At 40.6% G+C, this 285,259-nt stretch overlaps 11 protein-coding genes and 1 pseudogene across 19 annotated transcripts; 6 read left to right on the plus strand and 6 right to left on the minus strand.

Moving 5' to 3' along the window:
• Window positions 1–34,905: 34,905 nt before the first annotated feature.
• LOC146620876 (TNF receptor-associated factor 2-like) lies at window positions 34,906–61,847 on the minus strand. Of its 2 annotated transcripts, none has more exons than XM_085367108.1 (11): window positions 61,819–61,847; window positions 61,500–61,694; window positions 56,668–56,746; window positions 56,227–56,325; window positions 42,642–42,803; window positions 41,645–41,719; window positions 41,442–41,516; window positions 38,078–38,560; window positions 36,343–36,520; window positions 36,080–36,228; window positions 34,906–35,124 (listed from the first exon to the last, which is right to left on the minus strand). In XM_085367108.1, exons 1-11 carry the CDS (start codon window positions 61,845–61,847, stop codon window positions 34,906–34,908), a joined length of 1,743 nt encoding a protein of 580 aa, XP_085223234.1. The 2 variants fall into 2 exon arrangements, with proteins under 2 accessions (XP_085223234.1, XP_085223235.1); XM_085367109.1 differs by lacking the exon at window positions 61,819–61,847 and having other exon boundaries at window positions 38,078–38,260; window positions 38,474–38,560; window positions 61,500–61,687.
• On the plus strand, window positions 55,149–55,907 carry LOC146620877 (uncharacterized; annotated as a pseudogene).
• A 1,218-nt stretch (window positions 61,848–63,065) lies between the features above and the next one.
• Window positions 63,066–81,602, plus strand: rabl6b (RAB, member RAS oncogene family-like 6b). The gene is made up of 18 exons (XM_085367107.1): window positions 63,066–63,162; window positions 67,051–67,158; window positions 67,260–67,447; window positions 67,530–67,664; window positions 68,636–68,683; window positions 68,840–68,869; window positions 69,297–69,349; window positions 69,542–69,630; window positions 70,913–71,053; window positions 73,013–73,118; window positions 73,288–73,391; window positions 73,749–74,134; window positions 75,733–75,886; window positions 76,104–76,307; window positions 77,626–77,881; window positions 78,033–78,219; window positions 79,404–79,462; window positions 79,953–81,602. The coding sequence occupies exons 3-18, from the start codon at window positions 67,318–67,320 to the stop codon at window positions 80,142–80,144; spliced, it is 2,274 nt and encodes a 757-aa protein (XP_085223233.1). The 5' UTR covers window positions 63,066–63,162; window positions 67,051–67,158; window positions 67,260–67,317; the 3' UTR covers window positions 80,145–81,602.
• Window positions 81,603–95,814: 14,212 nt separating this feature from the next.
• Window positions 95,815–104,731, plus strand: imp4 (IMP U3 small nucleolar ribonucleoprotein 4). The gene is made up of 9 exons (XM_085367924.1): window positions 95,815–95,882; window positions 97,471–97,579; window positions 97,692–97,775; window positions 97,870–97,979; window positions 102,325–102,457; window positions 102,943–103,097; window positions 103,184–103,278; window positions 103,361–103,434; window positions 104,364–104,731. Exons 1-9 carry the CDS (start codon window positions 95,880–95,882, stop codon window positions 104,474–104,476), a joined length of 876 nt encoding a protein of 291 aa, XP_085224050.1. The 5' UTR covers window positions 95,815–95,879; the 3' UTR covers window positions 104,477–104,731.
• Window positions 104,732–105,715: 984 nt separating this feature from the next.
• araf (A-Raf proto-oncogene, serine/threonine kinase) lies at window positions 105,716–131,116 on the plus strand. The gene is made up of 16 exons (XM_085367110.1): window positions 105,716–105,756; window positions 107,252–107,489; window positions 119,875–119,978; window positions 120,772–120,874; window positions 121,043–121,197; window positions 123,500–123,598; window positions 123,699–123,849; window positions 123,942–123,969; window positions 124,064–124,194; window positions 124,318–124,520; window positions 124,772–124,948; window positions 125,116–125,162; window positions 125,708–125,826; window positions 127,382–127,513; window positions 127,854–127,988; window positions 128,553–131,116. Exons 2-16 carry the CDS (start codon window positions 107,379–107,381, stop codon window positions 128,691–128,693), a joined length of 1,836 nt encoding a protein of 611 aa, XP_085223236.1. The 5' UTR covers window positions 105,716–105,756; window positions 107,252–107,378; the 3' UTR covers window positions 128,694–131,116.
• Window positions 131,117–133,261: 2,145 nt separating this feature from the next.
• LOC146620881 (leukocyte surface antigen CD53) lies at window positions 133,262–138,831 on the minus strand. 2 transcript variants are annotated; one of them, XM_085367925.1, is made up of 8 exons: window positions 138,754–138,831; window positions 137,928–138,012; window positions 136,942–137,130; window positions 136,364–136,438; window positions 136,170–136,271; window positions 135,970–136,077; window positions 135,772–135,855; window positions 133,262–133,775 (listed from the first exon to the last, which is right to left on the minus strand). In XM_085367925.1, exons 2-8 carry the CDS (start codon window positions 137,988–137,990, stop codon window positions 133,704–133,706), a joined length of 693 nt encoding a protein of 230 aa, XP_085224051.1. In that variant the 5' UTR covers window positions 137,991–138,012; window positions 138,754–138,831; the 3' UTR covers window positions 133,262–133,703. The 2 variants fall into 2 exon arrangements, with proteins under 2 accessions (XP_085224051.1, XP_085224052.1); XM_085367926.1 differs by lacking the exon at window positions 136,364–136,438.
• A 4,977-nt stretch (window positions 138,832–143,808) lies between these two features.
• On the minus strand, window positions 143,809–168,037 carry pnpla7b (patatin-like phospholipase domain containing 7b). 7 transcript variants are annotated; one of them, XM_085367114.1, is made up of 35 exons: window positions 167,975–168,037; window positions 167,282–167,331; window positions 164,108–164,176; window positions 162,674–162,761; window positions 162,018–162,097; window positions 160,528–160,622; window positions 160,300–160,440; window positions 159,803–159,962; window positions 159,300–159,380; window positions 159,019–159,147; window positions 158,753–158,833; window positions 157,787–157,907; window positions 157,611–157,691; window positions 157,040–157,116; window positions 156,715–156,864; window positions 156,468–156,545; window positions 155,760–155,965; window positions 155,536–155,667; window positions 154,982–155,105; window positions 154,678–154,867; window positions 154,039–154,188; window positions 153,796–153,859; window positions 153,517–153,685; window positions 153,004–153,186; window positions 152,799–152,917; window positions 150,871–151,027; window positions 150,575–150,691; window positions 150,376–150,445; window positions 150,043–150,159; window positions 148,773–148,921; window positions 148,509–148,661; window positions 148,304–148,420; window positions 147,253–147,337; window positions 146,955–147,094; window positions 143,809–146,839 (listed from the first exon to the last, which is right to left on the minus strand). In XM_085367114.1, the coding sequence occupies exons 2-35, from the start codon at window positions 167,327–167,329 to the stop codon at window positions 146,774–146,776; spliced, it is 3,987 nt and encodes a 1,328-aa protein (XP_085223240.1). In that variant the 5' UTR covers window positions 167,330–167,331; window positions 167,975–168,037; the 3' UTR covers window positions 143,809–146,773. The 7 variants fall into 7 exon arrangements, with proteins under 7 accessions (XP_085223240.1, XP_085223241.1, XP_085223239.1 ...); XM_085367115.1 differs by having other exon boundaries at window positions 167,935–168,013; XM_085367113.1 differs by having other exon boundaries at window positions 167,633–168,013.
• A 393-nt stretch (window positions 168,038–168,430) lies between these two features.
• Window positions 168,431–169,872, plus strand: mrpl41 (mitochondrial ribosomal protein L41). The gene is made up of 2 exons (XM_085367927.1): window positions 168,431–168,476; window positions 168,935–169,872. Exon 2 carries the CDS (start codon window positions 168,950–168,952, stop codon window positions 169,355–169,357), a length of 408 nt encoding a protein of 135 aa, XP_085224053.1. The 5' UTR covers window positions 168,431–168,476; window positions 168,935–168,949; the 3' UTR covers window positions 169,358–169,872.
• Window positions 169,873–170,536: 664 nt separating this feature from the next.
• Window positions 170,537–178,038, minus strand: dph7 (diphthamide biosynthesis 7). The gene is made up of 10 exons (XM_085367928.1): window positions 177,996–178,038; window positions 177,515–177,682; window positions 175,472–175,605; window positions 175,314–175,401; window positions 174,626–174,720; window positions 174,369–174,526; window positions 172,350–172,422; window positions 172,199–172,264; window positions 171,947–172,119; window positions 170,537–171,090 (listed from the first exon to the last, which is right to left on the minus strand). Exons 2-10 carry the CDS (start codon window positions 177,644–177,646, stop codon window positions 170,690–170,692), a joined length of 1,320 nt encoding a protein of 439 aa, XP_085224054.1. The 5' UTR covers window positions 177,647–177,682; window positions 177,996–178,038; the 3' UTR covers window positions 170,537–170,689.
• Window positions 178,039–179,506: 1,468 nt separating this feature from the next.
• Window positions 179,507–205,796, plus strand: LOC146620885 (endophilin-B2-like). The gene is made up of 12 exons (XM_085367929.1): window positions 179,507–179,631; window positions 180,206–180,347; window positions 186,177–186,305; window positions 191,255–191,388; window positions 192,705–192,797; window positions 192,916–192,927; window positions 194,839–194,901; window positions 196,114–196,137; window positions 197,657–197,746; window positions 201,082–201,182; window positions 202,153–202,354; window positions 205,407–205,796. The coding sequence occupies exons 1-12, from the start codon at window positions 179,569–179,571 to the stop codon at window positions 205,512–205,514; spliced, it is 1,161 nt and encodes a 386-aa protein (XP_085224055.1). The 5' UTR covers window positions 179,507–179,568; the 3' UTR covers window positions 205,515–205,796.
• A 25,785-nt stretch (window positions 205,797–231,581) lies between these two features.
• On the minus strand, window positions 231,582–235,944 carry LOC146620886 (lymphotoxin-alpha-like). The gene is made up of 4 exons (XM_085367930.1): window positions 235,732–235,944; window positions 232,687–232,711; window positions 232,538–232,597; window positions 231,582–232,305 (listed from the first exon to the last, which is right to left on the minus strand). Exons 1-4 carry the CDS (start codon window positions 235,942–235,944, stop codon window positions 231,896–231,898), a joined length of 708 nt encoding a protein of 235 aa, XP_085224056.1. The 3' UTR covers window positions 231,582–231,895.
• A 3,565-nt stretch (window positions 235,945–239,509) lies between these two features.
• Window positions 239,510–279,988, minus strand: LOC146620887 (multiple epidermal growth factor-like domains protein 9). Its single transcript, XM_085367119.1, has 6 exons — window positions 279,401–279,988; window positions 272,372–272,591; window positions 253,345–253,484; window positions 248,165–248,314; window positions 240,703–240,972; window positions 239,510–240,506 (listed from the first exon to the last, which is right to left on the minus strand). The coding sequence occupies exons 1-6, from the start codon at window positions 279,945–279,947 to the stop codon at window positions 239,995–239,997; spliced, it is 1,839 nt and encodes a 612-aa protein (XP_085223245.1). The 5' UTR covers window positions 279,948–279,988; the 3' UTR covers window positions 239,510–239,994.
• Between the last annotated feature and the right edge of the window lie 5,271 nt (window positions 279,989–285,259).

A 285,259-nucleotide genomic window follows, 5' to 3' on the forward strand; every position in this document is an offset into this window, starting at 1 on the left:
TATCCAAATTTGCCAGATCACTCTTCCAGGATCTCCAGACTGGTTGCAGTTTACTGATGAGTGGGTCATCCCAACCTGTACCATGCCTACACATTTCTTGTAGAACCCTTTTCTTAGTTAGCAGGAAAGGAGCAATAAGCCCAAGTGGGTCATAAAGAGAGGCAACAGTGGATAGTATACCACGCCTGGTTTCTGGTTGGTCCTTCAAACGGGTATGGAACCTGAAACTGTCTGACTCAATGTGTCAGTGGATTCCTAAGGCTCTTTCCAGCGATGAATCACTAAAGGCAAGATCAAGAGCCTTTACTTCAGTGGCACACTCAGATGGTGCTATACTCTCAAGCACCTTTGCATTGTTACACACAAATTTGTGTATTCGCAGACCACCCATAGCACAGAGCCTTTGGGCTTCTTTTGCAAGCTGAATAGCCTCATCTACATCTGCTATGCTTGTGACACCGTCATCCACATAGAAGTCCCTCATAATGAATTGGGAGCCCAGAGGAAACAGGCTCTCGTTCTCCTTAGCGAGATGTTTCAACCCATAGTTGGCACATCCCGGTGAAGATGCAGCACCGAAAAGGTGAACTTTCATACGGAATTCCTGCGGCTCCACATTGAAGTTCCCATCCTTCCACCACAGGAAACGTAGATAGTCTCTATCCACTTCGCGCACATGAAACTGATGAAACATCCCTTTGATGTCAGAGCAACATGGTTCTGTCGAAATCTGATAAGAACACCAGTTAGAGTATTTGTCAAATCTGGGCCCGACAGGAGATGATCATTTAGGCAAGTTCCCTTGTACTTAGCCGAGCGATCAAAAACCACTCTTTTTTTGGAATGATAAACTCCATGGTGTGGAATATACCATGTTTCACCTTCCTTCTCTTCACAAAGAACTTCTTCAGCATCATTGTTTTTAATTACCTCATTCAAAAACATTGCGTAGTGAGTCTTGTAGTTCTTGTTGTTCAGCAGCTTTCGTTTGAGATGGTTGTGCCGGATGATAGCTAACTGCTTGTTATTGGGAAGGTAGGGTCTCTCTTTAAAAGGGAGAGGCATCTCATAGTGACCATGGGCGTTCATGTATATGCTTTCCTTTAGCATATTCAGAAAGAGGATGTCATCTTGAGACACTGTTCTGCTGTCCTTGCTGATGTCTTTAAAGTCAGACTCAAGTATTTTAATGGCATCGGATGGCGTCACTGGAGGAAGCTCTTTGACAGTTACTCTATGGCATATGTTGTCGACAAGAGGAGATTCAAGCTGAGGTGGTGAGCAGCCTATGATGCTCCATCCTAGGTCTGTGCAGACTGCATAAGGCTCATTATCTCTTCCTTTTTCTTTTTTTTTTTTTCTTTTTTTTTTTTTTGCCTGTCCCGTTTGGCTCTTTTGCCATCAGAATTATTGTCTAAAGGCAAAGAAAGATGCCCAACGGATTTACTTTACCAAATTGACCATCCCAGCCTTGCCATAATGGTCCATTTGATTCACCTTTTATTGTTTATTTCATTTTCACTTGCTGAATACGGGACAGACTTGACTGGAGGAAAGAAGGGGAGAAAGAAAGAGGGAAAGAGAAACAGCTGAGAAGAGGGACGGGGGAGAAGGGCAAAAAACAAAAACCAACAGAATGGGCAGGGAAAAAAATGCATATATCAATCACCTGGATCACCTGTTGAGAAAGAAAAAAGAAAACAAGCAGAAGAGAACAAGAGTAATAGAATAAACAACATCACAATGATATATGGGAATATGACAGTAAATACTAAATATTAAACATTATTGTGCAGCACATAAGATCAACAGAACACAGTGTGCTTTGAGGTAGGAGCCAAAAAGGGTGTAGTTTGTGGGTGTGATCACCCGTGTGTACACCTGTGAGCATGGACGCGCTTGTTTTTTTATTTTTTGTTTTTTCTTAAAAGGTTCCTTCATGTAATGATCTGCTAGAGGGTGTGGGGGGGCCACAGCCCCGTCCTCCAGGGCATGAAGCAGGTATGGAGGAGATCAAAACTCCAGACATCCAGAGGCCCCCAGAACACAAGAGACCAAGGAAGACTAACAGAGGGGCAGCCGCGCCACTGTCCCAGAAAGAGCTGAGGAGAGTCCCAGATGAGGGTTCACTCAGCAGCAGCGGAGCAGAAGCCAGGGGGGGTTGCAGTGATGCGCCCGTGAGTTCCGCCGGCAGCCAGCCGTGCCTGAGTGACCGAGCCCCAGGCCGAGAGGCTGGGGGCACCCCACCTCCGAAGTGGCCCGAGCGAGCCCCAGGCTCCAGGCCCCGATAAGCGGCCGCCAAGGAGTGAGCCGGTGTGTACCTGGATGCCCATCCCCAGACACAAAGAACCACCAACGCACCGATATCTGAGGGAGTCCGCCACTGGCAGGGGAAGTGGTGGTGGGGGGAGATAGACCTCCAAACCTTGGAGGGCCTGAGATGTCCCCAGAGAGGTGGCGTCTGATACCCAACCTGACATATAGACACAGACATACAGGCACACACAAATACAAACATACATTCCCACCCTCATGCTCTCATATGCACTTACTCCACACTCAACCAACGTGGAGACAGACATGAAGAGACGCTGTACACACGATCACACTCCCCAAGCGTACTCTACGAACCGGGTCTAGGTACCCTTGCCCCTGGAGGGGGGAACTGCACCCAGACCCAGGTGGTGTTACCCTTTTCCCTGCGGTGGGGAGAGGCAGACAGCCCCGACTCCGCAGCAGCAGGGAGGCCCCACACTCCAGACCGCAGTCAAATGGCCAACTCCTCCTCCTAGCCCCCCCGCTCCAGCAGGTCGCAGAGAATGGGGGTGAGAGAAGACTCCAAAGTGCTTGTTCTACATCTAGCCAAGGCTCATCTAAGAGGGTATGTTTTAGCCATCCTGAGATAAACTGAAGCCTGTTGGCTAAGAAGTAGTGCTGAAAGTTAGGTAGTTCTAATCCTCCTCTATCCTTGGTCTTTTGTAGTGTTTTTAAGATTATATGTGGGGGTTTATTTTTCCAAAGGAATTTGGACATACATGAATCTAGAGATCTGAACCAATCTTGTGGCGGTTTAGTTGGGATCATTGAGAATAAATAATTTATTTTTGGTAAGACCATCATTTTTATGGCGGCAACCCTTCCCATGAGTGATATGGGTAGACATTTCCACCTAGCCAGATCCTATTCTACCTTCTTTAAAAGTGGGAAATTGAAGGAAATTTCCATCCCAGGTTTCCTCCGTGGCGTGAGCGATAAGCAGAGTTTTGTCCTTTCCTTATAAGACTCCTAATTATTCAAAGTAACACTCAGGTATGCCGTTCAGCGGGTTAGTTACAGCGCCGGGAGTAGCTTGGGAGAACAAGGAAACACAGACTGCTTCAGGTTGCTTTCCCATAATCAACTCAAAGGTTTATTAAGTACACAACAGCTTATATAGAGGAAAAAGGTTCGTGTGTCAGCAGGTTCTCAGTTCAAACCGGTACAGACCAAATAAGGAAACGTCTTCCTGCCTTGTGAGCAAAGAAGTATCCTTTGTGTAGTTTATCTCTTCAGTTACAATTTATGATCATCCCAGCAAAATACACTCCTAGACATAGAATACAGAGTTCTTTCATTAGTGAATTCTGAAACAAACCACCTGGCTTTTTAACAAGCTCTTTTCTAAAAGATAAGGAAGGGAGGATGGGAGTAAGGAAGTGGTCTCGTCTCTGTGGTATTTTCGACCTTGGGGTACCAGCCTGTGATTCTTACACATCAATTCTTGGGTCAGAGAGAAAGAGAAAAACAACTAGTAAATGGGCCTTATTGAGTAACAGTTTTCCTGTATAATATCACAATAAAACAATATCCTGTAAATGCTACCATGGTATCAAAATATCACAACAGATATGGTTTAATTTAGTTAGATCTGCAAGCTTGGGAGAAACATTAATACCTAAATATTTTATATTTCCCGATTGCAGTGGTGTAGAAGAGGAATTATGGAGGGAGCAATTAATCGGTAGGACTGTAGATTTTGACCAGTTAATTGAGTAATCTGATATTCTTGCAAAAGAGTTTATCAATTCAATCACCCCAGAGATATTGGTTTGTGAATTTTGGAGAAAGAATAAAACATCATCCGCATAAAGGCTGATTTTATGTTTCACGTTCTTGCATTTTATGCCCTTAATTACTGAATTCTGTCTAATTGCTGCTGCTAGTGGTTCAATAAAAATTGCAAACAGTGAAGGGGAGAGTGGGCATCCCTGCCTGGTGCCCCTCAAGAGACAGAAGCTGGAGGATGTCTGGTCATTTGTTCTGACACAAGCTGTTGGGGAGTTATATAATATTTTTAACCAGTTTATGAAAGAAGATCCAAAACCAAATTTGTGTAAAGTTGCAAATAGAAATTTCCAGTTAACTCTGTCAAATGCTTTTTCTGCGTCTAAGGAGAATATTGTAGTTTCTAGGTTTTTACTGTATGAGTAGTCTATCAAATTAAGTAATCTACGTGTATTTGTTGATGAGTGCCTACCTTTTATGAAACCAGTTTGGTCAGGATGAATTAAGAGGGGGGTTATTTTCTCCAGTCTCTTTGAGAGAGCTTTGCAGATTATTTTAAGGTCTAATAATAATAATAATGGATTGGATTTATATAGCGCTTTTCAAGGCACCCAAAGCGCTTTACAATGCCACTATTCATTCACTCTCACATTCATACACTGGTGGAGGCAAGCTACGGTTGTAGCCACAGTTGCCCTGGGGCAGACTGACAGAAGCGAGGCTGCCATATCGCGCCATCGGCCCCTCTGGCCAACACCAGTAGGCAGTAGGGTAAAGTGTCTTGCCCAAGGACACAACGACCAGGACAGAGAGCCCGGGGATCGAACCGGCGACCTTCCGGTTACAGATACGCTTCCCAACCCCCTGAGCCACGGTCGCCCCATCGTCTACATTAATAAGGGATATTGGACGATAGCTTGAGGGATATACTGGGTCATTGCCTGGTTTTAGCAGGAGATTAATGTTTGCAGAATTCATATTTGATGGAAGTCTGCCCTTTTCTTTGATTTCCAACAACGTTCTGTAGAAAACTGGTGCTAGAATCGACCCGAATTCTTTGTAGAATTCTGCAGGAAAGCCGTCTGGACCTGGAGCCTTATTATTGGGCATACTTATCAGGGCTTCCTGGAGTTCATTATCTCTTCCTAGGATGACCTGTCTTGGTGCTAGTACCTGTGAGCAGTTATAGCCTATTAGAAGACCAACTTCACAGTCTAAATGTGGCGGAATATCATCTGCTATTGCTTTGAGATGATTCCAATGCCTCGCCGTTTCACTGGTAGGAATGTGCCTTCGATTCACTGGTATGCACTCTTTGGTATAGGCAGGAGGGAGATCAATGTGATTTGTGGAGGTATAGCCACGCACTCTGAGACCTGAGACTCTTTCACTGTGTGTTACTGTGTCCTTTCCGATCATGGTGGTTAGCTTTAGCCTTACAGGATAGGTCTTGGTTGTCAAGCTACGACTAACATCTTCATCAATAAACACAGTGTCACTCTGGGTGTTAAGCCAGACATAGACATAGACCATAGACAACCCTTTCTATTCCTGGGTTGTTGGAAGAGGAAACCCAGACTGGCAAAATCATGGATGTAGTCGTAGATGTATGCTCAGTCTCTGTATTGAGAGACAATGTCGTAACTGCTTCGTCTGTATTCTGATTAGGGGCTAACACAGGATTCATGTTGGAATATCTGTCGTCATGAAGGCAAGTTGGGTGTCGTCCCTTACAGATATCACATAAGTGTCTGTGGTGGCAGTATTTAACATTATGGCCTGGTTTCAGACAACCATAGCAGAGTTTGTTTTCCCTTACATACTTTCTTTTCTCTTCCAGAGGCGTTCCTTTAAACTCTGGACAACTATGTAGGCGGTGTTTGTTATCATGACAGAACATACAAGGGGGTCTTTAAGCTTGTCTTGAATGGTACATTCTCCTCATTCTCTGTAAGTGTCTGTGTATGGAGAACAGTAGATTTATTTTTCCTTTCTTTCAGATGATGTTTCTCTGCAGGTAAGTCTGATAAACGTAATGCATGGATGGAAGTTACTGGGTTACAGGCAATCTCTGCTTCTAATGACATGAAGTTGACAAAGTCCTGAAAGGCTGGAAATTCCTGTCTGTCCTTCATAAACTGGGTCACCTTGCGGTTCCACCTTGAAGCTGCCCACTCAGGTAACTTTTGGACCAGCTTTTGGTTCTCTTCACAGTCATTCAGAATGTCCAGCCTTTAATATGAGGCATGGCTTGTTGACATGCATGTAGGAAGTCGGCGAATGCTCTGAGTTGTCTTGCATCCTTTGAGTGGATCTTTGGCCAGCTAGCTAGTTTTTCTCTCTTGCTCTCTGCAAGACGAATGGTTGACCGTACCTGCTATTAAGGCGATCCCATGCATCCTCATACGCTTCACCATCCTCCCTGTAAAAGATACCATCAAGTGTCTTTTGTGCAGGACCTCCCACATATCTTCTCAAGTAATGCAGTTTGTCAGCTGAACATATGTTTCTTTTATCTATGAGGGATATGAATGAAGATTTCCATTCAATTTTTTATATATATATATATATATATATATATATATATATATATATATATATATATGCGCTTAGCGTACAGCCTCAGAGTGCTGGACTTGGGGTGAAACCCTCCATGCATGGTAAGGAGCTTTCTTGTCTTTATGTAAGTGGCTTCTATCTCCTCCTTTGGCCAGCCTATTATCCCAGCAGGGTACCTGATCACGGGCAGGGCGTACGTGTTGATGGCCCGGATCTTGTTCTTACCATTCAGCTGACTCCTCAGGACTTGCCTGACCCTCTGCAGGTACTTGGTGGTTGCAGCTTTTCTAGCGGCCTCTTCATGGTTCCCATTCGCCTGCGGGATCCCCAGGTACTTGTAACTGTCCTCTATGTCTGCAATGTTGCCTTCTGGTAGTTCAATCCCCTCAGTTCTGACTACCTTCCCTCTCTTTGTTACCATCCGACTACACTTCTCCAGTCCGAATGACATTCCAATGTCATTGCTGTATAGCCTGGTAGTGTGGATCAGTGAATCGATGTCTCGTTCACTCTTGGCATACAGCTTGATGTCATCCATGTACAGGAGGTGGCTGACAACTGCTTCGTTCCGTAGTCGGTATCCGTAGCCAGTCTTGTTAATGATCTCACTGAGGGGGTTCAGGCCTATGCAGAACAGCAGTGGGGACAGAGCATCTCCTTGGTAGATCCCTTGGTGACTTGTGCTATGGGCTTGGAGTTGGCCTCTAGTGTTGTACGCCACATCCCCATTGAGTTCCTGATGAAGGCTCTTAGGGTCCCATTGATCTTGTACAATTCTAGGCATTCCAGTATCCAGCTGTGGGGCATTGAGTCATAGGCCTTCTTGTAATCAATCCAGGCAGTGCACAGGTTGGTCAGTCTGGTCTTGCAGTCTCGGCTGACTGTTCTGTCTACCAGTAGCTGGTGTTTTGCGCCTCTGGTATTCTTGCCAATCCCTTTCTGTGTCCCGCTCATGTATTGACCCATGTGCCTGTTCATCTTAGCCGATATGATGCCTGACAGGAGCTTCCATGTAGTACTGAGGCAGGTTATTGGTCGGTAGTTGGAGGGGACCGGTCCCTTCTTGGGGTCCTTGGGGATCAGGACCGTCCGACCTTCGGTTAGCCATTCCGGGTGTCTCTCGTTAACTAGCAGCTGGTTCATTTGTGCTGCCAGACGCTCGTGGAGTGCAGTCAGCTTCTTTAGCCAGTAGGCGTGAACCATGTCGGGCCCTGGTGCTGTCCAACTCTTCATACTGGAGACCCTTTCTTGGATATCTGCCACTGTGATGGTTACTGGACCCTGTTCAGGGAGGTCGCTGTGGTCTGCCCTCAGATCCACTAGCCACTGAGCATTGCCGTTATGGGTTGCGTCCTTCTCCCATATGCTCTTCCAGTATTGCTCCGTCTCCAGCCTTGGTGGTGCTGTTCTCTTATTGTTCCCTTGCCACTGAGAGTACACCTTTGCTGGTTCTGTGGAGAACAGCTGGTTTATTCTCCTGCCTTCTATCTCTCTGGTGTATCTCCTCAAGCGGCTGGCCAAGGCTATGAGTCTTTGCTTGGCAGTTTCCAAGGCCTCAGGTATGGACAGCTTGCTGTATTTCTTATGCACCTTCTTTGTCGCACCTTTCTGCAACTCCGTTAGTTGGCTAACCTCCCTCCGTGCTACTTTGATCTTGCCCTCTAGCCTCCTTCTCCATGGAGGGTACTGCCCCTTGTGGCTGTTCAACTTGTAGCCAAGCATCTCACTGATCACTGCTGCCGTATTGTAGATCAGCTTGTTAGTGTCGGTAATCGTGGTTGTAGGTATCGTCCGTAGTGCTGCATTAACATCATCTAGCAGACCTTCTGAGGGTACTTCACGTAATCTTGGTAACCGACGGGGGATACAGGTTTCAAGCTTGGCCATGATCCTATTTTTCAGGTCAGTTCCTCTATATCGACTAAAGTGATATGACTTTAGTCTCATGAACAACATGAGCTAATTGTTATTTACTAACTAATCTTAAATGACGGTTCAGTACAGAAATGAAGCCCAAAAATCATGTTTTACTGTCCTGTGGTCTCAGCCTCAGATACTTATCAAATCGCACAAAGCTCTTGTAGAAACAAACAAACAAATGAACAAAATATGTTCTCCTTCATTTCTGTCAAACCAAGTTGTATGACACGTTTCCAGCGGTTAGTATCATGGTTGCTAGGCAACCTGGGAAGCGCGACGGAGACTAGACCATCCCATACAGACAAACTTGCCGTTTATTTTGCAAATCGAGCTCAACACTGCCCCTAGCATCCTGGAGCACTTCCGTTGTGCTTTGGAGTTTGCAAGTGTTTTGGAGTTTGCAAGTGTTTTGGAGTTTGCAAGTGTTTTGGAGTTTGCAAGTGTTTTGGAGTTTGCAAGTGTTTTGGAGTTTGCAAGTGTTTTGGAGTTTGCAAGTGTTTTGGAGTTTGTACGTGGTTTGTCTCTAGGGGCCACCGTACATAACATCAAAGGAAACAAATTTCTCCTGCTCACATATAGCATATACATCAAATTTACATCATTCAATTCATTATATCACCTCACTAACTTACAACTACCCATAAAGGTCAAGGTCAAGGTTAACAATACAAACTCTATTAAACTACATTTTGATTGCACGTAACTTATTCCGTTAAAGCAGGGGTGTCAAACTCAAATACACAGTGGGCCAAAATTCAAAACTGGAACAAAGTCGCGGGCTAACGTTAATATTTATTGAAATATATTTATTCCTCCAGATATAAGAACTAATCTTTTCTTATGGACTCAAACACGTTTTGCTGAAAAACTGAATATGGAACAAGCAAAGCTTAATACTAAACAATATATATATATTAGCTGTATAATACCAGTAGGCCAGCTCTAATAGTAATTCGGTATGGCCAAATTTGGCCCGCGGGCCAGAGTTTGACACTTATGCGTTAAAGGAAACATTAACAAACCTTATGCCACTGTCAGCCAGGTACTAATTGGCAAAGGAAACGTACATATTTTTCACTTTAAGGCACACTATTTACCATATATTAAAAGAAATGTTACTAACAAGTAGGGGTGGGTTTTTATAATGGATTTTGTCAGGCTCAGGAGAGACTCGGAGGCAGACCGTCACTTAAGTTCACAATTTATTTACACACAGACACCAGGTGCGGATATATACAGGTGAGGGGGCACAGGAAGAGGGTCTCCGGGGAACACAGGCACGGGAAGGGGACGGGCTATGTACACAATCCTTCACTGAAGCTCAGGTAGCTCGGACTCCGGCTTTTAGCTCACCAAACGGCGATCCTCAGGCTGGCGAGAAATCTGGCACAGGAAGGAAGAACAGGTAAGTTGCGGCACGAAAGAAACTCGGGAAAAAGCTCAGCTTTGCAATGACACTGACGAGTGTTACACAATAATCCAGCGAAGAAGCACTCTCAGCAGCCGCCTTAAGAAGTGAGTGAGATGAGACGATTGTTTGCAGGTGTCCGAGCCAGGGGCTGGAGCCGTCATGACTCCGCCCCGGTAGAGCGCAGTGCACGGGAGGGGAGAGAGAGAGACGCAGCACAACAAAAGCACTTGTAGCCATACAGAGTCAGCCGAGAAGGCACAGGGTCATGACAGATTTATCGATTAAAATCGATTCTGGCTTGGATAACGTGAAATCGATTCATTAAAATCCTGAATCGATTTTTTAATATAAATTTCTTTTGCCCGAAATGCCAGAATCTCTGGTGAAACCTCAAAATTTCAACAACCACCAAACAGCTAAGACAGTAAATGAGAGCAGGAACACGGATTCTGCACAAAGACGTAAACACACAGTGTGGATCCGCGGATCAGAATCAGTGAGATGTGACTTTCTCACTTGACTGCACGGACAAGGTCGGGGCCATAGCTGGACTGGCCATCGGGCATACCGGGCATTTGCCCGGTGGTCCGATGGTAATTTTTTGTTTTACGTCTATTGCAGCATAACTAAGGGAGGATTCAGGGTCACCTGATCCAGCCCTAACTATATGCTTTAGCAAAAAGGAAAGTTTTAAGCCTAATCTTAAAAGTAGAGATAGTGTCTGTCTCCCGAATCCAAACTGGAAGCTGGTTCCACAGAAGAGAGGCCTGAAAACTGAAGGCTCTCCCTCCCATTCTACTTTTAAATATTCTAGGAACAACAAGTAACCCTGCAGTGCGAGAGCGAACTGCTCTAATGGGGTGATATGGTACTACAAGGTCATTAAGATAAGATGTGTAAACAGTGAAAGGTGGCGGATTGGACAGATGCTGGCAGACGTGTAAAAATAACTCAATTGTTTGGTAGTGGCTATGGTGGAGTAGGGCTGCTCAATTAATCGAATTTTAATCACGATTACGATCTGGGTTTTCAACGATCATTAAAAATGACTGAGCCGATTATTAGCCCCTCCCTCATGCTTTACTCTCGCGCTGCTCCGTGTGGCAAATCGAGCGCACCGCTCTGCATTTCGAACACCGTCACAACAATTAAGAGGACCCGAGGGAAGCTCGGAAAGCTAAGCAGAAGTTATTTGGAGAGAAGAGTGACTGCCGTTGGTTGAAAAGAGGTAAAAAAAACTTCAGTGGTGTGGAAACATTATAGGTTCGCGGAGTCAGACGTGGATCAAGTAGACACAGTGTGTAAACTTTGCTATGATGTAGTAGCTGCACCACAGAGCAACACTGCAAAGTTCACTAAACATAGATGTTTACATTTTTCATTTATTTCTTATATTGCAAACATTTGCACTGTTATCAGTATTTGCACACTATTTTATATTATTTTTTAAAGTCATTATTCAATACATTGTTATTGTTAACCCTTTAAAGCCGGTCAGAGCAGCATGCTCCGTTTTGTGTAACTATTTTTAAATCCCGCTAAGCCGCTAAGCTAGCGCAATAAATTTTTTTCCATATGAAAAACCAGAGGAGTTGTACTTACATCTTATGCCATCAGCTTGTCCTAGGTCACGGTTTCCTTCCACATATAGCTTTGCAAAAATTACATAAAAAGCGCTTGCAGGAACAAAAACATAATACTCCAGAAACACGCTTTGCTGATGCGATCAGCTGTTCGTAACACTTCCCACATTGAAAAAGACGTCAACGCGAACTATCGCATTTCCTGCCCGAAACCGGAAGTGACGTCATTTTCGCGGAAAATGTAGGTTTTTACTTGTAGGCCTTAAAAGCCTATACTGGTGTTCTTATAAGTCATGTTTGACTTTTCTGAATAGTTTCTGGGATGCTTAGAACTCGAATTGCACTGCTGGAAATAGTTTATTTTGATGCACATGCTGTTTTCTTTGCAAATTTGCATCATAGGATTGTTTTTTTTTTTGTTTTTCCTGCAGTATATAAAAATTGGTGTATCTCTAAAATAAATCTATAGAAGACACTCAAAATAAATTTCCTGTTGTTGCAAACTATTTTTTGCAACTTTTTTGTATTTAAAGTTTTGAGGGACAAACCTCTTAAATTTCTCCAAGTAGAAATATATGTAAAAAAAACAAAAACGATTTTCAATTTTTTCTAGTTTATTGCACTTTTTTGCAATTAATGTAGTTACTATGGACTTAATACATACATATTATTAAAATATGGGCTATAACAGTTGTATTGATGTATAGCAACTTGAAATGCTCCCACAAATGGCACTACAACATGTAAAAAAAATAATATAAGCTCTGGCCGACTTGGTTCTATGGTAGGTCTTATAGGGTTAAATAAATATTGTCAAATAATTGTGATCTCAATTTCAGTGAAAATAATCGTGATTATCATTTTTGCCATAATTGAGCAGCCCTATGGTGGAGCTTTCACAGATTCAGTAAAATTAGCAAGTGGTGGAGGCCAGCAGGTGAATGGGGGAAAGGGGAGGCGGAGGTGAAGAGACCCAAGGCGGCTGCCAGTCCGACTGTCAGGTGAAATGAGCTTCAGGTAAGAAGTTATGACCTTCAGTCTGGGTCAGATATAAACCAAGTTTAGGTGTAGTTTATTTTCGTTGTGCTAACTTTTTACAGTCAGTTACAATAACTCGTACTGTGTACTAGCTAGCATGACGGAGTTTGTATATAGTTGGGTGGGTGCTATGATGTTACTGGTGAACTTTATTTTATTCATATGGTTAGTTAGTAGAGTTGCCTACCGTCCAGTAAAAAAACGGAATCCTCTGGTATTCAAAGTTAATATTATGCGTTTCGTATTGAGCTGAAAATAAACGGGATTTGTCCCATACTTCAGCTACAATAAAAAAAAGACAAAAAGCTGGAGTTATTCTGTGTCTTTACGCTGTCAGCTGCCTCTTCTTCTCTCATTCTCCCCCCTCCCTCTCCTGCTGCTACTTCAATCATGAAACTGATCAATGATCAGCTCATCAGCGTTTCTGCCACAAGTCCCGTCTCTCTTGCTTGTTTATCTCACGCTTTGTGCCAGAAAGAGGAAACTAGCGGAGGTCGCGTTAAACAGCAGAAGCGCCTTTAAACTTGATAAGCTGTTGTTAGAATTTATTTAATATTACTTTCTAGTATCAGCTGATGTTTGTTGGAGCCACAGCCGTAGAAGCTGCTGGTCATGTTATCGGTTTGGTTATCTGGTGAGAGGGAAACATGAAGATGAAACCAGGAGATGTCCTTACTGAATCATCGGAGCTGAACAGGTGGTGGAGAAACAGGTTTACCTTTTAGGTGACATGAATGGGTTGAAGGAAAGCTATGAACTGTTTCTGAGAGACAACTTACACCAGGATCCTTTTCTATGTAGCTGACAGCTGGTAACTGTGCAGGGGCGGGTCTAGCAAAGTTATGCCATGGGGCCAGGTAGAGCATTAACAGGGAAAGGGGGGCACAAAGAAATACTTTTCTTTCTTATTCTCATTTAAAATTTCTAGCTTTTAACAAATAATTATCCGAATCTTACAACCAAAGTTTTCATCTGATGTCAAATTTATAGAAATCCGTTATTGTACATAGTAAGTTTTTTTCAGGGTCCCAACATAATTTCTTCAGAAGAAAGTACTGTACATGATGCCAGTATTTTCCCACATTTTCTAGATACTGTACTAGTACTTTGTGTAAAATGCCATCAAAAAGTCAGTTAAGTTTTATTCTTTCTCACCTGTCTTTCTGTCTCCTTTCACTTTTAAAAGGTTGCAATGTTAGAAAAAATATTTTACCCTGCCATGCTGTTTGTTGATGTGGTAAATAAATAGTTTATGAAAATATCACTAAATATGTCATTTATTATTTTTAATATTCAGTAATGGTCATGTCTCACCTCTAGTCTTCTCTGTCTTAATTTCAGGTTTCCACCATATGTTGTAGATAGTTCAGGACGTTAACTCAACCAAGCAGTCTTTGGGTTTTGGCTAAGTACTGTTTAGAATACCAGAATAGGGAGGATAGCGTAGGTTTAAGTTTATTAGATTGATACATATGTACCAACAAGACAGTGTGACATTTGTTTTCATTCAAAGGCTTTATGGTTTTTCCTATAATACCTGGTGGGCCGGTCTCTAGTCAAAATGCCCGGGCTGATTTTTTGTCCCAGTCCAGCCCTGGTTGGGGCTGAAAGCCGACAGCTCGCTGATTCTGATCTGTCGACGAGTCCGCGCTTTGTGTTTACGCCATTTTTGCGCTGATTCTAAAGCTGTTAGTTTTATCTCTCTCCAAACAATATTGACTGAACCAGCAGCAAAAGAAGAGCCAAACTGCGCTTCACATAAACATCGTCATGAATTCACTCTGACTTTTACTGTTTTGCTTCCACCATGATAATATCACACTTCATGCACAGCTCTCTCTCTCTGTGTATACTTCAAGAACAGTTTCCCGTCTAAAAATCTGTTTTCTGCATTATTCGCTTGCTTGTTACGCACCAGTCTACCGTTGTTTACAGCGCTCTCGGTCGCTGTTTTTTTTCGTTTTACATACTTCTGAAAAGAAAACCTAATTTCTGCCGTTCAATACTGAACAAATTTAAACTTTCTAAAATTATGCAAAATGCAAAACGCTTAGCTGTGTCTCTAATAAAACCGCTGTAACGTCAGAGGTAATGTTTATATGTTGATTAATGGTTTTCTTTTGTTTTTGATGTACTGCAGAATCCATCAATCCATCTTCATCCGCTTTATCCGAGGCCGGGTCGCGGGGGCAGCAGCCTAAGCAAAGAGACCCAGACCTCCCTCTCCCCAGCCACCTCCTCCAGCTTATCCGGGGGAATACCAAGGCGTTCCCAGGACAGCTGAGAGATATAATCTCTCCAGCATGTCCTGGGTCTGCCCCGGGGCCTCCTCCCGGTGGGACATGCCTGGAACACCTCACCCAGGAGGCGCCCAGGGGGCATCCTTGTCAGATGCCCAAACCACCTCAACTGGCTCCTTTCGATGTGGAGCAGCAGCTGCTCTACTCTGAGCCCCTCCCGGATGGCCGAACTTCTCACCCTATCTCTAAGGGAGAGGCCAGCCACCCTTCGGAGGAAGCTCATTTCTGCCGCTTGTATCCGCGATCTCGTTCTTTCGGTCACTACCCACAGCTCGTGGCCATAGGTGAGGGTAGGGACGTAGATCGACCGGTAAATTGAGAGCTTCGCTTTTACACTCAGCTCCCTCTTCACCACGACGGACCGGTGCAGCGTCCGCATTACTGCAGCTGCAGCCCCAATCCGTCTGTCGATCTCCGGCTCCCTTCTCCAATCACTCGCGAACAAGACCCCGAGATACTTGAACTCCTCCACTTGGGGCAGGAACTCATCCCCGACCCGGAGTGGGCACTCCACCCTTTTCCGGCTGAGAACCATGGCCTCAGATTTGGAGGTGCTGATCCTCATTCCCGCTGCTTCACACTCGGCTGCGAACCATTCCAGTGCGAGTTGGAGGCCCTCACCCGATGAAGCCAACAGAACCACATCATCCGCAAAAATCAGAGATGAGATTCTGAGGCCACCAAAGCGAAAGCCCTCCGCCACTTGGCTGCGCCTAGAAATCCTGTCCATAAAAATTATGAACAGAACCGGAGACAAAGGGCAGCCCTGGCGGAGCCCATCACCCACCGGGAACGAGTCCGACTTATTGCCGGCAATGCGAACCAAGCTCTTGCAACAGTTGTATAGGGATCGAATGGCCCGTAGCAATGGGCCAGACACCCCATACTCCCGCAACACCTCCCACAGAACACCCCGAGGGACACGGTCGAATGCCTTCTCCAAGTCCGCAAAACACATGTAGACTGGTTGGGCAAACTCCCATGCACCCTCGAGTATCCTCGAGAGGATAAAGAGCTGGTCCAGTGTTCCGCGACCAGGACGAAAACCGCATTGTTCCTCCTGTATCCAAGGTTCGACTAGCGGACGAACTCTCCTTTCCAGCACCCTGGCATAGACTTTCCCAGGGAGGCTGAGGAGTGTGATCCCCCTGTAGTTGGAACACACCCTCCGGTCCCCCTTCTTAAAGATGGGGACCACCACCCCGGTCTGCCAGTCCACAGGTACTGCCCCTGATCTCCACACAACATTGCAGAGGCACGTCAACTAGGACAGCCCTACAACGTCCAGAGCCTTCAGGAACTCGGGGCGGACCTCATCAACACCAGGGGCTCTGCCACCAAGGAGTTGTTTAACTGCCTCAGTGACCTCGCCCCCGGAAATTGGCGGGTCATTCCCCTCATCCCCAGACTCTGCTTCCTCCTCGGAAGACGTGTCAGTGGGATTAAGGAGGTCCTCGAAGTATTCCTTCCACCGCCTGACAATTTTCTCAGTCGACATCAACAGCGCTCCGCCAGCACTATACACAGCACTATACACAGTGCAGGTAGAGCACCGCTTTCCCCTCCTGAGACCAGAATCTCTTCGAGGCAGTCCGAAAGTCTTTTTCCATGGCCTCTCCGAACTCCTCCCACACCCGAGTTTTTGCTTCAGCCACTGCCCGAGCCACATTCCGCTTGGCCTGTCGATACCTGTCGGCTGCCTCCGGAGTCCCACAGGCTAACCAAGCCCGATAGGACTCCTTCTTCAGCCTGGTGGCTCCCTTCACCTCTGGTGTCCACCATTTGGTTCGGGGATTTCCACCACGGCAGGCACCAACCACCTTGCGGCCGCAGCTCAATGCAGCAGCTTCGGCAATGGAGACGCTGAACATGGTCCATTCGGACTCAATGTCCCCAGTCTCCCGCGGAATGCTGTTGAAGCTCTGCCGGAGGTGTGCGTTGAAGATCTCGCGGACTGGGGCCTCTGCTAGACGTTCCCAGCACACCCTCACTACGCGTTTAGGTGCACCAGGTCTGTCCAGCGTCCTCCCCCGCCACCTGATCCAACTCACCACCAGGTGGTGATCAGTTGACAGCTCAGCCCCTCTCTTTACCCGAGTGTCCAGAACATATGGTCGCAGGTCTGGTGATACGATTACAAAATCGATCATCGACCTACGGCCTAGAGCGTCCTGGTGCCACGTGCACTTATGGACACTCTTATGTTCGAACAGGGTGTTCGTTATGGCCAAACTGTGATTAGCACAGAAGTCCAATAACAAAGCACCGCTCGGGTTCAGATCAGGGAGGCCGTTCCTCCCAATCACGCCCCTCCAGGGCTGTCGTTACCCACGTGAGCATTGAAGTCTCCCAGCAGGACAACAGAGTCTCCAGGTGGAGCACCTTCCAGCACCCCCCCCCTTCCCCCCCCCCCCCCCCCCAGGGACTCTAAGAAGGCTGGGTACTCTGAACTGCCACTCGGCGCATAAGCGCAGATGGCAGTCAGGACCCATTCCCCGACCCTAAGGCGCAGGGAACAAACCCTCTCATCCACCGGGAAAAACCCCAACATACCGGCAGCAAGCCGAGGGGATATTAGAATACCCACCCCAGCCCGCCGCCTCTCACCAGGGGCAACTCCAGACTGAGACAGAGTCCAGTCCCTCTCCAGGAGACTGGTTCCAGAGCCCAAGCCATGCATAGAGGTGAGCCTGACTATATCTAGCCGGTACCTCTCAACCTCACACACTAACTCAGGCTCCTTCCCCACCAGAGAGGTGACATTCCATGTCCCTATTGCCAGTCTTGGCAGCCGGGGGTCAGTCCGGCAGGGCCTCCGCTCCTGGCCGCCACCCGACACACAATGCACCCGACCCCTATGGCGCCTCCTGCAGGTGGTGGGCCTGGGGGAGGATGGGTCCATGTCTCCTCTTCGGGCTGTGCCCGGCCGGGCCCCATGGACTAAGGCCCGGCCACCAGACGCTCGCCCTCGGGCACACTCCCCCGGGCCTGGCTCCAGGGCAGGGCCCCGGTAACCCTATCCCGGGCAGGGTAAACTGTTCCCTCGATATCCTTTTCATAAGGGTCTTCTGAATCGCTCTTTGTCTGGTCCCTCACCCAGGACCAATTTGCCATGGGAGACCCTACCAGGGGGCAAAAGCCCCCAGACAATATAGCCCCTGGGATCCCTGGGACACACGAACCCCTCCACCATGATAAGGTAGCGATTCAAGGAGGAGGTACTGCAGAATATTTTTATAAAATCCCAGGCCAGGAAAATCATCTTCATGTTTTTCTGTTTTGTCTTCAGCTACTTTGACACAAAGAGCATTGCGTGGCACATCCGACATACTGTTTTACATTTGTCCATGACGCACTTACCTTCAGGGTCATACTTCACATGAAGACCAAAGTAGTTCCAAACGCCAGATCTGAATGAGGGTGGGGGTCGTTCAATTTGCCATGTTGCAATGAGCTTAGCTTCTGTCTTGCTAGCTTGTGCTGCACTCAGTGGATCTGCGCTCGACAGTGCAGCCTAGGCGGAGTAAGCGAACGCAGATCCACTGAGCTCTCAACACAGACAGAATCATCAGAAGAAAAGTTGATAAAATAAATTAAAATTTTTGTATTGTTTGATACATACGCGTACCGAACCGAAAGCATTGTATCGAGCGGTTCAATATCGATACGAGTATCGTTGCACCCCTAGTGTGTGTGTGTGTGTGTGTGTGTGTGTGTGTGTGTGTGTGTGTGTGTGTGTGTGTGTGTGTGTGTGTGTGTGTATATACAGTGGGGCAAAAAAGTATTTAGTCAGCCACCGATTGTGCAAGTTCCCCCACTTAAAATGATGACAGAGGTCAGTAGTTTGCACCAGAGGTACACTTCAACTGTGAGAGACAGAATGTGAAAAAAAAATCCATGAATTCACATGGTAGGATTTGTAAAGAATTTATTCGTAAATTAGGGTGGAAAATAAGTATTTGGTCACCTCAAACAAGGAAAATCTCTGGCTCTCACAGACCTGTAACGTCTTCTGTAAGAAGCTTTTCTGTCCCCCACTCGTTACCTGTATGAATGGCACCTGTTTGAACTCATCATCTGTATAAAAGACACCTGTCCACAGCCTCAAATAGTCAGACTCCAAACTCCGCCATGGCCAAGACCAAAGAGCTTTCGAAGGACACCAGGAAAAGTGTTGTAGACCTGCACCAGACTGGGAAGAGTGAATCTACAATAGGCAAGCAGCTTGGTGTGAAAAAATCAACTGTGGGAGCAATCATCAGAAAATGGAAGACATACAAGACCACTGATAATCTCCCTCGATCTGGGGCTCCACGCAAGATCTCATCCCGTGGGGTCAAAATGATCATGAGAACGGTGAGCAAAGATCCCAGAACCACACGGGGGGACCTGGTGAATGACCTGCAGAGAGCTGGGACCAAAGTAACAAAGGTCACCATCAGTAACACACTACAACGGCAGGGAATCAAATCCCGCAGTGCCAGACGTGTTCCGCTGCTGAAGCCAGTGCATGTCCAGGCCCGTCTGAAGTTTGCCGGAGAGCACATGGATGATACAGCAGAGGATTGGGAGAATGTCATGTGGTCAGATGAAACCAAAGTAGAACTTTTTGGTATAAACTCAACTCGTCGTGTTTGGAGGAAGAAGAATACTGAGTTGCATCCCAAGAACACCATACCTACTGTGAAGCATGGGGGTGGAAACATCATGCTATGGGGCTGTTTTTCTGCCAAGGGGACAGGACGACTGATCCGTGTTAAGGACAGAATGAATGGGGCCATGTATCATGAGATTTTGAGCCAAAACCTCCTTCCATCAGTGAGAACTTTGAAGATGAAACGAGGCTGGGTCTTCCAACATGACAATGATCTAAAACACACCGCCCGGGCAACAAAGGAGTGGCTCCGTAAGAAGCATTTGAAAGTCCTGGAGTGGCCTAGCCAGTCTCCAGACCTCAACCCCATAGAAAATCTGTGGCTGGAGTTGAAAGTCCGTGTTGCTCGGCGACAGCCCCAAAACATCACTGCTCTCGAGAAGATCTGCATGGAGGAATGGGCCAAAATACCAGCTACTGTGTGTGCAAACCTGGTAAAGACCTATAGTAAACGTTTGACCTCTGTTATTGCAAACAAAGGTTATGTTACAAAGTATTGAGTTGTATTTTTGTTATTGACCAAATACTTATTTTCCACCCTGATTTACGAATAAATTCTTTACAAATCCTACCATGTGGATTCATGGATTTTTTTTTTCACATTCTGTCTCTCACAGTTGAAGTGTACCTCTGGTGCAAATTACTGACCTCTGTCATCATTTTAGGTGGGGGAACTTGCACAATCGGTGGCTGACTAAATACTTTTTTGCCCCACTGTGTGTGTGTGTGTGTGTGTGTGTGTGTGTATATATATATGTGTGTGTGTGTGTGTGTGTGTGTGTGTGTATGTATATATATATATATATATATATATATATATATATATATATATATATATATATATATATATATATATATATATATATATATATATATATATATATATATTAGTGCTATGCTCAATTCAATTTAATTCAACTGAATGGAAAAAGGAAAACATTCAAGGAGATGAAAGAGTCAGGACAGAAAAATCGAAGAACTATGCCTTGAAAAGAGAACATGCACAACAAACAAAAACAAATGTCTAATGATTGTGACAGCACTGTAGAGAATGGACTGAGTGAAATTTAATTTACATACAGAAAGCCCAGACGAAAAGTAGCACTTACACCTGAACAGAAGAAAACAAGGCTACACCAGGCTAAAGAGAGGCAATCACAGACAGTGGATGACGCGATGAAAGTGATGCTTAGCAATGAATCACAAATCTGCAATGGTCAGGAACACAATGCTAGAACTTTGTGTGGGGCCATTCCGATGACACTCATTAAGATGACTGCCTGAGGAAAAACAGAAAAACAGTTTTACTGTTAGTTACCTCAAAAGTAAATGCATATTTTGGTTTGTTTGGTGATAAAGTCATTTTTCAGTATCTTGCCACAGAGTGTTTTTTCTTAAGAAAAGTCATATTAATTCAGGGACATGGACAACAAACAGTCCAGATCTTGATATAGCCAAAAGTTTCTGGTGAACATTTAAAAGAATAATAGATCTGTTTAATAAATGTTTCATATAGCTATCATACGACACTTAAGCAATATCTGAGTTTATTCACTGGAGAGTAATCAAAAATGAAAGCTTTTTTGGAGTTGCAAGCATCACATCCCATATTCTCTACTATGTGTGCAGGTAATCATTGGCTACCAGCAGTTTATTGATCCACTGCATAAAATACACAACAAATGCTCTTTTCCCCATATTTGTGCCCAGTGTTTCAGAAGTATATTTTTTTACCATTTATAAACTATATTTTATATTTCTATTGGGAAAAAAAACTGACCAGTCACTGTGTCGTTTGTAAATTTTCAAGCCTTTAATTTTCCTTGGCTAATAATTTAACAGTGACACAGATGAGTTGATAACAAGCATGTACTCTGCCCTTGCACTGGCATGAGGATCGTGGATCGATTCGATCCATGATTACAGCCGAGCGTGCCTTTGGGTATAAAAAGGAAATTCTCTCCCTTTGGGTATAAAAAGGAAATTCTCTCTCTAGGATATCCCTCATGCTAATTCACATATTAGATCACATGCCCAGGCATTGCTCACTGACTGCAGAAGCATTATTTAGATCCTAATTGCATGTGCTCTGTGATTACATACTCTGCCCTTATACTGGTAATGGAAGAAGGTGCCCCAGGCCACTCACACATAATACACAATAATACATAGTAATAATGCTATGGTACGGTGCACATCAGGCTCTCCTTATTAACTATGAAGCCTAGACTGTGTCCATTATTATCTTGTCCATTTTAAATGATTTTCCATTTGTAGTTCAAATTTTGAAATCAGAGATGAAAATGCGCTTCAGGTTCTGTTTTTACTGTTAGACGATCTTTTTATGTTCAAGGATAATTGCTCGAAAGCACTGATGTTGTAATGAAAAGCAGGATCATTGAGGTTAGACACGAAGCTGTTTATATTTTTTCTAATGTGATGAATTCATCAAGATATGTGTAAATGATGATTCACTAAATGATTAATATGACCCAGTGATTCAGTAGCTTATAGACCCACCTTTATGAGCAACAACTTGAAGTAATCATTATCTATGACTTCATCACTCGTTCACATCATTGTGGAGGAATTTTGGCCCAGTACTCTTTACAGTGCTGCTTCAGTTTATTGGTGTTTTCGGAAATAAGCTTATGCACAGCTTCCAGCACGGCATTTCATTCTCTTGTAGATTTACTGATGTGCGTGACATCACTGTCATGTCGCATTACCTAATTTTGGCCAGACTTTAGCTGTCAGACAGATGGCCTCACATTTGACTCTGTGGTTGTTTTAGTATTTTTGTGTTAGTAGTAAACAGTAAAACATCATGTTTTATTGTTTAAGTTTACTTTGGTTTCAGTTATTTATAATAACTTTGGTTTCAAACCATCCAAATATATAAACCATGTAACATATTTGTTTAAGTATGTCACTCCATCCATGCTCCCTGAAACAGAATGATTTGCTGTTCGATCTTCAATCATACATGCAGGAGGAGCCTGTCAGAGAAAGTCCCTGAGAGCTTTACCAGATGTGTGAAAGACTTTATGCTTGCATTTGTTCCAGGGGATCAGCTAACAGCCACTGAGGGTGAAGTAACAAGGAGCCTGTGTGGCATATCAGTTACCACATGATGTTAGAGCTCAAACCTCTTGGATGAGATAAAGATCCACTGCAGTCATTACGTCTGTTTTTTGAACTTCCCACGGAATGATCAGCAGTAAAATTAAGATGGAGTCTCCCTCTTTTTTCTACTTAAGTGCTACCACAGCTTCCAGCAGATCCCTGACACACTGTTATCACGTGGTCTGTTAATCCTGTTGTTAGAACCAGAAGGTGCACTTTTCTGATTGTGCAAGTCCTAGCAGCACTTGTCTTGATGACAAATAACTCAGGGCACTTTCAGAAATTTAGACACCAGTTAAATGATAAGTCACCTAGAAATATAAAGTACATGACTTCATCAGTGGCATCACCAGCATCCTGTGCTATAAGAGGATCCCCGAACACCTTAAAGCTAAGATCTACAAGACAGTCATACAGCCGGTGGCTCTGTATGGAGCGGAATGTTGGCCAGCCACCAAGAAGCACGTGCAGATCCTCAAAGTCATGTAGGATGATACGCTTAACCTGTCTTGATCATGTGACAAACCAAGATGCCTGAATACGACTCGGAATTGCACTTACATCATGTGCAGTGAGAAAAGCCCTCCAACTCAACAAGGCCACCGACCACAGGGATGAGCAAAGAAGCGGTGGATGGTAGAGTTGGATGTCTCGAGATCGGTCTTGGTCTCGAGACCACTTTTACGTGGTCTTGGTCTTGTCTTGGTCTTGCTGTCTCGGTCTTGCTGTCTCAGATCGACATAGTGGTCGGGAGAGCCATGACACACAACGTAACATTTGATAATGTGTCGTGCGCAAAAGCATCAGCTCTAAGAGCCGTGCTTAGAGAGTGCTTTGTAGTGAATCCGAAGAGTCGACTCCCATTGAGCGAGAGCCGGCTCCTCACTCAATTTCCTTTCGCTGCTCAGCTCTCACACAGTGGCTCAGCTATGCTCCAATCCCTCCATATTGTGGCCAATCACATGCGAGGATATAGGATAATATCATTATGTGAAAAACAGAGAGGGTGAGTGATGCAACAGTCAAGTTGTCTGTCCTCTCAGTAAGTGAGTGAGACAGTAGACAGCGGTGAAGAGGACTGTGTGAGTGCATCGCAAAAACACATAAATATGCCTGACACCCGTAAGCGAAGCAGCATCTGGCTGCAGTTTAAAGACTTTTTTGTCTTGGTCTCGTCTCGACTTTGTCTTGGTCTTGACTCGGTCTGTCTTGGTCTTGGTCTTGGTCTTGTCTGGGTCTCGATACCCTCTGGTCTGGGTATTGTCTTGGTCTTGGTTTAGGGGGTCTTGACTACAAGTCTAGTGGATTGGCGCAATCACCGAAGACATGCGCGCAGTGAATCTCGCCCCAGAGGACGCCTGACCAATTCAAATGAAGAAGACAGAGCCATGCAGCAGACCACATGCTGTGAAGACGCTAGGAAAGAGAGAGATGACCTCATCAGTGGCTCCCAATCTTTTAAGTTTGTGCCCAGTGCCTAATATTACACCCCGCGTTCTCACCCACTGGGGCATGGGCACAGTATGTCTGTCTTCTGTCCATTGGCACAGGTGATTGTTCTAGGGTAGTTGTTGTTTTCTTTCAGCTGCTCCTGAGTAATTCTTGTGGTGGGACAGGATGGCATTGTCGGGCTGCGGGAGCCCACTACTGTTGGAACATGTCACACACAGAGTATAGGTCTGAGCAACAGTCTGAGCTGTAGGCAAAATATAAGCTCCAGTCAGAATTTTAAAATAGAATTCATCATACAAAACACTAACATCAAAGGGAAACAGCTATGGTATTTGATGCTTAAAAGTTAAGGAGAAAGACAATCCAGGATCTCTTGCAGAAGGGACAAATCATACAGTTGGACAACAGGGTCAGCTGTGCCACAGGCTTACTACACACTCAGCAGCAAGTCCTGGTCAGCACAAAGAAACAGGAAAACGCAAGTACTTAGCTGAATCTTGGTTGTACAACTCATAAAACCACAAAATATTTTCTTCTATAAAAATACAGTTTTTACCCTGAATCTGTGCTATAGAACTTACCTGCACAAAGATCTAGGAAATGTCAGCAGTGGTTGTAACATTACAGTTGCTCACAGCAACTGTGAAACACACACACAAAACCACTCCCAAATAAGTGGCAGTTTCCCACAGAAAATATGGAGGTGACTTAGTGTACAGGTGATATCAGTCTACTGTGATAAGGGACCACAGTTTTCCCAGCACAATGCTGCATTGTAACAAGGTGATCAATGCATTTCACTACAGTCATTTATCAAGTGGTTATAGGTGCAATTGATGATTGAAATGTGGCTGCACACATTCTCATGTGTGTAATTGAAACTTATAGTTAATTAACTTGTCGAGTGTGTGTGATTTTTTCACCCTGAGGTAGACTAGTGTACAGTCAATAACAGTTGGTCTTGTAACATGAAGTCAGGTTGCTCCTCTCCTCCCATAAGTTTTGGCCAGAATTGATTTGTTTTCTCTTCCAAGCAACTGCATACAGCATCTGTGTTTCCAGAACATTTTCTACCATTGCAAGAAAGCTGAAAGCAGAGAGAGAAATAAAAGAGAGATATAGATGTATGGATTCCCATGCTCCAAAGGTTAACAAAGGTTGATCTGTTTGTGTGTATTATTTATTACAAATAAGAACTTTTTCCAGAACTTTTCTGGTGGAATGATAATTAGAAAGATAGTATACCTTGTTATGTTACCATTAACATCAGTGGTTTAAATCTGATATTTAAAAAATACACTAAATGTCTCTGTTTTTATATTAGATTTTTATATATTTTTTGCAGTCTGGGTAGTTACATAAAATGATTGGGACATCATTTTGACAGGAAGATAAACTTGTGTTTTCTTCAGTCTTATTAATTTACACCCATATTAAAGAAGAGGATATAATGGCAAGTACTGTTAGTAGAATGTGTTTCATCATAAGATATTCAGAACATTGTTTGATCTTTATGCTTACTTCTAAAAGCTGAAGACTAAGCATTAGCATTACAACATAGAAAAGCAGTATTTTTAATTTAGTCTAATTAAATACAGCCAAATCACAACAACAGTCACCTGTAAAGACCCCACACTAACACAGAGAGTTACAGTACAGACACCAACCCTTTTGCCTGAACCTTGCAATCTTCATCTCTGATCATCTTATTTTGATGTACATTTTTGAGTAACATTCAGTTGTGTTCCTCCTCCACGTTTTTTTACTCAAGTCAGTTTTGTGGACATCTGTTGGCAGCTGTAGAGCTGCTTCCAACATTTACACAGACTGTCCACTTCCTTCATGATCAGGATCATGGCTATTGGTTTGCTTTCAGAGAGAGCAATCGTCATAGAAGATGGCTTACTGCCTAGCAAGAGAGCATCTACAGTGGGGCAAAAAAGTATTTAGTCAGCCACCGATTGTGCAAGTTCCCCCACCTAAAATGATGACAGAGGTCAGTAATTTGCACCAGAGGTACACTTCAACTGTGAGAGACAGAATGTGAAAAAAAAAATCCATGAATCCACATGGTAGGATTTGTAAAGAATTTATTCGTAAATTAGGGTGGAAAATAAGTATTTGGTCAATAACAAAAATACAACTCAATACTTTGTAACATAACCTTTGTTTGCAATAACAGAGGTCAAACGTTTACTATAGGTCTTTACCAGGTTTGCACACACAGTAGCTGGTATTTTGGCCCATTCCTCCATGCAGATCTTCTCGAGAGCAGTGATGTTTTGGGGCTGTCGCCGAGCAACACGGACTTTCAACTCCCGCCACAGATTTTCTATGGGGTTGAGGTCTGGAGACTGGCTAGGCCACTCCAGGACTTTCAAATGCTTCTTACGGAGCCACTCCTTTGTTGCCCGGGCAGTGTGTTTTGGATCATTGTCATGTTGGAAGACCCAGCCTCGTTTCATCTTCAAAGTTCTCACTGATGGAAGGAGGTTTTGGCTCAAAATCTCACGATACATGGCCCCATTCATTCTGTCCTTAACACGGATCAGTCGTCCTGTCCCCTTGGCAGAAAAACAGCCCCATAGCATGATGTTTCCACCCCCATGCTTCACAGTAGGTATGGTGTTCTTGGGATGCAACTCAGTATTCTTCTTCCTCCAAACACGACGAGTTGAGTTTATACCAAAAAGTTCTACTTTGGTTTCCAGAGGTGGGACCAAGTCATTGTTTTGCAAGTCTCAAGTAAGTCTCAAGTCTTTATCCTCAAGTCTCAAGTCAAGTCTCAAGTAATGTCAGGCAAGTCAGAGTCGAGTCTCAAGTCACTGGTGTAAAAGTCCAAGTAAAGTCACAAGTCTGAAATTTTGAATTTCAAGTCCTTTCGAGTCTTTAAAAAAAAAACGAAAAAAAGCATGTTGCAGTTATATGCTAAATGTAAATATTAGACCATGTAATTTTTAAATCTGTGTTTTTCTCAACACATGACAAAATAGTGAACTTAGAAAATATACACAAATTGTGAAATTGCACCTCTTTAAAATGCAGCTCAATTAAACCTAGCTCCAAGAATAATTTTCACCGACAGTTCTGAGATAAGCTGCATGTTATTCTTGGATGCGCTTGTAGGACCGGCTTTAAAATCGCATGACAAAAATATCATACATAAATAAATGATATTTTAAAAAATATATAATTAAAAAAAAAAACTGCATCACCAACGTAGCCTGGAAAACATTTGCTAGTTAGATGAAGTCAGCTATCTCATCGTAGCATATTTATATGCATATTTATAATTATACGCTTCTTGGAGTGAGTGCATACACTCATGAAGTTTAGTAACTTCCGGTCACTGCAACAAGCCCAGGTACAGTTTACCGACGGATGGGTGCAGGACCTTGAAATGCACCGTGTAGAAAGTAAAGACCATCGTACGTATCATAAGTTTACCAGTCTCACAAATCGTCGTCATAAATACACATTCGTTAACCGTTTATTAATAGGACCTTTGAGCTCAACGGTAGTTAATTAGCAGTGGAAATAATTTCTGGTAGCATCACAGAAATGTAGCAGTGACAATAATATTGTATGCTGTAATCGCACTGGACAATTAGTGATACAAAACAACTGTTTTACCCTGTGAATAAAAGTATATGTTTTTGTCAATGTACCATAATAACAGAAGCGAAACACAATATTCTGTCAGGACAATTCACTATTTATGCACAATAAACAAAGGAGCATAGCGCGACAATTTCTGTTCAGCGCCAGACTTGCTTGTAACCTATATCACCAATTATGTTATGAAAAATGACGCATTAACTACAACAGCAGACTGACCTTTGTGGAAATGCTTGGAGCAGACTAACCTGTGAGCTGGAGTGTTCTAGGACGTTATATTTGATCTTTGAATGGCTGCAATCCAGTCGCCTCTTTGTTACTTCGGAAACATGGCTCGAACAATTTCTCTTCAACGACGTAATCCGATAACAACCGATCTCTTTACCCGTCGGCTTCCCGTGGCTGTCATGCGACCAGCTATTGCAGTTAATAACACAACAGCTTCTTGACATTTTTGTGTTTCTTTTTATCGCTGTGTGACTGGTTTCAATTGAAAGCCTGCGTGCGCTAGTACCGCTTGCCACGAGTTCCCAGAATCCTTTGCGGTTCTACCCGTGAATGACGTCACATTTTCAATCTCTATATAATATGCATGTTAAATTTTATATTTGGGGTAAAATATCAAGTCTTTTCAAGTAAACCGGTTCAAGTCCAATTCAAGTCCCAAGTCATTGGTGTAAAAGTCCAAGTCAAGTCACAAGTCTTAGAACATTATTTCAAGTCAAGTCTAAAGTCATAAAATTAATGACTCGAGTCTGACTCGAGTCCAAGTCATGTGACTCGAGTCCACACCTCTGTTGGTTTCATCTGACCACATGACATTCTCCCAATCCTCTGCTGTATCATCCATGTGCTCTCTGGCAAACTTCAGACGGGCCTGGACATGCACTGGCTTCAGCAGCGGAACACGTCTGGCACTGCGGGATTTGATTCCCTGCCGTTGTAGTGTGTTACTGATGGTGACCTTTATTACTTTGGTCCCAGCTCTCTGCAGGTCATTCACCAGGTCCCCCCGTGTGGTTCTGGGATCTTTGCTCACCGTTCTCATGATCATTTTGACCCCACGGGATGAGATCTTGCGTGGAGCCCCAGATCGAGGGAGATTATCAGTGGTCTTGTATGTCTTCCATTTTCTGATGATTGCTCCCACAGTTGATTTTTTCACACCAAGCTGCTTGCCTATTGTAGATTCACTCTTCCCAGTCTGGTGCAGGTCTACAATACTTTTCCTGGTGTCCTTCGAAAGCTCTTTGGTCTTGGCCATGGCGGAGTTTGGAGTCTGACTGTTTGAGGCTGTGGACAGGTGTCTTTTATACAGATGATGAGTTCAAACAGGTGCCATTCATACAGGTAACGAGTGGGGGACAGAAAAGCTTCTTACAGAAGACGTTACAGGTCTGTGAGAGCCAGAGATTTTCCTTGTTTGAGGTGACCAAATACTTATTTTCCACCCTAATTTACGAATAAATTCTTTACAAATCCTAACATGTGAATTCATGGATTTTTTTTTCACATTCTGTCTCTCACAGTTGAAGTGTACCTCTGGTGCAAATTACTGACCTCTGTCATCATTTTAAGTGGGGGAACTTGCACAATCGGTGGCTGACTAAATACTTTTTTGCCCCACTGTAAATTATTTTTCGCATCTGAGGACATCTAGAGCCTTTGTTTTTAGGTGTCGGCTATAACCATGTTTAACTTACAGAAATATGTTAATTCAGATCAGCTAGTCCAGTTTGAAAGTGACTGTTGAGGTAAGACAAAGTTTGGAGTAAGCACTTTATTTCTGGTCAGTTGTTTCTACTGTATGTACAGTTCCTGAATAGAGATACCCTTTGTGACTCCAGCTAACAATGATACTGAACTCTGTTTGAAAACAGTAACTTATTGATTAGAACCAAATGTATGAAAAAATGGCCTCTTGGACTTATATCAGTGTAAGAAATACATAAGATGGCAGAATGCATCTTTTCAGAAACATTCATATGTGTTAACATTTTAGTTTGACTGCATCCGAAAGTGGAATACAGTATAAATTCCAGGCGGCCCACATTTATATACAGTCTATACCTTTTTATGCCAACTCAGTATCATATCGAGTCATTGAATGTATATATTTTAAAAGAAAGTATTTTATAGGTTTGCAAAACTCTCTTTAAACCCTCTATAAATGTTATTTCTAAAAAAGAAAAAGTTACTGTTAATTTTTAATGTGTTTGATTAATTATCAGCATAAATGCCATTTGTTTTCAGTCCATCACATGACATTACTATGATCCATGAATTTGGCCTACCCTCTGAAAGGACAAAATACTGTATGTGTATGTGTTTGCATTGAGCGCCCTCATGTGGTAGAAGTGAATTCAAGGACATTGATGAGTGTGAACAAATTGAGAGACATGGCAGTTCTTTGCATAGAGGGCATCTTAAAACCTTTAATAAGTCAAAATTAAATACAAATATGGAACAAATTTCCTGTAGTACAAAGAGTTTACTAACACGTGACTTACTATCCACAGAATGTAGCAGAGAGAACAACAAGTAAGACTGCAGTTTGATGTCATTGCTACAGATGAAAGCTCGTCATCTTAATCTCAACATGGGCTTCGGATCCACGAAGAGAGAAACAGATATGTAAATAATTTAAACCAACCTGGTTTAGTTTGTCAGCTCTGAAGAGTTATTTGAAGTTCACACATCACATCGACATAGTGTTTATTCTGTTGCAATAACAGTGAGGCAGTGTGGCATTTCCTACAAGTCAGTATCGCTGATACAGCATAACATCAATCGGCTCAAATGTGACTTTGTTCCCCAGCCTGTGAAGGGGTTTTTTTTTCCTTTCTTTTTTTCCCCTCTATTAAACAGTTCAAGCTATAAGCTGGACCAAAACTGGACATGTCTATGTATGTCTGCATGTGACATTTAGGGGATGAAAAGGAAATGTGAAGCCCTTTTGTTAATAAGAAATTTGAAGTCCTGGCTCACATCAGGTCGCACATTTTGTAAGATTAAATATGAATGTCCGCATAGTGCTTGCAAGGCTGCATCTATGAGCTCCGATCAGCGCACACTGGAGGGTCACACAAATGTAGCAGCTAATTCATTTGATGCTGCAGTTACACATGCAAAATGTAATCTACATAATGTGCAATAATACCAATGTATTCTAAAGAGAATAACAGAGGAAATATGTTTCTGAAATAACCAGAAAGCAAAAAAAGCTGCTGAGGTCAGACCGCAGCTGCATCTTGTCACCATCAGCTAACGCATGCTTTTAAACTGTCTCAACATATAACTTCTTCAATAAATAAAATCTATGTATTATTAAGATATGGTTAACTCACACACACTTCAAACTTGAGCACAGCATCAAAATTAGATCACACACACTCATATGTTTTATACTATATCAAGAAATCATAAAAAAATAAAATGCTGGTCTACAATATGAACCAGTAATACATGTATTTTTTTCCTACTGACACATCTCATGCACAGAGAGGTATCAGTGTCCTTTGACAGATTTAAAAACATGCCGATGTGTTTAGGTGCAGATGCCAAAAGCTGCGAGTTACAATGCGCTGACCTCGTTTTCCATTAAAGATAACATCTAACATTCACTAGTTTATGTATGTAAAGAGAAACATTCTTAAGTCACTTAAGTTTTATCACATCTAGTAAAGGGGCCTCGTAAAAGAAGGATAATAAAAATGCTGAATTTTAAAAAATAAATAAATACACCGCACAAATCAAAAGCGTCATATTGTGAGTTTGAACTCACAGAAAAGCACATTCTCATCCTAATGGGATCGTGAAAACAAAACAAAAAAAACACTACAGGTACAGGCACTTCTTTTTTCTGTAAAAAGTAGGTCAGTTCAAACCTGTGAAGAAAGCCAAAAATAGGATAATATTACAACATCATCAAAAATTTGCTCGTTTAATATCTCAACTCGGATTCCAACCCAAGATTTTCGTATCTCACTCAGCTCCAGTCTCCACACGCCTGTGTCTGAGAACAAAGGTTACACCCATATGAAAATACAGCAATCTTGAAGTTTTCTGCATCTAATAACCTCACAGCATGAAGATTAAATCATTTAAGCTAAATAATATCAATTAAACGCTACGGTTTGTAACTTAAAGTAGCCTGTAAGACTATGAGACCCTCTGTGACAAAAGAACTAGACGGTGAGACTCGAAGAAACACAAAATGACTACAAGCAGCGTGTCCATGTACTCATTACATCTCAGTGCGTGACTGTTTTATGCATGTCTGTGTACTCTTGTCTCTCTTTGAGGTGGGTCTTTTTTTTTTGTCTCTGTACACATTTTAAATTCCCCTATGGGAATTTTCCATCACTGAAATTATTTTTCATATCGCACTGTCGTTGTACTTGCTGATTAAGTTTGTCCTATCTTTTTGACATTGAAAACCATTTCAAAGCAATCTCTTCTGTAGTTATTTTACATCTATTTATGTTTTACATTATTTGTGGAGTCATCTGGTCTTTGTAGTTTTTTTTGCATCTCTCTGTGTCTTTGAAGTCATCTGAATCTCATTTTATTCATTCAACATATCTGTTTGTTCTGGGGCTTCTTGTGGGGACAGTTATTTTCTTTTTGTGGACATTTTTTATCTTTAAAATTGCTTTGCATCTCGCTGAAGAGATGGCTCTTTGAAGTTGTTCTGCATCTCTTTGTCTCTCTTTGTAATTATTAGGTCTGTTTTTAGTTATTCTGCGTAGTCATTTTCCTTCTTTTAGATCGTTTTAAATCTTCCTGCAAATATATCTCTCTTGAAATTATGTTGATGATAGGTGATATCATTTTGTAGCCATTGGTCTTCAGGATTTTTCTTTGTAGGTCTTGTTTTGGAATAGTAATCCATCTCCCTGAATCTGTTTATTCTGCATCATTTTCTCTGCATATCTTTGTAATCCTTTAGTCTTTGTTGTTTGATCTTTGCAGTTATGTACTCTCTTCAAAATAGATTTGCATCTTTCTGTAGTTGTTGCTTTAAATCATTTTTAAATCTCTTTGGTGACATTCTCTTGATTTAGCTACTTATGGTCATTTTCCCCAGCTTGTGGTTTTGAATCACTTTGTACTTATTTTATTAGTCTGTATCATAGTAGTTATTTTCTCACTTTGCATCACTGTATTCATGTTTCAGTGTAGTTTTGTTCTGACTTTGTGTTTCTGTGATCACACTTGATGTACTTTCTGTACTGTTAAAGGTACTGTTCATAGAGAAAATCATGTTACCCACTAGCTAGTAGGGGGCACATTTCCTTTCAGTGTCACCAGTTTCAGTGATTTGTCTCATCCCATCTCAGGAGCTTTTGAGAGTTTAACAAGTAAACTGTCCCAAGTATCACATGGACGAACTGTCACAATATTAAAACCACTGACAGGGGAAGTGAAAAACATTAATCATTTCTTTACAATGTAATATTCAGCTAGAAAAAAAAACGTCCCATTGGCTGTGGATGCTATTCTAACATGTACTAACCAACTGAACAACGTTACAAACCAAGCAATCGACATCAACTGGATTAGCTAGAACAAATACTTTTTTGAAAAAGCCAGAGATTACTATCAAAAGATACTTATAGACTTTTTTAGAACCTGTATGCAAATATATGTTTATTTTTAATAAAATATGTTGCATTTCCATTTGGGCAAATCAGCTCAACTACCATCTCTGTTACTGTTTCATGGGCAAACAGCACACTGCTGCAAGCTACTGTATCTTCCACAGATCCAACATTAACTAACCCTGCAAATAACAATAGAAATGGAACAGTGTACACATGAACACAGACACTCACAGACCGAACGTTCGAGTGAAATACTGCATTCAGAATTCATGGAATTCAAGCAATGCCCACCACCACAAATGATTATCAATGAACACAGGAGTCTGAGTTGGAGGCACAGAATGGGGAAAAAAAAAAAAAAAAGCAAACCAGTTTGAAATTCTACTGCACTACAAACTGTGTGCACAGCTGCGCAATATTCTGTAGGCTACATGGGTGTCACACTGTTACAGTTCCTTTAACAGTGTGACAAACTTGACTGTAAAGAAAGAAAAAAAAAAAACAGCTTACCAAATGCTAGGCAATAAACTCAATAAAGAGCCTAGACCTTGCAATGTCTGTAAGTCGTTCAAAATACAAAGCTACGGTGTCACTGGTCTAAGGTTCAATATTTTCAGTCATTTAGGACAGGTTTTGGTGTTGCAAATTTAAGCTAAATGCTTAAAATAAGCTAACAAATTAGCATTAGCTTCAACATGAGCACTATAGTGGACAGTTGGTTTGTTTTTTTCTTTTTATAGCTGCTCTACCAGAATTTTTATATTAATGATTGGCCACAAAACTACATGTCATATAAAACAGCTCGATTACACAGTTTTAATTCAGTCACACCACTCTGATTCAGCCTGTTCCCAACAGCAGGCAGTTGTTTTCACTGCCAAACCTACTGTCTGAAAACAAATTAAGCTAACAAGATAGTTGGTAGCTAGTTTAGCTAGCTAGCTAGCTAACAAGCCACAAAAACCTTTTTAAGAGTTGGTGGAGACAAAAACAGTACTAAGGAGATAAAAATTATTTTTACCACATCACCAAGTTGTCAGACACATGTCTGGAAACTTAAATAAAACATTATCAGCTAAACGAATCTCCTGTTGTTAAATCTTTTAAGGGTTGCCAATAATATTAGATTTTTAAGGAGTTTGTAAAAAAACTCCTTAAAAAAACGTACACTTCATTTGATGGACTTATAATAAGCATGCTAGCTATTCTCTATTATTTTGTCATTAGGATAGCACAGTTGTTTCAAAACACTGGCCTGAGGGACTTCTTGGGGGAGGGAAAATAACACATTATCAGCCAAATACCAGTATGGATGTTATTTTCACTTTGGTAGGTATTTGCAATTTTTGTCAAACACAAACTCAGTTCAATTGGTAAGATAAGAATGGCTACACAAGTTTTTGGCCAGTGGCAAGTGGCCCAAAAGAACTTGCTCTGGTCTTGCATATTGCCACCAATAAAATCATACCAAATTCAAAAAAACCAAATAAATGTCAAAAGGCAAATCCCAATTTCTCGTGATACAAAATCCTGTTGACTTAAACAGGTTAGTAGCAACAAAAGGCAGAGTTGGATTCATGCCCTCAACTTTTACCTAAAGGCCTGTTAGGTCTACAATGGCTTTGATGAAAATGGTGTCATCACGTATATAGGAGTTTTTAGAGTCCAGCTTTGAGAGCGGACAGAAGAGCGGACAACCACTGGCGATGTTCATGTCGCTGACAGGCCTCTGGAAGGATGAGGATGAAATGTCAGGCCTGAAGGCATCAATTATGTGCTCCCTGTTGTTCTGGTCGAGCAGCATAAGGGTGACCTGTGCAGACGTTAGGAGTGCAGAAGTGTAATTACTCTCACAAGAAAAAACAATGACGTTGTTCAAGTAGATTTATGCATAAAAGCCCACCACTTAATGCCCAATCATTTCTCTGGAAAGCTGCCTTGACCTCAGCCACTGACATTAAGAATGTAGGTTTTAAAGACCTTGTTCCTTTCATTGACATGCGCTAATAAGTTCAAATTCTCAGAATGCAATTTCTGATTAAAGATTTTTAATGTGTGTTTACAGCAAACATGAACCAAAGTTTTGCCTTCTGTAACTCATGCAAATACACTTGCTCTAATGTTTTTGGAAATACTTGGTCACAACAGCCAATGGGAAGACATCCAACAATGTACATTAAGTTACAGTACACATTTTTAGAGCTCTTAATAAAAACACTAGTTTAATCATACAGCACAAGATGGCCACAATAACCATATCTTGTTTTTGTATGCCAGTGCCATCAGGAACACAGCTTCCATTTCCTTCGTCCGGTGCAAATTTGTCTCTTTGCATCTAATTTGTATTTGCATTTGTATCCGATTTGCTTTTTGCTAGCCGATGTTGCCTCATTCAAAACTGACAATGATCACTTCCACCAGTGCAGAGGCCATGTTTGAACATAAAATTGCAGAAAAAAAATGTTTGGTAACTTTGGACCTCTGCCTCAGATTTCTGGATAAATGTGGAAAAACAATCAACGGATTGTTTCTAATTTAATCTTTGCATTTTCTGCTAATCTTCACAGATACAGAATATTTAATCCTGAAGAAATAAAGTTTAATTACATGATTCATGTTTAAGTACTTATGGGACCTGTGTGAAAATCTGATAATGTTTGACTTCATATTTATGTATAACTATAAAATCTCAACTTTTTCCTGTAACTAATGTTGTATGGAAAACATGCAGGATTTCATACATGCAACATGAATGATAAAGCTCTCACCTTTTGATTAAAAGGCCACTTGAGGAGTGCATCACTGTGTCCTCTCATCACCACAAAGAACAAAGACAGGTGGGTGCCTCGCCCCGTCCCATCACCATTCAGGTAGATCCGCAAGCACATCTTGTAGCCATATTTACTGGTATAAAAGGCTGGAAATTATTAACATCAGTACATTAAATAATAACACTAATAATCAAGTGTCATGTTACTTCCATCAGGAAGTGGAAATCCTTAATCAGGAATTCATCGTGTAATGTGGTTACCAGGAGAGAACATAGCAGGGGCCCGGCCAGCCACAGCATCCTGCCTCTTCTTGGTGAAATCAGAGATCTTCCAGACAAATATGCCGTCATAAGTGGCTGCGGACATTTCTCTCATTTTCCCCTCCATCTCCACGATGGACAGGTCCCTCAGGCTCACCGTTCTCTCCAGCTGACGAACCTGCAGCACAACACAAAAATGTCACGTTTTTAATTTAGCTTAATATGACACCTTTGAAGAAGTGCCAGCAATGCCAATACTCCGTGAGTGTGTAGGGCAATGTTCTTTTTTTTAGCAAAGATAAGAATTTTTACTGTAACACAATAATATAAAACACATCTGAAAGATATTTTGGTAGTGATAAAGTGATCTAAAAAAAAAAAAAAGTTTTCTTTCTGTTACAAAATAGAAAGAAAACGGCAAATGAACCATTTAAGAAGAGATCAACGTAAAACAACATTAAGTATGAGGGAAAAGCAGCAATAAAAAATTTCAAAGCAAATATAAAATAACAAAAAAAGAAAAAAAGGAAAATAATCACAACACAGAAATAAATCAAAGTGCAGGCATAAAAAGCCAATCTGATCTTGTCGGGAAGAATGTTTCAAAGAATCGGCAGCCTGATAAAAAAAATTCTGATGTGGTTATGAGTCAAGACTGTGGAATGAGTGGCTGAGTCCTAGCTGAGGACCTCAAGTTAAGACCAAGGCCACACAGTGTCAGGAAATGTTCGATATGCAGTGCAAGCCCAGAGTGGACTTTAAAAGTCAAAAATCATTTGTAAAATGAACAGGAGTTATTCTTCCCTTGACTTGGTTTTGTTCAGTCTGGCTGATGGTGATGAAGGCGTGATGATTTGGGCTTACTTTGAGGCATAAGATCTTGTAGTCATTGAATCAACTGCAAACTACTTGGCATACAAAAGTGTTTCAGAGTCAAATGTGAGACATTTGTCCAGCAGCTAAAGCTTGGCTGAAACTGGCTCATACAACAATGGTGCCATGCAAATCTACATCAGAATTGGATAAAAAATAAAGGAATCAAAGCACTTTAATGCTCAGTCCAAACTCCAATCCAACTGCAGAACCTTAAGAGCTGTAAATAAACAAATAACTGCAAATCTGATTGAACTGAAGCAATTTTTAAAGAGTCATGTGACAGTCACAAAAAGATGACTTCAAGTTTTTGTCACTAAAGGTGGTTCTACAACTTATTAAATAATGGGATGTACTCAAGACTTTCACAGGAGTCTACACAGTCTTGTGAGATATATATATACACATATATACACACACATATATATATATACATATATACACACACACACACATATATACATATATACACACGTATATATACACACATATATACATATATACACACGTATATATACACATACATATATATATATATATATATACATATATATTTATTTATTTATTCATTTATTTATTCATTTATTTATTTTTAAATCACTTGACCCATCAGAAACGACCTGGCCATGGTTTATGAATTATTTTAAAGTGCTAACTAATGATAACAGGGTACAGGCATTTCAGAGAGACGGAAGACTCATCAATGCGTTTAGCCGCTGAGGCATCCTAATGACTTGTACTGTGGACTGCAAAGGGCAGTAAATAGGCCACAGTGAAAATCTTTACAAAAGATAATGTTTACTCTGTGGTAAAGTCAAGGGATGCATTGAGGATGTTCACAGGTCATGTGTCATTTTAACACCTTGTTATTGAGGATTTCAATCTTGTCCTGATCCAGTCTGTGTTGGCGGTTGTAGGCCTCCATGGTAGTGCAGGAGCGCTCCATCTCGCGGTTGAGGACGCAGACAATGTTTTCGAAAGTGCTCACTTTGAGCTCCAGCTCCTGGCAGCGCCGGCTTAGCTCAGCCACTCTGGTTTTTTCACTCTGTAGCTGCAGTTCCAAAGCGGCACCCATGGCACTGGGCAGCGGGGTGAAGGATGTGGTTAGGGTCGGGGCACATGCTCCCTGCACAGGAGCTGCAACACACCCACCCAGCTGGCTCATCTTGAGTTCCAGATCCCTGAGGGACTGGTGGAGCTCCTGCAGCTTCTGGCTGGCCACCTCCAGGCTTTGGGGTTGCAGGCTCTCCAGGCTCACCTTGATGCCCATGATGAAATGCAGAAGCAGGTTAAGGTGTTCATACGAACACTGGCGCTCATGGTCATGGATCTTCTCTTTCTCCACCTTGGAATGAATGGAAGATAAAAGCAGAAACACATTAGGAAACTAAACAAAATCCTTTATTGTGTATTATGATGATGTGAAACACTGCCACCACAGAAGAAAATAATAATACGAGCACAAAGCAAATAATAGAGAAATTAATGGATATATACACTATACAAAGTATTCACAGCTGTAACTGTTCAGATTTAAGAGATTGCACAGAAAAACATTTGCATATTACATTAAATAGATTAGCTACATCTAATAAAATGTAAATTTAATCAGGTTAAATACAACTCTAATATGTAAACTAAGTCCTTTTTTTTCCTGAAAAAGACTTTTTTGGATGACGTGGAATAGATTTTTGATCATTTCCTTTATTTTTGTTTGGCTTCATTTTATTTGTGTGCTTTGCTAATAATGTTAAAAATTGAGTATAAAGGCATCCTAAGTGGTCTTGAACACACAAGTGTTCAGATCTTTATCTTTTGATAAATATGGACAATAGTGAGTGAAAGAATTACTCACAGATGAACCAAAAATCCAGTATGTTTCGCAACTCAGCATGTCAATGCCTAGATAACTATAGTTCATTTACTAGTTAACAATCCTGTATCTTAATCTTATTTTTAAAGTTCAATCGCTGCTAACCATCCATCCCTTGCCATTCCTGTTTGTTGTTTCCCTAGTGACAAGCTGATATCTGTTGTTGTAGCAGTAAATGTGAGAATATCTTACCCATCCTGGCACGTCCACATTGACTACCTGTTCAGTATAACAACTGACTAATTGGGCTAGCTCTTGGAAACTGGGACTAGAACTTAGACTCAGTAACAGCTCCCAACTTTAGAACAGAACAATAACAGTGTTCGTATTGAGTCTAAAAACATACATTTTATTAATGGACTAGAATAATTCTTTATTTTCATTGTACATGTACAACAAAATTGTGGAACGTACCACGTTCCCAAATTAGGCTTAACTTAAAACTAGTACTGAAATCATGTTGAATCATTTTTTTCTTTATTGTTTTTAATTGGCTTGTTCAAATGGTTAGACTTAAGATCTGAGACTTTGCTTCAGATTCTTAACGGCAGATCACTGGGTCTGTGAGAAACTTGATTTAAGATGCACTAGATCAGCAACCAGTTAGGAACAGGCTGCAAGCTGCAACAAAATCATCTACTGCCAATGTTTTGTTGGCAGATTCCACAGCTGGTGGTTCAGATAGAATCCAGTTTGGAAGCAGTGGCTAGAATGCCATATAACACATCAAACTCAAGGCCTGCAGCCCAAATGTGGCCCGCCAAATCATTTATATGGCCCACAGGAGCTTGTGCATGATTGTCTTAAAATAAGTTTACTATATGCTGCTTAAAAGCGCACATTGACCATAAACTACATCTCCCACAATGCCCCCGGTACTGGGGGCAAGAGTGATGTACTGCCAGATCTGTTATTTAAATATACGTGTGGTATCCACAGAAACTCCGCTAAAAACTCATAAATCCATTTCAACGATCACCAAAAAGCCAAAACAGCACAAGATTAAAGAGCAGGTAAACAGATTCCGCAAAAAGATGTAAACACAAAGTGTGGATCCCACGTACAGGACATGCCCTTTGGGTGCAAAAAGCCGACATTTCACAGATTGCGAAACTTCAGATTTCTTCACTCTCCAACCAAAACTCACTCAACCAGCAAGAAGACAAGATCACGATCACGTTTGAAAAACATTATAATGAATTCTCACTTTCTTTCTTTCCCTCTTTCCCTCACCACCATCTCTCCGTGTGCTTTGAGACTAGTTTCCCATCACAACTCTCTATTTTCTGCCTTACTTGCTTGCTTATTATGCACCTGTCTACCGTTGTGTACAGTGTTGTCAGCAACTGTTTTTGTTTTCCAAAAAAAAAATAACACCTGACAAGAAAGTCTCATTTCTGCTACTCAGTGCCAAATAAATTTCAACGGTCACAATTTATGCCAAACAGCAAACCGCTTAGCTATGTGTCTAATAAAACCTCTGTAACTTTGTGAAAAACACAAAAGTTTATGTTTTTCACTTTCTACTATTAAAATCTCTGATTTTTATGACTACAGTTAAAAAACAACAACAAAATGGACAATCTGGACAATGAGCTACCAGAATTTGTAATTTTACACACTTTTTTCTTACTATTTAAGCCTGCCATATAACACTAATTGTGACATGGACATTATTAACAACTAGTAATAATAATACCAGTTGTTAACAGCAGTCCAACAACTTTCTTCATTCATCATTTATATTTTCACTCAGTATTTATAATAATTCAATACATTTCTATCAGAGCCTGTCACAAAGAAGGTTATCAACACACTTTTCAGCATAGTTTTTGTTGTGGAAATGAGCCCTGTCTCTACTGATGTGAGCCTACATCAGTGAAAGGATGAATGCTGCAATCAAAATTTTATTGTGTATAAACCAACTGTCCTTTAGAGAAAGTCTTAAAAACCCAATAGCTGAATACTTCGTATAGGCACTGTGCTAATATACAAACAGGCTTCCTACTCAACATCACAGTATTTGCATACAGGTGGGTAGCAACCAACTCTTCAACTGCTGAATAATATAATACCTTGGCTTTACATTATATGCAAACCACTGCGGAATATTCATACACTTTTTTAATAGAGATTTTACACTGCCCAACCTTTGTCAAATTATGGTTATTTTAGTAAAGAAATAAGGTACTTACATTTTGTTGTTTTAGTTAAAACTGTTGGAAAAATTTAGTCTGCTACATGGAAGATTTAGTTGAATTTTGCCAAGGTATTAAATGATTCAATAGTTATGATGTTAACAGGTGATCAGGTGATACACATACAGCAAATTCTGACAAAAATGTCTACTTACAGACGTATCGCAGCCAACAACATGAAATCTGCATGGAGCTTTAAATTTACTGCAGAACTTAATATGGTCCACATACTGCAAAACAAAAAATATGAAAGAAGCTAATGATCTGTAGAATACGGTGTAGAATTTGATCCCTAGCTAAATGGCAAATGAGATTAATCTAACAGAATTATGAAAAAAAATTTAAATCTCTGCAGTACCTTTTCTCTGGGGATCTTTTTCTTCGCACAACCTTCACAAATCATTGGATACTTTGGACAGATCTCATCATGAGCCTGAAAAAATAAGTAGATCAGAATAAAAGAAAACACTTCTCGTCCAGCTCCTTGCCTTAACTATTTAACTTAACACCAGTTTAACTATATAGATGCCTTAAGGCATGCAGAGGTAGTTCATACTGATATAAGAAAATTACATAAATTAGCCAAATTAGATGTTATTGTTGTTAGTCCTGTTTGTAGGTGTACAGATGACTATCACTGAAATACCACAATATGGGTGAAAGCTCATTCAGTGGTTACTGAATTTACTCAATGGTCATTTATGAATAGCTTTAAAGGTAAATATATCTTTGTTTTCCTTTTATTTCACTAAAACTATATTTGTATCATATCTGTGTGCTTGAATATGTCTGAGAAGGGTAAATTTAAACCCAAATGTAATGGCACAAAAACAAGTGTTTACGGGTATGTGGTGACAATGAGTCAGCATTTCAATTCAATTCAGTTTTATTTATACAGCACCAAATCACTACATCAGTCGCCTCAAGGTGCTATATTATTGTAAGGTAGACCCTACAATAATACATACTGAGAAAAACCCAACAGTCATATGACCCCCTATGAGCAAGCACTTTGGTGACAGTGAGAAGGAAAAACTCCCTTTTAATAGGAAGAAACATCCGGCAGAACCAGGCTCAGATCATTTCCCATGAAATATTGGACACACTTGCCATATACTTCTACATATCTTATACTTCACTGATGACTAAGTGCTGAGACAAGATGGCCATAAGATAAGGCTGAATACCATGGAAAACGTAATAAGCAAAGGTTGAGATTACAATATTTTATCATATGCATTTAATCACATATACTGCATCATAACATAAACGTCAACTAAATTAGCATCATGTTAATGTTTCAGAATGCAACAGCTCTTTTTATGATGCATTACTGTAACAGAGAGAAGCCTGACCTTGATATTCTTTAACAGGAAGGGTTCTTTGCAGTATTTGCAGTTGAGCGTTCTCTCCGGACACTCTCTCTCATTGTGGCGTTCCTGCTCATTGGCTCTCATGAGCTCTTTACAGGAAGGACAGAGGATGATCATGAAGTCACAGTTGCCCTCGTGGCTGGCCTGTAGGTGACCAAAACAACTTTACATATTGTCCAATTACTGTATGATAAAATTGTTTGTACGGTTAACTTGATGACGTTACAATGAGCAGATATAGTATTATGTTGTATCTCACATGAGGCCAAGTTAAACCCTTTTGAGGTGAGAATACTGACCAGGTAATAAAATAAAATAAAACATGTACAAAAAGTTGTTAAAACCATTTTAGAAGAACATACTCTAATTTTTCAGTTAGAAGTTGCATGACTGAGCCAAGTTCAACACTAGGCAATAGTTCAGTCGACCAGAACAGCCTTAATGAGTAGTCACACTACAGTGGAAAAGCAATCAAGATCCAAGATCTGCCTTACTGCCCCCTGGGAAAATCTCTCTTGTTGCCACATAGAACCCATTCCAGTCACATAAAATGCATCCATCCAAAAAGTGCAAAAGTTCATATGGGTAATGATGAAAAAAATATAAGTGTAAGAGTAAACTCCTGCAAATACAGACATATAAATGGTAAATGGCCTGCATTTGTATAGTGCTTTACTCAGTCTAAGGATCCCAAAGCGCTTTACACTACATTCAGTCATTCACCCATTCACACACACATTCACACACTGGCAATGGTGAGCTACGTTGTAGCCACAGCTGCCCTGGGGCACACTGATAGAGGTGAGGCTGCTGGACACTGGCGCCACCGGGCCCTCTGACCACCACCAGTAGGCAAACATATATACAGTGGGGCAAAAAAGTATTTAGTCAGCCACCGATTGTGCAAGTTCCCCCACTTAAAATGATGACAGAGGTCAGTAATTTGCACCAGAGGTACACTTCAACTGTGAGAGACAGAATGTGAAAAAAAAAATCCATGAATCCACATGGTAGGATTTGTAAAGAATTTATTCGTAAATTAGGGTGGAAAATAAGTATTTGGTCACCTCAAACAAGGAAAATCTCTGGCTCTCACAGACCTGTAACGTCTTCTGTAAGAAGCTTTTCTGTCCCCCACTCGTTACTAGAGATAGCACGATACCACTTTTTTATGTCCGATACCGATACCGATATCATAAATTTGGATAACTGCCGATACCGATATGAATCCGATATAGTGTTTTTTAATAAACAAAACTGTTTTTTAAATATCTTGCTGCATTTTGTATAAGTTCATACTCAAGTTTAAAACAACAACTACACTAAAGCTATTCTGTTATACCTGTATGCAAAAAAAAAATTTCATAGTACAGCAATACTGATCAATCTAATAAACTTAAACCTACACCATCCTCCCTATTCTGGTATTTTAAAGAGTACTTAGCATAAATATTAAGCAACCTAACTAATAGGGTTCCAACTCCCAGCAACAACAAAAATAAATAAATAAAAAATAGGGAACCACCCCTCACGCTCCAACTCATGATGCTTAATCGACGTAATCAACCTTAATTTGATGCAGTGTGAAAAAAAATGCACAGAAATCAATTATTTTTCAAGAAATATTAAATAGATTCAACATCTTTCTTCAACAAAATTGCAGACTGCACAGATGGTACCTTCCCAAAGGAAAAAGTACTATAGCTTACTAGGGTATATATATTAGACTTAATAGTTACTATATACAGTAATTGACTTCTATTCATTTTACATCAAATTAAAACTTTGGGTGTAAGATAATTATTTATTAAAAGCTAGACATTTTAAATGAGAATAAGAAAGAAAAGTATGTCTTTGTGCCCCCTTTTCCCTGTTAATGCCCTATCGGCCCCCCTGGCTAAACTTTGCTAGATCCGCCCCTGCACAGTTACCAGCGTCAGCTACGTAGAAAAAGATCCTCGAGTAGAAAGTAATATTAAATAAATTCTAACAACAGCTGATCAAGCTTAAACGTGCTGCTGTTGTTTATCCGCTGGTTTCCTCTTTCTGGTGCAAAGTGGGCCAAAAGCAAACTAGAGACACGGACTCGCGACAGAAAAGCCGATCAGCTGATCGTTAAGCAGTTTCATGATTGAAGTAGCAGCAAGAAGAGGCAGTCGCTCCATATATCGCTTGTTAAGCTTAACGCAGGAATGCTTTACAAACATTCAGAGATGGACTTACACACTTGCTTTACTTCTCTTGGGATAACTTTGTCGGAGATGAAATGCCGGGTTGCTAGCGAAGCTCCAAATGCTATCCAGACCACTGACAGGTCGGCATGCCACAGCCGCTCTATCACGTGATGCATACTGCTCCGACGTGCTAACGTTCTGAGGTGAGTTACGGTGTGTTGCAAGTTTTGTGAGGTGCTTTCGTGATATTTAATGGATCGGATTACATTTTTTATTTTTCTCCGATATCCGATCCAGTAATTTAGGTCAGTATCGGACCGATACCGATACGTAATATCGGATCGGTCCATCTCTACTCGTTACCTGTATGAATGGCACCTGTTTGAACTCATCATCTGTATAAAAGACACCTGTCCACAGCCTCAAATAGTCAGACTCCAAACTCCGCCATGGCCAAGACCAAAGAGCTTTCGAAGGACACCAGGAAAAGTATTGTAGACCTGCACCAGACTGGGAAGAGTGAATCTACAATAGGCAAGCAGCTTGGTGTGAAAAAATCAACTGTGGGAGCAATCATCAGAAAATGGAAGACATACAAGACCACTGATAATCTCCCTCGATCTGGGGCTCCACGCAAGATCTCATCCCGTGGGGTCAAAATGATCATGAGAACGGTGAGCAAAGATCCCAGAACCACACGGGGGGACCTGGTGAATGACCTGCAGAGAGCTGGGACCAAAGTAACAAAGGTCACCGTCAGTAACACACTACAACGGCAGGGAATCAAATCCCGCAGTGCCAGACGTGTTCCGCTGCTGAAGCCAGTGCATGTCCAGGCCCGTCTGAAGTTTGCCGGAGAGCACATGGATGATACAGCAGAGGATTGGGAGAATGTCATGTGGTCAGATGAAACCAAAGTAGAACTTTTTGGTATAAACTCAACTCGTCGTGTTTGGAGGAAGAAGAATACTGAGTTGCATCCCAAGAACACCATACCTACTGTGAAGCATGGGGGTGGAAACATCATGCTATGGGGCTGTTTTTCTGCCAAGGGGACAGGACGACTGATCCGTGTTAAGGACAGAATGAATGGGGCCATGTATCATGAGATTTTGAGCCAAAACCTCCTTCCATCAGTGAGAACTTTGAAGATGAAACGAGGCTGGGTCTTCCAACATGACAATGATCCAAAACACACTGCCCGGGCAACAAAGGAGTGGCTCCGTAAGAAGCATTTGAAAGTCCTGGAGTGGCCTAGCCAGTCTCCAGACCTCAACCCCATAGAAAATCTGTGGCGGGAGTTGAAAGTCCGTGTTGCTCGGCGACAGCCCCAAAACATCACTGCTCTCGAGAAGATCTGCATGGAGGAATGGGCCAAAATACCAGCTACTGTGTGTGCAAACCTGGTAAAGACCTATAGTAAACGTTTGACCTCTGTTATTACCAACAAAGGTTATGTTACAAAGTATTGAGTTGTATTTTTGTTATTGACCAAATACTTATTTTCCACCCTGATTTACGAATAAATTCTTTACAAATCCTACCATGTGGATTCATGGATTTTTTTTCACATTCTGTCTCTCACAGTTGAAGTGTACCTCTGGTGCAAATTACTGACCTCTGTCATCATTTTAGGTGGGGGAACTTGCACAATCGGTGGCTGACTAAATACTTTTTTGCCCCACTGTACATACAATATATACTGTACATATATAGATATGTCACAAAACTGGTTATTCCAAATTAACAAATGATACTCAAATCAAATCAAATCACAATCAAATCACTTTTATTGTCACATCACATGTGCAGGTACATTGGTACAGTACATGTGAGTGAAATTCTCGTGTGCGAGCTTCACAAGCAACAGAGTTGTGCAAAACACAATAACGTAAACAAGCAAAATACAAGAATGGCTACATCTGAAACTAATAAATATATGTATAATATATAATAGTATATGCATTTCTGGATGTGTATACTAAATATTTTTCTACGTGTGTGTGTGTGTGTGTGTGTGTGTGTGTGTGTGTGTGTATACACATATTTTACAAATTAAATAGAGTAAACAATAAATAAAATATATAAAAATATACAGAGTTGAGACGTGTGCAAAACAGTGGCATTACTGTACAGTATGGAGTGCATAATGTTGAAGTTCCAGTAGTGAAGCTGAGGTGTCTATGACGTGTTCAGCAGTCTGATGGCCTGGTGGAAGAAGCTGTCTCTCAGTCTGCTGGTTCGGGACCGGATGCTGCAGAACCTCCTTCCTGAGGGAAGTAGTCTGAACAGTTTATGGCTGGGGTGACTGGAGTCCTTGATGATCCTCCCCGCTTTCCTCAGGCAGCGCTTCCTGTAGATGTCTTGGAGGGAGGGAAGCTCACCTCCAATTATCCGTTCAGAGCACCGCACTACTCGCTGGAGAGCTTTGCAGTTGTAGGCGGTGCTGTTGCCATACCAGGTGGTGATGCATCCAGTGAGGATGCTCTCAATGGCACAGTGATAGAAGGTCCTGAGGATGCCAAATCTTTTCAGTCTCCTGAGAAAGAAGAGGCGCTGCTGCACCTTCTTCACTGTTTTGTTTGTGTGTACTGACCACGTAAGATCCTCAGCCAGATGTACACCAAGGAACCGGAAGCTGCTCACTCTCTCCACAGCAGCGCCGTTGATGGTGATGGGGGTGTGTACTTCTCTGCACCTCCGGAAGTCCACTATCAACTCCTTTGTCTTTGCGACGTTGAGTGTGAGATGGTTGTCTTGACACCAGTGGGTCAGGGCGCTGACCTCCTCCCTGTAGGCCGTCTCATCACCGTTGGTGATAAGACCCACCACTGTAGTGTCGTCCGCAAACTTCACAATGATGTTGGAGTTGTTAGTGGCTGTGCAGTCGTAGGTGTAGAGTGAGTATAGGAGAGGGCTCAGTACACACCCCTGTGGAGCACCAGTGTTCAGTGTGATGGGGGATGAGGTGATGCTGCCCAGTCTGACCACTTGGCGTTTGTCAGACAGGAAGCTAAGGATCCAGCTGCAGAGGGAGCTGCTCAGTCCTAGATCCTGCAGTTTCCTGTCCAGCTTCGAGGGAACGATGGTATTGAATGCTGAGCTGTAATCTACAAACAGCATTCTCACATACATGTCTCTCTTCTCCAGGTGTGACAGGGCAGTATGTAGTGTCAGGGCTATGGCATCATCAGTGGACCTGTTGTGGCGGTATGCGAACTGTAGAGGGTCCAGTGAGTCGGGTAGTGCAGAGCAGATGAAGTCCCTGACCAGCTTCTTGAAGCATTTGCTTACGATGGGGGTCAGGGCTACAGGTCGCCAGTTGTTCAGTGAGGAGATGGTGGAGGATTTGGGTACAGGGACGATGGTGGCCATTTTGAAGCAGGCTGGGACTACAGACAGAGAGAGGGAAAGGTTGAAGATGTGTGTGAACACTCCAGCCAGCTGAGCCGCGCATGACTTGAGGACGCGGCCGGGAATCCCGTCCGGACCAGTAGCTTTGCGCGCGTTCACCTTCCTGAAGCACTTCCGCACATCCTCCTCAGACACAGTGTGTGCACTGACGTCATCCGCGGTGCGCACACTGTCCGGTCTCATGGTGTTCGCTGTGTCGAATCTAGCGTAGAATACGTTTAGATCCTCACACAGAGAGGCCGTGGTCTGCGGTGTGCTGGTTTTCCCTCTAAAGTCTGTGATCGTGTTTAGTCCCTGCCACATACTACTGGTTCAATGTCATCATTTCAGAATGCATTGGTTCTGCTCGGCTGGTTCCACTCTCCGTTTACATCATTGATTTAAAAAAAATAACCATCTGTTGTCACCACAGGTATAATTAATTACTTAATTTCTTTCAATTAGAGCTGGGCGATAGAACGATAACAATATGTATTGTGAAATAACTTTTTCTTGATAGAAAAATTAAACTATTGCGATAGGCCTCATCTCGCTTGTCCTCTTAAAAAAAAAAAAAAAGGACAGCCAATGCAAATTAAGTAGTGCAGAGCCGAACCAATCACAGCCGCAGCGTCACGTCACGTGACTTGTTACGTACAGCACAAGTGCCAAGCCGCACATGTGTATTTGTTTGGGAAGCAGCCAGCCGCCGTGCCGCTTGGGTAATGGAGGAAATGAGTGTGCTGACTAGAGAAAAATCAACCGAGAGCGTGACCGAAGGTTACCGAAGAGAACACAGATGATGGTTCCAATGCCGGAGAGATTGCCGGAAGAGCCATAGAAGTTCCGTAGTGTGAAGGTGTATAGGATAAAGGTCTAATCATCTCTTAGTTTAGTCAGATTGCACAGAGTGTATATATTTGTTAATAATTTGAATCATTTTGGATAAGGATAAGTGTAAGATAATGGGGAATTTCAGTTTTTACTTTATAATTTGTTTAGCGTAAGATTTACAGTTAAATTGTATTTTTTCTTGCCTTATTTAATTTGTACGTACTGTTCCTTTAACACACGGTAACTGTGCACGGGGGGAGTGTTCGCGACAGGCAGTGTGGAGCTACGGGGGCTCTTTTCTGGAAGCGCTGGGTGAGAGAGTATTTGCCTCAGCTTCAGACACGGCAGAAGTGGACACGGGTGTCTAGGAACTTTGTGCCTGGAGACATCGTTTTGCTCGTGGACGAAACAGCACTGAGAAACTCTTGGCTCATTGGTAGAGTCACTCAAGCCATGCCGGATGAACATGGCCTTGTTTGCAGGGTTCGTGTGAAGACCAAGACCAGTGAACTCGATAGACCGATCACTAAGGTCTGTCTGCTCCTAGAAGCAGTATGAGTCAGTGGTAAAGGCTGGACTCCCACGGTATGTCATGTACTGGTGACCTCTGACATCAGAAGAAAGAAGAAATTATGTTCTAAGGACTGAATGCCTATGTTGTTGAACTTGATCATTGTGCCAAATTGTTAATAATTGTTTATAAGTTTATAGAACAATTAGCGGTCGGGAATGTATAGGATAAAGGTCTAATCATCTCTTAGTTTAGTCAGATTGCACAGAGTCTATATTTCTTAATAATATGAATGATTTTGGATAAGGATAAGTGTAAGATAATGGGGAATTTCAGTTTTTACTTTATAATTTGTTTAGCGTAAGATTTGCAGTTAAATTGTATTTTTTCTTGCCTTATTTAATTTGTACGTACTGTTCCTTTAACACACGGTAACTGTGCACGGGGGGAGCGTTCGCGACGGGCAGTGTGGAGCTACGGGGGCTTTAACTAGCTGTGGAGAAAAACTGTTTCTTACCGTGTTTGCAGTGTACAGGAACATTCAAATGGATCACTGTATTTCAAACTGTGGAAATAAATGTTTGCCTGTTTGTTTTTCAACTACAAGCGGACTTTGTGGATTATGTTCAACTGCACTAAGACACGCGTACGGCCCGACTACCAGCTAGTGCTTCCGCGGTAATAGAAGGTATTTCGGCTATTTCAAGTCTGACAAAAAACAGAGTAGCGCACACTGTTGTGCCAAAAGCAAGTCTGGAAATACAATAAAGCGGTGCATGCTCAATCTCTGACTGGAAGCGCTAATTCGTCATTCGGCTTTTGTCAGACTAAAGTAACTGTTAAAACTGTTTGAAAAGCTAAGCTATACAACAAGGAGAGATTGAGAATTTCCTTTTAGTTCTCAGTTTATTTGATATTGACAAAAGTTAGTCAATTTTGTCTGTTCTTCTGTAAAACAAACTAGGATTTATTTTTAGAATTAATATTTTGTTTTTAAGTGGAATTGACAATTATTCTGTTTTGTTTGTTGTATTTTGAAACTTAAACGCTTTAGCGGCTGCCTTTTGTGTAGTTTGCAATATTTGCCTTTATTTATCTGAAAAAGTCTCATGTTCCTTAAGTACATCTACCCTGTTGAACTTATTATGGGAAATAAATATTTAAATCAAAACAAGCTGCTGATTATTTCACATTTTACTTGTGAGCAACGGCACATTTAAATCCTACAAATATAGTTATTTGGCTTATATCGTGATATATAGCGTTATCGCCTGAAATGAAAAAAACATATCGTGATATGAAAAAATCTTATATCGCCCAGCTCTACCTTCAATACAAAAATATTTTGTTTGTCATGGCTTACACAAGTAAAATTAACACAGAACTTAAAATGACTATATGAACACAAAAGTCATACCATTTTTTGTGTGCCAGATACTCCTCAACATCATAAAGTGGCTCCTGACAATTGACCATAAGGATCCAAGCCACCAACAATTAAAATTTTATATGAACCATGTCAGAATAAACAATGTATATTACCCAACAGATATTATAAAAACAACACTATAAAGTAGGGGCAGTTTGAAATGCTGATAGAGTGTGTATATATGCTTAGGTCTGTCTCAGTAGTTCAGGATTGGATATGTGACTGGTGAGGGTTGACGGGGGCCTGAAATGGTGAGAGTGTGGGTGAGAGCAACACAGGTCAGTACAGTACCATGGGTGGATTTCAGCAAAACCCACAGCGGGGTGAGCCTGATATACGTGTTGACCAATGAATGGGTGGGTATGTGAACACACAGGTCTCTACAGGTATTCACAGCCAGTAATAAGACACATCTTCCCCTCCTTCAGAGTAACTTGAATCCCAACTCCGTGCCCGTTCTGCTGATTTTGAGGGATCTGATGACTTCCTCATTTTCATCTGTGGCTTTAATCTATTTGCAGCAGGACTGTGTGGGCTCAATTGGCAGGTCATTCACCTGTAGCAGGAGGTTGCGGTACCTCCTGCTACACCTTCTCTCTCTGGGCATAATCTATAGACAGGGTTGTCCCCTATCTGTTCTTTCGCAGTGTAGATGTCCTGTTACCAACAGGGGTCTAAGTTGCACAGGACCTCCTCTTTCAATGAGGTTGTGTACAAGAACTATATCCCCACAATGGAGGGCACGCTTGTCATAAAGTCCTTTACAATAAGAGCTCGTTGCCCGTTTGCATTTGCTATTCAGTATACCTGAATCATTCCTGTCCACTTCTTGGCATAACCACTTGGTGTTTCAGCCTCCTGATCTTTAGAGTCCAAAAAGGAGGTCAATGGGGCGACATAGATGATGGCCATAAAACAAGTAGTAGGGGAAGAGCCCTGTAGCCTCATGCTTTGTACAGTTGTACACATTAATGATATGTGGTAGGTGGTCTTTCCAGTTCTCCTTTTCTTTTTCTCCCAGAGTCCATAGCATTTACAACGCAGTGTGCAATTTAGTCTCTCTGCCAGGTTTCCCCTGGGGCTCTTGAGTGACCAATACCAGATAACTGCCTGAGGGTGATGTTTGGTGGGATATTTGAACCTGGGGATGTAATCATTGAGAGAGAAAAAAACAAAAACAAAAAAACAACAGCGGCTGCCTTGCCAGCTTTGTTTTTGGTTGGGTCGGCCTAGGCACTTATACAGTCCACCCAAGGAGTTATGAAAGCTGTCAAGCACCTTAATTGTTCTACTATGAAACCTTAGTGGTAGGTCTGATCCAATATCAAAAACTAGCTGCATGACCATGAGTCAGTGGAGTCCGAGGGAGGGGGTGTCAGTCGCTCACTGTTTTGTTATTCAAAAGCCGATAATCAACAGAGGTGTAGGGAGCTACGGTTGTTCCTCACACATAAGAATGGGGCAGAACAGGGTGAATCAGACTTAAAAATCCATCTTTTTACCAACAGTTCTTGAAAATCTTCTTTTACCTCAAGCCTTTGAGCTGTGATTGTTTTGGTTTGTGTGGAAACAGTCTTTTGTGTCTCTGGTGGGCCCATCTTAATAAGGTTGGTAACATGCTGAATTGTACCGAGAAGTGTTCTCCTTGGTAGTGTGATCTCTTGTTTTGAGTGGTTAGAGATCGGGACCTTGACACAAGGGTGACTGGAGTTCTGGACCTCCAGAAGGCCATTCCCTGAACTCAGCTGTGCTAGGACACTGTCCTCCTCTGTAGGTTATTACAAAACAAGGGGATCGGAGATGTCAAAGTTTGGGGGTACTCTGCACAACACCTGTACCACTCTTCCAGTTGGAATGAGAATATTGTTTGTCCTACTCTTACTGTAGCTGGGTCACAATATTTACTTGCCCAAACTGGGTGAAACAAACAATGGCCATCACCTGTTCTTCCCCCCATCACAAAGGCATTGCATAAGAGGTTGACAACTGTGGCAATGGCATCACGTAGGGCTGCACGATTTTGCATAAAATGAGAATCACGATTTTTTTGCTTAAAATTGAGATCACGATTCTCTCACGATTTTCTTTTCCAGTATAAACATTTATTGCACTTATTAACTGCACATCGACTTCGTAACAGTTGAGACTGAACATAAAAACAATAAATAAACATAAAAACAACAAATGTCTGACATTTTGTCGTTGCCGCAAAATGTTGTACAGCTTGAAATTCCGTCTCCACCGTTGCTCGACACTGCGTGTATAGAGCAGGTAGTGCAACAATAGAAAAATAGTTGCGGGACGGCACTGTGTAGCGTTTGTCTAGGGTGTTGATCATTTTCCTAAATCCCTCGTTTTGCTCAGTGTTGATGGGAGCCATATCTTTGGTCAGGTGATAAGTAATAGCCTCCGTAATTTCTTTGTGCCTGCGGGAGTTCGACGGGTATAGGGAAGCGCTGTATAAGGGTCCCGTTATTGATGTTTGAGTGGTTGACCGGGACGGATTTTCTCCTGTCACTTTCTCGTCATCCCTGACGTGCTCTCCATTGTTTTTTCCCTGCCAATTTTAGCAGCCAGCTTCTGTATCACGTGGTATTAAGGCTCCGCCCTTGTCATTTGTTGAGCAGGAAGAGTGAGCGCTTGTTTTCATGCAGATTACGTCCCAGATCAAAATGCGGTACAATCGTCGTTGTTAGGTTTTGTATTGTTGATTGTCATTTATGCTTAGAAATATTTAACCATAGATGCTTAGAGGTGTATAATCAATTGTGTAGTGATAAGTTGTGTGATCTTTAACAGGCTACAGAGGCTTGGTGTGCATTCCACACCTACATCCTGGGAGCATGAGAGAGGTCATACCTTCTCTTATTGTTTTATGGTAGGATTAACGTAGTTACGTCTGTTTTAGTCTAAGTGCTTTTTGTGTATAAATGAACTGCTGGACTTCCTTACTGTGTTATCTAGGATGAGGGGGGGTCTACCCTCTTCCTGACCAAGGATGTTTGCTTGTGTGCTTTTATGACCCTTTGATCAGCAGTACCCCCCCCCCCACCCACCCACACACACACACACACACACACACACACACACAGGCAAGGTACTCTTTGTGTGTATGTAGACATCACATGTTAATGAACCTATGCATATTCATGTAACCTCAATAAAAGGACAGTGGTACGGGAGAACGGACGAGAGCAACTGGGGTCAAGTGGAGGAACGGCACTCTGTCCGGTCTCTCCCGTGCACGAGTAACATGAAGAACTTTGCCTATTTGTGTCTTGCTTAGCAGTGTAATTATATTGTCTTCAACGTTCCAGCGGATGGGTTCAAGCTACAAACCTATCAGTCGTCTTCTTTTTTTCCCCTTTTTTTTCCTTTTTTTTTTTTTAAATCGTCATTTGGAAATGAGATCGCACATAAGTATGAATTGAGATCGTGATTTTCTAACAATTAATCGTGCAGCCCCAGCATCACCTTAAAGTTCTTGTCTCTTGATGAGCACATCAGCTCCTAGTAAAGTCTGGGGCAGTGACAGCTGGCTAACCAAGAAGGGGGCTTGAATGGTGAGATTGGGATTGTTATTCCCTGCCAAGTTGACGGTGAGCTCTACCCAACAATCATAGGAGATGTTTTGGACATTAACTGCATAAAGATCAAGGTCTTCATCAAGAAGTTCTTGACGTGGTCTTACTGTATAATTGAGAATGTGGATGTCGGCTGATATGATTTTAGCTGCTTGGGTTCAATGCTTACTGGAAGGCCCTGCTGACAGGCTTCTGGCTTTCGCTTAAAAAAGACTGTCTTGTTTCCCTGAAATTTGGTATGCTTTAAGCATCCCACTGCTTAGTGTCCATGATCTCCACACACAAAACAATGGTTTCATTCCTGCAGGTTTCAGACAATGGGCTGTTTTCCCTCTTCCCCTGCTCTGCCAGCTGTCAAATGGCCTGAAGGTCTCTTTCGTATGTTGTGTCTCTTGTTTTGTTATCACCCTGCCAACCTCATGTTTTGTAGCGTTGTCATCTTTTGGCAGGGGAGTTGTCCTAGTCTACGCTGGATCTGCTTCTCTCTTGTTTGTGCCACAATAACAAAGGACACTAGTTCAATGTTGTCGCTTCCCAAATTTCCTCTGAGGGCCGGGGGATGACATGCTGAACTGTTGTCCTCTTATTGACCAATATAAAGAGCACTGGTCTCTAAATGCTATTGACACCCTTTTCTCAATGAGAAGTCTGGGCCCTGGAGGGACTTTCCCTGCCGGATACACGATGGACGGGTGGCAGACATGGAGGATCGTGTGCCTGGCGGGACTGTCGATTGAGGACGCTGAAGATATCTACCTATTCGGAACCATGATAACAGGGTTCTTGCTGATCGGAGTTGGCTTGGCCCTGGCTTGTTGGAGAATTAAGAAAGCGGAACCGGCTGTTCAAACCCCCCCAAGGCTGCCCGCTGGGATTGAAACGATGGGACGAGGTGCGGCTTCTCAGAAAGGACTCACTGAATGCAGCATGGTTAAGAGCTTGGAGGCGCTAACAGCTGCAGTGAAGGCTCACTGAGTACCTCTGAGCGTACATTGGATTACATCAGGGAAGAATCCACTCGGAACAACACCTCTGGGCGGAAGCTGGATTACATCGCGGATCAGTTGGCTGCGGTCGTGAGGTCTCAGAATCTGCTCTGTGAGCAAAAGACTGAAAAGACCACAGAATTGAAGGTAAATAACATCATGAAGAAACTCGCAGCTATCCAACGGGAGATTGAGAGACCAGTGTCGGTGTCGGAGTGTTAAAAACAGCTTGAAATTCTCATGAGTTGTTTGTAAAAGAAAAATCACCATTATAATGCGGCTACCCCTTTGACGCCAGCTGTGGGCTCAAGGCCGGAGCCGAACAAACACTCCCTGATAACGACTGTCACGATGTTGTGCTGTGGACATTAGGTGCTTTTTGTGCAGAGGAGTTTTTTTGTTTCCTGTTCTCATGCTATCCTACCATGGAAGTACAGCATGAGTAGAGGTCTCTTTTTTTCCTCTTGTACTTTCCCATTGTAGTGTACATTTCAGTGTTTTTTCTGTAACGCTACCAATCTCCGACTTGTATCCCCATGTAATGTCTGTGTTGTGTGTGTAAGGTCGGGGGGGGGTCCCATTTCACTGCAGGGCAACCTGCATGTGGCGAATAAAGCTTTGATTGATTGATTGATTGATTGATTGATTGAAATCACCTCAAATTCTTTGACAGTTCCAGTCCATATGCATCCTTCATTGGGACAGACAGCTGCCAAGGCCTCCACTTCTCTGCGGGCTGCATTGTCAGGGAAAGCCTGGGTGGGAAAAAAAGGAGGTTGTTGTCAGTGTTGTTTGGTTTGCATCTTCAGTTCAGATTAAGCCAGGATGCACCAATTTCATTTTTCAGGGAGATTCAGGACATATGGTCAGAGGATAAAATGGCTATAGCTGTTCCATCTATTGTTGTTACTGCTAAGACCTATAGAGCAGTCACAAAGTTTCTGTTGTGTTGGATCTAAACTGCAGGCCATTAGATTTGAACAGAAACAATGACCATGACATTACAGTGCTTTATAAAAATTCCAAACCAGGCCAAACTCTATTAAGAAAACTGCTAAAAATGCTAATAAAGTGGAACTGTAATAAAATGTACTTACACCACCTTGCTTAAGGATCGAGGTGGGTTCCTCAAACAGGTCTTCTTTGATGCATGCACTGCATTTCTGTGGTCCACAACTTCCAAAGAGAAAAAAAAAACACATAAATAATAAACACTGTGGTAGGGCTGGGCGATATATCGAGTTTTTTAAAAATATCGATATATTTTCATACGAGATATAAGATGTGACAATATCGTTTATATCGATATAGTCTATGTTACGTTATAATTATACTTGTGGAGCCGCAGGTTTGCCTCTCTTTCGTCCACTTTTGTCTCTACGCAACGTTACTCGGCCTGGCCTCTCCTTCACTGAACACAACTCCCCCTCCCCCATAGCTTCACCTGCAGGCAATGACAAGATGAAAGCGGAAAATCTCCGTTAGCGAGTTACCGTGCGTGGGGCTGGATGGCGTCAACGTGTTAGCGAGCTAACCGCGCTAACGAGCTAACCGCGCTAACGACATGCAGCCAGGAGGGGCTGCACGGACTAAAATCCTTTCATTTTCTCAAAAATCGACAGCGCGCCTTATGTATGAATTCTGGTTGTGCTTACTGACCGCGAACCGATTTTATGTGGGACACAGCGCTCAGCAATCTGTCAAAAAATGTTTTAATATGACTTTGCTAAGCTACGGAGCTGCACCACTTGATGGATTGTCGGAGGATTACGGCTACCGAGGAGGAGCCTCGCGGAGTGATACGTACTGTGTGTATAAGGACCACAAATGGCACCTGTTCAGAGACGTGGTGCAGCTGTGAAATCTGTCTCTTTGTTATTATGCTCAGCGTCTATTAGTTTACATTTTGACTGCACAATTGTGAGCTTTTTGTTATGCACAAAAACAACATTGTTTTCTTTTATTTATGGACCATGATTATTTAATAAATGCTGATAATTTATTTTTGAGTAATTTCTTCATGTACATCTACGCTGTATGTAAATAAAAGTGCCCGTGTGACATCTGGGACACAGTGTGACTAAGAACTCTCTTTTTGTTCTTAACTTATGGCTTTAAAAAAAAAAAAAAAAAAATCGAGATATATATCTTATATCGCCATCCAGCTAAAAAATATCGAGATATGAATTTTGGGTCATATCGCCCAGCCCTACACTGTGGCAATGTCAAACTACCATTGAACATTTGGCATACAATGCCTCAGTAAGTATAACATACAGTGGGGCAAAAAAGTATTTAGTCAGCCACCGATTGTGCAAGTTCCCCCACTTAAAATGATGACAGAGGTCAGTAATTTGCACCAGAGGTACACTTCAACTGTGAGAGACAGAATGTGAAAAAAAAAATCCATGAATCCACATGGTAGGATTTGTAAAGAATTTATTCGTAAATCAGGGTGGAAAATAAGTATTTGGTCACCTCAAACAAGGAAAATCTCTGGCTCTCACAGACCTGTAACGTCTTCTGTAAGAAGCTTTTCAGTCCCCCACTCGTTACCTGTATGAATGGCACCTGTTTGAACTCATCATCTGTATAAAAGACACCTGTCCACAGCCTCAAACAGTCAGACTCCAAACGCCGCCATGGCCAAGACCAAAGAGCTTTCGAAGGACACCAGGAAAAGTATTGTAGACCTGCACCAGACTGGGAAGAGTGAATCTACAATAGGCAAGCAGCTTGGTGTGAAAAAATCAACTGTGGGAGCAATCATCAGAAAATGGAAGACATACAAGACCACTGATAATCTCCCTCGATCTGGGGCTCCACGCAAGATCTCATCCCGTGGGGTCAAAATGATCATGAGAACGGTGAGCAAAGATCCCAGAACCACACGGGGGGACCTGGTGAATGACCTGCAGAGAGCTGGGACCAAAGTAACAAAGGTCACCGTCAGTAACACACTACAACGGCAGGGAATCAAATCCCGCAGTGCCAGACGTGTTCCGCTGCTGAAGCCAGTGCATGTCCAGGCCCGTCTGAAGTTTGCCAGAGAGCACATGGATGATACAGCAGAGGATTGGGAGAATGTCATGTGGTCAGATGAAACCAAAGTAGAACTTTTTGGTATAAACTCAACTCGTCGTGTTTGGAGGAAGAAGAATACTGAGTTGCATCCCAAGAACACCATACCTACTGTGAAGCATGGGGGTGGAAACATCATGCTATGGGGCTGTTTTTCTGCCAAGGGGACAGGACGACTGATCCGTGTTAAGGACAGAATGAATGGGGCCATGTATCGTGAGATTTTGAGCCAAAACCTCTTTCCATCAGTGAAAACTTTGAAGATGAAACGAGGCTGGGTCTTCCAACATGACAATGATCTAAAACACACCGCCCGGGCAACAAAGGAGTGGCTCCGTAAGAAGCATTTGAAAGTCCTGGAGTGGCCTAGCCAGTCTCCAGACCTCAACCCCATAGAAAATCTGTGGCGGGAGTTGAAAGTCCGTGTTGCTCGGCGACAGCCCCAAAACATCACTGCTCTCGAGAAGATCTGCATGGAGGAATGGGCCAAAATACCAGCTACTGTGTGTGCAAACCTGGTAAAGACCTATAGTAAACGTTTGACCTCTGTTATTGCCAACAAAGGTTATGTTACAAAGTATTGAGTTGTATTTTTGTTATTGACCAAATACTTATTTTCCACCCTGATTTACGAATAAATTCTTTACAAATCCTACCATGTGGATTCATGGATTTTTTTTTTTTTTTTCACATTCTGTCTCTCACAGTTGAAGTGTACCTCTGGTGCAAATTACTGACCTCTGTCATCATTTTAGGTGGGGGAACTTGCACAATCGGTGGCTGACTAAATACTTTTTTGCCCCACTGTATGACCTTAACTCAACTTTGTCTGAACACTCAAAATACATGCCGTGGTCTTCAAGTATGATGGCACAATACAACAACTATAGGTTGAAAAACAACTAAGAGCTGGAAGAGGGTGAAAATCCAATAAGGCCTACATTTTTCAGATTAGAGCACTATATTTATCTGAAAATAACATAATTGAAAATTTCAAGGTCATTTATAAAGGGGAAAAATACAGAAATGTGATACTTTAAAAGGCACCTATTCTGAATTCTCTAATATTTGGTCAAACCCAATTGTAAACTTTTATTGAAAACAGCCTAAAATCTCTTAGGGAATCTTTCTTGTAGTTTTTTTAAACTAGCCTTCAGGACTAGTTCTCCAGGCTTCTTTAAGGGCTTTCTAAAGCTCTTCTTTGGATGTTGGCTGCCATTCATTTTGCTGCCTGTCAAGATGAGTGTTTCTATAATGCTGAGTTCCAAGCTTTGGGGAGGCTAGTCAATGATAGTCTTCCATTGTGTTTTTCTATCCAGACATGCATTTATTACACAGACAGTTTATTTCAAGTCAGTCTAGTACTGCACATTGTATATTTTACTCTTACAATGGTTAAACATGGTGAAATGATCAAATAGTACCATAAGAATATGTGTAAATCGAAAAGAAAAGCACCTGTGTTACACTTTTTTTGTTGGCTCTGTATAATGTCAGGAGGTGAGGTGTGGTGAGGTACACAGCATTGGAAACAACCACTCTGTGTTTGGAAGGGGCAGCCAATAGGAAGAAACGTGGTTTTAAATGGAGAGGAGATGCAACACATTGCTTTACAGATGAATTGAGGGGCTGGATTAAGGCCCAGGAGTAACACAAATAAGGATCCATTTAAAATACCGGAAAGCTACATTAGTAAAATATTGAGCTCGAAAATAAGCAGAATAGATGCCTTCTTACTTTCAGAAGACTATTTTCTCTTTAATCACTCACACAAACATGATTTGTGTTGAATTTCTTTCATAGGTATATTAATCCAGTTTTATTTTTTATTTTTTTACACCTACAAATGCAAAGAAAGACAAGCATTTGTGAAAAAGTTAGGGTGTGTGTGGGGGGGTGTTGTCCCACCTCCCCCTCTAGGTAAATAAAATGAGCACACTCATTATATCTTAGATTAGATTACACACAATAATTAGTAAAAGTCAGAAGTGAGTGTAGGGCACAGATGGATGTCTAACACCTTAGGATCTGTGAAGTTAAATAACTGATTCATTCTTGAGAAACAAGTCATCTAAAACATAAGTGAAACTGAAATTGCTCTGTGTCATCACACACCTGCGCAGTGTGAGAGAAGAAAACAGGTGAGTCACTACAAAGGTCCACTCGCGGTGCTTTAACCCTGTGTTTTTGTTTCTGTACCACTATAAATCCAGAAATATATACATTTAAAAATGCACTCCTTATTACTGCATTTGAAAATATAAAACATATAAAACAATACTAGTAAGAAATACTAAACATATATAAATCTATGAACAGCTGGTCCTTCTTGAAGCCTGAGTCGTTAGGTCACCCGAATTTTACCTTGAAAAAACTGGCAACTTTATTTTGGCACACTTACTAGACAACAGACGCAGGGAGATAATACATTTTAAAGACACTGAGAGGTGCCAGACCTTCTAGTGAATTCGGCACAATACCGACCTGACAGTACAATAAAGCGCTGTCAGGTTCAACTTCTCGAAATGCACACCCCTGGCTGGCTCCTGTGTCCTGCCGACCCCAGCAGAGGTTAGCAGGACGAGACTACGAGGACACCTAGCCAGTCTATCGCACATAGACAAGTTGAGATATTATTTAGATAAGGACGCTATTCATTTATCACCTGTAGGTTCAGTTTAGCTGTATTTTGTTTGTAATTCAACTCTCTTTGTGCAGGCATACAGCGTTACACGTGTCAATAAATGTTACATGGATAGATATTTGAACGAAGGCTGGTGACGGGATCTGAATGCTTATTTTGGGCTACATATATCTAGCTAGCTCACTAGCATCCAGGACTACTCACCTCACAATTTTGTTGAAACAGAACGAACAAAAGCGGTGACCGCATTGGGCTTGCAGGGGCCTTCTCAGGATTTTCTGACACGAGTTGCACAAATGCTTATCCTCCAGGTTGTTAGCCAAAATTTTCTTTGGGAAGCCCGGTTTGTTACCTTCCAGGGAAGATGGTGGAGACGGCTCCTGTGCAGCCATTATTCCCCTTGAACAATATCGGGGTACTCAGCGGGGTGTGTTCAAGATAGCAAACACAGCTGAATATGACTGTAAAAATACCCGCAAGCAACGACTCATTGCTCTTTAGCAATTTATTAAAGCGTGTATACCTGCTTTGTTTATGAACAAATGACGACATCTAACTCCTCATCTGCATTGACAAACACGTCCAGGCGTTTTCATGTGATAAAAGTGACAGCTGAGGATGCTGCGCTTTACTGTAAGTTGCTACGTCTGCCGCTAGGTGCCGCAAGTCCAAAAGAAGAGCATCTGTGTCATCAGGAAGCTGGCTGGGATAAATTGGACGGTCTAGATTCGACCACCACGACAGCCGCGGCAAGCTAACTGCACTTAATCTCGGAAGTACTATAGTTACGTCTTGAAAATAAAAGCGAAAATCGGCAATCGGTTGTAATGTGAGAAAGTAAAGAAAATGGATCTTGTTCTACCCTAAAGCTGTCTGAAACTGTGCACATCCACGTGGAAAATAACAAAATCATGAGACTTACCAGGTATTGTGTTAATTCTCATTAGTATACACAATTCAAGTGAACTATTGCCCAGACTTCATAAAATAACTAAATTCATAAAATATTCTTTAGTTTGGTTATCGTAATTGTATTTCAACCAAACTCGCTTTCTGGTAAATTAGTATATTAGTATATTAGTATTAGTATTAGTATCTGTAAATTGATTTATTAGCTCATAAATGACCAACACCAAACACGTGGATTTTAGTAGTTACAGTTACCTGACATAAACAGTATAAAAGATTAAAGCTGCATTCTATTTCATGGTAAGTAGGGGGCAACTCCTTTGGTTGCAGTAAGACTTTTAGTTCTATAGAAGTCTATGGGAAAATAACCATCTGTGATGTCAGTAAACACTTTACTGATGACTTTATGGGCTTAGTCACTAGTTTCAGGTAATGCTGAATAAAACATGAGCCCAAATTGATTACTCATTATTGGAGTTCAAGGAAAAAACGAGAATCATCCCTGTGCTCACTGGATAATAATTTATGAGTCACAAGTTGTCAGTCAGTAAGCAGGAGATTTCACATTCAGAGGCAGCCCAATACAATCCAGATTGTATTGGTTTCACAATATGTGGCAATCTGCAAACACAAACAAATAAATATGCAGAAAAAAATTCGAGGCACAACTTCTTCTGTATTGTTGGAAACCTACTCAGACCTATTGAAATTTAAGTAAGAATATCCATGAGTAAGCTACTTGGAGCATAAGCTTAAATAATGTTTCGGTATCGCTAAGCTTGAGCTTTATTTTGAAACCGGATATTCACAAGTTTTGCGTGCTACTTGATGATTGGTCGGCGGTAGCTGTTTTCTTTGCAAAGGAATGTCGCTGCTATATCTCTGTCGGGATGGAGGTCTGACAGATGTTTTGAGGAAAAGATGCTGGGACTGCACGCTCCTATCTTAATATATACCCGTGAGTATTTGCAGCTGACGTTAACCTGAAAAACTCATCCTGACGTGCTGCCGTGTAGTGTCACTGAGCGCAGAAGTGGCAAAGCTAAGCTAATATTGCCTGGATTGCTAGCTAAAGAGAAGCCAAAGGATAACGTTACCCTTTAGCTGGTGTAACGTTAGGTAACAAGCCGGGCTGCCTCATCTCTTTTTGAAATCCGAATTGACCTTTACATACTCTTTCGAATTTTCTGATTTAAGAATGCTTAAACACATTGCTTGATATATTAAGCAAAGCTCACTGTTCTAGCTGAGCGAGCAGCACAGTCAGCTAATGCTAGCAGGATAACGGTGAAAGGGAAATTCAACCTGAAAACAGAATTAATTCGCAGCCATTGGTAGATAATTGCTCGGCTCTTTGGATTTGAGCTAGTTAATACTTTTTTTTATTAACTTTTTAATACAAACAGACACGGAGCTTGTACTAATAATGTCAACTGAAGACAAAGCTGATCTTGATAGCGAATAATGTATTTCTTGTAGGGACACTGTGACAGCTCCCATCAGGACACGGAGACGTGTTCTGAAGCTTTCTGTTTTTCAGCTGGTCAAATATTGTTTTAGAGACTGTTTCTAATTCATTGTCATTAAACCTACTGCGAAGAATCATCTGACAACGTCGTCATTATGTCTTGCTTCAGCTTGTGCCTCTCATGTTCTCCCATTACCATTTTGGTAACATAGTCGAGATTACCTCCCCCGACCCGTCAAAGCCAGCCGTTTATCAAATGATTTAACAGTAAAATTTGGACTGTGTGTGAGAGAGAGAGGGAGAGAGAGAGTGAGTGAGCTTAACCTTCTAATGTGGGGTAAAGTATAGATTGTGATTTACTGTTAAGTTCTGACCAGTCCTGTCTCTGTGGCAGGGATGATTGACAGTAATGAATATTTAGTCAAGTGCAAAATCCTTATGCTTTCTACCCCGTCATCTTCAGCTGTAATTGAAGCTGTGCTTTAATAAACTAAGCTACTATGACATCACCCCAGATGAGTATCTTTGTGATTGTCTTCCTGGCGTTTTGAAACTGGCAGGAGAGGGATGGATCAAAGTGAAAGTGCAATCTAAAACTATATTTAGAAGTTTCTATGGACGGACAGTTGTTTTAGAACTACTTTTATCTCGTTAACTCTCTAGCTAACAATGCTTGGATCATCCGATTGTTGTGTTTGTGGTGTTCCAAGCGTGTGCGCAACAGTGAAGTTGTCAAAACGTGGTAAAAGGTTTTTCCTCCTGTTTCTTTGTTTTTTAATTTTTAATTTATTGGGCAGTATAAATGTAGATAATGATAGATAACATCATTCATCCATTCTCTTCCGGTCCCCAAAAGGGGACAGAGCCTTTCAGTCTGTTGCACCAAGGCTGTGGAACAGTTTACCACTACAATTACGTTTGCTTGACTCTGTGGATTCTTTTAAAAAACAGTTAAAAACTCTTCTGTTCAAACAAGCCTTTTGTTGATCTACATATTTTATATATATATATATATTTTTTTTTTTTTTTACATTATTTACATTTGATCTTTTACATTGTATATAATGTCTATTGATTTTATTGTTTATTTTAATATTTTAATATTTGTGTACAGCGCTTTGTGATTGCCTGTCTGTGAAAAGCGCTTAATAAATAAAGTTTACTTACTTACTTGCTTACTTATCCTTATCAGGGTTGCACGGATGCTGGAGCCTATCCCCGTTACCATAGGGTGAGAGGCAGGGTACGCCTGGGACAGGTTGCCAGTCTGTCGCAGGGCTAACATATTGAGACAGACAATCATTTGCACTCACATTGACAACTATGGGCAATTTAGCATTGCCAGTGAACCTTACTCATCTAACTGCATGCGTTTGGACTGTGGAAGGAAGCCGGAGTACCCGGAGAGAACCCCCACAACAGATGGAGGAGTCAAACTCCAGACTTCTTGCTCTGGAAAGCAGCCTTAAAAGTAGTCAGTCAGTCATTTGTTGAGGTTATTTAGCAGGAAAAAAAAAAAAGAGTATTGCATCCACAAATATACATTTATTAATGTTTAATTATGTCTTTTAAGTACATTTTATTTATATAGGTTGCATTTAGCTCTTTTAATTTCTCTAACACAAAGCTGGTTATAAGCCAACTTTATCCCAGGCTTGAATGACGGAAAAATTACTCTTTCTTCTGATAAAAAGTTTGATTACATTCTCACATCGTATGAGAGGTTGTTCGATAAGTGTTCAAGGCCAACACTGTTAGATCCGCTTCAAAGAAAGTTTCACTAATTCTGGCTAAGCAGCTTACTTACTCATAGACTTGTGTCGGTCTCCTTTTACTTTCTCGGCTGACTAAAACATATCTGTCTCAGCTAGGGCTGGGTCATATCATACCGTTCACGGTAATACCGGTATAATGTCGGGCAACGATAAGAAAATGAAATATCGCGATAGAATATGGGTAAAACACGCATGTGCAGTGCTTTTGTTTTCATACGCACATGGCGGAAAAAGCATGGCGGCGACAGAGAATGAGAAGGGCAAAAGCTGATTGTTAAATGAAACGGATGAACCAGAATTGGTTTGTAAATATGCTACAACTTCAGTGGTGTGGCACTGGTTTAGCTTTCGTCCGTCAGATACACAACAAAGCATTATTTTTGGTAGAGCATGCTAGCGGGCCGTCGTTATTACCGTGTTTTTTGGAAAATACGGCACACTTAAAATCAATCCTTTGATTTTTCTGAAAATCAACAGTGCCCCTTATAATCCCGTGTGCCTTATGTATGAATTCTGGTTGTGTTTACTGACCTCGAAACGATTTTATGTCGTACACGGCACTGGAAAATCTTTCAAATGTTTTAGTACGACTTTGCTAAGCTAGGAACCCGCACCGCTTGATGGATTGTTGGAGCATTACGGCTATCGTAGGTAGGAGCCTCGCGGAGTGCTACGTACTGTGCTTCAACATAATATTACTGTATTATGTGTATAACCTCTTTTTAAGTTTTGTGGATATTATACATGGTTATGCTGAGGATATGTCGGCCAATTTCCACTGGAAATGCCTTTTGGTTAAACGGTCAGCAAGGATTTTGCATTTGCACTGTTAAATTTTTATGTAACTTTAATGCAGATTAAAAAAAAACAGCTGCTTGTTTAAGTGAAAATGCATTGATTTTTTTTTTTTTTTTTGCACGAATAAAGTTGTGGAGCTGTAAAGTATTTTGTCTAGTGTCGATTATATCGTCAGTTATATCGTTATCACAAATTTTCAAATGTATATCGTGATAAATATTTTTGGTCATATCACCCTGCTCTAGTCCCAACTACAGTGGCCCATGTAGGACAAATTTGAATTGGGGCAGGTAAGAAAACATATTTTAGTTGAATACAATCTGCTGATGTCATGTCAGTGAGATTTTCCATACTGTACCTTTAATGCACTTCCACATAAACTGTCTTTTGACTGTCGTGGTCTAATGGCGTTCATACTAGCTGTGCTGTTGTTGTTTTCTTGTTATATTGTGTTTATTTTACTGAGAATTAGTTTCCAGCTGTACACAGCAGTTTTTCCAACTTTTTGAATAAATAAAGCATATCTTAATTTTTTTTAAGTTGAATAACTTACAATTCGCATTCATTTATTTTATTTCCACATAAGAGTGACAAACTCGCACAAGAAGCTGGAACTAGTGGATTTGTGGTTTTTCTCATGTTCTAACACTTGAGCATAGTTTGATATAATTTTCATTTTTTGCAAAAAATATCAAGCCTGTCCTTTTCATCACACCTACATGTTAACAGAAGAATTTCATCTAAACAAGAGTCTTTAATCCCCAACCTCTGTCTCTGTGTTTTTCTTTGTTTTTTTTCCCCTTAGATGATGCTCAAAACAACATGGTAGTAAATTCTACTTGTGACAGGCAAAGAAAAACATCTGGTCAACTTTAAAAGAGGCACCGCTAAATTCAGTAAACCACTGAAGTTGGTACGAAGTGATTTGGCATCATATTTGCATCTCAGCATAGATCCTTAACTTCCTTGCTCGTGAAGATACGCTGCTACACTTTTACTTGTGTTGTCATTAAGGAGTCATCAGCCAGAGTTCCTCTCTACTGCAGAGTGAAGCTGGTGAAGCTCAGTCAAGATGTTCTCAGCGCTGAAGAAGCTGGTGGGCTCTGAGCCTGGCCAGCTCAAGGAGAAGAACATTCCTGCTGGTCTGCAGTCCATGAACCAGAGCTTGCAGAGACGCTTTGCCAAAGGGGTCCAGTATAACAGTAAGTAATCCAGCCAGCTAAATACATGTTCTGTCTTAGTTTGTTCAGTTTTATGGCATCTCCATCATGTCTCCTACTCCAGTGAAAATAGTGATTCGTGGAGACAGGAACACTGGAAAGAGTACTTTATGGCATCGACTGCAGGGCAAGAAGTTTGTGGAGGAGTATATACCCACTCAGGAGATCCAAGCTACAAGCATCCATTGGAATTACAAAAGTAAGCCAAGATAGCTGTGACCACATGTGATCATCTCACCAGGGCTGGGTGATATATACATTTAAAATATATATATATATATATATATATATATATATATATATCATTACAGTGTTTTAGAATTAGCCATTTAATTTATATCAATGTAGTCCAATGTTGCGTTACCAACTTATACACTTATTCTGCCACTGCACCTTTAGGTGAAGTAGACTGTGTTGTTCATGTACACACAGACTTTTTTCCTAGTTTGGTCGAAGCCTGCTTGAAGGTTGGATAGTTGCTACTCTATAGTACAGTTCTGTAAATGAGTGCATGTTCACAAAAAAACTGGTGTGCACGTGAACATCTGCACAAAGCCTCGTGCTTACTGTCTGATGATGAAATTTACATTACTTCCACCCTCTTCAAGTACACTGAACTACACAAAACTGACTTAATATGGAACTAACTGCAATTCACTTCCTGTCCTGACTGACAGCCCAACTACCTTTAATTAGGACCAATAAAATTAGATGTCTGCTTTAATAAAAGTGTCTGTGACACATCACATGTTGTTTTTGTTAAATATACATACATACATACATACATACATACATACATATTAGTGAATCAGCCAAAAGGAGCTTTTAAATACTGAGAGGATTCTTTTGGTTCATGTCACCCAGCCCTGCTTGTCACCACTGCTTTAGTTATGTTTCTGTTTTGGTTTGACATCTGCTGTTTGTGCCTCATAATTTATTCCAGTGGCACCATATCAAGGTAAAAAGAAAAAGTTTAGCTGTAGTTTGAGCTAACTGATTGTTAGAGGAGACGTCCTGTATTTGTGTCAGTGCTTCCATACTAGTGAGAAAACACTACACTACTTAGCGCGAGTAGATCCACATTAGTCATTTAACAGTCAATAGATTTGAACTCTTCTCTCTGTAGTCTCAGAACATGAATAATGATTGTGTCCTCTGTGCTTGCCTCAGCTACTGATGATGTGGTGAAGGTAGAGGTGTGGGACGTGGTGGACAAAGGTGAGTGTTGACACACATGCCAGTCAAATTTCCTCTGAGGCTGACCTCTTGCATTATATCAACACATCCAATAGAGATGCTTGTTGCTTGTCTGTTCTGTCCTCAGTGTTGATGTTGTCTTTTTTTTTTTGGGCACCTCTCTTACACTCATCTCAGGCCAAAAATATCCTCTTCCTGAAGGTGTAGGTGAGCGCTGCTACAGTATGTAGATACTAAACTCTTGTGTGCTGTGGGTTTGCCCTGCCTATCCCCACTCTTATCTGAATGTCAATATTGTCAGAGTATGGCTCAGGGTTGCTGCCTAGCTATGTCTCAGAGTTTGGCTGTTTTGTTTGAGGGTTTTCTTTCCTTTTTATTGTTTTGTTTATTTGTTTTTTGTTTTTTGCTACTGCTGCACCCAGTTGGAGCGTGAGCATCTGCAGCGTGTATTTAAAGGGCACTGTGTGGTCAAAGTAGGCTGCGAGATGCTTTTCTGTTAGAAAAGCAGTTGTGCTGCTGCTCTGCTTGCTCTATACCTTTATACTAACTTAAAGCAAAAACCAAACTGTAGATCAGGATTTCACTGTGTGTCAGCTTGTCTGATCTTACCATTTGTGACCAATTGTTCTTTCAGGCAAAGGAAAAAGGCGCGGTGACAATTTGAAACTGGAGAATGAGCCCCAAGAGGTGACTATCACATGGCTGTCATGTGTTTTGGAAGAAAGGCTCACTTCTAGTATGTGGGTTGCAGATTTTAATCAGAGAAAGATGTCTTATAAGGAGGAAATTGTAAAGGGGGAAAAAAGGAAAAGAAGCATATGATCTCAGCAGAATATTTTCCTCCAATTGTTCTTAAATATTAATTTGTTTGTGTTATAGTCAGATGAGGTGGCCCTGGATGCAGAATTCCTGGATGTGTACAAGAACTGCAATGGAGTGATCATGATGTTTGACATCACCAAGCAGTGGTAAGAGAGCTTTGTGTGTGTTGTTGTCTCATCAGGCAAGTCTATTTCTTTAATATGCATGAGCAGATAAAGTTTCATTGTGTCTGTCTGTGGCTATGAAGCTTCCACTGCTGGATTATGTTCAGCTCTAGATGCACAATCCTTAAAATACATTCCACTATTGCTATTTTGGGCATCCCAAGGGAGAATTTTTTTTTTATGTATATATTAGCATGGCAAATGATATAACTGTAGGTTTTTCAGTGGGGTTTCATGTAAAGTAGGATCTGGTGTATCTTATGTCTCTGTGCTGTAGAGCTCTTTTGTTATTCAGCCACAATTAAAAACACATGAGTGAGCCTCACTGTTGTTCTAGGTGCTACAGTGACTAAGCACAGTAAATGATAGGTATGCTTAAGTGTAGCAAAAATTATAATCACGTTTACTTTGGTTAATGCTGTAGTCTAATCTCCATTATTAAATACTGTTTTTCATCATGCATTTAATCATCTTTAACAAGGGGATTTACTCACATTTCAAATATAATTCAAATTCAGATGTAAAGGAAATAAGTAAACTGTTTTAGGTGAAGGTGGCCGTTGGGAACAAAGGGTCCTCTGGAAGAGGCTTAGGCTCAGACTAACTTTCTGACTGTAAAGCCAGTCTTGGTTGGGCAAGACTAGCTAGCTGTCTAGGATCCATATTAGTGTTCCTGTCATGGTGTGACTCCCCAAGCGGTTGCAGCAGATGGCCGCTCCTCCCTGAGTCTGGTTCTGCCGGAGGTTTCTTCCTGTTAAGAGGGAGTTTTTCCTTCCCACTGTCACCAAAGTGCTTGCTCATAGGGGATCATTTGATTGATGGGTTTTTATCTTTATGTATTATTGCAGGGTGTACCTTACACTATTAAGCGCCTTGAGGCAACTGTTGTTGTGGTTTGCCACTGTATAAATAAAATAAAATTGAACAGAAAATATGCCCTTGCAGGTGTATAATTTTCACAGACACCTCTGTGGGTAGGTCATTATTTTCTGGCTGTCATTAAATTACACAAAAATCAAAAAATGTGTCTATGTTTTAAAACATTTATACATTACTGTTTTGAGTCCCTGCTTAATTCTCTACATTTTAAAGCCAAATACTGAACTTCAGGGTTACCAGTCATAAAAACAGGAAAGCACAAGTATTTTAGAAAACTGTGTACCGTCATTTGTAAGCAGAGTTGGGGAAGCGATATTTGAAGAATAGTCAGTTTCCAGTGAATATTGATACTCCCAGATAAATGTTGTGATCCTATCAATTGCAGGACTTTTAATTACATCCTGAGGGAGCTGCCCAAAGTACCCACCCATGTGCCGGTGTGTGTGTTGGGAAACTACAGGGACATGGGCGAGCATCGTGTCATCCTCCCTGATGATATAAGGGACCTAATTGCTGGATTGAACAGGTAGATATAGATAATAATTGAATGTATACAGTTGAAATAAAAAGTGTGATAATAATAAAAGTTGTTTTCTCTGTAAAAAGTAAATCTTGTTACCTGATATAGCTGTGGAAAATGTTTTCAAATTTGAACATTTCAATGAGCATCGCATTTGCTCAATACTCTGGGATAAGCTACACAGACCTTTTTTGTGTCTACACTCTGAGCTTTTAATAAAGCCATAATGTCATCAAACCTTGCACACACATAGACGTAAAAAAGTTTTAAAATCTTATTTTTAAGCCAAAAGTTCACCAACGTTTGTCCGTGTACCTCTGTATTTATACAGGGACTGTTTTGTTTTTCCACAACAACTGCATGAGCAAATTACCAGGATGGTGCCAAGTTGCAGGACCTGCCTATAGGGACTCAGAATACTGCACCATATATCACTGTGTTCAGTCACAGATAGCAAAAATACAGGAAACAGTACCAGGAATAAACAGGAAGTGTTGGAAGAAAACAGAACCGGGAACAATATAATTCTCTAAGGACTTTAATTTTTGGTTTTAACTTTAAAAAAATTTACATAATCAACAACTAGATTAGTGTTCTTTCACTGTGTCTGTGTCTGCAGCCACAAACCAGACATCCAGGGAACTGAGGGCTCAGTGACACAACCAAAACAGGAAGAAGCTTTTTTTTTTTTTGTTAATTTTGTTTTCTTACCCAGATTTGAGCTTACACCTCACCAGAGGGACTGGCTCTGCAAAACTTAAAACCCCAGTAGTAGATAACAGGTATCACAACAGTGGCCATCAACTTTCTCTAGTGGGCTGTCTGCTTCAGGCTCAATGCACAGTTGTGTAAAAATGGTAATTTTGTGGGTCATCCGACTCTTCTTCCCCACAAAATGATCCCTATGAGTGCCACCACTCCAATCAGAGACGTAAGGTACAGCTTAGCATCTTGCACATTTAAAACATATTTGCACAAAACATGCTGCAAGTAAAATAATCTGTGAAAACATGGTACTTCCCGGGGATTTTAAACCGAAACTCCTGCTACCTGCCAGTGTGGAAGTGCCTTAAACCTGAATTCTCTCTAACAGAAAAGATGTCTGATTCTATAAAAGTCTCTGGAAAAACAATTTTCAGCTCCCTTGATCTTTGACTTCAGGAAACTTTCCTTCCTAGATTTTATTCTTAATAAATACAATATGATTGTATTGTAAATGATGGTTCGCCAAAGTCAAAAGGGAGGATAAAACTGTATGTGCTCATAATACAAAATGTTTTCATTTACAGTTTGTTATCCATTGAGCACATCAATGTGGCATTAGTTTCAAAAAGCTGAGATGGTCACAACAAAAACGCTAAACTTGTAGCGTTAAAACAGAATATCACTAACCAATGAGGGACTTGAAGATTGTTACCTACAATTTTTATATAGACTCTGCAGTGAAAACAGCGGTAGAAACTACGCTGAACAGTAGACCGTGGATAGAAGATAACTCGCATAATAGTGTTCAAAAGTGATGATGATGATGGATTGGATTTATATAGCGCTTTTCAAGGCACCCAAAGCGCTTTACAATGCCACTATTCATTCACTCTCGCATTCACAAACACTGGTGGAGGCAAGCTACGGTTGTAGCCACAGCTACCCTGGGGAACATGACTTATATTTATTTGGCTGGTTGGTAACTAACCAGTATAATACAAATGGATATTTTACCACTGAAAGCTGTCTAGTGTCAAAGGGAAGGTGTTATCCACTGTCAGTTTAACAACTTAACAAGCTGATGATGTGTCTGATGTTTTTGTGCCCTTGAGGTGGTAAATGCAGCTACACCTCTCTCCGTTTTTTTTTTTTTGTTTGTTTGTTTTTTTTATTAAATAACACTTGGACATCAATGAGGCATGTAAATATAGGGTATATATTCAGAAACTTGAGTTTACTACTAATGCTTTCCTTTTACAGACCTATGGGATCATCTTACATCCACTATGCCGAGTCCTCTATGAAGAATGGCTTTGGCTTGAAATATCTGCACAAGTTTTTCAACATCCCGTTCCTACAGCTGCAGGTTATTGTTTTGTTTTATGTGCTGAATATTTGATTTATTTTTATTTATAATATCAGGTTTTCAAACGCTATAATTTTTTATTATGATTTATTTATTGTAATGGAAGACAAAGCACACCTATTTCATCTCAGCACGTGCCCAGGTAATCATGCCATGTGTTTGTGTGCAGAGGGAGACCCTCCTGAGGCAGCTGGAGACCAACCAGTTGGACATGGATGCGACACTGGAGGAGCTCTGTGTCCAGCAGGAGACTGAAGATCAGAACTATGAGATGTATGCTCATCTTTATTCTCTCTGACAGCCTGTGCACTGCTGTTACTGAGCCACTAGAGGGACTAGATCAAAAGCTTTATTTCCCAAAATTCTCCCCCACTCTATGTAAAATATTATGTGTCCTCACTTTTTATGCATTAGGTGCTCTCATGTCCACTGCTGGGCTTAAACTAGTGAGCTGGGTGCACACTACTACCTCCATCTTCTAGCAGTTGAATTTAACAGATTTGTAAAATGAACTACACATCTGTGTACATTTCCTTCTACTGAGTTTTTCCTTACTCTAGTTTCTAAACTGTATTGATGGCCTCAGATGTTATTCAAAGTCTCTTAAAAGTCCTGTTGTGATATCTGCAGTTTCCTGGAGAACTTGGAGTCTCGCAGTAAGGGCTATGGTTCCCCTGGTCCAGCCAACGGTCAGAGTCCCTCATCAGGCTCTCAGTCCCCCATTGTCCCTCCCAGTGGGGCCTCCACCGGCAGCTCCAGTCCCAGCACTCCACAGCCACCAATCCCTTCCCAGCCACTCCCACAGTCACCATCTGTGTCCACAACCTCTCCTCCGCCTCCCACAGCAGCAGCAGCTGGCGGGGCAGCTTCACCTGCTGCTGAGGTAAAATCATTGGCCCAGTCACCCGAACACCTTCAGTCACCAGCTGCAGGAGCGTCGGGCCCACAGAAACGCAGCTTCATCTCCCGATGGTTTGGCTCATCCCCAGCCACCGAGGCTTCTGCCTCAGCACCAGGTCAGTCCTACACAGCACTCGCACAGCAGAGTGCTCCATGTAGTCTCTACACCAGCCATCTGTGACAATATTTCTGTCTATTCACAGCCATTAGCACATTCGTCCACGTAGCATTACAGTCCAACACTGCAATTTTGCACTCAGGTTAAGTGGACCAACACTCTCAATTATAAACGAATTCAATAACAGTAAATCATGAGTAGCAACCAGAGGTTTGATCCCAGGACATACACACCATGACATGACCATGCACTGCTGCTGGTTGAAGCAAATTGTGGCCATGACAAACCTGCATATGAATCACTCAGTGGCTTATGTAGACACAGAGGAACTGCAGGCGTATATAGAGATGCTCATTTTTGGATGCTGTTTACAGGTCAAAAAAATTAATCAGTTTAAATCTGCAGGGTACTGCTGCAAGCCCCTCTCATCAGCAAATGTAAGGGCGGTGTGACTTTTCCATGGACAGGAAGAGAACAGCTGGCAGCACAACGTGGGAAGCTTACATGCAAAGATCAGTCTGTCCATTTACAGCTTCTGCTCCACCTCAGCTGGAGTCCCTCTTCTTGAGGGGTTAAAATAAAAAAAACGTGATTAATATTTATATTTCAGGATGAAGTATTTTTGAAAGATTCCATCATTTAAAGTGGAAAAAAATATTACTTTATAATATTTTTGCAGGAGTTTTTGCAAAGCTGCCACTTTTTTGTCCTTAGGGCATTGAGTGTGACAGTTTCTTGTTTTTGTTTTTGTTGCAAAGAGAGGTGACTATGACACTGCAAAAAAAAATAATAATAATGAACACCAATGTTTCTGCCAATCAGTCTCATTTTAGGGCCTATTGAAAATAATCAAATATTCCTTGAAATGTATTTCATGGAAATTGTTGTTCTTCTTTGGGGTTTTTTTTTTTTTGTTTTTTTGATAAAAATCAGTGGAGCTATATAAACATACTGGCCTTCAAATCATTAAAATCCATTAAATATTATTAATATTGGATATTAAAAGTTCAGACCAAAGTAGTTGACTGAGTCATTTAAAGTGGAACAAATATTACTATATAATATTTTTACAGCACTTTTTGAGAAGCTCCACTGTTTTGTCTTTAGAAAGAGTCAAAGACGAGAAGAGTGAGGATTTTAAAGAATCATCTAAGGGTTAAGAAAGCTGTTCAGTCACATCCGTCAAATCTTGATAAACTAGAATGTAGTAAGCTAATGAACACATTCAATGGAGATTGTTATATCAGTTACTGAATAAAGAGTTCACTTTGAGTTTTCTTTGTCCTCCGGGCACTGAGAGTATCCAGACCAGCTTTAGAATATATTTGTTGACCGTAACTGAAACTGCCAGGTCCATAGTAAGTAGTCACAAGGTTTGAGACTTGGGAGTTGAGAAATGCGGAGCATTTAAAAGGATCAAAAGACTGGCTGGTGTTGGAATGTCATGTGATTTCAGTCTTTCCCTGCAGTTTCTGTATAATTAGCTAAAAGCAAACACACAGTGGTTCTGCTTTGGAGCTTTTGAACTTTAAAGCGTAGATTTTTGTTCTGAGTCATTTTGCTCTCAGTCAAAAATTGTCTCAATGTTTTCCTCAGAGGAGCCTCCTGTACCAGTGTGTCCTGCTAAGGTGCAGAGTGTGGATGATTTTGTGCCAGATGAGAGACTGGACAAGAGTTTCTTGGAGGACAGCCTGCCCTCCAAGACCAAGGTGCCCCGACCTGCAGCAGCTCCCACTGTGGACAGTGACAGGTGAAAATTTTCACAAATACTTCTGACTTGGCCTGTTTTTACTTTTAGAAAATACTCTTTGTCAATGTTTTACATTTTACCTCCTTTATTCAACATTTAGAAGAGGTTGAATTAAATTTTTAAATGTTTTACTACATTGTTAGTCACTAAGTGTCTGCTTTCGGTCACCTCTTCAAGCCTCTTTGAACCAACTTTTCGTGTTCTTGCTTCAACCCAGTGATGGTGAGGATAGAGGAAACCCCATGGTGTCCAGTTTCCAGGATGAGCTTGACCCTGATGATACTGAGCCAAGCCTTTCCAACTCTAAGGCCCTCCCCCCCATTAAAGATATCACTCTGAGCAGTGACGAGGAGGAGGGAATACCAACAGCGCTTGTAATCTCACAGGATCAAGACCTGGAAAGTAAACCTGAGCTCAAAGCGTAAGTCAAGAAATTTCATTAGTGACACAAGTGATATACTGCTCAAAAAATTAAAGAAACACTTTTTAATCTGAGTTTAGCATTAAGTCAGTGAAACCTCGGGGATATTGATCTTATCAGTTAAGTAGCACAGGAGGTTGTTAATCAGTTCACTTAACAAGAGGTGACCTAGAAGGGCAACAATGCGACAACAAAGCAGGAATAGTTTTACAGGTGGAGGCCACTGGTATTTTCTGCCTCCTGATCTTTTCTGACTGTTTTTCTCTAGTTGTATGCATTTGATTAGGGCCAGTGTCACTACTGGTAGCATGAGGTTATATCAGGACCCCGCATAGGTTGCACTGGTAGTCCAACTCCTGCGGAATGGCACATCAATACGCACACTTGCAATAAGGTTTGCTGTGCCTCCCAGCATAGTTTCAGGAACATAGCGGAGAATACAGGAGACAGGCAGTTACTCTGTGAGAGCTGGACAGAGTCACAAAAGGTCCTTCACCCATCGGCAGGTCTAGTATTTGCTCTTTTGTCCCAGAAGGAACAGGGTGAGCTCTGCCAGAGCTACAAAATGACCTCCAGCAGGCCACTGATGTCAGTGTCTCTGAACAAATCATCAGAAACAGACTTCATGAGGGTGGCCTGAGGGCTCAACATCCTTTAGTAGGGTCCTGTGTTCACTGCCCAACACCATGTAGCTCGATTGGCATTTGCCATAGAATACCAGAATTGGCACCACTAGCACCCTGTGCTTTTCAGAGACAAGAGCAGGTTCACCCTGAGCACATGTGACAGATGTGAAACAGTCTGAAGAAGCCATGGAGAACGTTATTCTGTCTGTAACATCGTTAAACTTGACTGGTTTGGTAGTGTCAGAGAGGGACATATCAATGGAGGGACACACAGACCGCTATAGGGCTAGCCAGCAGCACCCTGAGTGACGCTAGGTATCACGTTGAAATTCCCGGGCCCACTGTCAGACCCTACACTGGTGCAGTGGGTCCTGAGACATCAGCTGTCATCTCATTAGGAGCATGCCCCGACGTTGTCACACATACATACAAGCACATACAAACATACAGCCATACAAACCACTGAGTACCATTTTTGCAATGAAATTTTGACAAAATGGATTATCCTGCTGCATCACTTCTTCACTTTGAGTTTTGAGGTGTCACTGTAGGTTGATGTGTAAACGATGTGGCATCCCTAACGCATGACCCAGTACATATCAGTGTAGATATGCAGCCTATCCCCCCCCCCTTTCCCCCATTGTGATCTGATATGTTTTTTGTTTTGTTTTTTTACGTGTTCCTTGAATCAGGCCTATAATCACAAAACCAAAGGTGACATCTAAAGCTCCGGATCCCCAGGGCCAAACCACACCACCCATCTCCCTCACTTTAACTCCCGCAGTAGAGCAGCCAGCCCGACACCAAGGCAAGAAGAAGGGAAGCACGCCCAAAGTGGAGGACTCTGACACAGACCCTGAGGCTCCTGTGGCTCAGCAAATGCTCTCGTTTGTGATGGATGACCCTGACTTTGACTCTGAAGCATCAGACACACCTAAAATTGCAAAGGTAAACAAAGATACTTCCACTATGAGGCCAGTTCAGGTCACAGATCTGGAAAGCAAAATCTGCAACAGAAATTAAATAGATGAAAAGTCAATTAAAACTTTTCTGTTCTGCTTCTTTAATGAATATACATTTGCATCCCTTTTGAATGCAGGATACATTTCCAGTCAGGGATGAGCTTCTGTCTGACCTCTCTGATGATGACATGCAGTTAGCCAAGGTGCCAGAACCCCTAAAACCCACTGTGATCACCTTCAAACCCAAGGACGACACTGACCTGTTTGGTCTCGGGATCCAAGAAGAGCCTCCTGCAGCCAAGGAAAGCAGCGAGGATCAGGAAGGCAAGTCCTTAAATACTTGTCGATGTAACTCCACATTTGATTAGCTGATGAGCAGGCAGATTAGGTCAACAGAACCCTTTAGATTCAATTGATATTGCACAGTGACTTCAAGGTGCTTGATATTGTTATGTAAAGACCCCACAATAACAGAGAGAAAACCCCAACAGTCAGACAAAAGATGCATCATGGAAGAGACCCAGAGTTTAATATTAACTAATTGTTAAATGCAGAGAGGTGTGTAAGCACATACTGAGGGAGAAAGGTAACTGAAGAAGAAATACTTAATGCATCATGGGAATCCCCCAGCAGCCTACACCTATTGCAGTATAACTAAAGGAGGATTCAGGGTACATGCTTTAGCAAAAAGGAAAGTTTTAAGTTTAATCTTAAAAGTAGAGATAGTGTCTGTCTCTCAAATCCAAACTGGAAGCTGGTTTCATAGAAGAGGGGCCTGAAAACCGAGGGCTCTGCCTCCCAATTCTACTTTTAAATACTCTAGGAACAACAACTAACCCAGCTGTCTGAGAGCAAAGTGCTCTGATGGGGTGGCCTAATTATGCGAAACGTTGTACGTGATGAGAAGGATTTTAAAATTTCATTCTGGATTTAAGGGAGCCAATCAAAAGAAGCCAGTATGGGAGAAATATGCTCTTTCTAGTTCCTGTCAGTACTCTTGCTTCAGCATTTTGGATCAACCGAAGGATTTTCAGGGAGTTTTTAGGACATCCTGATAATGAATAATTACAATAATCCAGCCTAGAAGTAATAAATGCATGAACTAGTTTTTCAGAGTCACTCTGAGACAGCAGGTTTTTTAATTTTACAAAGTAAGACAGCCTCACGTATTTATTTAATATGTATATTGAAGGAAATATCTTGGTCAAAAACAACTCCATTACTCAGTGTTAACTGAGACCAGGGTAATGCCATCCAGAGTATTGGTCTAGACACCATATTCTAAGATTTTTAGGGCTGATTACAGTAACGTCAATTTTATCTCAATTTAGAAGCAAGGATGTAATTGTTTCATGTTATTAAGTGGTTAAAACAATTGTCCTTTTTTGAAATGGTCTGTTCTGCTGGTTTTGTTAAGAAACTGAACTTTAACATAAAACGTATTTAAAATGACTCCATCAGATGTTCACCACTTGTGAGAGTGCTGTATGCATGTGCTCCTCTTTCAGAGAAAGAAAGCAAGCACTCCTCCAAGGAAAAGAAGAAAAAGAAGAAGAAGAGCAAAGAGGTAAACTTTTTGTTGATATTACATACTGTAAGGACTTTGTGTCTAAAGAAGAGAAATAAAACAGTTTTTCTCATTGACCATCGAGTGTATAGTATCTACCGGTATTAGAAATTGAATGCCTGGTACTGAGCTGTGGTGACGGTCGGTGAGCAAGAGGATAGTTTGGAGACATTGCTGCTACAAAGGTGTATGTAAAATGTTAAATGATTATTTGTAAAGATTTGAATGAAAATTCAAAGACATAATGAGTGGACATTCTTATCTAACACACTCACCAGTGAGGGGTCAGACGCTTCAGACTTCAAACTTGATTTAAGTCTTTAACTGCAAGTCTGCAAACCGCAGGGTTTTTTTTTTCCTTTATTAAAAGGATTCTGTTGTTTTGCTATGAACGTGAACAGAAATAGAAAAGTTCAGCTTTTTATGTCGTGAACAGCCTCTGAGGTTCTGCCGGCGAGTCCTACAGTAAACTGTGTGCCGTCACTTACAGGAGGATGAAAAGAGCAAGAAGAAACACAAACACAAGAAAAGGGAAAAGGATGAAGCTGCAGTGCCCGATGAGAAGGAGAAAAAGAAAAAAAAATCCAGGACCAAGAAAACCGAAGTGGATGAGCTGGAGGACTTTCTGGGCGGTGGGGCAGCATCAATCAAAAGAGATGATGGCGATTATGAAGAGCTATAAGAGCTCCTGCAGAAGGGTGCCAGGGCACAGGGTTGTTGGTGGTTTGTATGTGCATAAAGCAGCATATCCAAGCCATACACTGTATACAAGGCTAACAGCACCCAGGTAAAATAAGCCAGGACTCTGCTATGTTTGACCTGTATATTACGTTTGTTACGTTTGTTTTTCCCATCTGCGCCTGTGCTGTCACTTCCGTTCCAACCACTAAGAACAGGCTGGGACACCCACATGTACTGTAGTGAGTGGTAACAGAAATACGATGATCAAGGTGGCCGCAGCTCAGCTCTTTGTACTCTGACGCATTTAAATATGTTGGAATAAGGTTTTATTTGACATCATCCACTCCACGAACCAGCTGCTGTAAATAAAGCTTAACCATTTAGTCTGAATGTTGGTGTGGTTGGTGTAATAACTGAGAGCATGCTCAGAGTGAGAAGTGACTTCTTAAAGAATCCATTGTGTTCTTTCTCTTTGTTTCTTGAGCTTAATGGTTAATGGTAATTTTAGTCTTGTGTCTAAATATGAACACTGGAGGAGAATTTAGATGATTTAAGAAGGCCTTCCTGTTTTTTCACACTCCTAAAGTTCATCATCCTTGCAAAGTTGGCTGAATCTGAAACTGGATATTTTTCTTTCTCATGGCCTTCTGTGTTTAACTCAACATTAGGCTCTTTGTGCTTGTGTTATTATTAAATTATTATTATTAAGCAAGATCATCTCAGTGGGATCTGTTTGGTAGGTTTCTGGTGCCGTCTTGCTTCCAGATTTTTCTTCTGTGAGAGTAAGAACAGCAGCGACTGTTTTCTGGAGCTTCCTTTAACAGCGGCTTTAGCTCCTTCTCCCTGAACAGCAGGAGTAAGTTGATGGTTATTTTGAAAGCAGGACACCTTCTAATCTGTGTTCTTAGCTGTATGTATTTTAGAAGGAGCTGTTAACAAAGGCCTTCAATAAGCAAATCTCTCAATTCAGCAGCCATCTTGAATCGGATCTGGGGGCTTATTTAAAAACCGCTTTGAGACTGGGGAGAGAGCCGCGACTCTGCTACTACTCACGCCTACAGCATAGCAAAGGAAGCTGTTACTAACCTCTACTGTGTGCATGTGTCAGTGCAACAACATGATTGGCTAAAGTGTTTCTCATTTCAACTGTTGACTGGCTCTTTAGACTTGTAAATCTTGTACACAGTGTACATCTTCTCCTTAGTGATCTCATACGGACAGAAGGTCAAGCAGGGCTATTTTTTTTTTGGACATGATATCGGACAAAGAGTAGAAAAAATGTCTGAAATGGAGCATTTAAAGCAGTCTGAAGCCTCACTGCCACTTCTGCATACTGATTTGAAACATCCCACTAACTGGAAACATCCAGAAAAGTATTTGCAAGTGACTGATGTTATCAAGACATCACCACCAAACAGGAACGCAAAGTTTCCGCAGGGTTAAATCTCAATAGATTTGAATTACATACGAATCTGCTTTGAGGCGTCCATGACCCTCACAGTCCATGTTTTTTTTTTTTTTTTTTTTTTTTCCCCACATAAAAGCTATGTGTGATTCCAGTGCTAAATTCTCTTCCTGTTTTCCGATTGCCTTAACGGAGGTTTACTACAAGGGAATGATGTGCAGCTGTCCTCGTGAACCATTTCAAGTGTTCTTACTGTAATCTGTTGGCTAGCTCGGTCAGGTTAAGAATGTTGTCCTAGCCTTTTGTTATAGGTGGATCTGTATCATCTTTAAATTCTGTTTAAAAGATTGCAGTGACTTGGTTGTTTGCTTTGGTGTCACTCTCAGTGGAGTTTTGTTAACATTCCCAGGACTTTTACTTTATTTATTGCTTCCATTTTGTTGTTTTCTTTGCATGTTTTGTGCCCAGACTTTGCTAAAAACTCATGCAGGTTTTTTTGTTTGCTTGTTTTAGTTGTTGTTTTCTTTCGAGTTACATCTGTTGATATTTGTCATCCATTTCCTGTTATCCATCATGCTGTGGTTTACTGCCAGAGCTTCTTAAGAAACTCTGCGATGGTATGAACTGCTCCACCTTTGTTTATTTCAGCTGCTCTTGATGGACTCGTGATGACATGCATCGTCTCCCAATACTGAAATTTTTCAAAGAAGTGAAGCTTCCAAGATACATCGCATGTATTCTTTTGACAGCTTTAATATGGTTTTCCATCACATATACACACAGTTTACAAAAAGGTAATTGTGTTATTCCAAAGTTGAAACTATGCAGCATTGATCCTGAATACTGTATGCTCTTCTTTTTATTGTCTCTCGTCATGTGATTGAGGATAAATGCTGACACCACAGTTTCAAGCAAAGCATGAGACTTAAAATGTACAGCAAGAAAAGAATGTAAAAAGTGTAAAAATAAAAAGATATATTTGAAGAGCTTTGTTCCAAAATGAAATGTACAGCATGTGGGAATAATGTCATCTCCATGAAATAAATACAGCTTCATTAGGGGGTTGTTGTGACTAAAGTAATAAGATTTCTGAATGAATGATGTGCTCTTTAAAATACTGGGTTTGTTTTTTTGTTTGTTTGTTTGTTTGTTTTTTCCTCCTAATGGTTGTACAGCATTTTGGAATGAAACCCTTCATTTGTCACCCCATGACATGGTCCATCTTTACACTATGTGTGAGTTTGCTTATGTTTGGTTTGTCCAATAAATGCAAACTTATTTCTTCATAAAAAAGATGTGTGTGTCTCATCATATGAACATATTGAAGCCCCTTGAAGCAATTGCTGTTGTGATTTGGAACTATGTAAATAAAAAGACAGAATGTTCAATTCAATTCAGAGAGGAGCCTACAAAGCTTTTCCCCTCCCCCACCTCGGCGCCTCAGACCATATCACTGTCATGCTAATGCCTGCTTACAGACCGCTCGTTAAAACCACCAAACCGGTTCGTAAGCGGATACAAGTGTGGCCAGAAGGGTCTTCGGAGGCTTTACAGGACTGCTTTAACACCACAGACTGGAACATGTTTAAGCAGGCTGCCACCTATAACAACACCACTGACCTCCAGGAGTACGCAGAGACTGTTACTGCCTACATCAACAAGTGTATTGAGGATGTAACAGTCACGAAAACCATAACTGTCCGGGCAAATCAAAAACCATGGATGACAGGAGAGGTCTACAGGCTGCTGAAAGCTCGGAATGTTGCCTTCAGAGATGGTGACGAGGCGAGCCTGAGGACAGCTAGGGCCAACCTTTCCCGTGGCATCAGAGAGGCTAAGAGACAGTACTCCAGGAAAATATCCCATCACTTCAAAGACAGCAGAGACTCACGGAGCCTGTGGCGGGGCATTCAAACCATCACAGATTACAAGCCCCCACCACAGACCTGTGATAGCACTATCCCCCTGCTGAACGAGCTGAATACTTTCTTTGCTCGCTTTGAAGTCCAAAACAGCACCACTGCACAGAAGACCCCACCCCCTCCTGGTGACCAGGTGATGACTCTGTCCCCGGACAGCATGAGGAGATCCCTCAGCAGGATCAATGCACGTAAAGCTCCGGGTCCTGACAACATTCCTGGTCGTGTACTGAGAGACTGTGCAGTGGAACTCACTGATGTCTTCACAGACATCTTCAACATATCACTCATCCAGGCTGTCGTCCCCACATGTTTTAAAGCCACCACAATCATTCCGGTTCCAAAAAAGTCATCTCCCTCCTGCTTTAATGACTACCGTCCTGTTGCACTTACTCCCATCCTGATGAAGTGCTTCGAACGACTAGTCATGAAACACATCAAGACTGTCCTGCCCCCCTCCCTGGATCCCTTCCAGTTTGCGTATCGGCTCAACCGATGATGCCATCTCCACTGCACTCCACTCAGCACTCACACACCTGGACAAAAATGACTCATATGTTCGAATGCTGTTCATAGATTTCAGTTCAGCATTCAACACTATAATCCCCCAACAGCTCACTCAAAAACTGGTCCAGCTGGGGCTCAACACCTCACTGTGCAACTGGCTGTTGGATTTCCTCACCGGAAGACCTCAAGCAGTACGGGTCGGCAGTAATACATCCAGCACCATCATTTTAAACACGGGGGCCCCGCAGGGATGTGTGCTGAGCCCCCTCCTCTTCACTCTGCTGACCCATGACTGCACTCCATCATATAGCTCCAACCTCTTCATCAAGTTTGTGGACGACACAACGGTGGTGGGTCTCATTAGCAACAGGGATGAGACCGACTACAGAAGTGAGGTGAGACGCCTGGCCACGTGGTGTGTTGACAACAATCTCTCTCTGAATGTGGAGAAGACGAAGGAGATTGTTGTGGACTTCAGGAGAATGCACACCCAACATGCTCCTCTGACCATTGACGGAGCGTCTGTGGAGAGAGTGAGCAGCACCAAGTTCTTGGGTGTGCACATCACAGAGGATCTCTCCTGGACGTACAACACCACAGCACTGGCCAAGAAATCACAGCAGCGTCTCTTCTTTCTCCGCAAACTAAGAAGAGCAGGAGCACCAGCCCATGTACACTTTCTACAGAGGCACCATCGAGAGCATCCTGTCGAGCTGCATCACTGTGTGGTTTGGAGCCTGCAATGCGTCCTGTCATAGAACCCTCCAACGCATAGTGAGAGCTGCAGAGAGGATCATTGGTGTCTCTCTCCCCTCCCTCCAGGACATTTACAGCACCCGTCTCACTAAAAAAGCCCTTTGCATAGCGGCTGATCCCACGCACCCAATGCAAAGCTTCTTCAAGCTGCTGCCGTCAGGGAGGAGACTGCGGAGTCTCCAGGCCAGGACCAGCAGACTGAAGGACAGCTTCATCCATCAGGCTGTCAGGAAGCTTAACTCCCTCCCGATTCTGCCCCCTCTCCCCTCTTCTCCTCCATGGTCTCACTGAACTCTGTCACACACACACACACACACACACACACACACACACACACACACACACACACACACTCTCTCTCTCTGACTCACTCACTGGCCTGCACCAGTTACCAGTCACTTTGTGGAGCATTGGACTGCCATTACCTCATAAGACTTTGTTGTTATACTATCTCTTACCGTATATTACTAAATCTCCATTTGCACTATTTGCTTATTTGCACTACTCTGCCTGGTTTACACTCAATGTCATTTACCCTTACCTGAATATTGTATATTGTATATTGCATAGCTTTCTTGTTAAATTGTATTGTATTTATTAAAATTTTTACTTTTTAATTATTTTATTTGCATTTTTTAATCACTCTCTTATATTTAAATGTTCATATTTAAATGTTCATTTGCTATTTCATCTAGGGTTTGAGAGTAACGAAATTTCTATTCTCTGTATGTCCTGTACATGTGGCAGAATTGACAAATAAAGTTGACTTTGACTTTGACTTTTGACTTTGAATTCCAAACAATGAGGGGAAACAAACACCATGACTGGGACGGTTATGTACTTTAACATGACATTATAGTACAGCAACTGTGTTCTCACTATGCTGCTTCACATTATAAGGTAGATACCCTACATAGGTTTTTAGCAAAGTTATTATGTAATGCGTGAAGCTGGCTGTTGTTACAAGTATAGGTTAGATGACACTTCTGGGACTAAAGTGTACATTATTAATGCAATGTGGCTATTGATATTATGGAAGTCTGTTATGCTATGCGTCATCAGAAAAACATTCCTGATGACATTATGTGCTCAGTCATCAGTTTCAGGTCATTTTGAATAAAACAAAATTTCAGTTTGTAAATTATGGTTATTATTTAGGGCTGGGTATCGTCACTGATTTCTAGAATCGATTCAATTCCGATTCACAAGGTCCCGAATCGATTCGATCCACGATTCGATTTAATTCGATTCGATTCAATTCGATTTGATTCTAGGAAATTTTGACAGTCAGATATATCATAATTCAGATCAGTACATTTACATATTTTTGTATCTATAAAAAGGAAGCTGACACACGCAAGACTTTATCAAAGGTGCGAGCATCACAGCAGATGCCTTTGTGTCAAAGTAGCTGAAGATAAAACACAGAAAAACATGAAGGTGATTTTCCTGGCCTGGGATTTTATAAAAATATTCTGCAGTACATCAAAAACGAAAGAAAACCATTAATCAACACATGAACATTACCTCTGAAGTTCCAGCGGTTTTCGTAGAGACACGGCTAAGAGTTTTGCATTTTGCATAATTTTAAAAAGTTTAAATTTGTTCAGTATTGAACGGCAGAAATGAGGTTTTCTTTTCGGAAGTATATAAAACGAAAAAAAAAAAACGTCGGCCGACAGCGCTGTAAACAACGGTAGACCTGTGTGTAACAAGTAGAGATGGCACGATACCACTTTTTTATGTCCGATACCGATACCGATATCATAAATTTGGATAACTGCCGATACCGATATGAATCCGATATAGTGTTTTTTAATAAACAAAACTGTTTTTTAAATATCTTGCTGCATTTTGTATAAGTTCATACTCAAGTTTAAAACAACAACTACACTAAAGCTATTCTGTTATACCTGTATGCAAAAAAAAAAATTTCATAGTACAGCAATACTGATCAATCTAATAAACTTAAACCTACACCATCCTCCCTATTCTGGTATTTTAAAGAGTACTTAGCATAAATATTAAGCAACCTAACTAATAGGGTTCCAACTCCCAGCAACAACAAAAATAAATAAATAAAAAATAGGGAACCACCCCTCACGCTCCACCTCATGATGCTTAATCGACGTAATCAACCTTAATTTGATGCAGTGTGAAAAAAAATGCACAGAAATCAATTATTTTTCAAGAAATATTAAATAGATTCAACATCTTTCTTCAACAAAATTGCAGACTGCACAGATGGTACCTTCCCAAAGGAAAAAGTACTATAGCTTACTAGGGTATATATATATTAGACTTAATAGTTACTATATACAGTAATTGACTTCTATTCATTTTACATCAAATTAAAACTTTGGGTGTAAGATAATTATTTATTAAAAGCTAGACATTTTAAATGAGAATAAGAAAGAAAAGTATGTCTTTGTGCCCCCTTTTCCCTGTTAATGCCCTATCGGCCCCCCTGGCTAAACTTTGCTAGATCCGCCCCTGCACAGTTACCAGCGTCAGCTACATAGAAAAAGATCCTCGAGTAGAAAGTAATATTAAATAAATTCTAACAACAGCTGATCAAGCTTAAACGTGCTGCTGTTGTTTATCCGCTGGTTTCCTCTTTCTGGTGCAAAGTGGGCCAAAAGCAAACTAGAGACACGGACTCGCGACAGAAAAGCCGATCAGCTGATCGTTAAGCAGTTTCATGATTGAAGTAGCAGCAAGAAGAGGCAGTCGCTCCATATATCGCTTGTTAAGCTTAACGCAGGAATGCTTTACAAACATTCAGAGATGGACTTACACACTTGCTTTACTTCTCTTGGGATAACTTTGTCGGAGATGAAATGCCGGGTTGCTAGCGAAGCTCCAAATGCTATCCAGACCACTGACAGGTCGGCATGCCACAGCCGCTCTATCACGTGATGCATACTGCTCCGACGTGCTAACGTTCTGAGGTGAGTTACGGCGTGTTGCAAGTTTTGTGAGGTGCTTTCGTGATATTTAATGGATCGGATTACATTTTTTATTTTTCTCCGATATCCGATCCAGTAATTTAGGTCAGTATCGGACCGATACCGATACGTAATATCGGATCGGTCCATCTCTAGTAACAAGCAAGCGAATAATGAAGAAAACAGATTTTTAGACGGAAACTGTTGTTGAAGTACAGAGAGCTGTGCATCGTTGTCGAAGCAAAACAGCAAAAGTCAGAGTGAATACATGACGATGTTTATGTGAAGCGTAGTTTGGATCTTCTTTTGCTGCTGGTTCGGTCAATATTGTTTGGAGAGAGATCAAACTAACAGCTTTAGAATCAGCGCATAAAGGGCGTGAACACAAAGCGTGGACCAGCCGACAGATCAGAATCAGCGAGCTGTCGGCTTTCAGCCCCGACTGTGAGAAAGGCGATATCTAACTGATTCTGATCCGCAGGTTGCGCTGTGTGTTTAAGTCTTTGTGCAGAATCCGTGTTCCTGCTCTCATTTACTGTCTTAGCTGTTTGGTGGTTGTTGAAATTTGGGGGATTTCACCAGAGATTTTGGCATTTCGGGCAAAATAAATTTATATTAAAAAAGCGATTCAGGATTTTAATGAATCGATTTTACGTTATCCAAGCCAGAATCGTTTTTAATCGATAAATCGATTATAAAAACCCACCCCTATTATTATTAGAGTACAAGTTGACAAGCAATAAATATGTAATGTCTTTGATAGTATTGTCATATCCATTCCTCATTCGCTATATCCACTTTCAAAATCCAAGGTGATGGTGAAAAAGCTCAGCTCAGGTTTTTATAACATACTGCTTCACAAACCAATGAGTAACATGCATGCCGAAATCTTTTGTAAACAATCTGTGAATGTTCTCCAAAGTTAAAGTGAAAATGTATGAGAAAACTTACAAAAATATTAAAGAAGAGGTCGCTGACACTCTTTGGTCATTCCGTCTCAAAACAGCATATTTTTAGAACATTTCTTGCTTAACTACCTCCATTTTCCATTTTAAAAAAACTTCATGGTCCAAGATTTGAGCATATATAATGACTGAAAACTTCTATCTTCATATATAAAATACTTTTTAAAATATATTACCATCAACATGAATCAGAATCTGTAATTTGGGAGAAAAATGAAGTTTTATTCAGCATGACTCAAAATGAATGGCTGAGTCTACAGACTAATCAGAAAAGTGCCAACAGTATATAAGTCCGAGGACCATTTCCCCACAGACCTCCAAAGAATGTCTTTTAACAACCACAGGTATCAACCCCTGGTGGCTTCAAAACAGTGCAAAGAAACTTTATGCTTCACATTAGCCAGCTTACAGTTGGACATTTTGTGAAAACCATATGTAGGGTCATTGGCTAACAATATACAGAACTGTGAAGCCACTCCTGCTGTGAATTGTTGCTCTATTTAAAAAAAATGATTTGAATTGAACATTTTCATTGGCAATTGTAATTTAACTGTTGTTTTTTCTCAGTAATTGATTAGAATTTCAGATTGAATAATTCAGTTATTCCATTACATGTAAAGACTCTGCCAACGCTCCTCATGCCAGCATTTCACAGCAGAGATTCTGCATTTTCATACTCCTGCTCAGTCACAGCTCTGCCCACGTCGTCATAAAGTCCATCTGCTTTCTGAGGGAAGACCAGAAAAAGATGTAACACCTGTAACTCTTCATGCTGTTGAAATGTTTCAAGATATGGAAAGTTTAAGTTTACCTTAAAAAGGTGTTTTTTTGTTGCTATGAAAGAAAAGTCAGAGAGTTTAGTGAACCCACCATGGTTACATGCTACAACACGATGCAGTGACCATTGTTTATTATTCATGAAATATTAAAACAAGCGCTAAAATTCTTACATTGCAAAATGGTTCATCTCACGCAGCACAAATATCTTCCCTTACCATCATTTATTATCTGAAGGACTCATTAGAAGTGAAGAACATAAATGAATAAATGAAGGCCTGTCTCTACAGCTGATGGTGAAGAACCTGAATCCAGAATGTGCAAACAAAGATTTCATCTGACTAATTTCATCAAACATGATATTCTTAATTTCATTTTCAGCTGTCATGGTCTAGGTCGTTGACCCCAAGTTTTGAATTTGGGAGGTCTTGGGGTTTGTTCTCATTTCTTTTTCCATATCTTTGTATTATAATTCTGTTGTCCTGTTCTATAGGTTTTTTTTTTTTGGTTCATCCTAGGTTAAGATGAGATTTGGGTTGGATCTCCATAGTCTCCTTCTTTTCTTTTTTCCTGTGCCTCTGAGTTTCATTATCTCTATTTTTGGTTTCTTGTTTGGTTAACTTAGTTTCCCTTTATTTCCATTCTGTGTTCCTTAGGTTAGGCAATGTTTAGTTATCATCTTTTGTGTTTCCTTTCTTTCCTCCCTAGTCAGTCCTGTCTTTGTGTGTTTATTCTCCTGTTGCTCTGTCAAGTTTGTTATTTCCTGTTTTATTTTGATAGTCTTCTGTTTCATGTGTATTATTTTCAGTTTGCTTCGCCTGTCTCATCACTCAGATTAGTGACAGCTGTGTTCCCGCCTGTGGCCCGTCTCCCTGGTTATCCTCATTGGCTGTGTCCCAATTCAGAGACCGCATGCATGGAGTATGCATTTTGAGACTCCAAATGTGCCGTCGATTTCCCCAAACATCAAGCGTCGTCCGGTGCACGCTTCGTGGTCCCATATATCCCACAATTCATAGAGCGGTGGTGGGTGTGGATAGTTTTGCCGCAAAACACGGCAGACGGCAGAAGCGGAGCGGCCGAAGAGTGAATATCATGTCACTTATTTATGTGCGAATGTTTAATAATGAAGAACATCAAAACATTACTGTTGGCCACATGTCGGCAAAGTTATGTGACATTAGCGATGTTTGTACTTTCAGCGTTAACTTGGTTTAGAGCCTTTACTTTAAAATATACACCGTTCAACAGTTGACCTTAATCCTACAGAGAATGTGATGATTTTATGGATAATTAAAGTCAGTCATATATCCACAAACACAACAAGCTGAAAGTCAGTGATGCTGCTCAGTTTGCAGTCCTGAATCACGGCACAAGCAGGATTCACTGCACTGTTAATGTTAGCTATGTTATATTGCTGCCTCTGTTCGGTGGTGTCGAGCCAAACGGACTTTAACGTGTGTTTGAACGAGCTGACGGTTCACTCGTTAAGCTGAAAGAAAGATGCTTTAATCACAGGAGTCACACATGTGTCCACTGCACCATCTGGGAACTCTTCTTGTTTCGTAATAACACAAACACTAAATCGTCCTTCTCTGGTGCTGTTTTGTAGTGTATACACCTGAGACTGTCACCTGTCTGTCTGTCCTGCACTCTCTCCCCTTTTCTTTCTCTCTGATTGTGGAATAAAAGTATGAACATGTATTTATAAGTTACACTTGTGTTTGAATCCTGCAGCTTATCACACATTTGATTTCCATGTGTGACAACTGCAAGTGTCCAGAGTGAGGACAGACTGAGGGACCCACTGCTGCACATCATCTGTGAGGCTTTGCACCCCTGATGAGCCACCAGGACAAACTCAGCAGTGTGTGAGGAAGAGGAGGAGGAAGAGCCAGCAGCAGGTGACAGATGGAGAGAATAGACAGACTGTTCCCTGTTTGTGAAGGACTGCTAGGAAAGTTTAAAATAACTAATTGTCAGTCCTGAATCAGTCTTATTAGGTAATGTTCAAATAATTTTATCATTCCAGTGTTTTCAGTGTGGGAGAAAGTACTCAGGGCCTTCAAGTTGAACACTATGAAAGGCAGCAACAAGTTTAATGTTCAGAAACCTAAAGTATGTATCAGCAGCAGAATGGAGCTAAAAATAAATGTTTGTTTCAGTTCTATGAAGCTTTGAGTATTTTGTAGCACTGCTGTGTTTGTTGCATCATATTGCTGTAATTGTTTATATGCTTTATATATTCTGAGGTATTCTATAAGGATGTTATGTGTTTGTATACTTTCTGCCCAGTTTGACCCATTTAGCAGAAGCCAGCCTGTTTAAGGCTCTGATATCTATTCTGTATGACTTAAAGCAGTTATGACATGGTCTGATTTTCTCACCCAATAAAGGGATATTTAATATATCAGCCTACTCTTCATTCTATCAGAAACAGTTATCACAGCTCGTACATTTTCTTTTTACACATATATGTAAGCATTGAGCCAAATGTAATAATGCCAACATATTAAACAAACAATATTTGTCTCTTATATATAATACATCTATATATACACTGTCAGAGATACTTGTCTTTGAGTGAAGATTTAAGGTGATAGGACATAAATAACTGCAACTTGAATCTTTGACACAGAGTTCAAGCTCACTGCTGTAATATATCCTGTAATATATATATATATCATAATAATCTGACAATAAATATAATATTGGCCATATTATATTTACATTACCACAGTGAGATGACTTTAGTCTCATGCACAACATTAGCTAATTGTTATTTACTAACTAATCTTGAAATGACTGTTTAGTAGAGAAATGAAGCCCAACAATCAGGTTTTACAGTCCTGTGGTCTCAGCCTCAGATACTCAACTGATCAAAGTGATGTCATGAAAAAAATTAATGACCAAAAAAACACTTTTTCTCCTTCATTTCTGTCAAACAATGCTGTATGAAACGTTTCTCGCGGTTAGTATCATGGTTGCGAGGCAACCTGAGCAGCACGACGAAGGCTAGACCGTACCATTTCACAAGCCTCTCACTTCCGCACTTCCCGTACTTATAGTACGCACCGTACGTAGTATGCATACTGCACGTATTCCAAGCGTGCGGTCTCTTAATTGGGACACAGCCCTTGTGTATATATTCCCTGTGTTCTCCTCCGTTCCACGTTGTGCTGGCTGTCTCCATTCTCCAGATTAATGTCTACTGTAATTCCAGCAATAAAGCTGTGTTTCTGAGTTTAGTTCCACCTGGGAGTGCTGCATTTTGGGTCCTACCTGCTTCAGACAGCATTTTAATGACATCAACCAAACATAAGAAGACCACCACCAGAAACAGATGTTTGTGCTGAACATTATCAGTGTAACTGCTGGTTCTTACATGGCGTTTCTCTACTTGAGCACTTTATATTAACACGCACTTTTTTTCTATAACTGAGTACTTTCATTAACATTCATACACTGGAAAGTAACTTGTGGTTTAGTGTCTTGCCCAAGGATGCTTTGGCATGCAGACTGTAACAGCCAGAGAACCACCAACCTTCCTTCTGACTTACATCCACCCCATCCATCCATTCGCTTCCGCTTATCCTTTTCAGGGTCGCGGGGGTGCTGGAGCCTATCCCAGCCCCGTTTAGGCATTTAAGACACATTTGCATCTTTTAAAAGCTCTCATCCCACATAATTTACAGAGGTGCCAAAATTAAAGTGATTCTTAAAAATATGATGTATACATGAATGATAATATTGTAAAACTGTTCTTTTTGTTTTCTTTGTTTTTAATATATCAACAGCTCTAAGCTCCACTAAAAGTTAACATGTATAAATCTTTTAACTCTCAAAATCCAATAAATTGCTGTGTTGTTGTTGTGCTCCTGTCTTCCTTCCCTCTTCCCAACTGGTCAAGGCAGATGCCCGCCCCTCCCTGAGCCCGATTCTGCAGGAGGTTTCTTCCTGTTAAGGGCGACTTTTTTCCTTCCTGCAGTCGCCAAAGTGCTTGCTCATAGGGGGTCATGTGATTGTTGGGTTTTTCTCTGTATGTATTATTGTAGGGTCTATCTTACAATATAAAGCACATTGAAGCCACTGTTGTTGTGATTTGGTGCTGAATAAATAAAATTGAATTATAATCTGAAAGGAATAAGAACAGGATGGATGGATAGATAGATGTTTTCTAAGTTTTATACTTCATGTAGTTGTGTCACACAGCACAATTTTTCTAACTTTAGCTTCAGTGCAATAACTGTGTGTCTGTTGTGGTGAGGTATAAAAATATCTTACTTTTCAGGTACATGCGGGTAAGTGTGGTCACTATGGGCAGCAGAGGGAGCAGAATCCAGCGAATTAAGCTCCAGATATATGAAGCAGTAGCTGCAGGGGGTTTCAGAAAAAGCATGTGGTTTGTATACATGTTGTGAAGCCCATGAGCACTATAATGACATTTACTTGCTTATCCACATTTTTGGCACTAGAACAGGGAAACTACTGACTTGTCAGTGTTTTAATATCTGTTTGCACATCCAGCTGACACACTGCAACACAAACACTATGTTACTAACTCCACTTTGGTCTCCACCATCTCCAGAGATTAATATATGGCTAGTTATGTTTACCACCTGGCCTATTATTAATTTATGCTAATCTAACCAAACAAAATTTGTGGTGTGCAAAATTAGGAACTAATCCCAGAAATCCTAGTTAACACAAAGTGCTGAGCAACAGTCCCAAATCTTAACTGGGCTTACAATCATAGAAAACTATGACTCCCATAAATACTCATATTAGAAAATCACCTTTTGTAATTTTTTAAATTATGAAAGCTTAACATGCACATAACATTGAAATATCATCTTATGCTTACAGTTGTGGATGTAGCCTTCAGCCAGCTTGATGATGGTGCCATTCCTGCTCAGCAAACCACACCAGTACACTCCTTGTTTGTGGTTTGGCTCCAACACTTCCACAGTGAAGGAGCTCACATCCTGGGTCACCTTCAGTTTCCCTCCATCCACCAAGCGTTCACTGTGACTGAAGGTGAGGCCGGTGCAGCACTCGGCAGAGTTCTGCTGACACCAAACCCTCAGAAGGCTCTTGTACTTCACTTCATAAGGACATGTCAGCTTCTGCCAAAACAATGCCTCACAGGTACCTGCACAGTGACATTGTTTAGGTGTGGAAATAATTTTTAAATTTTTTCTGGGGCTCCACTAAAGTTTTCCTCTTGATGTTGGTTGTTTTTCACTCAGTTTCATTCCAGTACTTGTAGATATTCATTTGAATAGGAATGGGGTTTTTTTTGTTTTGTTAAGCCATACTGTTTCATACTGACCTGTTAATACTCATGTACTAAGATATATTAGTAATAGCCAGTACTAAGTAATACAATAACAATACTCTAAAAGCCCACATAAACAGATTACAAGATAAAGTACAAGTTGATAGTTTATGTTTATTCTTTCTCACAGTTTTAAATAATAATAATATCACTAAATGTAATTATGCAAAAGAAATTGTGTACCTCTAAATGATAGAAGATAATTTTCCTTCATCATATACCGAATGGCACTGATGCATAGTTTAATCTACTTCCGTTAGTGGCTCAGACAGGCACTATAATAATCTACAAAAACAAATATTTAAGCTCTAAGATATGATTTCAAGTTCTCTGTAATGATGATGTGTACGCTTACCTGTTGCCAAAAGAAATACTGAAATCAGAATATGCATGATCCAAACACCGAATCTGATTATACTCAAGTCTAATTTATTAAACAGGAAGAGGTGCTTTTAATGGCAACTGACAGGAAATATTTGGCCACAGAGATGTTGCCTGCCTTTCATGGTGAGGGGATGATTTACTTGATACTTGAAATGTGCAATTCACTTGTATTTTTATTTTTATTCCTATTTATTCTATTTATCCCCTTCGTGTGTTTTATTTATATATGTGTGTGTGTGTGTGTGTGTGTGTATATATATATATATATATATATATATATATATATATATATATATATATATATATATATATATATATATATATATATATATATAATATTCTGTAACTCTGTAACTTCTGTCGGTGCTGTGCTTTTGGAAACCGAATTTCCCAGAGGAACCCACCCGAGGGATTAATAAAGTTTTATCTTATCTTATCTTTAATCCTCAAGAGAAAAACTTCGTTCTAACTACAACCTGGTGGATTTATGTGTCTGTTTATTCACAAGTTTGTCGGTAAAAAAGAAAGAAAGAAAGAAAGAAAGACAAAAAAGAGAAAGAAGAAAAATAATTATTTGGCTTTTAATTTGAAAAATGAGTCAGTACAGTACAGTACAAGTCAGTATCGACGTTTGCCATTGGTCCTTCTTTCAGCCAATGGCGCAAACTTTTGTAGGCTCGTCTCTCTCTCCGTGTCCACGTGAGTAGCGTGGGTTAGCTACTAGCAATAAACACATCATGGTAAGTTAAAAAATTGTAAGGTTTGTGCGAGCGTTAATTTGTGTTTTAGTTTGATACCAAAAGGAGATTGTAGAGGTCGAAGCTGACACAGAAGCCAGGCTCAAGGCGGATGTACCGAGCGCATTTCCCCATCCGAGTGTTAGCACGCATTCACATAGAGCCATAGAGCACAGCAGTAAAGTTCTGTAACTGGTAATGTTGAAATACTAGAGTACTGTTTAAACGCTTTATTTCGTTCCAACTGCGTTTTCTGTATCGTCACAGGCTGGTGTATAACTGGGAAAAATAAACCCACGAAGCCTATGTAATGAGTGAAAAAAAAATTGCTCGTTCGTCAAGAAGCGTGAGTTTTCTAATCAAAACAAAGATAGCAGCTCTCAGAAATATGACATTTTGTGCTCACTTTAGGAGTGTCAGAAAGAAATAATTGAGAATTACGTGTAACCTTTAGTGAATTCTCACAAATGTGTCATTAAAATGTGACTGATGAAGATACAATCTTGATTGCCAGACACAGAACAGTGAAGGGAGAACCCCTGTAGGTTATTAAATGTGAATTAACGGGACACTGTATGTGCTTTTTTTTTTTTTTTGTAACTGAACTTTTATGTCTGTGTACCTTGAAAATAGAACATAGATAAAGTGGGGTTTATGTTCAAATGCCAGGGTTTTTGAGAATTGTTTAATCATTTATGTCACAGAGTTTAATGAAATAAATCCACAGACTCTTCTGTTCTTCTCAGTTTAAGGAGTCTGTTCATCAGTGTCATTTGAAGTCATTTGTATAAATAAATTACTGGGTAAGTCTACGGAGAAAGGGACTGGATTGAATGTTAAAATTAGAACAGTAACAATCACAATGCACTTTTAGTCGTTGTAAAATCAGCATCTGTTTTTGTTTTGTTTTTTAATTCCAAAAAGAGTGTCTTGGGTTTAACTCCCAACTCCAGGGGGTTATATGAAGTTGCTGCTATTATTGCGCTACTTTTCATTCCTTTTAATCCAGGTTAATGAGCTGAGTGAATTGTTAGTGGCTTCCTCATTTTAAAATTTCTCCAAGTTAGAGTAACTGCTTTTAGATCCTTAATTATATGGGGTGGCTGTGGCTCAGGAAGTAGAGCAGGTCTTCTACAAATCAGAAGGTTGCCGGTTTGATCCCTGGCTCCAGTCCAGACAACGTATCCTTGGGCAAGATGCTGAAGCTCGAGTTATGAAACACTTTAAGTGCTCAAGTTAACTAGTGTTATATAAGAACCAGTCCAAAGTGACCTTAATTCAATTTAAATTATCTTTTTTTTACTTAAGTAAAATTTTTACTGTAGGAAGATTTAAGCATAGACCTGTTCAGATATGTTCAGTCTTTCTACTTATGTGTCTGCCATTATGTATTAAGTTTTTACGATTATAAGTTATTTCTAATTTCGTCTTGTTTTCTCACTAACTTTCGACAAAGTCCCTTACCCATTTTTCCTAAGTTGTGTGAGATGTGTAGACATGTTCAGATATTGTGGCAAATGTCATTTTGCAAGGTAATGTCATTATGTTAAGAGGCCTGTCTTTGGAGTAATTTGGTGTAATGTTTGCGTAGCTGCGTCGAGAGGTGAGACTGAGGCGGGAGTACCTGTACAGGAAGGCACAGGAGGACAGGCTCCGAACAATAGAGGAGAAAAAGCAGAAGCTGAAGGGTGCCCTCGACGGTAGGTTGGCGTGATCATTAAGATCCTTTTTCCAACTACATTTTGCTTGACCAGAGTTGGCACCAAAATGCTCTGACCACACAGAAGTAAAACATCTTTTACTTCTCTGCAGAAAATCATCTCCTTCCCACTGAGATACGCAAAGAAGCTCTTGAGCTACAGAAACTAGTGGAGTATGACGACGAAGGGGCAGAAGGCAAGTGTCGTGAATTCTTACTATCAGCAGCATTTTGTCAGTTTTCCTCACATTTTGTTCACTCATAAATTTTGGTGTTTTCTTGTGCGCGCAGGTGTCAGCTCTCATGTGGATGATGAGTATAAATGGGCTGGAGTAGAAGATCCTAAAGTCATGGTCACTACATCCAGAGACCCAAGCTCCAGGCTCAAAATGTTTGCCAAGGTTAGATCACTTTCTGAGCACAAGCACGTAGAGGCATCTAAAACCTCAATGACAGAATTAACACAAAACATTTACTACAGCACATATTTAATGGCATGTGCAGTTATTTCAACCCTGGTTCTTCATAGTTTTCAGAGATGTTTCTGTATATTACAGATGAAAAATGGAAACGCATGAAAAATTGAAAGAGATGTTTTATAATTTCCAAATATAGAACAACGTCTACAGGGCTCGCAAAATCGCTAGCCCGACGTCCCGGGGCTAGCGATCTTGCCAGTCGGGCTACCAAAATCTATCTCTGCCCTGCCCGTCGGGCTATCATAGAAAGGAAAAATATATGTCAATGCTTTTGCATTCTTTCGGAAATGTAGCTGGGTAATTATGTCATTGGCATCGGTGAGCCACTGTCAATATGTGACATATTGAAATCGCGTTTGAATTTGCGCTTGTTTTTTGCTTTCACTTTGCAATCGCGCGAACTGTGTATAGAGAGCGACAGCACTGATTGGTGAGTGATGATAATTTGTGCACCAATTCCTCTGACATCGTCTTATCAATCGTTAGCTTACTATGCAAACATGACAAGTGAACTCTCCCGCAGCAAGCTCAAACATGTGAGAGGTTGATCGCGCAGAGAATCGCTGAGCGTTATGTGAGTGCCTGTGTAAAAGCAGCAGGATATATATTTTAGTTCTGCTGAGCCAAATAAGACAGGTCAGGGTAAAGAAGTGACAGCCAAAGAAAAGCTTACTGCAAAACGGAAAAGTTATGACAAATCAGACTATAAGGCAAAAATAAAGTGCAGCTTTATGGTTTCATGGACAAAGAATTTCTGTGGCTGCAATATGACGAGCTAAATAACCAGGGGTGCACATAAGTGGTCCGCAGGTGCGCATTCGCTGTCAAAATAAAAAACGCGCACAAGATAAGAAGTTGCAACGCGTGTTTGCGTACATAAGATTTTCTGGAGGAGGACAGACATTTGTTTAGAACTCTTAAAGATGTCGAAGAAGCAAGCTCCTTTAAGCAATTACTTTGGTGTTCCTCCACCTCCAAACAAATGTCAGAAGGAGTCCGAACCACAAAAGAAGCACGTATTCTCGGAAAAGTAGTTGCAGGAGGTGAGCTGGCTTCAAACAAATGATGAACGCACAGAGATGTGGAGCAGAATGTGCCGTGAAAATCCCACTCTAGCGGACAAAAACAGTGCTTTTATATGGACGCAAACACGCGTTGCAACTTCTAATCTGGTGCGCGTCTTTTATTTTGACAGCGAATGCGCACATGCGGACCACATATGTGCACCCGTGTAAATAACATAATGTTCTGCCGGGTGTGTCGTTGGTTTTCCCTCGATTTCTGAGTCGACAAGTGCCTTTGTCACTGGGACCAGTTTTTCAGTGGAAATTTCAAATTCAGGATCTGACACAGACTGATTCATGTCCTACACAGTTCTTACAAGTTCATAGAAATTTCTGTTCAATTAGAACCAAGTATTTAAGCTGATGTTTGTAATTTTTATACAATGTTGTAATTTGTGTTTCAACAATTTTTTGATTAATGTTTTGTTTCCGTTACAATATTATACTTTAATGTATAATTGTAATATTGTAACAGAACAAAACAGGAAACAAAACATCAATCAAAAAATTGCTCTCTTTTTTATTCGGGCTACTTAAATTTATTTTGGGCTACCAAAAACTGAAGAGTCCCTGCCCGAAGGGCTACCAGGGATTTGAAATTTTGCGAGCCCTGGTCTAAAACCAAGGGAGGTCCAGTATTAAAGAATTTAAATGGAGTTCTGTGAATGAAAAGATAAATAGCACAGATAGTGCTAACTTAGAAATATGGTGTTACATGGTGCTTTTGTTGACATTTGCATTAAAATGTAAAAAATACTGATATGCAGGCTTATTGACAGGCTTCAAAACTCTTTGAAGGATACAACTAATTTTTAATCCAACAATTCTCTAGCCCCTCCTTGAGCCTGGTCCTGCCACAGGTTTCTTCTTGTATAAAGGAAGTTTTTCCTTCCCACTTTCGCCAAGTTTTTGCTCATAAGGGATTATTTGATTGTTTTGGATTTCTCTGTATTATTGTAGGAGCTATATTTACCTTACAGTAATATATATAAAAATTGATTGAAATTAAATTGAATATCTGCCCCCTTCTGAAATGATTGTCTGTGTAGGGAGCAGCTACACTCAAAAAGAGAAAAAAGGATGAAGGGTGCTTCTGTCTGTCGGCTTGATTTGAACGTGTGTGTGTGTTTCCATTAGTCTGTTGTTTGTTTGAGTGAAAAGGAGAGACAAGTGAGCCATTTAACATGTGAAAACGCGTAGTAAAGCTAGGCCTTAACCTCCTAGGACCTGGCGTCCACATATGTGGACATCACATTTTGGGTTAGACCACAATACAAAATTTTGCTCTTTCAAATTAGCCATACAGTGGCACAGTTGTTGTTTCTCATTTTGTTTTTGTACTCAAGAAAAATGCTGCTGTGTTCAGACACCAAATAAAGAGTTTTGCACATCATTACTTAATTGTGACTCACAATAGCAAAGAGAAAAAATGCATGCCATGAAAGAGTTCGGGTCTTAGGAGGTTAAGGAAAAAAGGTGGATTGTTCAGATTAATAGGTTCTTGTTGACCACAGTATCATATGCAGATATTGTAGAAATAGCAAAAACATATTGTAATAAAAAGTAATAGATGGCATGAAACAGCAAGTGTGATATATTAATAAAATTGAAATGACAGCTGCCTCCTGTAAGTGGCTACATGGTGCTAGTTGGACTCATAAGCCCCGTTCCCATTAGCACCTACTCGGATCGACTCGCCACGACTCGACTCGGATTGACTGGTTTTCCATTACATTCGGATAGTACCTGTTATGCATGGCTGTCGTCATAGCAAAGCATCCAAGCGTCCCACAAAGTAATTACTATGTGACACGGACGCTACAGCAAAGGTGTACACCGAGGCAAGAACATACCCACTGCTCGGTCTGTGACTTTTCGCCAGTCTCAGGGGACCACAGTGTTGTTTTTTGTAGTTATTTCCCTTGTTACTGGGATTCCAAAGTGGCGGTTCTGATGTTCGTGAATGAGATACTGTCATGACTCATCAAGTGACACTACTGACCAGCCAATCGGTGGCATGCAGCCTGACGACATCACATTTTAGTACCTGCTCAGATCGTTTGGAACCCAGGGCAAGCAGATACTAAAAAAGTACCTGCTGCCAGGTACTGTGACCTAAATGGAAAACCTTGAAAACTGTGGCGAGCCATGCTAAGTAGATACTAATGGAAAAGGGGCTTTAGTTCTGACAGATTTGGGTAGTTTGTCAGACCCCATAGTGATTTGTATTATGTGCTTTAGGCCATGTCCGCACTAATACGTTTTCGTTTGAAAACGCATCTTTTTCTCTCCGTTTTGGCCGTCCGTCCACAGATGGCGTTTTTGGTCAAGGAAAACTGAGCTTTTTGAAAATGCTCTCCAAAGCGACACACTTTAGTCATATGATGACCAATTAAACTAAAATAGTGGTGGCCTATCTTAATTATACAGCAGTTGTTTTGTTTGCTCTCAATTTTGACAGCCCTATTAAAGATTAATATCAGTTTGTACATGCTTCAGATAGCTTTTCTTCAAATTCTTTAATTCTCACTCGCTTTTGCAACTTTGTACTCTCGTGTTACTCACAGCAACAACTCCACCTCATTGTCAGTCCATTTAAAAAAACTTGGTGCTTTTCCTCGACATTTTGCCACAATGTTTCAAAGGGCTGGAAAGTAAATAAATGGCAGACAGAAATGACACAGGTCGAATCATCTTACTTTACACACATGCGCAGTACTGGAATGTAAGCATTTTAGGTTGTTTCAGTGTGGATAAACAACTCTGTGAAAACCATAGTGTGGATGCGGAGCGTTTTTAGACGAAAACACAGTTTTCAAATTCATCCGGTGTAGATGTAGCCTTAGTGAGTTTGTGATCTGTGCAGATGTGTGACTTTTTACACTTTGTCACTGCTCCCTGACATGCACACACCTCTTCTGCGCTGCTTTTCCTAATTTGGCCACATATTGCATGCCTTGCTGTAGTTCTGAGTTTTTCTTGAGGCTTGTGGTCGGTGGTAAACTCTTCTGTCTTCTGAAGTTTTTGCTCTCTTTTAGCTGCACAAATACAGACAGTGATGCTGTATAAGGCGCTGCCCCAGCTATTGATAACAACCTGGGGTTCGGGTTTTATATATTTAAAAAAAAAAAGCAGTGTAGACCATGACCATTAAAAATTGAGTTGACAATAATACACGAATCCCATCTTGTATGTGATTCCAGGAGGTAAAGTTGATGTTCCCTGGGGCCCAGCGAATGAACAGAGGAAATCATGAGATCCCTGCATTGGTACAAGCCTGCAAAGCTAACAGTGTTACCGACCTCGTCATCATGCATGAGACAAGAGGACAGCCAGGTATACTTGCTTTATTCACTTATTCATTTTGCTGCAAAGTCCACCCTCATTAACCCCACACTCAGTCATTTTGCTCTACAGGCAGGCTCAAATATGACAGAAACATTCAGTTCAGAAGAGCTTTAATGGTTACTCCCACTCAGCTTTCATGGGGTATAAAGGACTATGTAGTTTTGTGTTCTGTATGCACAACATCCACCAACAGTGCTAAAACTGGTTGGTGGTTTCAGACCACATTGTACAGCTTGTTCATACATCCATTGCACATGTGCATTGCTGGTTTTTTTTCTTTTTCTTCATTCTAGCTGCCCTATAGTCTTCACGTTAGGTCAACACTAGAGAAACAAACACAGTTTCTTTACCAATATGAAAACTCTGCACTTTTAAAATTTATAATGGAGTGTTTTGGGTTTTTGTTTAACTCTCAGTATTGACCATAATATTTGTTATTTTGCTTAGTTTTGTTTGTTCTTATATATTTACAGATGGCCTGGTGGTGTGCCATTTGCCATTTGGCCCAACAGCTTATTTCACTCTTTACAACGTGGTAATGAGGCACGATGTTCCCGACATAGGCACCATGTCTGAGGCCTACCCCCACCTCATTTTTCACAACTTCACCTCACGGCTCGGCAAGAGGGTGAGTGAGTGCTGGACAGCACATGCCTTGGATATTCTTTCTCACCGCTTGTTTGTGTGTACAACTAATTAATTCTACTCACGCAGGTATCCAATATCCTCAAGTATCTTTTTCCAGTGCCAAAGGAGGACAGCAGGCGTGTGATCACATTCGCCAACCAAGAAGACTTCATCTCTTTCAGGTGAGCATCAAAAGTGAAAATTCATATAAACAAAATGCTATTTGGGTTAAAGAGTAAGATATGATGCATTTATTTTTAACAGACATCACACCTATAAGAAAACAGACCACAAGAACATACAGCTGACGGAAGTAGGGCCCAGGTTTGAAATGAAATGTAAGTATGGAAAGTTACCGCTCTTCAGAGACTGAATTAACCATTGTTGACGTGGTTATATCTTCTCTGGAAATTCTTTGTTTTTCCATCTGTCACTACTTGATCTATAGCAGAAATCTGATTTGTTTTATACATAGGAGAAAGACTTTTTTTCCTGTCTTTACCTTTCACAATAAAAACCCTAGACAATGCATGGCTGCTGTCCTTACAGTAGTAGAGGGATTTCTTGTGATCAATGAAAGGTTTACAAAATTACATCAAAGCAATTTACACCTGATTTAAGGATTAAAACAACATGGTGTGTTTTAGTCCAATTTAGTCTGGTGGAAATTGTTTCAAATTGTGATTAGTTTGACCATGATTTCTGAAAGCATTGCCGAGCATGTGCAGTCATATTCATGAGAATCATGCTGCATAATGCAGTGCAGCCTCCGGGCCCGAACATCACAGCCATCCATGGCAGACACAGAGTTGTTCTGATTGGTTAACCTCTGCCCATTTGTACTTTTGAGAAACTCTTTTTATACCCATTCATATTACTGAGCTGTTGCCAATTCATACGGTTACCACTTTCTTTCCACCTCCCAAGTTTTTGAGGTATGTTGGTGCCATTGCTGCTTTAGTATTTTTCATGAAATTTACATTCTACAGTTTTTATGTACATGTAGTCTAAACTTTTTTGGAAGTTTAAAAATGTATAGTAAAAATATGTAGCTTCAATTTTTAATATAAATCAGTGTATTGTGTGTTGTGTAATGTATTGGATACTAATGTGCAACACCAGGAAGAAAAAAGATATTTTGATCTGATTGGAAGTAAGAGCATCAGGGGAAACTCCAGTTGTAGAAAAAATGGATTACTATCCTCTGCTCTGTACAAATTTTCTTTGGGCTCGTTAAATATTAACACCACGTCCTCTTTCTATTTAGTGTATATGATCAAACTGGGAACCCTGGAGAACGAGGTCACCGCAGATGTGGAGTGGCGTCACCACGCATATACACACACAGCGAAGAAAAGAAGATTCCTTAGCATTGAATAGGAACTGAGTCATCATCTGGAATTATAAAATAATATGTGATTTTTGTTAAAGGAGCATAACGAGGGATGACAAGTCCAAGTGTAGTCAACAGCTATGGATGTCTACAGTGATGAATAGGACAGCTGAGCTCAAGTAGATTGAGCCCTGTTTTTTATGACAACCCCATTTGTAGGGTTATATATACAGTATAAAGCATTGCATTCTATATGGTTATTCTAACCTTTTTATGCTGTTTTATAATAAAGAGTTTACTTGATCTGCAATGAGTCTCTTTTTAAAAAAAAAAAAAAAAAAAAAAAAAAAAAAAATATATATATATATATATATATATATATATATATATATATATATATATATATACACACACACAAACACACACACACACACACACACACACATATACACCAATCTGCCTTCGGGTCTTTGCCTTCTGCTCCTGGCTGACATTCTTTGTCCAACATATCTGCCGTCACTCTGTAAATGTCCAAACCATCTCAGCCTTGCTTCTCTAACTTGGTCTTCCAACCGCTCAGCCTGAGCTGCCCCTCTGATGTACTCCTTTCTAATCCTATCCACTCTGATCATTCCAGTGAAAACCTTCGCATCCTCGACTTCGCATCTGCCACCTCCAGCTGGACCTGCTGTGTCTTGCCTCTGCCTTTGCTCACTTCCTCTTTTTGATGTCTGAAGTCGTTCTGCAGACTGCTACCTTAACTACATTCTCCCCTGCCACTACAGTCTCCTGTCTCTTTCAGATTAAACCATAACATGTATTCCGCCTGTGTGTGCTTTTTTCCTCTCTTTTCTCACCCTTTGTCTCTCTCTCCTTAAAGTTATATTTCACCACAGAGATTTTCATCCTTTTTTCAGTACCAATTTGCCAAAATGACACATCCGCAAATATGTGTCAAGTGTCTGAACAGTGCACTAGTATGCATTTATACTTGTGTCAGTAACCCTAGTACAATCTTGTAACAGTTTTTTAAATTAATTAATTTACTCGTGATCAAAATATAATTAAAAAACAGATTAACATTTGTCATTTCCACCGGTTTTAACGCTGAACAATAATCACAGGTGTCTATACTCTTGCTGTAGTATACATGTGTGTCGTTACACAGCAGCTCCCACCGTTTGGATTGCAGCTTCTGTCCAATGAAAGAACGCGCCTACAGAAGTTGACCAATGAGCACAGAGCATTTATGGAGTTTTTCCGCTTTCCCCTGAAGTTCTTGACAGATTCGCCTCCAGATTGCGAGAATTCAAGATGGCCGTTACAGGTACGAGTTTAACTTTTTATTTATCCCAACTGTTTCAGAACACTGAGACGAAAGGAGATTTTGCTGTCACCGTAAGCACTGCATAGCACAATCTGGACCGTCCTGTGTTGAGCATGTCAAGGAAATTATTCGCTGCATATCTGAAAAGAGACTCTTAAGTAGGCACCAGCCTGACGCCGTGGTAAAACCCCTAAGTTTGCTAACCTTAGCAGGCTGGGACTCGCGTTAAAGCTTTTAACTGTAAACTGCGCTAGTGACTGAAGCAGCCACATAATCTCTCCCGTTCCAACTAATGCTAATGCTTAGCTATGCTAGTTTGCTAGCTGGTTGAGCGAAGAGGAATTTCCGAAAACTCTGATTACTTTGCTTTGTAGGAATTATGTTTTTATTATATCGCTTCGCACCTCCTTACTACAAATTACCTTGAAAGGCAGTCAGCTAGTTAGCCGGAGACAATTAACTCGCGCTCCAAGAGGAACATGGCTTCCCCAAACTCGAAATGTCATTTTACAAGGCAGTCGAATCCCATGCTAGGCTACCGGGCTAATATGAGCTAGCGTTAGCATCTTTCGGCTGTTAACCAAATGTGCAACTTTGTTTGTCAGCGGTTTGTTTCAATGTTAATTCCAAGCTCGCCCGGTCTCAAATATGAGCTACAACGTTTAGAAAAAGTTAGTTCTTGCTCCTGTAGGCCACTTTGCGAACACCTTAGTTGTTGGTGCCACTGGATTACAAGCTAACCGGTATATGGGACAATTCAAAACTCAGGAAAAAGCTTTCGCGAGGTTTCAGTGTTTGGGTTAATCAAACAACTGTTATTTTCAACAACACTTTAAAGTATGTGATTTTTAAACTTTAAAGTTTTTACTAGCGTGTTGTACAGTAGTTGAGACAGAAAATAGCACTCCCTCTTACTAATTTAATTGATTTTTATCCAAAAGAAATGGTAAAAGAGGGGGAAGACGAGTGCCAGGGGAGATTCGTGACAGAAGGACAGGAGCAAGATTGAAAGGTGTTTACAAGATGGTAGTGAGAGCTGCTATGATGTATAGTTTGGAGACGTTAACATTTTCATTAGGAGTGACTATGATGGGCAAAATTAGAAATGAGTGCATCCAAGAGACACCTCAGGTTGAGCGGTTTGAAGACAAAGTTGGCCAAGGCTGAGTTGATTTGGATATGTGCAGAGGAGTGATGGTGAACACAGGATGTTGAAGACTGATCTTCTAGACAAGGAGGAAAAGAGGAAGGTTTGGGGATGTTGTGAAGGAGAGGGGTACAGAGGGTTCGTGTGATAGATGAGGATGCTAGGGAAGGGTTATCGGAGGTAGATTTTCTGCTGTACAACCCCTAAAGAGAGCGACCAAAAACGTATTTGTAGTATTCTTCTAACATTAATTACCTATTAATGTTTATAAAAGTAGTTAAAGTCTGTGTGTTATCAATTTTATCATACCTATGTGCACTTTTTCATATTCTTTTTGTGTTTGTGTAGGTTCTAGGTAAAGGGCAAAACTCCTCTGGACCCCACTGTGCATGAAGCTCTCCTGAGGCTTTGGTGTCCAAGTACTGTGTCTTCCCTTCCCCCCCTGCCCTCCCCCAATTCCCTCCTGCCTCTCACCATGTCCTCCACCTCCTCCTCCTACTCCTCCTCAGGGGAGACCAGTCCAGAGGATCCACCCCGAGGTGGAGGAACCATCCGAGTCTACCTCCCCAACAAACAGAGGACAGTGGTGAGATACTTTTCTCCATGTTTGTCTTGACCAGTGACATTTTTTATATTAAACATTGTAACTATAAAAAGTGCCTTGTTTGATAGAAAACAATTGACATTTAACACTTCTGTAGGAGGGAGAAAAAATCTTCCATCACTGTTGGTTGTAACTGTAATTGCAGTTTGACATCTTTCAGAATGTGCTAATGAGTAAGCTAGTTGGACAGTTGGTATCAGGTTTCTCAGATGGTGCCTACCACCATCGTCCTTTAATTTGACTTGTAATTCCTGTTAGATGTCAAGTTTTCATACACTGAAGCGTAGCTGTTGCATAGTCCTGTCACTATGTCAGTGTTAAATTTAGTGATATGAGTGGCAGTGTAGAGGACACTGTGTTCATGGCATTATCCAACATGAATCTCTGGGATTCATGTAGGAGCATTCTCCTTTTAAATCCTCAGTGTTTACAGGTGAGTTTTACTAGCTGTACAGATCCTTCCAAAGCACATCAAACTGAGCTTTTCCCTTCTCTGCTGGACCTTTTTTGTACAAATAATGAGCACATGTGCTAAATCTGTGTAGTATTAGCAGTAGGTAGGTAGGGCTGCCACAAACGATTATTTTGATAGTCGACTAGTCACCGATTATTTTTGCGATTAGTCGACTAATCAGATCATGCATCCATTGGATGTAAAATGTACAGCTCATTGCACCAGCATGCATCTGCTCTTATCTAACTATCATTAGATTACAGCTTTAAGTGTTTAAGTTATGTGCTAACTAAAAATAAAGACAAGATGTTAGTTTATAAAATTTTAATTAAATTTGCAGATTGTTTCGGTGGAGTTTAATAAACTCAGCCGTCTGCTCCTTGCTATCTAAAATATAACAGGACACCGGAGTATATTCTCGAGCATCTCACACTTCTGATAAGCAGTTGTCTGCTTGATGTTTATTCTGCTGTGTAAAAACTAACTTTAATCTCAGCCAAACCAATTTACTCAGGAACAAATAAAATACTGAAAAAAGCCAAACACAGTGGGTTTGAAAACGATTTTCTGGGAGTTTGGTGTTCTCACCGGCTCTAGTGAGCCTTGAACCCCGGCTAGCTATCGAGCTGGTGGGTAACAGACATATCCGAAAACTAAGGGTGCAACGATACACAAAATTCGCCCAAAATAAATTTAAGTAGCCAGAATAAAAAAAAGAGCAATTTTTTTGATTGATGTTTTGTTTCCTTTACAATATTATACATTAAAGTATAATATTGTAAAGGAAACAAAACATTAATCAAAAAATTGTTGAAACACAAATTACAACATTGTATAAAAATTACAAACATCAACTCAAATACTTGGTTCTAATTGAACAGAAATTTCTATGAACTTGTAAGAACTGTGTAGGACATGAATCAGTCTGTCAGATCCTGAATTTGAAATTTCCACTGAAGTCACAGGTAAGAGGCAAGTGGAACCAAGATCTAGGCCATTTGCTTTTTGAAGTTTGCAAAGACTGCTAAATTTTGCCAGTGGTAGTTCACTCTTTGCAACATAGTACGCTGTTCTAAACAGATTTTTCAGGTTTATTTTTAGTTTGCAATTGGTGTTTTGTTCTGGGAAAGATATTGCAGACTAAGCAGTAATGCATTTCTTTCATTTCTCATGGGTTCTAATGGGGGCCTTTCTTAAAATGACTGGTGCCAGTAACAAAGGCGCTTGTCGACTCAGAAATCGAGGGAAAACCAACGACACACTCGGCAGAACATTATGTTATTTACACGGGTGCACATAAGTGGTCCGCATGTGCGCATTCGCTGTCAAAATAAAAGATGCGCACCAGATTAGAAGTTGCAACGCGCGTTTGCGTCCATATAAAAGCACTGTTTTTGTCCGCTAGAGTGGGATTTTCACGGCACATTCTGCTCCACATCTCTGTGCGTTCATCATTTGTTTGAAGCCAGCTCACCTCCTGCAACCACTTTTCCCAGAATACGCGCTTCTTTTGCGGTTCGCACTCCTTCTGACATTTGTTTGGAGGTGGAGGAACACCAAAGTAATTGCTTAAAGGATTTTGTTTCTTCGACATCTTTAAGAGTTCTAAACAAATGTCTGTCCTCCTCCAGAAAATCTTATGTACGCAAACACGCGTTGCAACTTCTTATCTTGTGCGCGTTTTTTATTTTGACAGCGAATGCGCACCTGCGGACCACTTATGTGCACCCCTGGTTATTTAGCTCGTCATATTGCAGCCACAGAAATTCTTTGTCCATGAAACCATAAAGCTGCACTTTATTTTTGCCTTATAGTCTGATTTGTCATAACTTTTCAGTTTTGCGGTAAGCTTTTCTTTGGCTGTCACTTCTTCACCCTGACCTGTCTTATTTGGCTCAGCAGAACTAAAATATATATCCTGCTGCTTTTACACACGCACTCACATAACGCTCAGCGATTCTCTGCGCGATCAACCTCTCACATGTTTAAGCTTGCTGCGGGAGATTTCACTTGTCATGTTTGCATAGTAAGCTAACAAATGATAAGACGATGTCAGAGGACATACAGTGGGGCAAAAAAGTATTTAGTCAGCCACCGATTGTGCAAGTTCCCCCACCTAAAATGATGACAGAGGCCAGTAATTTGCACCAGAGGTACACTTCAACTGTGAGAGACAGAATGTGAAAAAAAATCCATGAATCCACATGGTAGGATTTGTAAAGAATTTATTCGTAAATCAGGGTGGAAAATAAGTATTTGGTCAATAACAAAAATACAACTCAATACTTTGTAACATAACCTTTGTTGGCAATAACAGAGGTCAAACGTTTACTATAGGTCTTTACCAGGTTTGCACACACAGTAGCTGGGGCCCGTTCTTCGTACGTCGCTTACTACATCCAAGATCAAATGACACATCCAAGATCAAATCATCGCGCTAACCGTGAGCTCGCTAATCCGGTTCCCCGAACACACCTGCTGTTGACGATTACTACAGCTGGACGCAGGAATGTGACATCACTGGGTGTCGTAAAAGGGGCTACGCATCGATAGTAGAAACATTGATCGGCAACCCGCTGATTGGTCGGCGAAAATGTCCAAGGGGCGTGCTCGGTATTTTCCGGCAGCAGAGCAAGAACTCATGAGTGAGGGATTTCAGGAGTTTCAGAGTTTAATTAAAACTCAAGAGAACACTGCAAAGGCTGCAAAAGCAAGGAGAGAGGGCTGGCAGAAAGTTGCTGACAAATCAAACTCGTAGGTAATTTAATAATAATAATAATAATAATGGATTGGGTTTATATAGCGCTTTCCAAGGCACCCAAAGCGCTTTACGATACCACTATTCATTCACTCCCACATTCACACACTGGTGGAGGCAGCTACGGTTGTAGCCAGGCTGCCATATCGCGCCATCGGCCCCTCTGGCCAACACCAGTAGGCGGTAGGGTAGATCTATCATATGACACTATATTGTCCAATATCATATGGCATTATATTATATTATAATATGTTATATTATATCCCCTTTCACATTAGAGCCACAACAGGACCCACAAGAACATGGGAACAAGTAAAAGTGGAATACAGGAGTATTCTACAGAATGGTAATATTTATCTCTTAGATTGCTTTGCGTCTCTTGGCAAGGTAATACTGGCCTGTAATACTCTGTTAGTTTGTTCATAACAGCAACCAAGAAAAGGGCAGAGGAAAAAAAGACAGGTGGTGGTCCTGCACCCCCTCGTCAACAAGTTGGTTAAGTAAATAATACCCTCACGGGAATATCGATATCTCTCTATGAGCACACTGTCGCGCTGAGCTAAAGGATCCTGTCTGTCCCGCAATATACGCTGAATTCTGAGGACTCTCCTTATCAATCTTGCACCTTCCGCAATGGGTTGGTCGCGTATACGGACAGGACATGGCTGCGACAGGCTTCCCAAATCCACCTTCGCTTTTATAGCCGTGGTCTCTCATCTTGATTACACGAAGTAATTTACTATTACTACTCTGAAATATGAATTACATCTGTAATAATCACATACATGTAATAGAATGTTAATAGTACATTTCCCTTTTTTAGGAAATGACCTGTATGTATCTGTGTGAAATCAATAAAAGGATCAAGTGCTGCATTATCTTTAGTTACTTTGATAATATTTATTTATGGTGAAACAGTGGAAAAATATCGCTGTTGCTTTCGTATAAATGAAGCGGACATACCTGCGTGGCCGCGATCTAATCCTGTTTACATAAAGTAAACCTGCTCCCGAGCAGGTTTACGCTTACGGCTCTGTTGCTATGACAGCAAGTCCCAGATGAGCTTCGGGGAACCGACTGATCCAGGATCACGCGAAATCGTCAACAATCTAATCCGGCTAACCTACTTAGCGAGGTACGAAGAACGGGCCCCTGGTATTTTGGCCCATTCCTCCATGCAGATCTTCTCGAGAGTAGTGATGTTTTGGGGCTGTCGCCGAGCAACACGGACTTTCAACTCCCGCCACAGATTTTCTATGGGGTTGAGGTCTGGAGACTGGCTAGGCCACTCCAGGACTTTCAAATGCTTCTTACGGAGCCACTCCTTTGTTGCCCGGGCAGTGTGTTTTGGATCATTGTCATGTTGGAAGACCCAGCCTCGTTTCATCTTCAAAGTTCTCACTGATGGAAGGAGGTTTTGGCTCAAAATCTCACGATACATGGCCCCATTCATTCTGTCCTTAACACGGATCAGTCGTCCTGTCCCCTTGGCAGAAAAACAGCCCTATAGCATGATGTTTCCACCCCCATGCTTCACAGTAGGTATGGTGTTCTTGGGATGCAACTCAGTATTCTTCTTCCTCCAAACACGACGAGTTGAGTTTATACCAAAAAGTTCTACTTTGGTTTCATCTGACCAAATGACATTCTCCCAATCCTCTGCTGTATCATCCATGTGCTCTCTGACAAACTTCAGACGGGCCTGGACATGCACTGGCTTCAGCAGCGGAACACGTCTGGCACTGCGGGATTTGATTCCCTGCCGTTGTAGTGTGTTACTGATGGTGACCTTTGTTACTTTGGTCCCAGCTCTCTGCAGGTCATTCACCAGGTCCCCCCGTGTGGTTCTGGGATCTTTGCTCACCGTTCTCATGATCATTTTGACCCCACGGGATGAGATCTTGCGTGGAGCCCCAGATCGAGGGAGATTATCAGTGGTCTTGTATGTCTTCCATTTTCTGATGATTGCTCCCACAGTTGATTTTTTTCACACCAAGCTGCTTGCCTATTGTAGATTGACTCTTCCCAGTCTGGTGCAGGTCTACAATACTTTTCCTGGTGTCCTTCGAAAGCTCTTTGGTCTTGGCCATGGCGGAGTTTGGAGTCTGACTGTTTGAGGCTGTGGACAGGTGTCTTATATACAGATGATGAGTTCAAACAGGTGCCATTCATACAGGTAACGAGTGGGGGACAGAAAAGCTTCTTACAGAAGACGTTACAGGTCTGTGAGAGCCAGAGATTTTCCTTGTTTGAGGTGACCAAATACTTATTTTCCACCCTAATTTACAAATAAATTCTTTACAAATCCTACCATGTGAATTCATGGATTTTTTTTTTTCACATTCTGTCTCTCACAGTTGAAGTGTACCTCTGGTGCAAATTACTGACCTCTGTCATCATTTTAAGTGGGGGAACTTGCACAATCGGTGGCTGACTAAATACTTTTTTGCCCCACTGTAGTTGGTGCGCAAATTATTATCACTCACCAATCAGTGCTGTCGCTCTCTATACACAGTTCGCGCGATTGCAAAGTGAAAGCAAAAAAACAAGCGCAAATTCAAACGCGATTTCAATAGGTCACATATTGACAGTGGCTCACCGATGCCAATGACATAATTACCCAGCTACATTTCCGAAAGAATGCAAAAGCATTGACATATATTTTTCCTTCAATAGCCCGACGGGCAGGGCAGAGATAGATTTTGGTAGCCCGACTGGAAAAATCGCTAGCCCCAGGACATCGGGCTAGTGATTTTGCGAGCCCTGTATCTGATTGAGGAATCACTCATCTTTGGAAAAGAGAGTTTATTACAGAGAAATGGCTCTTTCCAAAATAAAAGCTATACTATACGCTTCTTCTGGACTATATTCTCTGCAGCATATTAAACATATCAGGTCCCCATAAGGAGAATCATGTGCATTGTATTAAAGTATATTCTTGAATGCTAAATGTACAACCCAAATTGCGTCCCCAAAAAGCTGTGTAAAATGTAATAGAGTGCAATGTTTACTCTGGTAAAGTTTGTAGCATGCGTGCTTGTTGTTTTTTGTCTGCTTCCACTTGATTTTGCACTAGGATTATGTCGGCGTAAATGTGCAGTCATATTCGTTGTGTTCCCACTAGTGCTGTCAGCGTTAATCTCGTTGAAATGACGTTAACGCCACAACACGGCAAATCTCCGTTAACGAGCTACCGCCGATCGCCCCGTGCGTGGGGCTGGACTGCCAACACGTTAACGAGCTAACTGCGCTAACACACTAGTTCCCACCCATGTAATTGAGCATTGTGTGGCACATCCAACATACTGTTTTACTTTAGTCCATGACGCTCTTACCTTCAGGGTCATACTTCACATGAAAACCAAAATATTTCCAAACGCCAGATCTGAATGAGGGTGGGGGAGGTTCAGTTTGCCATGTTGCAAGGAGAGCTTAACTTCTGTCTGGCTAGCTTGCCCTGCGCTCAGTGAATCTGCGTTCGACTACTCCGCCTAGGCTGCACTGTCGAGCGCAGATCCACTGAGCGCTCAACACAGACAGCATCGTCAGAAGGAAAGTTGATAAAATAAATTAAAAAATGTTTATTGTTCGATACATATGCGTACCGAACCGAAAGCACTGTATCGAACAGTTCAATATCGATACGAGTATCGTTGCACCCCTACCGAAAACGTCAGAGCGCTTTTGAAAATATGTGGTGTCTTGATAAACTGAGCAGATATTTGAAGTTTACACAGCTACATTCTTGCCTGGAAAATATGTTAAACGTTTATTTTGTGCCCCAGAAAGAATAATAAGAGTAATATTAAAACTAACTAGCTGCCGCTATTGTTGGAAACTGAGCAGGGCCGTGCTATGAATTCTGGGATGGGTTGGGCCACAAAGTATACACCCGACCCATCCTTCAAATTTGGGGAAATGAAGGGCGTATTTGTCAGCTGCATTTGTCGGAGTCTTCGAATTTGGACAGTCTTCGTCGTGTCACTGTAACGTAATCGGCCTACAAATGCGGGCACAGGAGGATGCGGTTTCTGAATTTGGACGCAGCTGCTATAACGGACACTGCTTCTTCTTTGAGGTTTAACGGCAGCTGGCATCCTTGTACATGCAGTGCTGCCATCTTCCTTTTCAGTCCATTATTACACTCTTAAATCCTACTACTTATTCCTGCGTCTTTTGGGATCTTACAAAGCTTCAAATGACGCGTCGACTATTAAATTAGTCGTCGGCGTAATCGTGACTAGTCAACATTATAAGGGAGAGACATGACACTCAGTCCCGAATAGAAATGTAGGGAAGAACTGAGTAACTGTGAAGAGGTTGGTTATTGAGTCCCTGCCTCCAAACCAGCCACAAAATGAGAGAACCTATTGGCCAATTGTGATGTGCTAACATAAGCACACAGCTGACGTTTGACAGTTCCACATGTGTGGTGGCAAGGGTATGTCACTACATATTATTGTAGCAGACAAGTAGGAAGGTGCTTTCTTACTTTTTGAGATAATATGAAGTGCTGTGTTGTTGTTATTTTTTTAAAAATGTAATTGGTTTTTCTTCATTGGGATAACCAAAGGTGTTGATTGTGTTGGCTCTGTCAACCAAGCAATTAATGCCATAATTAGGGCTGCTCGATTATGGCAAAAATGATAATCACGATTATTTTCACTGAAATTGAGATCTCGATTATTTGACGATATTTATTTAACCCTTACGACCTACTATAGAACCAAGTCCGCCAGAGCTTATATTATTTTTTTACATGTTGTAGTGCCATTTGTGGGAGCATTTCAAGTTTCTATACAACTGTTATAGCCCATATTTTAATAATATGTATGCATTAAGTCCATAGTAACTACATTAATTGCAAAAAAGTGCAATAAACTACAAAAAAATTGAAAATAGTTTTTTTGTTTTGTTTTTTACATATATTTCTACTTGGAGAAATTTAAGAGGTTTATCCCTCAAAACTTTAAATACAAAAAAGTTGCAAAAAATAGTTTACAACAACAGGAAATCTATTTTGAGTGTCTTCATAGTTTTATTTTGGAGATACACTGCAGGAAAAACGAAAAAAAACAATCCTATGATGCAAATTTGCAAAGAAAACAGCATGTGCATCAAAATAAACTATTTCCAGCAGTGCAATTCGAGTTCTAAGCATCCCAGAAACTATTCAGAAAAGTCAAACATGACTTATAAAAACACCAGTATAGGCTTTTAAAGCCTACAAGTAAAAAACTACATTTTCCGCGAAAATTGTCACTTCCGGTTTCGGGCAGGAAATGGCGGACATGCGATAGTTCGCGCTGACGTCTGTTTCAATGTGGGAAGTGTTACGAACAGCTGATCGGATCGGCAAAGCGTGTTTCTGGAATATTATGTTTTTGTTCCTGCAAGCCCTTTTTATGCAACTTTTGCAAAGCTATATGTGGAAGGAAACCGTGACCGAGGACAAGCTGATGGCATAAGATGCAAGTACAACTCCTCTGGTTTCATATGCAAAAAAAAAAAAAATATTGCGCTAGCTTACACGGTTCAGGTTCTACAGGGATTTAAAAATAGTTACACAAAACGGAGCATGCTGCTCTGACCGGCTTTAAAGGGTTAACAATAACAATGTATTGAATAATGACTTTAAATAATAATATAAAATAGTGTACAACACCACTGAAGTTTTTTTTTTTTTTTTTTTTTTTTTTTTTTTTTTTTTTTAACCTCTCTTTTCAACCAACGGCAGTCACTCTCCTCTCCAAATAACTTCTGCTTAGCTTTCCGAGCTTTTCGAGCTTCCCTCGGGTCCTCTTAATCAGCGGTCTCCAACCTTTTTTGCGCCAAGGGCCGGTTTATGCCTGACAATATTTTCACGGACCGGCCTTTAAGGTGTCGCGGATAAATGAGGGAGGGGCTAATAATCGGCTCAGTCATTTTTAATGATCGTTGAAAGCCCAGATCATAATCGTGATTAAAATTCGATTACCGTATTTCCCGGACTACAGAGCGCACCTGAATATTAGCCGCACAAGCTAAAATCAGGGGAAAATCCTGTTTTGTACATACATTAGCCGCACCTGACTAAAAGCTGCAGGTGTTTCAATGTTGACTCATCATATGTAAGAGAATATGCACAAAGCGAATTGTCAGGAAAGAGACGGCTGTTTGGAGACATCACTTTTATTAATATTTTGAAAAACAAGTTATGGGTGCATATTTGCATAACTTTTTAGGTATATGTACAAGTAGCGGTAATTACAAGTACGAAACATGTACTGTGCTTCATAAATGAGTAACAAATGTAGTACATAATAACCTACAGCACACCAGAAAAATAGATTCGGACTACCTTTTAGGCTCAGGTGCAGTGACACTGTTTTAACAAGAAGAAAAGTCAGTCATTCACCACCATCTTTCTCTTCTTCCTGCGCACTAAAACCACCAAAGTCCTCTTCTCCAGTGTCGGATACAAACAGGCTCAGGATGGCTTCGTCATCCACTCTCCGCTTCTCTCCTTCGTTGTCACTTTCAAAACCAACCAAACAAATCCTCTTTGTCAGTTTCAGAGTCGAACACCCTCAGAAGGGCCGTGGCGGTGTCCTCCTCTCCATCATGCAACAGTCCAGCCCTTCGAAATCCGTTGGTGATCGTGGATGTTTTCACACTTTTCCACGCTGTCAGAATCCAATGGTGGAGTTGAGCATAACTTGCTTTTCGCAAGTTTATCGCCGCTCGTCATCCACACCTCCCGCTGAACGCGTAGCGCTACTTTGAAGTTTGCTTTTCGCGCTACTTCGTACGGCACTACGTTGCCTGGCGGATGGACATGTGACCAACATACCACTCTTGAACCCCGATCCTTCCGCCAGGCAACGTAGTGCCGTACAACAGCGGAACAAACAAAACAAATCCGCTCATGGACAATCCATAGAAAAGCCGCACCTGACTAAAAGCCGCAGGGTTCAAAGCTTGTGCAAAAAGTAGCGGCTTATAGCCCGACAATTACGGTAATTGAGCAGCCCTAGCCATAATGATGTGTAAATTGAAGTTATATTTATTTTTTAAAATGACATTTGGCTGGTGATTCAGTAGATATTTTTTTTTTATTTTCAGGTGACTATTGAAATAAAAGGTTTTATGGAGAGGTTCATTTAGATGGGGTCTCAGCCTAAGTTAGCGCCCAGATGTGTAAGCGGTAGTCGGGATGTAGTTCAGTTCGTTTCATTTTGAAAAAGGTTAGTTCAGAATCGTGTTTATTGGCCAAGTATATGTGCAGACACATACAGGGAATTTGGTTCTGGTAGATGGTGGCTCTCAAGCACAGCAATGTAAATCTCACACACACACACACACACACACACACATCTATATACACACATTACACATACATACACAAAGCTGTGTAAACAACTATAAATAACGAATCTAAACTTGTATACATAAAATACAGAAATGAAATGAGGTGGAATGAATACTACAGAATAGGGCTGCCACAAACGATTATTTTGATAGTCGACTAGTCACCGATTATTTTTGCGATTAGTCGACTAATCAGATCATCATCCATTGGACGTAAAACGTACAGCATATTGCACCAGCAGCATCTGCTCATATATAACTATCATTAGCTTACAGCTTTAAGTGTTTAAGGTATGTGCTAACTAAAAATAAAGACAGGATGATAGTTTATTAAATGTTAATGAATTTTACAGATTGTTTCGGTGAAGTTTAATAAACTCCTTGCTATCTAAAATATAACAGGACACCGGAGTAAATTCTCGAGCATCTCACACTTCTGATAATCAGCTGTCTGCTTGACGTTTATTCAGCTGTGTAAAAACTATAACTTTAATCTCAGCCAAACCGATTTACTCAGGAACAAATAAAATACAAAAAAAAGCCAAACAATAACATGTTTAAGTTATCTAAGTGACTTATGTATGTTTAACCTGAGTAGCGAAAGAAGGCGGTGGGTTTGAAAACGATTTGCCGGGAGTCCGGTGTTCTCACGGGCTCTAGTGAGCCTAGCTAGCTATCGAGCTAGTGGGTAACAGATGTCTCCGAAAACGTCGGCGCGCTTTTGAAAATATGTGGCGTCTTGATAAACTGAGCAAATATTTGAGGTTTACACAGCTACGTTTATTTTGTGACCCAGAAAAGAATAATAAGAGTAATTTTAAAACTAACTAGCTGCCGCCGTTGTTGGAAATTGAGCTGGGCTGCGCTATGAATTCTGGGACACAGCTTCTTCTTCTTCAGGGTTTAACGGCAGCTGGCATCCATGCAGTGCTGCCCTCTTCTGTTTCAGTCCGTTATTACACTCTTAAATCCTACTACTCATTCCTGCGTCTTTTGTGATCTTACAAAGCTTCAAACGACGCGTCAACTATTAAATCAGTCGTCGACGATTTTGGTAGTCGACGTAATCGTGACTAGTCGACTAATCGTGGCAGCCCTACTACAGAATGTACATAAGGTGCAGTTGCAGTCTGGCAGTGGGAGCAGTGTGACAGGTCAACTGTTAAGAAGGGAGATGACGAGGAGAAAGAAACTGTTCCTATGTTGGGTGGTCCTGGTCTGCAGGCTTCTGTACCGTCTGCCAGAGGGCAGCAGATCAAAAAGTCTGTGTCCAGGGTGTGAGGGGTCTGTGATGATTTTCCCTGCCCGTTTCCTGATTCTTGAGAGGTACAGATCCTTCTAGTTCTGCTCAATCCACCCACTATTACTCTAAACCTTTAGGTGTGTGGTACAGAAAGAACGGTTGATTTGCTCATGGTATTTCCTCCCATCTGCAGCTCTTCAGACAAGAGACATGATGCCCCTTTTTGTCTTTCTTGTTTGTTCTCCTGTGTGCACCTCTAACTAGGGAAGGGGAGATGAGAGAGATGGCGACAGAGACTGAGGAATTTATTTCCCACTTACAGCATGAAGAAAAAGCTGGAAAGCAAAGAATCATATTCAGCCACATTTACATGTAGCTTTACATTCCACATTCCTAAACACATAATGGGAACAGTAACCTGCATCATCTAATGTAATGTTTGTTTCTTGTATGGTCAAAATTGATGCTCTTTGTTACTGCCATTTTACCCAAGTGTTACCTGTGTGATCAGAGAATGTCATGTCAAAGTCACACTTATTCAAATATGGCATTCTGTTTTCAGGTGAATGTCCGCCAAGGACAGACTGTGCATGAGATTCTAGATAAAGCGCTCAAAGTGAGAGGCCTGAGCCAAGAGTGCTGTGCTGTATTTCGCCTTCTAGGAGGGTAAGATTGCACTGCTGTTTGTGCCACGTCCTCTCACATCATATTGGAAAATGACTTTGCATTCCTTTTAGCCCACATGAAACTCTGAGAGGCAACAGTGAACAGCTGTCACAAGACTACATGTTAGACAAACACATGTATATAACAGAGGCTGAAGATGTAATGTGAAGTTGATTCAAAGGCTGAAACGGTAGAAAAGTCAATATGCATTGATAAACAACTAATATACAATTAATTATTCATTGTGTATTTTTTTTTTCTTTTTTTTTTTCTTTTTTTTTTTTTTTTTGTTACCATAATGCATTTGAAGGGTTTCCTGTGTAACGATGGGTAACATTCCTATGCTTCATTAAATATTAAAACAGTCTTAACAAAGGGAAAGAATCACTGACCTTCTGTTCAAACTTTAGCTACGCTAGTAGAATCTCAGGATAAAAGTTGGAAATGACCATGAAAGATCCACTTTAAAGAGAAAAATGAATGAAAGTAAAAATTTTACTCTAGCTGTCTGTGAACATTCAACAGCTTAAAGGTAGAATTTGTAATTTAGCAGTTTTGATGCTTCAACATAGTTGTAAACTGTTTTCTCGCACCATAAACAGTTGTTGACATTTCTGAGAAACTCATTGATATACAAATTAAGTGCATTGGTCAATTAGGATAATGAAGACCTCTCCGTTGTTATTTTTTTGTTATCTTAGCCATTTTAAACCTTGAAAGGGGTTTCAATATTGGTGATATGTACAAAGAGTGTTTAAATTGCTTCTAAATGTTCCTTTTTTTGCCCCTCTAGTCGAAAAAGACTGACGGACTGGGACACAGACATAACTCCTCTAGTTGGAGAGGAGCTTTTAGTTGAGGTCCTGGATGATATTCCCCTGACCATGCACAACTTTGTAAGTATCTCACATACCTGTGTATAAAATGTTCATAGCTTATGTGAAATACCTTTTGTTCATACGTTTTTGGCCTGTGATACTCTAATTGAATTGCTGCTGTTTTTAGCCTTGATGGTCTTAAATGTTATTACTGCAAAGTAAATTTCATGAACTCTATCTGTATAGGTACGCAAAACTTTCTTCAAGCTGGCTTACTGTGATTTTTGCCACAAGTTCCTTTTCAATGGCTTCAGATGTCAGACATGTGGCTACAAGTTTCACCAACACTGCAGTAGCAAGGTCCCCACTGTGTGTGTGGACATGGATACTATAAGAGAGCGGTGAGTTGGAGTAGTGTTTATCGTTGGCTGTACCAGATGCTTTGCTGGTAATATTTCACCAAGAGAAGGTGGCTAGTTGGAAAATAAGTCCTATTTTTAAGGAGGGCCACAATTCTATGGATTCAGACGATATTTTCCAGACTTTGCAACATGATGTCGACATACAGGCCATACAGTTTTTTGTTGTTTTTTTAATTTGTTAGTTGTTGTGTTTTTTATAGCTGCCATGTTGCCCTGTAATTTTGATTACAGTGGCTGAGATGAACATTGTATTCTGGTTAATCATGTTTTATGTAGAGACATACATAGTAAGCCTTTTGTGATCTTTAAAGGCTTACATAGTAAGCCTTTAAAGATCACAAAAGGCTTTTAAATGCTCTTTCCTCATTTCCACCTCATCCTCTTCACCTCAAGCCTCATCTCCTGAACTGCAGTCAAGGCTCTAGCACACAAAAACATGCAAAAACATGCTTCTTTATTCCCAATATTATTGCAATTACTTATTGTAATTAGACTCCAGACAGCTGACTGCCAACTAAACGGCTGGTTATAAGAGTTGGCCAGCTAACGTTAGACTGCAGTGTCCTAAAAATCACACTTTCCTTCTGATAAACAGTTTGAGTGTATTCTCCTTGTGTATAGGAGTTTGTCCGCTAAATGTTTAAGTTCAACAATGTTGGATCCACTTCAAAGAGAGTTTCTCTAAATGCTAACAGCAGCGTTTACAAAAGAAAAGGTCAGGATATGTGTGTGAAGGTTCTTGGTCATCCTGGTCATTGTCGTCTAAGGAGCTGTGAATTGAAGAAGCTTCTCGGATCTGAGGTGAAACGTCTTCCAAGAAACTCAAAGTTCGGACGTTTTTCTTTCCGAGCTCCTTAGTTCAGGATATCCTCAACAACTCACTCAACTCATATTGGCCTCTTTCACTGTCTTAGCTGACTAACACGTTTCTCCTAGAACAGCCAACGTAGCTAGGATTATGAACTTGAATTGGGAGGGTTAAAAAAACCAAAAAAAACCCAACAACAACATTTAGTTGACTGCAATCTGCCATCTACTAAAATCTAATGATTTTTACACACTGTAATTTTCCTTCTGCACTCTTAAAATAGTCTTTTACTTTAGTCTTTGTAAATAACTTTATTGGGACTGATTGATTAGAGCAGGGCGATATGACCAAAAATATTTATCACAATATACATTTGATAACGATATAATTGACACTAGACAAAATACTTTACAACTCCACAACTTTGATGGGTTTTTTTTTGCTCTAATAATTTATTTTCACTTAAAAAAAACAAACAAAAACAAAAAAAAACAGCTGCCTGTTTATGTGCGTTCTCTAGTTAAAGTTAAAGGCAGTGGAAATTGGCTGACATATAACCATGTATAATATCCACAAAACTTAGAAAGAGGTTATACACACACAATACGGTAATATTATGTTGACGCACAGTATGTATCACTCCGAGGCTCCTACCTACGATAGCCATAATGCTCCAACAATCCATCAAGCGGTGCGGGTTCGTAGCTTAGCAAAGTCGTACTAAAACATTTGACAGATTTTTCCAGCGCCGTGTACCACATAAAATCGTTTCGAGGTCAGTAAACACAACCAGAATTCATAAGGCACAAGGGATTATAAGGGGCACTGTTGATTTTCAGAAAAATCAAAGGATTGATTTTAAGTGCCGTATTTTCCAAAAAACACGGTAATAACGACGGCCCGCTAGCATGCGCTACCAAAAATAGTGCTTTGTCGTGTATCTGACAGACAAAAGCTAAACCAGTGCCACACCACTGAAGTTGCAGCATTTTTACAAACCAATTCTGGTTCATCCGTTTTATTCAACGATCCGCTTTCGCCCTTCTCATTCTCCGTCGCCGCCCTGCTTTTTCCACCATGTGCGTATGAAAACAAAGGCACAAACAAACAAAAAACAAAGTTTTACCCATATTCTATCGCGGTATTTCATTTTCTTATCGTTGCCGAACGTTATACCAGTGTTAACGTGAACGGTATGATATGGCCCAGCCCTAATGATGTTGAAAAACAATTAAAACACCTGAAGTTCTTAAAATTCAGAACAGTTTCAGGGAAAAATGGAGATATACGGACCATCTTTTTGTGATGTGCCTAGATGATCAGATTCAGACTTGACATTAAAAAAACGGTGCAAATATGCACTTACTAAATTATTTAGTACTAAATAACAGAAATGTTGCACATAATTGGAGCCTGAATAGTATGAAACTTCTGTGATATTGTTTAATTGTTTTCTTTCAATCCTATGTCCAGTTCTGATCCCAGTCCTTGCCCAGATGGATACCCACAGATAATACTGCCAGAAAATTCCCCCACGCAGAGCAACCCAGCCTTAACCCCAGAGCCTTCTGGGTAAGCTGGGCAGATGGCGTTCTATCAAAATTGCAGCATTGCTTTATTTTGTGAAATGTATATTTTAATCAAAATTTTGGCCTTCTTTCTTTTTGCTCAGAATGGGCCACCTGTCCCCATCCCCATCCTCAACCTTTCACTTCCCCATGTCAGGCGGAGATGGTCAGTCTCTACAGAGGCATCGCTCCACATCTACTCCCAATGTTCATATGGTCAGCACATTGGACCCTGCTTCTGCCATGATTATAGAGGTCGGTGTTGGCTGCTTGTTTGCTTTTGCTTGAAGGATTGTCACCTCCACTGTGTATTCATCAAAATAACTTTGTTGCATATCTCCTCTTAGGAAGCACTAAAGTTCAACAACACAATAGGTATGCTTTCCATTTTTCCCCCTCTCTTCTGTTTTAGAATACATTTGTTATTCTATGTATGACACTTATGTTGTGCTGTCTCTTGTTGCTGCAGGTCCTGAACCCTCACCTAAGCCCTCCACCAGCCCGCCCTCTTCTTTTGGCTCTCCAGGGAAGAAGCCACCAAAGTCCCCTTCGGAACCCAGGGAGCGCAAGCCCTCGTCCTCTGATGACAAAAAGAAAGTGGTAGGGTGTCTTTAACATTGTTCACAGGCCACTGGTCACTTTACATATTCACAAGGGCAACCTTTGAATGCATTGAACTGCTATCTCTTTTTAACAAATTTAACAGTCAATCTGTTGTTTCAGCACCGAGGAGGCAACAGAGATTCAAGTTACTACTGGGAGGTCCACTCTCGAGAAGTCAACATCCAGAAGAGAATAGGTTCTGGCTCCTTTGGAACTGTCTTCAAGGGAAAGTGGCATGGAGATGTGGCAATCAAGATCCTCAAAGTCAAAGAGCCAACGCCTGAGCAGTTACAAGCCTTTAAAAATGAAATGCAGGTGTTGCGGTGAGCAGTGGTTTACATGACTTTAACTTGGTTTTATTTGCACAAATCTTTCCACAACTGCTGCTGGTGGTGGAGTTATTAATAATGATAATGATATTAGTATTTTTAACGCTGCATAAACTGGTTTTATTAACACCAGTTCACATTGTTATAGCACTTTAATTTAACTCTTAACAATGTGGTGACTATAACTTTCTGACTGCGGATGAGGTAATGGAATTTCTAAGTTTCACTATTTCTGTTCTCTACAGGAAGACCCGCCACGTCAACATCCTGCTGTTCATGGGCTTCATGACTAAGCCCAACTTTGCCATCATCACACAATGGTGTGAAGGCAGCAGCCTGTACCGCCATCTGCATGTCTTAGAGAGCAAGTTTGATACTGTGCGTCGCATTGATGTGGCCAGACAGACAGCACAGGGCATGGAGTAAGACTTGCTGCAATATTCCATTTCACCATCATCACTTAGTCAGGCCAAGTAGCAGACATAAAGTCTTTTTGTAGTGCAAGAAGCTCATTCTGTATACAAATGTTTGGCACCCATGAATTTAATTTACTAGTTTTCAAATTGGGTTTTTTTGCTTTTTCTTTCAGTTATCTTCATGCAAAGAACATAATTCATCGAGATCTAAAATCAAACAGTATCCTTCTCTTGTGCATGGTGTACATAAGTGCAGTCATTGTGTGTTTCTGAGTTTAGATAGCTGTACCTTTTTAACCCGTAATCACACGTGCTAATTTGAGCCTCATGCTCTGCAGTTATTAAAGGTTTAACAACACACAAAAAGCATTTCCTTTTAATAGACAGTGATATACAGAGCAGCCAAACCATTAAAACTGTGATGTGTCAGTACTCTTAACACAAGAAACAAACTCTATGCTGACTCTTACCTTGAAGACACCTCTCCCTTGTTTTCATGAAGAGGCCAATTTTAAGATGATACGGTGCATCGCTGCTGTCAGGGACAAACATTTGAATTTGAAACTGAGGTATTAAATTTGAGTTTGTCGAGTCATTCCACACTGTCAGGTGGACATTTCTTTGTTTCCCATTGTTTACTTTGGGTAGTTTCCTCTGTCAGTCTCACTTTTTATAACTTCTTTCTTGTGAAATGTTTATGCAGTAACTGATACCATGAAAACGTCCAGCAGCTGTCTGTTGTATTTTTCTGAGATTTGCTGCCAGATATTTTTCTCCATGAGGGCTGGACTGTTAAAATCGGTGACTTTGGCTTGGCTACAGTGAAGGCTCGATGGACTGGCTCTCAGCAGGTAGAACAACCCAGCGGATCCATTCTCTGGATGGTAAGGATACTTAACATGTTTATTGTAGAGCTCAGAGTCTATATGACATTTTAAGGCCAGTAGGGGGAGCAGTTTTTGAAAAGATTTTGGGTTTTATAGAACACTAGAGCAAAATGAGCCTCTGCTCCTTTGTATGAGTACTCAATTCTGTTTCAGATGAGTTCTTGGGCTAAATTGCTAGTTTCAAGTCCTATTAAATTTGAAAATTTCAGTTTAAGTTCAGCATACAGAATCTCTTGTTTTGCCAGTCGGATCCACCTGTCCTCGTGACATTGATTTTAAAAATCCAACATGGCAGCAGCTAGAACATTTAACTTGACTCTTGATTACATGGTAAATGGACTGATTCTTATATAGCGCTTTTCTACTCTCCGGAGTACTCAAAGCGCTGTATACAACATGCCTCATTCACCCGTTCACATAAGCACTTCTAAACACAAGTGCAAACTAATCTACATTCACACTCCGATGAACGCATCCGAGGGCAACTTGGGTTTAGTATCTTGGCCCAAGGATATTTGACATATAGATTGGGGAAGCCAAGGATCGAAGCACCAACCTTCCAATCAGTTGCTGATCTGCTCTACCACCTGAGCCACAGCCACCCGTACATGAACTGTGGCTGTGTCTTCTTTCACCTTCAGTCTGACATTGCCCTTACTTAAATTGTTTTCTACGAGGGAGCTTTTTTCCCTCCTAACTAGTTACTAAAGACCAATGGCTCTGTCTGAAATCTAATGTGTTTAAGTCCCCACTGATACGTCGCTATGCCGACAGACATAACAAACTGCAGTGTCGGTCATTAGTGTTATTACTCCTCGGTTCTAGCTTGGCAACAGTGTTGATCCTGCCCGTGGCCACAATTGGCTGATTATCCAGCTTCCCACAGCACTCATTGGGCAGGTTCCTTTTTCTATTGGGACTGTTGTGTCATGTCACAGTGCCACATGTCAGTCAAGTTGGTGGAGTTGACTGAAATCATGCACCAAAGAGATGTCAGGTTCTGACTGTGCTGGGTGCCACACACCACAAAAAAACAGTTTTGGTAAAGAAATTGTTGATCTTTAGTAATACTTTTACATCATGTCATTCTTCAGCTGCTGATACTTGCAAAATGAGCGGCTGATGCATACTATTACCGATGCATGTTAATGTTGTCCTTTATAACCTGTGTACATCTTGAGTCTTGACAGGTTAAGTTATATTGTTCGTTTGACGACTTTTCTTGAAAAGTGATTACTGTAAATAACATCAAGTCACATCTGTATCATTAACTGTAAAGCAGAATAATAGAAATATGATGGTTTTTCATTGTATATTGGAACCCTGGAAGTTTTCCATCCACTTGTTTAAACACTGTAAAGGTCACACGCACATTATTTGATAGACCCTATATCCATACATGCAGTTTTTATGTACAAGGGTTTGTAGTGTATTTGCTTCTAATCTGGTTAAGTCACAACATCTTTACAAAAAGCTAAATTAGTGTAATCGGTAGTGTTAAAGTACCTCTTTGTCAGTTTTTAATTCATTTTTTCCTCTCTCCTCTCATTAGGCTCCTGAGGTGATCCGCATGCAGGACACAAACCCATACACGTTCCAGTCAGACGTATATGGCTACGGAGTAGTTCTGTTTGAGCTGATGTCAGGAACCCTGCCTTACTCCAATATCAACAACAGAGACCAGGTTCCATTACCCAGTTTATTCTAGTTTATGTTAACACACAACACTGAGTCAGTCTAAAATATCTGACTGACTCTTTCTGAAGATTTTGTTAATTACTATTAACATTAAAAATATAGCCATAGAGTAAGTCACAGTTCCAAAAAACTAACAAATATTAGTAGAGTTCAGTAGATAAACTGTTAAATGTAACTCTGAATTAAATAATTCATCTGGAACACATGAAGCAAATTTTGTGTGACTTGACTTGTGGCCCAGTTTCTTAAGCTGTCTTCAGACCTTTGATGTAATACTTACGTTTGTTCTGTAGCTCACCTTGTTCGGTCCTCTTTTTCTTTGTCAGATAATCTTCATGGTTGGACGTGGTTACCTGTCTCCAGACCTCAGTAAGCTGTATAGTACCTCACCCAAAGCAATGAAGAGGCTGATCGTCGACTGCCTGAAGTTTAAACGTGATGAAAGGCCCCTTTTTCCACAGGTCAGTCTTGTATGGTTTATCGTTTATCACTTTAATAAAAAATATCCTGCAATGTTAAAATGTCCTGTGACTCGACATTCTAAGGGCTTTCTTTAAATTTAACTTGAAACTTTTACTTTATCCAAAACTTTTGGCGACAACTGGGTTCTGTCAGAAAGATGATCATTTATTGTAGGGATCGAACCACCAACCTTCCGATTAGTAGTTGACCTACTGTACTGCCTGAGCCACAGCCACTCCTCTGTATCAATCTAAAGAGGATTTGTTTTTGGAAGAATTTAGGTGAACATAAAGACCTGGAGAAATTTTTGATGTAAAGCAAGATACAGCAGGACTGTAGGCCACCAGTGAGGAATCTTGCACAGGATGCTTTAATGAAAGTTCTGGAAAAGCAAATCGGAGTGCTCAATACAAATAATTTGCAAGACATGGACGTGTCATTGTAGTTGCCTGTAAATTCATACTATCCTTTAAATCAGGTGACTGCCAAACCATATGCAATGTAGTTGCGTAATGTTGACAAAACTAGTCTGTAATTTTCCTAATATTTCTGTCCTTCCTCAGATTCTGGTGTCCATTGAGCAGGTGCAAGATTTGCTGCCGAAAATCGAGCGGAGTCGCTCCGAGCCGTCGCTCCATCGAGCTGTCCATGCTGAGGACCTGAACCCCCTCCTGTTCCACACCACCAGGCTCATGCCCCTCTAAGCTCTCCACAGCACACAGCAAAGAGGCCGCCAACCTGTCAAGGACCACAGCATTCCAGTGCCTCAAAGAGGCCACAGCTGGCTGCTCTCCACCATTGTGGAGCTGCAGCTCTCAGCAGCAAAACTCAGTAACAGACTGTAGAAGTAACCTTAGTCTGACAGTGAATTTTTTTTTTTTTTTTTTTCCTTCAACAAATGACACGCACATGCCCATCAGGTGAAAGAAAGACCTTCTGTTTGTAGACATGTGTAAAATGTCTGCTCTTGCCAGCTGAGAAAGTCAATCGACATCTCGACTTGTATTTGGCTCTTAGACCTGCTTTGGAGTTTCAGTTGTTCTAAAGAAACTCACATGGTTGCACATACAGTGCAAAAGAGTCTAATTCACATGATCCACTTACATACTCCATGCTCAGCGGGCATGTGCCCCTTTCACTGTAACACAGCATAAATGGAATGGGGACCTGAGATGTAACGCCACTCATTTGAAAGCAACTCTTTTTGAATACGTGCCTGACGTGATATGTTTTGTAAAAGGTTAGATGTTTGCCCCCAGTGTGGACTTTCAGCATTTACTGGTCTTGCAAATATCTATACAAGACCTGGCAACTTAGAACACTGAACTATGCAAAGAAGTTTATGGGAAAAAAATGTATACCAGTTGCTCATTTAACCTGTTATAGTCTTTTGCTGTACATGAAGCAAAGCAGTGAAAGGCCTGGAGGTAGATATTTTCTTTCACTAACATAAAACATAAATGTATCTTGTCAGGTAGATATTCTTCAAATAGGAACTTTGAAATTCACTAAATTCATCTGAGGATCAAGTTTCCATTGATGCTGTTTGTGGGGGGATGGAAAGTCAGTGAGAAGGGCCTGGCAGAACTGGCTGCATGTCCAAATTTAAACATTACAAATTACAGTTTGAGGGTTTGAAAGTTATCCCATTCCTTAAATCCTGTGTTTAGTCTTAAGAATGTGCTGTTTCAAACAAACTTTTAGTAAAAGCAGTTGCCCACCCCTCTACCCTTTTCAAGTCCTGAAACATCACCTAACTTGTGTCACTTACCAGGCAACACTGTGATACTTTTAATGTTCCAAGTCCACTGAACACGGGGACTAAATGGTTAGGATCAATACTTCAGCAGTGGATGTTATTCATTTCTAAACCAAAATGTTTTCCAAAGTGAGATGTTAGTCAGGTCATCAGAGGACATTGTTGTTAGAAATGTACAGATGTAGTTTCAAGGGCTCAACAGATGGCTCATTTCAATTCCAGGTGTAAACTGAGGTTTCCATGTTGAGGCACGCACCTTACAGCTCTCACACTGCAGGAACAGCAGAGTGCCAGCCTCTGCACCACATGGGCTTAAGTGGTTTGTTGTATTGCTGCTACATATTGTGAGTGTTTTGTACACCTTAAAGATTGAATTGCTTGGTACACAGCTTCAGCAGTGTTGGCTAGTTTTTCCACACTCCAGAGGTCCATTCTCCAATGCTGCAGTCCCTCGTCCATAGTTCACTCACACATGTCCGCATATTCTCAAAATATTTCTATAGGTGTGGGGCATGCCTTAAAACTGTGAGAACCTTGGTTGATTAGTTGTTCTAATTTAGGCTTGAAGAGGTGTGTACATTTTTCACAAAAGTGAGATCACATCTAAAGGCAAATGTGCAAACTCTGTTGTGATGGCCACAAATCTACTCTGAAGAAATAGCTGAATTATTAAAATCTGTAGTATTCAGAGAACAGAACAAATGTCAGGGTTGTCTAGTTTGCTCGTCCAGCCGTTTGTATGTTACCCACCAGGAGATTGCTTTAAGCTTGTATCCAGTTGATTTTTCTTTGGTGGGATGCTCACTTGTTATGAATGAAAGCCCTGCATTTTATTTTCCTGAGATTGAATTAGTTGCCGCACAGCAAGAAGGTCCTGAGTTCAATTCCACCATCAGGCCGTGTGGAGTTTGCATGTTCTCCCCATGTTTGCGTGGGTTCACTCCGGGTACTCCGGCTTCCTCCCACCGTCCAAAGACATGCAGCTTGTGGGGATGGGTTAATTGGATAATCTAAATTGCCACTAGGTTTGAATGTGAGTGCGAATGGTTGTCTGTCCCTGTGTGTTGGCCCTGTGACAGACTGGTAACCTGTCCAGGGTGTACCCCGCCTCTCGCCCTATGACAGCTGGGATAGGCTCCAGTGCCCCCCGTGACCCTGAAAATGATAAGCGGAAGTGAATGGATGGATGAATTAGTTGAATATTTACTCGCCTCTGTGCTTGTAACACACCGAGGCGGCTCGGTCCTGCTTCATGATGTCTTTCAAAGAAATACGCATGTGCTCAGGGTTCAGCTGGGCTGGTTTAAAAGCTAGTAGCCTTAGCTGGTGATCAGTGATAGTGTGTGGCCTTGTTTTGGGGGTTTGTGGAGAGAGATAGATAGATAGATATCTAATTTGTTTTTTTCTTTTTGCCCCTCTTTCAGCCCCTCATTTTTGCTCATTGTAATACTGGTGGGGAAATATTGTCTTAAAAAGCCTTTACTCATCTTTACTTAAAGCTTATCAGCCACAACAATTTCATTGCCATCAACAAAAAGCAGGATACTGAAGATCAGCCACTGCTCTTCTTCAGTGTAATCCTTTGTAGATTTGTAGTACTGACTAATGAAAGAAATGGAAGCGATAGTCATATCTACAGAACCTTTAGTTTCTCCTTCAGCTGGACTGTTAGCATCTTCGGGCTAGTGCTCACAGGTTGACCTGACAATGCAGTCACTCAAAGCAGATTTAATCCATAGTAAATTAAGGGCACAGACGCAACCCTCTCTGTGGTGATTTTGGTGACTTAACAGTAGGGGATCAGGAGCCATGCCTCCTGGTCTGTCCTAACAGTGCTGTATTCTGAGGCATTGACTCTTGCTGGTCGGGTCTCGCCCAAGTGAAGGCAGTAGGTGTGAGGTGATGTTTCAGGCTTCTGTGAATCCTGCAGGTGATGTGACAGACATGAAGCAAAACTCCTGTTGATGCAGATGTCTGTCACTAATGAACTGCTAATTTAATATTCTCATGTTAATCTAGGGGCTGGGTACCCTGACTGATGCTCATTCCAGTTATGTGGTGGGTGTGGGAGAGGTTTTGTGGTGGGCTTTTTTTGTTTTGCTTTCTTATTTATTGATGTTATCGCAGATGTTAATCTGCAAGTACAGCACTCTGAAATGGATCAGATGTTTACTGGGAATGTTTATCTTTGAAATGTTCATCAGCACCAGGCGCTCTCTCGCTTTCTTTTTTTTCTCTCAAACATTCTCAACATGAATGTATGTTTCGGCGCGGTACTGTTGGCTCCTCTGTTCACTCGGACTCTGTCAAATGCAGGGGCATTTCTAGCAACTTTGCTTTCACACATCCTGAGCACAAATGGGTGTCAACATTTTTTTTTTCTTTTTTTTTCTTCTTCTCTAAGCAAGATGTTGTCCATGGGGTTTCACTACAATAGCAACACTTAGGGAACTGTAACTAACGGGTATTTGAATGGCCTGAAGCTGCTGAATGAAATCTTTGTTTTTCTTTTTTTCTAAATGAGCTGCTTTTTATAAACATTCAGAAAAAGCAAAACTTTTTTTTTTAAACCACAATATAAGATCAGGAGTGCTTTGGTATAACGTCAGCAGACCAGGTTTTCTGTGCATCTGTAAAAAGTAGAGTGGGTTTGGAGAGCTTATTGAACCATTTTGTGCTCAGTTTCACATTGAGGGGATGCCTCCCGAACGTCTTCATCTGGAGGATGAGGGAACAGGTGCCACATCTCTGTTCAAGTGGACCTGAACAGCTTCAGGAAACACGAGATTCTCATCTGGAGACTCAAAGGGGCACCATAATATGGGGGAAGAGAGGCACTGCGACTGTTTCAGAGGATGAGAGCTGTGTCAGAGTAGTTTCTTATTTTATTTTATTGTCTTTTCATATCTGTAGGTGAGTTGGAGTACTTGTCTATAGTTTCTGAGGTGTCAGGGGTGTTAATTTGCAATAAATAGTGTTTTCTGCTGTGTACAGTCTGTTTCTTTTTTGTTTTCTTGTTACTGTTTTTGTGATTTCAAAGAGAACAATTATTTTAACATGTAAATCATTTTTTTTCTTAAGGGTTGTGTGTGTGTGTGTGTGTGTGTGTGTGTGTTGTGATCAGTAATGATGCAGGATTTATTCTTGAAATAAATGAATTCATCTGTAACTTGTTGTTTTTAGCTTTCAGTACAATCAGTGGAATCTTGTTTGTCTGTTTTGGGACACAGTTCGTTTCATCAGCTTACCAAGTGAAACATTTAACTGGTTTTTAAACGACGACCTCTCGACCCGCTTAAGCTTAAAACGAAATCTTGTTCAGGGAAACTCGCTGAACAGGGTCAAAAGAGGAAGTGGTTATTTTTAAGGCTCCACCACAGATCAGTAACCGGCAAGCTATAAACAGGAAGTCATCTGACAGCAAGATTGTTCAGAAGTCTACAGAACACTGTTTATGCTCTTTATTTTTATAAAGTTAATTGATCTCCAAACGTTGATTGTGTTCATCTGGACGTAGCGTTTTGTGGGAGAAACGTTTTGTCACTCATCCAAGTGACTTCTTCAGTCTCAGCTGACTGCAGGTTAATTGGATGTTTCCAAATTTGTTGTCAGTAAGTAGTTTATTAAAGACTAGTACAAAGGTAATATTTTACAGAAACTGTTTTAAAAAGTTGACAGACCTTAAGATAAACTTGGCACCAAGCAAGTTCTGTACAAAACTGAACTCAGCACACAAGCTTCACCTGAAATGGAGTAGTGCACTAAAGGTCAAAGGTGCCAGAATTTACAGTTATACTTTATATTCAGGTACATAAACAGGTTTAAGCTTTAAGCAAGAGTTTAGAAAAATAGTTTTCTCATTTTAAGGAAGTTTTTCCAGAAACTTTCCCTCTAGTTCCTAAAGAACTTTACAGTGATATTTACTGTAAAATGGGAAGATCATGTTTGAAGGTATTCAGAACTTGTAGCCCAGTCCAGATCTGCTAATGTGGCAGAACAGTGTCATGGCAAAGCACATTCCCAAAACCTGTAAACAGAAATATAGAAATTAAACTGGAAAAGGACATAAAATGCAATGTTGTACTGTTTTTAAAAAAAAAAAAAAAAAAGTTATTCTGAGCTTCTCAAGCTGACTGAAATTTCATTGGGTTTATGCTTGTTTATATGAAGTATTTTTATTCCTTTTGCAATCTAAAGAGTGGTCTTTTCTTCCCCGATCCATTCTAGAGCTGTGTTTTTGGGTGTGGCAGTGGACATTGTCCAGCTGGAGGCCCACTTTGGTAAGTGGGAGGGGAGCAGATCTTGGGCTGTATCCCAATTCAGGGTCTGCAGCCTTAAAGTACGCAGCCTCAACGATCCTCAAGGGCCGCGCACTTAAAGACTGCTAAGGCCGGAAGTGCGAGGCTTGTGAAATGGGACGGTCTAGCCTCCGTTGCGCTGCCCAGGTTGCCTAGCAACCATGATACTAACAGCTAGAAACGTTTCATACAGCTTTGTTTGACAGAAATGAAGGAGAAAATCGTTTGTTCATTTGTTTGTTTGTTTCTACATGAGCTTTGATCATTCTCTGTAAGATTAAGGTCAGCTATTGAATGGCGTAAATTTTAAAGTAAAGGGTTTAAAACCAAATTAGTACAAACGTCACTAATGTCACATAACTTTGCCGACATGTGGCCAACAGTAATGTTTTAATGTTCTTCGTTATTAAACATTTGCACATAAATAAGTGACATAATATTCAGCACTTAGTTTACTAAGATACTCTTCGGGCGCCCCTCATCCGCTGTTTTTTTTTCCGCCAAAATTATCCACACCCACCACCGCGCTATGCATTCTGGGATATGTTGGGCCACGAAGTCTACACCGCCACGTCCTTAAAATTCAGGGAAATGAAGGACTCATTTGAGGGCCGCATTTCGAGCAGCCTTTGAATTGGGACAGTCTTCGTCGCATCGCTGTGACGTAATCGGCCTTAAAATGCGGCCTTTAAGGCTGCAGACCCTGAATTGGGATACAGCCTTGGTCTGCGGCAATCATAGACTGTATATGAAGGATGGCTGTAGCGGCTTTAACGTCACACATTATTTTGCCATTGCCAGATAGCGAATGTGACTGATATACAGGGATGCTGGACAGTCATTGGTTAAAGACATGTAAACCACTTTTATAACTTTAGTGGGGACTAGTCTTAACAGTAAGATGTGAAACTGGCAAAGTATAAAGTCATCAGGAAAATGTTTAGCATGAAGTGAACTGAAAGTTAATTTTTCTTACATTTCTGTACACCCTAACTTCTATTCCAAAGCAGGAGTTGGCCATTAGGACAGAAGAATGTAGGTTAAAAGTACTTGACCATTAGCTTTTTATTATTTTATTTTCAAGAGCTGCAAGCTACATTCATCTTTTATTTCCTTTTTTCTCTTCACTCCCAACCAGTTTTACCAGATGGCTCTCTGCCACTGTCACTGGCTCTTCTGGCTCTAGTAGATGTAACATGGGCTGCAAGATGGTTTCCACCAATGTGGAATTACCAAAAATAGAGAGGGCATAGCCTAACATATGAAACAGGAAAAGACCGCTGTGTAAGCCATTTATTTCAACAAAGTAACTGTATTCGGAATACCATGTATTCAGTTACTCCCGCACACTGTCTGGAGATCTCTTCCTGTCAAAAAGTTCTTTCTCCCCACCATTGCCTGGTACTTGCTCATAATGGGTTATCTGATCATCAGAGTTCTCTCCATCTAATATTGAAGGATCTTTATAGTATAAAACACACTGAGGCCATGGTTGTTAACTGCTATAAATGAAACCATACAGTCAAAGGCAACAAAGTTTAGGTATATTTTAACAGGAAGATGCCACGTTTCTGAGCAGAACATTGTATTAACCAAATCATTCACTTTATAATCCAGTTGTCTTTTATACAGAAGTGAAGATGGTAATTTCTGAGACATGGTACATCTGCAGGTTCATAGATTAACTTTGCAACACCTGCGTAAAATAGTATGTTAACAGCTTACCTCAATCATACAGAGGACAATGACAGAGACCCCAATGGTTAGGAAATTCTTCTCAAAAAAATTTGTCACCTTTGACAAACAACCCTGCACACAAAACATTTTGAAATTACCTGCAGCAGTAACAATGTGACCTTTGACCTCTATGGTACATTAAAGCAAGTATGAATCTGAAAGGATCAGTGATTAGTATGAGCCTACCGTTTGCCTGTATTTATGACTTTTACAAGAGGGGTCCTCAGGAATACAGCAGGATTCTGGCACGTTGTTTCCCCAATCTGTTACATTATGGATTCCACAGCAGTCAAGCTAAAACAAATGAATTTGACAGACAAAAAAAATAAACACATTTCTAAAGTCATTTGTGTCACAACATGACATCTCCACTCTGACACACTTACGTTTTTTTGAATATTATCCCAGTCACTTTGTTTTGAATGTGTTGAATTTCCTTTTGCATCATTCAAGCCCTTTGTCAGATCGGTCTTCACTCTTTCAGTAATCTGAACAGTAACGGAGGATTTGGTGATTACATACAATGTATACATTTGCTTTAAAAACAGAACATATTGTGTATAGCATATGTGTCACACACTTCTCCCTCGTATACAAGTAGCAGACATGCTGCTGTCAGTTCCAAGAGCATCATGAGGAAGAGCATCAGGAAAAACTGTAAAAAATAAATATAAAGGTTTATGTGAATGTTACTCTGAAACACTTTACATAAACATATGAAACGGTACTGTATAGTGAAGTTATTTTCGGCTGCTAGTTCACAGCATGTAGCTCAACATGTCTGATTTCGAGAACGTTTTAAACTTGAATGCGCATAAATGCCCATCTTTGTGTTTCCTCCTAGAAAACTAGAAAAACTAGTCCCGATTAACATCTAAATTACCTTTTTTCCCAGAGAACTGACTCTTTAGATATTTCCGTTTGTTACATAAATGCTATTTTTGTAGCATTCAAAAATTGGAGTACACAACAGTGAAGAGGCAGTGTTAGAGAGCCCACCCCCCTTATCAAAATTATACAGGCTTAAAAAAACAAACAAATTATACCCTTTGGGGGTACCAAAACTAGAGTGTTAATTACCTAAAAATATGAAGTAATCAGAGGGAGCAGAAAACCACATAATCTGTGCTCTGCTTTGAGTATTTGTGTGTGTGTTACCGATAGGAGGAGACAGCGGTTCTCCTTGAGTGCGCCGAGAAATCCCAGGAAGGACACGCAGGTGATGATGATGCCGGTGATCAGGAGGATGTTGGCTATGTTGAAGCTGGGCAGTGAGGGGGTGAGAGCAGCATAATTTGAACTCACCATCACGATGACGCCGAAGGCCAAAACGGCCACACCGCAGATCTGACAGAAGAGAAGACAGACTGAAGCCAAGTCCACAATACACACTACACAGAGTACAGTGAGCTGCACCGGGCCCTGGTCTGCTTCAGAGCTTGCCTACAGGCAGCAGTGTCAGGCAGTACATTTTCTCAAGTGCTTCTGCTTTTTATTTATTTGTTATGCAACAGACTTCTGGCAAATGTTGACTTTTCCTTTTCTTTTGTATCCACCAAGTCTGTGGAACAAAATTAATGAAATGAAATTGAATTAAAAAATATATAATATAAATATATTAACACTTTCTCTTCATGGCCCCTGTGAGTCAGGCATATCTATCTATCTATCTATCTATCTATCTATCTATCTATCTATCTATCTATCTATCTATCTATCTATCTATCTATCTATCTATCTATCTATCTATCTATCTATCTATCTATCTATCTATCTTCTCACATATTAGCAGACATTGGCTTTCTAAAATTAACTGCCTCCACTCTAATTGGCTCACGTAATCGTCATAGTAATAATACAATTACACAGAGTAAACAAAACTGTCAGAGCCTTTTTTGTGTTTTTTGTTTGTGTGAACTTTTGGTAAATCCTTTTAACTGATTAATTTTTAAGAATCTGACCATCTGGTAGAATATTTGAAACCCAAAGTAGACACCTGAAGCATTTATAAATACTAACTAATTTTCACACACTCATACGTCTGTCACACCTGACAGTTTAGGTTTGAAAAGTGAGTGGATGAATGTGACAGGATGTTTCACAGTGATGTGTGATGTATTGCTGGATGACTGAGACATACGTACAAAGCAAAGCAAGTTGGCGACACACATGGTGTACTTTAAACACTTGAGGCAGCTGTGAGCCATCTTGCAACTCCTCTGATCAGACCTGCAACAAGAAAAGGCCGTTATTTTTTTATTGAATATAAATATCGGAAGCAGGGCTGGATGTGGTCAAGGTTTAATGCAGCATCTCTTATTTATGTCTTGCGTTTGTGTGTGGGTGTGTAAGTGCTAAAACAGACAAAACGTCACAGTCACAAAGCGGGGAAGTGATGCTCACACATCTCACTTCCTGTGTTTCCTCTCAGTTTACAAGCAAAACCAAAATTCTTCTTCTGTACAACACGATATGAGTGCATTATACTTTGGGAGGGTTTAAAATTACATCATGAGAGGGCAGGCAGTTTAATTGTGGAAATACCAAAACTTCCTCAAAATACAAGGTGACCCGTTCTAAGTAAAAATCTCCTGTATTTGTGTTATAAATATGTGTAAAACATCAAAATTTTGCCCTCTTTCTAACTGATCTTTGTTCTGAGAATAGAAAAGAGACTTCTTCTTCTTCTTCTTCTTCGGCCATTTAAAACTACTAAAGTACAGCTCTTATATTTTGTTTTCCACTTAAGTCAGTATGTACACATGACAGACACTTTCAGTTAGATGACTGCCTATTTTGGTCTAAATTTGAAAGATTTTTGTTCACTTTTTCATCTTCGTGGGGTTTTCCTTTCTCACAAGTATTTTTTAGAGATTTGACATCAACACGTTTCTGACCGATAAAGAAACATCTTCACAATATTCTGAAGATTTAACGAGATCTCAAGACAAAATAAAGTTTAACTCTTACCTATTTGGAGAAAATGATATCTGCTATCGTCTCTGTTTTCAGGCGTGTGCTTGTCGAGCTCGTCTGCTGTTCGTACTTCCCCTTCTCATAGCTCTGTGAAGCTTGCAGAGTACATCATGGGGCTTTCAGCAGCCCTTCTCACTTCCTCTTCCTAAAGTCTAGCAACATGGAAAGAAACTGATGACTGAGAAAGTGCAGTAGGGACAGCCAATAGCGCTGCAGAGACGTCAGGTGCATGTCTGTGACACACTGCTTATATTTAGATACAAGCTGAAACTGTGGTCAGCAGCTGCAGAGGTCAAAACCCCTCACTGATGTGAAATCAATTGTTAATATTCTTATTGCACAACTAGAGATAATAAAGCCCGTATGTTCGTCACAGAGGAACACAAACTGGTTAAAACATCTAACTGGTGTCATTTCTCACCTTCTCAATGTGTCACGTGCCAAGGTAGTTGTCGGCATATGCAGTCCTGGTTTCATTTAGTCGTGTTGCAGAGTGTTACTTTCTTTATCAAAGGCCGCTACTCTGCATTTAATCATTAGCTACTATTTCTCAGATGGCTGCCCTTCCCTGAGCCTGTTTCTGATGGCCATTTCTTCCTGTTTAAAAGGAGTTTTTCTTTGCCACAGTTGCCAAAGTGCTTGCCTACATGGAGTTGTCTGATTATTGAGGTTTTCTCTTTCTTCCCCACCTTCCAAACATTTACCATTTATAATAAATGCCTGCCCTCTCCTGAGCCTGATTTTGTTGGAAAATCCCTCCATGTTTAAAGGAACCCCTGCCTCCCTACCAAAGTTTTGCTCGTAGGGAATATTTACATTCATGGGTATTTCCAAGTAAAAACAATCAAATGTGAAACAGTTCTCACCTGATCCCTCAGAATCAGTTCATTCTGTTGTTATTTTATATACTCAAAATTTCATTTAAACGGTCTCCTGATACCAGGCTCCTCTTCTAGCCTTTGTTTCATTCCTAATGTTATATATAACCTGACAACTAGCCTCCCCTGACATTACGCCCTGAACCCGCTGTTCCACCCCTCCCCTGCAGCTGCGCCACAGACCACACCCTGCCACACAGTCACTTTTAACACCTGAGATTGTTGCTTGTTATGGCAACAACAGGAATGGAGAAAGAACAAAGAACATTTTCTGTATAATAGACACAAAAACACTGAAAATGTTTTTAAAATTCTTAAAATCTGAGCCCACGGCAGGATGTCCAGATGTTCTCAGGACTGCTGTCAGCCAATGAAAAACCTCGACACATCAGAGGCAAGCATTCAGTTTCTTCAACACTTGTTTTAGTAGTATCGTCATTTCCTGACTCACAATCAGATCATCCATTTTTATTTCATCTTATTACCAGTGTGCCAGGGTTGAAATAAAGACAGTTTTAATCTCTATTTCTGCTGCACATACAGCCAGTGTGCCACAGATCAATACGCACGAGCAAACTGAAGCATAGTACAAACAGAGTAAGGCTGACTGAGCACTGGTTCACTTTCAGGGTGAAACTAAACCACACCTTCCCGGTGGCCTACTGGACAAATCCCTCAACCAGGGCAGCTGTAGACTAAAATACAGCGATGCATTAATGATATAGGCCAAAGTATATGACCGCTTAGTCATTCAAAGTTTACCTTATCATTACTTGGAAGCCTGTGATGAACTTCACAGCATTGTTGTGTGGGAGCAGGAACAGTGACATTCAGGAGGGGGAGCTTAGCCATCACCATTAAGAGGAACTGTGCAACCACAAATGGGGATTTAAGAGTAAAACAACTAATGTACTTTAAAAAAGGGCCTCTTAATGCACCTGGTTTGCAGTTTTTAGCTATAGTAAAACCAAGACACCGTTTTTGTTTAGGCTGAAATGCCTTTGATCCTTTTGCTTCTCTTCAGGCACCAGCGAGGGTCTCTTCAGTAGTGCTTAGTTTTTCATTTTGAACTCTGTTGGATGAATTGTCATTCAGGTTCAGACCCCCTTTGTTCACTTCAAAATGAATTTTTCTCCACTTCTAGCAGCAGTTACTTTTGGAATAAGACTACTAATTCAATTCAGTTCAGTTTTTATATCACCAAATCACAACAGCATTCAGCTCAAAGCATTTAATATTGTAAAGTAAAGACCAACACCCTACCAAACAAGTATTTGGCGACCTTCAGTGGAAAGGGACAGTTTTAGACCACCAGATTTCATGTTCCAGTTACCTTCTTACTCAGATAAATAACATTTTCACCTTTGTTAAAATTTGTTTAGAGTGGGCTGGAGTGGGAATTAACGCCCTCATAAAAATCCAATTATAGCTATAACAATAGTGAGCATTCCTTTAGCATTAGTAAACAAAAACCAAATACTGTATTTAACTCGATCAACTGTTTAGGAATTATTTACATTGAGTCATCCCTCAGACAAAATAACAGAATTTTAAATATAAAAACTCTTTTTAATTCTTGAAAATTGCACCCAGTGTCTGCCTGAAGTCTAGGACTGCACATCACCAAATGCTTCATTTCCTCCGACGAGGAAATGAAGCATTTACTGCAGCTGCTTTCAGTTGTTTCTTGTTTGTGGGTCTATTTTCACTTACTGAAAAGCGGCTCTGCCGAGTTGAGATGACAACTGACTTGGCCAATAAAGAATAAACTGAGAAATTAAGAATTGTTTTTGCAGCATGCTTCGGGACGTTGTCGACTTGCACTCTGTTATAATGTGGTTTGTTTTGGATTATAAGCTGCTTCTTTCTGTCGCCACACTTTTCCCTGGGCAAGTTCAAGTTGCACTTTGTTTAAACTCTCTGTACCTCCATTCATCAATGCATCTCTTGATTGTATACATGAAAGTCTGAAAGTATTTTTGATTTGGTTAAATATTGTGAAGCTATTTTTCTGAACCATGGACATAATCCTGTTTTCAGATGTATCAGATTGTTGCTGATAGATGTATTTTAGTTGTTCAACTTAACAACAGCCTCCTTCACTTCCACTGCATCTCTTTTATTCTTATATTTAAGATTACAGTGAAAAGCTATAACATACAAATCCAACACTTTGAATCAGCTGCAGATATTAGATAGCAGATATGTGACAGACGCTTCATTGGTAATGAAGTAACAAGGGAACAGGCCTCACCTGGCCATGAAACATCTCGTCACTCAATTGTCTAATTACTTTGGAGCCTCTGAGGTTCTAAATCATTTCCAGCTAAAATCGCTTTGTAAAATCACTTGAATTAAAGCTGAAGTCTGCAGTTCTATCATATCTTGATGGTTTGTTGGTGGTACGTTCAACAAATTATGGATTCAGCTGTAGCTAGCTGCTTTCAGCACTTTAATCTAAACCACATTAACCTTTGATTCCTGTTCACTCTTTTCCAAGTTTCTAATGAGGTATATTAGTATTCTTTCACAAAACAGTTTCACTTCTGAGTTTGCAAGCTGCTTGTTTTATTACTTACATCACTGCTTCCACAGGAATTTTCATGTTTACCGTTCTCAGTTCCGCTGACTTATCATCTTAGATCCAAACACAGCATGCAGCCTACTCATCATTCTGTGCAGGATGAAATGTTCTGGCTGGTGTCCTGTGTGTCCATTTATACTGTATTGTGTTGGAGAAGTCTAACTTCTCAAACTCATAAAATCAAGATAAAATGAGCTTAAAACAACATTTTTGCTCATGGATGATATCTTCATAACACCTTTGGATACACTCAAGAGAAACATATTAAAATCAAATAACAGAAAACAAGCGAGGCACTCAGTCTCTGATAAAAGTTGAAGTTAGCATTAAAAAAAGACAACTGTGTATCAACTCTGTCTTCATCAGGGTTAGGCAGAATGAAATATCAGCCGTGGGCCTTCTACCAGCACCCGAGTCAAGGTATACAACCCATAAGGAGACCTAAAATAAAACATAATCCTCAAATATGTCAAAAAGTCATAATGCACTACATAACACGAAGCTAAATTTTACATTTTCTACCTGCCTCAGTGAAGAGCATCAGAGCCATGCAGTGCTTCCATCTGTTTTTGTGACATTATTCAGATTATTAGGAAGAAATTGCCTGACATTTGTATGTTTCTCTGTGGTTGTGTTTTGCTTAGATTCCAACACAACAAACAAGTTTTGTTTTCTGATGATTTTTCTTCCTTTTGTTTTGTAGTTGAGTTCATGACTGAAAACAATGGTCAGTGCAAGCACCAGGAAGTGAGCCACTTTGTCACATCTACAAACAAGTTTAGAGCTGTTGGTGAGGCATCTTCTGCTGAAGATGCAAATCATTCACACTCCCACTTCCCTTCCCCTCTAAAGCTGAATAATCACATGGTAACTTTAGGATTTCTATATGCCCCCGTCAGCAGATTTATAGATGAGAATCTTTTCTTGCTCTTGCCAATCTTGTTGCAACTCCCATTTCTCAGTCACACTCCCCAGGCATGGAAACTTTGGCATCTATTTATAGCTTCCCCTTATCTGCAGACATTAGTTAGATCCTCAGTTTGGTGCATAAAGTGTGCTCAATGCCTACTACAAAGTTTGAAGAGTTTGTGACTTTACATGATAATATCCACTTACATTCATCTATTAAGCTATATGATGACTTTAGGATATAGGTGGATGATCTTTTTCTTCTTCTTCAATGGCTAAATTTGGGCTAAACTGAGTTTTTGTAGTTGGCCCAAAAAGTCTAATTAAATTGGCGTGTAACAGGATACTTACTCTAATCCAAAACGCCACTGTGAGAATAGCAACAGAGACTAGAGATAAAAATGTCTCTCTCATATTGGCTTCTCTTCATAGGTTCCCTGTTGAATCCAGAAATGCTTTTAAAAGCCTGTTCCTCACAAAAAAGGTTTTGAATAATCAGGCCCCATCATATCCTATACAATATCTGAGATAAATAAAAAACTGAACTGAGTTGAAACAAATTTTTCAGCTCTCTGATATGATGAAACTCTGCAAGTTGAAGGCCTACACAATTCTATAGTTTATAAGTTTGTCGTGTGAACCAATAACCATCTGAAAAAAGCATATATTTCCAGTTTTATTTTGGAGATAGTAACAACATTTTATCTGCAGACTTATGCAGCATCGCATCATTTTGGCGTTCAGACAGGCCATGGATTAAAGAAATAAACACACACAGTGTATTGATGATTTAACATTCAAAATCACTCTCCATAATTCTGTTTAAGGATGAAACATCACAACAAATGGAAAACAAAGATTTCAGTTATTCACATGCAATGTCATGGTAACTATTCCCTCTATGGAACTTTAACTTTTGTTTTCTTGTAAAACTTGGACAGTCAGTTGATATGAAATATTAATACACCACATAATAAACCACAGTGATTAAAAAACTTGGCTTTAAACTGCATAATGATCCATTATAGTGCAGAGCTAATGTTAGGTACTCATTTCCCAGACAGGGCAGGTAGTGCTGCTTGCAACTGCATGACAAATTACATAGTAAAACTCATTTACTCCAGACCTTAAAATTGAAGTTTGGTTAGTGTAAAGACAGGAGGCATAAAAAAGGTAAGGCCCTTTAATGGCACAGTTGCATTGACCTGCACAGTCATACTGAAGAACACCTGTTCTGAATAGCATCAATGTTCTCTTCATCCCATTTAACTCGGCTGTCTCATGGCCACTGTTAGTGATATTAGCTACATCTGTGTTTTCTCTGCCACAACAAGGTAAATGGTGTGCTGTATACTTGGTTAGAAAAATTAGATTCTTGTTTTTAAAATTTAGATCATTTTACCATTAGTATTTTAGTAATATTTATGTATTATGAAGCATGCAGCAGTTAGCTTGTCAGTGATGGTCAAGCTGAAATGGTCATTTCTGATAGGTGCACAATGCGCTACTTTCAATTTGAGACAATGTTAATTCTTAAAAAAAAAGAAAAAAAAATCACACACTATGCAAATAAAAACACAGTATGTATCAGCACGCATAATAAAATGTTCTCCAATGAATTGTACTAACAGAATATGAGACATAGTGCTTCTTTAAGACACCATTCTGAAATGGAAAGCACAGGAGGAATAATAATGATCCATTAGGCGTGGTTGGTGCTAGACTGGATCAGCCATGGGCATGTTCTCTTCTGCTGTGATTCAGGAACTGATGACACTCTGCAGAGTTACAAATGTTGCACCATAATTACCCAACATAAACGTGGGTGAGTTTCATACTGTCAAAATGGCTGATGTTCATATTAGGCATGTCCAAAGTTCAAATGGTTTACTGTATGTACAAGTAATTCCTAAGCCAAAAGCTCAGGATTCAGACTGCTCCAAATGCAAGCGAGAGGGGCAGCCAATCAGAAGAAAGGTGCCTAAAAGCAGGAGGAAGTAAACCAAGTTGTTTCACAGAACCAGTGCTTTCACAGCACTGATTGAACAAACAAATCTCAGTGTCTGTGCCCATTAAAAAAGAGATGGATTAATAAAACTCTGAATATAGTCTCAGAGCTCACAGTCACCACCCTCAATATATTTGCTTTTTCTAACAGATACCCGAAAGCTTTCAAAACTGCAACAGTTTTTATAAAAATAAGAAAGAATGAAAGTAATGACCTTATGCTGTCAGATAAATATCAAAAATATAGTTTTGTTACAAAAAAGTTTTTTTAAGTAATTAAAAAGTGCAGTGTTTCTCTGAAATGTGGTGGGATGGCTTTAAAAAAAACTGGAATAGTCAAACACGTTTGGTTGGCACACTAAGGGGGTTCTTTTTGAAAACTGGAACTGATAATAAACTTGATGAGAGACACACTATGTGAGAGAGAGTATAAAAAAATTCCATGTGCATATACAGTGGGAAGTTGTGATGTGAGGATTTTTCTCAATAGGATTTTACAAGCAGTGACAGTGTTACTTTGTAATCTGTCGTACACCCGTGTCACACCAGGGCTTTCTCAAGACAGCCACTCCTCCAATTTGTGCCCTCCATGTTAACTCGCATGGAGCGTGACACAAGTACATTTGTCTATCAGTCCTTGGGCATGTCTATGGGCGACACGTGTGTAGTGTAAATGTAATCAACAACGTACTTTATCAGTGATGGCAGAGCAGAGCAGCCCACAGCCTTATCCCACCTAGCACCAACCAGGGGATTCCTGTGACAGTGAATCTGTGAAAGCACCTCCCTTAAGTAGAATACAGTCATCACTAATACTTCCAACTTTAATGCCATGACATGTGAGGATATTGTTGATCAGAACCATCTATAGCTACATTAATGATATATTCAATCATCAGCTACTTTGAATTATGCATTCAAGTTAGACAGAAACTGGAACACAAGCTGAAAGGAGACATACACGTTTGTAATCCTTCATGTAAAAAAACATACATTCAACATGTGAATGATGCACACACTGTCTGAAAGAGCTTATTACAGCCACTGTTAAGAGTGCATTTGGCACATGTGTGTGTGTGCGGACTGTTCTTAAAGAGGAGAAATCCCTTTATTATTGGATGGAAACGAGGGTAACACTGTACTTGAAGTGTTCTGTAACGACATAACAGTTTTTAACTTGAATGTGTATAAAACAGAATACTGTATAGGACTGTATGGATCAGAACATCACGGCCGGAAGCAGCAAGGCGAAAGAGAACTGTCCCAGAAAGGGCTCGGTGTTTATCAAGTATTAGGTTTTGAAGACTGGTGGTGCAATTACACTGTCAGAGGCTGTGACGATAAAACAAGCTAAAACAAAACACACTGTTTCTTGTTTTTTTAAGATGTATTCATTTCATTATTAAAACTTCTATTCTGCCAAACTGCCTAACTTTACAGGTGCTCCGACAGTAGGAGAGCATCGCATCAGCCCGAAGGAGACCACGACAGCAACTTGTGACTGTCTGAAGGCAGCATCGACTGTACCTTACTGAAGTGTTCAGTAAGCGTGTTATGTCGCTGCTCACTGGACCACAGCCAACACTGCACTGGAGAGTGAGCACTGTGCTCCAGTCATAGCACACCTGACAAGAAATCACAGAGGAGCACTTTGCAGGGGGTTCTTCAATCGGCGCCGAACTCTGACTGGAACGTCTTCATCCTGTTAAAAGATTTTTTTACATGTAACTTTTTATTTTTCTAATTTTTGAGTGTTTTGGAGGTCCAAACAAGCCAAATATTGACAAAGTTCATGTAAAGCTTGATTTAATACACACAGTTTCAGCAGTATCTGCCGTCTCTTCCTCCTCCTCCTCCTCTGTGTGCTCACTACCGGGGGTGAACGCCTCATAGTCAGACAGTGCACTTTCCACCGCCTCTTCATCGTAGTCTGTCTGGTACTCATCGGAGAGTTCCTCTAGGTGGACAAAATCAGAGACGGCAGGAGAACCTTTCATTGATCAGGCTTTTAAATGAAGAGCAGATAAAAAGAAGCTAAAATAATAAATTATAGTATGGATTGTAATATGCGTTGTTCATGTAAGAAATCAGATTTCTAGTTTAGATTTTACTAACCCTCGATTAAAGCATTCTTGACGGGTTCAATTCTCGACACAATCTCTGCCAGGTCAGTGAAGGAGGCATTTGGACATGTGACCACCTGAAAGACAGAGCTCATCATTCCAGCGAAGACTTTAAGACCACCTTCACTGGATTCATACTGTCTGTGACTGAAGACTGTAGTACTCGACAGCCAAACACCAAAACAAATAATATAAGCAAATAAACATTCACTTTAGTCTATAGATACACTAAAATGTAATTATGAGCAATTTAAAAATAAATGCACATGTAAATAAATATTCACAAATAGAAAATTAAATAATAATGCTGAATAAAACACTACATAATTAATGAGCTATGAACAGTGAATAAAATAATGCAGTAGAACAATATAACAACTCAGATCCAGAGTTTTAATGATGACACGCAGCTCAGGGCTTAAAGGATTAAAGACCTTTAAAGTTTTTTTATTTTGTCCCTCTGCTGGAGCCAAACAACAAAGTGCTTCAAAAAGTGCTCAAACTGAGTTTCTAAAAGTTTCTGAAAGAGAGAAACTGTTTTACTTTAGCCGCATGAGTTGGTGATTAACAAGTAGCTTGAGTGACTGAAGGTTTGAATGTCAACATGAATGGTTGCCTCTCTCCAACGATGGACTATTGACCTGTTAGTCCAACGCAGGCTTTTTACCCTGTGACAGCTGTGACAGGCTCCAGCCCCACTCGTGACTATGAATTGGATAAAGAGTTAAAAAAAATGGATGGATGAAGGGAAAAGGATCACCATTAAACCTCTGATATCATAGGTAGGGTTTAACCGTGTCTGAAAACATACTATTAAAATTGCTTTACAGGAGAAAACATTTAACGTCTGTAAATCTGTTTGCAGTTAGTTATGATGGACTATTAAACGTTACAGTCATAAATGTGGCGAGCTGCTGTTTTATAGTAGAGGGCCCTGGTTAGGTTACCTGTGTATCTGACACAAACTTATATAACAAGAGTAAGAACAAGAGTCGAACTTGATCGCAGCTGAACAATCTATTTGTATTGTTATTTACACTCACGTGACCAGTTTTGGTCTTATGAAACTCCTCCTGATGTCGGTCCTTAAGCATACTGTCCACCACACCGCTGCGCTGCCACACATCAAACAGTGTCTTCCCATGCTGGTACCCCACCTCCTGCAGATAGTGAACCTCTCAGTGAGTTTGTGGGCCAGCAGATTAAATAGAATTAAATAAAACATGGAGGAAGAGAGGAGAAGCTCACAGCAATCTCATCGAACTTGCCAAACTCCAGTGTGCCGTAGCGGTCGATAGGCGGTCGGATGTACTCGCAGTAGTCGCTGTCTTTGACCAGCTCCAGCTGCCGCACGCAGCAGACGTAAGCAAGCCGTGTTTGGATCTCTGCCATGTTCAGGACCTGGAGGGAAAGTTTGTTCAGTCTGACAGGGCTATGATGGCAGAACAAAGAGTGTTTAGTGGCCGTCATTCTGCCCACAGTTGACGTCAGGCTGTGGTAAAATCAAAGCACCTTGACTTTCTCAGCCAGTGGATTGAACCGCTTCCACAGCAACCACCAGCCATTCAGATAATCACCGTAGTTGGTCAGATTGGTCTCATCTCGACTTCCAACATCGATTGCGATCACAACCTTGGCACCCATGGAGCGAGCCACGTCAGCTAGATATCATGAGAGACACATTCTGATAACCAGTTTCCTCTTTCAGCTAATAAATATAGTCAAAAATGTTTGTTTCTATTCTTCTTTGTGTATCTGCCAATCATATACGCCCACTGATAAGCTAATATTACTTTCTTTGGCTTTGCACATCTCTGCAGTTTGCAGATAAGCATGCTGTCTCACGACACCCCACTTTCGTCTTCTTAATATCTGTTGTTAAACGGTGGTCTGCATCTGCTTGCATCATAGCCATATTTGAATGACTGCTTATATATTCTGAATGACCATCCTCACTATGAAATAAGCACTTTTAGCTCTTCTCTCTCGAAGTCAGCTTTCTTCCAATCAGCTGTTGTTCATAAAAGGAAGACAGAAACATCAAGTGGGAGGGGCTTCTGTGCTCACAAACAGGGCTGTGTGTTTCAGATGTTAAGGCTGTCTGTGCTCAGAGGCATCATACAGAGCTAACAATATGATAAACATGTTTACAGAAATCATATGCGGATCTCATTATTAGAAAGTTTGGTCATGTTTACTATGAATGTAAATTAAGTCATTCAAGATGTTGTTTTTTGGGGAGGGGGGTTTGATAAAGCTCATAGTTAAGGGTAGATCAGGTGACCTTTAATCCTTCCTTATGGATTCAAGGTTATGCTGCAACAGGTTTAGGCTGCTAGGGGCTTCCCATGATGCACAGAGGGCTTCTTCTTCTCTCACTGTTTTTCCCCTCACTATGTGTTTACACACCACTTTTCATTTAATTGTTAGTTATTAATAATCTCTGGCTCTCCCCCACAGAGTGTCTTTTGTCCTGTCTCCCTCCTCTCACCCCCAACTGGTCTGACTGATGCCCGCCCCTCCTTGAGCCTAATGTTCTGATGTGAGGTTTCTTCCTGTTAAAAAGGGAGTTTTTCCTTCCCACTGTCACCAAGTGCTTGCTCATAGAGACTGTCTGACTTTAAGGGTTTTCTCTGTTATTATTAGTGTGGATCCTTTACCTTACAAATACAGAGGACCTTGACATAACTATTCTTGTGAGTCAAACAGCGATCACCTCAGTTTACTTCAACTCGTACACAGCGCGAGTAGAAAAGCTTACTACCCTCTCAGTGTTTCTCACCAGGTAGGTTGTTGATGTAACCTCCATCCATGAGCAGATGTCCATCTTTGGGATCACAAAGCGGTGGCAGGTAACCTGACAGAGACATGCTGGCCCGGACATAACGCCACAACGAACCTAATCATGTAGGACAATCGTACAGTCACAAGTATGAAGTGTGTGAAAACACTGTCCACAAATTAATGATTAGGTTAAATACAAAACATCTCACAATTAAATTAATATTTTCCCTTCTTTTTCCTCAGCTCCTTCTTAAAGAGCTGAGGAAAGAGTGGAGCTCCTTAAATGGTCAGAGTGCTTCTAGTACTAGAGGAAAAACGAGGTTTCCCACACCGTCAGTATGAACTCTCATAGCGGAAGCTGTGATATCTGTTGTAATGTTGAAATACGGTAACCACAGGTCCTGGCAGTGGAGAGGTTGGAAACAGAAAAAAAACATAACACAGAAAGGCACGTGAGCTGTGACTTTGCAAGAAATGTGTTACATGCACATGATGCAAGCTGCTGGTGTTTGAAACGCTACTCTCCTTACCTCTATCTGTTTGTTCTTGAAGACTGAGCTAATGCTGGAGTTGAAGGAGGCTCCAGAAAACATGGAGGTAACTGGGTATGTCAGATCCAAGATCTTCTTAAAGTATGAAGTCATACCCTGAAGAAGAAAGTTTTAAAAAAGGGAAGTGAAGAAAAACACACCATGGTTGATAAAGAACAATTCAGCTTTTCACTTGGGTCTAAAGAAATCTGGAAGTGAAACTAGTGAAACTTCAGGGAGGTGAAACTCTTTAAAAATATCAGTGCAGGTGTCAGCAGAGTGTGTCATGCACACACCATGGCCCACTCGTGTGCCCGGACCCTCATTCGACTGATGCTCTTCTCCTCAGCATACAGTGCTCCCATGAACGAGCCAATGGAGGTGCCACCCACCATGTCCACAGGGATCCCCGCCTCGTTGAGTGCCCGCAGGATGCCCACCTGAGAGCAGCCTCTGAAACACATTCATTTAGACGATTTCTTTTCCTTTTCAGACATATACCAATATGTGCACAAGGAGTTCTACCCAAGTCCTGCACGCAGTGACTGAATGTAAAGTCCAAGGAGACAGTGCAGCCTTAAACAATCACGTTGCATTTAATAAAATTTATATTTAATTGGTGATGATGGGAGACTTGAGGCAGGATGTATTATGTGTCACTGCACAATTACATTATCATGTGGATGTTTTTTTACTTACTGGTTTAAATGTATCTGCAAATACAGCTTTATTATAAAAAATATTAATGAAACATTAATTGTTAGCTTCTTCTTGGCTAAAGCTAGAATAAAGAAAGTGCTAGGAAACACAATCTACTAATAAAATGTACCATAAATATTCATAATATCTTGCTCAAATAGATATTTTATTTAGTTTCATATTTAGACTTTATATAAAAATATTTACACTAATAGGCACAAAATATCGAGTTTTAGCTAATAAAGCAGAAACTGCCTATTCATGTTGGTGAAGCTACCAAAATAGGACACAGCTGGCAATTTACTGGGCATGTTTAAGTGCTGATATAAAAATATTTCAGATGATTTTAAATAGAGCCAGAAAGATAGCAGTGCTCATCAGTTTTGGCAGGAAGCAACTTGGATAGCTCATTTTTAAGTAAGCAAATGGGTTACTTTCATGCCTTTTACTTTCATCTCGCATCAGCATCAAGACCGTGTGATTATATATCACAAATGCTTGTTGGTTGTGTCCTACAAATGCTGTTCTCACAACAACTGCTATGCTTATGTTGAATTAATTTCAATATACAACATATTTGTCAGGGTGTTAGCAATACACCGGTGCAAGAATTTGCAAATCATTTCGGAAGAAAAAATAGTTCCCAGGGTTCAGTTGAACTGCCAGTTCTGATGCAGTAAAAGTACTAAATGTAACCACAAGTGCTTACATAGATGACACACAGCAAATACCTATGGCTAAGACTGAATCTACAGATTCAATAATAGGTCACATGTAAAAGCATTACTGCTGTAGTCATGTGATCATCGGGTGTCTTAGGTCCCTACCTTGCCAGAGCTCCAGGATAAGCCAGAGCGGTGAAAAAAGAAACAGTCATTACACAACAAGAAAAACACACAAAAAAAGAACTGTTCTGCTGATCTAATATTTCAGTAAGAATAACTCAGGCGTCAGATGTATTCAAATCCTAATGTAGCAGTAACAGTAAGGTGTACCCAAAACTCTGGCGCAGATATTCCCAACCTGAGGAAGGCTCATATGGTAATCAACAAAATATCAATATGGTCTTATGTCCACCTGTAAAAACGTATCAGCACCTTGCTAACCAAATGTCTATATTTTCATTTACTTATCAGATGAGTTAGGGCAAAAACAATCAAACTAAGAAAGAAAAACTGAGCAAACTAAATAAATAAATCCACACGTTCGGTATACTGTGATTTTTTTCCCTCACTATCTTTCTGTATTCGCCTCTTCTGCTACATCAAACAAACATTTTGGCAGTGTGGACATACGCCATGTGTCCTTCCATGTAGCAGGTGAATTTGTGAGTGAGTGGGGTTTTCTTGTTGAAGTAAGGAGAGTGGGTAGGGGTTGTAAGCAAGAGGTTGAGACCAGCGGCTGGCACTAATTTAGACATTTATATTTTCACGGATCTAAGCGCAAAAGTGCAAAACTTCAGTTAGCTGAACAAAGCCTTTTTAAGTGGTTAATCAATAAATATGTTCCCAAGCAGCAGAACTACCTTGCGCCCCCTCCACCTAGCACCAGGGCGATACTGTTTCCGGTCAAGATCCTGGCCAGGCGGGAGAAGTCAGAATGACGATCTGGACATTTTTCAAACACACGCTGGTATAACTCCCTCTGAAAAAAGCAGTCACAGACACAGAAAAGAGATGTAGGCATTTGCTAACCAGGTCAGTGGTTAGTGAAGACTCTGTAGTCTGTACCAGCTTGGGTAGACTCCTCCTGGAGAACACCCTGCGAGGGCAACACAGATGATGGTGTCTGGAGATCCAGCTTCGCATGTTGAGCCACTCTGCCGTCCCTCTGGGCGGTGGGCCGTCCTCTCTGTGAAGCAGCACGAGTTGCTTCTGGGCTCGGACTGCACTACTCTCCAACATTCGCTCCAACTACACATGCAGAACATGAGCAGAGAGCTTTCACTCAGGTCGTTATGAATGCAATAAACACCTTTAACACAGACTTGTATTTAAGTGTCACAAACAGATGTGGTTTCTACAACTTCTATATGGTATCTATGTACCCAGGAGATGTTTCCCAAATAAAGAATTTCCCTCTGATTTCTCTTGAAATTCAACACAAGCATTATCTAAGGAGCTTGGAAAGAAAAGCGAATGAAAAGCTGTTGTAATTGGCTGGCTGTGGAATAGTAACATCTCCTGCAGCTTTAACTCACATTCTTCTCAAACTCTACAAAATAAGGTAATATTTACACTGACCTCGCCCACTGTGGGCTCCTGCTCACCCAGTCCCACAATGATGATGCAGTCAGCCTGGCGGATGCAGCGCTGGGTCCATGGTGTGAGGCTGGGATCAGACTGGTAGAGGACGATGCGATGGATGTCTTCCTGCTGGCCAAGCCAACTGGACAGGCGGTACTCGTGGACACTTGAGGTAGAGATGAGGTAGAAGCATGTCACTGCATTAGAGTTAGATCAACCTATGAAAAACTGCAGAAGTCAATTTCAACTACAGCTGTATTTATTTCCGTGATCTACCTGTCCAGAGCAGCAGAACCCAGGCGCTGTTTTATGTTGTCACTGGTCAGGAGTAAAGTGGGACCTGTAGAAAGACTTGCATTAAGTTGTTTAAACTTAACAGTATGCCCCCCTTTTTAATAGCTAATAGTATCCCATATCAGTAATACTGGAATAATCAGTATTACTCCCTTCATCTGTTTTAATGGTGTGTGTGTGTGTGTGTGTGTGTGTGTGTGTGTGTGTGTGTGTGTGTGTGTGTACCAATGCCACAGAGCGCATGCTGTAGCTCCAGAGTGAATGCAGTGAGTGGAACCTCCTCGGACACAGGCAGGATGGCCACAGTGGACAGGTTGGAGACTGGGTTGCCAGCATCCCACTTGCTGGTAGGCGTGTGGAGACCTAAACTACGAGCTGAAGAGTTTCTGCCATTAGATATTTCACATATGCAATATAATCTTCTGTACATTGTTCATAGTGTTTCCAATATGAATTCCAGGGTTTCAAACGCTCATGCTTCTAGCATGTGACACAGGCTAGCACAATTCTCAGACACACTCACACACTATGCAAACTGATGCCACAGCAAAGAAATTTAATGGTCAAAGCCAATATTCTCCAAAAATTTATCTAAAAATTTATAATCAAGACTTAAAACTCCACCCACGACCACCTACACCACAAATTTCTGATGTTTGATAGTTGAAAGTCAAAGAGGAGAAACTACAGAAACAGTAAAAAGATCGATCAGTTCACCTCAGCACTGATTCCTTTGTAACTCTACTGTTTCACCTCTGTAGAATAAAGGGATCAGTCAGGACAACTTTGTACTGTTTTACAGTGAACCTTGTCTAAGTCGACCTAAACCACAAAACACACAAAGTAAAAACAGTAAAAGATTACCAGCCAGGGGTCCAGTGACCTGTTGCATGTTGCCCAGAATCTTCTGCCCCAGCAGATGAATCAGCCTAGTGACAACCTGGGGATATCTCCTCTTGATCGAGTTCAGAGCTCCTTCAGGGAGCTTGGCCAGCTCTGAGTCCCTAACAGCATGGACTGTGGTGGCTCGGTTCATGTGGGTCAGGGCCTCAACCTGTTCAATCATGAAAGAGATGTTATGGTACAAAATATTGTTTTTCCACGTCTTTCGTTTTTTCTAAAACTTTCTCTCAAACTTAAACAGGAGGTCACAATTCTAACAACTCACCACACCAATTAGATCTCCGCGGCCATACTCCCCGGCAAGCTCTTTTTTCCCATCATCCTTTGCAATGACAGAGCGCAGTCGGCCACTGAGGACGATGAAGGTGCTGTCTGACTTGTCTCCCTGTCTAAAAGCAAACAGGCAATCATGTAAGAAAAAAAGTCCATCAATTTAAATCACACATTATAAGCTGTGATCATAAAGTTCCCACTTAAAGTTCCCACTTCATAGTCATCTGCTTTTAGTTCTGCTGCTATTTTCGGAGCTGTTATGACACCTTGCATGTGAGAACATCATGGAAATTCATGCTCTATTTCTCAAAATGAAATTCAACTTCATTGGCTGCTTTGTTTACACTGGATGACATTTAGCGCACACTGCAGATGGACAAGTGCAAGTGGACTGAATGGGAATGTGAAGGCAAATTTTTAGGTGTTTTGACTCCATCACAATTAATAATTAAACTTAAAAGTGTTTCCATAGATTAAGGAAGTTTTTTGAATCGAAAGTAATTGCAGTTTATGTTGCCTGCACATTAACAGTTTTAGTAAAAGTACCTGTAGACGGCACGTCCAGCCTCCACAGCCATCCAGTCCAGGGCAAAGTCGATCTGTCTAACAAATGGCGACATCCTCTTCACCACAGTGTGAGCCACATTCAGCACCACCCTGGGCTCCTCGCGCATAATCCTGCAAAGTTTAAAATTAAGATGTATTTGAAGCCTGGCTGTGACACTGAGGCAAGCAAACAGCTGACTGCTTGTGCATGTGCTCGGCCATACTCATAGAAATGGGCCTTGGAAATGGAGAGGTAGGTGCAGTCTCGGTGCGCTCGCACTGTGAAGATGAGGGGTTCCCCTGTGAGGACAGCCAGGTGACCCACCAACTCCCCGGGGTGAGTAACAAAAAGCAGGGTCTCCTCTTCGCGGTCTATCATACGCTGATAGACATGGAGCAGCCCTGAGATGACAAAGGCCACACTCACGTCCTGAAAAACATGTAGAGAAGAAAATGAGGTCTTGTGACTTTTCACCAGTCAGTGGCATGAAACCAAAAAGGTGATAGTGCTGGATTTTCCTGCAGTTTCAGCAGCCTGATGCTCATTTGTTTCTGCTGACTCTCCCATGGTTTAAAACATATCCTCTTTAAAACTGAGCAACACATTCTTAAATCAGTATCAGCTGATGTGTTTGATCAGCCCAGTTTTTAATATCCACAAGTACCCTGATTAAACGAGGAACAGTAAACGTCAAGAAAAGAAAGAAAACAGATGTGACAGAGAACCTTTAAGACCTGCATTTGTTTTATTAAACTGAGCTACTGAGACTAATAGCCAGTTAAATGTAAGAATATTACTTTGCTCCAATTACAATAATCATTGGTAATCCAAAGCAAGCAGAAGAAGAAGAAACCGAAGGAGACGAAGGAGAAGAAGCACAAGGAGGAGCAAGAGGAGGATGAGGATTCTTGTCCGTTGTCATTAAACTGACCTGGTCTCCCTGGTGGCCTACAACAGATCCAGCTTTGACCTGGCGAAGATTCACCCTCCCATCCAGCAGACTGGGGTCCTGACATGTGCAAAAAAACCACACAGAGGACAGTCTCAGAAGTAGCCAGGACTCAAATATACAACCACTGTGGGATTAATAAAGTTTATATTTTTGAATTTTACTGTTGCTAAAAACACGATCTCCTCATTTGTTTTCAGTTGACCTTTGGTTTTTCATTGTAAGCTACCTTTAATTGGATGACCTGCAGCAAATCCTTTTTAGCAGCTTGGAAAATGGCATTGACTTTATTATGGTAGACACTTCCTCCTCCTGCATCACTGTAATGGTACACAGCAGATGGAGTTTGCTGCACTGTCACACTCTTCTTTAGAATAGACTGAGGAGGTAAAGACAAAAAAACACAATGTGTGTGAGATCCACACTCATTCTAGTAACTGTGTATGTGCATATATGGTGTGATGGGTGCACAGTTAGATGCCCTGTATGCCCAATGTTCAACATAAACCAGCAATTCCCTGAAAGTGTAACAAAGATAGTTTCTATGCAGAGACCTTGACAGGACTATGAGGCACCGTCTCCTCTTTGGCACCTGGAACGTATGTACTGTTGAAGTCAGGTGACATTTCCCCTGCAAAACACAAATTGTTTAAAATTTCGATAGAACAGTAGCAGTATAATGTCTTCGTAAGTGGATATCAGGCCCTTGTAGAGCAAGAGTATTTTAGTCTAAATAACCCAAAATGTGATGTCCACATATGTGAAGGTCCTACGAGGTTAAGCCACAAGTTTGAACAGAGACTGGTTTAAACCCAAACTGACCGAAACCCAAATTAAGGAGAGCCTTAAAGTATTCTCCTGACTGTATCCTCAGTTAAAGTCAGCAGCACTGTATACAGTATATGATCATTTTGTATTTACCTGTATTTGTATTATCTATCTATCGATCAATCGATAGATATGTCTAATATTAACATTTGTTTGATGACCTGAAATGTTTAAATTTGATAAATATGCAAAACAATAAACGCTTATCATGGCACTGTCAAAAAAGCCAACAATTCCCTTACTTTTTTAGAAGTATACATATATGTGTGTGTACAGTGACACTGCATGTATGTATACCTGTAACAGTAATCGGGTTGGAGAGGGAGCGGGATCTCTTGGTTTTTGATGTGGACATGGAAGAGAGGCTGGACTTTTCTGCTACATCAAAAAACAGATAACATGAGCAGTTTTACTTGATGCACATCGCTTACGTCTCATAGTGAACATATTGAGAAAATGCTGTTATTTCTGACCCGTGTCAGCTTTTTCAGAGCCCAGATCATCAGAGTGAGACTGCTGCCTGCGGAAACCTTTGTGTGGATGAGTCTCACACAGAACGTTTGCCACAGACACCAAGGAGATCGCTTGGCTCTCCTGATAAACACAAGTTAATCAAAAAAGTCACCTTTTAATGCAAGAATTTTCTTAAATGATCTGAAATCTTAAATCAATATTAGTAAGAATCAAACTTAAACTCTGACTTTGAGAAAAAACTTTTCAAAAGCCCAAAACCATGTTTCTAATACTACAGATTAGGCTACCTCTAGGAGTCTGCAGCTGACCAACCAACCTTAAAACCACCCCTATGTTTTGGATGAAGACATAGGTCTTGGGTAAAAAAAATTTTTTTAAAAAGAGTCAAAATTCAGATATTCTGATAGTATTCCCAAAATCTAAACTCTAGGTCGGTAACTTAGCAGCCTCGAAGAAAAATCAGGGGTCTCTTGAGATTATGGAGAACAATTGTTATATGCTGATATCATTAGGGTACTTGTCACTATCAATGATAACTCACACCTTGCAGGACAACTAAATATGTGCTCTGAAGAAAACACTTTGAAAAAACAAACATAGAAAGCTTTTGCAACAGAAAAGAATGGCAGAAACAAAGATAAGGCTCACATGACAAGAGCAGAAAGCACAAAGTACTTCTGTTAGCAAGATTACTTGGTTAAATGTGTCCTGTGGACTTTTGTCTTTACCAATGGTAGTACTGTACAGTACCAGTCCTACCAAACGACCTGTTTGCGGATCACCAGACAGAATTTACTCAGTGTCTTTATATGTAAGCACTACTCTCTGTTTTGAGACAGTGTTTCATAACTGGAAAAAATGATGAGTTAATAAAAGAAGGCAACAACACAAGAGTGCGAGGAGAAATTATCCAATCAAAAACAGTTTTGCACTATTCATGTCACAGGTAAATGAAAGAGCACTACCGGGTTGAAGAGCTCAGTGGTAAGGCCAAGGTAGTTGTGTAAGGCAAGAAATGTCACTCTCTGAAGCCGCACCATTATGATCTACAGGACAAGAAGGAAAGGTGACAGAGAAAATGTGTTTGTTTTTTTTAGCTGTACAGGGTGGATTCAGTTTAATCATCGCCCTGTGCTTTGCTGAATGCTATTTACTCGTGGAGAGCATACATACAGTATTTGCAGCCCAGCTAATAAATAATATGATTCATTTTTTTCTGTGGACACTTTACCTGGATGACACGAACCAGAGTTTCTGGATACTTCTCAAACACTGACTGAAAAGCTGCAGCTGGAAGACGCAGGACAGCTGAGGGAACTGCAGCTCTCGCAGATACTGTTTTATAAGGTGCTGGGTAACCCTGAAAATTAAATGATGCAGATCAGAGGAGATGTTTCGCAGTAAAATGCTTTATGAAACCAAGAAATCGCTAATACAGAAAATGCAAAAAGAATTCCTCAGTTAGCAGTGCAGTGAGAGATATATGAAGAGAGAGAGGGACCGCACACATACAGTGATGATGTCCAGGATGCTGAGCAAACTGTGAACACTGTCTCCAGGTAACACCTCCTTCACTACGGCATCGGTGCCATCCTGCAGTAATAAACACAGTGAGAACAGAACATCAGAACAGAAAAACAGCACACAAGAACCGAGCCAGTCAAGACATCCTGGTGAAGCTGAGCAACAGAATGGGGAGGGAAGGTGATTTAAATAACTTTGAACATGGCATGGTTGTTGGTGATAGATGGGCTGGTCTGACGATTTCAGAAACTGCTGATCTACTGGTAGTTTCCAGCACAACCATCTCTAGGCTTTACAAAGAGAGAAAGAAAATATTCCATTCAATTGAATTCCTTTTTTTCAAGCTGGCGTGATCAATCATTTTGACCTAACAGAAAGAAGCACTGGTACTCATCTGGAGTGTTAATAATCAAAAAGAATGTGCCCCCCGAATCAATACTAGCCCTTTATATTCAGCTCATTTAACTGTATGAAGCTGCACGGGTGCTTACATTCTCGTGGACGCACAGCTCCAGGCGGCCATCTTGAACCACGTAAATGCTGTCATCAGTGTCACCGGGTCGGAAGAGTCCCTCTCCTTGGTGCAGCTGGATCAGCACCATGTGACGACACAGCTCCAAAAACAGAGGTTTCTCGAAGTGCCCGAGCACCCTGTGTGCGCACGGCATAGTTCTGTTACTGCTAGCTGGAATAATCATGCTACATATCAAAGAATGAATATGCCTAATACTGATTGCGAAACCACAGATGAATCCTTACAATGACCTAGTCATTCTTTTCTGGTTTACAGATAACACTAAGTTGCATTTGAAGGTCCCCAAGACGGAATTGCATGGACACCAGGCTCACTCATTGAAATATAAATATAAAAATTGAGTGAATTATTCAAATTATTAATTTGACATTAACACTCATTAGCACTCTGTGAATCACTTTACTTTCTGAGTTTGGTGCTGAATGAGGCCCATTATGTATCAAGAGTACTGACCTGACATTTTTCAGCATGTACAGCACTTCAGAGGGTAAATGGGAGTTCTGCACGTCAAACTCAGTGAGGTCAGCCTCCAGCAGGCAGGGAGGAGGCTCCTTGGGCTGCAGGGTCGGGGGCTCCCTACGAATGCGCAGGATCCTAAAACAGACACACTTATCACACTTTGTTGCTGTTTTGCTTTTTTTTTTACACTATGTTTCTTCTTCTGTTTATACAGGGGCTCACTTGCGAGCTATAGAAAGAACTTTAGTCCTCTTCCTCACTCGCTGCCGCACGGCTGAGTTTGAGTTGGAAGCAGGCACCGAGGAAAGTGTCTGAACCTGCAACAGCAAGAAAGAGAAACATGATGCTACACAGAAGGCATTCTGATGATAATACACGTGCCAGTATAGATAGATATAGATACTGTAAGGTATATGATTCTCTCTAGCAGCCATGCCTAATGACAAGGCTGTTAGCACCAGCTAAATTCCAGCACACTAATTTTTTCAGCATTTATAAGCCATTATTGCTTGTCAAAAAAGTTACACAAAATAGTTTCCCATCACAGGAAATTTATTTTGAGTGTCTTCATAGTTCTATTTTTGAGATACACCAATTTTTATATACTGTAAAGTATATTTTACAAAAGCTATATGTGGAAGGAAACCGTGACCTAGGGCAAGCTGATGGCATAAGATGTAAGTACAACTACTACAGTTTCATATGCCAAAAAAAAATCATTGTGCTAACTTACGTGGTTCCGGTTCTATGTGGATTTAAAAATAGTTACGCAAAACGATGCGGACACGCTCTGACCGGTTTTAAAGGGTTAAATTTCAAGACAGCAAGATGGTGACAGCAAAAACTCTTACTCCCAGGATTCAAAACTGAATATGACAAACCAATGGATGACTGGTTGACTATACTGTCTGTTCTCCTGTCTATGACTATTCCCCATAAACCCTTGTGTTAAAATGCTTTAGTAACTAGCAGAGCCTGAGTCACTAAACTGAACATCTTGACTCTGTTTGTCCTGTTGGTGCCTACAGACGACTCAGCAAGTTTGTGCTTCAGTTTTAGTGGGTGAACTTCGGGTATTTTTGGAATACACATGTTAGCTGATAAGTTAGTGCTCCACACTCTTGTACAATTACAGTCACTTTTAGCTCTGAAAAGCCTCACACTATGGTGGCCAAAACACTAATGGTGAGGCCTTGAAATGCAGAGTCCTGAATTGGGTAAGTAACATAATGGTGGCTATGTCCATCTTTTATATACAGTGTATGGTTTTGCCCAAGGTCTCTTCTGTTTCACTAAATGATTGCTTATAAGAGATTGAGGTTCTCTGTAACTTGTACAGCATATACATGACGTTGCAGACCTGCATTGAGGTTTTGTTTTTCTCTGTAAAATTTTCAGTTTTTTTAAGTATCATCAATTACTCAAAAAATGGTCAGTGCAACCTCAGCTAACATTTGTCACTCAGTAAAGACTTCTGCAAACTATTAGTGATCATGCAGTGAAGTATACAAAAATAGCATTCAAATGAGTCATCAAGATTCCTGAATAAGTTTGTTTCTTGCCATCATCTTTAGCTTGATTAATAAAAGAAAAACAAAATATGATAACAGACAACAAAGACTGTGGACACATGGTTTATAAAACACACACAACAGAAGGGCGCCTGCTGGGGGTGATGGTGCCCTCAAAGTGTGCATCAAGAAATAACTTACCTTTCTCATGATCTTTCGGCCGTAGAACATCACTTTGTCTCGCTTCCTAAAACGGTAGTGGGGGACCCCAGCCTCCTCCTCTAAAAGAACCACAAAACCTCTGTAAGATCTGTCTGTGCTCAGCACAGAGCAGGAAATCTAACTCTGCAATGTAACTGTTGATTTATAAAACACTGCTCCTTCAATAAGCACTGTCCAATAGTCTCAGGCTATCTGCTAAAGGTCACCTTACTGTCACATTTTTACTGCAACTCTGTTTAATTAAGTTATTTATGTATTTTAAATCAGGGCTGAAGACATACCATCATTGACTTGAATTACATTAACTTATGGACAGTTTGTCCACCTCTTTGTTTCAGTTGCACCTGTTTAATGTAACTAACCAAGACAGAAATAGTAGTACAAATAGTATTTAGTATCTAATAGTTTACATTCAAAACGTTTTATAAGCTATTTTTGCATTTAAACCTCACCCTGCAGTAATACTTTAACAACAAACATCAGCTAAAACAGTCATATGAATGGTAGACTAGAAAACTCTTATACTTAAACTATAAGGTTTATGACTCTGAGCTCTGCAACTTGTTCATCACTGAATATTTTTAGATACACTGAAACAGCATGGGTTTGGGGTGTGCAGCCTGCAGAGAACTGACTTGATAGTTTGTATCGTCTGTAAAGGAGGAACACAACAACTCCAACGACAGACATCACCATCACTGCTCCGATCAGTACAGCTGTCCACTGGAAGAAATAAAAAAAAAAAACAGCATACCCAACATCAAAACACTTTCACTTGCACATTTGTGTACCTAAAAAAGTAAAAGCTAAAACACATTTTAAAAGTACTCCTTGTATATTCAAACCTTCAACTAAGGCTGTCAACAGAGTGTTTAAAAAGCTTGCCTGTGTTGTAATGAGAAAATAAACAGCTTAAGTTAAAATAGGACCAAACCATACTTTCATGCAAGACCAACTTTTACCACAAGATGGTGCTGCTCCTTGTCAAACCCCACTGTGCCAGCGCCTGCTAGTCTGTCCTGAACTGGAAGTCCCACAGGACCTTAGCTCCACTGTTCTCAACCACCTTTAGTGGTGTCTCCCATCTGGACTTGGGGACTTCTTGTCCATATGTGGTACAGATGTTCCAGATTCTAGCCAACTGGTTGTGCCTTGGTGTTTGCGGTCTCAGCTTGCACCTTGCATCCTGCTGCTCTGTGTTGATCAGTTCCATGGCACCTTTGCAGTCTAGAACCTGTCAGCTGTAATAGAGTCCTGCCTCTATTGATCTGATGCTTAGTGCCTGTTCTTGTGCTGCCATGATAAAAAACCTCTATCCTTTTCTTTAGTCCGCCCATTTCTGGCCACTGGTAGGATTTCTTGATGTCTGCCACTTCCTCTCTCTGTCAATGGAACATCCCATTCAGAGGGATGTATTCGCAGATGCTCCGTGTTTCATCTTGGATTGTGGCTCTGACACTCCTTAACCCTCACCCTCCCTCTTTCTGTTGCTCATCGAGCCTTAGGGTGCTAGAATACATGTGAAGACCTCGGTGGCATCTATCTCCTCCTGTGACCAGCTTATTATTCCAGCTGGGTATCTCTAATGACCGACAGGGTGAATGCATTGGCTTGGATCTTTTTCTACCATTCAGCTGGCTTCTTATCACCTGATAGTTATAGATCTCTCTATCAACAGATCACTACATCAATCTACAGATGTATATATCTATGTATTGAAGGATCAATAGGTTGTAGCTTTTGTCTGTTAAACAGAATATGTGTCAGGCTAAATACTGCCTTTTCTTATTACATGGGTGGACAATTTCCACTAGCAGGAGTGGTCTTTTACCAGAAAGTAAAACACCACCCCTGCTGGTGGAAATTCTTCTAAATTTAACTTATTCTGAATACAATGAGTACCTTTAAAGGAATATAAATAATATTTAAACATACAGTAATAACAGAAAGCATTCACACTTAGTCACTATTTGCATGAATTTACTTAATTCTTTCTTTTGTTTCCTTTCAGTTTTTTGTTATATATCGTTTAGTATATAAAGGCACACAAGCCAACTTCCACTGTTTACCATATTGGCTTCTGTCCGTTCCTCCACAAAAAGTTCCATCGTGGCCTTAAGCCTATCCAGCGGAACCAGCTTATGAAACATCAGAGACAACACAAAGGAAATGAAATGACTCACAGCTGAAGGTGAGCCAGGCTGTGCATTCAGAAAAGAATCAGGTTTGGGAACAGTCAAGACAAGATTAAAATACAGTCTGTTTTCACACAAAAGATCTAACAGTCTGATAAAGCATTGCACAATATTCTATAATATATTAGTTGTAATTGAGAGCCACAGTGGAAAATATCTGTTAATTTCCAGCTCCGTGTTTTTATTCCTGGGGTCTATTAGACTTATTTTATGTACTCAAAGTTATAATTACCTCCCTGTTCATATTCGTACTGCCGAGTCTATTCAGTCTTTTAAATCACGTCTTAAAACTTATCTTTTTACTTTGGCCTTTGATTCTAACTAGTTGGCTGTTCTAGCTTATTGTGTTGTTACCTATTGTTTGTCGTCCTGTTTTATTGTTTGTTTTAATTGTCTCATGTTTTTACTGACTGTGAAGCACTATGGTCAACACTGTTGTTTTAATATGTGCTATATAAATAAATATTGATTTGAATTCTTAATTACTCTATGCTGATCCTTTGTACAGCCCTACAGTTCAACCTCTAAAACAAATTGTTTTAAGTCATCCCCCATTAACTTTCTTCAGACTGAAATTATTTTTTTATTTGCTTTCTTGTTTCCATGTAACAACCCCTTAACTTCTTCTTACTCAATGAAAGCAGACTAGGAGTAAGCCTTGAAGCTCTTTTCTGTCATATTTCAGGCCTTCTTATAGAACAAAATGACTTGGTGTGCATCAGATGTTAGTGAGGGTGATCTTTGACTATGTAGTTGCCCTTGGAAAAACTCATAAACTAACATACTGGTAGTCATCAAACCAGAACTTTATTTATATATACTGAGGTGTCAAAACTCTGTCATTAATGTTGTCTTTATGGGGGGAAAGACATAAACGGTTTCTTTTACTGATTACATGTTCTACTACTAGAGCATGTTTGCATGAATCACGGCTCAAAATCATCCTCACCTTATGGTACATCTAATATTTTCTCTTATCTTATGCCCCTTAGTTCTTTTTATCTTCTGACTCAAGTAAGCCATTTGAACACGATGCACCACAGAATGCCAAATCATTCCTACCTGTGGAAATTAAACTCTTTATGGGTCTATCTGTGGGTTTAATCTTTACAACTCCTCCGGGATTATATTCACTTGTAATATCTTGTTTACAATATCTTGTTTACTTCTTTCTTGTACATGCATCACTTACTTTGTAATATTTTATTCAACATTACTCTTTGAGGGCCTTATTATTTATATAGAAGATTTACATGCTCCATCTTTCATACTTGTATTTTAATTGAGCATCTACAACAAAACTATTTTCTCCTGGGGTTAATAAAATATTCTGATCTGACTGAGGTGAACAGCTACACTAAGTCTTTATACAGGGAGTGCAGAATTATTAGGCAAATGAGTATTTTGTCCACATCATCCTCTTCATGCATGTTGTCTTACTCCAAGCTGTATAGGCTCGAAAGCCTACTACCAATTAAGCATATTAGGTGATGTGCATCTCTGTAATGAGAAGGGGTGTGGTCTAATGACATCAACACCCTATATCAGGTGTGCATAATTATTAGGCAACGCCCTTTCCTTTGGCAAAATGGGTCAAAAGAAGGACTTGACGGGCTCAGAAAAGTCAAAAATAGTGAGATATCTTGCAGAGGGATGCAGCAGTCTCAAAATTGCAAAGCTTCTGAAGCGTGATCATCGAACAATCAAACGTTTCATTCAAAATAGTCAACAGGGTCGCAAGAAGCGTGTGGAAAAACCAAGGCGCAAAATAACTGCCCATGAACTGAGAAAAGTCAAGCGTGCAGCTGCCAAAATGCCACTTGCCACCAGTTTGGCCATATTTCAGAGCTGCAACGTCACTGGAGTGCCCAAAAGCACAAGGTGTGCAATACGCAGAGACATAGCCAAGGTAAGAAAGGCTGAAAGACGACCACCACTGAACAAGACACACAAGCTGAAACGTCAAGACTGGGCCAAGAAATATCTCAAGACTGGTTTTTCTAAGGTTTTATGGACTGATGAAATGAGAGTGAGTCTTGATGGGCCAGATGGATGGGCCCGTGGCTGGATTGGTAAAGGGCAGAGAGCTCCAGTCCGACTCAGACGCCAGCAAGGTGGAGGTGGAGTACTGGTTTGGGCTGGTATCATCAAAGATGAGCTTGTGGGGCCTTTTCGGGTTGAGGATGGAGTCAAGCTCAACTCCCAGTCCTACTGCCAGTTTCTGGAAGACACCTTCAAGCAGTGGTACAGGAAGAAGTCTGCATCCTTCAAGAAAAACATGATTTTCATGCAGGACAATGCTCCATCACACGCGTCCAAGTACTCCACAGCGTGGCTGGCAAGAAAGGGTATAAAAGAAGAAAAACTAATGACATGGCCACCTTGTTCACCTGATCTGAACCCCATTGAGAACCTGTGGTCCATCATCAAATGTGAGATTTACAAGGAAGGAAAACAGTACACCTCTCTGAACAGTGTCTAGGAGGCTGTGGTTGCTGCTGCACGCAATGTTGATGGTGAACAGATCAAAACACTGACAGAATCCATGGATGGCAGGCTTTTGAGTGTCCTTGCAAAGAAAGGTGGCTATATTGGTCGCTGATTTGTTTTTGTTTTGTTTTTGAATGTCAGAAATGTATATTTGTGAATGTGGAGATGTTATATTGGTTTCACTGGTAAAAATAAATAATTGAAATGGGTATATATTTGTTTTTTGTTAAGTTGCCTAATAATTATGCACAGTAATAGTCACCTGCACACACAGATATCCCCCTAAAATAGCTAAAACTAAAAACAAACTAAAAACTACTTCCAAAAACATTCAGCTTTCATATTAATGAGTTATTTGGGTTCATTGAGAACATGGTTGTTGTTCAATAATAAAATTATTCCTTAAAAATACAACTTGCCTAATAATTCTGCACTCCCTGTAATGAGGTGCTGCAACTCTGCAGTGTAAATGATCATTCAATTAGCAGAGGGATTTTTTTTTTTTACGTAGCTTTAAGGACATAAGACTTAGACACTGAAGTTTAACAAATGACTTACTGGATTACTGGACTTATTGCAGAGCTCCTCTTCATCATTGTCTTCCATGCCTATTTTCAAAAGAAAGAAAGAAAATGCCACCCTAAAACAATGTTTGAAAACTTTGCAAAGCCCAACCTTTCATGTGACTCTTTACTCATTAAATCTTTGTTCTCTCCAGCTGATCGAAACGAGGTCACAGAGCAGAAATCTGGGTTAAAGATCACCTCCAGCTCTCACTGACTGTTGGTAACCAGACACTCCCTCCCGCGCTGACACACTGCAACCCTGCCGCATGCGTATCTATATCTGAATTAGTACAAAGCTCGACATGGGGAAAGACAACGTTTTCACTTTGTTTACTAAACTTACTTCTCGCTTATTTGCTTGTCATCATATAAAAGATCCAAATACAACACGGATCATAACGAGGCTGATCCTGGTTGACGGGATTCCAACGTAATATGGAAACAGCGTCTACCTACAGTTCCAACCTTACCTTTAATATCACATTTAACTTTAACTGTAAAGTTGTAATTCTCATTTTTGCATGTGTGTGTAGCTCTGTTCCGTTACCCAAGAGGACAATGGAGTGGAAAAGAAACACTAAACTAGTAGGTCTGCGGTGACAGAGTCCCTCGGTGAGAAACCGCAAGATACAATCTCTAGCTTACCTTTTTAGACTAAAGTCAAGCAAAGAATGTTGCCATGTACCTTTCTTATGCCAAAGTTTTTACGTTTACGTGCTTTCCAGTTCTTTGGAAAAAGCAATCTAAATGTCCTGTCATACCTATCAAAATAAAACCTCTCTTAACAAAAGGCTACAGCAACACCGAATAGAATATACGATTTTTTTTTAAAGATGTCGAATGAAAAACAATAGCTTTTATAATAGAAATTATACCCATAGTTCATTTGAACACGGACAATTTTTTTAAAATCTTTTTATATGCTAACATGTTTATGAAATATTTAGCTGTGTGGGTTGCATCCTTCGAAGCATGCAGCCCTTGAGCACACAGCTTTTATTTTGAAGGGCTGTTTCTCCACTCATGGGCTCTGCGTAGTTGTCTTAAATGACGTACCTCCAATCACTGGCAGCGAAACAAGCATCTCGTATTTTGATTGGTAGATGGTGCCTAATGTCGTCCAATCACCAAACAGTTTGTTAGATAGTGAAGCAGCTCGATAGCGTTGGGCTGACGGTGTGGTGAAGGTGAGTGAAGTCGAATATTTTATAGATATATAAATATGAATGTAACAATTTCTGAATCTGCAGTTCATCGAAAATTCAAATAATATCCAGAATTTTATCTGAAATTAATTATGAGCTCGAAAGCAGCATTACATTTAGCTATCATTTAAGTTGTTTGCTAGTTAGCAAGCTAACCAGTGAACAAGTTACAGAAATCAGCACTTAAGGTTTCTTACTAAACTGTAATGTAACGCATGTTGACCCTAATCCTAACCCAGAGTGCAGTCTGAACAGTAAAGCATCACTGTTACCTGACTACCAAGTGAAAAATGAAAGTAATTTTTGTGTATTGATCGTCAATATTCTAACAGGATTTTGTCCATCTTCCCTGGCAGTGTATTTGGCTATTTCATGAGGTGGTGTATACCCACTCTTTATTAAAATCAACGCTTTTGTTTTTACTCTCTTCTGTCCTGTAGGAAGGCTGTGCCAGCATGGGTGTGTTATCCACGCTGATGAGGGGGCTGGTGCGAGGTGCTGACAGGATGTCTGAGTTCACGAGCAAGCGTGGATCAAGGACTCATAATAAAGGCAGGGGCGCCAGGCCCGCTGGACGGAATCTCCCCAGCTCCAAGTTTCTAGCCATTCGGGCCATGATTCCGGAGTTTGTGGTGCCTCCTTTGGAGGGATTCAAACTCAGACCATATGTCTCATACCGTGCCCCGAAAGGAACAGAACCTCCACTCACAGCACAGAGTCTGTTCGATGAAGTTGTGGCTCCTCAGATCAAACAGGACTTGGAAGCAGGCACTTTCAGCAAAGACCAGCTAGTGAAGTATGGATTTGAGCCCACACAGGAGGGGAAGCTCTTCAAGCTCTATCCAAAGAATTATGTACGTTAATGATGGATTTCCAAAGACTCGCTGATTCACTGGGGACTGAAAGCTGCAGATCAACTGATGAGGGCCCCTTCTAGAAAATCAACTACTACATAAACTGTTCAGGAAAAAGGCCTTGTCTTACAGGTTTTGTTATTTGATGACCTGGAAAAATAAAACAAAAAGCATGATTAATACTGCACAACTGTCAGATATTCATTATAATGGTTTGAGCTCCTGTTTCTTTTTAAGTTATGAGTCTTCACTGAGGGACTGGTGATCTTGTTCAAGGGTATATGCAGACTAGCTACATGTGACATATTTCAAAGTTAAACACAGTGGTAATTATTCAGTTACCACATAATAGTTTGCTTTATTTTTCAGGCCATTAAGTACCTAAAATTGCACTTACCTGTACTCTAATGTCCACTTGAGACCGGCTAAAAGTGAATCAATCCTCAGACTCATATTACAATAAACAACATTAAAAAGCATAATTATAGTCTGGTACAAATAGTTTTGTTCTGTAGGTAGGTTCATTATATCTCTACATTGAGACGAGTAACTTCTAAGGGTGGCCGCTTTAGTTCAGATGAAGGCAGCTGTAGCCGATTGCAGTGGGTTAGGGCTCACATGTGCTAACTGGAGTCACTAAACTGAACAGGTTTGTGCAGTATTATATTTGTGTTCTCACTTAATATAAAATTATTACTGATTGTCGCATGTGGTGTGATCTTAACCTGAATATCACCAAAATTAAATCAACTTGATTTAAACCACCAAAATAATATCTTGAAAACTGGATGCTACACTGCTAAGTGCTAACAAACAGAATTCTCCCTTCAAGGGGAGAGTCACCTGACAAACAACATGGCCTGTTATAATTTTTATGGGTGCATTTCTGATATTTTGTCCTGCTCCTTAACATTAACAATTAGCTGCTATGTTTTTTGATTCAACTTTAGGGATGCAGCTTGCCAAGTGGGCATCTTGACCCTATTTTAGCCCCACAACAACCACCTCACACGACCCTGCAGCTGGTCTGGGCTAAAGAAGAAAAAAACCAAACAAAGAACATGTGTAGGTGAATGGTTGTATTGCGCTTGTAGCTACAGTACACACGAGTATGAGGATTATAAACTTCTTTTTTTTTTTTGCTTAAATACAAGTTTATATTAAAAAAAAAAAAAAATCAGTGTCACTATGAAAATAGAGGGTCTTGCTAATTGCATATAATGTGATAAGTCATTCCAAAGTATAGGAATCTTCATGATAAAAACAGTGACTGGAATAACAGCATGACATGCTCTTGCTGTAGTCAGGCTATACATTTAGATTTCAATAGTGTCAACATTGCTATGACTCCTGTAAAGCCTGGTCTGGCATCCAGTCCCAGCGCCACACGTGGAGCATGTGGTCATAGAATGAGCAGCTGGCCAGCAGGCAGGACAGTGAGGGAGCATCCTCATCAGGGTTGAGGGTGGGAACTGGAGCAGGGGAGGTCTGAGGTGCTGCAATTCCCTCTGGGATGTATCGACCAGCATCGTCCTCCAGGGAAGTGTCAAAGCTGGCAGTGGGAGATTCATATTGAATCCTTAAGTGTCCTCGGTTCTCTGCAGGGCTTTCCTTTGGTTCTGTGGCAGGCGGGGAACAGGCAGTATGGTCCTCCAGGGACAGCCTGGACCAGTCTGCTCCATATGCCAAGGAACTGTGGAGGATGTATGAGGTTACAATGGGGCATGCTCCTGCACTGCCCTCTGTAAGTAAACAAACAGTAAGTTATTAAAACCCCCCACAGATTTCTCCTGGTAAAAACAACCATTTGTACAATATGTGAGGTCTACTGATGTTTCAGGTAGAGAAGGAAGCCTTTCACCATTCAAAGCTATTTACACTGCCAGCACCATTCACAGAATCTTTCCTATCAAACACAAACACCATTTTGGCGTGTTTGGCATCCATCTGTTTCAGACAGTTTTTTTTTTGTGTGTGTTACACACCCCTTGGCAAACATGGACATGTGTCCATGTTTGATTTGAGAAATTGAGGACACAGAGAATGTCATCAGGAAAGCATTTCGTGAGGCAACAGATTTATAGAGCAGTATGCTCATTTTCCCATACATTTTTATAGAGTCAGACTTCTTTTCACGACAAGGAGTGGCTCCCTGCTGGCCATTAGAAAGAATGCAGGTTTAAAATGCTACATGGTTTGCCTTTTCAGGCCTGGACTCTAGTCCATCGTTTTTAAAGAGCCTATAAAAAAAGCAAAAAGGTATATGCTCTGTTGCTTAATTTCTTCAAATTGTGCAGTATCTATAAATAGTAATGATGAGTTCATTAAGCTACCTTTCCGCTCTGAGAAGCTAAAAAGACGGCTAAGATCAATTATAATTAGACAATTGTCAAACAATTCTCATATTTAAGAAGCTGAAACTAGACCGGTCTCTGGAGTCCAAACCAGCTAAACTAGGCAAGAGCCCACGCAGGCTGTCAGTCCAATGGGAGAGACAGAATCACCACAAAGTGTGAGGTGAAAACTGTGTTTTCACAGGCCTAAAGCTGGTCTAATTCAGAGCGACCATTTTATTGTTTATCACTTATTCAAACACACCTAGAGCCTGCTGACAGTGAAGGATGTGGAAGTCATTATGCATGCAGGCTGCCAGCAGCAGGTGCTGATGGCTGGGATGCCACTTCAGTCTCCACACTCCACCACCCAATGGAGTCTCACTCAGGGGCTGCCGCATGTTTCGGCCATCCCACAGCAAAACCTGCTCATCGTAACTGTGGAAGGAGAAGTGCGTGAGAGGAGCAACAAGTATACAACTCTTACACAACAACAGCTCAACATCAGGATATTTACCTGCCTGTAGCCAGAATGTGCTCCCGATGAGGGTTGCTGTGAATACTGCACACACCCATCGAGTGCCTTTGAAAGAAAACAACATAAATTTGTGTCTGCACACTGTCAAAATGGAATATATACATGAAAACTGATACACTATCAACCTCACCTTTTACTTATGAAAGTGGGGCTGGAGGGACCGATCCTTAAATCCCAACCTTTCAGTTTACAGTCATCACCACCTGGTGAGAAAACAACACATGACACAGCACAGGAGAATATTTAGATGGCCGATTTAGAGGCAGCATCAATGTGAGCTCACAAACTACCCGTGTAAGGCACACAAATTGGTGGCACATATGTATGATTTAAAGTCATGATAAAAAAAATAAAGTACACCATATCTGAAATCTAAGGTTTTATATACAAGGACAAAAAATATCATCTGCTTCTTAGGAGAGGTTACAATAGGTAAGTACAACATCAGATAAACAACACATGGCATATTACACTGTGTCATTTATTTAACAATAAACCAAAATGCAGAAGGGATGTGTGAAAAACCAAGGACAATATGCTTCCACGGGAATTAATTGGCTGCTACTCAGGCTGTTAATTATCAGCAATCATCAGCCAGGAGCCGATAATCAAATACTGATTATCGGCTTGACAGTTTTCTGGTCCGGAGCACTCGTGTGTTAGCACAAGGCCCAGCAGGAAAGCCGTAAACAATGAACTTAGAGGAGCAATTGTTGCTATTGATTAAACTTGGAAGGGTTATAAGGCCATTTCCAAACAATTTCAAATCCATCACTCTACAGTGAGAATAATTAGTCACAAGTGGAAAACACTGAAGACAAATACGAATCTTCCAAACAGTGGCGATCCCAGCAAATTGACCCCAAAGTCAGACTGTGCAATGCCGAGTGAAACTCCGAAAATCGCTACATTTCAGAATATGTAGGCTTCACTTAGCATGTTAAATGTTAAACTTCTTGACAGTACAATCAGACTGAACAACATTGTCTCATTTGAAAGGGCAAAGAAAACCAAAAACAAATACACACCGCAATATAGCTTAGGTTTATGAAGTTGCATCTGAGGAAACCACAACACTTCAGGAACAATGACCTTTGGACATACAAGACCAAATTGGAGAGATTTTGCTATAATGCACAGTGCCATATTTGGTGAAGACCAAACATTGCATAGTAGTACAAATACCATCTCATACTGAAGCAGCTTAATAGCATTTGGTCAAGGTGAAACACCAACTCATACCATCTGTCGTGGAGCTGTGGTGGTGGAGGGATGATGATTTGAGATTATTTTGCAGGCACAGAACCTGGGAACCTTGACCATGAACTCCTCTGTATACCAAAGAACACAGAGGAGTCAAACAGCTAAAACTCTGGACCAAATGCTGTCATACAACAGACGTTGCAATTGCGCAAAGAACCTCAACCCAAAGAAACCTGGACTTTAAGACAGCTGTACCCACAAACGTCAATAAACTGCAGTAAAGCTGTAAAGCAGAATGAGGGCAAGATGCATCCACAATAATGTCAGAGACTAATGAAGTCACACAGAAAATTATTACTTCAAGCTACAGTTGCTAAAATTGGTTCTACAATCTTCTGAATCATGAGGTGCACTTAAGGTTTTACTCACTGCTTCTGGATTTTGGCTTAGTTTCAAATACATAAATAATGGCATGTGTTGCTCATCTGAGGTAATAATTTTATCATATTAGAAGCTGAAAAGGATTCATATGTGAAACCTCAGAACTGAAATAGGATGTACTTACTTTATTTTTCACATGACAGTTGTATATCAGTTTTACTGACTGATTTCAGCAAATAAGATGCCACTCACCAATTATTAATTAAATCCTAATTAGTATTTAACCGTTATTTTGTTTGCAGAAAAAGATGGACTAAACAAAAAATGTTTTAGATCAAAGAATATTTTATTTTTAAATCACAGAGCCAATCCAAGTAAATACAAAACAGAGTTTTTAAAACAAAAAAAGCTATTCAAACCTACCTGCTATGATGGGTTTCCTGTTCTTACTGAAAAATACAGTTATTTGGATTTATGCAAATGATACGTAAGATTCTAGAATACGCTTTTCTTTGTTTGCAACAATTAACACATTAATTTTTAAGAGTGACAGGATATATGTTACCAGAGTACACAAGCTGTGTGTCCCAATAAGAGAAGGCAGAGATCCAGGCCTCAAAGTCATGGGCTTTCCACTGAGACAGTGTTGTTAAAGCACCTTCAGCCAGAGAGAGCACGCTGATGCAGCCTGCAGAGTCACTGCACACAATCCGCACGTCACTGCTGCTGACACGACAGGGTGAGGTATTAACATGAATGATATTTGCACAACATGTGACATTGGCTCTTTTATGGAGGTAGTAGCGTCTCCAATAAGCTGACCTGTCCAGTCTTCCAGTGGACCAGTCTAATGACAGAGCCAGCCGCTCTGCTCCAACCTCCAGACTACTGAGAGACTGCAGACTGTGGCTACCCTCCTACTGGATACACACATTCATGAGTGCACACCACAACATCAACACAAAACAACAAATGAATGCACAGTTAGAGGTGAGGCATAAAAACAGCAGCCTTCCTGTAGCCTGAATCTAAAATAGATGCTGCGCTCATGCACTGCAGCTCAAGCTGTCTGTGGCCGTTACACGGCAATCAAGGCCTTAATGCGTATTTTAGTGTGCTAAACTTAGTAACTGTTAAATACAGGCAAAATTAATGAAACACCAAAATCATAAACTCGACTGATCTTGGGGCCAATAAATCAGCTGATATTAACCATAAATAATGCCATATCTACATTTATAAAAGTCAATAAATATGTAAAAAATAAAGAAAAGTTATACTGTGATTGGACAGATTTTGCTGCCCCTTTCATGTTTCTGTCGTTAGATCAGGAAAGCCTCGGTTACTTTAGTGAGCTGACAACCAGTTTTGTGTAACTTTTTATCCTGACTACCAATGATGGGGTTAAGTGAATCCAGATAATGGAAAAATGTTCTGGGTATGCTGAGATGTCTTCATAATACAGGCCCCACATGCCACTGTCTAAATCTTTTGATGCCACATTTCTCACCTGACTGCGAGACAGTGTGTACAGCTGCAGCTCCCCGGTAGCTGTTGCCATCCCCAGCACTGCTCTGTCTGACACAGGCACGTGGCACCTATGAACACGCATAACAATGAATATGAGGGAAATAACCGAAGCTACACTGACCAAATCTGCTTTCTTACCATTTCAAATCTAAAATGGCTGCGGTGTCCATGCGCTGCAGCTCTGTGAGAGGGGGGCACATCGGTCCCTCGTGCCGAAATTCAAAAAGGTAGAGACGACCGATCCTGCTCGGGGTGGCATCTTCTTCCCCTCCCTGCAACATGAGAGCAGAGTGACACAGAGCAGACATCAAAGTGGGTCCTCATTAACTCCACTGGTTGCTTCATTCGGCTACCAAGTCTTTATTAATAAAATGTATGCAGCACTCTGGGGCAGCAGTGTAATTTTTTTTTAAGTTAGATGACATAAATGTAATCAAAAATGATTTCCAGGGAGAGTTTAAATTAGCTGCTGTGATCTGGGCCAGTGTGCCTGTATAACAAAGTTAAGTCCGTGTGCTGGTAATGCCATACGCCTATACAGCATTTGTAAGCAAACCGAGCGGCTTCTGAGTGAGTCTGCTTTAATTACCAGCTAGCACTAGAGCAAGAGGAGGAAACCAACTTTAAAAAAAAAAAAAAAGAGTTAGCAGGCAATAGAGGAATACCTTGCATTACAATCCTTCTCCTTACATACTAACTAATAAGGCCCTGTCATATTTAAATACGACCCCGCCCCTCACCTTTGGAACCAGTTCCCAGTTTGGATTCAGGAGACAGACACCCTCTGCTCTAAAAACTGAACATAAAACTTTCCGTTTTGATAAAGCATATCAGGTAGGGCTGGATCGGGGGGAGCTTCCTGTGATACTCTGAGGATTTCTTCTCAACTCACTTCTTTTCAACCCGCACACGTTTTATATGCCACTGCCACATGTCATTAAATTGTATCTTCTCTCTCCCACAGTCTGCCCTCATCTTTCCTTTTTCTCTTCTGCTTCCTTTCACAGCTGCCTCTCCCTGAGGCTGCTTCTGTCAGAGGTTTCTTCCTGTTAAAAAGGTTTTTTTCTTTGCCACCATCATATAGTGCTTACTTATAGGGGATTGTTCTAGGGGGTTTTCTCTCCAATACTGTAGGGTTTTTACCTAAATTGAATAGATGTGATGTCACATGAAAACTATGAAAAAGTTGTCTGACGTAATATGAAAGCGTTTTAATTTCTTAGAGAACATGCTTAAGGTAATTAGGAAAGACTGCAACAAACATTTTATTTAAGGGGAGCAAGGGCCAATCTATTAATACCGGATTTTTTTTTAAAATATCAATATCTCCTAGTTTGGAGTAAGGTTTACTGTTAGCATGTACTAACCCTTTATTCTGCTCATATTTATCTTATACTGGACCATGGTGCAGTTTAGCCCTAGTCTGAAATAAGTTCCTTAACGCCTCTGCCTTTAAAACCATCCTGTTTTTAAGCTTACTTTCACACAATTCTTCTGCACTCACAGTCAGAGCTATAGCTTACAGAGCCATGACTGGAAAAAGAAAACTGACTCAAACCAAGTCCCAGTCTGAAGACTAGGATTACTTGTACATACACTGACCTCATTATTTAAAATGTTGTCCATGTTTAATATGAGAACCAAATACTGGAACTGTATACATATACAAAAAATGTAAAGATTTTAGGTCCATGTAAGTGAACAACTGGAACTTCTGCCCAGACACTGGGTAAATCTATAACCCCACCATTTAAAAAATAAATAAATCACAGCCCACATTAATATCTATTCCTGACTTGACTTAAATGGTAAAATATACTAACTACTAATGATTCAAAGTAAAACACTGAAGCTTTATATATTATACTTGTCAGCTGACATCAATTGTACAAGCCATCACTTTTTTTTTTTGTTTTTTTAACAAACCAATTAACATAGTGGTCAGAGTTCTCTGACTTCTTTACTTATTACTAATCTGGTCTAAATGCTTACAGCCAGCGCTGGAGATAAGCATTTTAGCCACAAACCTCTTTTAGCAATCCAATCCGGTGATCCAAACACCGCCAAAACAGGTGGACAATGTACACGGGACCAAATTCTCATAATTTTAAGCGAAGGAAGGGTATAAAGACATTTGTATACAATTCTATTCCCATGACAGGTAATGGGATGTAATCTCACCCCTTTCTGTAGCTGATACGTGCCGCAGGCCAGGATGCTGTGGTTGGGTGAAACAGGACACCACTCCACCGCGTCAGCGCTCAACTCCGTGTCGAACACCTGTAGACTGCGGGTCTTCGACTTCCAAGCCATGAATACCTGATGTGCATACCGTTATCCCACGGGTTGCTACAAATTCCAAAATATATCCTGTTACGACTCAGTTGTTAAAAGACAGTAAACTAGTGCACGACATCTTAAGCATTTTTAGTTAAATTTAATTAACGTAACAAAATGTTTTGGTCGCTAGCTAGCAAGCTATGAATAACTGGCTGCAGCCTCACAAGAGCCAAAATGTCACCAGTCAGAGATTTATAGCATATTCGTATACCGTATTCCTAACGTTCATATACACATTCTTTGTATATGAACATTTAAAGTAACTTTTAGTTTAGTTTAATGCCGAATAACCGCAGAGAAACACGTAACAAACAAAACTCACATGTGTGCCAGCCCTGAGACTCGACGCTTTTAGCGTCCTTACGTCATCTCTGAGCGTCACGGTGTATTTAGGTGCCAAAGTGGGGAATTGCTATTTAAGAACAAAAGATAGTTTATTTATCCTGTATTTGGATACATTCTTTTGTTAAAGGAGTTCAATCAATAATAAAGGTATTGTAAAGAGTTAATATATATTTTTTTAAAGTATAAGACAGAGTTATTTCATGTGGTATGAAAACTGTATATGTCCTTTACACCAAAATGTGGAACAGAGGCAAGTAAATTAATGCCAGAGTCAGAGGAATGCAGACACATGCCGAGGCATTTTTCTTTCTTAATTTTGTTGTGAGGTTTTAGCCTTCGTTTAGAAGACTGTTGGTTCAGCGTCATTTTTGCGGCATTGTCAACAATAAAAATGGCGACATCTGCTGGTATGAAAGCTTATACCACCGGCTATGTTCAATTTCTATCCGGTTGTTCAGTGATGACGCGACGAATCCTACTTCCGGGTCTAAAGTAGTCTGCGTTTAATATGGCTTTTGTGTTGTTAACATGTTTAATGTTATGTATTTTCTTCTATTTGATCTCAAAAAGCTCCTAAAACAGTCAGTGATCACTGTTGACCTCCCTCGGCTTTTATTACCACTAATCATTTATTTAAGCTCAGTTTTTAAAACCTTAGGATGTAACTACAGCCCAGCCCATGCAGCAGTATATGAATGACTAACCTCGTATTGTGGATGGATTATCTCAGTTGTTCTCCTGGCTGAAGTTTGGTCCTTTTACAGCATCCTGCCATGCGATTACATTTGTTTCTGACCACCGAGAACACTCACGTTAACTTTTATCGAGTGGAAAAAAAGTTAGCTTGTTTATATTATGCTAACATAGCTGTGTCGCTAGCTGTCACGTAGCACATCATTATATACCAGCTAGCCCAACTTCAGTAACCCTACAAACGTCACTGCTGTTTAGTTTTCTGTCTTCATTTATGTTGGAAGTGATAACAGAGCTGTACGTTTTAATTTGTTTCCAAAACCCCGCAGTCAGGACATGCTATATTGTATTTAGATAGAAGCTAGCGAGCTAACTCCCTGCTAACTTCTAACTCCGTTAAATGTCATAAATTCCGTTTTCATGGATGCCTGGATGTTAAACTCAATTGTTACACCTGGTAGAGCAGAACGCTGATCATTTTATTAAAGATGAAAGACTTTAGACAGTTTTTCAACTCTCAGTAATGCCACAGTGATCGTTTGATATATGGACCTGCAGCAGAGTTTAGACCCAGACACGGCTAGTGACGTCAGACTGAACAACCGGATATCGCAGTCGTACTGAAATTTAAGATCTGATTACGATCAGATTTCAAGTTACTGTTGCTGTCTTGCCATGTTGTATTGTTGTTAAATTATAAAAATATCATACTGCTATAATTTAATGCTTTTCCTATTTCCGTAAAATGATGCGTCTGACGTAAGGTAAGGTCACGTGACTTTGGCGTGTGCCACAACATCTAGTGGATAGTGTTAAGAGAGCTCTCCCTCGAGTGTTTTAAATCATAAATAAACGAAATGGATTTCAGCGTGAAGAAATTAGCCTCGGGTGCTGGACTGTTTTTGACACGGGCTGTCCAGGTAATAAAGCGCTCGTGAGTGCCGCGAGCGGAAAAGTGTTGTGGCTTTTGCTGTCGCATCCTTTCACTTTGGCAGTCAGTTGTTACTAGCGTTAATAACAATTTGGTACAGTCGTATATGACTTTGCGGTATATCGCTATGTCTAACGTGACGCTGCATATCAGCATCTAAAGCAGGTGAAATTGATAAGATATTCAGCTGTGCCTTGCTCGTAGTTTGGGCCAGCGGCGCAGTTCAACATAGGACTGACTAAGTGCTATCTCTGGCAAGCTAGCGTAGCTAATATTAATTATTTCTCAAGTTAAAAGAGGCACAAATATAGTACAAATATAAACGGGTTTTTTTCCCATTTGGATTAAGGGTGACAGGGAAGTGACAACGATTAAGCACGAGCAGATCATTAACCGGACTCCTTCGTGACGTCACTTTTCTTAATATTACTGCTTTGTTTTATTTTTTTATTCGCATGTATGTGTGTAAAAACTGATTCCATCTCAGAGCAGACAGACGCAGATGTGTTCGAGTACCGTCGTTCACCTGTGAGATGTGTGTTGTTTGCGCTATGACGCCTCAGTTCACAGAGGAGAAGTTGGGCCAAGCAGAGAAGACCGAGTTGGACGCTCAGTTTGAGAACCTGATCAGCCGGGCAGACTGCACCAAACACTGGACCGAGAAAATCTACAGACAGACTGAGGTCCTGCTACAGCCCAACCCAAGTATGACATCAACATAGAAGTCTCGTTATTATAGGTATTATAGGTGGAAAGAATAATCAATAATCATATTACTTACTAAAGAAATTTAATTATACACTCACTGTCAATTTTATTAGGCACACATACTCCTTTTAAAGCAGTTAAACATGACAAATCTTGTCAATAATAATAATAATAATATACGTATATGTAAGGAACCATATTAATTGATGTGTTATGTAAAGCATGGTGGCACAGTGGTTAGCACTGCTGCTTCACAGTGAGATGGTAGATTTGACCCCCACCTGGCTGGGGCCTTTCTGTATGGAGTTTGCATTGGTGATTCTAAATTGTCTATATGTGTGAATATGAATGTGAATGGTTCTATAAGTGTTGTTGGCCCTGTGACAGACTAGCAACCTGTCCAGGGTGTACCTCGCCTCCCATCCTGTAACAGCGGGGTATCTCGACCCCCCCATCTCTAGTGTTGTTAACGGAGGCACCCAAAGCCACCCAAAAGGTACTTGCAGTGTGTCAAATGCACTGTAAGTAATGTTTATTTATATAGCACTTTTCAAGTTGGTGCCACTCACCAGAACAAAGTCATGTGTTTCTGCATGTGAATTTTAATGTGTAGACATTAAATGAGTGCCCACATTGGGATGGCTTTCTGCTTGGAAGTGTTAGCTGCCTGATAATATTGATGAATTGCACTTATCTAGCAAAACAGTATGTGATATAGATTACATCAGTTTAGACATCCAAACTCCCAAGACTGGTTTGACTGAGAAATGTCTAGCTTCATGTTAATTAATGTTAAGAAATAACCAACACCAGGTTTTATACAGTGTACCTAACTTACAACTAACTAGCTAGCCTTACCTTGCTAACTTGATTTATGTCCTCTGAGAGCATATATTGCTTGGGAGAACAATGTTTTGTGGATGCTTTTTGACCATGCATGAATGTGCTTTAAGCGGATTGTGTTATAATGTTCATATTGCCATATTTAGTAAGTATTTCATAAGAACAATAGCCCACCCCAGGCTAGTGGTATGCTATGATTATATTAAACGTAAGGGGACTGTCTAAGCCAAGAATCTTAACTGTGATCTAATTACAACATCCTGAGCTATTGATTAAATATATGAAAACAGGGGCTCTAACTTGTCACTGTTTTATTCTGCATGCCACAGTTGATCATACTGGTGAGTATTTCGCCTGCCTACTCTAGTGACCTGCTTTAGAAACCTATCATGTCTCTGAATTATTAGTAGAAAACGAATAATTCCTTAACAGGAATCAGTGTGAAACACAACTTTTAAATGCAAAATTTGAGGCATTTATGAGATTTGTATTGATCACTAGGTTTTACAGATTGTATTCAATTATATTGAGCCATCCACTGGATGTAGATGTATGTATGTATGTACCCTAACAAGAATTAATGTATCACAAACCATCAAAACCCTGTTAGAGGCAGAGAGATAAATGCTAAAAGTATTTCTTCTGTTAAATTAGTTCTCTAATAGAACAGTTTGTACTTCAGACAGAACATCACATCTGTGATGAGAATGATAATGACTTTAAGCTCTTAAGAGAGAATGACAAAAGAAACTCCACAGAAGATGACACTGGCGGTTGAGAGCTAGTGGAGATAATGCTAAATTTAGAGATGGCAGGGACATTTTAGATTTTAGAAAACATTTGGCTACCCTTTTTCACTGACACCCAGTTCTCCCTCATAGTAGCTATCCATACACTGGACTCCTCTAGTAACTTTTTAGCAGTTTACAATTACCTTCATTTCTACAGCTTATTTTACATTCTTTCATAGTGTGTAGTGGTGTGTGTATTTAAGGAAGATGTAAAGTCAAATTTGTGTACATACATTACCAGTCAAAAGTTTGGACACACCTTCTCATTTAATGTTTTTCTTTATTTTCATGACTACGTACATTGTAGATTCTCACTCAAGGCATCAAAACTATGAGTGAACCCATATGGAATTATCTGGGAATGCTTTGCACACTCTTGGCATTCTGTCGACGATCTTCATGTGGTAGTCACCTGAAATGGTTTTCCAACAGACCTAAACAAATCTCTTCTGCTTGCTACTTTTCCTTAGTAGTGGTTTCTTAGCAGCTATTTGACCATAAAGATTGATTCACACAGTCTCCTCTGAACAGTCAACGTAGAGATGTATCTGCTGCTGGAGCTCTGTGTGGCATTTATCTGGACTCTGATCTGAGGTGCTGTTAAGTTGTGATTTCTGAGGCTGGTGACTCAGATGTACTTATCCTCCGCAGCAGAGGTGACTGTTGGTCGTCCTTTCCTGGGGCGTTCCTCATATGAACCAGTTTCATCTGAGTTTCCGATGGTTTTTGTGACTGCACTTGGGCACACGTTTAAAGTTTTAGCAATTTTCCAGACTGACTGACCTTCAGTTCTTAAAGTAATGATGGACTGTCATTTCTCTTTAATTGCTGATTGGTTATTGCCATAGTATGAATTCTAACAGTTGTCAAATAGGGCTGTACCAGCCTGACTTCTGCACAACATAAACTGATGGTCCCAACCCCACAAAGAGGGCAAGAAATTCCACAACTGAACCCTGACTAGGCACAAATGTGAAGTGAAAACCATTTAAGGTGACACATGATGAAGCTCATTGAGAGAAGGCAAAGGGTTTGCAGCACTGTCAACAAAGCAAAGGGTGGTTATGTTCAGAAATCTAAAATATAAGACATATTTAGAGTTAATTATCCGTATCTGTATTCTTTTTTTGCTACGTAATTCCATATATCGTGCTTCATATATTTACTGTCTTCAGTATGTATCTACAATGTAGAAAGTAGTAAAAATAAAGAAAAACCATCCTTCAACAGTTCAAACTGTTGACTGATGGTTCAGATAGACGTTTTCTTTATTTGATTTACAGTTTTCCACAAGTAATAAAAAATACACGAAAAAAACTGAGCTAATAAGCAATGTGCTATTCAAGAAAGCTATGATCACTAACAAATGAATGAAAAAACCCACACACAACATCAATAGGAGCAAGCTACAATTTTTTTGGTCATGTTTTTCTCTCTGAGAGCTTCAGTACTTTTTCTTATTTGTACTTGTGGAAAACATGTTTACTTTAGGTATGGCCAAGTCATCCACTGGGCTTTATTTTTCCATAATATTCTATGTAACATTAGACTTTTAATAATTGTTACTGTTAATTCAAACACTGTATTTTCAGTATTTGAATTGAATTTGTTCTAAAACTGCGATTCATTTAATTTATGTTTCTGTTTGAAGCAAGCCAAAGGAGCCAGAACACACATTTGGTCCCTGCTGTGCGTAGATCACAACCTGCTGTTCTGACTTTTAATTCAATTTAATTCAAGTCACTTTTATTCACATATTCACCAATTTACAAGAGTCGCCTCAGTTTACTTTAGATACCTGGCTTCGGGAGGATCAGAAATACGCTGCGAATGGTTGGGTTTAAGGGGAACAAAGAGAGACAGGACAAAAGACAAACTATAGAAGTTACGAAGAGCTGAATAACTCTTCGTCTGAAGTTAGTTTGAAGCCTTAAACTTAAGTAGTGAGCGTGCTAAGTCCAAACTGGTAGCTAGTTCAATAGTAGAGCGGCCCGGGGGACTACAGTGGGACTTCAAGCTTTCAATTAGAAAGTATCTAGTGCCGTTAACTCTTTGTTAATGTTATGGTGACGTGCTAGTGTAAGTGATGCACTGCTAATGCTGCTAATGTTTTTTTCAGGTGTACATGCTATAGTGCAACAGTAGACTTTGACTCACTTGTAAATGTTGTGCTTTATGTAGCAAACCAAAGAGGAAATGACAAATGAAGACGAATGGCTTTTTAAGTTCTGTATTTATGTCAAAAGAATGAGTCAGCATTCAGTAGTGTGCAAAACAGTTGAGCCAACCCTACTTTATTTCTATTTTGCTAGAAAAATGGGGAACGTGTATCACAGTTTATTATAACATATGCAAACATGTATGGAGTTACAGTATATAAGGCAAAAACAAAGCTTGAAACTCAGTATTTGGCATGACCACCTTAATTCTACAACACAACCTAAACTGCTTAGCCAAACCTTTCCCATCCTTTTTGACAAGATTCCCAACACCCCAGGATGCAATGCAGTTCCTTAAAAACCAAAATGGCACACTCTGAGAATGATAAGTTATGAGGATGGGACTGAAAATGAGTGAAAAAGCAGTGAATTTCTAAAGAAAAACTCTAAAATACCCAGAGAAAAGCTGGAAAAAAGCCAATAAAAAACCAATAAAAGTGTCCTAAATCACTCAGTCACTAGTTTCAGGTCTAACTGAATAAAACAAATTATTTGAGTGAAAAAGGAGGATAAAGCCGGTTTTGCTTTGCCGTGTCATTCACAAGCCACCTGGTTTTTCAGTCGGATCCAGATTGTTTGATTCCAAAGCACCATAATGGTGAGGGCTAAAGTCCTCAGCTTGAGGCTTCATAGCGAGACCTCACTTTCTAATGGGTGATGCTGCTATGTCCTACTGCTATGTCCATCTTTTATATTTAGTTTGTGTGCACAACAGTCTGTTGGTAAAGGTTGTTAGTTTCTCTTTGGCTTTGGTTATGTAGAGCTGAGCAGCAGAATTTTAGTTTGTATGAAATGGCTGTGTGCAGGAGTTTATGAGAATCAGTGACTCAAACATATCATCGTACTGTAAGAAGAAAACAACATTTTGCTTTGGGTCATCACAGTGTCTGAGCTTTTGTACATTAATTCAGCAGTTTGGCTCCATATTTAGAGTTTCAAGCATAATAGACTACATTCAGGTAATTAAAGGCTTACATGACGTAAAATGTTTGTTCTGAGGAGCTTCTGATGTTGGGCTTGTGTCAAACAATTTCATTCTACACTATAAGGCTGCAGTAAGTGGGTTTTATGTACTGACTACATTGCGGTGGACAAAATAACAGAAAACTTAGAATTCATTGTCAATTCAATGACCCTTATCTGGTATGTTTTGGAGGTTATTTTGTTTTTTTACCATAGTGAAAATGTGAGTAGCATCCATTCAACCTTTTCCTGTTGCAAAGTATTCATTCTATTTTGTCTCCCTGCGTTTTCCATGTGTTTCTTTTCATTTACAGTTGCTGCAGCCAGACATAGAAACATCTCATATAGAAATTAAATGAAATTAAATGAAGACTACACCCAGAAATGCTTTGTATTGTCTTGCCACACTGTGTTACCTGCAGTGCCTCATAGGGGAAACTTTCCCTGCATGCCAAGTGATGCACATTTGCACCAAAGTTTGAAGGGTTTTTCCTTCACCTATGCACCACCTCGCTACCAGATTCCATGATATTCAGAGATGTAGTTTCGCATGATTTTGAACAACAGCAGCACTTGCTTTGACAAACGAAATTTATTTTATATATATATGGCTGAATACATCTTACTTAAGTACTGTTCTAAAATGAAATTATCACTATTATCACTATTATCACTCTTTGCATTTCATGCAACTTTGAAATTTTACCCTACTATGTTTCAAATAGAATTTGTTTTTAGCCACAAGGAGGCTGAGAAGTGTCAAAATGGATATTTACCAATGAGGTTACAGGTTATTAAACAGTAATAGTGGTAGCTGTTTATTTTGCTGAAAGCTGTCCACCCTGTAATTCGGTCTGTCTGTTGTGCTGAGCAGTCTGAAGGGTTTGACCACACAGGGTCATTATTTCTGAATATAGTTTTCATTTAATCAGCATGTGGGTAAGAATTTCAACTGGTTCTTTATTTCTCAGTTGTGCCATGAATAAACTCTTCTTTATTTTTCACTGCAGGTGCCAGAATCGAGGAGTTTCTTTTTGAAAAACTGGACTGGAAGGTGCCGTCCAGGGTTACTAATGCAGAGCTGCTGGGTCAGTATATGCAGGATGCAGCAAAAGAGTTTGATCTTGGAATGCCATATGGTGAGTATAAAAACTCCAAACAAACAAAGTCCTAGGAGTTAATAAAAAAAATTCTAATTAATTCTGTATCAGGAAAAACAACTGGAGGAGGCCCAGAGTTCTAATGATAAAGAAATCTATTTGTCATATTTCTCCCATACTGGATTTTCTTTATTGGCTTCCTGTTAAATCCAGAATTAAATTTGAAATTCTTCTACTCGCGAACAAAGTCTTGAATAAGCAGGTCCAGTCATATGTGAAAGACATTATAATACCGATAGAGCATGTTAGAGCTCTATTTGTATAAGCTACAGACTTGTGGTTGCTAGAGTTTTTAAAAGTGGAATGGGAGGCAGAACTTTGAGGTATGAAAAACCTGGCTTTCCTGTGGAACCAGGCCAGGTCTCCGTGTTTTGGAGACAAACACCCTCTCTAATTTTGAGATTAGACTTTAAACTTTACCTTTTGATAACTCCAAAAAGGTTGATTCTGTTCACTAGTAACATAGTGTTTTCAGTGGGAGAAAGGTTTCTTCACTCATCCAATTGACTTCTACAGTCTCAGCTGACTGCAGGTTTCCCCAACCTTATAAACAGTACATTTGCACAATGACTGAAACTAGCAGCACTGAATGAACAATGGGCTGTGAGGTCAGTTTGATCATTAATATGCAAATTCTCATGACCATAGCCCACTGATCAATGGCCATGAGTACCATTCACAGAGAGTTGGCACACAGCATTGTGAGAGCATTGCATTGTGAGATGGCGATAGATGTACCCTTGGGCCCCCTCCTTGATTCAGAGATGGTCTTTCCCTTTTCACATAAATAGCCTCCATGACTCCTTGACTTGTGTACATCCTCATCAGTGAAAGAGTGTCAACTGGCCTGTAGGTGTAAATAGGCTGCAGAGTCCTGGCCTGACAAGGTGAATCTTGTGTGTTGTGCCATCCGCTTTACCAGAGGTTGTTTGGTTTCCCCACTGTATAAATCCTAGCAATCCTCCTGGCACTTAACAGCATACACTACATAGCTCTGTTTGTGTCGGGGGAACAGATCCTTGGGGTGGACCAATTTTTGGCGCAGCAATTTTTAAAGTTTAAAAGCCACAGAGACGCGGTGTTAAGAAAAAGTGCGTCCCAACTGTTCCGATACTCCTGACACATACGGGATCACTACGGGTTTTCATTTAGGCAGCAGTTGTCCTTCTCTCCTTGATTGGCTGGAGCTTTCTTTAGGCGCCTGCCCAGCTTTCACAGCCCATTGTTCATTCAGTGGGCTAGTTTCAGTCATTGTGCAAATGTTCTCTTTATAAGGTTGGGGAAACCTGCAGTCAGCTGAGACTGAAGAAGTCACTCGGATGAGTGATGGAACCTTTCCCCCCTTTAAAACGCTACGTCGAGATGAACAGAATCAACCTTTTGGGATTTCCTTACCTGGATGATTGAGCATGAAGACACCTTTTGATAACATTTATCAAGATGTTGGTTCAGGTGACTCTGAACCTTCTGTTATCTATGACACTGTAAACTCAAGCTGTCCCCATGATGCACTGTATGTTTTCTTCTGCTTGTTTTACATTTTGTCTTGCCTCTCCCATAGTGTGTGTTCTATCCTGTCTCATTATGCTCTCTTATTGGTTTTCTCTTTCCCCTCACCCCCAACCTGTCGGGGCAGATGGCTGCCCTGCAAACCTGGTTCTGCCTTCCTGTTAAAAGCGAGTTATAACTTCCTTCTCCTGCAAAGTGCTTACTGATACTATTTCATTTGGTTCACGTTTTCAGAATACTGTAGAGTCTTTACCTTACAAGTGCCTTGAAGCGACTTTTGTTATTTGTATATGTTGGTATTAGCTTACATGGATATAGCCAACATTCTGCCAAAATGGCAAATATGCATCGGGAAGAGTTGAAGCAAGTAATTCTTGCAAGCATGATGTAACTAGAATAATTCAATACTGAGAGAGTAAGAATATAGTGCTCTGAAAAAAGTGAAACCAATAAGGAGATTGCTTTATCCGTTCTCTTGCTAACAAAAATTTGTTAATTTCCAGAAGTTTCTGTTCCGCTGGAGGTAGTTTTTTCTGAATTGTCTTTCTATGTATAGAAAGACATAGAAAGAAAATACATATTTGTCTTGCATAACTCTCTGTTCTGTCACCATGTAGGTCACTCTACTGCATAATACAGGCATATGTTTCAGATCATGATCCCTGTGATCATGTCCCTGTGTGGAAATCTAAGAATCAATACTGCTTTGAATGAGCTAGTCTGTGCACCTCATTCTGTTGCTGCATCAATAGTCAGGGCCAAATGTGACCAGTGTCACAGAGGAGGAATTCCAGGTCTCAAAAAAATCAATAGGAGAATGAGATTTATGCAGGAGCACTTAACTTATCATTTAGATCTCCTTCCCAGACATTTTGAGTGAAACTCCCAAGAAGTTATTTGTTGTATCCCCTGGACAGAGCAAAGAAGACAAGGGACTTGGTATTGGAATGAAGAAGTACAGGACAGTATTAAAAGGAAGAAGTCAGCAAACAAGTGGCATGAAAATAGACAGGAATATTTGGAGGCTAGGTGTAAAGCAAAAAAAGGGCTTATAGTAAACTGTATGTGACAAAGGACTTGTATCGATTGGATAGCCAGAGAGATAAAGCACAGAGATGGAAATGTATCAAGGAGTAAAGCGTGTGTTGAGAAGATGGAACATGGAAAATGAGAGAAGGAAAGTTTGTGAATCAGGAAGCGTAAAGAATTAGTAAGAAGGGCAAGGCAGCTATTTAAATGTTGAAGCGTGGAAAGGCGATTGGTCCAGTGACATACATGTGGGGGTATGGAGATGTCTAGGAGAGAAGACAGTGGGCACCCTAAGAAATAGAAGTGTACCGATTTTCAAAAACAAGGGTGATGTGAAGAGCTATTGTAATGTCAAAGGGATAAAGCTGGTCATCTATATAATTGGGGTATGGGGAAGAGTTGTTGAAGCTAGATTAAGAAGAGAGGTGATGATCAGTGAGCAGCAGTATGGCTTCATGCCAAGAAAGAGCGCTACAGATGCAATGTTGCCTTTGAGAGTTTTGATGGAGAACTACAGAGAAGGTCAGAAGGAGTTGCACTGTGTCTATATGCAGATCAGGCAGGAGTCTCTGTGAACTATTATGTTTGCAGGACTATGACGTCTGTTTGTGATCTGTAGTGAGAGTTGGAGCAGGTGGAGGTATGAGGACAATCAGTAGAATCAGTACAGAATACATGTGTATGAATGAGAGGGAGGCAGGGGTAACAGTGAAGCTGCAAGAAGCACATAATGAATGTAGATGAGTTTAAATGCTGTCCGAAGCAATGGACAGTGTACATGAAAGGTGAAGAAGAGAGTGCAGGTAGAGTGGATGGACATACGTGTCAGGGCTGATCCGTGACAGAAAGATGGCAAGAGTGAAAAAGAAGGTTTAGAAGATGGTTTGATTGGATTTCCGGATTTCATGAGCTTTAACATGAAAAGTTTCCAAAATGTATACTGTAGGTAGAACAGCACAACATGTTTTTCACATTGTGTGATGTGTCATATATATGTGTTAAGGGAAAATTGTACTTAGTAGTCAGTATAAGCTTTTAATGATTAAAGTTTACATGTGATAGAATACTGCATGATGACCTTTTCCCTGCTTAGAACTGATTGTCCTTTATGAAACGTGTTCTGATATTTGTATCTGAATCTTCCCACAGCGACAGTAAGAAGTCAAACAAGCAGTTCTGACCTCGCTCGCACACACACACACACACACACACACACACACACACACACACACACACACACACACACACACACACACACACACACACACAGTGGCTTGCAAAAGTATTCGCCCCCTTGAACTTTCCCACATTTTGTCACATTACAGCCACAAACATGAATCAATTTTATTGGAATTCCACGTAAAAGACCAATATCACATACGCACATGCTCACGTCACTGAACAAATGTATTCATTTTTCTTGTGTATAAATAAAGACAATTGCAAGAACAGAGCGCACATTTCACAGGGCCCCCACTCTGATTTGAGCGCTCTGCGAAACGCCCTTGCAAGTTAAAACTGCAGCGTCTGTGTGTGTTTTCTCCTCTTAGACTCTCAGCTGAAGAAGTGTCATTTAGAATAAATCTCTTGACAATATGAAATGGATTCTTGTATATAATATTTTTTCTGCTAAAGTTGTTAAATCAACAGATACCTTGATATATCACATAAATCTATAAAATAAATACATAAAAAACAACTACAAAATTATGCCAAGCTAAATGAAGGATGCTACTTCCGAACTCATGTAACTGCATAATGGAATATCTGATTGGTCCCAAATTGGATATGACAGTTGACACTGGCTTTAGCTGTGTGTCTGAAAAAACTTATATATATATATAATCATCACTACCCATTTGAGCATTACAGTGTACCGTAGGTAGGTCTGGCTGTGGTTTGTCCACGTGGTGTTGCTGCAGCACAGAAAAAGCTGCTGCTGCTGCGAGGGCATAATCAATGCCAAACACCATGCTGCCTCATTAATTTCAAATGGATTAAAGCAGACAAACAGAACAGAAGTATAGTAGTTAGGATTCATGAATGTTTTCCTTGAGCTGTTAACAGCACACTTATAAAATCATCGCAATAATACACACTGAAGGAAAGGCATGAAAAGGTAACATAAATGCCATCACCTCATTTTTTACTGGAACTGTAATTGTGGAAACAATAATTTCTTTGTTCTAAACTTAAATTTTATAGTTTAATCCATTTTATTCTGCTGCAACCAGATGCAAGTGTGCAAAGGCTACACTAGCATGTGCACATGGGCATGCCATGACATTCATTCAAAAAAGTTTCAATTCTCTCTTCTTTACCAATGCTATGGTGTGCTTACAGCATGGTGGGAGTCTTTTTGGTGAGTAGATCTAATGTGTTTCTTCCAGGGAACACTTTGGAGAAGGTGGGGGAGTGTGAGAAAAGATTAGGAGAAGCAGAGAAAGAGTTCCTCCAGACGTCAGCCATCAGCTTTCTTACGCCTCTCAGGAACTTTCTGGAAGGAGACTGGAGAACTATTTCAGTGAGTCTGGAATATCACATCTATTCCAATGTTGTTTGAGTCATACTTCCAATATATACAATATACCACACACTGTATCACGACAAAGTGATTCTGTGATACTCAGTATGTTGCAAGACAATAATGTACAATACATCTTGATATCAGTATAACTGAAAAAAGAAAAATCTCTATGAACATATCAAAAAACATTATGTATGCCATTGGTGTGTGTATCTGTGTATTAACTTTATTATTCAATTTATTAGCTCTTCAATGTACTTTACTTACTGTCTGCTGTGTCAGCTATGTTCACATCTGCGAGTTCTTTATTTTTCTTGTTAGTGAGCTTTTGTTCATTTGTCCCCTCACTGAGTAAGAAGGAATCATGAAGAAATTATATTTATCCAGTGAATCACTAACCTATTGCAAAAGAGAGCAAAATGATATAGACCGTATATAAAAGATGGACGAACTTCCTGAAGCCAACATGGAAGTTCCAGAAGGGATGAACTCCTCTGTATGCACTGGGGGGAAAAGACATTTCATCTCACCTGATGGGATTATGGTCTCAATCGCAAGTTTCAAGTCTTATTGAAAACATCAGTGTTTGGTTTTTTTTGGTAAATTGTGGTACTAATTCCTGTGGCGAATTTCCGTAAAGAAATGTTATGTTTTCAGAATGAGTTGGTGAAAGCTGAGTCATTAAGCAGACCTCATGTCCACTAGTTCAGAAGTGCTGCTGCACACCTGAGCTGTGGGTTAGAGAGATGTCAGGAGAATCTGCAAACTGAGGCCACTTGCATCACAGAATATTGCACAATCATCATGACCTTGGGACGTTACTTGATTCAAAATGCAAGCTTTCTTGCCACTGTCTGTAAATGAATATGACCTTGAATGTGACTTAAAAGATACTTTTAAACATACATCAGCCAGTATGTTTAAATACTGTTTTTCACTGTTTACAAACCGCCAGTGAGCGTGAGTGTTTTCCTTGTAACATATGAGCAAACCAGCAGAGGTCAGCATTGTTGTTGTTTCTATGTTGTCTGACACCACAGCATGTATTAAATGTTACATGTCCCAGTAAGTTAGTAGCCTTATAACCTGCTTGAACTATAAACGTTGCTTTTTTTGTTAACTTTTGTGATTAGGACTAAATCAGATGAATCCCTTAGCTTTGCTGCTACAGGCTGCTGGAAGACTTCCCATGATGCATTCAGCATTTCTCATTCACTCCCTGCTTTTACTATGCATGTATTTAAATGCTACTTCTGCATGTCATTAATGTTTGCCTGCTGCTTAGTTTGTGTTTTGTCCTTTTTACGGTATAGAAAGAACGTCGCCTTCTGGAGAATCTTCGCCTGGACCTTGATGCCTGTAAAACACGAGTGAAGAAGGCAAAGGTGGCTGAAGCAAAGGCCGCGGTGAGTTCATAAGCGGCTCACAATCAAATTCCCACACGCATTACCTCAATAATTCAGATGATTAATCTTTGGCGATGCTTGGATTAACCATAACTAACTGTTTATGCATTCTTTGCAGTGCGAAGGGGAAGTGAGTATTGAGGACATGTCTTTTAAACTCTTGGATGCATGTCTTGGGTTGTTTTTCTTGTCATACTTGCTTTGGCTCGATTTAATTTTCTGCTGTTACTTCAGGTTTTACTGTTAATAAGTGAAGTTTTCACAGACAAGGCTTGACTATTACATTACGACGGAATGTGGCGATTAGTCAAATTTGGCAAACTGTGTTAATTAAAAAGCAACTCACACAGTGTCATTTACCATTTAGTATCTCACCTGGGGGCCCCTCTGCATGGATTCTATATGTGTAGTTTTTATGATTTGGTCGTTGATATTTTGGTTTTTCACAGCAGATATGTGATTGGCTGTCAAGGGAAGCTACTTGGGAGCAGATTTATTTAACATAAACAAGACTTAATGACTGTCTTATTAAACTCACTGTTGACCATGACACAATTCAGGAACTGAGAACATTGCACAGTCCCTCTTTAGCATTCCCTGACTCAGTTATTGCAACCTATTAGGCAGGAAATACAGAAGGCACACCACAAGACCACAAAAACAGTGGGAATGTTCAATGAGCTGACTTTGCCGGAAATAAAGTCAGCTCTCCTGCTTCCTGGCAGCGTGGAAGGAATGCTCGCTTCCGCGATGAACAATGTATTCAGTTCATAAAGGGTAAATGTGAGGGTTTTTTTTTTTCAATTCAGCCTGCATCCCTTTTTCTTTAAAAGAACATTAGTTGCCCTCTTTTGTATAAACTAACAAATCAGCTAAATAAATAAATAACATACCTGAATTTCTTTGTATTTTCCTTTAGTTGTTGTTCTAATGTCCTTAGTGTGCTGCTACTTTGATCATTAAGTGAATCAGTATTATCAGGATTACACGATCCTGGATCATCAAGGGACCTTGGATTTCTTAAGCAGAGTATGGAGAATGCATCCCTGTTTAATATTGCAGTGACTTTTCTTTACAAATATCTTTAACTTAGTGCTCATTTTCACTGAAGATTGAGAATATTTTCATGGATACACAGATAGATACTATGTATTGATGGAGATCTCTATTTTGTCCCTACGGCCTCTAGGGGTTCAATTTCCTAGCCAAGCATCCATACAGTACATATATCTATCTATATATATATAGATAGATATATGTACAGGGAGATGTAGGATCTGTCACTGCCACCTTTTTCAGCACTGGGGTCTGAGCCCTATTTATGTGCCTGTGTGTATAGACCTCTGATGCCACAAACACATGCCTTAGGATGCCCAGCACTTGCTGAACAATATGGCAGCCGCAGTGATTCATAGTTCAAATGAACAACAGTAACCGTACAGCATCTGTGCATATGTCTGTCAATAGGCATCAGAAAATGTACTTGGATATTCATGAAGTCCTTAGGAGCTGATTATATATTACTGCAAATATAGGCATGTTCTTGCTGTAAAACTGTAACCTTTGTGGCACACAGAGCCACTCTGCAAAAGGAATCAGGCTGCATCCAGATGCCTCACTAAATGCCACTACTGCTCTCAGTTAAACCTAATGAATGATATGAAACAAGTACAAAAACATCTTCTGCTACTTTCCCCTTCATAGTTAGTGGCAGACCCTTGTAGTTGATAACCTCTCTTGAAGCTTGTTTTTGTTTTTCACTGTTAAACAGGACTTTTGTTGCACTTTTATCCTTCATTTTCAGTAACTTTTGCAACCAGAATGCATGTTAGCATGCGTATGAATAAATAAAAAATATGTCAGTGTTCCGTTTAAAGAAATGTTGACAGATGTTAATCACCAGCAAACTGTCACACTTCTGCAATTATTATGAGTGCTGTGCTTTTCTGTTGTAATTTGGAGGAATTCTTTTTAGTAGCAGTGCCTTGTTTACACTGAGTAAGCAACAACAACAAAAAAAATAACTGTACTGTTTCTGTAGACAGCTCCAGATTTTCAGGAAACCAGACCTCGCAACTATGTGCTTTCTGCCAGTGCCTCTGCGGTAAGAAGACAATCTTGCTTTATTAAATACTGATGAGAAAAATAACACAAACCTATGTCATTATGCGATACTTTTTCATCTTCTGTTTGTCAAGTTGATCTTTCACTCTTATGACCAATGCATAGTTCACTGACTTTTTATGATTCATAATTAAACTTGAGGCAATTCAGAAATCGATATACTTTGTCATGCTGGCAAGTAGTTCAGGTAGCTGTGAAGCTATGCTTCATTAATGTTTGACTGGAGGTGTGTCAGTCCGGTAAGAATGTTTATTACCCGTAATCATTACTGGTGGCAGTTTGCATAGCATCCTTATGTGTCATATCACTGTATTATGTATTGTGAATGATTGTTGTCATACCATTGATAACAAACGTCCCACATCCTAGAGTGATGTTGTTCATTGGTTTAAATCTAGCAGTCTGTCACTTACTTTTGAGCAATGCCAAACCACACCTGCTGGGTGTGACTAAAAGTGTGTGTGTGTGTGTGTGTGTGTGTGTGTGTGTGTGTGTGTGTGTGTGTGTACTGGGTTGAAGGCAAGGCATTTTTCAAGCTCAAAATGTGGTTGTGTCAGGGTTGCAATTGGGTTATCGTTAGGTTTAGGGTAAGGGTCAGGGGTACACATTGATTTTTGATGATAGGGTTAGGCTAAGCGGCTAGGGAAAGCATGTCAATGAGATGTCCCGACGAGGATAGCAACACCAGACGTGTGTGTGTGTGTGTGTGTGTGTGTTTGTTATATCAGTTTCAAAATTCATAAATATGAATATTTATTCAGTGTCAAGATTTCAGAGTTTAAAAACATCTAATACAGATAATTCAGGTAACATTTTGACAATATGCACAGAATTAAATGTCTTTTTTAATATTAAAATATTTAAACTAAGATCATAGATGCGTTTTTAGTATCAGAGTGAGAATGAGTATCAGAATTTAGAATGAGATTTAGTTCTAAAAAAGCAATAACTAGAAATATTGTTTCAACATTTCTTGTTATTCTTTTTTTACTACTTTTCAATTAAATGTAGAGTTAACATTGTGTAGTTTACATTTTAAACAGTGTGTTAACCTTTGTGAAAACAGGGTGGTAGGTTTTATTTAGTAACGACCTCAGGTGCTGGTTCTAGGTGACCATGGTGAAGTTATTCTAGGATTTTCATGTTATAACTAAATTTTCTCTTCTTATGCCGCATGTTTTTGGCCCATCAGCTCTGGACCGAGGAAGTGGAGAAAGTAAGTATGATTGTGTGTGAGTTGTGTACTTTGTCAATTGTCTGTCTGGTCATTAGATTGAGATACCAGTGTGCCTTAAACAAACATGTGCTTGTTTTCAACGGGCCACGATTTAAGGTGACTCTTAAACTTAATTACCATAGACCTCCTACCAGCTTTTACTCTTTTCGGAGCACATAGTGTCAAACGCTGTACATCCCAGCAATGCAAAAGAATTAACGTCATCTGGGTGAATGAAGCTGGAGCTTTTGTCTTCTGAGGACTGTAGGATATGAAAAGTAGGGGTGGATTTTGATTATTGATTTATCAATTAAAATCGATTCTAGCTTGGATAATGTGATATCAACTCATTAAAATCCTGAATCGATTTTTTAATGTAAATTTGTTTTGCCCGAAACGCTAGAATCTCAGGTTAAACCTCTCAAAAACAACCACCAAACAGCTAAAACAGTAAATGAGAGCAGGTACACGGATTCTGCACAAAGACGCAAACACAAAGCGCGGATCCGCCGACGGATCAGAATCAGTGAGACGTCGCCTTTCTCACCTGACGGCATGGACACGGTCGGGGCTGAAAGCCAACAGCTCACTGATTCTGATGTTTCGCCGGGTCCGTGCTTTGTGTTTACTCCCTTTTTGCGCTAGATTCTGAGCTGTAGGTTTTTATCTCTCTCCAAACAATATTGACTGAACCAGCAGCAAAAGAAGATCCAAACTATGCTTCACATAAACATTGTCATGGATTCCCTCTGACTTTTGCTGTTTTGCTTCCACCACGATAAAATCACACTTCATGCACAGCTCTCCCTCTCTCTCTCTCAGTATACTTCAAGAACAGTCTCCCATCTAAAAATCTGTTTTCTGCATTATTCACTTGCGCACAAGTCTACCGTTGTTTACAGCGCTGTCGGACGCTGTTTTTTTTCCCTTTTACTTACTTCTGAAAAGAAAACCTCATTTCTGCTGTTGAATAGTCTACTGAACAAATTTAAACTTTTTAAAATTATGCAAAATTGCAAAACGTTTAGCCTGGTCTCTAATAAAACTTCTGTAAATTTGCTCTGCTTCACTTCAGCAGCATCAGGTAATGTTCATATGTTGATTAATTGTTTTCTTATGTTTTTGAGCTACTGCAAAATATTTTTATAAAATCTCTGCCGAGGAAAATCACCTTCATGTTTTTCTGTGTTTCTCAGCTACTTTGACACAAAGGCATCTGTTGTGATGCTTACACCTTTGATAAAGTCTCACAAGTGTCAGCTTTCTTTTTATAGATATAAATATATGGAAATGTACTGATGCATGATCTGAATTATAATATTTCTGACTGTCTGAGGCAAAAATTTCCCCGATTCGAATCGAATCGTGGATCGAATCGATTCAGAACCTTGTGAATCGGAATCGAATCGATTCTAGAAATCGGTGACGATACCCAGCCCTAATGAAAAGGTTTAAGACTCTTGACTTACTTAATAATTATAGAATAATCACTGTATAACTATTGTTTTTATTATTTCAGGCTGAACATGAGCTCCGAATAGCCCAAACAGAGTTTGATCGCCAAGCAGAGGTCACACGATTGCTTTTGGAGGGCATCAGTAGTACGCATGTATGTGAGTCACACCCACAGCCTCGACTTCTGTCAGCTCCAGCCACACACAACCTTGACATTGAACTTTCAAAAGAAAAAGTAACTTTGTGTAACCATAGATGGCAATAGTCAAACACTTCACTGAGCTCTTCTCTGTAAACATTAAATATTAATTACAAAGTAAATACAGTACAGGTTTTTTTTCTCTCGCCTAAGATTAGAGAATAGCTTTGCTCAGACTACATATAGATATATAGTACACACACTACCAGTCAAAAGTTTGGACACACCATCTCAATTAATGGTTTTTAGATTTTAGATTTTAGATTCTTCCAAATAGCCACCCTTTGCCTTGATTGCTGCTTTGCAAACTCTTGGCATTGTCTTAATGAGCTTCATAAGGTAGTCATCTGAAATGGTTTTCCAACGGTTCCCAGACATGCTGAGCACTTGTTGGCCCTTCACTGTGCCTTCACTCTGCGGTCTATCTCATACCAAACCATCTTGACTGGGTTTAGGTCAGGTGACTGTGGAGGCCATCTGGTGCAGCACTCCATCACTCTCCTTCTTGGTCAGATAGCCCTTACACAGCCTGGAGGTGTGTTTGGGGTTATTGTGCTGTTGAAAAATAAATGATAATCTAACGAAACGCAAACAGGATGGGGTGGCTCTCATCCTCTCAGTCCTGCAGGAAGTGCAGCGGAGGCGCCGCCCAGAGGGGAGCCATTGAAATGCGGGGTGAAGAATATGAGAGGGGTCATTGATGATTTTGGCTGCCTGTCTTATGGGCCTGTTGGCTGAAAACCTGTGCAAGAGTTCTGACTTGCAGGCCAATGATTTTAGAGCACACTGATACAGTGTGCTGCGTTCTGTTCCTGTTCTGAAAGCTGACGGAGTGGAACCAGCAGGTAATGGAGAAGATCATGATGCTTTGCAGGAAGGCATAGTAAAACGTCATCATGATGGGTGTGCTGACTCCAACGGAGTTGAGTTTCCTAAGGAGGTATAACCGTTGGTGGCACCTCCTGAGAATCTCCTCTTTGTTGGCAGAGAATTTCAGGAGGTTGTCAAAGATGGTTACCAGGTATTTGTACTCCTCAACTTCCTCCACTGGCTTCCCATGGATGGTGGTGGTGACTGAAGCAGCCAGATCCCTCTGCCTACTGGAGAAGGTCACCACCATCTCTTTGGTTTTGCTCACGTTCAGTTCAAGTTTGAAGCTGTCACACCACTCTAAAAACTCCCGAAGAGCGGGCCCATGGTGTTGTGAGGGGCCGGATGGGATGGCACGTCGCTGCAGGATGCTGTGGTAGCCATGCTGGTTCAGTGTACCTTCGGTTTTGAATAAATCCCCAATAGTGTCACCAGCAAAGCACCCCCACACCATCACACCTCCTCCTTCATGCTTCAAGGTGGGAACCATGCTTGTGGAGTCCATCCGTTCACTTTTTCTGCGTCGCACAACGACACAGCGGGTGGAACCAAAATCTTAAATTTAGACTCATCAGACCAAAGCACAGATTTCCACTGGTCTGTTGTCCATTCCTTGTGTTTCTTGGTTCAAACAAATCTCTTTTGTTTGTTGCTTTTCCTTAGTAGTGGTTTCTTAGCAGCTATTTGACCATAAAGGCTGATTCACACAGTCTCCTCTGAACAGTTGATGTAGAGATGTGTCTGCTTCTGGAACTCTGTGTGGCATTTATCTATTCTCTAATCTGAGGTGCTGTTAACTTGCGAATTCTGAGGCTGGATGAATTTAGACTCAGCAGCAGAGGTGACTGTTGGTCGTCCTTTTCTGGGGCGTTCCTCGTGTGAACCAGTTTCATCGTAGCACTTGATGGTTTTTGTAACTGTACTTGGAGACACATCCAAAGTTTTAGAAATTTTCCAGACTGACTGACCTTCAGTTCTTAAAGTAATGATGGACTGTCATTTCCCTTTGGTTAGCTGATTGGTTCATGCCATAATATCAGAATCAGAATCAGAAAGACTTTATTTATCCCCAAGGGACAATTAAGATACAACAGAGCAGCATGACGCTGAAGATAAGCACAGGCAATAAAAATTGAGATAATAAATACACAGTATATACAGTATATACACATGTATAAAATTACACAGTTTTAAAATTAAAGTCACTGAATAGGTATATAAATGACTGTAAGTGACTAAAAGTGAATTAAGTGTCAGCAGTATAAAAGAGTGTAGAGTAGTTTATGTTTCTGGAAATGGTCTTATCGGCTGGAGTTAAAAAGCAGGGTGGCTTTGGGGACAAAGGTGGCTCTCATCCTCTCAGTGCTGCACGAAATTCCACGGAGGCGCTGCCCAGAGGGGAGCCATTGAAATGTGGGGTGAAGAATGTGAGAGGGGTCATTGATGATAGGGGCGATCGTGGCTCAAGAGTTGGCAGTTCGTCCTGTAATCGGAAGTTCGAGCCCCGGCTGCGACAGTCTCGGTCGTTGTGTCCTTGGGCAACCAAGCTTGGAGCTGTCACACCACTCTACAAACTCCTGAAGAGCGGGACCGTGGTGTTGTGAGGGGCCTGACAGCAGTGACAGGAGAACTGTATCGTCAGCATATTTCATCAGGTGACAGTTAGGCTGTTTGGATCTGCAGTCATCGGTGTAGAGGATGAAGAGCAGGGGGGAGAGCACACAGCCCTAGGGGGAGCCAGTGGAGGTGGAACGGAGACCGGAAAGAGAGTTGCTGACCCAAACTTTCTGAGAACTTTCTGAATTTGAATTCTAACAGTTGTCAAATATGGCTGTACCAACCTGATTTCTCCACAACATAAACTGATGGTCCAAACCCCAATAAGAAAGCAAGAAATTCCACAACTGAACCCTGACAAGGCACAAATGTGAAGTGAAAACCATTTCTACTCATAACTGATTAAAAACTGATAACAATATAGTTCTTAAAATATGAAGCTCATTGAGAGAACCCATATGGAAAAGAAATAGTAAAAACTTATATGTGATTTACTCATGAAAGTGGCCACTTTCTCATTACTTTCATACATTGTTTTAGTAAGTATCCAAAACATACAAGTTTCATTATATAATTTTTCAAGGGATCTTATATCTGTTTTCACTCTTATATGCTTTTCATACAAGTTTCACACAAGACAGAAACAAACTTTATAAGATTTATATATATCTTTTCCATATGGGAAGGCCAAGGGTTTGAAGCACTGTCACCAAAGAGAAGGGTGGCTCAGGAACCATAGATAGATGGATAATTGTATATTAAATATTGTTTTCACACATTGTGGTAGAGGTTTTATCAGTGTAAAAAAAATCCAATCACATCGTTGTGATCCTTTAAGAATGACTGCTGATTCTTATTTTCAGGTGAATCATTTGCGCTGCCTGCATGAATTTGTGGAGGCCCAAGCAGCTTATTACAAGCAGTGTCACCTCCACATGCAGGAGCTACAGAAAGAGCTGGGAAGGTGAGAGTAAAATGGGGGGTGATGTGGGTGGATGGTTTGATTCATTCAGCTTCGTGCTTGGTGAGAATTGATAGCCTGTATCCTTTATACCCCAAGCCTGAAGTTGTAATGCCAAACACTTCGGTTAACACAATGACACAACGATCTACTCATAACTGATTAAAAACAGATAACAATATAGTTCTTAAAATATATAAACTAATAACTAATATAATTACACTGTAGCAGTTTCTACGAACCATGTCCAACATAGGACAACTAGGCAACTGGTATAACCCTTATCAAGCCTTATCATGCTTTTTCCCATGGCATTGGAGAAGCACTTTTTATTTAACTTCACTAGTATGCTAAGAACCTTTATCCTGCTGCTCTTCACATAACCACCGGACTGCAGCAACTCTTTATCTTGTCATTCTTCCCTGCAATATTCTGTGTTACTCAAAATGGTAAAGATTGGCATCTTCTATGTAACATTTTATGATCCACATTTTATGATTTACAACAATGGATAAAGTAAAATTAAGAATAAAAAGTCTAAATACAATCATAGAATGGCATCATTAATCATATTTTTTTTCACCTTTCACCCTTTTGTTGCTTTGTGTTCATGTTAGACGACTCTGCAACACCACGATGATTTCTCTTGGAGTAGTTTCTGCATTCCATTGTGCATTTCTATTTTGGCTGAAAATCTACAAAAAGCTACTTATTTGGCACTGCTGAGTGCCAAAAGCCATAATTAAAAAATATTATACATTTTTCAACATGCATACAAATATTGTATTTTTTTTTTCACTTTGCAGCATATAATATATTGTATGCATTGCTTCAAGTTATAACAGTGTAGATGCAGAAAAAGCTGTTTATTTAGTTTTTTAAACAAAGTTTTGCCCATTTTTTATTATTTTAGTTTATTAGTGTTCTACATGTTCTGGATATTCAGACCATCACATCTACCTCTCCCCCCCAGGCTTCCTAATGCTTTCGCACTGAACTCCACAAACGCCATTGCTACTCCCAGTATGGTGACAGAAGGCAGCAGCAGCCCAGTGGAAACTGACACCCTTAAGATCGAAGAAGTTCAAGCACCAGCTACAGGAACCCGCAAAGCCAGAGTCCTTTATGATTACGATGCAGCGGATTCCAGTGAGCTCTCCCTTCTGGCTGACGAGGTGAGGTTTCATCATCAGCCTGGAACTAGGCAGCCAGTATATGGCTGTTGGTCTCTGGCCAGAAATCTCTTCAGGGCTTGGTCTAAACAATAGGCTCGGTCATGTGGCATTTGCTGCTTGTAATTATGTAATGCACTTACACTTTACCGGATCTTTAATCTTTTGTTTGTGTGTATTTTCTTTTCTGATGATGGAAACAAGTACAACAATCTTGCTGTTCACATGCAGAGACGTATACAAATGTACACCCGTTAAAAGTATAAAGATTAAAAAGAAAATCAGCATTCCACTGTAACATTAGTCATGGACATGCCCTATGTGTAAAAGTAATTCCCACCACTCTCCCACGATGCTTTTTTTGAAATCTGAGTTCAGTTTCACTAGACACAATCAGGCCTGATTACTGCTGGACCTTAAGAGTCAAGTAATCTGTTACATGGAACCTGTGTGACAGTGTGAAGTTACAAAACCCTAAGGCTCTTGGACTCCAACGAACCACAGTGCGAGCCATCACTCACAACTGAAGAAACCTTGAATCTTCCTGAGAGTGACTGGCCACCAAAATTACTCCAATGTGGCAAAAGCTGTGCAGTCCACATAGAGTGTACTAATGAGTACGGGTAACTGGAAAAACAGGCAGCTGATACAGCCTAAGCAGTTGTATGTAATAAAATAAATTCAAGTAAAAAATAAATTGTGGGGTCTTTTATAGCCAACAGCAGAAATATTCATGATTTATAGAACTTTGCATCACAACCTCTGTTGTCCCCTGATGAAAAGCTTTTCTCATAATTGTTTGAAAATTAAATTTAAAGGATGGGAAACATGTATTGGACCTTAATAAGGTACAGCTTATCAGTGATGTTAAGTGATCCATGTAAAAACCACATATTTTAGGTTCCTGTTTTAATTTTGATTTCAAAAACAGATAAAATATGTTCGCAGATATTGTGTTTCAAATGTAGTTCCAAGCTTCATGCAAATTAAAAAGGAGCTAGTGACAAAATCAACAAGAGATGACTTTGATCAACATTGGATAGTTTGTAGATTAATTGTAAACAAATTAGGAGTTCAGTTAAAGATGCAGAAAATTTTAACTGAACTCCTGGCATGATGTTGCTATGCTTTTATCCAGATACACTTTGTTCTTTGGAAAGACTGTGCATGACCTTTTTAGTAAACGTTTGCTGAGTTACTAGCATATTTTCATTTCTCAATATCATCATGTCATTCACAGATGATTTAAAAAATAATCTGAGAAAGCATCCATGTGTTCATTCCAACTCTACAGTGTCAGCAGACACGTAGATACACACAGCATTTAGATTTCAGTCATAACTCTGAGTCAGACAGAGCTGCGCTTTTTAATCACACTCACATATTGAAAGTTTGATCATCTAAAAAAACTGAAACAATTTATGAACACCACAAAGGGGTTTGAGAAATCTCGCCCTGCTGTGGTTTGTATGTCAGCTGTGTCCAGTGTCTCTTTTATATGCTGAATTTAAAACACTTCCTCAAATGATACGCTTGTGCGTCATCAGTTGGTTTCTCCAGTAAGGTTCCTTTTTTCCTCTTCCTTCCTGCTTCTTTCCCCTTGATAAATTTTAGGAACTGAGACATTCATTATATTGTGAGCAGATCTGGATGACCTGTGTAACAGGAATCAGAATCAGAAAGACTTTATTTATCCCCAAGGGGCAATTAACATACAACAGAGCAGCATGACGTTGAAGCTAAGGACAGGGCATAAACAGGCAATAAGAGATAGTAAATACACAGAGTATACAGTATATACACAAATAACACAAATATACACAAATGACACAGTTTTGAAATTAAAGTTGGTGAAAGGTGAATAAATGACTGTAAGTGAAAAGAGTGTAGTTTATGTTTATGGGTTTGGGAAATGGTCTTATTGGCTGAAGTTGAAAAGCAGGGTGGCTTTGGGGACATAGGTGACAAAAGAGACAAAGTAGACAAATTAGAAAAGCTTAACATACCCTGGGTTTGAGTTTCGGAGTAATTATATGAAAGAAATGAAGCCAGGAGAGCATCATGAGTAACTCTGCCTTTGTCCTCACCGGTGGGCAATTAGGAGTTAAGCCCCTTGTGAATAACAAGGGAACTGAAATGGTGTGACTTTTGTTCAATTCAGTTCAATTAAATTTTATTCATATAGAGCCAATAATAATAACCGCCACCGCAAGGCGCTTTATATTGTGAACTTGCATGTGAACAAGCATTTGGTGACCGTGGGAAGGAAAAACTCCCTTTGAACAGGAAGAAGCCTCTGGCAGAACCAGGCTCAGAGAGTAGCAGCCAGCTGCCGCAACCAGTTGGTGGGGGGTGAGCAGATTGTCATTGTCCCTGGATCTGGGACCCAGGATTTTGAGTTTTAGGGAAGTTTTTTTTAGTTTCGCTCATCACTTCATGGCTCTATATTCTTTGTTGGTGTTTAGCTTTCTGTTATTTCTCAGGGTAGGCTTGATACAACATTTCCTGCCTTTAGTTCTGAGGTTGTCTTTCAACAATCTTTATGTTTATTCTGTGTTTATGCAGGTTTATGGTCCCCTTTTGGTTTTAAGATGGAATTTATATTCAAGTGCAATAGCCTTCTGTTTATGATGTTGTGTTTTATATTCCAGATGAACTCCGAGTCCACAATCATGTGTTGTAGATTGATGGAACGGTCCTTCTTATTGACTCTTGCTAGACTAGGAGAAGCCTCTTCATTACTTGCAGATCTAAACAGTGAAGTTAGGGTTCACCTGCAACACCTGAGCATGAATAAGATCCTGGAAAGCAGCTAAATAATTTCAAGGATTGAAATACAAGCATGTGTGAGAAACATTGCTACTCAGTTACATGTGTAGAGTTACAGAAGAATGTAATCCCCATATGATGACACCATTTACCCCCAGTGTTTTCCTGTTTTCTGTTGAATAAAATATGGATAATATGGTTAATATACTATACTATAAAATGCTGATTATTTACATTTGCCTCTGTTTTGCACATTTTGAATGCTCGCCTTCTTTCTGCGTTACAGCTCATCACAGTTTACACAGTGCCTGGAATGGACTCTGACTGGCTGATTGGAGAGAAAGGAAACCATAAAGGAAAAGTGCCAGTCACATACCTGGAGCTTCTCAGTTAGACAGCGCACACACGTATGCATGTGCATGTGTGTGATTGGACACATAGTGAAGCCACAAAGAATTTCTCATTCTTACACTAACCTCTAATCCTCAATAACACCTCTCCCAAATACACAAAATGCTTCTCAGACAGCAGTGAAAATAGAAACACTCTTATAGTGACTCAAGGAAATTCCTCATTGGGGATGGTTAACATTCCTTTCAGTTTTCTGTTTGTGATGTTTTTGTGTTATGTGCATCCCAAAGTCCCAATACGTCCCAATGCTTGAATGAAATTATATTGGTGCGTTTGATGTCTTTGCTATATTTTAAAACTGCTTTCTTTGCTAAACTCTGATGAAGAATTTAATTGTAAAAGTCTAAATTATTCTCTCACAGAGATTAGAAGTGTAAGCTTTCACTGAACTGGGTCTAAACGACAAAATTTCTCAGTTTTTCTTCAAAAGGCAGCGGGGCGCGTGAAACAATTTCCTGTTCTCAATTCTTTGGGTTAAAGTGGTGATATTAGGCAACTAAAGAAGAAGTGAAAACAAACGGGACTTCTTTATGTTGTATTATTTTCCAGTCCCACTTCATATGTGAGGAGCAGGGAAACCATATAGGCCACTTTTGGTTTGTTTGAAAGATGTGACAGTTTCCTTCTTTTACTGCAAATGTGTTTGCCCCTTTCCTTTTTTTTCTCACAGTGACTCTTGTGATTACGTTAACTTATTGGTGATGAAACTGTCATATATGATGATTTCCATAGTTTACAGTTTACACTGTAGAATTGTAAACCACGGAAACTGTTTGTGAGGATTGTTTGGGGGAAAATATTTGCCTTAAGTGCTAGCTGAAGCGAATGCAATACCTATGTTATTTAAAGCAAGAATAGTCATTTGGACTTATTCTTTTTTTGTTTTTTGCTTCTCGCATTTTTCCACACCAATGCAGCTGCTCCTACGAACAATATGAACACTCTACACCTCTTTTCTAACTGCCTTAAGAGGACGGGTGGGGACTGCTGACAATGTGCTCTTCAAATATTGTACAAATGTCTGATTTAAAGTTCACCACAGCCAGCATGCAACACTGACACTCCCCTGCAATTACACAACTGCCTGTGTGCTTTAGCCGTGAGTGTTGTTTTTTTGTTTTTTTTTGTATTTCCAGTGTTTTTCATTAAATTAAAGGATTTTCAGTCTTAGTGCTGCATGTGCTACAGCCGGTAGCCCGTCCTGTTGGACACTTATGTGTGTGTACATGAATGTAGACAAGTCTGTTTGTGTGAGATCTAAATCTATTGTGCTCCCTAATGTCCTGCATGTGTACATGCATGCACTGCCTTTATTTATTTATTTATTTTTTAAGACAGCCTGCTGATACGTTCACGTGAAATGAGCGTATGTTACCTGCAGGTCGTGTCACATGATAAGAATTCTTGGTACTCATGTGCGTTTTTGTCCTGCTCTCTTCTCTTCTGCTCATTTCACAAATTTGAAGTAACTTTCTGTTATCTGTCTGTTCCTTGCTGAATGAATGAAATGTGTCCATTAATAAAACTGATTGATTTGAATTCCTCGTTTTCAGCTATTTTTCAGTTTGACTCATAAGAACCCCAACTACACTTTTTGGGGTTTGTTTTTAAAAAAATTTTGCCTCTGATTTAAAATGCACAATCGCCCAGGTTGTGATGTGAAGTGCAGATTTTCACCTTTAATTCAAGGTATGTAACGGTCACGGTGCCTGGGTCATTGACCCTCAGTTAAGCATTTTGGGCTTTTCAAGTTCTCTTTATTAGTTATTGTCGGTCTGTTTCTTAGTTGGCATTGTGTTTTTCTGTGCTGTGCTTTTTTCCAGTTACTGTTATGCTTATGATATTCCTTCTTTCAGTTTACCTTGCCTTACTAGTGTTCCCTGTGTATTGTCTCCATCTATGATGTTCCCGTTTAGTTATTTCCTCTTTCATTTTTGTAACCTTCGTCTTGTGCGTTTAGAGTTTTTCACTTTCCCTGGTCTCATTTCCCCATGTAGTTCTAGCTGTGTTCCTTTGCATTTCACATCTCACTAATAACCTTACATCATCCCGTCAACCTTACAAGCATGCTGCCTGTTCCCTGCCTACATGCATCCTAGCCATTAAGTTTATTTGTAGTTTCTTAGCTGCCAGTCTGAGGAGCTTGGAAAGAAAAGCATCTGGACTTCTTTAAGTTGCTTGAAGATGTTTCACCTCTCATCTGAGAAGCTTTTTCAGTTGGTGGAAAGTCTCAGATTTTATGCCCTATGGGAGTGTCCCACCAAGAAGGTCATGGACCCCCTAATGATCCTCTACCTAATCACATGAGCCAAGGTTTAAAAATGAGTGTGGGTCACAATCAGCCAAGGTTTCAGGTGAAGGGTTACTTTGGGGATGTCATGGTCCTGGGCCATGTGGGCCCAGTATTCTTAGTTTCTTGTATTTTTGTATTTCGTTCCTTATTTAGGCCATGTTTCCTAAGTTGTCCTGTTGTGGTGTTCCTTATTTGACTTCCCCTTGTGACTTTTATCCCCTGTGTGCCCCTCTATGTATCTGTGAGCCCTCATCTCCCCTCCTTGTTTCATTCCATGTTTCCCCAGCCCACTATGCCCGTGCTCTCTCTCCCCTCCTGTTTGCACCTGTGTACTTCCTGTTTTACTTTGACAGTCTCCCGTCAGTGTTGTTTACTCCTGCCATGTCTTGTTATGTTTATCTGTGTCAGCTGTGTTCCCATGTGTGGCCACTTCCCCTGATCATCCCTCTTGTGTATTTAGTCTCTGTGTTTCATGTAGTCTGTGTCGCGTCGTCTGTGTTACCACCCCCTGTGTTCCGTATCTCCAGCCATAGCTTTTTCTTAGTTTATGTCCAGTTTAGGTTTTCTGTTTGAACTATTACCCTTATACTGCCCTCGCTCTGGTTTGTTCTGTTATCAGCCATAATAAAAGGCTCGCTTTTGTTTAATCCACTCCTGCATCTTCCCTTGTGTTCGCGTCTGGGTCCAACACACACATTCCCACACGGTCTATCTCCACGGACCGTGACAGGGGCAGATTGGTGGAGTAGGTAGAGGATCAATAGAGGGTCCATGACTCTCTTGGGGGACACCCCCATAGGGCTTGCTTAAAATATGGGTCGCTTTCAATAAAGAGCTGTTTCCATTTAATCCCTGCCTGCCTATGAGCCTGCACCTGAGATCTTCACTCTACAAACTTTACAACATTGCCAAAAGTATTTTCTTAACTGTTTGGGGATTACAACAATTTTTGTACTTTTTCGGGGTCTCAAAAGCAGAGAATATGAGTAGATGTTATGAAGATGTTTGTATTAACCAAGGAACAAAGTATGCAATCATACAGTGGCTGTCTATGCTCTTCCAGGCCTTTGGAAGTTGGTGAGCTGGGCAGTGCATTCCTTTCCTTCGATTTCATCTTGAATGATCAAATGATAAGCTATCAAATGCTTGAAAATCACTCCAGCTCTTGTATTTCCTTAATTTGTTGTGGAATAGTTGACCCCACCTAGTTATGAACTGGGTATCAGTCAATTAGCTAGTTATGTTTGAGTCTCTAGAAAGGCACTCTGCAAATAGTTGTGGCAAAATGATGCAAGGAATGCTCAGACCTTTACATTGGAGAGACCAAATAGCCACTTTATAAACGCATGGCACAACACAGAAGAGCCACCTCGACAGGACGAGACTCAGCAGTCCATCTGCATCTAAAGGAAAAAGGTCACTCCTTCAAGGATGCCAATGTTCACATTATGAACAGAGAAGACAGATGGTTTGAAAGAGGAGTGAAAGAAGCCATCTATGTCCACTGTGAATGACCATCTTTGAACAGAGGCGGTGGTTTACGACACCAACTGTCTGCCATCCAGTCATGAGATCCCTTTCCAGATGCCTTAACGCCTACTCACATCCTGGGCCATTTGACCTCAGGAAATCACATGATAGGGTGGGGCTAGATTTCACAATGAGTTCAATTCAATTCAGTTTTATTTATATAGCGCCAAATCACAACATAAGTCGCCTCAAGGCGCTTCATAGATACAGAGAAAAACCCAACAATCATATGACCCCCTATGAGCAAGCACTTTAGCGACAGTGGGAAGGAAAAACTCCCTTTTAACAGGAAGAAACCTCTGAGAACCAGGCTTAGTGAGTGCAGCCATCTATCATCACCAGTTGAGTGTGAGGGGAGGAAGACCCGAACCCAGATTTTAAGCAAGCCCTATGGGAGTGTCCCCCAAGAGGGTCATGGACCCCCTATTGATCCTCCACCTAATCCACTAATCTGCCCCAAAGTAACCTTTCACTCGAAACCTTGGCTGATTGTGACCGTAGAACTGAAAAAGCTTCTCAGATGAGACGTGAAACGTCTTCAAGCAACTTAAAGAAGTCTAGATCCTTTGCTTTCCAAGCTCCTTAGATGTGTGAAAGAATTGTTACTCATAAATGTGGGTGTTGTACTGTAATAAGATGCTGTCAATGCAAAAAGTTTGTTTATGAAATGTATTCCTTCCTAGACATCGTCCTATCAACTAAAAGTGGAAGTAGTTTGGAACAACAACAGTGTTCCTGAGTCAGGTCTCTTCTGACTCAGGCATTTGGAACCAAAAGCTCAAATTGATATTTTCTAGACTTCTTAAAAAAATATTAATTATTTATTTTAACCAGGAAGATCCCATTGAGATTAAAAACCTCTTTTTCAGGGGAGACCTGGCCAAGATAGGCAGCAGCAAGTATAAGATAAGATAAGCCTTTATTATTCCCACATGTGGGAAATTTGTTGTGTCACAGCAGAAAGTGGACAGTGCAAAGTTAAGCAGCAAAAATGAAGAAAAACAGTGGAATAGGATAAGATAAAAAATAATAAAATACAATATACAATAGAATAAAATACTTTATGCAAAAGGATAAAATACTGCATTGTCAGAAAAAAAAAAGTATCTCACAGTTTGACTGTATTGTGGAGTCCTACAACTCTTCAAAAATGGTTCTCTTATCTGCTTGGCTTGATAATAATCAAACTCCCTGTGATCACTCTTCCAAGTTAAAATAAACACTTTAGATATTTTGCTCTCCTTTGTTGGTTCTCCTTTTTCTGCTCTTAAAATCTAATTATATTTGAGGGTGTTTAGCGAACATTATACAAAATTCTATTCTTTTGTGGTTCATGTAGACTTTGGATTGTTCCAAGTTGGACAGACAATTGTATGTCTGTGAAAAGAGAGTCAGAACTCTGGTTTTCCCTATTCAATTCTAATATGTTCTATTCTGCTCTATCTATATAGTTCCAAATCACTACAGAATCAGAATCAGAAAGGGTTTTATTGCCAAATGTTGAGCAGGTTTACAACATTAGGACAACGCCTCAAGTTGCTTTATATTTTAAGGTATAGACCCTAAAATTATAGAGGAAACGAAGAAAACCCCGTCAATTAGATGACCCCTTTGAGAAAGCACTTTGGCAACAGTAGGAAGGAAAAATTCTCTTTTAACACGAATGAACCTCCAGCAGAACCAGGCTGAGCAAGTGCAGCCATCTATCATGACCAGTTGAGGGTGAGGGGAGGAAAACGGGACAAAAGGCGCACTGTAATTAGAAGACAATAAATTCATGGATCTACAATAACTTTATACCACACTGGAGTGAATGTAGTTAAATCTTTAAATCTACATTTATGAGTAAAACATTAAAAGATTAGTGTTAGCAAGGCTTAACTGGCTTCTGGAAATATTTTAGGCTTGTATTACCATACTCAAGCATTCTCCTGTTGTTTAATAATTTTTTGTGTTTTAGGTGTGTTTTTTAAAACATTATTTGCCAATGAGTAATCAGTAGCAATCAGTACTTATTGTTATATTTTGATGTGTCAGTTTGGCCAGCGGTAGCTTCAGACAAACAAATATTTGGACTCTATCTTACTAGCTCAGCAATCAATAATTCTACAGCTGTTTCACTTTCTGTTTTGTAACTTCACTTTAATCAATCAGAATTGTGATGTAGTGGTGTCCTTTTTACAAAGGTTAGTGATTTTGCGAGACAGATGAGGTCATACGGACAATGTATGACTTGTTTTTCATGAAAATATCAAGGATGATGGGATTTACTCATTTTTCCACAGGATTCCATAGAGAACAACTTTTTCACAAGTAATTTCTTCACTTTCTTTTCTTTACAAAATGAACAACAGTTGGTAGTGCAATTCATGTGGCTTTGCTGGCTGTGGTGTGCTGTGCACCCATCTTTTCCTACTGTTTAATTACACTATAGTCATTTTATTTCGCGATATGTCAGCACACACAAGAACCTTGGGGGGCAGGGCTACTGAGAGCTGTGTAAATGGTAAATGGACCGATTCTTATATCACGCTTTTCTACTCTACCGGAGTACTCAAAGCGCTCTATACATTCACCCAATCACACCCATACTCACAAGCACTGACACTAAACCGAGTGCTTTTTTGCTAACTACATTCACACACATTCACACTCCGATGGATGCATCGGAGAGCAACTTCGGGTTAGTATCTTGCCCAAGGTATCCTTGGGCATGCAGACTGGAGTAGCCAGAGATCGAATCACCAACCTTCCGATCAGTAGGTGACCTGAGCTACAGCCAGGAGTGTGTTTCTGTGTGTGTGTGTGTGTGTGTGTGTGTGTGTGTGTGTGTGTGTGTGTGTGTGTGTGTACATGCACGCTTCCATGAAATTGCATCCATGACAATTTAACAAATCACAAATGGCATAGCTAATTTTGAACTCTCTAAGCATTAGCCAATTTATAAGGGAGTAGGAGGGTTTGGTTCCCATTACCCTTTTAGCTTGCACTGCACTATGTTAAAATAAACTTCTCTCAACGAGATGACATACAGGCAGCTTGTGCAATCATGTCTATGCACAAGCCCTACTGGTGGTTTGCCCTTTAATATGTCAAACTTGCATAATTCACAGCATTTAGCACCTACTCAAATTAACAGAAGTCTTCTAACAGACTTTTATAGGGAATACATACTCATCTAATTCTATAAAAATAAACAATCATAAAAAAAAATTGTAAGTGGATAACTGGTAGCTGTATCTGCTGCACAAAGTTACATTTGCTGAAAAATCTGCACAAACAGCCTTACCCTTTCCAAACTGTCTGTTAGATCAAGTCCAGGCAATGTGTAAGTAGCAGGGAAAGTAACAAGAGACAGAAGACTCATCACTATATTATCCAATGAGGATTTCCAAAGAACATTTAACAGGTAATAGAAACTCAGGCACAGGTTTGGTGTCTACAGTGCCTTGAAAAAGTATTCATACCCCTTGAACTTTTACGTATTTTGTCACCTTACAACTGCAAACTTAAATGTTTTTTATTGAGATTTTCTGTGATAGACCAACACAAAGTAGCACATAATTGTGAAGTGGTATGAAAATAATACATGGTTTTCAAAATCTTAAGCAAATAAAAATTTGAAAAGCAAGGCATGCATTTGTATTCAGCCCCCCTGCTACCATTTGCTGCAATTACAGCTGCAAATCTTTTGGGGTATGTTTCTACCAGATTTGCACATTTAGAGACTGAAATTTTTGCCCATTCCTCATTGCAAAAAAACCCAGATTGGATGGAGAGAGTCTGTGAACAGCAATTTGTAAACCTTGCCACATATATCCAATGGGATTTAGGTCTGGACTTTGACTGGGCCATTCTAACACATGAATACTCTTTGATTTAAACCATTCCATTGCAGCTTTTGCTGTAGGTTTAGGATCATTTTCTTGCTGGAAGGTGAATCTCCTTCCCAGTCCTTTGTAGCCTCCAACAGGTTTTCTTCCAGGCCTGCCCTGTATTTGCCTCTATCCATCTTCCCATCAACTCTGACCAGCTTCTCTGTCCCTGCTAAAGAAAAGCACCCCAAGAGCATGATGCTGCCACCACCACCACCAATTGCTTTGCATTTATGCCCAAAGGTTTAACTTTTGTGCCCATTTTTGCCATGTCCCCTACATGGCAAACGTCAACCTTTACGTCATTCTATACAAATGCTCGCATGTAAAAAACAAAAAGCAAAAAACAAAACAAAACAAAAAAACATGTATTCTTTTCTTACCACTGTGTTGGTCTTTTAAGTTTGTGGTTGTAAGGTGACAAAATGTATAAAGGTTCAAGGAATACATTTGTTAATGTAAACAGGGTATTCATCCTGTACTTAAGAATAACCCTGGAATGACTCATGTCAGGACACTTTGTTCTTCATAGGACACAATAAGTTATGAAAGACAAAGTGCTCATAAACAGACAGATTAATGGAAGATTGCATCATGGTGTAACCTTTCGGTCACATAAATGCCACAGATCTGGCGTAGGTGGCAGTGAAAGTAATAATAGAAATCAGAAGAGCCTCAGGATTACATCATCAAAGACGACCATGGCATGCTTTCAGAGTAGATAGAAACTCACAGACACATTTCAGGTTTTGTTTTTTGGGGGGTTTTTTTGCTTCTCTTCCAGTTTGACGTTTGATGACATAAGCAGGCTGCTGAACCTGTATTTATGCTTTGTCAGGGCATTGTAAGGAATTTTTTAATCACCTAAATGTATTTCTTGCAATACAAGCTTCTGCAAATTAACAGGCCTTTATTGTTAAAATTGAACTTAACCATTACAAATGTGTATTGGAAAGCAAGCATCTGAGAGTGGATTTTCAGTTCAGACTAACAATTTTAGAACACGTATGTGATGGCCAATTCAGCCTCAAAATCCCTTTGGTTTAAAACAAGAAAATAAGAGCACGTTTTTCTTATTAACTTTCATTGAACTTAAACTTCGTAAAGTATGTGTACTGTACACAGTGCATGCCTTTGTGTGGATGCCTCAGCCCACACACAAAGGCATGCACTGTACATATTTGAAATTACACAGCCAGACTAACAAGATAAAATGTGCCAAGTGAAACCTATTCATCAGGCTCAGGAATAGGATTTGTTTTGTCTATGACAGTGGTTCTTGTAGAATAAAAAGGGGATGTTTTTTCCTCTTCTAGTTTCATTATTTTAATATGGCACTATTAGTTCATTAGAATCATATAACCAGCTTTGCATTAAATATATACTGAAGTTTTTGACCTTACATTAGCCTTTGTATTACAGTGATTGTTATAACTCTAGTTTGATCTTTTACTTATAAGTACCAGAATAATAATATGATCTTTCATTGCAGATGTGACCATGATCAACTTATACATATTGCAGTTTGTTGCTTATTCTAGAGTTGTGCTCAAGTTAATTAAGGGTTAAAAGCTACAGTCAGCGTGAATGTCTGACTGATCTATGGAGGGGAAAGGCTTCGAGCATAGAGGGCAGTACGCGCTTACATACCACTGATATCATATTATTCTTTGTGGTCTTTTATTCAATTATGTTTTTTGCTAAGTTTAAAGTGGTAGTTAATTAAACGACATTGATTAAAATATTAAATACCTGAGTCAGTTTCCGGGCTTTTTAGAGAATTAGTGAAAAGCATAAATCATCACTTTCATGTTTAATCATTAATGATTGAAATGAACTGAATAGCGTTTAGAAGATTTGTTAATTTGTTTGTCTTTTGTTCAAAAGAGTGGTTTCAATAATTTCAGACACACCTTGCAATTGTGCTTATGATGAGTTGGCACTTGGTCTTTTGAAGGTCATAAGCTTCGTTCGGCGTGATGGTCCGGACTGATATATTGCAGGTTTTGACTTTGAGTGCAGAGGGCTAAATGCAAACATGCTTACACAGCACTTATACGATGTTATTCTTGGTGATCTTGTGCTCAGTTATGCTTTTTGTTATGTTTTAAGTAGTGGTAGCTGACCAAGCATTATTCATTTAGTATTATACACTTGTTTTAGAGCAATACACACTGATCGTCTTAATCAATGTGGAAGTCCTTGTAGTTGCAATGTTGTGTCTCAGCAGGGGACGGATGGCTCCAGGAGACGGGGGCAGTCAGCGTCTGCTCTCGGGAAGGCGACAATGTTATTTTTCTGTGTTAAATAAAACTGTCAACATTGATTGTATAACACCTGTCATTACGCATGAAAGGGCGTTCTAATACCCTGATTTTTTACAAAACTATGGAGATGTGTTTTTTGTGATGAGATCTGAGGCTGTCTGCATTCAGTTTCCATCTCCCACGTGTGTGACCATTAAAATCATCGTTTGACTTGACCCGGCCGGACCAGTGTTGTTATTGTGGTTTTTCTCTTGTCTCCATCCCCAATATTTTGAACCATAACATCCTTAACCTTGTTGGAGGTACCGAACCCCACCAGTTTCATATGTGCAGTCACTGAACCCCTCTTTAGTGAAAAATAAAATATGTTTTTCAAATTCAAGACATAGATATGTTTTTTACTGGTGCACAAAATGAGCCATGCATGTCACGGCGGAGGCTCTGCCGAACCCCTGAGATCGACTCACCGAACCCCTAGGGTTCGATCGAACCTAGGTTAAGAACCACTGGTCTATGAAAAGGTGATCTTGCCCATACAATGCTAAGTCTTTTTTTTTTAGATGTGCCAGCTGGTTTATCCAAGTTCAATATTTACTGTTAAAGTAAAACTGGTACCGTGATGTAATATTTCAACTCCAGAATGTTGTCAAGTGAGTTTCATTCTCTACATACTCCACTTTTATTTATTTATTCATGCAATTTATTTAAACAAAACAAAAATAATGATGAATAAAGCTATTCGCTATTAACTTTGAGGTATAAGGTGAATAATAGTTTAAGAGTTCATTCCTGCTCGAGGAACAAACCCATACGTAGTGACTAATGTTGTGATCTTGTCTTTGTTTTTCTGCTGACATTCGGGGGCTGGGCCCTCAACAGCCAGAAACTGATTTGATTTGACAAGTTGTTGCAGTGGACCACATCGTAGGTCTGCCAAAACTCACCTGAAAGTAAAATAATGGTTTAGTCCTTAACAGCTGAGAGTATTTAAGGCTGCCAGTGGTCATTAGACAGGAGAGTGATTTTTTTGTGCTGTGAGAAGGCTCAGCAATCATGCCAGTGATTGTCTGCCATAGCCAATTGTTGGCATCATCACTGATGGGGACTACAGGGAGTACAGAGAGCTGACCCAAGGCTTTGTGGACTGGTGGTAACAGAACTACCTCCTGATTAACACTAGAAAAACCAAGGAGCTGGACTTCTGCAGGCACAAACATCCTCCACTGCAACCACTGAACATCCAAGGTATGGACCTTGAGGCTGTGGATAGCTACAGGTACCTTGGTGTTCATCTAAACAATAAACTGTACTGCACTCACAATCCAGATGGCTTCTACAGAAAAGGACAGAGCAGGCTGTACCTGCTGCAGAGGCTCAGGCCTTTTGGAGTGAAGGACCCACTCGGAAGACCTTGTATGACTCTGCGGTGGCCTCAGCCATCTTTTATGGTGTGGTCTGCTGGGGACAGGAAGAGACTGAACAGGCTGACCCGGAGGGCCACCTCTGTTCTAGGATGCCCTCTGGATCCAGTGGAGGTAGTAAGTGACAGGAGAAAGGTGGCTAAGCCGTCATCCTTGCTGGACAACATTTCCCACCATGCAGGAGACTCTGACAGCACTGAGCAGCTCCTTCAGTGGCAGGCCCACGGTGTGGGCCGGAGAGATTTCGCAGGTCTTTCCTTCCAACTGCTGTCAGACTCTACAACATGATCTCTGCAGATCACCACACACGTGCAGACACGCACACACACACACACACACACACACACACACACACACACACACACACACACACACACACACACACACACACACACATCCAATAAACAATGGTAACCCACTTTCGCCCTATCTCCCTGATATGCAATATTATCTAGTGCAATTTTCCTAATATAACAAAGTATTTTATTCTATTTTGTATAGTACTTTATTCTATTGTATATAGTATTTTATTCTATTTTATCTTATCCTGTTCTATTGCTTAATTTTCTTAATTTTTTACTGCTCTTAACTTGTACTTTCTGCCATGAACAAAAACATTCCCACATGTGGGACTAATAAAGGTTTATTTTATCTTATCTTATGTTATCGTATTGGCAGGGCAAATAAACACCTCTTGCTTCCACCATACTGTGTCTCAGTCTTCCTCACTGTAAATCGAGCTGCAAAACGCTGCCTTGTCACAGTGCACATACACTAGATGGCCATTTGGTTTCACACACATATGAACTTGAGTAATAGCCCATTCTTAATCCGTAAAGTTTAACATGATGTCAAACCACCCTTTGCAACTATAACAGCTTTGACTCTTCTGTGAAGGCTTTCCACAAGGTTTAGGAATGTGTTTCTGGAAAGTTTTGATGAGAAGAACTTTTCCTGGTTTTCAAAGATATAGTAAAGACATATTTACAGTGGGGCAAAAAAGTATTTAGTCAGCCACCGATTGCGCAAGTTCCCCCACCTAAAATGATGACAGAGGTCAGTAATTTGCACCAGAGGTACACTTCAACTGTGAGAGACAGAATGTGAAAAAAAAATCCATGAATCCACATGGTAGGATTTGTAAAGAATTTATTCATAAATCAGGGTGGAAAATAAGTATTTGGTCAATAACAAAAATACAACTCAATACTTTGTAACATAACTTTTGTTGGCAATAACAGAGGTCAAACGTTTACTATAGGTCTTTACCAGGTTTGCACACACAGTAGCTGGTATTTTGGCCCATTCCTCCATGCAGATCTTCTCGAGAGCAGTGATGTTTTGGGGCTGCCGCCGAGCAACACGGACTTTCAACTCCCGCCACAGATTTTCTATGGGGTTGAGGTCTGGAGACTGGCTAGGCCACTCCAGGACTTTCAAATGCTTCTTACGGAGCCACTCCTTTGTTGCCCGGGCGGTGTGTTTTGGATCATTGTCATGTTGGAAGACCCAGCCTCGTTTCATCTTCAAAGTTCTCACTGATGGAAGGAGGTTTTGGCTCAAAATCTCACGATACATGGCCCCATTCATTCTGTCCTTAACACGGATCAGTCGTCCTGTCCCCTTGGCAGAAAAACAGCCCCATAGCATGATGTTTCCACCCCCATGCTTCAGAGTAGGTATGGTGTTCTTGGGATGCAACTCAGTATTCTTCTTCCTCCAAACACGACGAGTTGAGTTTATACCAAAAAGTTCTACTTTGGTTTCATCTGACCAAATGACATTCTCCCAATCCTCTGCTGTATCATCCATGTGCTCTCTGGCAAACTTCAGACGGGCCTGGACATGCACTGGCTTCAGCAGCGGAACACGTCTGGCACTGCGGGATTTGATTCCCTGCCGTTGTAGTGTGTTACTGATGGTGACCTTTGTTACTTTGGTCCCAGCTCTCTGCAGGTCATTCACCAGGTCCCCCCGTGTGGTTCTGGGATCTTTGCTCACCGTTCTCATGATCATTTTGACCCCACGGGATGAGATCTTGCGTGGAGCCCCAGATCGAGGGAGATTATCAGTGGTCTTGTATGTCTTCCATTTTCTGATGATTGCTCCCACAGTTGATTTTTCCACACCAAGCTGCTTGCCTATTGTAGATTCACTCTTCCCAGTCTGGTGCAGGTCTACAATACTTTTCCTGGTGTCCTTCGAAAGCTCTTTGGTCTTGGCCATGGCGGAGTTTGGAGTCTGACTGTTTGAGGCTGTGGACAGGTGTCTTTTATACAGATGATGAGTTCAAACAGGTGCCATTCATACAGGTAACGAGTGGGGGACAGAAAAGCTTCTTACAGAAGACGTTACAGGTCTGTGAGAGCCAGAGATTTTCCTTGTTTGAGGTGACCAAATACTTATTTTCCACCCTAATTTACGAATAAATTCTTTACAAATCCTACCATGTGAATTCATGGATTTTTTTTTCACATTCTGTCTCTCACAGTTGAAGTGTACCTCTGGTGCAAATTACTGACCTCTGTCATCATTTTAGGTGGGGGAACTTGCACAATCGGTGGCTGACTAAATACTTTTTTGCCCCACTGTACCTCTAGTTCTAAAACTGTGCTAGGAAGTACATATATATAGACTGTACTGTAGAGAAGGAAACAGATTTTTATAGCACCCTTATTCCTGAGAATGCATCGATTGCTTTAATTTTTGGTTTTTTGGTTTGAAGACATTCTCTGGAAATCGATACTATTTGGTAATCAAAAGCATGTGATTTTCTAAAAATAGCCAATTACATTTTACATCCATTATCTAACAAAAAAATATGTACAAAAACAGCAATCATGCCCTTTGCATATTGAATGTGAACATTAAACTGCACATGAATTTTCTTCTTAATATGTCTTTTTGCAATAATCTACAAAGATGACGTTAATCAATTTTCATTGTTGCAACAACAACAAAAAAAGTTTGTTTGCAGTTCAGTTAATGGGCCAAGAAACTGAATTGTATTTCCAAGAAAGGGTCACATGAAAAAAATTGTAATTTGCTAACCACAGGTCTGATTAATGACGTCAAAGTCATAAGACGTATGTTTTTGATTGCGGTGTGACATAGATGTTCCACTTCCACTTTTTCTGATGAGTGCTGTGACTATTTTCTTAGCTCGGCAGTTTCTGGTTTTTTTTTTTGGTTTTTTTTTACAGCTGCAAACATGTATTTCTCAATAATAAAAATGCCCCTCAAACCTTATTGCAAATTCACTAAACACTACATGGAAAACTGAAGAAGCCAACATCTGTAAGATGCATCTCTGCAATGCATGCATTTGGCAGCCAAGCAGATCAGCTTTGTCAGGTGTCTCCTGCATCTCTGAGTCACTATAACTAATGAACTGATGACTGATGGCTGGATGTTTTCCTTAGATGTCCATGTCATAAACTTTGTACCTTTGTACTTATTATGTCTTTTTTATACAGGTTAGTGTTAAAGCATTTCCTTAGGAACCCTAGCCTGTAACTCCCTGAGCAATGGGAATTTAAGGTTTTGGTAGCTACTAAGTGTGTGTTTGTTGTGTTAATGCTATGTTTGATTCTAAGATTCTATGATTCACGCATTCACTTCCATTCATAGAAGCAGGGTTTTTTTTTAATGCTCTTTTTTTTGTCAAAGTGCTTTCAAACATTGACACACATTCACACTAATGGAGGCACTGGACTGATGGATCCATCTGGGGCAGCAGACAAGCCAAGACCTCCCTCTCCCCAGCCACCTCCTCCAGCTTGTCTGTGGACAAACCAAGGCCATCCTGTTAAATCCAAAATTGAATTCAAAATCCTGCTCCTCACATACAAGGTCTTAAATAATCAGGCCCCATCTTATCTTAATGACCTTGTAGTACCATATCACCCTATTAGAGCACTTCGCTCTCGCTCTGCAGGCCTACTTGTTGTTCCCTGAGTATTTAAAAGTAGAATGGGAGGGAGAGCCTTCAGTTTTCAGGCCCCTCTTCTGTGGAACCAGCTTCCAGTTTGGATTCGGGAGACAGACACTATCTCTACTTTTAAGATTAGGCTTAAAACTTTCCTTTTTGCTAAAGCATATAGTTAGGGCTGGACCAGGTGACCCTGAATCCTCCCTTAGTTATGCTGCAATAGACATAGGCTGCTGGGGATTCCCATGATGCATTGAGTTTTTCCTTTCCAGTCACCTTTCTCACTCAGTATGTATTAACAGACCTCTCTGCATTGAATCATATCTTTTATTAATCTCTGTCTCTCTTCCACAGCATGTCTTTTATCCTGTCTTCCTTCTCTCACCCCAACCGGTCGCAGCAGATGGCCACCCCTCCCTGAGCCTGGTTCTGCCGGAGGTTTCTTCCTGTTCAAAGGGAGTTTTTCTCCTCCACCCCAGAGAGAAGGGTTACATTTCCTGGGTCTAGGTGCGGCTTGCCCCTCTGGGGGCGGGGGTACCTGGACCTGGGATATAGAGTATGTTTGGGGAGTGTGACTGTCTGTGCAGTGTCTATTTGTGTCTGTCTACACATTGGGTGAGTGCCGAGTATTTGGTTGTGTATATGGGGTGGGAATGCATGTTTGTGTCCGTGTGCGCCTGTTTGTCTGTGTCTATATGTCAGGTTGGGTCTTAGACTCAACCTCTCTGGGAACATCTCAGGCCCTCCAAAGTACGGAGGCCTATCTCCCCTCACCACACTCCCTGCCGGTGGCTGATGCCCTCAGACGTTGGTGTGTTGGTGGTCCTTGTCGACTGGGGCTGGGCGCTCATGTATGGCTCACTCCTGGTGGCCAATTGGTGGGGCCTGGCGGTTGTGGTCCGGCTGGGCCCCCTCCGGGGGGTGGGGTACCCTCAGGCCTCTGGGCCTGAAGCTTGGTCCTCTCTGGCACAGCTGGCTGCCGGCAGAGCCCGCGGGCACGCCACTGCAACCCCCTCTGGCCTCTGCTCCGTAGCTGCTGGGTGACCTCTCGTTTGGGGCTCTACTCAGCTCTTCCCAGGAGGGTGGCACGGTTACCCCCCTTTTGGTGGTCCTCCTCGGGTCCTCGTACTCTGGGGCCTGGATCTCCTCCATACCTGCTTCATGCCCTGGGGGACAGGGCTATGGCTCCCCACACTCCCTAGCAGATCGTTACATGGAGAAACCTTTGGAATACAAGCATGCTGATCCACACAGGTGTGCACACAGATGTTCACAGACGCAGACTACACCTTTCTTGGCTGCTGCCTCAAAGCACATTGTGCGCTGTCTATCTTGCGTGCTGAACAATATCGTTTATTATTTAGTATCTACTGTTATCTACTGCTAGCTAGTTTATTGTGATGGTGCTGTTTTTTATTATGTTGCTGTTTTTTTGTTTGTTTTCTCTTCCGTTTTTTTCTCTCCATACAGGTGATCCAGGTGTTTTGTTTGTTTTTCTTTCTTTCTTCCCCCCTTTCTCACCGTCTCTTCTCCCCTCTGGTTTTGTTTCTCTCCCTCTCTTTCTTTCATTCTTTCTCCCTGTCCTATCCCCCAGTCATGTCTGTCCCGTTTGTAGCAACCAAAAATAAAATAAATTCATAATTATAATAAAGGTCAGTCAAATGGACCAACATGGCAAGGCCATGATGATCCACTTGGTGAAATAAATCCGCTTGGCATCTTTCTTGGCCTTAAGACAACAATTCTGATGGTTAAAGATCCAAACGGGACAACAACAAAAAAAGGGGGGGGGGGGGGGGGGGGAGTTTTTCCTTCCCACTGTCGCCAAAGTGCTTGCTCATAGGAAGTCATATGATTGTTGGGTTTTTCTCTGTATCTATGAAGTGCCTTGAGGCGACTTTTGTTGTGATTTGGCGCTATATAAATAAAATTGAATTGAATTGAATTGAATCCGAGAGATATAATCTCTCCAACATATCCTGGGTCTGCCCCAGGGCCTCCTCATGCCTGGAACAACTTGCCCAGAAGGTATCCTTGTCAGATGCCCGAACCACCTCAACTGGCTCCTTTCGATGTAGAGGAGCGGTAGCTCTACTTACTGACCCTTCTGAGTGGCTGAACTTCTCACCCTATCTCTAAGGGAGAGGCCAGCCACCCTGCAGAGGAAGCTCATTTCTACCGCTTGTAGCCATGATCTCGTTCTTTGGTTACCACCCACAACTCGTGACCATAGGTGAGGGTAGGGACTGAATTTCCATTCAAGCAAATTTCTAGTGCTTTTTTAGCTGTCTTCTCTAGAGTCATTGCTGTGAAATTACAGAATTTAAATTAAATCTCAGTCATATTGGGTTTTTTTTTTGTATTATTTCTGTTATCATATAGAAGAAGTGCTCTTTCCTTGTTGGAATGGAATCTTGGTTTATGCCAAAACTATCACACATATGATAATGTGTATTATAGGGTCACTACATTATAATATAAAGCGCCTTTAGGTGGCTGCTGTAGTGATTTAACACTATATAAACTGTGAGAGCGAGAGCCAGGTCTCAGCACAAGAATGTATGGTGTGACTGAGGAATGTGTGTGGAGGTTTCTAGATGTTAGAGATTATGGTAGGTGTGTGGAGGTATAAGGATATATCTGTAAAATCTAGATCTCATAGTGTTCCTAGAGATAAACGTTTGACATTAGAAGAATGTAAAAAAAAAATGTAAAAAGACATTTTTACATGAATCTATCTATTCGGAACATGATAACAGGGTTCATGTTGATCGGAGTTGGCTTAGCCCTGGTTTATCGGAGAAATAAGAGAGCGGAACCAGCTGTTCAAACCCCCCCCAAGGCTGCCCGCTGGAATCGAAATGGAACGAGGCGCGACCGCTCACAACGAACGTAATATGGTCAACACCTTGGAGACGCTTGCAGCTGCTGTGAAGGCTCAAAACAACACCATTGAGCGTATGAGGGGAAACATCAGAGAGAGGCCTGCTCAAAATGAGACCCTTGAGCGACAGTTGGAAAACATCGCGGACCGGATCACTGCAGTTGTGAGGTCTCAGAATCAAAAGAATGACAACACCATGGAACAGAAGTTTGATACCATCATGGGGAGGCTCGCGACTCTCCAACGGGAGATCGAGAGGCCTGAAAATTCTCCTGGGCTGCTCGCATGGAAATTAACAAAATCAACATGAACATTGCGGACCCCCATAACGCGCCAGCTGCAGGCCCAAGGCTGGAGCCGAACAATCACTCCCTGATAACGACTGTGTTACGGCTATTCTTCCCATCCCATGCAAGGACACCTGGATTGGCTGGAGGACTGTTTACTTAGCCTGATAGGCCGAAGGACACTGTCTCAGCTGAACTATGGACACGCACACACACACACTTACACTGATAGGCACTCACTCATCCCCCCTCCCCTTCCAACGCCTTCGATGCTTGTTTCCTGCGAGGGAACGCGGCGGGCTGTGTGCCGCGCTGGAATGGTAGCGCTGTGCGGGGCGGCTGCTGTGTTCGCTTCGGATTACTCCTCACCCCCCGCGGCTTGTCATGTCTTCACAATGTTGTGCTGTGGACATTTATGTGCTTTTTGTGCAAAGGAGTTTTTTTGTTTCCTGTTCTCATGCTGTCCTACCATGGAAGCACAGCATGAGTAGGGGTCTCTTTTTTCCTCTTGCACTTTCCCCACTGTAGTGTACATTTCAATGTTTTTCTCTGATTCTACCAATCTCCGACCTGTATCCCCATGTAATGTTTGTGCTATATGTGTAAGGTCGGGGGGGGGGGGGGGGGGGGGGGGTCCCATTTCACTGCAGGGCAACCTGCATGTGACGAATAAAGCTGTGATTGATTGATTGATTGAATCAGATGTCATTATTAGTTAGTAATGTCTGTGAAGGTTCTTAAGCACCTGGACTTCTGTGTGTGTGTGTGTGTGTGTGTGTGTGTGTGTGTGTGTGTGTGTGTGTGTGTGTGTGTGTGTGTGTGTGTGTGTGTGTGTGACAATGAGGCCTTTTGGAGTGAAGGACCCACTTGGAAGACCTTGTATGACTCTGCGGTGGCCTCAGCCATCTTTTATGGTGTGGACTGCTGGGGACAGGAAGAGACTGAACAGGTTGACCCGGAGGGCCACCTCTGTTCTAGGATGCCCTCTGGATCCAGTGGAGGTAGCGAGTGACAGGAGAAAGGTGGCTAAGCTGTCATCCTTGTTGGACAACATTTCCCACCATGCAGGAGACTCTGACAGCACTGAGCAGCTCCTTCAGTGGCACGAGACAATGTGATGACTTTTAAAGTTTATGATTTAGTACGGTAGGCTTCAGACAGCAGTGCCTCCTTTCCTGAGGGTTCTGAGATGGAACAGGCTACTGACTGACCTACTAATGTGTGAGAGTATGCTGGTGCATGCCATCCCTGTGTACACTGGTTGCGCAACAGCTGACAAGAAGAGGCTCCAGAGGGTCATCAGAACTGCAGAGAAGGTGATAGGCTGTTCATCCTCCCCCCCTGGACTCCATTGCCAGCTCTAGATGTCTCTCCAGAGCCAGAGGGAGCCATCTCCATCCTAACCACCACCTTTTCAACATCCTGCCCTCTGGAAAAATGTTCAGATCAATCAGGTGCAAAACCAATAGACTAAAGAACAGCTTCTACCTGTGGGCTGTCAGAATCATAAATGCAAATTAAGAGCGTGAACAGATTTCATGGTGTCGCTCACTCTGTTGCTGCCATCCCCTGTGCAATGTTTCGGTCTTTCCATTTACTGTACAATATTTTGGCCTCTGTGCAATATTCTAGCAGATGTGCAATTACCATTCCCATCCTTAACGACCAGTCATCCCTTCCACCCTTATTTATTATATTATTGCCCCTGTAACCCCCCCCCCCCCCCCCCCCCCCACAATGTTTCTGTAACTCATACACCGTCTATACAGCGTACTTATATTGTTTTCCTTTGTATGTTGTTTTCAGTACTTTTGCACCTTTTCGCTGTGCAAGCAACTGCACAATGACAATAAAAAAGTTCTAAGTTCTAAGAAGATGTATTTGGTTTAATTGTGATTATGCTAAAGTGAATGTGCTAATAAAATCTGATCTTAATGGAGACATGAAATTCAATAACCTCTGCCTTAGTTAAAAAAGGTGAAGGGTCGAGGAAGGAGAGGATAATAAGTTGGGGGTAAAGATCAGTGAATCTTATGTACACCTGATTGGTTTACTAGATATTAGAGAGTTGGGATGAGTGGGCACTTGAAGTATGAACTGGGATACCTGGAGGCATTCTGGCACCCTGCGAGTTGAGCAGTTAAAAGGATTGGATTTCAGGAGTTCACCAACTGAAATTCCAGCAGAGGTGCCAAGGGGAGATGCCCATGGTGAACTTACAGATTGGACTTGGATTGAATCTATTTCTGCTCATCGTCATTATCATCATTGCTGTGTTTAATTATAATTCTGAGAAGGATCTGGACTTTCATCATTTTCCTAGTGGATTGCAGCTTCCAAAGTTTTCCCTGTGGATTACAACTTGGAGATGATGTGGGATCTATCAAGGAATCCTTTTTTCTGGATTATTTCTATTAACACAGAGCACTGAGGTGGAACACATCGTCAGTGCTGGAAATGCCTCTCACCACCAACCTCTCTCCAGGCACGTGCAGGGGGGGGCTAGAGGGGCTTGAGCACCCGCCCCTTTCCTGATGGGTGCCCAAGGTGCCCTTTTGTTGAGGCAACTTTTTAAAAAAAATATATATATATATTATTATTTTTTAATGTGTGTGCGTGCGGAGTCTTGTCTGTGCCCCTCAACAATAATATTTAACTATTAATCACAGTTTTGCTAAATAAAAGGATCTGGCTTGCATCAGTCACATGATCACATTTAACCAATGATCGCCCTTGACGGCAGAACGCGCTGGTTACGAGCCGGGAACGAGCTCACAAAGAGCACGCGCATTTTTAGCGGTCCGGAGCTGTAGGAGAAACACAAGTTAACTCAGAGACACAGACTGATGCAACAAAACCACTAAGTAGGTGTACAGCGTACACTGTAGTGTGTAGCACACAGGAGTATTAGCTTATTACGTACACGTTGGTAAGCTGTCTTGTTGCAACTGACGAACTGAAACAAACGAGCGTGCTGTGTGTGCAACAGCGCGACAAACATTACCTGTCCTTTTATTAACTGCTCAAGTAGTGCTGGTCATAGCTGCTAGCTACCTGTGTAAGGCTGTCATGGGTCTGTAGCTCTGTCACCGTTTTAGGGAACATATTTAGTTATAAAGTATTTAGAAACATATTTAGTTTTAAAGCAAGTTTCCGGGCTTTTCCTGCCTTTCTGGAGGGATTATATTTCACTAAAAAACGATCTAATATGCATGTCCACATAATTATGCATTATTATAATTATAATATATTAAAAACACACGCTGTATTTTAAAGAACATACATTAAGAAGCAGATTATATTAGATTTATATTTTAAATAAGACAAAATTTGGATTTTACAGCAGAAAAATTATTGTATCTCTACAGTTTAAAAATGTAATAAGCTTTGCCCCTGCACAGAGTGGATAGTGAAACAAATGGAATCATCATAAATACATTATTTCATATTTATTACTTCCCCCTCCTCATTGCTTTATTATTGTAGCTCTAGTAATAAATAATAATGTAAGGATTCTGGATCAGCACCGTGCTGCCCATAGTATATACAGTATTCTGAAGAAGGTCTAAAATGTCACTGTGTGTGCGCGTGCATGTGTGTTTTATTTAGATGGAATTTAAAAAAAAAAAAATTACTCATGATATAACATTGTCCAGACATGCCTGGTAAGGACATGAGGAGGAAACAGCAGGTGTCACGATCTGGTACAGGGATTCAACGCAGAGCGGTAAGGTATCTCCAAGGTGTGGTTTATTTACAGTGCAGTGCAATATATGTACAGTGAAGGGATCCAAAAACTCCGGGGGGAATCACAGGGTAACTCGCTCACGTCTTCTCCGCTCACACTCACACACTTTCCCGTAGCAGGGAGGTCGCAGGTCCGGGGGGGGAGATCTGAAGCAGACGAGAAGGCAGGTCACCAACAAATCACAAGTCACGGATATGAAGCACAAGAGCTGTGAGAACACTAACGTTAGGGGTACAATCATCCAGCGACGAGAGGATCTGTGTTCCAGCCTCAAATAGTGCTCCCGGTGATGATGGGTGAGTGTTGTCAGGTGTGTGTGTGGGCCAAGGGCGGGAGCCCACAGTGAGCTCCGCCCAGGCAGAGAGGGAGAAAACAGCAACAGCAATTGTAGCCTTGTGGGGCCGACCGGGCAGGCACGGAGACCATGACAGCAGGAGCTGTGTGAGGCTACTAAAGGCAGTGCTATAACATTTTTCTGTCATCATTTTATTATAGATTAAGTGCAAGAGTTGTTAGGTGTGGATAATTAGATTATAGTTTATTGCAATAGCAAGTTGTGCCTTGTTCTCAGATAGACAGCAAGTGGAGAGTGATATATGAAATGATGGGATGGAAGGAAGAAGAGAAGCAAAGAGTGATTCACAGGCAGAGCCTAAATTGTACAAATGTTTGTATGGGATATTGTATTTGTTTTAAATGTTATATACCTATGTGGTATGTGACTTTTGTTGCTATGATGCCAGGTCTCTCTTGGATATGAGATTTTTAATCTCAATGAGATTTTTTACCTGGATAAATAAAGGATTAATAATAATAAAAAAAATTATTTCTCACAGTTTTTGTTGCCTTATGGTTCCAAGCGCTGTCACCAATCTTTGCATTTTGTTATTATCTCATGACACTTGTTTAATCAGCTACCATCTCTCCTGTGGACTTTTTAATGTTTACAGTCTCAGATCAACACAGCCCTGCCCTCCAGCACTATCCACAGCAACCCCTCAACAGCAACATTGTACCCATCAGGTAGAACATCGGCTACGTTTGCTTTGCCTTGTTGCCCATATTAGATTCTTGGTGAATGTGTGTTGTTGTTATTCAGCCTGGTTCAATGTGCCCCTTTTTAACTTTGAGCACCCGCCCCTTTAAACCTCTCTGCACAGCCCTGCCTCTCTCTCCCCACAGATGAGAACAAAATTAGAATTTATCTTTTTTTACTTTTGCTTTGCTTCTACCAAGATGTTTTTATAAAACACTGGTCCTTGAGCTTTAATTCAAGGACCAGTCAGGGTGCCTGTGCTGAGCCCGGTCCCTCACTGAAAGGGTATAGTGGGCATGTGAGTAACATAACAGGACCTCAGAGCAATGGAAGAAGGTGACCTGGCCTGAATAACATTTTCTTTTACATCATCCATGTGGATTCTGCCACGTACCACCTACCAAGCATTGTTCCAGACTATGTAGCCCCTTTCATGCAAACATTTCCTTAATATTGAGTGCTGATGTAAATCACTTGCCAAACTGTCTGTGTGTAAAGATATTCCTGAATATCTTTAGAAAACGTTCCTGGTTGAAGGAAAGCTTTGTCTTCAGTGGAGCACAAAAACAGAAAAAGTTTCCACTTGTGATTCACTGCAATGACTAAGTGGATATGTCTTGCCAGGAATCCCCAGGAACAGTGCCTCAAGGGAGCAGTCTTACAAAAATATTCTGCTTGTAACTGGGAAAGCAAACACTATGGACAACTGCTTTAATAACATAACATTAGGTCATCTTACAGAGATGTGAGGATGCAACAAAAACACTCCCTTTTACCAAAGAAACCATCCATCAGGAGAAAAGATAAAGTGAAAACTAAAACTTTCCACCCATTGACAGATGCAGGCACAGAACCGTTATTTGTGGAGACAAATGGTTCCCACAAACTGAGCCTCTGATTTTGGACATGAAACATTTGAAATATGAGAAAATGTCTTACATATAAGGTCAGAAAGTGAAACAAATCTGTAATGATCACCAAAAAACGGGAAATCGTGTCTTGGCATAAACTTTGATTTTAGAAACTATTCCCACAACTCGCACAAAAATACAAGTTTACAAATTACGTAATTTCTTTCATTGTAGCAAATGCTGATTTATATACCACCAAGTATAGAATTCCCTGCAAGCAATGAATTAAATAATTAAATACAAACACACATTTCTAGGCTTGTTAAATAAGTGTATATGAGCACACAGCAGCAACTCGTAGGTTAAAAGTATAAAGTGAAAAGTTCCACATATATGTTTTCATCAGTTTACAATGAATCCCGTGGAAAAAACAACAAACAATAGTTACATTCTACCACATATAAATACTATGGTATACAACGTAATCCATCACTAACTCTACAACTGAGTCTTCCAGCATCCCTCAAACATTTCGAGTCACACCTGCAGGTAGTGCAGTGATTTAAGCGTTCCTCCCAAGATTGCACATGCTTCCTATTACACGTCAATAAACTGTGAGTATATGAGTCTGAGAAATTCTCTCACCGTCAGCGTTAAAACACTGGCACCAACGATGCACAGTGTTCATACCGACAAACTGCTGTGCTAAATCTTTTAAACAATCATATCAAAACACAATAAAAGTTGTCTGGCACTGAGATGCTTTTATCACCCCTTTAAAGCTTTATTACCTGATGAGAGCATCACAGGTTTAGACTACTACAAACATGTTACAATGACTACAGGACTGGACACTAAGCAACCAGTGCTGCATTTAATCAGAATACCACAGCACAACTGTATCTACAACTGTACAAAAAATTCATATTTCAGCTAATGCTTCCACTCTTTTTTTGTTTCCTGCATCATTCACCACGTGGCCAATTAACTTTCCACTGGCGTCCTTTGAGCCAATATAATCTCGTTTTTAGTTAGCTGAGATGGAGCCTTACAGCTTAAAGTATCAGCCTCCAATTTAGGCAAAGTGGCCTTCAGTGTAACTTTTAAATCTCGATACAATTTAAATGAGAGCGTTATAGAAAAATTAAGAGAGGAATTAGCTACAGAGACCAAAACTATTTCAGTAAAATGCTGTAAACATAATGTTTAAATGCTGTAGAGTGTAGGACTTTGAACTAGAGATCTATGAGAACTGACTCACTTTTAAGTCCTTAGTTGTGACCGTAAATAAATACAGTCATGATGGTAACAGTATATGTGTGGCTGGAAATTATGGGCTAATGATTCACCGTCTTCCGAAAACTTCTGAGCAGTGTCTCTATTTCAACATAAAGTTCACACTTTGTCATGTCTTTGGCTCTTTTGCTTTTATAGACCTTGAGACTGCTCGACTTTGAGAAATTTAAACCGAACTTGAGAAAATATTTCAAGACACTTTAAAAGGGACCATCACCAACAATTATCACAATGGCAAAATATATAAAAATGGTAAATGGCCTGTATATGTATAGCGCTTTACTAGTCCCTAAGGACCCCAAAGCGCTTTACACAACCAGTCATCTACCCATTCACACACACATTCACACACTGGTGATGGCAAGCTACATTGTAGCCAGAGCCACCCTGGGGCGCACTGACAGAGGCGAGGCTGCCGGACACTGGCGCCTCCGGGCCCTCTGACCACCACCAGTAGGCAACGGGTGTCTTGCCCAAGGACACAACGACAGAGACTGTCCAAGCCAGGGCTCGAACCGGCAACCTTCCGATTACAAGGCGAACTCCCAACTCTTGAGCCATAATCGCCCATATATTTTAATTCCACACATATAAAATAAGAAGAAGGCTATAATTGATGAGTTTTGCAGTTATACGAGTCATGTGCTGTCAAGGACATATATATTTTATACCAGGAAACCACAGTTTAGGAGGCAGTATGTAAAGTGAGCTGTCGTTAATGAGTAAAAAACAATGCAGCTTATAACTTGCATAGGGTGAAATTAACCCACTGTCATAGCTTGTTCAATAGCTTCTCACTGCTGTTAATCAATCGGTAGCTGCATATGTTTCATGAGCAAAAAGAGTAAAGGGGAAACCATAAAATACACTGATTTTCCTGGAGAAGAGGCTAAAAACCATCCTCAAGATCGGATTCGAACAATCTTGATATATGTGATATAGATATTAGTGAGGAAAAAGCACAGCGCCAAAGAACACTTCGTATTCTGCCTTGGTAATATAATCTGGATGTGATGACATCACACGTAGTTTGTCTTTTGCTTTCAGGAAAAAGAAGCCAGCTGTATAGAGGGATTTACTCCAGACATCTTCGCTGCAGCTCATTGTGTGGATCGATGAGAGGAGAGTCATATCATTTCTGTATTCTTCTGAACTATGCAACACCTTGTTCATCAGTTTTTTATGGACAGGACACACTAAACCACTATAAGTGATCTGCAGGTAGACACTGTACAAGCCATCTCTGGGCACCACAAGATCCCCATTGGAGTAGCTGAAGCCGCCGTGACAGTAAGCATTTCCGATGTCATGTGCCCATTGAAGGTACTGCCCATTCGTGTTATTCCCTACAGGAGCTAAAGAAGAAAAAAATAAATAAAAACTAAGGTTACTCATGTTTCTACTTGTCTATAATTTATAGCTAGCTTCAAACTTAAGTAAAAGTGAATGACTTCTTGCAGAGTCATGTGTAAATAATTTAGGCACAGAACCTTTTTTTTTATGATAAGCTCCATACAAAGTGTGGTTAATGAAAAAAAAACTTAAGCATAAGATAAAGACACACACACACATCATTTTTAACTTTACCTGTTAGCATGGCAGCTGGATTAACCAAGTTTTGATGTCTTGAAGTTTCTAGTTTGTTGACTACAACACAGATTGAAAAAAGAGATTGTTTGAAATGTGGTGATGGCGTTTCTGTTTTAACTTCATGCTAACACAGTATTAACATTTACCTGACAGGTCGGGTGGCGTGGTTGGCTGTAAGGAAACAGACAAAGTCTTAGCATACTTTATTAGAATGACCAAAAATATGATGTAACTCAATGCCAATGAATCTACCCTACACTATTTTCACCAAAGTGTGATAGCAGAACACTGTTTATGTATATTAGAAACAATAACCACAGGAACACTCAAACTATAGGTGCCTGGTAAATGAGCTATGTTAGAACATTTAGGGAATATTCAATCAATTTCAACAGTTTCGCTTCCTGGTTAAATAATGGTTTGGGACTAAAAGATAGAGAGACACTCTCCAAATCTGAGGGTTTGTTTTTAATATACATTATACAACTGTTTTACTGCAGGAAGCAGGTTTCAAAAACAGCATTGACATGAATGTCTTTAAATGTTTTTGGACGCTTCACTGACTCTGTGGTTCAGAGTTACTGAAATATTATGACCTCGTTTGTTTGAGGACCACACAGTTTTTAGTATTGTGCCAAAAAGCGATCATCTGACAAAAAGTGATTTCCGATGTTTCTGTGTTCTATTTCAGCAATTATTTTTCTAAATAATAAATAATATCTTTACTTACCAAGCACTTTATTGGTAAAAAGACAGCAGTGAAAACAATCCAGGAAGGCTTTATGTAAAAAATGACCAAGTATCATTATCAGCATCTTTATGATGCTGCATTATTGTACCTGTAAACAATCTAGTCCTTTTCAGTCACATAAAATATTCTTTTAGAACTGTGATGTTATATTTGTTTCAAGTTCTGTTCGCCTCTTGGCCAGATCTCTCTTAAAATTACTTTTTTGTTCATTTTAAATAAATAAAAGATATGCAAAATCCTCTTTGCCAAAAACTGATTGTGGCTTCCACTTTGTGATAAGAATGTTCTTTCTGGCTGAAAAGGACTTGATATAATTCACGAGAAATGCGTTTGACATGTTTTTGACAGAGTATATGTGTCTGTGAAGGTCCAGACGTTTTTCTTTCCAAGCTCTTTAGACAGAGTATATACCAATAGGTCACTTATAACAGTTTAAATACCCACAATCAGTTTTTTTTATAGCAAATACCGGAAATCACTTTGTGGCATAACACCGGTCACTGTGGTCATAAAATGAACTCGCCGGCCATAATTTCCTGAATCACAGATCCCTTATTTTGGAGTTCATCCCTCTAAGGCTACGTTCACACTGCAGGTCTTAAAGCTCAATTCCGATTTTTTTATCAAATCAGATTTTTTTTGTCTGCTTGTTCACACTACAAATAAAATGTGACAGCAAACGCGCTCTAGTGTGAACCCTCAAAGCGCCACGCATGCGCAAAAGAAGTCGTCACACACAACGCGCTCTGTTTAGACCCAGTAGTGTTTGACTGATGGCCTTGATATAAAGATTTGTTTCTGACTTTACGTTTCCCAATTTTGCTTTAAGTTATAAAGTTATTTTGTTATTTTCATATGGCCTAATAATTATCCTTGTTGCCGTTTTAGAGAGGAGCGGCGCTTCAAAGGATAGTTGCAGATTTCTGTCAGAATCTGCAGATTATACAGTACAAATAAAATGTTCACGTTTCTCCAACGTTGTCTTCCCAACAGTTTCACTGGATGGCCAGGAAGCGTTCACCATGTTTTCTCGGGCGCTTCTCCGACGCTGATAATTGGTGTCCGTCTTGTGTCAGTGACGTAAAAAGCTGGTTTAATGCGACATAACCATTCAAACAGCAGTCGCTTTCTAAAACATCAGATGTGTGTCGGATTCAGTACCACATACGAAAGCGACCCAGGTCGGATTTGAAAATATCGGATTTGTGCTGTTCACACTGTCATACCATGATCGGATATGGGTCGCATAGTCAAAAAAGTCGGATTTGATGCGCTTTCGCCTGCAGTTTGAACGTAGCCTAAAAAGCGGTTAGTGCAGTGTCCTGTGGGACCTTTTCCTAGGCAACGAAACTAACACAGATGATAGGTTGGGTTCTTCCTCGGTGTCTTTTACAGAGGCCGTTTTTAAGGTTTCAGCATTTTTAAGCAAGTACGTTTCTGCAGTGATGCCAACTCCTCAGTAAGGAAAATCGCTATTGGCTGTCCTAGAAGTCGCTAAATGACGCCATCGCCTAATTTTGCATAATTGGTCATGCTAATCCAATTGTAACCTATGTTGTTGGAGAGAGAAATAACATCGTGGAAGAGACATAAAGTGAGTAAAAACGTCCTAAATGCATTTAGAGTTTATTTAGAACTACAAATTAAATTTCTTTTAGCAATTATTGTTTTTTTTTTTGTTTTTTTTAAATGTCACAATTCCAACCCTACTCCTTTACCCGGGCTTGGACCGGTGAAAGTGACCCGAAATAGGCACTCTGGTGGAGTTACTTTGTGTGTGTGTTTATAAGTAGCTTTAAACCTTGTGATCCACAAAACAGCATAAGAGTAAAAGAAGAACTGACTGCGTTACAGCACCCGCTGCTTGTTGAGAGTAAAAGCGATACGCGCTTTCACGTCTTTTTTTTTTTAGCGAACTTCCCAATAGTCGCTAAGGGGTCTGAAAACTCGCTAAATATAGCGACAAAGTCGCTAAGTTGGCAACACTGCGTTTCTGTAACTAAGCACTCCAAACTACAGCTGCGCGGTAACAACATTTGGGCACGTGCGCTCTGTTTTGCTGGCCGTGTGCGTGTGTGTCGAGCTACCGCGCGTGCTTGGATTCAGTGTGCCCACGACTCACAAGTGCGAATAATTTCGTGGAAAGTACGCCGCCAACGCGCTTTGGCTAATGCTGTAGCCAAGTTTATCAAAACATTGCATGAGGGAATAAACTTTGACCCGGCTGGCTTGGAAACATAAAGAGTAGAACATATCTTGAACGCATCAGCCGAGGATTTAAAGGCGTATGAGTTAGCTGCGTTTATAATAGATTACATTGTTTAATATGCGCTAAACTATTCTCCTCTCTTTTTGATTTTTTTAAAGCAGTGTTAAAATAATATTTCAGCAGCAGCAGCTCTAAACGGAAAATCTTAAGAGTGTGTCGGGTATATGTTACCTGGCTGCCCGGCGGTGCATGCCTTTGACTTCGGAGTAAAATCGTGATTAGTAAAGGCAGAACTCCTGCAAGCACCAGAACCAGCACCAAGGCTAAAAGCTTAGCCATTCGCCTGTTTCGTGTCTCGTTCGGCGACAGTAACTGAAGAGAGGTGTTCGGGCTTTGAAGTACTGCCTCCTCCCCTACTTCAAAACCCCATTTGTCTTCCTCCATGCCTCTGCTTTGCTATTCCCGGATTAGCCGCTGGCTCCCATACTCCATCTCCATTTATTAGCGTGGTGTCGCCCACGTTGTTGCAAGTCTCGCTTTAAATGAGTTTCACCGGGTATCGAGTATCAAGCACGAACTTCCTCTTTTTTGGGGCTGGCTTTTCTCTAACACCGTGAAATACGTTGGCTAGTTTGGTTTTTAGTGGAACCAAAGCACGAATGCTAGGAGAGGGATTGATTATAATATAAAACCACGACCATAAAAACTCACCTCCTGTTGAACACGCTGTGAATGACAGTCCCATTAATGACCATTGGCTAGACTTTGTTTTTCAGCTGCTTGTGAGGACACTGACAGTGTTTTCGAATGAACGTCAGCACTCTGCTAGCTGTTATCTGCCCCTTTGTCCAGATGTAATTTGCAGACTAGCTGTAATCACGTCCGTGTAGTCTAGACATAATAAATAAATAATTAGTGGTATGCTGTAGTAGGTTTACACATTTTCCAAAGAACTAGAGGATGGTGTAGCTTGTGAGCGGAAAAACAACATCTAGTATAAAACACATAGTTATGAATGCATTGAATCAGTTTCTGCAAAAAAAGAAAAGAAAAAAACCTTTACAGTAAAACAAGCTGAACGATAACTACAGATAAATGGACTGATTCTTATATAGCACTTTTCTACTCTCCCGGAGTACTCAAAGCGCTGTATACAACATGCCACATTCTCCCAAACTCACAAGCACTGACACTAAACTGAGTGCTTTTCTAACAACATCCACACTCCGATGGATGCATCAGAGAGCAACTTGGGGTTAGTATCTTGCCCAAAGATACTTGGCATGCAGACTGGAGGAGCCAGGGATCGAACCACCAACCTTCCGATCAGTAGGTCACATCTGATAAGGTTGAGTTAACCTCTGCTGGGGGTTTAAAGGCAGTCGCCTGCTGGGTTATACAACCAAAAGGAAACGGGAGCTGCTTTGCAAGCGACATTAATTTTTTCCCACTTATGCAGGGCTGGTTCATGGGGGCAGCTGCCTCAGCAGAGAAGCCTAGACCCTCTTCTCCTTGGCCATCTCCTCCAGCTTGTGCAGGGGAACACCAAGGCATGCCCAGGCCAGCTGAGAGATATAATCTTTCCAGCATGTCCTGAGTCTGCCTTAGGACCTGCTCCTATTGGGACATGCTAGTAACACCTTGCCCAGGAGGCATCCTTGTCAGATGCCCGAAACACCTCAACTCTCTCCTTTTGATGTGGAGGAGTTAAGGCTCTACCCTGAGCCCTTTATGAATGGCTGAGCTCTGTACCCTATCTATAAGGGAGACACCAGCCACTCCTGGGAGAAAGATAATTTCTTGTATTTTGCTTGTATCTGCGATCTCGTTCTTTCGGTCACTACCGAAAGCTTGTGACCATAGTTGAGGGTAGGGACCACGGCCTAAGACTTGGTGCTGATTCCCATTCCTGCAACATCATCTGTGAAAAGCGGAGATGAGATTCTAAGAGCACCCAAGTGACACACAGTCTATTACACTGCACCTCCTATCGTTCTCATTTATTTGCAGTTTGTAGTCATACTGGCATTTAATCTGTCCTCCATTATTCATGTGCCCTATGTCATGTGACATTATTCAATGTCACATGACATTACGACAAATTTCTCATAATGTTATATAAAATAAATGCTGCTGCAGCATTAGTTGCTTACATAGACAAAAAATTCAGAGTGCTATGAAAACAGAAGCTGATAATATATCAATCAATGAAGTGTTGTAGATTACTGATCTGAGTAAGTTGGCAATGTTAAGCAATTTTAAGTAGCCTGCAGTTGAAAAAGACTTTGAAAAAGAATTTAAGAGAGTATGTCAACTGGTTAGCAGCAGTCAGCCTGCAGTAATTAGGGCATTAGTTACCTAGAAACAATCTGTGAGTAAATCAAGTTCCTCTTCACTCATCTTTGTAATTGTGACTTCCTTTGATTGTTTCGGTGAACAGTAAATGTTTTGCATTCTTCGAAAGGAATGATTCCTTGCAATCACCTTCAACTTAACAAACAGGATTTTGCATCATCAGAGCCAATATGAAATCTCAGCTGTCCAGTAGAACTTGGAATATTTTCTTGGAATTTCCCACGTACTTTGGTTTATGCAATGTAGCAGTTTAAATAACTGAAATTAACTGAACAGAAACTGACTTTTTTTTAATCAAGGGAAAGGAATAATGTTACATTTTTCAGAATGTCACCGGATACCTTTTGATAACAATTCCCTTTTATCATATATAAACTTTTGTGTGTTGCGTACAGGATGTAAACTGAATGTTTTAATTTTTTTAATTTGCACAGTGGAAAATAAAAGGCTTAAAAAACCCTGCTTGCAGTGTAAATTTTAAACAGCTAACATGTGAGTATATTTCTGTACTTTTTAAATGAATTGAGACAAGTCTTTTTTATGTCTCAGGAGGGAATTGTTAAAATGTGATAAAGAGATGTGCAACAGACATAAACAACAGTTAAACCCGTTTTTATTTGAGAGTTGGGCTCTGACTGTGAGGTATTATTTACACTGCTCTTTTTTTAAATTCTTTGTTATGAGTTGTGGGTGCATTTGAGTTCTGTAGCTGCGTGTATGGCAAAGTCAACTGAGAATAAGAAATCAAAATACAAAAAGCCGCAGGTCGACCGCCACATCACGCTCTGGGAAGTGAAAGGTTGGGAGCTTGTTGAGTGACAGTGTCCACACGGTATTCTACCTGTACAATAATAGTGCTACTATTCACATTCATCTGTACAATAATAATATTTACAGAGATCACATTAGGGAAAGAGCCAGTACCTGAGGAGTTGGTTTCATAATTAGCTTTACTCATTCACCATGGTAAAAAGAAGCACACCCACCCAATGGTAGCTATATTCACACAGAAAACGTGGGGTCCTGTCTGGGATCAGGTGGAAATTGCATCAATATTACAGCAACTCACTGCTTGAGATGATGCAATTTGATTGTAGGTGAGAACAGGATGTGTGTGGGTTTTTTTAAACATCTGCAGGTTGGTTTCACTACACAACAGTATCAACAAGACAATACTGTTTATGTTTTTAAACTCTCTATCATCTGAGTCACAGTACTCACCCTATCTAAGAATGAGAAGCACTTATTGAAATGGTTTGTTCAACTTTTGCTGAGGAAGGCAGCAAAGAGCAGATTAGATTATAAGATTATGGCCTTTTACACAATCCGAGTATGTGTCACTGTCTCACCATACTGCCAGAAGAAAGCAGTCTGTAAATACCAGTTGCAGTTTCTTTAAACAAAACACTCCTCTTAGATGTTTTAGGTGAGCTGGCACACTTTAACAAAAGTGAGAAAGCTATGAACAAAAGATGAGGTCACTAAGACGCGTGTGCTAACAGACTTTGTTTCCTTCTACAACTCTCTCTCCCTCTCTCTCCAAAACACACCAACTATACATGAAAACATATCAGCCAGTTCAAAGTACCATTTGACAGCACATAAGATAAAACACCATGAATAAACACAGCATACATGTGCAGCATTTCTCCCAACCAATAAATAAGAACAGAATACAAATTCATTAAATAACAATCATCGTCTCAGATTGAAATCACCATACCAAGTGATTCAGTTATAACTTAAACAGTCACAAATTCATTTTAAAAATATCTGAAATGTTAAGCTCCTGGAAGTCCTCTGACTGGTTCCAGAACCATTGTTTCAGCCAACAGGTGCATACTTTCACCAGCCTCTCACCGGCCCTCATTAATCTCCCCAGCAGTGCCCTCTGCAGGCAAGACTTAAACTGGTTTCTTTGGACCCCGTTTCACTGATCACCCATTCCACCCGAAATCGCACGAAAAAGTGGAAACTCTTTACTTTGAACTCTCTATCAGGTTGCCAGGTGCTGTAAATGCTGCAGATGAGCAGTATAATGACAAACTGTCAAACATGAAGGAGCTTTGGATTTGGTGTTTTCCAGCAGCTTTATGTCATCTGTAAATCTAGGTGACTGCTTTGGAAATGGATGGAGAGCTAAGCTTTGTAGCAGTTTCCCTGCGTGGTGAGTGCCAGCTGGCCATTGGGCGCTACTTCATTAGCCTCATCCTCCAGCAGGCCTGACACGTCAGCGTTGGGGATGCTGTCGTGGTAGCTGCTGAAGCTGATGTTGTCCTCTTTCAGTTCAATGGTCCAGAAGGGGGCGTTGAGCTTGCGGTTCTGGTACTCCCTGTAGGTGTACACGCCTCCGACAAAGCCCAGCAGTAGCAGCACCACCAGGATGATGACAGCCAGAACGATGACGTTGAACTGAGTCCAGGTGACCTCTGTCAGGGCAGCTGTGGTGTTGTCAGTGGGGCTGCTTAGACTGGTCAGCAGAGCCTGGGTGGTGGAGGAGGTGCTTAGTGTGGTACTGGTGTTGCTGCTTGATGTGAAGGCTGGGATCCCTCTTGCTCTGGGAGACATCAAAGTAGTGCTGGTGGTTATTGTGGTGGAGGAGGATGTGGGGTGCTTTGCTGTAGCTTCTGGTGTGGGAATAATTCGGGGAGCTGAGGAGAAAAAGCATTTCAAGTATTTAATCATTTCAGATTTTATTTTTAAACATTTGAGACTACAGCAGACCTTTTCTTCCAAATTTTAACCCATTATTTTTATTCCTTCACTTAAGTAGCTTTGCATGGTTTGTAGTTCTATATAATGCTCGTTTGTAATCATCTTCAACCCAGCAGTGTGTTTTGGACTTACTCGGATGGGTGCAGTTAAGTTTGCGGTTGTCCCCTATGAAGCCGGGAGCACAAAGCTGGCACTGCGTCCCAGTAGTGCCGTTGATGCAGCGGAGGCAGTGGCCAGTGTCAGGGTGACAGAGCTGGGGCGGGCCCAGAGGGTCTGCATTTCCATTGCAGTCACATGGAACACAAATCCTAGCTGATTTGTAGAAACCAGCACTGCACTCAACACAGTGTGGTTTGCTGTACTGGGGAAGGCACTGGTCACATACTGGAGAGCCACTTTGATCTGTACAGGAACAGAGGAAGTTGCACATCAGCTGCTGATCACTGCTATTTATGACTTTCAAGTACACAAGCATGATCTGAGCTTTGTTTGAGATTTAAGTTTACTCATGTTAAATATGAGCATTTGCTAGATTACACTTACTGCAGGGACAAAAAGAATGTTAAACACATATAAAAAAAAAAACCCCCACATCAAAACACATTCTTTAGTCTCAACTTTGATCGCTATATCATTAACATACATCCATCTTATTTCTTCTGCTTTACCAGGAGTTTATCCCAGCTGCCACAGGGTGAGAAGCAGTTTGCACCCTGCCATCAGTCTGTCACATATATTACAAGCAGAGGTTCTAAAATCTAGCTGTAATGATGACTAGCAATATTATGTTGTGTTTTCTGAAGAACCCTCTGAACATGTATGATCTTGTGTTATATTATACAGCCCGAAATGAAACAGCTATTGTCGGGCCACTAGGTGGCTCAAGCTGACAGTATATGGATGTGAGAGAACCATGTTGTGTCATATCTCCAGAGGAGGGTGTGATTTTCCCTGTTTGTCCTGTGCAACTCAGTGAAAACACAGAGTGCTTATGCCTCAGCCAGGCCCACTATGAAGTACTCTGAAAAGGTTTTACATTTTTTTAGTGTTTTTTTTTTTTTTTAATTCTGGGTTAAAAAAAACAACAGTGATTTGTTTAAAGCTCAGTAATAGCTTGTATTCAACCAGAATTTACATGAACACTGTTCATCTGCAACAAGTGCATGTCAAATGTCAGCTTTCTCCTAGCCTTGAGCCACTGGTCACATGACATCTTCTGGCACGTCAAACAGAGACTGCAGTACTGAAGTGCACTCCCTTCAACAGCGTTGTGTCACCAAGACACCACCGTCATTGGCCTCATACAGGATGGTGATGAGTCTGCATACCGGCAGGAAGTTGAGGTACTCTGGTGCAGTCAGCACAACCTGGAGCTGAACGCTCTTAAGACTGTAGAGATGACAGTGGACTTCAGGAGACATCCCTCAACTCTGCTCCCCCTCACCATATCAGACAGCCCTGTGTCGACAGTGAAGATCTTCAAGTTCCTGGGTACCACCATCTCCCAGGACATGAAGTGGGAGACCAACATCAACTCCATCCTCAAAAAGACCCAGCAGAGGATGTACTTCCTGAGACAACTGGGGAAGTACAGTCTTCCATAGGAGCTGCTAATCCAGTTCTACACTGCAGTCACAGTCTGGTATGGTGCAGCCACTAAACAGGACAGGAGCAGACTGCAGCAGACTGTACGGGCAGCAGAAAGGATCATCGGCGTCCCCCTGCCCTCCATCCAGGACCTGTACCTCTCAAGAACCAGAAAATGGTCAGGGAAAATCATCACAGACCCCTCACACCCTGGACACATACTTTTTGACCTGCTGCCCTCTGGCAGACGGCACAGAAGCCTGCAGACCAGGACCATCTGACATAGGAGCAGTTTCTTTCCCCTTGCCATCTCCCTTCTAAACGGTTGACCTGTCGCACTGCTCCCACTGCCAGACTGCAACTGCACTTTATGTGCATTCTGTAGTATTCATTCCACCTCATTTAATTTCTGTCATCCTGTATACTATGTATATAAGTTTAGATTGGTTATTTATAGTTGGTTTACACAGCTTTGTGTATGTATGTGTATGCATGTATAATGTATATATCGACACGTATGTGTGTGTGTGTGTGTGTGTGTGTGTGTGTGATTTACATTGCTGTGCTTGAGAGTCACCATCTACCGGAACCAAATTCCTTGATTGTGTCTGCACATATACATGGCCAATAAACACGATTCTGATTCTGAAGTAAACATGGTGGCAGCCTTGATGATTAATCAAACCAAATGATCAACGCCTTATTTGAACAAGTAAATCAAGTCTGAATTGGATAAATTTCTTATCTGCCAAATGATTAGAATTCTTATTTTGTAATAAGTATTCAGTTTTAGATTTTAATTACAAGTAATATTATTTTAAGCTAAGTATGTGTTACACTGCCCAAAGGGCTCCAGTGTTTGGCTAACCAGCCTTTGCTTTTAAAGGGTTAATCTGTCTGCAGTAGGAGGATTTTTGCCATATGACTTAGAGGTGGGAATCATCCCCATGACACAAAATTATCACAATAATTCATTCAAAATGTGGTATTGTGATTTTGAACATTTAGTGATATGCTTAGTATTGCAATTTATTACCTTTTGTCAACTACAAATTGTCAAAGTCAAACCTTTCCAGTATCTTTTTTAATTAATAAAAGTTATCTCATGTCAGTTATCTTTTTGGCTGCAAAATGACATCAAGCATATAATATGGGCAGAAATCTGTGACATTTTCAAACCATAAATTCAATTTCAAATTAGACTAATTCAAATTCAGTTTCTGATGGCACAGATTTCTGCCCATAATACAACGCTGCCAGTAAAAACCGCCATAATTGCCATAAGACAAAAATCAGTCAAGTCTGCAATCAGTCTGAAATTGAACTTGAATCCCCTCGAGTTGTGCTTATTGAGAGACTCATACAGACTGATGACAACATGTTGGCAATCTGTTTGCATTTATAAATTAAACAGCAAGTATTTGCAAACTTTCAACAATCTGTCAGAGAGTTATTTCAGTCAGTCCAAGAGAATATGAGAACAACATAGGTAACTATCACTGAAGAATTCATAGTAAGACCAGTGGTCATCCTGAGGCATCTTAATTGGCGCCATTAAAAACTAAGGAGCAGCGTTGCTCCTTCTCAGCCACTGCTTGTCCAACTCTGGAACAACTCTGGTCTAAGTTATAATTAAACTAATTTAAGTGACTGAATTGTATCACAATACATTATGCTGCTAACAAAGCTTTGTCTCTTTGAGAGCATATGCACAAGCTAATGTGTGCTAATGTAAAGCTAGCCAAGAACGGAGACTGATGCTCAAGCCCAGTGCACGCTGACCCCAGCCCTGAACTTCAACAGACAACAGGGATGTGCAGTCTTCCAGAATAGTAGTGTTTCTATTTCTATTTCTACATGTTTCTACAGTAGAACATTGAGGTGATTACCTTGGAGTCTTTTTTGGCCCATTTTCAACTTCTCTTTGTGTATCTGATGTAACTGACCAAGCCTGCAAAATTACTTTTACACACATGCGTGTGCAACAGACAAAACACAACATCAAGATGGTGGGGATTGGAGGATTGTGTTATTTACCTGGTAGAGGGGAGTTTTTAACACATCATATAGCAAACATTTACTTCAATCTAAAGGGGTTAGACAGGTTAGTAGTGAATATTCCACCAATATAGGTAAAAAGTTTTTGCAACATGAACAATATGGCAAACGGTCCCATTGTTTTCCCCTTTTCAACACAAGCTGACAAGCCTGCAGTTCCATTTTACTGGTTCCCAGATTGCTCTTCTCATCAAAACACTGTTGCTGTCCAAAGAATAACAGGTTCCAACTTTCTTATAACAAAGACTGGTTTCTGGCACAGAACCACAGAATGTGTGCTCCAAAACTAGGAGCCACTGATTTTCTTCTGACAGAACTTAGTTCTGCACTGCTCAAAGTTCTGCTCTGAAACTTGTTGAAAAGTGTGTGTGTCAACATGTTGGTGGTGGAAAATAAGTAAAGAAAAGAACCATCAGTTTGGTTCTTAAATGTTCTTTTTATTTCTTTGACGCAATCTGATTCTGCAGTGGGATAAATCTCACTGATACCTGAGCTACTAAACCTTACTGTTCGAGCTTTGATTTGATGTGTAAAACTGAACAGCAAAAACTGGGTCATTGAGCAGGGGGTGAAGGCACACAATTTGGCTATGAGAAGTTGAGAACTCGTATAAATAATGTGTGTGACACTGCAGCATAGTAGACCATTCCCTCTCCAGTCGTCAGCACAGGAGAGCTGTTGGCATTGAATGATTTAAGCACAGATAGCTGCCTTCCAGTGGCCTAGATGTTGGTCTCCATCTACTGTAGTTACACGGCTGTGTTGATTTCCAGCAAAACTAAGGAAGGCACATCTGATAAGGTTGATTTAACCTCTGCTGGGGGTTTAAAGGCAGTCGCCTGCTGGGTTATACAACCAAAAGGAAACAGGAGCTGCTTTGCAAGCGAAAAGTGCAAAGCACTCCTCTTTCCAACAGCACACACATACACACATTTGAGTGGTACTGTTAGGCAGGCAGGTCCCACATACACAATTATATAACACAAGACGATTTAAACAAATGAGTCAAAATATCTGATGAAGCTTAGAATAAACTGAAATACCCTGACTGTTCTATACCACTGGGTAAAGACACAATCATACATGGATGATTTAATATGTGTGACCCACATTCTGAACTGGTGCAATGCTCCATTTCACCTCTCCGAGTGTCAGTACAGAGGATATTCATTTACTGCAACAGGCCACATCAGCACATTTAGGAAGCATCTGCCCCTCACAGTGGAGCCATGATACTGCATTGTGGCATCTTCTCACTTGTCACTGTTGCCGGGGCAACCTATACAGGGAGGCTGATCTCTTTCCAGTTCTACTCTTGAGTCTGTGAGATCCTCGACAGCTGTGCACCACTAACATGAGAGCACCTCACCCTGTGAACCATCCCAAGCATATTTCAAGCTGTCTAAATAGAGGACATGATGATGCCCATCCCCCTGCTCCAGTCTGCTGCTGCCTGGGTGGCGCTGAAATGGCCCAGCTGTGAACATGCCGTCCCAGCTACGCTCTGCCTGGTTCATGTCCCATCCCCTCCCTCCCACATTTTGTAACCTCTGCTATGGCCCCTGGCAGTGGCAACCCTGATCCGCCAGTCTAAGTGCATCTATACATGGCTGTTGCCATGCAGGCCACCACCAATAGTGGTGGAGGGCATATCAAGATGTAGCAAAGCTGTGTGCCCCAAAAGGGGGAAGGGCAAGGTGATAGAAGACAATAAGCAGTAGAAAGCGAGGCCAGTGATGCAATGCTGAACGCAAACCTCCAAAGGCAGTTTGCAGAAAGGGTTATGGTGCAGTTCAACAAGGATGAGCTGTGATGTCTGAAGCACACAAACTCACACCATGAGAGACTCATCACTTGCACAGCACATGTAGCAAGGTTCCTGGTCATATTTTATTTAACGCCTGGAATGAAGTTCAGGCAATTTGAAGGTAACTGCCAAATTCCCTTGTTTGGTGGACAGCACAGTATCTTATTTGAAATTAAATAACTGCATTTCAAAACTGCAGTATTCTGCAGGTTCATCACATGCAAACTGGTCTGCCTTGCATTTGCTTTAGTTTCAGCTGATTCTTAACTTAAGTATATCTAAGGAAGTATATCTATGCATGTTCTTTCATAGGATGGAGCCTATCCCAGCTGTCTTAGGGCGAGAGGCAGGCTACACCCTGTACAGGTCGCCAGTTGCAGGGCTAACACATAGACACCAACAACACTTTGCCCTCACATTCGCACCTATGGGCAATTTAGAGTTTCCAGTTAACCTATTCCCACTAACTGCATGTCTTTGGACTGTGGAAGGAAGCCAGAGTACCCGGAGAGAACCCACGCAATTAAACCTATTTACAACAATTTGAAAAGGTGTGTTTTTTAAACTTCAAAACAATAGCAATTGAAAGGCTTTCTTTACTGACATATTGATGCCAAGCTCATCTTTGGTCCATGATTTTTTCTCTATTACATATATATGTTATTTATGTTATGTGTTTCTCACTCACCAAATGTTAAATTTTGATTTTTTTAACTCAAGAAAATTGAAGGTGATTGCACATTGATATGGGACATGTGATACACCATTTTATCATTTCAAACATTGTTGTTGACCAGATGCTGATCTTCATTTTTTTTTTTTAAACTACTTCCTTGCGATGAAATTAAAGGAAGAATTGAGGTAGTCTGAGAATGTTATAGAGACTGTAGTTCAACTCAGATGTCAGCTCCACAGAGACCTCCAGGAGGTTGTGGAAGTAGGGCAGCAGCAGCCTGAGGTGAAAGAAGTGGGAACTAGAGTGCTGATCTTTGTCTGGAAACGTCGAAAAGACTGTGGTTTACAGTTGAAAAGTTATCAGAAAAGCGCAAAGGAAATAATTGATACTCAATTTCCAAAAAAGTTGTTTTTGCAAGTCAGTTAAATCCCACATATAAATAAAAATAATACAAAAAGAACATATCTAATGTTGTGACTTGCAACCATGTTGGCATTTAAAAAAATACTGCATTTTAACACACATATCAGTAAAATTCAAGAAATGTTGCAATACACTTGGTGAAATATACACAAATAATAAGATCAGTTAATTACACGACTGGATATAGAAAAAAGCAGCAGATAACAATAGGGAGAGAATTATCACTTTTCATAGATGGTATGTTTCCAAACTGTTCAGCAATTTTTGAAATCATTATAATTTCAGAAAAATAAGCCATGCTAATGTAATATCTTAAAGGACTGAAAGAATCCTAAAATGACAATGTGAGTGACTCATCTTTGAGCAGTGAAGCAGCACTGTATTTAATGGTACAGTCACAGGGTGCAAAGCAGTGGCTGCACAGTGAGAAACATGCTGCTGTTATCATATTCAAAATGAGTTTATATCTGGAATAAACTTTCTCAGTTTCAATATGTTGCCTTTGAAATAATAGTTTTCTTTCAAATGTACAGTGGATTGCAAATCACTGGATTCTCTTTATACTTTACATTTTACGCGGTGTTGTGAATAGGCAGATCCAGGAACAGGACCAGACCTTGAAAGGCTCATTTTAATTTCACTCCATTCAAAATCTGCCAACAAACACAAGGTATGTATGCAGTATATGTGGTATTATATGTAGTTTGCTTTTTAGGTTATCTAACATTTGGCTGCTGGTTGCTTATCTACATAATTTCTCTGATGTCACCTTCTTTCCTTTTCATTACATCTCCCTTTGACTGCATTTCTCTTTTTAGTTTGTATAACCAGCCAACAGTAGACACCATGATGTCATTCCGAGTTATTTTCAGCAATAACAGCTTGAAGGTGGAAAATGCTTTCCAAGACATCATCACTGTCAGGTTTTTATGTCATAAATCCCAGGATTAATGGAGTATAAAGCCAGGAGGCCAGATCTGCTTAATCACTGCAACAAGCCATTGGATGAGCGCTAAATGCCTGACATGTGAACAAGTGCTCACCAGTGTGACAGGTGCCATTGGAGGTGGAGTTAGAGCAGGGGCATGGCACACAGGCTTCGGTCAGGGCAGCTCCAGGACTGCGGTAAAAACCAGGCTTGCAGTTCTCACAGTTCAATCCGTGGGTGTTGCCCTCGCAGTTCAGACACACTCCTGAAAGGTAGAACAAAGGTCACAAGATTAGCTGTTATTCTTTCTTGATCTGCTTATGACAGAAAACGAAAGTAGTTGGTTATATAACAATGTAATCTGATGACATTTTAAAAATCTAAAGCAAAGTTTTTTAAGACCTTTTTAAGACACTCAACAAATGTGAGTTACACTCTCAGTCGGAGGAACTCTCATTTATACAGTTTTAAATATAAAGCAATACTCAGATTGGTGCCTTCCTATATATGTTCCCTGTTTGCAATGCAACATGCTGGTAATTTCTCCATCCACAAGGTTACTTGTTGCTTTCTGTTGTACTTGCATGAACTGAACTTGGCAAAAAGAGCTTTTGTGCAGAATGACTGGAAAATGACAGAATTCATTTCATCAAGTGCTTTAAAGCAAAACTAAGAATCCTTCAGACCAATTCCAAAACATGAAATGGTTTCAATTTTAATTGAATATTAAATTAATTAATTAATTTGTTTGTGTGTGTTGTTATGGCGTGTGTTTTATTGTATAATTTTTGTAATTGTGAGATAGTTGCTGGTGGCATCTTGGCCAGGTATCCCTTAAAAAGAGTTCTTTAATCTCAATAAATGTTAATTACAAAAAATTAACACAGAACCATACTAAAATCTTTTATTATATTTGGGTTTTCATAAACAAGCAACTACTAGTGCAAAACAATGCAAAAAGTCTTGAAGCAGAGTGTATTTGATGTTTTTGTTAATACATAGCAGTAAAATGTCTTTGGATTCTGGACTGGTGGTCAGACAAAAAAATACATATTTTTTAATAGTTTTCACTGTTTACCATCAGGGTGAGGAGTAAGAGTCATGATTCCTATTTTTTTAAACATACCATCAAACCATTATTCGCTCTTACAGGAACCTCATTTAATGTCTATCAGGAAATAGCCAAATAATCTATTAGAGCTTCCTTGGGTTGACATACTTAACCACATTCTAAAACATATCAAATGGCTGTGAGGACAAAGCAACAACTATGCTGAGACCGCTTAAGGTAACAGTTGCAATTTCACCAAATGTGCAGCTAATATTGCTGAACGCCAACTAGCATGCTAATATCGCTGAACTGCGAGCTACCAAACAGACAGTAAACCCTGTTTGAAGTTGATTCCATGACCTAATTCATCAAAACTCTTGGATGTGATCTGGCTATTGGAACTCACTGGCTAGCCTATTGCCATTTAGAGTTTTAAGTAATATAATGTAATAGCGAAATGGTGAATTTGGTTTAAGGTTTAAGATAATCTGGCACATTGCAAAGCAATCACCTTGCACTACATGCAGGCAGCCAGGTGGGCCAAAGAGAAATACTTTTAGAATGCTTTGAGCATGTTAACAGGAATGGATTTTTAACTTTCATGTTACTATATATACTTAATCATTCAATAAAAACCACAGCTCACTTCAGGATGAAGTATGTCGAGGTTATATTGAACTCCAAGGTAACATCCTGGCCTGTTACAACATACCAATCCTGGATTTACCAATTGCTTTAATGTAATCGCATTATATTTATTAGGCTTGCAATATATCCAAATCAGTCTAATAGATGCCAGGGTTAACAGGACACCGGTAGAAAATACAGGTACTGGGGAACTTGTTTTAGTCTTTCTTTTAGGATGCCTGGGTCGTTGACCCAGGGTTTTGAATTTATTATATTATTTATCATTTCTAATCTTGGGTTTCTTTGTTAGAGTTCTCTTTTATGGTTTATGTCTCTGTGCATCCTTAGTTGCTGTCTCCCCTGTCTGTGATATCCCCATGTCCAGTCAGTGTCTGTGTCTGTCCTGGTCCCACGTCTCTGTTCCCTCTGTTGTAGTGCCTGCGTGTGAGTCTGTGTCTTTAGTTCAGTCTGTGTTATGTTTCCTGTTTTATTTTGAAGGTCCATGTCTGATGTTAATGTATCTGGTTTCGCTTCCCCTTGTCTCGTTAGGCCTGATTTGCCCCAGCTGTGTTTCCCTCCTGTTACCCATTCCCTGATTGCTCCCTCTGTGTATTTAAGCCCTGTGTTTCTCTGTGTCCGTGTTGTGATCTACCCTCATTTATGCTGTGTGTTCTGGCTGCCTGCTTATGTAAGTTCATTTGGATTTTTGTTACGTTTTGCCATCCAGCATTAAAAGCTGAGTTTTGAAATACACTTTTGCCTGCCGTGAGTCTGCACTTTGGGTCCACTACTCCTGCCTGCACACAGCGACACCTGACACTTTCCAGCCTTGTAATACCTGCAAGTCTCTTTTAGGCAGCTAAATAAAATCCAGGATGCTATGCCTGAAAAGGTGGGTACAGCTTTATTGCTCACCTATAGAACTTTCTTTCCCAAATAGGAAGCATTTCAGAAGTAGATGATTTAAAAAAACAAAAAATATTTTTGCACTCTGCAAAAATGTTAATAATGTTACAAAGGCTGTGCAACTGCACCTTTAACACACCAACCAAGAAACAAGTTTTATTTATTTATATATAAATAGATCAGTCATGTCGACAGATATGATTAGGACAGATATGACTGATAGGTGTGGATGTGGGATTAATACAGTTTTTAGACTACATAAAGAAAGTGCAGTTGTTTTGAATGTTCAGTGAGACCAGGGAAGGACTGCATAAATACCAGTTCATTTGCATGTTGTGTTTACCTCTTCACTACAACATGCTCTGTCTTTCAACTTTACTCTCCTTCGTACCTTTTATTTTCATTTAATGTTTATCTACAGATAACATTTAAATTTTACTGAAAACATATAAAGCAGGCTTTAAAACACTTGTTGGAAATACTTAATGTGGGTTGTTGCATTCAAGGAGATGTCCATGCTAATTCTCACTTTAGCATAACTGCATATTTTTCACCTTTTTTTTTTTTTTTTTTTTTTTTTTTAAATTTAAAGAATTTTCAAAACATACTCTTTGCTTCAGTGCTTTATTTAAGAAAAAGAATCCCAGATTAAAGGCATTGTTATTCTTGTAAATATCTGTGACGGCAATCACCACTATTGTGCTGTTTGGAGTTGAGCTTCGATGTTTGTTTGAACTGTTTTGCCTCTATGAGCTCTGACAAAGGTTATGTAGATGTGACTCAGTCTGCCTACAGGCTTATGCCATATCGTTGTGTAACCAGGATTTCAGCCATCACCACACAGAGGTTAAATTACTGTTTAAAGAAGAAGACAGAAAAGTGAATATCTAAATGCAACGACAGCTTGTTTTCAGTTCAGAGACACCAATTTATAAGCAGAATTTAATATGTTAAAGTATTATGAAATTTGAATGTATGTTTTAAGGTTCAGAGAGAGAGATTCTAGTGAAACATCATCTTGTTTACTTATCCCTGCATTAGATACTTTTAAGGTTGAAAATAATGTGTTTATGAGACAGTGTTTGGGATACTGCCTAATTTGCATTTGTGCAAGGAGTTCCTGTGTGAGCAGCCTTAGGGAGAAGCCACAATCGCTCTTTAAAGGGAGCTGTCAAACCTGAGCTATGGCAATCCATAGCACTATGAACACTGAGCCCAAGTGAAGGCTAAAGAGCTCCATCTGCGCCTGCATTATAATGCAAAGACATATGCCGTCTAAAACTGCTACACACATGCCCCACCCACACACACTGCCCCCTGTGCAGTTCCTCCTTTTCGGGGTTGTCACTAGCCAGTGATTTCTAAGTCTCAAGGCCTGACTGCTGGGAAGCGAGCAGCAATCCTCCTTTACATTTGAAGAAGGTGCAAACTCTCAAGAACACAAACCGAACTGGAATTGCACCCTAGTGTTTAACTTGCTTCTCGGGTTGCTGAGACCACAGACTACAGCAAATATTTACTTCAAGGAAGTAAAGTGGGGGAGTTTTGTGCTGCCAAAGATTAATTAAACTCGGCATTAGACTGTTCTCTGGGTATGCGATCAAGGTGTTACTGTAACCTGGACAAAGCCAACATTTGAATTTAAAGAGTTTTGAGTATTTAATCAGCAAAGACTGGACAATTTGCACTGCCTTTCTTATGCAATGCCAATGAACAAAACAGTGCATGTTGAAAACGCTGCTTCTTTCATTCCAAGCTCTAACAGATTGGTGTTGTCCATGTCAGGGTTCTCAAGAAAAAGCCCAATGCAAAAGCATCCAACTGAAATTGACTGACAGTCAACTTTGGGATTTGCTTGTCTTCGCCTTGCTCAAGGACACTTTGACCCTACAACTAGTAGGTGTAGCTGATCAGTGTTTAAGCTTCAACTCTATTACCTGGAGTCTCTGAGCTGGACTTGTTCGCTGCCTTTTGGAGCGTTTCAATTGAATCATCTGACAAATAACACAAGCTGGTGTATGCTACAGACCGCCAAAGAAGTCTGCGCCTTTATTGAGTGAAATTGTAGTTGCTAGCAATAACATTGCTCCAACACAGTTTACTACTGGCTCTGAAAATCCACTCTGACAGCCAAAAACCAACGAGTGATGTCATGAATTTGGGGTTAAACCATCACAAGATTTATATACATAAATATCAGTTCCATTTACAAATACAGGTTATCTGTTGTCATTATTAGTAGTAGTCAGTACTGGTATCATAAAAAAAATATATTTTGTTTTTATGATGATTATAATTTTAAGTGAAGTTTCCATGTAAAATGAAGTAGGATAAAAAGCAGAGAGTAAAAGTTGTCCTCTAAAATGAAGCTGATTGTTTTCTTGGACTTTATTTATTGAGAAAAATGATAAAAAAAAAAAAAAAAATCAGTCTCTGATAACAAATTACTTCAAAAAGGAAAGTGCTTCCAAATAATATTTATTGGAGTCAGTTTGTCTAAACAAAAGCTCTTATTTTGGAATCAGATTGTGCGGATTTGCAGGATTTTCTGTTTACAAGGCAGATGCTTTCACTAACTAAGCTACTGTGGCTCTTCACAGCTGACTCAGACAATCCTGAATAATGAAAAATTACAAAACAAAATAGGTTAGGTTTTAGTGACAATGAAAATGAGATCATTGAACTGCAGCGTTTGTCCTCAGCTGACTCACCGGACTGCGGATGGCAGTAGTTGGTGTGGTTGTTACACTGGCAAGGCCGACAGCCAGTGCTACTGAAGTCGAAGAAACCCGGGTAGCAGTCATCACACTTCGGTCCATACACTCCTGATTTGCACACACATGTCCCTGAACTGTGGGGGCAGAACAGAAGACAAAAATCAATACCCAGTGGATCAAATACAGTCGCAGAAAGCATTTCAGTGGACCATAACACCATGGCAGCATGTCAATGAGGTACTCTGTGTGTGTGTCTGTGTGTTTGGTTTTAACAAAAGGTTTCCCTCCACGCCTTGATTAATTACATGAGGTGATTTATTAGTGGCAAATGTGGTAAGAAATCATGTAAAGTAATTATATACTGGACAAAGCTATGTGGTGCTGCTGAGTAGCATATAAAGCCGGATTACAAACAAAGGTAGCTTATTAGTGGACCTCCCAGCATGCACTTTTTTGAGAGTGGTTACCTTTGATGAAAAATACACATTGTGCAAATGTATATTTATTACATACAAAGGTAGCATAAATCAAGGTTCACGGTTCTATTTCTTGAATGCTGAAAACAAGCAACTCTTAAGCAGCTCTTATGTTTAAAAATATTAACAGCAGACATTTGAGATGTTTTAAAGAATACTGTGATCTTTGTCTGTCAGGTTATGAAACGTCAGAGCATCGAGAATCAAGGCTTTTATTGGCCACATTTTCTTTACATAACTGAGAATGATTGCTTTCAGCTGAGAAAATCTCATTGTATAAAACATCTCCAAGAATCCTCCAGCAAACTTAAATCCAATTACATCTGAGTTCTTCAGCCATAACACACTCGCAACTGAGTTATTTCACATGATAATGTGTCTTTCATAGATCAGACCTTTGCTCTCATTATGCTGTGTTAAAAATAGCAAATGCTCATTAATACAGTGTGAGTGTCAAGAAGAGATTTTGTTTTTCTCTCACATCCACCGCTCACTGGAGGTAAATTCCTTGGAAGAGAACAATGCTAAATCGAGCCTGATCAGCTCTTAAACCCAGACAATGGACTCAAAAATGTAATCTTGGGACAATGACTTCAAAACAATTGAAGCAAATCACAAGTGACTCGAAGCACTTTCCATGAATGTGTGCGTGGGTCTTCATACAAACAAGGCTTTGTTAAAACAACTGCACTTAATGCAAATGAAGAGGCCCATAGCGATGCTTAGTGAGGCGTGGGCACTGTTGAAGACGAGGCTGGGAGATCAACAGTCCTCGATCCTCTGGCTACAACACACACACAAACATCAGGCACTAACAAAAAGTATCAGCGTGATACATCATGACCCTAATACAAGCAAGTGAAAGATATAATGTCCAGCTGCCAAAGGAAAAAATAAAAACACGATACAAAAAAACAGATTTATTTAAAATTGCCATTTATTACTAAACAGAAAGATACTTTGCTCATCAAAAAATGACAGAAAATGTAAAGGGATTTGTTTTTACAATAGCCAAATTATTTGTGTTAGATTAGATTACGTTCATTGCCATTCTAAACAAAAAAAAGTTCATTTTTTTTTTCTTTAAGTGATTATAAACGAGTGTGTGGGGCTTATAGAAACTAGACTTTTGAAAACTGATTCAACATGAATTTTGTGAACCTGGAAAACTAACTAAACTAAAACACAAATTATTGGGGCAATATTATTTGTCTGTCTTTATCTGTTAGTTTGGTCAAACTTTTAGCTTGCAACTTTCCTGATGAGTCAGCGATGTGTGTTTGTAATCGAGATTCTACTTTGGCAAAATCAGCATGTGGTCAGAGAGCGAGGATACGCCTAATATGGTCATCTTAAGAATACCCCGTGTTTACACCTTCTGTTTGTGAGAAGCAGGTAATATGAAAACTGCTTGTAAAGTTAGGGGGGTAGGAGCTAGAGTTTTGTTTTTAAATGTGCTGAAACTTCCATATTTTATTGAGAAGAAAACAACTTGTAATGTTCTATCATTCAACTCTAACATTCACTCTGCATCAGGATCTGCGGTTGAGTGTACTTGAAAGCTGACTTTTGATCAAATGTGCAGCATCCCAGTAAGGCCAGATGGTCCACTGGCTTTGATTCCTTACTTTTCCTTGTATAAAATAATAATAATAATAATAATAATAATGGATACTTTATTGATCCCCATGGGGAAATTACTTGTTTTTTCTCTGCATTTGACCCATTCACTCAGTGAAGCAGTGGGCAGCCCACTAAGCAGGCGCCCGGGGAGCAGTGTGTAGGGACGGTACCTTGCTCAGGGGTACCTCAGGGTAGCCGTTAAGTGGATTCGAACCGCCGACCTTCCGATCATGGGGCGACCACTTTACCTACTGAGCTATCCCTGAAATACAACCTTTCACCTTTGGCTAATTATACATGTGTATTTCTCTAAGAGGAAAAAATAAAAGAAAGATGTCAAACAAAAAACACTATACAGCATGCAGCTGCCTGAAATGAACACTAAAACATTTTTTAAGTATGCTATAATAAATAGCCATCTGTACAGTAATAAATACTACAAGGGACATCAGCTGGAAAATCAGCTAAACTAACATGATGCATTTTTCCTTTAAAGCACCGACATGTTTCTGCTCCAGCTGCCTGGCAGTCAGTCACACACTGACCTGTGGCAATGCAATGCAATCTGTCATCAGTTTCTAGTGATCCTTCCTCTGTGTGGAGCTCTAAATAAAGACTCATTTACTAAGAGCTGTGCTGTCTTAGGTGCAGCCTGCAAATCCAACAGGCCCTGTGTTGCTTTGTCTCTCCTTTTAAAATACCTCTAATTCGGCGTTTTTCCTTTGGGGATCTTTTGTGGAATAACTACAACAGGTCTGAAAACCTCCAGGCCTTTATAAAGAGTTTTAACTTGGCTGGAAATTTAAATAAAGCTTTCAACAGACAAACTGTAATGCCAAAATATAATACTTCAATTTAAAGGTAATAGCCTATAGTCCCTGAAAATCGGTTTATAAAACATGTGGATAAAATAAAACCCAGCCTTCCCCCTAGATGGGTTCTACCAGAGGTTGATTCGTTCTGCTGTTATTTCTGCCCATTTAAAAGAAATAATTAAATTTAAATACATTCCTGGAGGGTTCTCTTGGGTGCTAAAAACTTTGATTGTGCCCACATTTTAGTATATAGGAAATGCTCTGCCCAAAAGAGTTCTGCTGGATTCAAATCATTACTTTTGGATCATGATCACACCAAAATAATCCTCTGCTACAAACTGGGAGTCTTGCCATCAGCCAGTGTTTTGGCAGACTCTCAGTGCTGCTGTTCATAAATGTCATATCCCTGCTACCTTCACATATTCAGCTCATTTCAACACACTTCCTCCTCCTTGCTTTAGTGCTGGGACTTCTCAGTTAATATGGTAGTCCTGGCCTGACTGATGTTAAACATCCTGGATCCTGTCAGAGGCAAATAAATATGTCACCAGTGACTGATTTATAATCAGAAAGCTTCTTCTTGCAAAGTTTATTCTTGTATTTCCCTCTTTTGACTGATAAAGGCCACCATTATGCAATGCCCCTTACACTGTCAGAACTGTCACATAAATTCTGATTTAACCTCAAACACTTTGCATGGTGTAACATACAGAGGACAGCAGATTTGATCTGATCTGTATTACTGTGGCTCATTCTATACTCCTACTGTTGCAACTATGTTTCCAATGATTCCTAGCAAGAGCTTTCTAATTCATATAACAATCGTCTGGTGATTAATGGTGAAAATGTGTTAGGATAACAGGATAAAACAAGTGTCAACATTTTGGTTACAGTTAACACAGAATTCTACACTGTGGTCTATATTTTGATCACAATCTTTCTGAAGTGGTTATTCTGAAGAGTTATCTTATCTTAATGCAGCTTTACTAATGACTTTACATTGACGTGGTATTGCACAGCGATGCAGCCCGTCTGTTTGTCTACTGTAGCTTCATCTAATCTATAGGAACTCATAGGTTTGAACTAGGCTTTAAATGTTTACGTTGCGTCTCAGTGGTCCTGCTTGTGAGATTATGAAGACCCTCTCTTTGTCTTCTGTGGCCAGAAGGAGGGGGTTTGTTATTGTTTTGATGTAGTTTCATGGCCCCGTGCTGGCCAAGCTGCTCTGCGTCAGATCTGTGTGTTAAGTAGGTCAGTATAACATAAGCGACAAAGCTTAACCCCATTCTGCTGCTGCTGCCACGCCAGCGCTGCCCCATTGGCTGCTCCTGTGTTGGATCAGGCCAAATGTCCTCTCTGTAACGGGGACGTTGACAGTTCAGTTAGCCACAAGGTTCAGTAAAAATAAACAAGGAAGTACACTAAGCAGGTTTAGTTGCTTTTCTGGTTGAGCAGTGAAATGCTCAAAGGGTGTGTTAACCAAAAGCAGAGCCAGATCTCCCTTTGCCGTCTTAGCCTTTCATCTGTATGAACGTGTCCAAATATTCCATGTTATAGCAGGGCTTAGCGCGTCTGGTTTTACGTTCACTTCCCACGATCATGAAAACAAAACAAAAACAAGGGGGAAGAAAAGGTTCTCTTTTTTTAATGTAACATGCTCACATTTTTCTAGCACTTGGCAAAGTCATCTAGACTACAAGTCATATTTAACCATCGTTTATTTAGCACTTAATTCAATTTTAGCACTCTATCTACCTCAAACCAAAGCCAATTTACATTCTCCAATTAACTTAAGATGACCATGTCTTTAAACGCTTGGAGGAAGCAGGAATGCCTGAGGTACTAAAACCACAAAACAAAGATCACTAACAGGCTCTTGTTTTGTCTTGTAAATTTGGGGCACCCCATCACTTGCCTGTATAGCAGCTCCTCTCCTTACAAGCCCAAACTCACTCAGTATTTAGTTTAGTCTGTGCTAAGATCATTGAATCAGCAGGATCTACACAGGGGGAGCAGAACAGCTTTAATGATTGCAGGGTTCCTTTTTTGGGAATCTCTAATGGTTTCTCACCCCAGTCATCTTCTGCAGTGCCCTGAGGTCTCGATTGGAAGTCAGCACTCCTAAGCTTTCTGTCTAGCTAACAGACAGGTCAACACAGGCACGCAAACCTGCTGTTGCATGTGTTTTCTTATTGGCACTCAAACAACCTGCAGTAGAGCTGCCGGGTAGCAGGGACTAGCAGCTGCCCTTATGAGGGGGGATTACACTCAGAAACTATCCTGTGCCTAACTACTGACTTTACAGACGCAATATTCTGCTTTTCAGGGTTTTCCTTAAATATTTTATACACCTTTTTGTGCATTCAACAGGTCAGCAAAGTGCAAAGGGAGTTCTTCTCTCCTCCAGTAAAGCCTGCTGCTGAACTCTCTCAAATTTCATGCTGACAACCTAGGCTTTTCCCCTGCTACTTATCAAGGTCACCATGTAAAGTTAGGCATGCTCTCAAACACAGAAAAAGCAGCTGCCTCAAAGGCCACCATTTTTAATTTACTAGCTACAGTCACTTTTGCTAAGTTTAAATCTAAAAATGTGTAAAGAAAATTGAATACCCATTGGACTGAGCCAGCTTAAAACTGCAATATGTGAAGAATACTATGGTTGCAATGAAATTCATCTCTCAAATGGTAATACCATTATAGGAAAACATTATTTGTGTACCTAATTAAATTAGCTAAAGGATTCTTTAAAGACATTTTAACCAAAACTTTCAATGTGCATTACCTTTAAGCCTTTAAGCTACCTGATATAAAACACTGAATAAATGTAGTCCGGAAAAAGACTTTTGCATTTTCTGCGTCATTTCTAATAATACTGTTCGCCACTGAAATATCACAATCGGTGCAGAGTAATGCTAGATGAACAGCAAAAATGCCTCCAGTGACCTGACATAGACACAGAAACATCTGTAGCCAAAATCAATATTTCATTACAGACTGTGGTGCTTTTTGACACAGTAATGGTAAAAAAAAAAAAAAAAAAAAATCCTTATAGACATTGCCCACAGGATCTGACCCACATACACTACTGACTCTTGTGTTCTGACAGATGCAAGATGATATTAAAGCTCTTTTGTCAAAGACTGGCCTGACCTAACCCAACAAACTGGGTAACAGTGTGTGTCCACTTTACATCACATGATTTGCAGACAGACAGAATGCAAGATCATGAGAGAGCAAAAGAGGGGAATCTCATTAAGGTTGTTAAGAAGACTGAGCAAGGACAGAGTTACAAATGTCACTCGGCTTTAAACAGTCGCCAGCCCTGAGAGAATTCTATTAGAGTGGGTAATAGAGAAGCTTAGTGTCCTAGGACAAGGTCAGTAATGATCACATATTTATATGTCCGCATACAACAGCTGCTGGTGAGTTATTTAGTTAATATTAACATAAACAGGTTTGACAAGTTCCTCATTCTCACACAGCAAAGCACAGACTGCTATCCAGTACCGTACAGTGCTTAAAACAGTTATTTCCTTTATTTCTTTGTGTTCAAAAGGGGAAGGAAATCTAGCTAAACAGTTATTATTTAAACTAGTATAAGTCCAAAATTTCACTATTGGTGAATAGTGAAATGCATACCGAAATACCTGTGAAACACATTTGTATTTGCTAGACTACCTAGCTAATAACTGATAAGGTAATAATATCAGCTGAAAATATTGTTTAACTGATCAGTCAGGCTCAAACTGAAATTAACATGGTCCTATTAACACTAAAGAGGACCTATTCTGCTCCATATTTAGGTTTGGTTTATTCATGGGTCAAAATAACTGCCACTGCCATAAGAGAGCAGAGAGCAGGAGGGTGGAGTATTCAGTGTGCAATGGTATTTAGGGAAGTGATAAATCAATTCACATGAACGTCACAAAGGTTTAAAAAGCAGAACACTTCCCTGAAACAAGATGCACATCATCCTCATTACTTCTTCACAGCTGTAGATTTCCAGTAAAAATAAAAATAAGGAAATACTTTCTTAAGTAAGCACTATTCTACTAAACTACTGAAGGCAACCACCTATGTTACTATAGAATAATCCCATCTTGTAGTGGGTCTTAGTTAGGGATGGGTATTGTTTAGGTTTTATCCGATACCGGTGCCAAACTGGTACTTTTGAAATGGTGCCGGTGCTTAAACGGTGCTCGAACCGGTGCTTAAAGAATGGAGAACAAACTTTGTCCAAAAACCTCTTATGTTTTTATTTTTAGCAGTCTCTTTTTTCTACAGAATGTTAATCATTAGCTTTTTCTGTTGATACAATATACCTCCTTTGGTTGGAACTGGTGCTACACTGGCAGGGCTAGGGCCAGGACTCTCCTCTTCGGGTTAATGGGGGATGTTGCTAACTCCGGGTCCGATAACAGGCATCACACCCGCAGTAGATGTGCTCGGTGTGAGATCTTGCAGCAAGCTATCAAATACGGTGCATTTCTCGGCTTTTAAAAAAACGCTATGCGTCGCCAGGTGTTTCATCAGATTCGAGGTGTTACCTACTTTGCGCAGTATCACCTTAAAGCACTTGTTGCAGGCTGCTGAGTTTGCATCTTTTGCTGTGAAGTACAGCCAGACTTTTGACCGCTTCACCTTGGGCATTTTTAATCTGTAGCTCTGCTCTAAAAGAACGTACGTGCCTGGGCCCGCTTACTATTCTTGGAAAGTTAAAATGATTGGCTAGAATCCAAAGTGTATGACATCTCAGGGGAAAGAAAAGCACCGAAATAAAGCACCGAAATGTGCGCTGCTTTTCGGTCTGGTTACCACCGTTTATGTCAGAACCGGTGCCATAATGGCGCTGGATATCGGTACCCATCCCTAGTCTTAGTGCAGGACAACAGGTTCCTGTCATTTTAGCTCCTCTGCCTATCAAGCTATCCTGTCTTTAATAAGAAAACTTTGATTGGTTACCCAATCAAACAGGTATTTGTAGCTGTCCTTGAGGTCTACAATGTTACTTTCTGGTAGTTCGATCCCCTCAGTTCTGACTACCTTCCCTCTCTTTGTTGCCATCTGACTACACTTCTCCAATCCAAATGACATTCCAATGTCATAGCTGTATATCCTGGTGGTGTGGATCAGTGAACGGATGTCTTGTTCACTCTTGGCATACAACTTGATGTCATCCATGTACAGGAGGTGTCTGACAATTGCTCCGTTCCGTAGTTGGTATCCGTAGCCAGTTTTGTCGATGATCTCACTGAGGGGGTTCAGGCATAGGCCTGGGGGGCAGTGGGGACAGAGCATCTCCTTGATAGATCCCGCAATTAATGGTGACTTGTGCTATGGGCTTGAAATTGGCCTCTAGTGTGGTATGCCACATCCCTGCTAAGTGCCTGATAAAGGTTCTAAGGGTCCTGTTGATCTTGTACAATTCTAGGCATTCCAGGATCCAGGTGAGGGGCATCTAGTCATAAGCATTCTTGTAATCAATCCAAGCAGTACAGACTGGTCAGTCTGCTCTTGCAGTCGTGGGACGACTGCTCTGTCTACCAGTAGCTGGTGTTTTGCTCCTCTTGTATTCCTGCCTATTCCTTTCTGTGACCCACTCATGTATTGAGCCATGTTCCTATTCATTTTAGCTGCTATGCTATGATGCCTGACAGGAGCGTCCATGTGGTACTGAGGCTGTGACTGAGTCTCATTGGAGTAACCATCTGGAAACCTGTGTGATTATGCAAATCTTTAAATGGCATTTCTAAAGGTTTAGACTTCTGCAGGAAATCCACCTTCTAACTTACATAGTAACCAGAAACTCCTTTACTCCCTACACCAGAACCTTCAATGCCATTCAACTGGCTGGCATTCCTCCTGGCGTGGAATTGCATTTCTAGGGAGGTGCACGTCCAGTGGCGTAACTCGTGACATAATTTACGGCACAGATTTGATGTAGAAGTACAATTCACGTGTAACAGAAACTACTTTTCATAGTTTTGTTCTCCAGTGAGGCAAAGTTTGGGGGTTTTTTCGTTGTTTTTTTTTTTTTGCTTTGTTTGTTTGTTTGTTTTTACAATCTTACCCAGCCCTTAGTTTTGTTATATAGTTTTCATTCATTTGTCATCTTTTATTTTCCCAAACTGTGGCTTAATGTCTTTATATTGAGCATTCACCACACTTAACACTCCTCCTGTGAGCAGAGGTCACATCATTATCAGCAGTTCTGTTGAATGGTGAGTTAATCTACAACCCAAGGCACTAAAAAGTTTGCTTGTGCTGAAAGATTTCCGTTTCCCCATTTTGTGTGCCCACTGCAACTTAGTTAAAGAACACAGATGATCATTTCACACTGAGAACAACTAATGTCATCTCAGGGTAAAGAACAGTCCAAATGCAAAGTACTGGAAGGCACTTTGGCCTCTTTTTATCCAACCCGACTTCCTCTTCCTGACATAAGCTACTGCTGTCAATTTATAAATTCATTAGTTTGATCACATGTGACTCTGAGTTTGAGGATAGTGGCAGATATTCATTGAGCAGGGCTTGGGCATGCTTTATTTTCTCTTAGAGGCTATACAAGAAAAAACTGACCTTCCATAAAGTGGTTTCTGCCTCTGTGCAGAAAAATGAAATGAAGTAGATATTCTAGAAAGAAGGTCTTGCTTTTCAATTCTAAGGAACAAATGTGGAATTCTGGCATTTAAATTGAAGTTTTAGAGAACTGAAAATAGGCGCTTTTAAGCATCTGCCTGAGATGTCGTGTCATCTATATTTGGCTAGCCAAACAGATAAATGCACCAGCAAACAAAAACAGTGACTCAGAAATGCAGGGGACATTCTTAAAAACACTCAGCATGTGTATGCAGCATGACAGCACAACCAACAAAAATCTTCTACTTCCACCCCGGCAAATGCCCCAACAGAGGCTCACAGAAGAGCACAGCGTTGAGCACTTGCTGTGGGTCCGGCAGTTACATAATGCTGCTTCACACAGCAAAGCTCAGACTTAGTTGCTCGCTTGGATTTAGGAAACTACAACTGTGTTATAACTAAATGCTGCCATTAAAGCCTATCAGGCTCTCGACAACCGTGCCAGACTTTCTAGACCTTTTAAAAAGTGCTCTAGAGCAATAGTTCTACAGGATTTCTGTGGGTCTTTCAAGGTCGTTTGCAGTTTCTTTTTTTTCCACATGTTTTTGGGTCCAGTATATTTTCAGAGGAATATTTTGTGTTAGTTAAGACACAACACTGACCTATAAATCATTCAATCATAAAAAAGGCAGCTAACCTAGGGGATGAAACAGTGCTGTATCTGCACTTGAAAAATAACTGAGCAAAGACCCAATTAAAGGGAACTTAATTACTAGCAACTTGTCACAAAAACACAATATGTTATCACTTCACAAGCTGAATCTATGAAAAATGCCAAAAATAACAGTTTGACAGACAGTTTTGCACCAACAATGCAATTCCCAAAAAAGCTATTAGCTAAAAACTGTACACAGACATTTTAGGAAGCAGCATTGTTAGTTTCCAACCTTCTAAATATCACATTATGCCAACAACACAGGAACAATATGTTGATGCATAATCACATGCCATGTTTTTGAAATCTTTATGTAGAGAAACAGACATACATAATCTACATAATCTATACATTTTATTCATTGTTAAGTTATGTAGAAGAAACATTAACAATTTACATCTTCCTTAGCAAGGTTTCACCATTTCCCATTTCATATTTAAAAAGAAATAGATTCCAACTCAACAAGTACAGTAAAGGTTTTGGTTTGGTTATACTGACCAATTTTTTTTCCAAACAGCCAAACTCTCTTATTCCTAAGGGTGTAACTTGCTCTGTCACTCTAGTAGAGTTGGCTTGTGAGCTTTCTGCCATTGTCATAGTTGCAAATTATTCCTGCCTGGCCTTAATTAACCCACTGTCAGTCCAAAAGTTTCAGGAAATTTGTATTTTTAACTTTTTTAGGCACAAGCATTTAAGAGTTGTAGTTGAATAGCTTCATTAGCACAGAAAAATGTTCTAATACTATTTTTTTCTTCAGCAGTTCTGGGGCTAAGAGCTTAATTCTTGTGGAAATGCGGCTGTGCATTCTGTTCAGCTCCGAAGAGCAAGCAGACAGTCCTACTTGTGTAAGAAAATTCATCCAACAATATTTTAAGCAACACTTAAAATATCAAACACTTGTTTGATATAAACAAAGTCATATAATCCGCAGTCTTAAGATGTGAAATGTTTAACTGTTTTCAGCCCATTTCCAGTCTTTATGTCAGACTATGTGAAAGAGGGCTCTTAGTGAATCTTCTGACAGAATTAAGTAAATTCTCTAAAATGTTCCAGTTTATATTCTTGCTTTGGTTGAATATGCAACGTTAATGACAGAGAGTAGGAGGAACTTTACAGGTGTGATGAGATGACTGTCAGGAGTGAAACTCATCATGTTCCATGCCTAAAGGTAACTACTCCTCCCCAGCTTCTTGACCAGGTCAGTAATTCCTGAACTAATTCTTTGAAATCTTGGTATAATTTCTGCTGTTATCACTGTGATTTCAGTGAACATGACCACAGCACAGACTGCCTTTACTTCAGCTCATTACTTAATGGGAAAGAAACCTAAAGCAGCAGGCCAGGGGGTCTGAAAGCTGGTTAATCTGGATAAGTTACAATGCTAAGCTCCTGAATGAGGCTAGGCTAGGCCGGGATGGTTATCAGAGGCCAGGCGCTGTGTGAAAGCCCAGAGCCCCAAAATAACCTTCTTGCCTCCACCTTTACCATCATTTGAAAGTGCTGTGCACGCAAAATCTCAATCAGCATGAAAAACACATCCTGTAGTTGCATCACAGGACTCCACCCAGTAGGATTTAGTTCAGGTGAGTAACATGTTTCTCGGGGCATGACAAAACAAATCCTCCACACGCTGCGGACACTGACTCAAGCTTCTAAACAGCAGCTTTCCTTTTCATGGCTAGAGGCAGAAAGTACAGCCGCTATTTTTACCGCATTCCTAACCCACACACGCAGCTTCTTTTCCCAGTCTGTTCTTGTGACTGTAGAAAGGCTGTGTACAAGAGCTGTTATGTGTTCTTTGACTGGATTTGAGAAGTAACCGGGGTGGGTAACATTTTGACATCTTCCAGGAGGCCTGCAGCAAGACAACCTGGATCAATGAGCAGAATAATGATTGCGAATGAACACCGTGTCTGAGCACAGCTGATCCCTTGAACATCTCGGCCCCATCTTTAGAGATAACAAACACTAATTCACAGCAGGCAGTCTGTTCAAGCTTGGTGTGTCACAGCAGTTTTGGAGCTAAAGTTAAGACTCCTTTAAAATGCTGTAGCCAATTTGCAGGTACATTACAAATCAGAGCCTTTGTCCTGATAACCCACTCTATACAAAATGTGTACAGCTGGTCTACATAATAAAAATACCTGAAAGGGTTCATGGAGGCTCAAAGTAAATCTCAGTAGCCTCATAAAGAGGATTTGTTTCAGAGTTTAGATCACAGTGACACAATTAGAATCTTAGATAGTGCTTCTCTACTCAACCTCAGCAATCAAAACGCTTCATACAACATGTCTTATTCACCCATTTACACCAGTTCATACAAGCACTTTTTTCTGTCCAACATTCAGTCTGATGGATGTGTCAGAGGGCAATTTGCAATATCTTGGCCAAGGATATTTGGTATGCAGGCAGGGATCAAACCAGCAACAATTCTGATTACCTTCTGATTAGTAGATATCCTGGTCTACCTCCTGAGCTACAGTCACCCTGTGTTCGACAAACTGGTGGTTAAATGCAGTCACTCTGTCGTTAACTCACGTGCAAATCAGTGCTGTCGCTAAGCCCTTTATGCAAAACATGTTCAAATTCAAGTTAAGCCAGTGACTGAGCCAGTGTTAAAGGAAAGCCCGAATGATGTCTTCGTTTTATTGATTTTACTGTTAAGTACTGACCAGTCGTAATATTTCTCTTATCCAAAATGGGTGAAACCTTTTTTTTCCCTCCAGAATTCAAACAAAAGCTTGAGGTCATTTTCAGGTGTAATCATGTCCTAAAATTTATTAGCATTAGTCCCAAATTGGCTTCCATGGTGTCAGAATTCATTTTTTGAGCAATAGTTCTCCAGTCTTTCTGAAGGTTGTTCTCAGGTTTTTCTTTGAACACTGAACATCAGTGGGAACAGGTCTTCTGGAATAATGAATCCAAATTTTACATTTTTGAAGTAGGACAGAGGTACAGCAGTGAGTGTTTGCAGCCATTTTAAAAACATGCGGAGGCTCTGCCGTGGCTTGTGGCTGCATTTCAGGCTGTAGCATTGGGAGTGGGAGAAAAACCCATTCGATTTTGATGCACCATGGAACACAATCTAGGAAAAATCTGAACAGTAACAGATTAATTTTTCATCATGACAATGATCCCACACACACCACCAATGCAGTAAAGGGATACCTGGATAGAAAAAACACACAATGAAACACTATCAGTCATCGACTGGCCTCGCCAGAGTCTAAATCTAAACATTAGAAACATTAGTAGGGGCAATCATGGCTCAAGAGTTGGGCATTCGTCTTGTAATCGGAAGGTTGCCGGTTTGAGCCCTGGCTCCGACAGTCTCGGTCGTTGTGTCCTTGGGCAAGACATTTCACCCGTTGCCTACTGGTGGTGGTGAGAGGGCCCGGTGGTGCCAGTTTCCGGCAGCCTTGCCTCTGTCAGTGCGCCCCAGGGCGGCTGTCATCACCAGTGTGTGAATGTGTGTGTGGAGAGAAGAGCTGCCCCAGCTGTGTTTCCCTCCTGTTACCCATTCCCTGATTGCTCCCTCTGTGTATTTAAGCCCTGTGTTTCTCTGTGTCAGTGTTGTGATCTACCCTCATATATGCTGTGTGGTCTGGCTGCCTGCTTGCTTATGTAAGTTTATTTGGATTTTTGTTACGTTTTGCCATCCAGCATTAAAAGCTGAGTTTTGAAATACACTTTTGCCTACCGTGAGTCTGCACTTTGGGTCCACTACTCCTGCCTGCACACAGCTGTTCATGACAATTTGTATTTTCTGTTGTACAGTTCATTTGCTGTTATGGATAAAAAGTGTCTTTTTTTTTTTGTTTCAAAATAGCTGATAACTATTCGCTGATAGCTGCCAGCATCTGCAAACAAATATAATTCTATAAAGTGGTTCTATATAGTGTGTAACTGTTAATATAGAGCGTTATTAAATTTATTGCTAATGCAATCATATGGCACACTGGCTTCTGAGGAAATTTTAGATGGCACTCATCAGAAAGGTTGCCTACCCCTGGTCTAGACTTTCACGCTTTACCTTATACACTGTATTTCCATTTATGTTTGCACGTTTTAACTGATCACTGCACCCATTTCCCAATTTTCCAGGACAATACAACGAAAAAGAAAAAAGGCTCACCCTACTTATCAAAATACAAAGTCATGCCATTGGCTAATGATCAAGTGGACTGGCCCATACAATCTGAGCGCTTAAAGAGCTTTCTACTACAATCTTCCTGCCATCCACATTCATACAATGCTTTCATTCTATGTCTTATAAGCACTTCATCCAAGAAGGACACACTTGCACTCTGATGGACACATAGGGGCAACTTCACTTTGAAACACGCTGGAAGATCCAGACACTGACCGTGGGTTAACAGTAGGTCAACCAACCACTGTACCTTCTGATCAACAGCCACTTCTGCCCTTACCTGAAAGTCTAGGCTGTGATTATGTATACAGGGAAAAAATAATAATTAACTTGCTTATCTGGCTCTGCATTTTTATGCCAAATCCACCAGAGTTGTTGCCTGTTTATACACACAACAGTCAAGAAACCATGTTTAACACCAAAACAGCTTCAGAATTGACTCTCTCTGTTTTGTCCTTCACCAGTTAACAAAATACTCAACTTTACCTGATAAATACTAGCAATGTGGTTCTGGGCAATGTAAACATCTATTTCTGCTGGTCACTGTTGGAGCAAGCAGTAAGGCTGAACCAAAACAAGCTGAAAAAATGCTAAAATACAGCCCCCCTTACATTCTATACAGAGATACAGTTGACATGTGCGTTTTATACCACAGTTAGTCAGAAAAGCAGTAAATATGTAAACAAAGCTTATCTGATTTACTAGTGAGACACAGCACAGAAATGAGTTGGGTAGGTGGATGATTGTGTATAGTGTAAAGCGCTTTGGGGTCCTTAGGACCAAGTAAAGCGTTATACAAATACAGACCATTTACCATTATTGAAGTAGTGTGGGAATATCTTGACAGAGAATGGAACAAAAGGAAGCCAACATCCAAAACAGGCTCTGGAATGACCTCCAAGAACCCAGAAAAAATATTTTACTTAACTACTAAGAGATTAAAAGACAGCTTGCCTACAACAGTCTAGACTAAGCACCCTAAGAAGGGCTAACTGATGGCACGACCATAGCTGGACTGGCCATCGGGCATACTCGGGCATGCTCGGTGGGCCGATGATTTTTTTTTCTTTTGTAAGGGTATAAAAAATGAAAGGTGGTGGATTGGCCAGATACTGGCCGGTGTGTAAAAATAACTCAGTTGTTTGGTGGTGGCTATGGCGGAGCTTCCACAGGGAAAAGGGAGGCAGGAGGAGCAGAGACCCAAGGCAGCACCGGTCCGAGTGTCAGGTGAACTGAACTTCAGGTAAGAAGTTATGACCTGCAGTCTATCTGGGTCAGATATAAATCAAGTTTAGGTGTAGTTTATTTTCGTTGTGCTGACTTTTTACAGTCAGTTACAATAACTCGTACTGCGTACTAGCTAGCATGACAGAGTTTTCATCAGCATTGTTGTAGCGAACTTTATTTTATTCATAAGGTTAGTTAGTAGAGTCGCCAACCCGCATTCGTCCCGCATTCAGAGAAAAATATTACGAGTTTCGTATTGAGCTGAAAAGGAACAGTTTGTCCCGTACTTCAGCTAGAATGGAAAAAGACACAAAGCTAGAGTTATTCTGTCGTTACGCTGCACAGCTGCCTCTTCTCTCCCCTCTCTCTCCTGTTGCTACTTCAATCATGAAACTGATCAATGATCAGCTGATTGGCTTTTCTCTCTTCTTTGTTTATCGCCCACTTTGCGCCAGAAAGAGGAAACCGCCGAATGTTGCGCTAAACAACAGCAGCACGTTTAAGCTTGATCAGCTGTTGTTAGAATTTATTTAATATTAATTTCTAGTATCAGCTGATGTTTGCTGGAGCCACAGCTGTAAAAGCTGCTGGTCATGATATCGGTTTGGTTATCTGGTGAGAGGGAAACATGAAGATGAAACCCGGAGATGTCCTTACTGAATCATCAGAGCTGAACAGGTGATGGAGAAACAGGTTTACCTTTTAGGTGACATGAATGAGTTGAATGGAAGTTATGAACTGTTTCTGAGAGACAAATAACACCAAGTAGCTGACAGCTGGTAACTGTGCAGGGGTCTAGCAAAGTGTTGCCAGGGGGCCAGGTAGGGCATTAACAGGGAAAGGGGGGCACAAAGAAATACTTTCTTATTTTCATTTAAAATGTCTGGCTGTTATTAAATAATTATCTGAAGCTTACAACCAAAGTTTTTATCTGACGTAAAATGAATAGAAATCATACATATACCAACAAGACTGTACATCACTGTCACAATCGCGTTTGTTTTCATCCAAAGGCTTTATGGCTTTAATACCTGGTGGGCCGGTCTGTAGTCAAAATGCCCGGGCCAATTTTTTGTCCCAGTCCAGCCCTGGGCACGACACGCAGTGAATTAATCTGAGAAGGCGCATTAAAAAATAAATGGCCAGGCCAGCGGTGCACATCGCAAAATAGCTCGCATAGACACATTAGTTGTGCCGCTTCTTAATGACGGTATCTTAACCAACAACCCCAACTACCAGATTCAACTTGTAATTGGCTAAAAATAACTTAGCCTACTGGTGAGAGGGATGTTGTTAGCTTTCCATATTTCGACACTTCAAAAGCTTCAGGAGCTGTCCGCTCAGCGCAGCATCAGCACCACGGAAATACACGGATACATCCGTAGACTCGAGACAGAATTCACACTGCGTTTTTGGGGCTTTCAGGTGTATGGACCAATGTTTTATTTTCTGATCAAACCAGAAATCTTTAATGAGCAGCTGGATTTGTCTCGCATTAACTGGCTGAGTTAATGCCAGTTAATGCAACATCGAAGCAGCTGGAATCCATAGCTGTGCGTGTTCATGCAGCTTGCATTTTCACCTGCTGTACATCACTACCTGACAAGTTTAACTGTCTTCAGAACATTGCAGAGGCCTTATTGACAGTATTTGGCTCTACATATCTGTGTGAGCAGATTTTCTCTCACATGACTGTCCTCAGGTAGCTGTCTGAATGCTGGACACTCGGAGACCTGTGTATCTGAGTGGGAGACCAGAGATCACATTAACATGTGTATCCCTGTATTAACAAACATGCCATATTGGCCCAGTTTATTTTACTTATCATTGTTGTGAGGAGACCATAAATAGCATTTGTGTTAGGATGCCTGGGTCGTTGACCCAGAGGTTTGAGTTTATTATATTATTTATCTTTTCTAGTCTTTGGTTTCTTTGTTAGAGTTCTTTCTTATGGTTTATGTCTCTGTGTAATCCTTAGTTGCTGTCTCCCCTGTCTGTGATATCCCCATGTCCAGTCAGTGTCTGTCTGCCCTGGTCCCACGTCTCTGTTCCCTCTGTTGTAGTGTCTGCCTGTGAGTCTGTGTCTCTAAGTTCAGTCTGTGTTATGTTTCCTGTTTTATTTTGAAGGTCCATGTCTTATGTTAATATATCTGGTTTCGCTTCCCCTTGTCTCGTTAGGCCTGATTTGCCCCAGCTGTGTTTCCCTCCTGTTACCCATTCCCTGATTGCTCCCTCTGTGTATTTAAGCCCTGTGTTTCTCTGTGTCAGTGTTGTGATCTACCCTCATATATGCTGTGTGGTCTGGCTGCCTGCTTGCTTATGTAAGTTCATTTGGACTTTTGTTACGTTTTGCCATCCAGCATTAAAAGCTGAGTTTTGAAATACACTTTTGCCTGCCGTGAGTCTGCACTTTGGGTCCACTACTCCTGCCTGCACACAGCGACACCTGACACTTTCCAGCCTTGTAATACCTGCAAGTCTCTTTTAGGCAGCTAAATAAAATCCAGGATGCTATGCCTGAAAAGGTGGGTACAGCTTTATTGCTCACCTATAGAACTTTCTTTCCCAATTTTCCAGGACAATACAAAGAAAAAGAAAAAAGGCTCACCCTACTTATCAAAATACAAAGTCATGCCATTGGCTAATGATCAAGTGGACTGGCCCATACAATCTGAGCGCTTAAAGAGCTTTCTACTACAATCTTCCTGCCATCCACATTCATACAATGCTTTCATTCTATGTCTTATAAGCACTTCATCCAAGAAGGACACACTCGCACTCTGATGGACACATAGGGGCAACTTCACTTTGAAACACGCTGGAAGATCCAGACACTGACCGTGGGTTAACAGTAGGTCAACCAACCACTGTACCTTCTGATCAACAGCCGCTTCTGCCCTTACCTGAAAGTCTAGGCTGTGATTATGTATACAGGGAAAAAATAATAATTAACTTGCTTATCTGGCTCTGCATTTTTATGCCAAATCCACCAGAGTTGTTGCCTGTTTATACACACAACAGTCAAGAAACCATGTTTAACACCAAAACAGCTTCAGAATTGACTCTCTCTGTTTTGTCCTTCACCAGTTAACAAAATACCCAACTTTACCTGATAAATACTAGCAATGTGGTTCTGGGCAATGTAAACATCTATTTCTGCTGGTCACTGTTGGAGCAAGCAGTAAGGCTGAACCAAAACAAGCTGAAAAAATGCTAAAATACAGCCCCCCTTACATTCTATACAGAGATACAGTTGACATGTGCGTTTTATACCACAGTTAGTCAGAAAAGCAGTAAATATGTAAACAAAGCTTATCTGATTTACTAGTGAGACACAGCACAGAAATGAGTTGTCTCTCTTCAGTTGTGTTGACAAAACAAACTGACTTTTTTGCCAGAGGCTGCCCTCGCGGGGAAACTGAAAAAGCAGCCTTACCTGTCACAGAGGTGGTTCACTGCACCGTATGAGTCGCAGGAACAGGGCTGGCAGCCACTGGTGCCATTTGTGAAGTAATCCTCCTCGCAGTCCTCACACTGCAGACCAGTGTAGCCCTTCACACACGAACACTGACCGGTGCTCTTGTCACAGTCGTCGGGATGTGAAATCCCCTCAAAGTCACTGCTGCAGTTACAAAGGATCTCTGAGTGAGTGGTGGCTGGGGTGTGACAAAAAAACAGGAAAGACAAAAAAAATGTAAATAACGCATGAAGGACAACAGTAGTGAAAGCAGGTCAGTACTGACCACACTACACAATGATGAACATTGTTTATTTCACAAATATTATTTCACAACAAAACATTTCAAATGCAACAAGCAGTGACTTGTGTAATGTGCAAAACAGGGATTTTAAAACCTTTTTGTTGTGACCCTTAAAGATGAAAATGCATATGTTTCCTTCAAAGTCATAAACCATTCAACTTTTCATCTCTAATTTTTTTTTTTTTTACCCTGGTTTCACCCTGCTTGTTCAACACTTTCTCCTTTTCACTCCCTGTTTGTTTAGGTCTAGCAACAAACTACTTTGTTGGGATTAGGTAAAAAAAACAAAAAACATTGCGGTTTGGGTTAAAATACATCCTTTCACAATGTTAACCATATCTTACACAGCAAACCTCTCCCATCGGCAACAAGTGTCTTTGCCATTTCCTTGGATACCACAGTTATGTGTCCCACAACTGTGACAACCGCTAGCAGATCTATACAGTCCCGATCAAAAGCTTAAAGCGCTTGAAAAATGGCAACAACAAAAAAAATATCATATTTTGTACGGTTGGATCTTAACGAGGTTCTAACAAGCTTGGAACCAAGCTTTAACATGGAACAAGGAGAAATGGGAGTGAGACAAAACATTTGTTTGAGCATGCAATTTATTAAAAATAACACTTACAGTGAAACTTTTTGCATTTGGAGGTCTCTAAAGTTACACCACACCCTCTCCATGACCCTAGATAGGTCACCAGTGACTTGAGCCCTACCCCACGAAGAACCTAAAACAAACTCTGAGTGTAAAAGTAAACTCTGAGTTGATTAACTCTAATCTGTAACTGAGTTCCCTGTTCCAGACCAGCTGATCAGAGCAAGTTCAGTCATTTCAGAGCATGTTCATGCGCACATTCAGCTGCACATGCATGAATGTGGAAAGGACAATCTGCATTTGTAATCCGGTGGCCTGAGAGAAATGAACACATGTCAGTACTGACTATGATATTTACCTGAAATCACAGCAAGGAAGAGGAGTAATTATAATCATCTTGAGATACTATGTCATCTTCATAATAAGTATGAATGTTTAATTTAAAAAAAAAAAAAAAAAATAGATACAAAAAAATAAATGTCTGCTGGCATCTTTTACCCAACTTGAAGTGTCATTAGATGAAGCTGGAACCCTAATTTAGGTTTGATTTGTGAATCTAATTATTCAAACTGTAGGAGTCAGAAACGGAGGATTAAAATATGAAGAAACAGATCACAGTTTACTGATAGACCTGCTGTTAATTACCCAGATAGCAAAAGATCATTTTGTTTTTTCAATATTTATTCAGTAAAAATTGAATCTACTGGAGTACTATAACAACCTCACTTTTTTTAAAAATACAATTTTTTTTATTTTTTATTTTCCCCACTACTGAATAAAAACCCCTTAATGAGATTTACAGAAAAACTCAGCTTTTATGTTCCCTTGTTAACCTGATCTAACAGCAGCTTCCCTTACAAATGATGGCTCTCTTACAGTCATAACAGAGATGAGATGCTGTACGTTACTTTCCGTGGAGCTTGCATTGAATAAAGACTTGGAAAAGTACTATTAGTAAAGCTAAACATGATTTTACTTCAATACTTCAATACAGTCTTGGGGGATCAGCCATTTTAAATAAGGAGCACAGATTGTGCCAGGGAGTAAGCCATTATGAATGGATCTAATCAGAGGAGCTAAGAAATGATGAGAACCAAAGATCCGGGCCTGACTCAGTCAGAATCCGTGATCCATATCCATTTTGGATGTCAATGTGAGGACGCCACTTGCACTTGGCCTAACCCATGCAAGTGTTTGTAAAAACCCACTGAGACATGTTCAGACTGAATTTCAGACCATGTACCTTTCAAAATGTTGTTTGACATCATTTCATGACTGAATGTCAATCTGTGAACAAATTTTTAACGCGGAATGTCAGATCGGACTTCAAAAACTCATTTAGTTGTATTATAGAGCCTTATCTCAAAGATCCCAGCTGTGACAGGCATTTTTTATGACTATTACCATTTACTATATGACAAGTTATTCATCATTGATCAGTCTTCTCTGTCTAAAGACCCTTTTCTTTAAATAGTGATTGCTACAGTAAGGCTCAATAGATGTTTGCAGTGGACAAAAACAGGCTGTCACTCTGATAGCTCCATTACTGCCTACAGAGTCAGAGTTAGCAGGATGGAGACTAAAATTTATTTAATATTCCGAGTAGATAATAACTCTGTCCTTATATACTGACAACTGAGTGAATGTCATAGCACTCATGTTAATTAAAAAAGCACACTAACATCTAAGTGTTTGTAAAATGAATTATGCTTTTACAGCAACTTTATGAATGAGGAAATGTGGCATCACACAGGTGGATCAGGTGCAGCAAGAGGGGAAGAGTGAGGAAGAAATTGAGACTTTGAAGTTTACAGAGTCTGTTACCATGGTGACTGATTCAGTTTTTCCTGGAACAGAAAACCCAGAATTTCACTCATCTCAGTTCAAACATTTGACCTAATGTTTTAAGCCTTTTTATAGCTGATCATGCTGTCACTGTCATTGCAGCATTCCACAGCTAATGGAATCGGCGTGATGCACTGTGTTTGTAAAGAGCGAAGTCTTTATGCTAGCATTTGTCATAAACCAGTTTAGCCCAACATTACACAGACACCTGCCTTACACATTTACTGAATCTGGAAACTTTGGAACTGGTAGTGGAAGAGAAATTTAATTTGAAAATGGACCAAATGTGAGCATGCCCAGAAATGAAGACACTAGGTGCTGCCCTGGCTTCCACCATCGTTCACTTTAAGCTGCACAATCGAACCACAGTCCACTAATATCATCTGTGTCTAGGAGCTGCCCACTGTGTTGTGCTAAAGAAGTGCACAAAGTTACACTTTGCTCATCCAGATTTTTCAAATGAAACCTTGTCTTTCTTTGGCTGGTTTCTGTTTTGTTGAAAGCACAATTCACTTATGCTTCAAAAAAACAAAAAACAAGATTCCCATCTCATGGAGACTCTAGACAGTCTAGAGATAAGTGTGCAACTGTGCTGCATATGGAGGATGTAATGACAGACATGTGGATGAATCCACAGAGTGCCAATCTATTATTCATCTGATCTCAGGCTAGGTGTGGCAACTGAAGGCTCGACTGTGTGTCTCCATTCTGTGCTCAGCAGTGAGACAAAGAAAACAGACAAATAAGAGAGCAGAACAGCATGTTTTTATATGTGGTGTGCACACAATATCTCAACTAACATTAAGAGAGGAAAGGACAGCTAAATTTTAATGCATTCCCGCTCAGGCGTCCTACTCAGATTATACTCGTCTGCCACTGCTGCTTGGAGTTTTATGTAACTAATAAAGGCCTGTGGTTACGCAAGCTTGTTGAATATACAGTCTGGGCCTTTGCTACAGCAATGTCCGCATAGGAACTGTCAGTTCTGATCACGCCTGAAAATGTGTGCGATCCAGTGAATGCATCACCCCTAACACACGCACAAAGTTCATTCTTAAAACCCAGCTTCCGCTAGGTGTGAGATGATTCTGTGAGGCCGCGGCAGCAAGTTTGATTTAGATTGCACTGGAACTGCGTGCAGCGAGGAAGAGAAGGTGAGGAGGAACCGAAGCAAGAGTTCATCTTTCTCCTATTTAACTTGCTGTAAAGGGTTGTGACAGCATGGCTGCTGGTATTCAGGAACAGACAGTGGCAGACTGCTCGCCATGAAAAATGAAAAAGAAAAACAAAACAACTGCCTCCTGTCCTGCCTAATTTAGAGCTTGCTATGGTGAAAACAATCATTGTGCTTTGAGATTTGTTTGGAGAGTCAAAACGCATTATCTTCCATGAAGCACTGGGAGACTTTGCAAAGTAAAGCTGTGGAAAAACACCACATGGTATTGGTCTATGGGGCCTCTGCCCTGGAAGAGAATCTACTGAGGTAGCCGAGCGAGGCGTTATCCCGAATGATGTGATGATGTCGTGTGAGTGGCCTTCACGCTACAAGAATAGAGAGTTTGGGGGGTTTTGAAGTTACAAATCTAAACAAGGCCAGCTGAAGTTTCCATTTATGACCTGACACGTGGCCATGTGTTTCATTTTGACCTCACGGTTCACGTAACAAAGTGGATCAAATGACTTAAAAGGAGAAATGACTAAATGCCTCACTAACATGAAAAAGGATCCAGGAAGCAGTTTGGTAAATATGCTGCATTTTGACTGAACACTTCCTGCACTCTGGTAGAGTATATTTGCATGAATCGCAGTTCAAAAATCTTTATTTATCTGCTCGCGTGCAGAACCTGTTTTTCCTCTTTGGGCTAACTTTTTTTTCTTATTGGCTGTCAATTATGAACAGAAGGTCTGAACAGCAGGTGGGTGGGGCTTCTGTGATCCCAGCCAAAGTTCAACATTTTAACTTTGTTGCTCACTCATTTATTTCTAGCTCCACACTTCAATCCTTGAACTCTACTAGAGCAAGAAAACCATTCTTAGTTAACATATACTAGGCCCTGGCTCACCTCCTCAGTTCGCCTTTTGACAGAGACAAAGCTGTTTGTTTCATTCTGCTTTACTAGCGACTGTCTGTTCACTTTTGTGCTCATAGCGAGAGCTGACCATATTAGGGATATTACCTCTATATAACCAAGAGCACAAAAAACAGCCTGAAACTCAGTGTTTAGAGCTGTAGCCTGAGCTTTTAGCTGATAGGGATTACTTGTAGGTACATTAACCTCATTATTTGAACAATCATTCCTTTTTAATGTGAGCATCCACCATTGTGACAGTGTGCATATGACAGAAAATAAGGTAAACCAATTCAAAAGCTTATTTTGTCCAACCAGAATGCTTATGGCCCAAACAGACTTACATATTTATTACTTACATATTATGAAAAGAAAAATAAACTCGAAAACTGTTTTTTTGATAACGTTTAATCAGTATCAATAGAATTTTTTCTTGTTTATGTGCCATGTTATAGACTTATAGATACTCACAGCTAACTATAACAGTAAAACTACTTACATGTGAAATGGATAATGCTGATGTGGATGTTACTTTGTAAAGGGCCACTCGCGTAAACACTGTTGCAGACCAAGCAGACCCCCATGCCTCCACCCCCTGTTGAAAAAGCACTTCCTGATGGTGGCAGCCTCTTGGCTTGACGAACAAGACAAAGACTCCAGGGTGTTTATGTGGCCTCTAAGCTCCCACAGGATCCCCTGCTAACATGCAGGTACCTGACAACACAGATGAACACCTTGAGGGATTCCATTTCCATAACATAACAGGTCAGAGCTGGGGAATATTGTGCTTGTGTTCATTTCTGGAATACAGTTGTGATCCAGCACCAAGAAATAACCTCTGAGCATCCACCAGGTCAACGGTGATCCACTTGGCAGCAGAGTTAGTTTGTATTTTAGATATATGCCACTTTCAGAAACTAAAACATGTTGCCTCTCAAATTAGGCCTCTTATGTATATTTTAGCATAACGCTACTTCTGTTATAAGGTTAAGCCAAAATCAAACTCGAAACAGTCAAAATGGAAGATGTTCTTTAACAATGTTCCACTGAACATTTGTGCATCTTTAATGGCCCATCTACCAGGAGTTCAACCAGAACCCAAGCTTTACTTCTTTCCTCCCAAACCAGTCAAATCTGGAGATTTCTCAATAGCCATTTATGGCTGCAGTACACCACAACCAGCTTTCTTAATCCGCCACCATCACTAGGATTAATGCTGACAGTCAGGTAGGACACAGTGAGGAGAACAAAGGGGTCACTGTAAAAAAAACATGACTAGATTGGACCCCCTGGTGTGGGGAAGCCAATATCATTCAAATACAGTAGCCTGAATTTTACACTTAGGTTCAGGAGGTGTGCAACTGTGTGTGTACGTGTTGGTGTGTGTAGTGCTCTATAAAGCTACAAGCAGAACACAGTGTGGCCCGGGGAGATAGGGGATGAAGCTTTTACAGACAAAAAGGGAATAGACAGTGTTGAACAAGAACACATAAAAACCATTTTTATGTGGTTACAACAGGATAAGGGCAAAAGAAAGCCAAAGCACGAAGACACACCATCTGCTGAAGGTGAATTTTGGACATTTGTGCGGTATTTGTGGCAGACTGGAGAACAACACCATGGATGCTGAGATGTGTGTGAGGTGTGAGAGGAGGAGGAGGAGGGGGCAGACTCCCCCACTGTCATTGCTCATTCATGGCTTGGCCTGCCTAGCCATTTTGCTTGGATGGCCTTGTTCTAAATATGCCAAGCAAACAACAATGGAGAAGATGAAGCAGCTATATGAGCAGCGTATTCCCTGTCAGCTGCAAACATGGCTGCTCTGACTATACAGAATCAAGGCTTGGATGAATTCTCTGTGAATTGGAGAAACTGAGTGAACAACAACAGGATTACACACCCCCTCAAGCCCCCCACACCCAACCCCAACAACGTAATATATGTCACACTCGTCCTAAAATAATAATAATTAAAAAATGAAACCCTATGTTAGAACGGAGCTGTGCAGGGGAAGCATCTAGGCTCTTGCTTATTTTCAAAGGGGCACACTATGCACTCTGAGGCGTCTGCCCATTGTTGCAATCTGGTTAATTCGGTGGATGCGTCAAACCCACGGAGCCACCATCCGAGCCTACTGATGTGACTGCGCAACACAAACGTTAAATCTGCAAAGGTTCCTGCTTCACAGGACTCACCCTGGCTGCTCTCCACTGAGGTAACAGATGTGTCGATATTATCCGCAGCCCAGGCATCGTTGGCCGTGCGCTGGGAAACCATGGACACCAAGGTCTGCAGCATTTTCTCCGGAGTGAAGAGGGATGTTCGCGCGTCGGCGGACCGCTTGCGCACGCCGGTTAGCCTGGAAAACGGTGTTGTTTGTTCTTTAGTGTATGGGATTATTCCAACATCAGGGGCGTGAATTGTGCTGGTGGGGGTGGGTGTCGGGTCCGTGGTTGGCGTTTTGGAGATGGCCGTGGTGGTGGTGGAAGGATCGGCTGAAACAATAGTCGGCAACGGTGCGAGTCCGGCTGAAGGCGAGAGAGTGAACCAGCTCTCTGGTAAACTGCGAAGCATGTCGTTGCGGAAGGTATCCCAGGCATCGGAGGCTGAGCCGCTTTTCCCGGAGATAGACGACGCATCGTAGGTACTGATGCGGGGCGCAGCTTCAGAAAACCCACTATATACATACAAAATAAATAGTAAAAGCAGAGATATGTACATCATTAAGGACGTTAACGTCATGTTCAGCCTCAGCTCTCCATGTAAGCCCCAGTAATGGTCTTCCTCAGACCGTTCCCTGAATGGACGTGTACTCCAGCATTGATGTCTCCCGGCGGCGTACACTGCTGTTTGTTGCCCTATGAACCACCGTCAACACTTCACCTGCGCTGCAACCTAGCGCGAGCCGTTCCTCAGATCGACGTACCAGTGAGCCAATGGGAGCCCAGGAAAAATGCCCACGGGGCACTCGATCGCTCGTTGATTGGATAGTCCCTTTTTCACGCCGCAGACAATAAGTTGTAAATTATCAAGTGTCTCAGCCTCCCCGAAAATTATAACCGGTTTCCATTCATGAATTTTTTGTATTGATAGGGTACTTTGTAAAAATAATGTGGCAAATATAAGTTTATTATTTTTTGTCCCATTTTACACCTCAGTATGCGCCCGCTTAGGTATGGAAATTTCCAATAATTGCTGGCCTAAAGGTCCAATTATTGCCTTGCTCTTAATAACACCACACGCATTAACTGTCATAAAATTTACTAGCATCATTAAAAAATTTCCTGGAGCTACTCTTCCTGAAACGCAATCTACAGCTTAATAAAAAGCTCTGTGTGAAATAAAGGTGACTTGGGCATAAGTTTGAGTGGATCAAAACGAACACGTTTTTGCTAAACCCTGGTTGTGAAACCGCATAATCCATATTCCATGTCCTCACCAGTGACATGGTGGCATATTTGGGCCAAGCATCAAACAGGAAGCTGACCATGGAAAGCGCAGGCTGCAAAAGATCACGGGTTAAACAGCGGGCAAGCTTAATGTACTACATGTACAACAACTAAAGCAGTAATACCATTTTTCCGTTTTTAGTTTTCTCATTTACCCAAAATGGGACAGCAAGGCTATGAGCGAATGGGACCGTGCTAAGGCTTTGCTAATAAAAACGTGTGAGTCCATCAAACATTTAAACGCAGCGTAACCATCACCTAGTCATGGTTAAAAAAAACCCACAATGAAAGCTGTACAAGCCTTCTACCAAGAAGATGGTTTGTCAGGTCTTCAGTGTTGTTATCCAGCAGATGTGATGTGGGGAGAGCTATAGTCAGAGCATGCTGCTCCTTTAAATGTGTTTTTATATTGCATAATAATCAAAATGAGTCCGGTTTTAATATTGTATTGTTTTAAAAAATTTATAAAAACAAATAATTATCTTTACATACCTGTTTTTCTTCATCGTGTTTTCAGCAATACCTATCTTGCATGTGGTGAAATTGTCTAGAACACACTGACAGGTTTAATGTTGCATTAAAATACTCACCCGTAAGAATTATAGGACACTTGTTATTATAAAACAACAACAAATATGTAAATTAATTATATTCAAGCAACACATTTCCATTTTTGTTCCACTAACAAAGACCAGACCACTTAGAAGATGTTTGGTTTATTAAAAATATAAAAGAGTAAAGCTGGAAAAACTCAGGGTGCAGAGTGTCCTCCTGTGAATCCTATGGTTCCTGTGCTGAGAGAGAGTTACAAGAAAGAAAAAGAAACACAGTTCTGGGATGGAGGTAAATGCATTAGGAAATGAGGTGCCGTTTTCCTTTGAGCTGAGGGTGGCCCCCGCAAACCTCTCTGCAGGATACCCAGCTACTTTAGTTCAATTTTATATAAATAAAATAGAAATGAATTCCACCAGGAATGGAATTATTGTGACACTACAAAAAAGCAAAGCTTTATATTTTATAGATTGTTATTTATGAGTCAATTTATTCATTTTACAATCAGTTTTCATTCCTAATTTTTCTAAGGAAACAACAAAAATGTGCCTTCAAAAGTAGAATGAAAAAAATTCTGCAGCATAATTGATTACTAATTGATTTAGTAATTGATTATTAAATCAGTAATAACATGCACTGCCTTAACCACCCAAATATTCCCTAAAAATATGGACATCGTGCCACTTCAAACATACAGTTAATATCTGCAGTATTACACATATGCGTCACATGTTGATTTTATAGCAAGCAAGTTTTTAAAATAAAAAAAGTTAAGAAAACCCTTTATTCGTGATGTTTTCTCATATTTGTTAGCTGTTCACAGTGCCCGGTACTGGTTAGAAGAATTCTCCAAAAGTTGATTCTGTTCATTTGAACGTAACGTTTTCAGTGGGAGAAACGTTTCGTCACTTATCCAAGTGACTTCTTCAGTCACAGCCGACTACATGTTTCCCCAATCTTAAAAACAGTACATTTGCATAATGACTGAAACCAGCCCACTGAAGGAACAATGGACTGGTTTCCTTCAGTGAGGAAACCTGCAGTCAGCTGAGACTGAAGAAGTTACTTGGATGAGTGACGAAACGTTTCTCCCACTGAAAACGCTACGTCCAAATGAACAGAATCAACTTTTGGAGATTTACTTACCTGGATGATTGAGAATGCATCAAGACATTAGAAGAATTCAAATGTTCAATTACTGTATATGCTGTAGATCTGTTTGCAAAAGTAGTTTTTCCACACTTGACACTTGTTAAGTAATTTGTTGATGATACTAACGCTCTCCTTTGCAGCGCTCCTCTCCTCGCTGCTCCAGATTTCATGTGCCATCTTAAACTCGAGGTGGATGCCAGTGCTGTGTGGGCTGGAGCAGTGCTCCTGCAGGAGGATTCACTCTGTTACTTCTCAAAAAGCAACCATCAACTGCACAATAGTACAGCTGAAAAAGATATCACCCAATATGTATTTATTTATATTTACTCCTGAAATGTTTGTTGAGAGGATTTTGTAAATAATCTTTGTTAAGTAGTGAACTGTGAATATTTCACCACAGCACAGCACATTTCAGCAGAAGTGAGTCGTTTTTTGTTTGTTTTTTTTTGTTTACCTTTGGTTCCTCTTGTTCATTGATAGGGAGCCTAGATTAGAGAACTGTCTTTTTTAAAATTTCTGTTGTGGAAGCTCAACAGAAGTTTTTTTTTTTTTTATGTTTTGGCATTGCCTACTTCCAGAGCAAAGAAACTGATTCTAGCATCTTAAATGGTATTGTGCTGTTGCTCTTTTCTTGGGGCTGGTGAGGAGTAAGGATTGGGGAGTCACGTTATGTTTAGGTTGTGCCTACGCAAAAGTTTAGACGTTTATTTTAAGGTCACCACAGGAAGTAAGGGTATGGTCCCTTGATTTCTTGTAGTCAGTTTATGATTGGCAAGTGTTTGTTGCCCCCTAGTGGCCTCATGGGGCGATAACAAGTCAGTTTGTTAGAAAAGCTCGGAATCATATGGCCATATTCAGAAACGGTAGTGTAGCACACGTGTATACTGTGAGCAACACACATGATCCGTTACACCAAGGAAAAATACTGAAAGCACGCGCGCGCGCGCGCGCGCGCACACACACACACACACACACACACACACACACACACACAAAGAAATGAAAAAAAGAACCATATTTAACAATTCATGTAATTTGACAATATTTTGAAGGTGTTCACCAGAAATATTTTTATATGTTACTGTGTCCAAGCCAAACTGCTTATCCTGCAAAAGATACAGAGAATTGTCATGCAACACTTGAATAACACAAAACTACTACACTCAGTTTGTTTTGCAAGATGTTTCACAAAATAAAAACACACATTTGATCAAAACACATCATATACAGATCCAATATGTGATTAAAAATAATGACGTCACATATAATCTTTAAATGTGCAGTTTATCAAGTTTCACCTAGCAGTCTATACCTGCCTTCTCCTTTCTTTTCTTACATCTTTCTCCATCTCTGCAGTGAAGTTAGCTCTAATTTTTTCTCTCCCTGTGAGTTCCTGTGATTTATTTTTAATTTTATGTCCCAGGTGTGTGTTACTGGGGCTACAGTTGCCGATACACTGTGCATTGTTTTTGTACTATATCTTCTATTATGTCTTCCCTAGTTCAGCTTTCACAAGAGTATCCTCAGGGCAAATTGTGTAATAAATGATGCAAAGAAATTCAGTGTGCTTCAGGGTACTATTTAATATTAATATGTTATTTAGTATTAGTGTTGTTTCAAAACATTACTGATGGAAATGACCATTTAGCAGTGCTTAAGAAAAGGTGTATGACTTAAACTGAGATTTATTTTACATTATTCCCAGTATTAAGATGAATTGACAGGTTTGAGTTGGATAAAAGGAACCAGCTCCAGAACAATTCACCTCAATTGGAAAATAAAGATTAAGTAAATTCTAATTTCAACAATTTCCCTTCATTTCACGAAGAAATAGTCTGAAAACAGAAAAGGGGATAGTTAGAAAGACTTATGTGTGTGAAGGGTTCAGATTTACATATGGGCCCCAGTTTTATACTCCATTAGACTCCACCAAAAACCTGCCAAAACAGTTATTTTTACGGTAAGTATCGCTGAAGAATCCTTAATAGCTGCACAAATAATGACATGAAGAGTTTTGTCCCATGCAGAATTCACTTCCTGCTCCTTTTGACAATGCCATAAAGGTCTGTGGTCCAGCTGGGCATGGCAAAGGTTAGCTGCTATCATCATATTTGCTCAGTATGTAACTGTTAACAGCATCAAAATGCTAAAACTATAATAAAGGCAAAGTCAAAAGATGCACCTCATCAATGTTTATAGTTCATGATTAAGAAAAAATTCAAGATTCAAAGATTCAAAGCATTGTCATGTGTACAAAGAAAATAATTTCTCTGTGCAATGAAATTCTTTCTCTGCTGTCCACACACAGATGCCGGTTAATATGTACAAATAGGACTAGAACAGATAAAATACAAATAGTATAAATAAATAGAGACAAAAATTGAAGTATTAAATAGATTTGTGTGCAAAAGAGCTATGAGCTTAATATGCTGGTTTGATATGTAAGATGACCTGATGTGAAAAAATTATTATTACTGTTAAAATAGGTCAGCTGTTCAAGAGTCTGATAGCAGTGGGGAAGAAGGAGTTGTGGAGTCGGGATGTTCTGGATTTCACACTTCTAAACCTTCGTCCCGAGGGCAGAAGTGTGAACAGTCTGTGTTGGGGGTGTGTGGGGGTCTTTGAGGATGGAGGCAGCTCTCCTCTGTTGCTGTGGCAGGGCATGGTTTGTCGCTCTGCTGCTGCGGCCCAGAGGAGAGAGCTGTGGTGTGCAGCAGGAGGTCGTTGAAAAGGTGCTGCAAAGAAGAAATAATTGTGCAAATATACAGTCATTCATCACGTGCTGAGTATCAGTAAGGTGAACAAGGTCTCACAGTTTGACGCTTATCCCATGGCCCAGGTCAGCAAGCTCCTGGACCGAGTAGGCACAGCTCATGTTTATTTATTCATCCAGGGGCTACT

The sequence above is a fragment of the Diplotaxodon limnothrissa genome, linkage group LG12 (genome assembly GCF_057381915.1).
Source record: "Diplotaxodon limnothrissa isolate DT_005_m linkage group LG12, D_limnothrissa_male_GT1.1, whole genome shotgun sequence".
In the NCBI taxonomy this organism is placed as follows: Eukaryota; Metazoa; Chordata; class Actinopteri; order Cichliformes; family Cichlidae; genus Diplotaxodon; species Diplotaxodon limnothrissa.

Coding starts and splice junctions, on each gene's coding strand:
- LOC146620876 (XM_085367108.1), bottom strand. CDS start 61,847: ATGTCGTCATTTGTTCATAAACAAAGCAG. Junction 61,695..61,818: donor TTTGTTCATAAACAAAGCAG/GTATACACGCTT, acceptor ATATTGTTCAAG/GGGAATAATGGCTGCACAGG. Junction 42,804..56,226: donor GAACTGTCAAAGAATTTGAG/GTGATTTCAATC, acceptor GGTCACCTACAG/GCCAGCCACGAGGGCAACTG.
- rabl6b (XM_085367107.1), top strand. CDS start 67,318: ATGTTCTCAGCGCTGAAGAAGCTGGTGGGCTCTGAGCCTGGCCAGCTC. Junction 75,887..76,103: donor CCCACTGTGGACAGTGACAG/GTGAAAATTTTC, acceptor GCTTCAACCCAG/TGATGGTGAGGATAGAGGAA. Junction 77,882..78,032: donor ACACACCTAAAATTGCAAAG/GTAAACAAAGAT, acceptor TTTTGAATGCAG/GATACATTTCCAGTCAGGGA.
- imp4 (XM_085367924.1), top strand. Junction 97,580..97,691: donor GCTGAAGGGTGCCCTCGACG/GTAGGTTGGCGT, acceptor ACTTCTCTGCAG/AAAATCATCTCCTTCCCACT. Junction 102,458..102,942: donor TGAGACAAGAGGACAGCCAG/GTATACTTGCTT, acceptor ATATATTTACAG/ATGGCCTGGTGGTGTGCCAT.
- araf (XM_085367110.1), top strand. CDS start 107,379: ATGTCCTCCACCTCCTCCTCCTACTCCTCCTCAGGGGAGACCAGTCCA. Junction 123,850..123,941: donor CTTCTGCCATGATTATAGAG/GTCGGTGTTGGC, acceptor ATCTCCTCTTAG/GAAGCACTAAAGTTCAACAA. Junction 127,514..127,853: donor ATATCAACAACAGAGACCAG/GTTCCATTACCC, acceptor TTTCTTTGTCAG/ATAATCTTCATGGTTGGACG.
- LOC146620881 (XM_085367925.1), bottom strand. CDS start 137,990: ATGGCTCACAGCTGCCTCAAGTGTTTAAAGTACACCATGTGTGTCGCC. Junction 136,439..136,941: donor ACCGCTGTCTCCTCCTATCG/GTAACACACACA, acceptor TATTTTTTACAG/TTTTTCCTGATGCTCTTCCT. Junction 136,078..136,169: donor GGGATAATATTCAAAAAAAC/GTAAGTGTGTCA, acceptor CATTTGTTTTAG/CTTGACTGCTGTGGAATCCA.
- pnpla7b (XM_085367111.1), bottom strand. Junction 148,662..148,772: donor CACTGGCTGAGAAAGTCAAG/GTGCTTTGATTT, acceptor CTTTCCCTCCAG/GTCCTGAACATGGCAGAGAT. Junction 146,840..146,954: donor CGGCAGATACTGCTGAAACT/GTGTGTATTAAA, acceptor ATCTTTTAACAG/GATGAAGACGTTCCAGTCAG.
- mrpl41 (XM_085367927.1), top strand. CDS start 168,950: ATGGGTGTGTTATCCACGCTGATGAGGGGGCTGGTGCGAGGTGCTGAC.
- dph7 (XM_085367928.1), bottom strand. CDS start 177,646: ATGGCTTGGAAGTCGAAGACCCGCAGTCTACAGGTGTTCGACACGGAG. Junction 175,402..175,471: donor GCCATTTTAGATTTGAAATG/GTAAGAAAGCAG, acceptor GCGTGTTCATAG/GTGCCACGTGCCTGTGTCAG. Junction 174,721..175,313: donor ACACACTGTCTCGCAGTCAG/GTGAGAAATGTG, acceptor TGTATCCAGTAG/GAGGGTAGCCACAGTCTGCA.
- LOC146620885 (XM_085367929.1), top strand. CDS start 179,569: ATGGATTTCAGCGTGAAGAAATTAGCCTCGGGTGCTGGACTGTTTTTG. Junction 197,747..201,081: donor AGGGCATCAGTAGTACGCAT/GTATGTGAGTCA, acceptor TCTTATTTTCAG/GTGAATCATTTGCGCTGCCT. Junction 202,355..205,406: donor TCTCCCTTCTGGCTGACGAG/GTGAGGTTTCAT, acceptor TCTGCGTTACAG/CTCATCACAGTTTACACAGT.
- LOC146620886 (XM_085367930.1), bottom strand. CDS start 235,944: ATGGAGGAAGACAAATGGGGTTTTGAAGTAGGGGAGGAGGCAGTACTT. Junction 232,598..232,686: donor CACGCCACCCGACCTGTCAG/GTAAATGTTAAT, acceptor TCTGTGTTGTAG/TCAACAAACTAGAAACTTCA. Junction 232,306..232,537: donor TCCAGCTGCCATGCTAACAG/GTAAAGTTAAAA, acceptor TTTCTTCTTTAG/CTCCTGTAGGGAATAACACG.
- LOC146620887 (XM_085367119.1), bottom strand. CDS start 279,947: ATGACGTTAACGTCCTTAATGATGTACATATCTCTGCTTTTACTATTT. Junction 248,315..253,344: donor CTACTGCCATCCGCAGTCCG/GTGAGTCAGCTG, acceptor TCTACCTTTCAG/GAGTGTGTCTGAACTGCGAG. Junction 240,973..248,164: donor CAATGGCACCTGTCACACTG/GTGAGCACTTGT, acceptor GTTCCTGTACAG/ATCAAAGTGGCTCTCCAGTA.